A 288,358-nucleotide genomic window follows, 5' to 3' on the forward strand; every position below is an offset into this window, starting at 1 on the left:
CTTTTTATACTCCCATTTATAGAAATGTACCAGATTTCTTTAGTACTGATTATATTGCAAATATCTTTCTAACATGAAAAGAATTTGGTGGGGACCCATGAACTGATACTGTCTCAATATACAACTCAATGATTATTTCAGAAGCCGAGTTCAATTCAACCAGAATTGATGCTTAGCCCAACTTGGAATAATTTATGTTTTCATCCTTTAAAGCAATTTACTCAACACCGAGATCGATTAACCTCAAAAAAATAATAGTCCATGATAGCAATCAAGGCTAAATTACATTTCAAATAAGTTTAAGTTATGTGCCCTTTTCCTCACCTGTGAAGCATGTATTTTAGACAGTAACATTTACATATTTTGGCACTGAACTTTTGCTCATTTAATACACATAAACAAACCACTGTTTTGTTAGAAACAGGATACTCGGTTTTCTGCACACTTAGGAGGGGATCCTGCATTGCTTCATGACTGGGATAATGTTAGGGTTCAAAACACAGGTTTATAGCACTTGGATTGTTGTTGGAAATACTCACACAAATTATCTGGTCCATGCTATAATACATACCTGTGTGCCTGAAGTTGGTAGAGCAGTGACGAAATAGTGGTGGCAAGCGATGTGACGGCTAACTATACTCACGGCTCTTGATGTTGAATGCTCTTTATAATTTCTTCTTGGCGATGGATTTGTATCGCATTAGAGCCATTCCGCATTGCCAAGAGCACCATGAGATAGCCAAATCCACACCGGAGGCAAAATTCTATACAAAACACCTTCCAAATGCCTCCCTTGGCACCCTCGATGTATACTGTACAACGGCTAGCCACTGACTGCGTACCGTTCCCACCAAGGAGCCGCCCAGATCGACCGCCAAAACCACATTTTACCTCGCGCCAAGCCACTTCCGCTGCGGAGGGGCTTCCCTACAGCTTTTATATTTCACAATACAAGTTCCCTAAGCATGAACCAGCTTCCAATATACAAATTGTTCTTTATGAAGATACATATTTTATAAAATTTCATTATTTTAAATACCATCTATCTTTTTTCATACATACATTACAAACTTTAAATTTCTTGACACAAATCAATAACCTTAACTAACAAAGAGCAAACACTTCACAATCATAGACACACATTTACATAGTATAAACTTACTTCTAATCGATATTGGTGTTACAAGGTGCCTTAAAAAAGTATCACACGACTGATACGGGAATATGCTTCTCAATGCGGGACTCTTTTCAGGTAGAACTGATAGAGAAAACAGCGAAGATGCAAGGAAGAACAGCAAGTTTCATCACGGATTATCTCAGTAAGAGCGAAAACGCCATGGAAACGTTCGTCAACTGCAGTGGCAGACGCTACAACAGATGCGCTGTGCATCACGGTGTGGATTATCGTTGAAGTTCTGAGAGCATACGTTTCTAGAAGAATAGGCTGATATATTAATCCCTCCTAAATTGATCTCGCGAAAACGCCACGGATGTAAAATTAGTGAGATTCGAGCTCACATAGACACTTTCCAACAGTCACTACTCACTACTAGCTAGTAGAACAAGAAACTGGACAAGTGACAGAGGTATAGGAATCACCCTCCGCCACACACTGTAAGTTGCGTTTGGTTGTATAGACGAAACTGAACAATGAAGTTATAGAAGTCATGGGATACCTCCTAATTTGGTGTCTGCCATAGTGCAGTAAGTCGACGTGGCATGGACTCTACAGGTCGTTGGAAATCCCCTTCAGAAATATTGAGGCATGCTGCCTGTACAGCCCTCCACAATTGCGAAGGTGTTGCCTGTGCAGGATTTTGTGCACAAACTGATCTCTCGATTATCGATTATGTCCCATAAATGTTCGAAAGGATTCATGTCTGTGATCTAGGTGACCAAATGATTGGCTCGAATTTTCCAGAATGTTCTTCAAACCAGTCGCGAACATTTCTTGCGTGGTGACATGTCTCATACCCATCTGTACAAATTCCATAGTTTTTTTGGAACATAAAGTCCACGAATGCAAACGATCTTCATGTAGCCGAACATAACCATTTCCAGTCAATGATCGGTTCAGTTGGACCACAGGACGCAGTCCATTCATGTAAACATGCCCCCACCATCATGGAGCCTGCACAGTATCTTGTTGACAACTGGGGTGCATAGCTTCATGGGGTTTGCGCAAGACCCGAGCCCTACCATCACCCCTTATCAGTTGAAATCGGGACTCATCTGACCAGCCAACGGCATTCCAGTCGTTCACGGTCCAACCAATACTTTTAAGGGCCCAGTAGAGGCGCTGCAGGCGATATCGTGGTGCAAGCAAAGGACCTAGCGTCGATCGTTCAAAACGGTTCGAATAGCTCTAAGCACTATGGGACTTAACATCTCAGGTCATCAGCCCCTAGTTTTGAACTACCTGAACCTAACTAACCTAAGGACATCACACACATCCATGCTCGAGTCAGGGTTCGAACCTGCGACCGTAGCAGCAGCGCGGTTCCGGACTGAAGCGCCTAGAAGTGCTCGGCCACAGCGGCCGACGCATCGATCGTCTGCAACCGTAGTCAATTAACGCCAAATTTTGCATTTCGCTGCATTGTCTTAACGGATACGTTCATCGTACGTCGAACACTGATTCCTGCGGTTGAATCAGGCAGTGTTGTTTGTCTGGTAGCACTGACAACTTTACACAATTGCTGCTGCCTTCAGTTGTTAAGTGAAGGCCGTCGGCCACTGTGTTGTCCTTGGTGAGAGGTTATGCCTGAAATTTGGTATTCTCGGCACAGTCTTGACACTGTGTATCTCGGAATATTGAATTCCCTAACAATTTCCGAATCTGAATGTCCCATGCGTCTTTCTCCAACTACCATTCTGCGTTCAAAGTGTGTCAGTTCCAGTCGTACTGCTCTAATCACGTCGGAAACCTTTCATCATGAATCACCTGAGTATAAATGACAGCGCCGCCAGCTGACTGCCCTTTAGTACCTTGTGTAAAATATACTATTGCCATCTGTAGATCTGCATGTAGCTGTCCCATGACTGTTGTCACCTCAGTGCAGATAGGTCACAGCTGGGAAACTTCCATAGGACGGTGCTGCTTTCCTTGAGATTTGTATCCCTGCTCGTAATATCACTTGTGTACAAGCACCGAGGGTACTTCTGTTGGGTCTATACTAATAACGAAAAAGAGGAAAAACAAAGCTAAGCTAGGCCTTCGAGATACTGGTTCTTTAAGGTACTGCTTTCCACGACTCCCAGACTAAATATTTTTGGTGATTATTTGCAGAAAATAACCTGTCGCTGCTTACTTGTAATCTGATGGAAGGACAGAATTTGACTTGTAAATGGCTGCTCAGCTTAAATACGCGGCTTTCTTTGACTCTATTCATTTACGACGACCACCGCTGCACCTCATTTCCGTGGAACCACAATGTTTTAATGTTTTCTCCGCGGAATACGGCCGTATTTCAGGAGGGCAGTCAAAGTTGTTTAGTGCCGTCGCCATGCAATATGCATGTTAATAGCGCTTAATTGCCTGAGCTTTTAAGGTTGTCGCTGTGGGAGGTGTCTCGGTGCGATCGCGGACCACCGACAGGGCCTAACAAGCCGGCCACCGCGCCAGCTGGGAACGCAGCAGCCTCGGGTTCTGTCGACCGCCAGCCGGCGGAAAGGCTTCCCGTATCAAGGTTGAGGGGAGCCATAAAGCAGCCAGCGACGTCGCTTGCATGCGCGTCATACTGGCATTAAATATTACCTTAAGGCTTAGGAGGTCCCACTGCGTAGCAGCACAAAATTATGAGGGTGGATGAGGAATTAACTGCGAGTGCACTGCCAGTTTTCCACGTACATCGCTGAGCTCCCCACTAACTTCGTATCACTGTACAAAATAATTAAAGTACTTCTGCCGCAAGTGATAGGTCGCGTATAATAGTGAAGAGGTACGCCTCAGTGTCAATGTGGACACTAATTGCAAAGTCCTCTAAGTTATAGGCTTTGAATTGGCACAACCATTAATACACATATGTAAAGGCTCCACATGCAGTCACACAAGCGTGTCCTTTGTCCCCCTGTCCCCCTCACTATGTACAACACATAAACATGTACACACACACACACACACACACACACACACACATATATATATATATATATATATATATATATATATATATATATATAAGTCCGGAAACACCCTCATAAAATTCAAATGGAGTAGCAAACAAGGAAACAGAGTACCTACACAAGTGGAACGGGAAGGGGGAAACCTTATAGGCTATGCCACCCACTGCTGCCGCAAGTAATTGGCTATAGCCCGAGAATGAATAAAGTTATGTTTAAAATAACAACGGCATTGTTTTTCTGGTGAAATTCTCTATCTGTTTGATATGTCACATGACCACATTCCTACTTGAAATTTTGGAGTTGAATCCAAGATGGCGGCTTTCAAGATGGCCGTCATGTTGGTGGCATAGCCTATAAAGTTTCCCCCTTCCCGTTCCTCGTGTGTAGGGACTCTGTTTCCTTGTTTGCTACTCCATTTGAATTTTATGAGGGTGTTTCCGGACTTTTGGACCACCCTATATATATATATATATATATATATACGCGCGCACACGCACACACACACGAACCATATTTTCTCGTAGTGCTTACTCCAGAGAACACAAGAACAGTTAGAACACAAAATGAGTGAATACCAGGCAGGCTTTCATCCCGGTCGTTCATGCACAGAACAGTTCTAAAATACAAGGTTGTCAGGAGTACTCAGTCATTTACACTTTAACAGATTTCACGAAAGCATACGATTCTGTTGACAAATCATCCTTGTTCAACATCTTAAGAGAATTAGGACTGTACCCAAAACACTACGACAGACCGAACAGACACTGGGTGGCACAACATCGAAAGTTGAATTCATGGCTGTAATCTCTGACCCCTCAGTATGAAAACCGCAGTACGCCAAGGCGACGGATTATCCCCATTATTGTTCAACGTAGTCCTGGGCAAAATAATCAGCAAATTGAAAAAAGAACTGAAAATCTAAGGACAAGCGAAACCAACACAACTAGGACGATGCAGGGACAAGATACAAATCTCAAACCTAGCCTTCGCAGATGACATGGCAATAGTCTCGGATAACGAAGCAACAGGAACCAAACAAATAGAAACAATGAAAGAATGTGCAGAAAAATTTGACCTGCTAATCTCTTTCCAGAGTCTGAATTCTTCTACTCAAAATTAGACACAACGGAGTTACACATTTCAAATATGTTGGCGAAATCCTTGAAAAACTTACTATAAAACATAAGATTATATATATAATAACAATTGCGTTTTCGTTTAACAAAGATAAGACACAACAACACAGTAATCTAGCTTGAAGTACTGTATGAGATGCTAACACCGCACATAAAAAGCGACGTGGGAAGCATACTGCAGGAAGAACGCAAAATCACGAGAATAATTGGTTCAAATGGCTCTGTGCACTATGGGACTTAACATCTGAGGTCATCAGTCCCATAGAACTTAGAACTACTTAAACCTAACTAACCTAAGGACATCGCAAATATCCATGCCCGAGGCAGGTTTCGAAGCTGCGACCGTAGCGATCACGCACGACAATAATTCTCGGCCCTAAGCTGACAGACGAGGGATAAGATTACACTCTACGAAAGCCACAAAGAAGATGTCAAACATAGCGCCACCATCATAAAAAAGGTAAAATTTCTACGGGCACATCAGCAGGCTGCACCAACAGAATTCTGACACACATTCAAACGGTCAAGTCAATAATACCAAGGATACTCAAGACAGAATTGCTCCAGAAAGATCACAAATCAATCCAACAGAAATTGGACACAGAAACATATACAAAGACAACATACGCAGTTGGAATGCTAGGTCAGAGAAAGATATCCCAAAGAAACCTTAGAAAAACTGGACTGAGGATAGAGACTCCATGGAGAAAAAAATAAGAGAATCGTAGAACAACGGAAAAACTACCCAAATGAGGCAGAATGCTTTGGGTAATCCTACAGGGTCTCGACGCAGATTTCCGAACAGGCCTTGGAAGGCTTAACAGCACCGACCGGCCGCCGTGTCATCCTAAGTTGATAGGCGTCACCGGATGCGGAGCTGGAGGGGCATGTGGACAGCACACCGCTCTCCCGGCTCTCAACTGTAAAATGTCGGTGTTGGCGCGCCCAGGCGAGGCGTAAAGCATTGTACCGTGCTGTCATCAAGGCTACACGAGTGGGCTTACGGATCCGAAAGCCCATGTCGTTGATGTTTCGTTGACTGGTTCGCACGCTAAGACTTGTTGATGGCTGAGAATTGAAATCTGCAGCAATTTGCGGAAGGGCTATACTTCTGTTACGGCGAACGGCTCTCTGTATTTGTCGCTAGTCCCGTCCTTGCAGAATCTTTTTTCGGCCGCAGCGATGTCAGAGAACTGATGTTTTACCGCATTCCTGATATTCACGGTACACTCGTGAAATGGTCATACGGGAAAATCCCCACTTCATCGCTACCTCGGAGATGCTGTGTCCCATCGCTCGTGCACCGGCTAAAACACAACGTTCAAGCTCACTTAAATCTTGATAACCTGGCACTGTAGCAGCGGTAACCGATCTAACAACTGCGCCAGACACTTGTTGTCTTATATAGGTGTTGCTGAGAGCAGCAACGTCATCTTCCTGTTTACATATCCCTGTATTTGAATACACATGCCTATACCAGTTTCTTCAGCGCTTCCTATATATATATATATATATATATATACTCCTGGAAATTGAAATAAGAACACCGTGAATTCATTGTCCCAGGAAGGGGAAACTTTATTGACACATTCCTGGGGTCAGATTCATCACATGATCACACTGACAGAACCACAGGCACATAGACACAGGCAACAGAGCATGCACAATGTCGGCACTAGTACAGTGTATATCCACCTTTCGCAGCAATGCAGGCTGCTATTCTCCCATGGAGACGATCGTAGAGATGCTGGATGTAGTCCTGTGGAACGGCTTGTCATGCCATTTCCACCTGGCGCCTCAGTTGGACTAGCGTTCGTGCTGGACGTGCAGACCGCGTGAGACGACGCTTCATCCAGTCCCAAACATGCTCAATGGGGGACAGATCCGCAGATCTTGCTGGCCAGGGTAGTTGACTTACACCTTCTAGAGCACGTTGGGTGGCACGGGATACATGCGGACGTGCATTGTCCTGTTGGAACAGCAAGTTCCCTTTCCGGTCTAGGAATGGTAGAACGATGGGTTCGATGACGGTTTGGATGTACCGTGCACTATTCAGTGTCCCCGACGATCACCAGTGGTGTACGGCCAGTGTAGGAGATCGCTCCCCACACCATGATGCCGGGTGTTGGCCCTGTGTGCCTCGGTCGTATGCAGTCCTGATTGTGGCGCTCACCTGCACGGCGCCAAACACGCATACGACCATCATAGGCACCAAGGCAGAAGCGACTCTCATCGCTGAAGACGACACGTCTCCATTCGTCCCTCCATTCACGCCTGTCGCGACACCACTGGAGGCGGGCTGCACGATGTTGGGGCGTGAGCGGAAGACGGCCTAACGGTGTGCGGGACCGTAGCCCAGCTTCATGGAGACGGTTGCGAATGGTCCTCGCCGATACCCCAGGAGCAACAGTGTCCCTAATTTGCTGGGAAGTGGCGGTGCGGTCCCCTACGGCACTGCGTAGGATCCTACGGTCTTGGTGTGCATCCGTGCGTCGCTGCGGTCCGGTCCCAGGTCGACGGGCACGTGCACCTTCCGCCGACCACTGGCGACAACATCGATGTACTGTGGAGACCTCACGCCCCACGTGTTGAGCAATTCGGCGGTACGTCCACCCGGCCTCCCGCATGCCCACTATACGCCCTCGCTCAAAGTCCGTCAACTGCACATGCGGTTCACGTCCACGCTGTCGCGGCATGCTACCAGTGTTAAAGACTGCGATGGGGCTCCGTATGCCACGGCAAACTGGCTGACACTGGCGGCGGCGGTGCACAAATGCTGCGCAGCTAGCGCTATTCGACGGCCAACACCGCGGTTCCTGGTGTGTCCACTGTGCCGTGCGTGTGATCATTGCTTGTACAGCCCTCTCGCAGTGTCCGGAGCAAGTATGGTGGGTCTGACACACCGGTGTCAATGTGTTCTTTTTTCCATTTCCAGGAGTATATATATATATATATATATATATATATATATATATATATATATATATATATATATATGTGTGTGTGTGTGTGTGTGTGTGTGATGTAAATACGACATCATTAATGAATGGTAAAGAAAATGAAACATCCCTACCTACAGAGATGTATAGTATTTGATTTGACTCAACTCAAGGCTTTTTGCAAATGAACGTGCTATAGCCGGCCGTTGTGGCCGAGCAGCTCTAAGCGCTCCAGTTCGGAACCGCGCTGCTGCTAGGGTCATGGATGTGTGTGACGTCCTTAGGTTAGTTAGGTTTAAGTATTTCAAGTCTAGGGGACTGATGACCTCAGATGTTAAGTCCCATAGTGCTCAGAGCCATTTGAACCATTTGAGCGGACTATACTGGTTGATAAGGAAGATAATCTGAAGCTAGCTGTGTGGTCCTTACAGGCAATGGGTAAACAACTTAATGAGCCACATATATAAAGATAATTAAAGTCATTACCTTTTGTCAAAAAAAGAAACATTTTAGGGTTAAAATGAAAGTAATGTCCTGGAACAAGTCGTTAGGTGAACTACCTGACCTCTGACATTTCTCATTCACGTGATAATAATCCTGAGAAGAACCTACGAACTTACTTACACTTGCTAGATTTAAGTATTGTGTGACTAGGGCCTCCCGTCGGGTAGACCGTTCGCCGGGTGCAAATCTTTCGATGTGACACCACTTCGACGACTTGCGCGTCGATGGGGATGAAATAATGATGATGATATGGACACAACACCCAGTCCCTGAGAGAAGAAAATCTCCGGCCCAGCTAGGAATCTAACTCGGGCACTTATAATTGATATTCTGTCGCGCTGACCACTCATCTACCGGGGGCGGACACTTGCTAGCTAAGATTAAGAGAAGCCTTTTGAACAAAACAGGTTAGAAACAGAACTTCAATTCTGTAATACTATGACTGTACGTTTACTGATGTATGGATCCGAAGTAAGGACTCAAACAACGAAACAATTACAAAGAATTGAAGCAGTAGAAATGTGATTTCTAACACCTCTGGGGGTTGGGTTGGGTTGTTTGGGAAAGGAGACCAGACAGCGAGGTCATCGGTCTCGTCGGATACACCTCTGGCAGGAAACAAATTAGAAGACTATAGGAGGAACAGTAGGGTAAGAGAAGAGCTCCATGCCTTAGGAACAGTAGCAAGGATGTAACAGTATTGAAGGAAATTGCATGACATTTTGCTGAGTATGGATCAAAGCCGGATGCCACGGAAAACGTATAACTAAGGAGCCTATGGTAAAAGAGGTATAGTACTACAGCGAAGAATGTGAAGCTATCAGCATTACAGTTCTTGGCTTCGGAATGAGAAAAGACGTGTAACCTGAAAATATGTGACGATGATTATGTATGCAGCAAACAGAAGAGGTTTTCTGGAGCTCTTAAAAACGAATAATCTCACTTTGCTGCTTCTTCCACTGTGTTTAGTCCCATGCCTAGGATAGGTGTCACTGAGAGTAGGAAAAACAATGAAATCGTACAACTATAGGACTTCCTTCTAGGTGAGGAAAACCACAGGCTAGAGTTTTTTCACAAACATAGACAGACCCGTTACTAGCCAACAGCGAGGAATACACAGTTGTGTTGACTGTGATCAGATTTACATTGGTCTATAAGAAAGAAACGTAGCAACTATTTTGGCTGAGCATCAATGCAGCTGATTGTTGCAGGACTATGATTCCACAGTCCGCCTCGATAGCTGAGTGGAGCCGGCACGATACCTCAGCGTGTTCGGTCAGAGGGTTAGCTCCCTCTGAAATAATAATAAAAATAAAAAAAAAAAAAACGAAGAACTTAAACGGGTGTCACGAGACTTCCGTCCCGAACAAATACAACCAACAATGTAGAACAAAATGAGAAAAAAATGTGGTCAGCGCGACGTAAAGCCCTGATAAGGGGCCAAGGTTCAAGATTTTCTCCGCATGGGACTGGGTGTTGTTTTGTCTTCATCACCGTCATCTCATCCCCATTTTTTTATCCCGCCTGGAAGGCGGCGCCTGTGTCTGCTCCTGAGATCTGTAATATAGGCCGAATGAAGGAAGCGAGTAGGAGCAGGTGAGGTAAAGCTCTTCGGTACTGCAAGTAAAGTTAAAGCACCTTCACTGATGTATAAACATATACAAACACATTACTTAACTCTTGGTACAGATGAGCACGTAGGTGTGAAGCCGTTCGTGTATCAAAGCTAACAGTTACTAGAAGTTACAAAGGCAAAGTCTATAATGTCTAGCCCCCCTACAAGTAGAAGCTATGTTGCTATATCGTCTGCTCTTGATCAACTGGGCAGAACGCAGAGCGGCGCTCGTTGAGCTCCACAGCGTCGGCTGGAGGGCGCTGTGGTCGGCGTAGTTCGTCCGCTCTCGTAGTGCCAACCCAAGAGCGTGCACCTACGCTGTGTCATCGGAACTATCGATACCACACCCATCGACACGCAAGTGGCTGAAGTGGCGTCAACTAAAAAGAATTGCAGCAGGCAACTGGCCTAGCCGACGGGAGGCCCTAGCAACACGGCATTTATTATGACTCCACATTTCCTGAACATTTTACTAAGTGAGAACCACAGCTACTAGCCCCAGTCTCATGTTATCCAGTTAGCAAACAAAGGCCATAAACACAGCCTGTTGGCAGGAAGACATCACTGACTTTTATTTCTAGATATACACTGGCCCCCTCCGTCCCCGAATTCCACACCAGCAGCTTCAGTAAAAAACAAAGTGTTCTAGAGTTTTTTTCTTTGTCATCAGTCTACTGACTGGTGGTTTGATGCGGCCCGCCACAAATTCCTTTCCTGTGCTAACCTCTTCATCTCAGAGTAGCACTTGCAACCTACGTCCTCAATTATTTGCTTGACGTATTCCAATCTCTGTCTTCCTCTACAGTTTTTGCCCTCTACAGCTCCCTCTAGTACCATGGAAGTCATTCCCTCATGTCTGAGCAGATGTCTTATCATCCTGTCCCTTCTCCTTATCAGCGTTTTCCACATATTCCTTTCCTCTCCGATTCTGCGTAGAACCTCCTCATTCCTTACCTTATCAGCCCACCTAATTTTCAACATTCGTCTATTGCACCACATCTCAAATGCTTCGATTCTCTTCTGTTCCGGTTTTCCCACAGTCCATGTTTCACTACCATACAATGCTGTACTCCAGACGTACATCCTCAGAAATTTCTTCCTCAAATTAAGGCCGGTATTTGATATTAGTAGACTTCTCTTGGCCAGAAATGCCTTTTTTGCCATAGCGAGTCTGCTTTTGATGTCCTCCTTGCTCCGTCCGTCATTGGTTATTTTACTGCCTAGGTAGCAGAATTCCTTAACCTCATTGACTTCGTGACCATCAATCCTGATGTTAAGTTTCTCGCTGTTCTTATTTCTACTACTTCTCATTACCTTCGTCTTTCTCCGATTTACTCTCAAACCATACTGTGTACTCGTTAGACTGTTCATTCCGTTCAGCAGATCATTTAATTCTTCTTCACTTTCACTCAGGATAGCAATGTCATCAGCGAATCGTATCATTGATATCCTTTCACTTTGTATTTTAATTCCACGCCTGAACCTTTCTTTTATTTCCATCATTGCTTCCTCGATGTACAGATTGAAGAGTAGGGGCGAAAGGCTACAGCCTTGTCTTACACCCTTCTTAATACGAGCACTTCGTTCTTGATCGTCCACTCTTATTATTTCCTCTTGGTTGCAGTACATATTGTATATGACCCGTCTCTCCCTATAGCTTACCCCTACTTTTTTCAGAATCTCGAACAGCTTGCACCATTTTATATTGTCGAACGCTTTTTCCAGGTCGACAAATCCTATGAAAGTGTCTTGATTTTCCTTTAGCCTTGCTTCCCTTATTAGCCGTAACGTCAGAATTGCCTCTCTCGTCCCTTTACTTTTCCTAAAGCCAAACTGATCGTCACCTAGCTCATTCTCAATTTTCGTTTCCATTCTTCTGTATATTATTCTTGTAAGCAGCTTCGATGCATGAGCTGCTAAGCTGATTGTGCGATAATTCTCGCACTTGTCAGCTCTTGCCGTCTTCGGAATTGTGTGGATGATGCTTTTCCGAAAGTCAGATGGTATATAACACCAACGTGAATAGTCGTTTTGTTGCCATTTCCCCCAATGATTTTAGAAATTCTGATGGAATGTTATCTATCCCTTCTGCCTTATTAATCTAGTTTAAAACTGTTTATTTTTAAGTAACATTTCTCGATGTATGTATGACTGTACAAACGCTTGAAAATGAACAAAACATGTTCGAAACGCGTTGGATTATGCTAGATTAAGCATAAAATGAAAAGTGACTGGTAGCAGAAACTTGAAATAAATAAAGAATACATATGTTTTGGCTGAAGAAAATATCGCATGCATGTAGTTTTTGAAGTACGAAATGGTGAATAACCCTATCTTGTGGATGACAAATCCATCATGATTCATTGTATGCTAATTTCGAGATATTGCTGAACTGCCATCGGCGTACACAAAACCATCTAGTGAAAACGTCGTATTGCCGGCCGCGGTGGTCTCGCGGTTCTAGGCGCGCAGTCCGGAACCGCGCGACTGCTACGGTCGCAGGTTCGAATCCTGCCTCGGGCATGGATGTGTGTGATGTCCTTAGGTTAGTTAGGTTTAAGTAGTTCTAAGTTCTAGGGGACTGATGACCACCGCTGTTAAGTCCCATAGTGCTCAGAGCCATTTGAACCAAAACGTCGTATTAAAGTCTTTGTAACACATTAAAGTCGCTCATGACTTTCTACTATAGTTGTAGCATGTCCGGGAAAGCGAGTCACCATCTCATCTTTGTTATCTACCTGCATCTATATTCAACAAATTAATATATGCAATATGTGAGAAAAATGTACGCTGCATGCCCACTATAAGAAGATTTTCGACGAGGTGGCTGATGGCAACAGTTACGTAGATAAAAATGTAATAATATCGATCGATACTGACTGATTACTGGACGCTGCCGATATTAAGTGGCAAGTAACACAGCATTTAGTGCGACTATAAAATCAGAAGTGACAGGTTTTCGCTCGTCGGCTTGTTTTATGTAAGTAAGTTCAAGATTATCTAATTTATTGGGACGTTAAACCCATTAGGCAAAGTGTTGACGCCTAGCTAAAGTTGGCAACGACTGGGCAGGAGTGAATATCGATAAACGTCATTCACTTTCTATCGATTGGTCACTTCCATAAACCATCTCGTAGAGATAGTAAACAGTCTCTGAGCCGATTCCCTGTTAGTGGTAAGAGGGTTTGTTGTCACAAAATCCATCACGAGTGAGGAGTCGTAATATTTCGAGATATTGGATTCGGGAGGCGTGAGATTCAAATCACCATCTGACCATCAAGAGTTCGTTTTGCCATAGTTTCCCTGAATGTCTCTAATTCAACGTTGGGGCGGTTCTTGCAAAACAGCCACAGTCGGTCTTCTGCCCCATCGTTGTGCAATCTCAGCCATGTTGCTGCTTCACTAAGGACCTCGTCTTTCTTCCTTATCCTTACTACTTGTATTCGTTTTTTCCTTACTAATGTCGATTATTAAACTAAATTCAATGGTGGCTACCTCACTCATTTCCAGTTTCTTCAAAATGTTATTGAAACTTCCAAACTAATACTTGGTACCTTTCATGATTTGTTCCAATTTCTATTACTGCTCATTGTCATAGTTATTTCTTGACATAAAATGTATAATTGGCAGTGATGATTAAATACACAACCTTGTACCCTTCATTGTGAAGCATATATTTAGCATCAAAACTTTCTTGAAAATAACGACATTCCTTCCAATTTCCGCTTCCGTTACTACGAATATGTTTCGAATCGCACCTCATGCGGGCTTATTGTTTTTATATCTGGGCGCTATCTTTTGTTATTAGATTGTAAATCAATGCCACGATAGTGCAAGTACTGGAAAACGCATCATTAGAGATGAGACAGTCCTTCTAGCATGTAATCACAATTTTATTAAAGTAAGTGACGTTTAAAGATCACTACCGCACTCATTTGAATTTGGGTTAGCTAAATCTGGCAGGTAAGACATTCCAGCAATCTTCAGGCAAAACTAAATGTTTTTATGAACAAGACATTTTGAGACAACCTCTCGATTACTAAAGTTCTCTAACAGTTCCAAGTACTTTAGCTCTTTAAAAGATTTTCCCACACCTATGAAACCTCGTTTCTGATACAACTGGTTTGTCCTATACTGGATGTTAAACTAACAAGTTAAAAGCAATGCGGTTAACAGCAGCAAGCCCTCTGTGCAAAACTGAAAATTAACGCCGTATCACCAGTAATTACTCTGTACTCATGATTGAACAATTATTTGTCCACAAGTCTCAACTTTAACCGACATGACGGACATATTTGTTATGGATCTAGATTGAAACCTACCACCCACTGTAACTGAGCAAAGTTTACGTGCCTGTCAGGACCCTTATCTCCCTCTTAAGTAATCACGGAAAATGATTAATATAATTTCAAGCAACAAAGTTTGCACCTGTTTAAAGCAGGGGAATCGAACTCAACACGCAGTCAGATTAATAACGAAGCAAAATCAGACGTCTGATGTTGAATCTTTTCACCAGCAACGACATGTCTTAATCTGAAATGTGGATTCAGTTGTTGCCTGATCGGGAATCGAACCCGGTACCCACAGCAGCCGTTGTTTCTATCCAAGAATTAATTGCTCACCAGAGAGAGAAGTGTGCAAGTGTGATATATCGGCACCTATCGTTATTGTTGACAACACACGAACAGGCATTAAAAATGGAAATTTCTTGTGACTAGTAGTTAGGTGTGCATATGATAGGTCTCGAGCTGAAACCATAAATATTTGTGTGCTGGGCCACATACGTGCCTTCCGTGGAGACCTGGAAGAGCTTGCAATCTGAGAGAAAACAACGAAATTATCAAACAATATCGTTCCGTGTAGGCAAGAGCAGATCCGAATTGTTCCTGTTGGCAGCGAAGGGATACCATGTTTACAGTGCGCATCCAGAACTACAGTCGAACCTGACATTTCACACTTTGCATTACTAGTAGAGATTAGAAGAAGAACAGTTCGGCTTTGTTTAAAGTGCATGACGGAAGTGGGAATCGAACCCCTACCTCGCAGCTAATAAACTAAAATCAGTCCACGAGACCACTGAAACATTTCTTATATTCATGATTGTGTCATAACGTATGATGCCCTTAGGCTACAAATTAGACATGGTGAAAAAATTTAGTTATCTGGTAAGTGGTTAATTATTAGCAAGTTACTGACACGGAAATTATGCTAGGCTCACGTCAGCGGGATGTGAAGCGTAAGGAATTTGATAAAGGTTGCATTTTTGAGCTTTATGAAGATGGACACTGTATCGGCAACATTTCGCGTGCCCTAGGATACAGAAAATCTACGATACGGCCCTATGTGACGAGGATAGAGAAGGAAAATGACGTATACCGTCGTCGCCCTAGACATCCAAGGACTATCATCGGGTATCAATACAATAGTGTACTCCACTGCAGTGTGAAGACCCTTTCAAGACCAGCACAGAAAGTAGGACCATCCTTCACTTAAGCGTGAGGAGCTCGACGATTCATAGTGGTCTTAGCGAGAAAGTAAGGTATGGTCGAAAATCAGCAGTTAAAGAAATCTTGATGCAGCAACATTAGGCTACCAGATTATACTTCACATTAGCATACTGAAGGGAACCGTTTTCGTACCGGGAGCAAGTTGCATTTACGGCCGAGAAGGTGTTTTCTGCTGCACCAAATACTTCAGCTCATGTCTATCGACCAAGTGGAGCGTGATTCGACAGCAAATGTGTGCATCAATGGGAAAGGTGTGGCCGAACTGCAGTCACAGTCTGGGAATGGATATCAACAAATGGTTGCTGCGTTCTGTGACATGTGGACCGTCTGTTTTTTTAACTATTACTACTACGAAATACTGGAGAACGTAATGATTCCTTCGGTTCGTATAAGATTATCGGGAGGCAGAACAATCTCACCACATGAGCGTTCTCATGTCCACACAGTGAAGTGTGTGAAGCACTGGTTTCAAGTGAACGGGGACGTTGAGCTCTAGGACTGGCGTCCCGAAGGTGTTGAATGCAGTCCTATAGAAAACGTGTGGGCATATATGGAGAAAATTATGAGGTATAGAAGACCACCAACGACAACCAAGCCAGCGCTACCCGTGTCCCGAAGGTGTTGAATGCAGTCCTATAGAAAACGTGTGGGCATATATGGAGAAAATTATGAGGTATAGAAGACCACCAACGACAACCAAGCCAGCGCTACCCGTATCAATTCAGGACGCATGGGAAGAGTTGTCACAAAATAACAGATTCAGCCGGAAACTTGTTCAAAAACTGGTTGAAATAGCTCTGAGCACTATGGGACTCAACATCTGAGGTCATCGGTTTCCTAGACTAATTAAACCTAACTAACCGAAGGATACCACACACAACCATGCCCAAGGCTGGATTGGAACCTTCGACCGTAGCAGCAATGCCGTTCCGGACTGAAGCGCCTAGAACCGCTCGGCCACAAAGGCCGGCTGTTGCCGCTATTCCCCGGTGGATAAAAGAAGTTGTAGAGGAGGACGGAAACTGAACACGTTACTATATTATTGTGTTGTTAGGGATAAAATTTTGTTTATGGAAATGAACTTTCCTTTTTTTCTGTGAGAAAAGAGAAAAATTCGTTTGTCTTCTTCTATTTACCTTAAGAATTTTTCTCCAGTGCGACAGAAGAATAGCAAGTCAGAAAACCGAATAAGAAGCTAGTTAATTTAGGGACAAATTACGTTCGGTGTCAAATTTATGAGACAATCACGGTGGGTGTGCACAGTTTGGGCAGTTAATGGGCGTGGGAGACCGTAACACTTCTTTATCGCCTCGGTAACTGAGTGACACACCTCCCATAGAAGTTAAGTCGTTGGCAGAAAGATGCGACCATAGCGCAGTTTTTAGCTATTAACTGTCATATATTTGGACCTTGTTGTATTTAGGGTGAGGGGTTAGTGGTGCTGATGCTATTCGCCCACTGATGAGCAATTCTTTCAGACATAGAAATTAAGTTCAAATGGCTCTGAGCACTATGGGACTCAACTGCTGAGGTCATTAGTCCCCTAGAACTTAGAACTAGTTAAAACTAACTAACCTAAGGACATCACAAACATCCATGCCCGAGGCAGGATTCGAACCTGCGACCGTAGCGGTCTTGCGGTTCCAGACTGCAGCGCCTTTAACCGCACGGCCACTTCGGCCGGCTAGAAATTAAGTATGGCCTATCATCTTATGTAGAGCTAGCTTGACGTTATGATTCAGCAACATATGAATAGTCTACGCAAATTTCAGAATCGTCCGCCCATCTATGCCGCTCCAGTATGGCTCTAAGCACTATGGGTTCAAATGGCTCCGAGCACTATGGGTCATCAGTCCCCAAGAACTTAGAACTACTTAAACCTAACTAACCTAAGGACATCACACACTGTAAGTAGGCTGTTTAGGTTTTCTTACTGTATGAAAATCACTGGCTGTGCTGTGTGCAGTCTGTGGCTAGTTTGCATTGTTGTCTGCCATTGTAGTGTTGGGCAGCGGCAGCTGGATGTGAACAGCGCATAGCGTTGCGCAGTTGGAGGTGAGCCGCCAGCAGTGATGGATGTGGGGAGAGAGATGGCGGAGTTTTGAAATTTGTAAGACTGTCATGAACTGCTATATATAATATGACTATTAAGGTAAATACAGTGTTTGTTTTCTACTAAAATCTTTCATTTGCTAACTATGCCTATCAGTAGTCAGTGCCTTCCGTAATTTGAATCTTTTATTTAGCTGGCAGTAGTGGCGCTCGCTGTATTGCAGTAGTTCGAGTAATGAAGATTTTTGTGAGGTAAGTGATTTGTGAAAGGTATAGTTTAATGTTACTCAGGGCCATTCTCTTGCAGGGATCTTTGATAGTCAGATTGCGTTGCGCTAAAAATATTGTGTGTCAGGTTAAGCACAGTCCTTTACAATTGTTCAAAGGGGACGTTTCAACACATCCATGCCCGAGGCAGGATTCGAACCTGCGACAGTAGGAGCAGCGCGGTTCTGGACTGAAGCACCAGAACCGCTCTGCCACGGCGGCCGGTGCCGCTCCAATAGAACTCTGTAATTCTCATATGAAATTTGTGGTAGCCTAGAAGTGTCGTTAATATTAAAACGTTAGGAGCTAATTAATAACGCACTCTGCGCAAGGGATGCATAGAATCTCAGTACCACATTCAGCTTGGTGAATCTGTTGTTGTTTCGGGTCCTCTATGTCTTAAGCATACTGCACCGTCATAAGCTCTTCAACATATGCGCTTTTCGTTTTTACTGAGAAAGCATCGGCAACCGATACATTTTAATCATAAGGAGTATGTGACACGTATCTATCTTTCAGTAATTATGGACGGAATGACAGTTTCACTCAAGGATCACTTATTCTAGACATTACTTTCAACATTTATTGTTCCTTGTTCCACATTCTGATAAAAACTGCTTATCCTTGCGCGTTAGCAGGAGCTGGAATCGAAGTTGCTCTGTATATATTCGCTAATTTAATTTTCAACCGTATTTTGAGCCACCATTTTCTGTCGTAGCCTTTTTCCATTTTGAGCTTCATATTATTCGTGGATGACGTTGTCTCCCTGTGGAAGTTATGTTTTGCAATCGAAGCGTTGTTGTTGTCTCTTAATTTCTGTGCCTGTCTTTCATGGATAATGACATTGATATCAACCTCAAGAAAAATATATTCGAATCTATTATTATAAGAAAGATGTGTGACCTACTCATAAAGTTGACAGTATAACTACTAGAGATTTTCTAAAAATGTGGCGATGAGATTTTTAATTTCAATACGCTTAAGACAGAAAAATACAAATAATTTTGACAATTAATGGTTTGTGTTGTCTAGTTTGCAGTTAGCGTATCTGAGTATTATTTGTGACGACGCTTTAGTCCCTACACCCAGTAACAGAAATACGAATAAGACTCATTGACATATACTTTAGGCATTTCAGCGTCGGCTGCCCCTCTTTGAGACACGAACTGTAGTCACTTCCTAGACCAGTCAAAGCGGGTATAATTTCTGCTGTAAGTTTAACTGAATCTTGGCAACTGTGAAGGATATGTTTGGCAACACTGGTATAGACGAGTTACTTCCTGGATGACACAGATAAAGCCTACAAAATTCACTAGATACGTTCATATCATTTCAGTCAAATAATCTGAGTGACTTTCACATAAAGTGTGAAATACATATATCAGTTTATAGTTTTAAGTCCAGAAAAGATTGTCGACGTGGAAATTGGACTTAATTTCGTCTTTTACGTTGTGAGTTTGTCTGTTCTAGTCAGAACTGGAGCAATAAGGGACGTTTATTTATTTACTACAATTAGTCCACTATCTATATAACATTTTGCGGGCAAAAAGGCAGACGAGACAAAATACAAGATAAAACTAGACACTACATAACAAACCGAAAACAACTTCATATATGGCACAATGAGACATGGCAGGAGGAATGGGACCAGACAGACAACTTGTGACTTTTATTTCAGTGATTACGAAATAAAGTGAAACGAACAATGAAGTTGGCAGTACGAGAGCGCTGTTGGTGTCAGTATGACGTTGCAGTACGTAGGGCCTGAAATTATGCAGAGCCAGTTTAGGTCGGGTGTATACAGAATTGGAAGCCACGGCACTGTTAAATTCTGCAATTCGTATGTATTGCTTGGACAAGAAGTTACTGTTGCAGTATAGCTATGGAGCCCTATACGTCAACTGCGCATTTTATGGCGAGGAAGAGCAGTGATAAACAGTCTTCGGTACATCAGGTTACTGAAACTGGTGTTGCACAGAAACAGAATTTCTGGTTGGCGACTAAGTGGAAGCTCTCGGAGTTGGTCTTGCAACGTTGAAATATTTTGCTACAGTGTTGAAGTGGATACTACAGTTAGAGTAATTCCGCGAAAATGTGAATGTGGCCCACGTAAATTGGGTGTATTGCAATAGCAAGCAGTTGATCTGCAATATCTTATTCCTTCTATGAGGGTGAGTCAAATGGAAACCTTAAATTTGTAATAACAAATCGAATTTTCGCGCCGTTATCCTGTAAGTTGGTAAGTGTGCAGAATGGCCTGTAGATGGCAGCATAGTGCAGATGCACACATAACGTCGCAGTATCAGTAAAAAGATGGCCACTCCACTTGCGACCTGCACCAGGGAAGAACAGCGTTCTGTTATTCAATTGTTGTGTACTCAAGATGTGAAACCTATTGAAATTCATCGACGAATGAAGATTCAGTACGGTGATGCATGTTTGCCACAGCAGCAAGCCTATGAATGGAGTGGCTGGCTCTGAACACTATGAGACTTAACATCTGTGGTCATCAGTCCCCTAGAACTTAGAACTACTTAAACCTAACTAACCTAAGGACATCACACACATCCATGCCCGAGGCAGGATTCGAACCTGCGACCGTAGCAGTCCCGCGGTTCCGGACTGAGCGCCTAGAGCCGCGAGACCACCGCGGCCGGCTATGATTGGAGTAGGGGAAGTTCGCAAATGGTGTGACTTCAGTGGAAGATGCTCCTCGTCCAGGTCAGGCACAAAGAGTTGTGACTCTACAGAACATTGCAGCAGTTGAAGCCAAGGTGCAGGAAAACCGCCAAGTGACACTGAATGACATTGCAGCATGTTAACAGATTAGTCATGGGTCAGCACACCACGTTGTGCATGATGTGCTCCAGTTTCACAAAGTGTCTGCAAGATGGGTGCCACGGCAGCTGACCCATGAAATAAGAGAACGAGGTGTTGATGCTTGTGAAGAACTTCTTCGGCGCTTTGAACGAGAAGGTGATGGCTTCCTTGCAAGAATCGTTACTGGGGACGGAACCTGGGTTCCCTTTCACCAACCGGAAACGAAGAGAGTGAGCAAGCAATGGCGCCATTCCTCATCACCAAAATCAAAGAAGTTCCGAACAGAACCATCAGAAGGGAAGGTTATGATGACTCTCTTTTCGGACGAAAAAGGCGTCATTTTGGAGCATTACATGACTAGAGGGACCACTGTCACCGGAGAATCATACAAAAATCTCCTAAAAAATCATCTGCGGCCTGCAATCAAATCAAAGCTACGTGGATTGCTGTCAGCAGGTGTCCTTCTGCAACATGACAGTGCAAGGCCCCGCACTGCCCGTACAACAGTTGCAGCAACCACAGACCCGCATTTAAAGTATCCTCCTCATCCACCATACTCACCAGACCTTTCCCCATGTGTCCATATGTTTGGAGCACTCAAAGACGCAATGGGAGGAAAGAAGTTCCGTTCTCATGAAAAGGTACGCCACGCGGTGCGTGAGTGGTTGCGCGGACTACCAAAAGAATTTTTCTCTACGGGAATTTATGCACTTAGAAAGCGCTGGAAGACTTGCATTGAGCGTGGGGGAGATTATGTTGAAAAGTTATACACATTTGTACCACTTCTGCACAATAAATAATATTTAAAAAATATTTAAAGTTTTCATTTGTCTCACCCTCGTATTATTTGAAATGGGTGACATCGACCAAGTCATCTGGAGAGAATTGTCGTGACATTTAACAGAAGACATTAACATCCCATGGCTTTGAAAGTGTTGTTTACCGCCAGTTTTAGCGTTTTACAAGTGTTGTCGCTAAGCGTAAGTAAATGAACTGGTACAAAGCAATTTGTGTTATGAAGTAATGTTTTCATTAGTTAGTTTAGTTTTAATGTAATCTATGAATAACTAGAGACGTTCGATATTAAGTTGACAAGTATTCCCTCAATCTGGAAATAACTTGATAACTACCTCTTACAGTCCACTTGCCACAGAATGCCGCACCAATTTGCTGCAAACTGAATATTTACCTGCGTTTGGGCAACTGCTTGCAAAAATGTCTGAAAAGCATTAAATGCTTCCGTTCAAGCACGCGTGTAGCAGCAAGCAGAATGAAGAAGTCAATAGCGATAATTGCAGTAATAATCGAGGTACTTGGTAACTTCATACTCTGCAAAGGTATTTCTTATCTAAGAAAGGCTTTGAAATAGTGAAAATTTCGTAGTGGCTTCGAATCGATGGTATAATGGCTAAAAGCATCTTTGCATTCCGCTGACGTGAGACTAGCATAATTTCCGTGTCGGAAGACTGCTGATTATTAACCAGTCAATAGAGAACTGAGTGTTTTTTACAATGTCTAATTTGTACCATAAGCTCATTTTACGTTAAGACACAATCACGAATGTAAAAAATGTGGTGCCGTTATTTCTAGTCAAACATGCATCGTTGAACAAACAGTTCGTGGACGGTAAACAACGGCGGTAGGTGCCGTCTTTGACTGTGTAACAGAGAGATACTTTCTCGCTTATTATGTTACAGTATGGGGGTATGGATTAAAAACGTTGAGGATTATTTATAATCATTCTATTCTTATGCTGAATTGTATTATGTAGAGCACACCAACCAGTAAAAACATTTTCACAAAAGTGATGAACTTCAAAAGTATAAGAAGAAATGGCTTTCTTAAATAGTAAATATTTTTCCCTAATTCGCGTAATATTCTTCAAATCAATAAATATCTAGGACTACACACTTTGTAAAGTAACGTATGCTATTCAACAGCGCCGAAGTTATCGGAAAAAAAACAAGTTTCATCAAAATCCGATCAGCAGTTTAGCCGTGGAAAAGAGAACAGACACACACACATCCTATTTACAAAACCTTACATTACGATGTTTTTTCTCCATAATCTGAGCCGCACGGAATGGCCGCGCGGTTTAAGGCGTCATGTCACGGACTGTGCGGTCTCTACTGCCGGAGGTTCAAGTTCTTCGGGCCTGGGTGTGTGCTGTTCTTAGCATAGGTTATTTTAAGTTAGTTTAAGTAGTGTGTTAGTCTAGGGACCGATGACCTAAGCAGTATGGTCCCTTAGGAATTCACACACATTTGAACACCGTAATCTGAATTTCATGAAGAAAATCCTACATCTGGTCCCAAGCTACAATCACGTTACCTATGAGAATACCATGAAATTTGGTCTAGCTGATTTAAAGATTAGCGTGTTCAGCCGGGCAAATAAACAGACACACAGTCTAAAAAAAAAATCATGATATCTTTTTTTTCCGCGATGCAGTTACGGTGAAACAAAGCCTATACGTTGTCCCAAGCCACATTCAAGTTACCTATGAGAACCACTTAAAAATTCGTAAAGTTTGTTTATATATTAGCTTGTTGAAGCAGACAGAAACGAGAGTTTTACAGTTTTGTTGTTAGTGTAGAAGATGTAGATCATCGTCTCTCTTCAGTTTGTACAAATCTTTAGGCTCACAAAATTATTAAATATAACATCGTTCCTTTCAGTTTCCCCTTCAGCTGCTACAAACACACTTAAAATTATCTCTCAGGAGTTTTATTAGTTTTGAATGTTGGCCTTTCCTTTTATTATTAGATTTTGGGTACACAGTCATTTCGCCTCCCGAATTGTGTAATTCCTTCTTTGATGACGCAGCCATCGGAGGTATTTACCGTCATACGCTTCAACAGGGTGTTGCTGCTAGGAATCGTGCAGGGAATATAGAACACCGCGCAATAGAATTAAAGGATCACTTTTTCTAAGCCCCATAATTGTCTCTCATTGCGATCGTAAGTTTGAAATGTGCTCAAAAGGTGTCTACAACTTTCTTCTGTAATAATGCATCGTCATGAACTCTGCGTCCTGTAGGACGCTTCGAACAGCAAGGTGTAGACACATGAGACTAAATGGCCAGTTCTGAAAATTTCATGTGACGTGAAAAGTGGATTGCTCATGTTTCATTGGTACCAAAATCCACCAAAATTCTCCTCAATGCCTCCGTGGACGCGTCGCACGATGGAAACGTCACCACAGACCGTCTTACCCACATTTTATCCCTGCGACGGAGTGGCCGAAGAAAACATTTCATTCACACCGCCATTCACAGGCCTCAGGATAGCGGTTGTCAATGAAACATCCCCTTTCCTTGAGAACTTGATTCCGATACTTTTCACAGTCCAAAACGACCGATTACAGTGCGATGAGCAACAGGAAGACCTTCTTGACAGTCTTTGATAAAGCTGACATTCCTCTGACACTCGAACACTTGTCTAAAGACATTGTGAGCTAGCATCCCCACTGAAAGTAATTTCACGCCTTTGGAACCCCAATTTTTGCTTATGGTGGGACCAATAGCGACCTTTCAAAACCATTCGGTGAAATTAGAACTTGATCTGGAGCAACAAAGGGCTCCTATTATTTTTTCAGTGTCCCTGTTTCACGCACTACTGTGGTGTGATGACAGAGAGGTGCGACATTGACATATGCACGAATAAAACAGCAAAGGGTCCCTCCCTCTTAGAACGGCAATTTCGGCAATAGCCTCATTGGTACCCACCCCTTTTATTGGGAAATTTAAAAATGTGCCTTTACAGAGGAAAGACTCGAAGAAGTGCTATATGCCTGTAGGTAGGCAACCACGTGATACACCTCTGGTGCCAGTTGCTTTTTTTGCTGGCACCTAGTAATCCCCTGGTTTTCTCTGCAAAGGCACAGTTTTAGAAATCTGACTAAAAGTGTGTGGTGATGGTGGGTGTCAGTGAGATTATTGCCTAACTGGAGCTCATAGAGGAACCCATCGTCAAGCTTCCGTTCGGCTTCTGTTCTACCCTGGAGGACCATAGTCGGCGAGTATGCCACGCGGGGTAGCCGCGCAGTCTTAGGCGCAGCTCCTCCCGTCGGAGGTTCGAGTCCTCCCTCGGGCATGAGTGTGTGTGTTGCCCTTAGCGTAAGTTAGTTTAGGTTAGATTATGTAGCATCTAAGCGTAGGGACCGATGATCTCAGAAGTTTGGTCCAATAGGAACTTACCACATATTTCCAAAAAAAATTCGGCGAATATGGCGGCAACCCAGCGTTGTTACTCCTGGCGTAACGGTGTGGGAAGCCATTGGTAGAGTGCGAGGGAAATCTGACAGCACAACATTGTGTCACGGACTTCGTGCGTCATGATGTATCAGCCATCAGGTGGAGAATATCGTGGTCCATTATTTCGTCCACACATGGCACATGTCTCTATGAATTGTCTGTATGGTGTTCAGGTACTCCAGTTTCCAGCAAGATCCGAGATGTGTCCTCGATAGACAGGCTGTGGGAGCAGTTCGGAAATCACATTCGTCCCATTACTTGCAACGAGGATATTACCTGTAGGCCAACTTGCATTAGGAGAGGATACAATTGCTTTATGAATTAGTGCATGCATCTACGCCAGAGGGAGAGCCACGTAGAACTGGTAAGTGCGCCCATACTGCCAAATTCTTTTACATTTGACTCTGCTTTTTAATCACATCAACTCTGTGTTTCATTTCGTCTCCTTCTCTCCCTCTGGATGATTCGCTTTTTCTCAATCAGTGTAATTTAACATCCATGGGACCCTCTTTATAGCCTTGTTTAATGTACAGGGTGTTTCAAAAAGGACTTAAAAACTTTGAAAATTCATACAAATTAATTCATAGTGTCGACACAGTGCAAAGTAGTGTCAATTTGTAGAGAAATATATCAAGTTTTGTCTCGCATAGTTCGCTACTGCCGAATAGCACCGTAAGGAGAGATAGCGGCATTTGCGGTAAGAATGGCTGCCTTCACTGGACCGAGTGTGCTAGCTGTGTGTTATAGTTTGAAGAATCGAAGGCGGCGACAAAAGTTCAGCGTAATTTCCATACCAAGTACGCTAAAGATCCTCTTAGTAGGGCTACAGGGCATAAATGTTTTGTATAAAAAGGGTGCTCGGTAAGACACGGGAAATGATTTGCTCGTCCAAGCACATCTGACGACGTCGTTGAGCTAGTGAGACAACGTTTTGTCAACAGCCCTACGAAATCGACCTGGCTTGCACCTTGCGAACTGAAAATATCACATACGACTGTTTGGGGTGTGTTGAGAATTCATTTACATTTGAAACAGTACAGACTGACGATCGTACAAACAATAAAAGACACTGATAAAACTGCTCTCAAGAACTTCTGTGCGGATATGTTAAATCGATTACATGATTAGGAACATTTATTGGACAAAATCATCTTTTCTGACAAATCGACTTTCCATTTAAGTGACAAGGTTATCACCCGTTATTGTAGGAATTGGGGCAATTAAAATCACATCAAACATGGCAACATGTTCGTGATAGCCCTAAACTGAACGTTTTTTGTGGTTTGAGCAAGAATGAAGTGTACCACCCCTTTTCTTTTTCGTTGAGATAACCATCTACGGGGTAGTGTACGTGGATGTGTTACAACAAGATTTGGTACCACACATCGACATGATGACCAAGAACGAAATTTTTACTGCATGGAAGACGGTGCACCACCCCACTACCTGGCTGACATCCGGGATTTTTTCAGTGACTGCTTTCCAGGTCAATGGACTGGCCGTGATGCGGCAATTGCATGGCCCCCACGTTCGCCAGGCCTGACAAAAATGGCTCTGAGCACTATGGGACTTAACTTCTGAGGTCATCAGTCCCCTAGAACTTAGAACTACTTAAACCTAACCAACCAAAGGACATAACACACATCCATGCCCGAGGCAGGATTAGAACCTGCTACCGCAGGGGTCGCGCGGCTTCAGACTCTAGCACATAGAACCGCTCGGCCACCTCGGCCGGCGCCAAACCTGACACCACCCGATTTTTTTAATGGGGGTTCATCAAGGATATCGTGTTTGTACCTCGTGTGCCGGCTTCCCTACCTGGACTTAGAGCAAGAATTCACGGCGCCAATGAGCAAGTTGCACCTGCAAAGCTACATCGAGTTTGGGAAGAAATGGACTTACGATGGGATGTGTGCAGGATAACCAACGGAAGCCATATACACCTTTAGCTTAAGGTAAAAAACGTGATGTGTTTCCCTACAGAATAACACTAAACCCAACTCTATATCTTCTTTCAATAAAGTTATATGAGTTGTTAAATTTGTAAAGATCCTTTTTGAAACACCCTGTACTTACCTGCTTCATGGACTCTTCGATAAGTGTAAACGTTGGAAACATCGTATGGATGCGTATATGTGCGTGCACTCAGAAAGAGAAATCAACTGCTCTTGCTGCTTTGCATGTCTTCAAACAACGATTGCTCCGAACTGCATTGCATTTATGACTGCAGAGTAGTTATCAGACATAGGACAAATTTGCCGCCGAGGGGAAGCTCTAGCGTCTGTTCTTCGCAGGCAAGCACTAGCGACGTTTCTACAAGAAATACGAACAGGGGAGCGTTCTGCGACCGGAGCGCTGCTAAGTGAGCGGCCTTTGATCCGGCGGGAGACGCCGCCCCTGGCGACAGCTGTCAGCCGCAGGACGCGTAGGAAGAGACGGGAGCCCGCGCGGCGGCGGGCACCGTTTAGCATTCTTGACGACCATTACAGCGCGGCTAACGCGTTCGAATCGGCCGGCGTTCTGAGCGGCCGCCCGTTCCGCTTCTCATTGGGGAAAAAGGAGAAAAATGCGCCTTTGACGAGACTGATAGCAATTTCTGTAATAACGGCCCATTAGCAGGACGGCGCCAATGATGTCTGCCGCCGCGTGTGGTCGCCAGCACGAAACACACACACACACACACACACAGCGGCATCGGCGCACCGCGGCGTCTGACGGCGATTATCCGTAATTTATATTCTATTGCGGCCGCCCGCCGCGTCACGGGACGCCGAATGAAGAGGCGGAAGCCTGTGACGGACCCCTGACAAAGAGGACTTTGATGAAGAGTCACTTGCGGCAGCCACGCGGCCAGTCACGGTCCCGTACGGGATCAGCGCCTACGGGCTGCGGGCAGCGAACGAGCAGGTTGTGCGGGCGCAGCGAACCTTTCGGAGGCGAGCAAAGAGAAAAGCCGAGTCCACAGACGCAACGAAAGTGTCGCCACAAGTAGTGGCATACTGAAGTTAACAACGGGACATCCTCATCTAGCATTACTCCTCCTCAGCAGTAATTGCAGATACCAATATTATTTTTTAAATTTAGGATAGGTCAATATTATCTCAGTTGCTTTCCAGAAAACTTTGGCTCAAGTGGCTCTAGGCACTATGGGACTTAACATCTGAGGTCATCAGTTCAAAAATGGCTCTGAGCACTATGGGACTTAACTTCTGAGGTCATCAGTCCCCTAGAACTTACAACTACTTACACCTAACTAACCCAAGGCCATCACAGACATCCACGCCCGAGGCAGGACTCGAACCTGCGACCGTAGCAGCCGCGTGCGGCCACAGCGGCCGGCTCTGAAAACTTTCATGTGATCTTATGCACAGTTTGTTATATGTCAACCTAAATTTACAAAAAAATTACGTTATAAAATATTTTAGTTTCGATGCTATAATCGATAAGTGCTAGTTCTGAAAGTACCGCGCACGGGATTAGCCGAGCGGTCTCACGCGCTGCAGTCATGGACTGTGCGGCTGGTCCCGGCGGAGGTTGGAGTCCTCCCTCGGACATGGGTGTGTGTGTTTGTCCTTATTTTTAAGCTTAGGGACTGATGACCTTAGCAGTTAAGTCCCATAAGATTTCACACACATCATCATATGAGACTACAGTTTCAATTATTTTGTTAAGAAACACTTGAAATTACGAATTATTGGCACATTTAAAATTACTATTATTAAATACGCAACCCTGAACTGTTTACTACATTTTTTTCTGGATACATTTATGAAATAATAATCGAAATCAGTAATGAAACGGAAACTAGCAGAAATTCGTTTATTAAGAATGACTGGAATACTGATACGATGGCCGTCGTGGCCGAACGGTTCTAGGCGCTTCAGACTGGAACCGCGCGACCGCTACGTTAAAGCGCAGGTTCGAATCCTGCCTTGGGCATGGATGTGTGTGATGTCCTAAGGTTAGTTAGGTTTAAGTAGTTCTATGTTGTAGCGGACTGATGACCTCAGATATTATGTCCCATAGTGCTCAGAGCCATTTAAACCATGTGAATACCGATATTTCCGCAGAGTGTGGCAGTCGTAAGCTTGCCCCTGATGTGAAAATGCAATTTCGGCTTTGTTAACATGAAAAATCAAAATACTGCATGATATACTAAAATGTGAGGAAATATATTTACGTAGAAAAAGAAAAGTGCTGCTACAACAGTCTTCAGATTTATTTAGTTCAAAGCAACCGTGAGGATCCGATGTGAGATTTTCAGCTTCAAGAATCAGACTCCTAGACTAGAAGAACTGGAGCCATCTCACCATGACAAGTTAACTAAACTAGAAAGTTTACTGTAATCTTTGCTCCTTTCAAATTTTAATAAAAGACTTTGCTTATTAATTACTTGGACTGGACATTGTTTAAAGTGGACAGTAAATGGAAGCGGGAAGGAGGGAGGATATTACAAGTTGCACTGCATTTGCATGTGTGAACTCCCAGCTTTTAGTGGCGCAATTAAAGAGACGCAACACTTGTCATGCCACAAAAAAGTTCAACTCGGTTGTACTTTGTTACACCAGATTCCCTCCACCACCGCTACCTGGTGGCAGCATTTCGAAACACGAGTATTCTGTCGCAGTTATCGTGGAGTAATTGTTGCTGTTATCTACTAGATTTCATTTTGTTTTCGTTTCATTACTGAAAATAGTGAAAACATGGGTGGCAGATACGCTTCCTCAGCTTCTGCAACTACAACAAAGAGATACGTTTTCCTGCACCAGTGTGTGTGTGTATGTGTGTGTGTGTGTGTGTGTGTGTGTGTTTGTCTTGGTTGGAGGGGAGGGTAGGGCGGGCAACGTTGGCAAACCAGTGACTTACCCGACAATCTTTCAAGATTTTTGGGTGCGTGAATGAACGCGAATCATATGAACTTTGTGATTTGTAAAACCAATCATTGTATAAATTGTGGATTATATGCAGGAAATAGCTCCCAAGTGTGCTGTGGTAGCTGTTAAATCAAAAATTAGTTATTCGAAATGCCTATATCAACGAATATAATAATACTGTAATATCTTGGAAGAGCGGGGTGTCTGTGGATGATATTGACATGCCTGGCCTTTGTTACTCCCCCAGCAGACAGCGTTTTTGTCGCCGAGTGTTATTTATTTTATAAACGTGTTTGTGGCCTGTGATTTATCCCTGTACGAAATCAATTTTCAGAACCAACATATGTGTTTCGGCTTCCTTGTATTTAACTCTTGTTGCAGCTCTAATGCCGTTACCGACACTATACGACGTTCATATCCACCCATATGATTTTAAGTGACGCCGTATTGAAAGCTGTGCAGCTACGTAAAATTTGTGGCGTCCTTTGTGAACGGGAGCTTATGATGCCACTACAGAAACCCATGAAACGTGGCGCCACATTACCTGCGTGTGTGAAATGTTCAAATGTGTGTGAAATCTTATGGGACTTAACTGCTAAGGTCATCGGCCCCTAAGCTTACACACTAGTTAACCTAAATTATCCTAAAGACACACACCCGTGCCCGAGGGTCGACTCGAACCACCGCCGGGACCAGCCGCACAGTCCATGACTGCAGCGCCTAAGACCGCACGGCTAATCCCGCGCTGCGTGTGTGAACCCGGTTTTATTTTCCCGTTGAGGGCTGTATTGTTCTATATTGGGATTTGGCGAGTCCAACAGAAAAAGAATGGTCGTAAATAGCCGCTGCTAACACACAAGGCAACACATGGTGAGTACGTCTTGGCCCAGCCATAACGAAGAGGGTGTAACGAATATTTGCGTCGGTGGCAAAATGTAGTCTCACAGTAAACACGAATTTGGAGCCCATAAGCTACACTGTGGGTTTCGTAAATGAAACTTCACGCCTTCAAAATGTGTCGGGTTTAGCAAACACGGTAGACTCTAGCAAGAAATGTCTGCGATCACCTTCCCTAGCACAACTGGACGCAACTGGCTTACGTCACGCCTTCGAAAGCTGTCCCATAGCCGACGTCCCGCTCGGTTTCTTCTCCGTCGTTCGTGGGCTTTAACGCTTGTGTTATAAACAGTACATAATAATGTGACAAGTATATAAAAATGGTTCAAATGGCTCTGAGCACTATGGGACTCAACTGCTGAGGTCATTAGTCCCCTAGAACTTAGAACTAGTTAAACCTAACTAGCCGAAGGACATCACACACATCCATGCCCGAGGCAGGATTCGAACCTGCGACCGTAACGGTCTCGCGGTTCCAGACTGCAGCGCCAGAACCGTGCGGCCACTTCGGCCAGCTGACAAGTATATAAGTTTAAATACTAAGCAGAATAAGAATCGTAAAATACTAGGTTTTAAGTAATTTTATTTTATTCCATTAATCGCAAAATTAGTTGTATATTGACATTCCTGGTGTTGGTTATTTCCCATGCTTTTATAAAGCACTGACAGTAACTAACGTGTCTAATTATCATTTCATGATGACCTGAGTGGTACTGAAATTATTATAAGCATGTTCTCAGTGCAAGTAACGTCATCAGCACGGTTCGAGCTGTATATTAATGTTTAAAAAGTCAGTGTAAATGATATTATATTCCTTTCTCATCGCCCAGCATGGTAGGTGAATCCCCAGTGTCTCTCTGCTACAGTATGATACGGCTCTTGCTTGCCAGGTAGTTCTCACGCTTATGTGACCACGTGGTGCGTCGATCCGTGACTCTGGTGATCCTACTTACTTTCTAGACTACAGTAACAAAATCTTCCTATACTGTGCATTGAAAATAGGACCAAAACGTAATAAACGTGTGTGTGTGGCATAAACGCCACAAGAGACGTACAACACCGGTTTCTTCAGAACGAATATGGTGAAGTAAAGGAGATACTGGATCACGGAAGTCACACTGAATAAGGAAACAAAGTCTTGCGCTGATAAGGAATGGCAAGAAATATGGGACAGGGCTGAAACAGGGAGGAGAACTTATTAGCTCTCTCCTAACATTAAAAAAATTATCCATAATGCCATACATCATTCCGACCTGTCGTGGCACAGTTCATACCTCAGCCACTAACTGAAATTGCGACAACGTCCTATAGACACTGGCGAACGCGGAGCAATGGGCATCCCGGACCACATCGTCTGGCGGTGTGCCATTAGAGAGGATGTACAGACCAGAACAGGAGCATCTTTGGTTATACAACGGACTATAACATACAAAGAAATGAGGAGCTGTGACATAAGCCGAACTCGCTGACAGCTAAAATATCAGTCTATGAGTTACAAGCTCACATGCCTGAGAGACAGCCAAGAATAGACTATATATACATCATGTTAAGGAGACACGCCACTGCATAACATCCACCTTTAACAACCTTCCGGAAGCTGTGAGATGAGCCCGCATCTCGTCGTCGTGCGGTAGCGTTCTCGCTTCCCACGCCCGGGTTCCCGGGTTCGATTCCCGGCGGGGTCAGGGATTTTCTCTGCCTCGTGATGGCTGGGTGTTGTGTGTTGTCCTTACGTTAGTTAGGTTTAAGTAGTTCTAAGTTCTAGGGGACTGATGACCATAGATGTTAAGTCCCATAGTGCTCAGAGACATTTTGCTGTGAGGTGAAGTGCCTCGGGGAGGAGGAGGAAGGATTTCCTGAGACCCCGACAGCCGTTTCCCAATCTTTACATCTTGGGTGGCACAGCAGTGCAACTCCTGTGAATCTTGAGTTGTGCGTCAGTGCGCTGCAGGCTTCACATCTGGACAAATGTGAAATTAAGCCTGGTTCCGATGCCAAGTGCAGTTGTGTAGTGTGTCCCTTAAGGATTTCAGATGAACATATATCTGAGGGCCGTAAGGTGAACGGATAGTATGTAGAAATTTTTTCTTTTAAAAATTATTGTTTTCTATGTGGATTTTCTCCCTCAAACACCGTAACGCTTAGTTATACTAACACATTTGAAAATACGTTAAAATATTATGTGGTATGTTCACACCAGTTCATATGGAACATTTGGTCTGACCTGCATCAAGACAATAGAATAAAAGAAAATAGTAAAAAAATAAGTAAAGTAAACAGTGCAACGTTAAACATATTGCGAGAAATGGGAAGACTGAATAAATGTAATGCTGCTTATTAAAAGGATTAACTGTTAACTGCCTTCTTCTTCTTCCAGACACACAATATTTTTTTTTTAAATTAAGACCACGAGAAACCAGTACGACGAACTGCTGCCAGCTTCCTTGATCAAAGGGCCTGCAATTGAGTCCAGAGTACTTCTAATTTCAGTGTGTTTCTTTTCGCAATCTAATCATCATGTGGATTACTAACTTTGTTGTCTTTTAACGTCTGTTCCTGATACAGCTGAAAGTTGCAAGATTAGCACCTGTGGATACTTTTCGATACTTCAAATCATTTTATGTTGTCATTGATCACTCAAAATACACCTTATCTGATTGAAACCCCTATGTAATTCGTAATTGCCCTCTGGATATCACGACAAGAGCACCAACGGGTATAAAAGGAGTTGGGAAGTATTGTGTGATCAGGAGAGAAGCAGAAACAGCACAATGAGTCGGACAGCAGAATTCAGTGACTTCCACGATTCACTAGTTATTGGATGTCACTAAGAAACAAATCCTCGAGGAACATTTCAACCATTCTAAAGCTCTCCAAGTCGACTGTTTGCAACGTAAGTAACAATGGCGACTTGTGAGTATACGTTCTGGGTATTTACAAATTTTTAAATTTAAATAAATATGAGAGTGCAAAATTAACAGCATATGCCGTATAACAGTTTGCTATTGAACATGTTCATACAAATTCAGTCATTGTGTAAAATAATAATAATGATAATAATAATAACGGTGATAATAATAATAATAATAATAATAATAATAATATGCATAACTTGTCTGAAAAAAGGAAGACTTTTTTGTGGAATTTTGTTGTTTTGTACATAATTATGTACAGTTTGTGGTAAGAAAGAACTAATGTCCTAGCTTTCACAACTCTCCAGTTCGCATTTATTCTGTAAATGGGAGTTTTCATGCCTTTTTATTTTCTCGGACAAATGTACAATTTCCTAATACACGTATTAGTTAACGTTTTAACTTCCGGGCTGAAAATGTGGCATTCTGACGTTGCACCGACACAACTCATGCTTATTATACATTTCTTTGTTAAATGTTCGCTTGCAGCCACACGTATTTGATTTCGTCATTTTCTCAGATGACGGATCTTTTCTGGGAAGCCCTAGTTTCTTTTCCTGGTAATTTTCTTTTCCATTAACACTTAAAACAGATTTAACAGAGCTCATATTCACACTGCACAGTAAGCAACAACTCCGAACACTAATTGCCGTTTACGGAAATGACTGAATTCATGTAGTATCAAAAAAATGGTTCAAATAGCTCTGAGCACTATGGGACTTAACTTCTGAGGTCATCAGTCCCCTAGAACTTAGAACTACTTAAACCTAACTAACCTAAGGACATCACACACATCCATGGCCGAGGCAGGATTCGAACCTGTGACCGTAGCGGTCTCGCGGTTCCAGACTGTAGCGCCTAGAACCACTCGGCCACTCCGGCCGGCCTGTAGTACCATCTGTCAACAAAATCTCTTGACTAGAATACAAACGAGGTGCTGAGAACCATAAGGCCCAAAAGCACACTGTCTTTGATCCTACATTTAAGTGAGTATCAGAGAAACCAGTGAGACAGCTTCTCGTAACTGTTCATATATACATACGATGCGCGCCTACAGTACAGATAAACCTGACCCACCACAAGATCAACAGATGAGAGAAGCATAAATAAATGCTACATTTCACAGTCGACGATTATGTGCTTTATGGTTCTCAACGCCTAAAATGGATTACTGTATGATAAAATCCGAAACTTAATATACCATAACTCATTCAGAATCCCACAAAGTGGGTTTATCTTTAAGCATAACTGTATCGTACACTATGTAATCAAAAGTATCCGGAACCTGGCTGAAGATGACTTACAAGTTTGTGGCGACCTCCATCGGAAACACTGGAATTGAATATGAAGTTGGCCCACGCATAGACTTGATGACAGTTTCCACTCTCGCAGGCATACGTTCAATCAGGTGCTGGAATGTTTCTTGGGGAATGGCAACCTATTCTTCACGGAGTGCTGCACTGAGGAGATGTATCGACGTCGGTCGGTACGGCCTGGTACGGAGTCGCCGTTCCAAAACATCCCAAAGGTGTTCTATGAAATTCAGATCAGGACTCTGTGCAGGCCAGTCCATTACAGGAACGTTATTGTCGTGTAACCACTCCGCCACAGGCCGTGCATTATGAACAGGTGCCCGATCATGTTCAAAGATGCAATCGACATCCCCGAATTGTTGTTCACCTGACCACGTTCGAAGTCCGTGTATTCTGCGGGACGCCGCATTCTGCTCTCTCACGATATCACGGTATCACGGGGCCGCTGATGTGGAGTACCTGGCAGTAGGTGCACCACAATGAACCTTATTTGCAAACCGTATGTCCGGAAACTTTTAATCACATAGTGTATAGTGAAGTCCGAACTAATTTTACTGTACAGTGAGTGGATTAGCATATATGAGGAATGTGCTACAGTCTAGGGCATTTATGCCAAGCGAACAGGGATAAAAGTGCTACCACCTGCTGCTGTTGACGTAAAGTTGTTGTCGAATAGTAAGGGCTGGCTGTGCACGTCGTGAAACGTGCACATAGTTTATCAAATCGGTGTGTATTTTGCCCGTTAGTTAATTACGTCAAACCAGTTGTGCATGTGCAGAAGCTCCTTAATACGTGCACAACTGAAGGTGTGCTTACAATCCTGATGCAAAGTTTCACATAGCCTTAGAGGGGCAAGATAGTATAGCGCGGTAGGTTTAGTGCCATGGGCTTCAAGTTACTGCATACGTCTAACAGCATCCAGAGAAAAATAACCAATAAATCCGTAAGGTATTAAAAGTTAGGGTGTTCATGTGCTCGTGTGCTCGTACACAACAGCCGCCACCGAGTGTGAAGTGGAAACGTGAAGCAAGGCAGACCTCATGTAATGACGGGCAAGGACGGTCGAATGTTGCGGACGGTGATTGTAAAAAATCACACAAAAGCAATGGAAGGAATCAGTCCTGAATTCCAGAGTCTATCTTCGGCTCCCGCCAAAAGTGTGCGCCGAGCGAAGTTATTCGTGCTGACGACTTCAGTTTGATACCAGCAGTCGAGTCGGGTACGAGGTGATCTTAACGTCCTCGCGTTACAATCAGCTCGATTAAAATCAGAGTTGCGTACGGTATGAAATGATATACTATCACGAATACGAGTGCAAAGCAGGGACGATTAAATGTGTAACTTAGTACGTGAATATTATTTCAAATGGGTCAAATGGCTCTGAGCACTATGGGACTTAACTTCTAAGGTCATCTGTCCCCTAGAACTTAGAACTACTTAAACCTAACTAACCTAAGGACATCACACACATCCATGCCCGAGGCAGGATTCGAACCTCCGACCGTAGCGGTTTTATGGGCGAATCGGATGTGAATGAAATATTTGATATGTCGGTTCTCAAAGGAATTTTTCAAACTGTGTAAGATGTATTCATTGTAGTGAAGTTGGTCTGGAACTCTCCATAATAAAGCACGTAGGACTTGCTAGTGAAATACAACTGAATTGTGATAAGTGTTCACACATGACCACCTTTTGGAAGTGTTGCAGTAACTGCAACTGAAGAAAATGGTAGCAAAATCTACGAACACAACAACGAGCGATGTTTGCTTTAGACAAGGAACGCCTTCGGGCTGCAGACAGGGCTGTAAAGAGTCTAGAAATACAAGCAAGAGTAAACAGGAGGAGGAACAAGAGGAAGCTGGAGGAGGAGTTTGCAGAGGATGAAGATAATCCATCCTATGGACCTGGAATGCACTAAAAAGTTAATCCAATCTCTGTCGCTCGATTCCCAAAACTTTTATTTTCTCATACTAATTACATGTTTTCTAAGGATCTTCCAAACATATTTGTTTCAAACTTTCAGTAAATGTTACACAGTACCTTCTGCATAATTTAACACAGCCTTTATCTAAAAAACTGAATGTTTTTGAATATATAAATAAAAAATTGCAAAAAAATGTTGTGAATTGTCATTACAATTGAAAAAAAATCATCTTTAATAACTGAACTAAAATTTTGTAAAACACCTGTGATAAGTTGTAGTCCATAATCCAATAAATAATCTGTAAAAGGTTCAACTTCCTACCACAAATACTTTGTGAGGAAAGATGTAATTTATAAGCGTTATTTTAACATTGCAAGTGTAGGGCGTTCCGGAGCCCCTTAAGACGCAAGAGATACAAAACCTGACGTCGACATTTCAAATGATCCAACAGGAGACTTGAATAGGCTAAATCATAGCACTACATTATCTAACATTTTGCCATGTAAGGATAATGTGGTGTCACAGCCAGACACCATACTTGCTAGGTGGTAGCCTTTAAATCGGCCGCGGTCCGGTAGTATACGTCGGACCCGCGTGTCGCCACTATCAGTGATTGCAGACCGAGCGCCGCCACACGGCAGGTCTAGAGAGACTTCCTAGCACTCGCCCCAATTGTACAGCCCACTTTGCTAGCGATGGTTCACTAACAAATTACGCTCTCATTTGCCGAGACGATAGTTAGCATAGCCTTCAGCTACGTCTTTTGCTACGACCTAGCAAGGCGCCATTATCATTTGCTATTTGTCTTGTGATGCATGTACCGTCAGACCGATGTTCACCAATTATGGATTAAAGTTAACTATTTCAACAGATACGTACTATTTTTGCTAGTCTCATATCCCTGACCTGTTCCAGACCTCACGCCAGCTTGCGTGAGCTTAAACGCGTGCCTTTCGGCTTCACCTCCTAGTGGCTTGGCTGTCTTGCCAAGTCACAACAGATAATATGGAGAAACGTAACCAAACCTTATCACCAGAAGTGATTTCAATATTAACATCAATAATGGAATCATTTACAATATGAATTAAAAATAAATTAGAAGCAGCGCAAAATAAATTAGAAGGAAGGCAAAGTGAATTAGGAGGAGGACGAAAAGAAACTAACTATGAAATAAAAAAGGTTTATGCAAGGTAGAGTAAATTTAGCAGCAGCTTCAAGGCATAGGCATTAGATCAGAAAGTCACGAAACTAGAGGTTAACACTTACAAAATTATCAAAGAAAATCTTGCAGAAACTGAAGACTGGATCAAAAAGGTAAACGAGTGTTAGGATAAAACAGACAGAAAGTTGGACGAGGAAATTAAAGAAAATGTAATAAGCATCTTGATTCTCAGGACGTAAAGATCAATGTGATACACAGGACGATTAGCAAAATCGTGCACATATGAGCTGTGGTTGGTAGCACCTGTAATGGTAAGATACCAACAGCAGCAAGTCGAATTAGACGCTGTTATGAGTGATCAACGTAAACTTAGCAAAAACGTTAGAATATGAACTATAAATGTAGAGGGAAAACGAAGGTGATTCTGGTTAAGTCGAGATAAATCGAAAAAAAATGTAGAGAGGCGACGCGAAATGCAGCCTGTTACAAATCAAATCACTAAAATAGAAATAGAGATGAAACCTTGAGTAAACACGTGGTATGAACAGGGAAAGATGGAATGCTGTATTCGTGTAGGTCAGGCGTGGGCAACGTTAGGCGACCCACACCTCTGATTCACGTCGCCTTTTGAGACTACATTCATTTTATGTGCATCCCTCCTACAGATGTTTACGCATTGTAGCTCAAATTGTTCAAATGGCTCTGAGCACTGCGGGACTTAGCATCTGAGGTCATCAGTCCCTTAGACTTAGAACTACGTAAACCTAACTAACCTAAAGACGTCATACACATCCATGCCCGATGCAGGATTTGAACCTGCGACCGTAGTATCAGCGCGGTTCCGGACTGAAGCTCCTAGAACCGCTCGGCCACAGCGGTCAGCGTTTACACATTGTGACACAGTTTACGCTTTACAATAACTGTCTTAGAAACCTCCATTCCAAATTCTGGAACACCGTTAGTACAAAAAAATTTCAACAGTTGAAATGTTTTAACATGTATAAAATAGACAGGAATTATTTAATAATGACAATAGGAGAGACAAAAGGAAAACAAAATACTGCCATGAGATAAGCAGTCCCTGCCGACATGCAACTAGGAATAAATTTGTGATTTTTGTCCACAGGCAGGTCATAGAGAGTTTTAAATTTAGTGCCTTAATATCCACAAATACCAATTGCTAGCTTTTTTAACGATATTTGTTCAAGAATGCTTTTAATGACTGATCGCTTAGGCATGGGTTGTTTCTGTTACAATAAATAAATTAAACCATCATTTCTTTATTAGTTTTAAAAAGTGTAAAAGTTTAAATCAATTCACCTTATCATATTTAGACAGTATTATACAGAAGAGAAATTGAAAAGATGTGAACGACTGAACGTAAATATCCGAAAATGCGTCATAGGTAGAGTACAATGCGAGCGCCTCACTCTCCAACGAATTTCTTCAGCAGGCCACATTGACACCAATCGTGGGTTGGACCCAGCCCATGGGACATCGGTTGCCCATTTGTGATGTATGTGATTCAGCTGATTATCTTAGTGCATATAAACTCCTCCATTACTCAAGAAAGGGAGACTTCCACCTGTAGTATACATTCGACAGTTTGATAGTATTATTCCTGAACACTGGCCAGAACAACAACAAATTAATAGGGTTGTTAGTAGATTTGATCAGGGTTTTGACATGACAACCAGGGGTACTGAACACATGCACAGACAGCATACTGTGATATCACAAATCGATACCACCTCAACTGGCGTCCCACATTTGGCAACGGCAACGCATGTTTCTTGCACAATCCGACAGCGGTCATTCCGGGACCTGGCGGATCCAGTGATGCGTGCCTACTGAGCCATGCCTCCAGCGGCACTGACTGCGAGTGCCCTCTGCTGCCATGATAAAGGATGGCTGGCGGCAGCTACATCGCCCAATCTCAGTCGCAGTCTTCAACAGTCTTCTGTTTTACACAGCTTTCGTCAATTCGCTCATGCATTAGCAGCAATTAGTAGCAGGAACCTCCCACCCCACAATTCTCTTCAGTTCTTCTTCTAATACCTGGACTTTATTACTGTTTGTTCTTCTGTAACGTTCCTTCTCTACACTTGGGGAAAGCAACAAGTTAGGTAAAACTTTTGTTTACCATATTTGTGAGTTCGCTAATCCTTTCTCCTCCTTTCCACCTTCCTTACGAAGACACTTGCTGAATCACTTTGTAGCCCACTTCTCCGTACCACTATGTACGAAGCGGTATACTACACACACGATGAATTCGTGTGTGCATCTCTGAACCAATACTTATCTACCGGCACGCAGAACAGTATAGTAAGTGAAATATTTGAAGGCAGAAGCTTAACCAGTAACGGTTGTGGTGATTAAAAACATAAATTCTCCAATGCTACTGGAAAAAAAAATATGTTTTTTACTGACCTGTTGAAGGAATCTGGATTTATTGCTGTTATAATGCTTAAGTTTCCAGGGTCCGTTCAAGAAAACTTGCTAAAGTCAACAAAGATGACTTCAGTAACTTAATGCATGTGCATCAGCAGTTAGATTCGCTGTCTAGCAATAGACTAGGGCAGAAGAGTGGCGAAGAACCAGGTGGTGAAAGGACAGGTATAATGACACAAAGCAAAGAAGCAGAGGAAGTGGCGCAGACAGGCTTCCCGTGATAACCGTAAATCGCTTCCTGAAAATGCCGGGATGGTTTCTTTGAAAGGAGACGTTCGACTTCTTTCGCTAATCCGATGGGACCCATGACCTCGCTGTATTGTCCCCTCCCCCAAATCAACCAGCAAACGAGATATGTATGGGGCAGCAGGTAGAGCCGGCACAAAGAGCTGTGGTTGTGGAGATTACTTAAGGCGATGTGTAAGTCAGCCCATTATTTTATAGAGATGGAAATGTTAGGAGATTTAAGGTGATACAGGTTTCGCCAGTTATCAATGAAGTGTTTGCAAGCGGACATATACAGTTAGTAAGTATGAGATACAGCTTTAGCAATACGAAAGCTGCTAATGAGGCTGAAATAGTTCATAAAGGATATTGAGAGTAACGCGAGAATGTAACTGGCAAGCGGGAACGTCATGCTCTTAACAAAACTCATGTTAACTTTAAATCGAAGACGGACTGGATGACGGAAATTAATTATATGTAAATTGAAGGTGGAAGGGGGGAAGGGAAAGGAAAGGGAAGAGATCACTGCTGTCATCTCCATCGGGACATATGCAAAATGTGTAGTCTTAGATTTCCGCCGGAGGTCGTACGTACTTGTGCATCTGCACTGAAGAAGGCGGATCCATTGCCCATGTAGGCGAATCAATGATATGAATGCCTGGTGTTTGTTCTTTCAGATATGTTAGAAAGAACAGATACCACACGGTATCCGCAGTTGAGGTACATTATATGTAAATTGAAGGTGGAGGGGAAGAAAGGATAGGAATGGGAAGGAATTACTGATGTAAGCCGCATCGGGACACCACGTGGAATCATCGGCGATGAGTGATAGTGTGTACCGGACAGTGATTCGAACCCAGGATCTCCTGTGTACTAGACAGGTGCATAGACCACACTGCAACCCAGCACGCACCCGGTCGACTTACACCCTCACCTCCCACAACCTATCCGCAGTCCCTATTCGTGCACTCCATGCCCACTAATTTGAGATTCCCACTGGAGGTCGACGTAAATGTGCGTCCGCAATGAAGATTGTGCAGTCATTGCCCACTGGGGCGAGTCAATTGCATGAATGTATGGTGACTGTTCTTTCAAACATGTCCGACGAAACATATACCACGCTTTCATATAAAAGGTAGTCACTGTACTTTCATATATAAAATAACCGGAGCAGCTGAGTGGCACCGCGTACAGTAAAGCATCCATACAGCGGGAGACCGTCAAACGAATTTAAAGTACAGTCGATGTGGAGGGAGATCAGAAACCCAAGTGAGTCCTAAGAGGCATCACCCATTAGCGTCAGCTGTTCACATTCAGGTGAAGGGATGTGCTTGAAAGAGACGAGTAGAGCAACATATTTAGATACTATGATTTCGGGTTGTAAAGCTAAACTAAACACTGGAAGGACACAGTAAAGATTCGTATAAATTTTTTACACTTGTGGATATATTGACGGACAGTGACTTTTGACTACGTAAATTAAGTTACAAGTTGGTGATGTTGCTCGCGTATTGCACGTGAAAATGTACGTCCTGATTGTTGACTTTGGGGACGTGCTGGGGTAGTCAGAATTATAGCTCTGGCAGCAGGTAGGAAAACGGACGTCATGCCGCGGAAGAACATGCTAAAGATGGCGCAGTCTCGTGCAGATGTCGCTGTAGCTACCACATGTACGCCAGTCCCCAGCAGTTGTGTGTGTTACGCTAAACCATCTACAAGTTCATGAAAAGTGATCAAGTGTAAAGTTTTAACACATTTACTTCAAGGACACATGTCATTAAAGCTATTAGAGCGTAGTGTTTTGTAAAATAAATAATATCTAAAAGACGAAGTTATTTTGTGATAGTTTTAAAAGACGACACTGTGCCGACGATAAAGTTGTTGACAAGAAATACGAGATACGTTCTGTATAGAAATTTTACAGCTATGGCGGCTCTGGCGCCCCTCTCAGCATGGTGCTTACACCTGCGGCTTGTGTCAGTTGGGCGTAAAAAAGACACTACTCTACTGTGAAGCCAGGTGCAGTCGTTTACTTAACACGACATACAATGATCAGCCAGAACAGTGTGACCACCTAGCTACTACCGATATAAACCCGTCCAGGCGATAGTAGCGTCACCTGGCGAGGATTGACTGCTGGTCAGAGACACACACGGTGTTCGTACTGTCAGTGAGCCTGCCGTCCGTGTGTAGAATGGGGAAGGTACACCATCTATCTGAGTTTGGCCGAGGACAGATTGTGATGTCCCAGATGCTCGGGAGGAACATCGCCGGGTGTTCCGGAAGTGCTGTTATGAGGGTCTTCAACACGTGGCGAAACCAAAGTGAAGCACGTCCAGACGCCTTTAAGGTTAGGCAGCCACCCTTCGGTACGTATGTCTGGGCAGAGTGGTAAGAGATGACAGGCGGCGATATGTGGCGGAACTAACATCAGAGGTTAATGCTGGGCAGAGAACAACTGTGTCTGAACGCATACACTCCTAACGATGAGCGTCCTCAGCTGAGGACCCATGCCTGTACCAGTGTGAACACCACGACATCTGCAACTACGACTGAAATTGGCACGTGGCCATCGCCAATGGACGTTGGCACAATGGCAGAGTGTGGCGAGGTCTGACGGATGCCGATACCATCTTCGTCATGTCGATGAGAGGGCGCAAATCCATCGTCTTCCAACGGAACAGGTCCTTGGCATCCGTACCACGGGACGGAGACAAGGTGGCGGTGGCTCCATTGTGCTCTGGGAATGATTCAGATGGGCGTCTATGAGTCCAGTGACGCTTGTGAAAGGCTCCATGACGGCCTAGGAGTATCGTACGCTGGTTGCATATCACGTACACTGCGTTATCACTATCATGTTTCCTATCTACATCAACATGACTACTCTGTAATTCACATTTAAGTGCTTAGCAGAGGGTTCATCGAACCACAATCATACTATCTCTCTACCATTCCACTCCCGAACAGCGCGCAGGAGAAACGAACACCTAAACCTTTCTGTTCGAGCTCTGATTTCTCTTATTTTATTTTGATGATCATTCCTACCTACGTAGGTTGGGCTCAACAAAATATTTTCGCATTCGGAAGAGAAAGTTGGTGACTGAAATTTCGTAAATAGATCTCGCCGCGACGAAAAACGTCTTTGCTGTAGTGACTTCCATCCCAATTCGCGTATCATATCTGCCACACTATCTCCCCTACTACATGATAATACAAAACGAGCTGCCCTCTTTTGCACCCTTTCGATGTCCTCCGTCAATCCCACCTGGTAAGGATCCCACACCGCGCAGTAACATTCTAACAGAGGACGAACGACTGTAGTGTAAGCTGTCTCTTTAGTGGACTTGTTCCATCTTCTAAGTGTCCTGCCAATGAAACGCAACATTTGGCTCGCCTTCCCCACAATATTATTTATGTTGTCTTTCCAACTGAAGTTGTTCGTAATTTTAACACCCAGGTAGTTAGTTGAATTGACACCCTTGAAAATTGTACTATTTATCGAGTAATCGAATTCCAACGGATTTCTTTTGGAACTCATATGGATCACCTCACACTATTCGTTATTTAGCGTCAACTGCCACCTGCCACACCATACAGCAATCTTTTCTAAATCGCTTTGCAACTGATACTGGTCTTCGGATGACCTTACTAGACTGTAAATTACAGCATCATCTGAGAACAACCTAAGAGAACTGCTCAGATTGCCACCCAGGTCATTCATATACACTCCTGGAAATGGAAAAAAGAACACATTGACACCGGTGTGTCAGACCCACCATACTTGCTCCGGACACTGCGAGAGGGCTGTACAAGCAATGATCACACGCACGGCACAGCGGACACACCAGGAACCGCGGTGTTGGCCGTCGAATGGCGCTAGCTGCGCAGCATTTGTGCACCGCCGCCGTCAGTGTCAGCCAGTTTGCCGTGGCATACGGAGCTCCATCGCGGTCTTTAACACCGGTAGCATGCCGCGACAGCGTGGACGTGAACCGTATGTGCAGTTGACGGACTTTGAGCGAGGGCGTATAGTGGGCATGCGGGAGGCCGGGTGGACGTACCGCCGAATTGCTCAACACGTGGGGCGTGAGGTCTCCACAGTACATCGATGTTGTCGCCAGTGGTCGGCGGAAGGTGCACGTGCCCGTCGACCTGGGACCGGACCGCAGCGACGCACGGATGCACGCCAAGACCGTAGGATCCTACGCAGTGCCGTAGGGGACCGCACCGCCACTTCCCAGCAAATTAGGGACACTGTTGCTCCTGGGGTATCGGCGAGGACCATTCGCAACCGTCTCCATGAAGCTGGGCTACGGTCCCGCACACCGTTACGCCGTCTTCCGCTCACGCCCCAACATCGTGCAGCCCGCCTCCAGTGGTGTCGCGACAGGCGTGAATGGAGGGACGAATGGAGACGTGTCGTCTTCAGCGATGAGAGTCGCCTCTGCCTTGGTGCCAATGATGGTCGTATGCGTGTTTGGCGCCGTGCAGGTGAGCGCCACAATCAGGACTGCATACGACCGAGGCACACAGGGCCAACACCCGGCATCATGGTGTGGGGAGCGATCTCCTACACTGGCCGTACACCACTGGTGATCCTCGAGGGGACACTGAATAGTGCACGGTACATCCAAACCGTCATCGAACCCATCGTTCTACCATTCCTAGACCGGCAAGGGAACTTGCTGTTCCAACAGGACAATGCACGTCCGCATGTATCCCGTGCCATCCAACGTGCTCTAGAAGGTGTAAGTCAACTACCCTGGCCAGCAAGATCTCCGGATCTGTCCCCCATTGAGCATGTTTGGGACTGGATGAAGCGTCGTCTCACGCGGTCTGCGCGTCCAGCACGAACGCTGGTCCAACTGAGGCGCCAGGTCGAAATGGCATGGCAAGCCGTTCCACAGGACTACATCCAGCATCTCTACGATCGTCTCCATGGGAGAATAGCAGCCTGCATTGCTGCGAAAGGTGGATATACACTGTACTAGTGCCGACATTGTGCATGCTCTGTTGCCTGTGTCTATGTGCCTGTGGTTCTGTCAGTGTGATCATGTGATGTATCTGACCCCAGGAATGTGTCAATAAAGTTTCCCCTTCCTGGGACAATGAATTCATGGTGTTCTTATTTCAATTTCCAGGAGTGTAGATCAGGAACAGCAGAGGTCCCAGGACGCTTCCCTGGGGAACACCTGATATCACTTCAGTTTTACTCGATGATTTGCCGTCTATTACTACGAACTGCGAGCTTCCTGACAGGAAATCACGAATTCAGTCGTACAACTGAGACGATACCCCACAGGCCCGCAGCTTCATTAGAAGTCGCTTGTGAGAAACGGTGTCAAAAGCTTTCCGGAAATCTAGAAATACGGAATCACTTGAGATCCCCTGTCGATAGCGGCCATTACTTCGTGCGAATAAAGAGCTACAGTGGCAGTTACATTTTTTTGCAAGATAATGCGCCATGTCATACGGTCAGGAGTGTGATGCAGTGGTTCGAGGAACACAGTGGCGAGTTTCCATTGATGTGCTGTCTCCCCAGCTCAACAGATATGATCCTGATGGAACACATGTGGGATGTGATGGAACGTGGTGTCAGAGCTCAACATCCCCCTCCCTCCATCTCGCTTAAATTTACACGCATTAAGTGATTTGTGTGTACAGATGTAGTGTTATCTCCCTCCAAGGCCTCATTGCTTCCATGACACGACACGTTGTCGCTGTTCTCGGTGCCAAAGGTGGCCGTACCTGCCATTAGGTAGGTGATTACGGTGTTCTGGCTGATCAGTGTATCGTCAGCTTATTCTGCCATCATCTACAGATAATATGTATGGAACAGGTGTCCTTGCTACATCGCGCCCCATTTGTAATCTTACCGCTCCCCACCCTCTTACCTCATTTCCTGGCCGCTCGCCGTATCGAGTGCAGTCGCATGGCGATGCAATCACCGAATGCTGGACTCGTTACCGAGAGTGAAATTCCTGTCTACACTGATCACCCGTCAGCTATTTGTATTCGAAAAGCCCCCTTCTGAACACGGTCCCAAAATGCAAGGTCTGTCTCAGCATTTCCATTTGTTCATATTTCATTGAGTCCCCTGTAGCTACGTAAAGTTCAGCAAGAGCAGATTCTGTTCCTTGTAATGTGCGCTACTCCTGTGCTCCTGGAACCATTCTTCAAACGTCCGCGCAGTCTGCCCGATGAATGCCTCGCCGTATTTCCGTGGAATGCTGTAGACAAACAACAGCCCAAAGCCATGTTTCATTGCATTTACCAGCGCATGCGTTTTCGGATGTGGAATTTTCTTTGACAGTCGGCTGCCGTGTGGCAGATAAGCCATTGTCTAATTCTCGTCCTTGCTCTGTTTGCTGGGTTTGCACCTGCTGCCCAAAGTACATCGGATTTTTCTCCCGGCGTATCCTTTCTTCTTGAATACGTCCTTAGGGTGGTTGAACTCCTTTTCTACGCTTTCTTAGTTCGATATTGTACTGTCCCTGTGGATTAGTGTATGTAGTATAACCTGATGCTGTAAAGATCTACATCTACATCTACAACCATACTCCGCAAGCCACCTGACGGCGTGTGGCGGAGGGTACTTTGAGTACCTCTATCAGTTCTCCCTTCTATTCCAGTCTCGTATTGTTCGTGGGAAGAAAGATTGTCGGCGTGCCTTTGTGTGAGCTCTAATCTCTTTGATTTTATCCTCATGGTTTCTTCGCGAGATATACGTAGGAGAGAGCAATATACTGCTTGACTCCTCGGTGAAGGTATGTTCGAAAAACTTCAACAAAAGCCCGTGCCGAACTACTGAGCGTCTCTCCTGCAGAGTCTTCCACTGGAGTTCGTCTGTCATCTCCGTAATGCTTTCGCGGTTACTAAATGATCCTGTAACGAAGCGCGCTGCTCTCCGTTGGATCTTCTCTCTCTCTTCTATCAACGCTATCTGGTACGGATCCCACACCGGTGAGCAGTATTCAAGCAGTGGGCGAACAAGTGTACTGTAACCTACTTCCTTTGTTTTTGGACTGCATTTCCTTAGGATTCTTCCAATGAATCTCAGTCTGGCATCTGCTTTACCGACGATTAATTTTATATGGTCATTCCATTTTAAATCACTCCTAATGCCTACTCCCAGATAATTTATGGAATTAACTGCTTCCAGTTGCTGACGTGCTATATTGTAGCTAAATGATAAGGGATCTTTCTTTCTATGTATTCGCAGCACATTACACTTGTCTACATTGAGATTCAATTGCCATTCCCTGCACCATGCGTCAATTCGTTGTAGATCCTCCTGCATTTCAGTACAATTTTCCATTGTTACGACCGCTCGATAGACTACAGCATCATCCGCAAAAAGCCTCAGTGAACTTCCGATGTTATCCACAAGATCATTTATATATATTGTGAATAGCAACGGTCCTACGACTCTCTCCTGCGGCACACCTGAGATCATTCTTAGTTCGAAAGACTTCTCTCCATTGAGAATGACATGCTGCGTTCTGTTATCCAGGAACTCTTCACTCCAGTCACACAATTGGTCTGATAGTTCATATGCTCTTACTCTGATCACTAAACGACTGTCGGGAACTGTTCGAAACGACTTGCGGAAGTCAAGAAACACGACATCTACCTGGGAAAACGTGTCTATGGCCCTCTGAGTCTCGTGGACGAATAAAGGAGGTTGGGTTTCACACGATCGTCTTTTTAGAAACCCACACTGATTCCTACAGAGTAGATTTCTAGTCTCCAGAAAAATTATGTTCGAACGTAATACGTGTTCCAAAATTCTACAATTGATCGACGTTAGACATATTGGTCTATAGTTCTGCACATCTGTTCGACGTCCCTTCTTGAAAACGGAGATTACCCGTGCCCTTTTCCACTCCTTTGGAACGCTACGCTCTTCTAGAGACCTACGGTACATCGCTGCAAGAAGGGGTCAAGTGTCTTTGCGTACTCTGTGTTTGGGAGCTGCAGGTGAGGAGATGCAAATCAGAGGGGAAGGGTATTCTCTACACATTGTGTCCCGTAGTGTCGTCCGCTTTGGGCTTCACTAAGATGTCGAAAAAGGTATGGTATCGATATATACAATGCCACAACGTAGGTCCGCTCTGCTAGGTTAGCACTACAAGAGACACCAACGACAGCACCCTCTAGCCGGTGCTGTCGAGGCCTACGAGCTCCGCGACTGCTTCAGCCCTTTTTATCAGGTGCAGCCAGCGAGGACACTTCGCTTCAGCATCGCACCTACGTACAAAGCTACTTAATCGTTTATCACCGTGTTTTTGCACCAGGAGACCATTTTCTTGCAGTACCGACTTGTATTACCTTCTCCCGTTCTTACCCATGCGCCTCCTCCCAGGCGGGATACAAAAAAGGGGAGCTCGCTATTCTTTTCACACCCATGTAGTTAATTGAGTTTCACCCGATTTTGTCTTTTAGTTACTCACATCACGCAGACCTGATAATACTTACTACGCAGTTGGGTGAAACGTCCCATGATTTTCTTCTGTCCAGACGCATGCCTGCGGCGCCGTACAAATACGCGCTCTTACCAGCGACGAAGCGCGCGTCCTACGCTCGAATCACCGGAGCTTTTCGCCCTCGCCCGCTGATCTGCGCGGCTCAGCCCGTCGTGTTGCGACTGAGCGCTCGCCCACTCGGCCGGCCGGCCGTCGTGTGACGTAAACCGGAACAGCAACCGCCCATCGCGCGGCCCACGCCCGACAGCCAGGCGTCATCCTTTTGGGCGCTGGCCGCTGTCCGCTGCGGTCGGCTCTCGCACAGAACAATGACCGGTGAAAAGTGCGCCCCGCGGTGTCACCTGGACAAGGTGTAACATTAATTCTGGGACCCCTGTTTCCCCTCCTGAGATGAGGCGAAGTACCGTCGCTGACTCAGCCACGCGGGCTGAGCTGAACAACAGCAGAAAAGCCGCTTACGGTATTCACTGCATTTAGAGAGGCACCAAGTGCCGCCTACGCTAATCGTATCTTACAGATGGTAGTTATCAGACTTTTGTCCATTCATGTAAGATTACCTAACTGCATTACTCTGAGTTTTCTTTGTGTTGGAGCATCACATAGCCAAGTTACCCCTTTCAGTTAAAAATGGTTAAGACTAGAAAGACGATGGTCGATCGTTCCGTTCATGATGTAATTGCTGGAGACGGAGTAAAGGGTCATCTTGGAAAAGGATGGAAAAAGAAAAATGTGAAGTGGTACGCGGGTAGGCGCTGGCGCCAGTCGCCTTCTCCGTTCGATTCACCCGAATCGATTGTTTCCCTCTGGCGTTGCTTATCTTTGCCTCGTTGGCCGGTGGTGGTGCTGGTAGGCTGGCGGGCAGACCGGGTTTTGGCTTCGGAACGGCCGGTACGTGTCGCTGCTCAGAGAGTGAAACTTGTGTCTGCGTGGAGTTAGCTGGATTTGACCGGTGTATGTGGCTCGGAGTGCGGAAGCGGGTCTGTTACTGCAAGTTCTCGAGGCGTGACTGGGCCATGGTCTTCCACACAGGACGTTGAGCATTCTGTTATTCATTTTGGCTATTGGAGTGGAATTTTGTACCACGCAGCTGTCTATTGAAGAAGTAGACATTCAAGCTTTCCAGTTTTGCTCTCGGACCTACCCGTGTTATCACTAGGTTCTACCTTTTCTTATGAGTGTCAATATTGTACTGGAACTGCGACGTACTGGTGTAATAATATTATGCTTTGTCTTATCGTTGCCCTTTTAAAACTAGTCTGTTTGTACTGGGACAATTTTACATATTTCGAAATTTGAGGTCTACAGTTAATTCTTTTAACCATATTTGATTTGCCTTTGTCTTGGTGTGATCTATCTCTGCAGAATTTTATCTTACTATATTCTGGGGCTGTTAACGTTGTTTCTTTTGGCTGTGGCGGTGTGTTTGTGCTTTTCTGTTGCAGCACTGCAGCGAGCACCTAGTCCATGTCTAAATCGATGTCCGGAGTTCGACGCCTTGGCCGACCAGTACCAGAGGGAACGGGAGGTTCTTTTGGCCGGGGGGAAAATGGCAACCGATACGGCGGCCACTGAGTTCTTCGGGTTGCAGTGAGTGGGGATCTTGCATTAACTTAAAGTTTCCTCTGCAGTGGGACGTCAAGGCGTCTGTTCCGTTTGCTATACTGCTTATATATTTACCTTCAAAACCACAAAGGAAGAAGACTAGTGTTCTGAATTATACCTCACGTGCAGCAGGAGTTGAGCTTATGTACATGTCAAAGAGATATACTTGATGGGTATCGGAAATTGGAAATTATGTGAATTGTCCTATTTCGCCTGCCCAGGTGTCCTATTTAAAACAAGCTTATTTCACCTTTAGTATTCAAGTGCTCTTTGTTAAATGAAACTGATTTTACCTTTTATTATTGAAGTGATTACAATTAGTATAGAAATTATAAGAAGTTCTTGTTTGCACCTAATTCAATTACCAAGGTATTGTGTAATGTATTTTTCTGACTTGTGAATAAAAGACACTCTTAGAAAATTTTCGGTAAATACTGTGCCCTTTGGGATAAACTGTTGATTAGTAATAAATTAGTTGTATCTTGCAAGTCCTCTGTACTTGTTATTATTTCACTTGTCACCGGTTTCCACGCACACTCCACGTTGCATCAACCCCATTTCAACAGTATTTATCATAAGCGAGATAGCGAAACCAAAGGAACTCATGAATTTGAACCGACACTGTCTTAGTATCACGCCATTTCGCCCAATTTTTAGTTTAGACCTAGCCGCAGTTATCAGGTAATTCCATAACTGCGCTATCACTATCCACTGGTTCTTAACATTAACAATACGTTACTCCGGATCGGAGTCATTTAGTTCTGTGTCCTGTGCAACCGATGTTTACGGCGACTGCGAAAAATACTGATATTACGCGAGTAAGATGCTCTCATTTTTATTTGTGGCCATACTGCAACGTTTCAGTACCGTGACCGTGTGGAATAATTATTTATTCATCTGAAATGGTTCAAATGGCTCTGAGCACTGTGGGACTTAACTTCTGAGGTCATCAGTCCCCTAGAACTTAGAACTACTTAAACCTAACTAACCTAATGACATCACACACATGCCCGAGGCAGGATTCGAACCTGCGACCGTAGCGGTCGCGCGATTCCAGGCTGTAGTGCCTAGAACCGCTCGGCCACCCCGGCTGGCTATTCATCTGAAAATGCATCTTGTCGCCACTCATTACACGTCCAGTCGCAGTAGTGACTTATTCCCGCCTCCGTTGCCAACGAAAAGCAGCCAGCATGGGTGCATGAATGAGGCATCTGCAGCGGGGGCCCGTACGGAGTAACGGAGTAATGTTCGCTGAACGGTCGATGAGGAGACACTGTTGGTAGCCTCTTGGTTCATCTGGGCTGTCTGCTGTTCAACAGTTGCACTTCTATTGGCCCGTATACATCTCCGCTGCAGTCGTTCACCCCTGCCAGCCGTGGTCCGTGGTGCAACACAGTTCCTCGATGCCTGATTCGGATAGCGCCATTTTACCGTGCACAGTATACTTTAACCACAGAGGCAGGCTAACAGTTGACGGAATTAGCCTTTTCGGAAATACTTTCAGCCCTATCCCGAAAGCTAATACTCATGCTCTCTTGGACGCCAGATAAATCGCTCCGTTTCGCGCTTTCCTCCTACGTGTTTGGACAGGGTGGTCCATTGATAGTTACCAGGCCAAATATCTCACGAAATAAGCATCAAACGAAAAAACTACAAAGAACGAAACTCCTCTAGCTTGAAGGGGGAAACCAGATGGCGCTATGGTTGGCCCGCTAGATGGCCCTACCATAGGTCAAACTGATATCAACGGTGTTTTTTAAAATAGGAACCCCCATTTTTCATTACATATTCGTGTAGTACGTAAAGAAATGTGAACGTTTTTGTTGGACCACTTTTTTCGCTTTGTTATAGATGGCGCTGTAATAGTCACAAACGTATAAGTACGTGGCATCACGTAAAATTCCGCCACTGCGGACGGTATTTGCTTCGTGATGTATTACCCGTGTTAAAATGGACCGTTTACCAATTGCGGAAAAGGTCGATATCGTGTTGATATATGGCTATTGTGGTCAAAATGACAAACGGGCGTGTGCTATGTATGCTGCTCGCTATCCTGGACGACATTATCCAAGTGTCCGGACCGTTCGTCGGATAGTTTCGTTACTTGAGGAAACAGGAAGTGTCCAGCCACATGTGAAACGTCAACCACGACCTGCAACAAATGATGATGCCCAAGTAGATGCTGTCGCGGCTAATTTGCACATCAGTAGCAAACAAATTGGGCGAGAATCGGGAATCTCAAAAACGACGGTGTTGAGAATGCTACATCAACATCGATTGCACCCGTACCATTTTTCTATGCACCACGAATTGCATGGCGACGACTTTGAACGTCGTGTACACTTCTGCCACTGGGCACAGAAGAAAAATATCGGGACGATGACAGATTTTTTGCACGCGTTCTATTTAGCGACGAAGCGTCATTCACCAACACCGGTAACGTAAACCGGCATAATATGCACTATTGGGCAACGGAAAGTCCACGATGGCTGCGACAAGCGGGACATCAGCGACCTTCGCGGTTAATGTATGGTGCGGCATTATGGGAGGAATGATAATTGGCCCCCATTTTATCGATAGGATTCTAAATGGTGCAATGAATGCCGATTTCCTACGTAATGTTCTACCGATGTTACTACAATATGTTTCAGTGCACGACACAATGGCGATGTACTTCCAACATGAAGGATGTCCGTCACATAGCTCGCATGCGGTTGAAGTGGTATTGAATAGCATATTTCATGACAGGTGGATTGGTCGGCGAAGCACCATACCATGGCCCGCCCGTTCACCGGATCTGACGTCCACGGATTTCTTTTTGTGGGAAAAGTTAAAGGATATTTGCTATCGTGATCGACTTACAACGCCTGACAACATGCGTCAGCTCATTGTCAATGCATGTGCGTACACTACGGAAGGCGAACTACTCGCTGTTGAGAGGAATGTCGTTACACGTATTGCCAAATGCATTGAAGTTGACGTACATAATTTTGAGCATTTATTGGATTAATATGCTATTTACAGGTATCAGGCTGTAACAGAATGCGTTCTCAAAAATGATTAGTTCACAAAGGTACATGTATCACATTGGAACAACCCAAAATAATATGTTCAAAAGTACCTATGTTCGGTATTTTAAGTAACCTACCTGTTACCAACTGTTCGTCTAAAATTGCGCGGCTATGTGGTGTCACCGCCAGACACCGCACTTGATAGGTGGTAGCCTTTAAATCGGCCGCGGTCCGTTAGTATACGTCGGACCCGCGTGTCGCAACTTTCAGTGATCGCAGACCGAGCGCCGCCACACGGCAGGTCTAGAGAGACTTCCTAGCACTCGCCCCAATTGTACAGCCGACTTTGCTAGCGATGGTTCACTGACAAAATACGCTCTCATTTGCCGAGACGATAGTTAGCATAGCCTTCAGCTACGTCATTTGCTACGACCTAGCAAGGCGCCATTACCAGTTACTATCGATGCTGTAAAACATGTACCGTCAAGAGCGATGTTCACCAATTATGGATTAAAGTTAAGTATTCCAGCAGCTACGTACGTTTTTTGTTAGTCTCATTTCCTTGACCTGTTCCAGACCTCACGCCAGCCTGCGTGAGCTAAAACGCGTGCCTTTCGGCTTCCTCTCATAGTGGGTTGGCTTTCTTGCCAATCCACAACAAGCCATATGTTTGTGACTATTACAGCGCCGTCTATCACTAAGCGAAAAAAGTGGTCCAACTAAAACATTCATATTTCTTTACGTACTACACGAATATGTAATAAAAATGGGGGTTCCTATTTTAAAAAACGCATTTGATATCCGTTTGACCTATGGCAGCGCCTTCTAGCGGGCCAACCATAGCGCCATCTGCTTTCCCCCTTCAAGCTAGACAAGTTTCGTCCTTTGTAGTTTTTTTCGTTTGACGCTTGTTTCGTGAGATATTTAGCCCCGTCTCGATCAATGGACCACCATGTATAACCTCCATTGCTGCTAGTAACTTTTATTTGTTTTATATTTTATTTTACATAACGCAACGCATATAGAATATGTTCTGCCATCTTCAGGCGTTTGTACCCACGGGAAATAGTTACCAAGGAATAAACTGTTTTTAACTAAATTAAGATAGAAATTTTTGTTTCCTGTTATCTGACTGTTGGAGTATTTGGAGAGGGGAGGTTTTACCAGCGGTTGGCCAGAAATTTTCTGTATGTATAAATGCCGGAAGATGTGCAGAACACGCGCGAAACTCGTTGCGCTATGTTAAATTAAGAGTAAAACTAATAAATTTGACTGGTAGCAGAAAATACAAATAAATAATTAAAGCTCTAATTTACAGAAGCAACTGCTGCAGAAATTATGGCACTGGATTCGCTTTCGGCATTACGACAGTTCACTTTCACTCCGACCCTCAAAATATAGATCATTCCATGGCTTCCCTCCGTCACTTCGTTGTCTCGAGCGCAGATGGTTTCTTGAAAAAGTGCAAATTCTTTTTCCTTCCGCACCCTTACTAAATGAGAGCATATGCTCCCTCTGTCTCGTTATCCTTGACGGGACGTTGGACGTCAATTTTCCTCCCTTTTTCACGCGTAATTGCTTTTTTGGGCATCAGTGCTACCTGAAATTATTTCCTGCCACATCGATGTCATTGTTTTAACGGCACAACCCCAAAACTCTAGCGTATTAGAAATGATAAATTGTGACAGTCTTGTTTGAAATTCGGCGATCAGCGTGGCGATCAAACTCGTCGTACTCAACAGTACTACAGCTGAACTGTCTACAAATTCCGCTGCCGCACTCACTAATAAAGTGACGCAATGACGCCGATAAATTCTGATGTATATGGTACAAGTTCTATATGAGAATAAAGTCTTAGTACCACCGCTCCTACAGAAATCAACGGAGGCACGTCAGCACGCAGAATACCAAATTAGGTACCAGTGTGCTGGGCCAAGTCAGAATCCTTTCCGCTGAGTGGATGACGATATTTCCTCGGACGATGCTTTTAAGCGGTCTTAGTATGTACTTGTACCTTTCTTTCCTTTCAGTCCAGAATAGTGATACTACGCTGTCCTGCACACAGCAGACGTAGGGAAAGGACGGGCATAGCGGAATGCCAGAGGTTAGGCGATTTCCTTAACTAAATTTCACTCGATCTAGAAACTAGAGAATTAAATGGTGTACAGTTAGACTATCCTTCTATCTGTCTCTTTTTTTTGTATCCCTGTTAGACAAAAGGAAAGGTACTAATTAATAACAGATTCCGAAAAATACCAAATTGGCCATTGTGCCATATGTGGTAAAGCAAAATGCCACTTAGCTAAAATGGGCTAAAAAATCGAAAAGCCAGCTTAAGTTTAAGAAATGTGTGTTGAGAGAAAAAGGAAATTATTTATGGTAAAAATTACATGTAAAGTACGAACTTTATTACATAATATAATAGTCATTTTAAGGTGATTATTATTAATTTCAACGGTTGTGCCGGGGTTCATGCACCGGTTCCCGTCAGATAACCGAAGATAACCACCGTCGGTCATGGCCAGTACTTGGATGGGTCACGACCCGGGTGCGCCGCGGGTTGTTCACAAGTTTTTCTTTGCCTTTACAACAGGGAGCAAGGTGTGGTGACAATGTAAAGTTCCACATCACCAGTCTTTGTGCCATTGTCCCAGATTATAATCCAACCTCTCCACAGTGTCTCATGAAGCGAGAGCTTGTGACACCGTTGATGATGATTCGTTCGTCAGATAGGGGTGTCAAGGTCGCACACACACACGGACACACACACACACACACACACACACACACACACGCTCATTACAGCCACCTACACGTAACAGATACACTCACGCACACAGCTCTCATGCTTCACTAAAGAAAGGTTCCTCCAGCCAGCAAAGGATTGGGAAAACCTTTCCGACTACGCGGCTGAACCTGCCCTTCAGGGTCTCCCAGCCAATAATGCTATACGACTTCACTTTTTACCACTGGTAGCAAGAAAAAGTAAACTAAAGGAGTTCAAAATATTTTAGGCCCTGTTTTCGCACAGTCATTTCCCTCATTACCAATAGCCACACAACGTCGGTGCTTGCACATTACATGTCCTGAGCCCGCATCTCGTGGTCGTGCGGTAGCGTTCTCGCTTCCCACGCCCGGGTTCCCGGGTTCGATTCCCGGCGGGGTCAGGGATTTTCTCTGCCTCGTGATGGCTGGGTGTTGTGTGCTGTTCTTAGGTTAGTTAGGTTTAAGTAGTTCTAAGTTCTAGGGGACTGATGACCATAGATGTTAAGTCCCATAGTGCTCAGAGCCATATGAACCATTTTTTGAACATGTCCTGAGCGCTAGAACTCAGCCCCAATGTTACAAACCTTTCCCGGACACCAGCAAACTACCGCTTTCCAGCCATTCGAGTCGCCTTATTAAAATTATGGAGAATATAATACATCTAAGTCAGTTCAAGTGCTGCACATCGCAAATTCTTAACAGCCACGCCCAAAAATTTTGTCTCCAGTAGCAGCAGATGGTCGTAAATTTCCTTTTCTTGGCTTGAGCATGTAGACGCTTCTTCAAAACTATCCTGTTCAACATAATCCTTTCAACATGAAGAATGGTTGCAGCAATTTTGTAAGGCATGTCGTCCTCCATTGCCTACATTTCTCTGTCCATACCACTTGGATCCCAAACTTGACTGTTTCCTTTGCGATTGTTTACGTACACCACCGCCTACAGAAAAATAAATTACCTTCATTTCTTGATAACAATTAATACTTATTACGTATTATATGTTACTTGTTAGATTTCTTGATTATTTATATTATTATTACGTATAAGAGGCGATAAAAAGTTTCTGTTCGGAGATAGGATAGTCCAGAATTGGTATCCAAATCAGATAGATACCGCGTGACCACTAAAGCAATAATCTCGCCGACGCTCTGGATTGAAGATACCCATAGTATTCTTGCTGCCTGAAGAAGTTCGTACCTGTCCGAGCGGAATCCTCGACTCTCCAAGGCTATTTTTGAGGGACCAAAGCTGTGATAATCATCCCTCGTCGCAGCTTTCCCAGATGTTTCGCCTTAATTGCGCAATACACATCCTTGGAGATCTACCGGTGATCGGAAAAATCCCACCCTAGTTCCTTACCGTCCTACATGTGCTAGGTTGGGTTGCCAGCGGTACAATGTTCCGTTCTTTCGCCAAGCGAATTAAAAAAAAGAATAGAGTGAGAAACAAAATTTGGCGCCGTTGTCTTACATTAAATCAAGGACGGACAGCTAAAAAACGAAAATATATATTCCTTAAAAACATATCACAGAAAGGTGAAATTCATCTAATAAAACACTGAAGCACTGCTCTTTTATTTAAAATTTGAAGTACCTGCAATGGGTGAGAAGTATTGTTCAATAGGGTCCAGTTGTGTGGGCAGAGAGATAGGAGCGATTAGGTAGGGAAGCAGCGAAGATGATAGGTAGCAGGTGAGGCGAATAGTGGGACTGCATACAGTGGCAAGTAGTGTGGTATGTAGGGAATATAGTGGTATAAGAGGAAAGGGATAGGAATAGGCGGAGAGGGAAAATAAGAGAGGGGCCCTGATGTTGAGTAGGGTATATGACGAAGAGTTAAAGCTGGTAGGAGGGGTAAGTATTGGAGTGAATCTCATTGTCTGGGAGAGGGAGCTGGTTGAAGTTGCATTTAGATAGGATATGGTGCGTGCATAGGTGTAGGGATGGAGGGATGTGTCTGTGAACTCGTGGCAGCATACCAGGGTTGGTTACCAGAGGGGAGACCATAGCGTTACTGGAATCTGGTCTGCGGATAGTATACAAGAGGCAGAGGTGTTCGATATGGTTGGGAAGGCATGGGGATTTGACAAGGTGGTACATGATCCGTGTGGGGAAGGTAAACGGATGTGGTAAGCGAGACGGGTTGCATGGTGCTCGAGAATTTGCAGGGACTTGGATGGAGCGGACTTCTATACAACATTCACATAGTGAAGGACTGGTTGGATCAGGGTTTTTAGATGTGGACAATAGTGGAAGGCTGTAATCTCCAAGCTAGGCCTGTTAGTAGCTTCACTCTATTGTGGACTAGCTTTGGATAATTAGTAGTTGAGGTTTCCGCGTTAGCTGCCGGTCAAGTCCAAGATATTTTAATGTATTAGTTAACCGGGTAAGACCGTCGTAAAGTGTAAGGCAGAAGTCACGGAAGCGAAAGGTGCGAGTGGTTCGACGTATAATTACTGCCTCGCATTAGATGGGTTGATTTTGATTTTGGGTCCACCAGGAGATTAACTGAGCTGGATTTGGAGGGATCGTTGGGATCTAGAGTTATTGTAGAGGGCGGGGAAAACGGTGTCATCAGCATAATGAAGCAGGTGGACTGGTGGGGTTCATTTGGGCATATCAGCAATGTAGAGGAGATAAATGAGAGGAGAAACAAAGGAGTCTCGGGACACTACTGCAGTGAGATGGAAGGTTCAGGAACTGAATCTCTTGCCTATTTGTCATCACTGATAAAATCACATCGGAGTCACGCTACGTTGTAAACATGCTGCAGCAATGCATTTTAGCCGCTTTTTAAATTATAAACCCTTGTTCAATATTTGTTCACAAAAAATGAGCGTAAAAAAGGGAGGAATCAAATATCAGCTTAGGCCTGGTACGTGGGCCACAGCGGCGAAGATATTTGGCGACTGGGTGGGCTCTGTGCTGCCTAGACGTTATTTCATGAAAGCTGTTAGCTGGCGACGGCCTGCGACGACGCATTCGTCGAAATGGGAATTTGTCCCTAAGCAACCACACTTTCAATTCAGTTACGTTAAAACAACACCAATTTGCAACAATTACATGAAATGGGAACTTTCTTTAGACTAAAAGGATTGAAAATTACACAAAACGCGAATTAGAGACAATGCAGTATTCTGGTTCCTACGAAAGACTAGGCATAGCTGAAGGGGTTTCGTGTGACACCTTTATGCAGCTAATTTACGATCACAACACTCCAACAAATCAGATATTGGAATCACCGTTATTCCTGCATGGCCACTACACCTACCCTACCTTTATTCAAAAAATTACTGCCATGAAAGACAGGGAATTTTTATTGTAATTGGATTTTGTCCGTGCAGATATTAAGACAGTCTACCAAGTTTTATCGCTGTACTAATTTCAGTAGTCAGATACAGCAGAGGACAAAAATTGAGAACGCCGGCCGGAGTGGCCGTGCGGTTCTAGGCGGTACAGTCTGGAGCCGAGCGACCGCTACGGTCGCAGGTTCGAATCCTGCCTCGGGCATGGATGTGTGTGATGTCCTTAGGTTAGTTAGCTTTAATTAGTTCTAAGTTCTAGGCGACTGATGACCTCAGAAGTTAAGTCGCATAGTGCTCAGAGCCATTTGAACCAAAAACTGAGAACACCACAAACGCAAAATACTACCATGCCTAATACGGTGCAGGGAAACTGTTCGCATTCAAAACAGCTTCCAGTCGTCTCAGAATGGATAAATTATTACAATACCGAACAACTTAAATTGGAAGGAACACATAGAAAATGTTGTGGGGAAGACTAACCAAAGACTGCGTTTTATTGGCAGGACACTTAGAAAATGTAACAGACCTACTAAGGAGACTGCCTACACTACGCTTGTCCGTCGTCTTTTAGAATGCTGATGTGCGGTGTGGGATCCTTACCAGATAGGACTGACAGAGTACATCAAAAAAGTTCAAAGAAAGGCAGCACGTTTTGTATTATCGCGAAATATGAGAGAGCGTGTCACAGAAATGATACAGGATTTGGGCTGGACATCACTAAAAGAAGGGCGTTTTCCGTTGCGACGGAATCTTCTCACAAAATTCCAATCACCAACTTTCTCCTTCGAATGCGAAAATATTTTCTTGACACCGACCTACACAGGGAGGAACGATCACCAAAATAAAATAAGGGAAATCAGAGCTCGTACGGAAAGATACAGGTGTTCATTCTTTCCGCGCGCTATACGAAACTAGAATAATAGAGAATTGTGAAGTTGGTTCGATGAACCATCTGCCAGGCACTGAAATGTGATTTGCAGAGTATCCATGTAGATGTAGATGTAGATGTAGTATTCAGATCTAGTGACTGTGGTGGCCAAGAGAGATGCGAAAATTCCCCCTCTTGCTAACAAAACAAGCCGTGGATAGGGAGCCGAGTGAACAAGGGCTCTGTCGTCTTGGAGCATAGAATCACCACTGGCGAAACACACTGTACCGTGGGATGTACCTGACCAATCAAAATGGCCACATAATTCTTGGCAGCAAAGTGACCTCGCAGAATAACCGTGGGGCCCATGGCAATAGAATACCAATTCATGTTTGCCAAATAGTCACTCTTGGGACGATAACACGGCCAGAAGCTGGAAAAAGTGTGGAACAAGACTCATCCGACCCAGTGACATTCTTCCATTGCGCCACAGTCCAGGTTTTATAGATTTGGCACCATGTTTTCCTCACACTGGGATTTGTATCACTGTTGAGTGTTTCTGTAATTCCAGCTTGACCTGGAATTTCCTACCAATGGACCTCTCTTCTTGCTGAATAGATTTTGAAAGGGTTCACGACATTCAGTTCTGCAGTGACTTTTGGTACTGTCGTCCTCTTATCTTTAATCGGAATCCTCTTCGGTGAGCAAACGTCACTGTCAATCAACACACACTTTGATCCACGTTGTGACTTAGCGGATGATGTTTCCCTGATGTCCCTCTATGCGATGTAAATATTCGATATTGTGCCTCTTGAATCACCAGACTGGTTTGGTTAGAGTGGTTACGAAAGCACCCACCATACTAGTACCAAATCTGGCCTACGTTAGAATTCACTCAGCTCCGACGCAACACACTCACATATCACAGAACACTGCTCTGACCACAACTGATACATGCAACGTACTGATGACAATGCACAGGTGTCGTTCGTGGTCAGATACAACAGCGCAACGGGTATTCTTGACTGGCGTCTGCATTTATGATCAGGCATGTACTTCTCAACGTGATTCCATACTTTTGTCCAACCCCGATATAGTCACGTTGAAATACATATGTTTGCAGTTTGGGATTTCATATGGTGTTATTGTGGGTCTTTGTGTTATACTTCGTGAACTAGATATTAATCTGCCCTTTCTTTGTCTTAACCTACGTGGACGCGGTGGGGGCTGCATTATAATAAAACTATACATACAATGGATAGTTAGAGGTCAGTAGAAGCATACTAAGTGGTTGCAAAACGGACTGGGAAATAGTTTACATATTTATTATAGTAATTCCCAGCAAGATATGATAATGATATGGCCTCAACAAGAATTACAAAAGGTCAAGAGAAATGATGTGTAAAAAACGTCTGCCTCAGTGTGACAAAACACTCAAAGAGATATTAAAAATCTTACAAAAGTTAAGAGCTGACTTAAATTCAGCATTAAATTCCGGTGCCAAGGCCATTCGACTAGATGAAACCTCGAATGAGATACGATCGATTGGAAGCAACTCTATAAGCTGACCCACCGAACACTTGAAATTAATGCCACTACATTACACTCTCCCTTAGACAACTAACTGCCAAACATAACTTACTACATTATTTTCAGGGCCGATGTTTTACAGCTTCCAGAAATTTTAGGAAACTCATTATTTACCCACAGCTGTCTTCTCATTTTCGTAAACAACCAATTGCGATCAGAAACATATCATCCTCAGGTGTAATTTGCCATGCATACGCTTAATAGTGTCACATTATACATGAGAGTGATCTGTTACTGTTAGAAAGAGATATTTTAACCAAGTGACAATAAAACGGTGTAAGCTATTATTTTAAAAAAAAAAGAAACAAAAAAAAACGTTACTGTGTTGTCAATTTCTCTTCAATTCGTGCTTGATGGTAGGATATGGGAGGCCATAAAAGAAGAGAGACTGAAATAGATCCATTTTAATTTTTAGTGCTGCCTGAGTATGAACACAAAGGAACATTTAAAATCTAAAGGTTCACATACATTACAGGACGAAATTTGACCTCACAACCTTTCGTTAAAACGGTAGTGAGTTTGTGCAGTGAACACGGGCGTCAACGATGATGACTTTATCACAGTATTTTAGCATAGGCTACACACGTAAAATAACAAGGGGTGCATCTCATTGGAATTATTGAATGCGCAAGATCTTTCAGCATCCATGGCATTCATTGTTCCTGCTTCTCATCATATTCGAGTGTCCTGTAGCACTCTGAAATGTTACGGTATGAGGGAGGGCGAAGTCGTAGAGAGTATAAAACTTGATTCTAAGCCGGGAGCATCAAAATCAGTGGTCGTCAAACCGCGGCCCGCAGTTCTCAGCCCTATTTTACAATAATATGCATCTAATAGGTAAGAGCCGTGTCCAAAAAAGGCAACTAACGTTAAGAGCTGTGAAGAGTGCATTTTTCTTGCTCGGTAACTAAGAAAAATCCGGAGACGGCAACATTTTAAAATTGCAAGCTTTGTAATTTTCTACGTCTAGTAATCATTCTGTTGTTCAGTCTTGGCATAATGTACTATAAAACTGTTTGTGCAAATCTAGTAGGTATTCCATGATACTTCTGACGCCTCTTTTCTTCTCTCAAGACGTTCCTTTTGCGCCAGGACCTCAGTGGATGCGATAGTTTTCAACGATCTTCACTTCGCCACCGTTTTGTCACGACTTGTATCATTTCAAATCTCTCTATTCCAGTCAAATGTCAGTTTTCCTGAATTACAGCAAACATGTTGATTTTTACTCGTGAGGCAGAACCTTAGTAGTGTTAATGAACACGTCAGTTGTTTGCTAAAAGTTCATACAATAGATTCTGTTGTGGCGTAGCAAGACAGCCACGCCACGGAAGTAGCCGGAAGGCACGCGTTAACTCACGCAGGCTAGAGATAGGTCTGAAACAGGATACGTAATGAATGCTATAAAGAAAAGTACGTAGCTTCTGGAATACTTAACTTTAATCCATCATTGTGGTACATCGTTCTTGATGATATAAGTGAGACTCTGTAGATACATGCAATGTTACTAATGGCGCCTTGCTAGGTCGTAGCCATTGACTTAGCTGAAGGCTATTCTAACTATCTGCTCTGCAAATGAGCGAGGCTTCGTCAGAGTGCATCGCTAGCTACGTCGTCCGTACAACTGGGGCGAGTGCTAGTACGTCTCTCTAGATCTGCCGTGTGGTGGCGCTCGGTCTGCGATCACTCAAAGTGGCGACACGCGGGTCCGACATGTACTAATGGACCGCGGCCGATTTAAAACTACCACCTAGCAAGTGTGGTGTCTGGCGGTGACACCACAAATTCCTTTCATCCGAACGCTTTAATGGTTGTTTATTGCAAGCTATTGCTGTTTTTTTCATCACACCATTCACAAAAATTGCTTCCTTCCTTCCCTCTAGTCTCGAATAACTGTGAAGTCACGGTCACATGGTAAAAATCTGTGCCAAGAAATTAAGTATTGCGTTATGCACAATTACGTAGTGTTTTTGTTTTGGATGTTGGTAATACGCTATCTATTAGGTTATTTATCTATTGTCAGTCTTTATTTGTAGTTTACTACTGCTATTTGACTTTCTGTATTGCCATTTTGTCACTTGGAGGTAGTGAGTGCAGCTGTGGACGCTAGAAAATGGAGTGCCAAGTGACGAAATCGGAACGTTTGTTCAAATGTGCAAATGTGTGTGAAATCGTATGGGACTTAACTGCTAAGGTCATCAGTCCCTAAGCTTACACACTACTTAACCTAAATTATCCTAAGGACAAACACACACACCCATGCCCGAGGGAGGACTCGATCGAACCTCCGCCAGGATCAGCCGCACAGTCCAGTACCGCAGCGCCCCAGACCGCTCGGCTAATCCCGCGCAGCTCGGGGCATTTCCGACGTATTTTTTTTTTTTTCAGTTCAATAGAGAGGTGACAGTAGCGAGGGCAGCAAGAAACATTTACACCATGTCTGGCGATAAAATCACTGAGGGCGATCATTTTCACGTTATTCACTCCCCCCATTCAGAGGACCTTCGGGGTTTGATTAAAATCGTTTAAATGCATTAGTCCACAACGATTCATGTCAGTGTAATCCAGAACTGGTAGATGTGATGAACTATGATCGTTCCATCTCCGTGAGACATTTGTATGCAGGTTCATAAATCGGGTGTACGGGTGCTGAATGCTTTAAGCAATAATCGCAAATATCATCGGGTACCCATATGGCATCTCTGCTTGTTCATCATCAGCTGGGTCTTGAACAACACCAACCATTCCTATCCTCTAACTTTACTCGTGACGGTAAACTATGTATTTATGCTAACGTAGGGAAAAGAGAGGAATGACTGAGGCCAAAGGAAGCGCAACTCCCCGTACAGAAACCTGCGCGCATCCACAAAAGGTAATGGTGGAACAACGACGGTGTCGTGTACTACAAATTGCTTCCCCGAGGTGTAAAAACCACTGCTGACTTTTATTGTAAACAATTGAGACTCTTGCAGATGACTTCCAAAAACATCGACGGGAAGACTGCATGAAGTGATGCTACTCCACAATAACGCCCGCCCTCGTTTGGCTAGACTGACAAAAAACGCTATAGAGAAGTTGGTTGGGAAGTCATTCTTCGCCCATATTCTTCACCTGATGTTGCACTCTCAGATTTTCATCTCTTCCGCTCTCTATCGAACAACCTTCAAGTAACGTCCTTTCTGGACGCAAATGTGCTCCGAACATTGCTCGATTAGTTCTTCGCCTCAAAATCACGTGATTTCAACGGTGGTGGAATCGAGAAGCTTTCCCAGTGTTGGGTTGGGTTGGGTTGGGCTGTTTGGGGGAAGAGACCGAGGTCATCGGTCTCATCGGATTAGGAAAGGACGGGGAAGGAATTCGGCCGTGCCCTTTCAGAGGAACCATCCCGGCATTTACCTGGAGAGATTTAGGGAAATCACGGAAGAGCTAAATCACGATGGCCGGACGCGGGTTGAACCATCGTCCTCCCGAATGCGACTCCACTGTGCCACCTCGCTCGGTCCCAGCGTTGGAAGACTATTGTAAATAGTGAAGGAGAATATATTATTGCTGAAAGTTTCTCTAATGTGTACCTCTTGTAATTATTGAAGTTATAAATAACGCTACGAACTTATCGATCGACGTAATATTTGTGTTCTATTGACTTGTTGGCACCACGCCAATGATGGCAAGCAAGAGACAGGCTACGAAACGACAGAATGATGATGAAGGTACGGATTGGCGTGGGTGATAGGAGTACAGAAGATGGGAAAGACAGAAGGTGAGGAGGAGTGTGGTGTGTAGCTAGGGTAGTGGCAACAAGATTGGGTTGGGTTGTTTGGTGGAAGAGACCAAACGGCGTGGTCATCGGTCTCGTCGGATTAGGTAAGGATGGGGAAGGAAGTCGGCCGTGCCCTTTCGAAGGAACCATCCCGGATGCCTCGAGCGATTTAGATAAATCACGGAAAACCTAAATTGGGATGGCTCTACGCTGGACTGAACCGTCGTACTCCCGAACGCTAGTCCATTGTGCTAACCGCTGCGCCACCTCGCTCGGTAAACGGCAGGAGGATGAGAAAGTGTATGATCTCTATGTCCAATATAGCCAAATCGTATAACACGTTCTGCGCTTACTCCATTTAGCATAAACAAGTCAAGGGAGCTTCCTCGTACTCCATTGATTGGCCTTCTTAGCATCTATGTTTGCCATATTGTAGATAGCTCTTTTAGTATGTAAAAGCCCTGTTCGTTATCCACATAACGAAGCAGAAAATATAACGGATGAAAAACTGGTGCTTAGCCCCTTCACCATCATGACCGTTCGACTGACGTTGGGGGATTCCGCTGTGAGGTAAGTGAAGCTCGCCACCTACCCCAGGGGAAGAGAGGTAAACAGCGTGGCGACGCGTATCGATCAGCTGTTACGGTATAAATCTAGGCACGGAGGTAACCTGCGTTTGTGGATCCGTATTATAGACACGGGCATCATCAAATTCGGTACATATATGTAGCACGGAATATAAAATTAAATTAAGGCTGTAATAGAAGAGTTTCTTGCCGGGAATGGGGGGGGGGGGATATAATTGTTACATCCCACTTCTGACAACAAATGTAAAAGAGTACGTGGTTTTTTGATGGGGTGAGAAACTTCTGACACCAATGTTAATGTATAAAGTGGCAGGGGAGAGGGAAGAAGATTGTTAAATATGCCTTGTGGCGGCAGTGTGCGGGAGGTCGAGTGTCAGGATTTGATAGTGGGCATGCAGGTTTACCGTTGAATGACAAAACAGGGAATTAAATACAATAAAGAGGATGTATTTCGATGTACGGAGTACAAAAGGCGCACCTAGGGTCGGAAGTTAGCAGGTTTAGGCCAGTATAGAACGTCGAACAATTAAATGAAATGGGCAAGGGAAGGAAGCGGTTCATGTTGACTTACGCTGGTGGCCGGTCGCGAAGAGCAGAGCCAGAGGCTGTGCTTTCCAAAAAGACGTCTGTTCTGCTCGAGGTCTGGATTACAAGAGAGAGAGGCAACTGTGTTCCGCACAGACTCCAGCGTTCACACACGTGATCGGTATCCCGTGCACGCTATTGGCTAACACCAATGGCGTGAATTCACCAGCAGTTTCAGCAGAGGTCTCGGGACGTCTCCTGTCAGCAGCTTTAACAGGTCAGAACCGCCTCGGTTTTGAAAGGCAAGCGACTTGTGTCACGTAGACACGGCGTGAATTACTCTGGGAGAAAATCTGTAAAGATTGCACTGGACCTTTGAAGTAAATTTTTTAAACTAATTCCCTAAAATATTCCTTGACTGGCTGCCATCCTGTACATTGTTGTGATACAATATCATGAGTAGAAGAATAATGGCACTGAAAACAATTAATAAACATTTGGGATCGCGGCTCACAATGCATGGAAAAGTACTGAGGGGTGGACGGAAACGCGGAAGCACGAGAAGCACAACACATTACCATAGCTGATACGGTGTAGAAAAACCCGTTGCTGTTCGAAACAACTTCCAGTCGTCTCGGAATGGATAAATACGGCTCCTGCATTGTTTTCAAGTGAATCTTATGCCACTGTCCCAGCAAAATAGTGGCACGGTCAGATAACGAGGTGGATAGCGATCTCGCACCCTTCTGTCCAAAGCAGACCAAAAAGGCTCACAAGGGAACCTCCCCATCGCAACCCCCTCAGATTTAGTTATAAGTTCGCACAGTGGATAGGCCTTGAAAAACTGAACACAAATCAATCGAGAAAACAGGAAGAAGTTGTGTGGAACCGTGAAAAAAATTAGTAAAATATACAAACTGAGTAGTCCATGTGCAAGATAGGCAACATCAAGGAAGATGCGAGCTCAGCAACGCCGTGGTCCCGTGGTTAGCGTGAGTAACTGCAGAACGAGAGGTCCTTGGTTCAAGTCTTCCCTCGACTGAAAATTTTATTTTCTTTATTTTCGCAAAGTTATGATCTGTCCGTTCGTTCATTGACGTTTCTATTCACTGCAATAAGTTTAGTGTCTGCGTTTTGCGACCGCACCGCAAAACCGTGCGATTAGTAGACGAAAGGACGTGCCTCTCCAATGGGAACCGAAAACATTTGATCGCAAGGTCATAGGTCAACCGATTCCTCCACGGGAAAACACGTCTGATGTATTGTATACGACACTGGTGACGGCATGTGCGTCACATGACAGGAATATGTTGTCGACCCACCTAACTTGTACACTTAGCGAATGGGTAAAAACATTCTTCTACCTGGCCCGATTTAGGTTTTCTTGTAGATGTGATAATCACTCCCAAAATAGTGGTGAATACATAAGAGTTTGTCACATGAACTGAAAATAAAAATGTAAACTTTTCACTCGAAGGAAGATTTGAACCTATGACCTCTCGTTCCATAGCCGCTCTCGCTAACCACGGGACCACGCCGCACCTAGACCCCCAGTGTCCTTGATGTTGCCTATCTTCGCATGGACTACTCAGTTTGTATATTTTACTAATTTTTTTCATAGTTCCACACAACTTCTTCCTGTTTTCTCGATTGATCTGTGTTCAGTTTTTCAATGTCTATCCACTGTGCCAACTTATAACTAAATCTGAGGGGGCTGCGATGGGGAGGTTCACTTGTCAGTAACACTGAAATCTGCTGGCTGTGGTAGCTAGTGGAGATGCGGCAATTCATCCTTGTCCTCACAAAACCAGCATTGTAAACATGAGTCCTGTCATCTTGGAACACATTGACACCACTGGGGAACATACATAGCGCCAAGGGATGAAACTGATTACTCGAAATGACCACATTGTACTTGGCAGTAAGCGACGACAGACAATAACCATTGTCTTACGTAATACCACGATATGGCTTCCCAAATCATCATCGAGCAGCCAGCATGATTACGTTTGGGACGTAAACTCGAGCAGAAACTGGAAGCAGCGTGAAGCAAGACACATCCGACCAAATTACTTCCTCCAATGGCTCCATAGTGCAGGTTTTATGACTTCGGCAACATGTCTTGGGAAATTTGCATCAGTAATGAAGGGATCTGGAATTACAGTTCGGCCTGCAATTTCCTGTCTGTGGCGCTCTCTTTGTGTAGATTTGGTGCTGACACAGTTCACGAGTACGACATTCAGTTCTCCAGTGACTTTTCCAGCTGTTGTTTACCTATTTCTCGTAACAATCTTCCTCCACAGTGTATCACTATCACACGACACACACTATTGTCCGCGTTGTGGCGTAGCGGATCATGTTTTCCCGCTTCCCCTGAACGCGGTATAAATGTTCGATACCGTGCCTCTGGAAGCGCCAAACACTTCGGCTGCCTTGTTTACGGAGGCACTCATCATGCGAGTGCAAACAGTTTACCCACACTAATATTCACTAAGTCCGACATTGAGCACTCACGAACGCTGTTCTCATCACAAGTAACACTTTCAACAGGTGCCGTTCGTCGTCGAATAAAACAGCGCAACTCGCGTTCTTGGCTACCATCTGCATTTACGTTCAGTCACGCGTTTTTCGTACTGTTTCCATATTTTCGTCCAACCCCTGCAAGTAATATTATTATTATGAATCACACAGACAACGCACGAAAACTTCGTGAGGAAATTCAGTGTCACAACTTTGGTGTCGTTGAACGCGGCGGCATTCTGAGTTCAAATGTTCAAATGTGTGTGAAATCTTATGGGACTTAACTGCTAGGGTCATCAGTCCCTAGCCTTACACACTACTTAACCTAAATTATCCTAAGGACAAACAGACAAACACACGCCCGAGGGAGGACTCGAACCTCTGCCGGCACCAGAGCATTGTGAGAAAGAGAACGGTCGACACGAAGTGTTCTGTTCCGGATGGTGCCAACTTTTAATGGCCGGTTCTTGGTGGCCGGCAGCCAGCTTCTCACACCTTTACTATAGCTAATCAGATTAAGAGCAGCCGACCAGTTGCAAAGGATAAAGTAATCTTTACCTAGGTTTCAATAGATATAAATGTATCTTCTTCAGAAGACGGCCTTGGGACAATGAACATCGTAATATATATTAAGGTATGAAACATGAGACAAGAATAAAGTTTAACATATATTAGGAAAATATTGTATTACAAGATGTGAGAAGGATTTCTGGTACTTACAGTATTATAATAACATGAAGTGATATGTCCTTATCGTTTAGACAAACATCTGCACAGTTTCATTAGTCACATAAAATATAGCCCTGAGAACAGGGTTTGTCAGACAAATAAAATAGGTACATGGAAGTTGTTCTCAGGGCTATATTTTATGTGACTAATGAAACTGTGCAGATGTTTGTCTAAACGATAAGGACATGTCACTTCATGTTATTATAATACTGTAAGTACCAGGAATCCTACTCACATCTTGTAATACAATATTTTCCTAATATATGTTAAACTTTATTCTTGACTCATGTTTCATACCTTAATATATATTACGATGTTCATTGTCCCCAGGCCGTCTTCTGAAGAAGATTGATTTATATCTATTGAAACCTAGGTAAAGATTACTTTATCCTTTGCAACTGGTCGGCTGCTCTTAATCTGATTACGTGGAACCGTTGCTGTAGCGCAGCTATGTTTAAATTTACTATAGCTATTGTTGGGAGCTCATAACATGATAATTTATATGCCCTACCAATTAATAGTAAGATCGATATGTATGCAGCCCGAGGAGCCGCACCACAATAACGACAGTATTTGCCTTTGAGGAAAGTAGTTTGATGACCGCTGATCTAAACTGTGTTCAGCAACTTTCGAATCTCTTCCGTGAATCGTGTAAGCAGGCGATGCCTGTGAGGGCAGAGTTAAGTAGCTTAGCTCCGCCTCTGCCTAAGGCGGCGCCTGCCACCGCCAGCCGAGTTTGGCACAGAGACGCGCTACTGTGCTGCCTGCCTCTAGCGAAGGCGTCAGTCTTGGGTAGCGAATGACGTCATTGCGGAGGCGGGTGTGTGCTGGCCGCACCTACGAGATCTTTCGTGAATGGCGCCAGGGGTCACGGAGGCTGCATGAGACTCGCATGGAACACTGTCTGTGTCTGAACGGAAAGAGCCTGCAGTTGCTACAGGGTGTTTCAAAAATGACCGGTATATTTGAAACGGCAATAAAAACTAAACGAGGAGCGATAGAAATACACCGTTTGTGGCAATATGCTTGGGACAACAGTACATTTTCAGGCAGACAAACTTTCGAAATTACAGTAGTTACAATTTTCAACAACAGATGGCGCTGCGGTCTGGGAAACTCTATAGTACGATATTTTCCACATATCCACCATGCGTAGCAATAATATGGCGTAGTCTCTGAATGAAATTACCCGAAACCTTTGACAACGTGTCTGGCGGAATGGCTTCACATGCAGATGAGATGTACTGCTTCAGCTGTTCAATTGTTTCTGGATTATGGCGGTACACCTGGTCTTTCAAGTGTCCCCACAGAAAGAAGTCACAGGGGTTCATGTCTGGCGAATAGGGAGGCCAATCCACGCCGCCTCCTGTATGTTTCGGATAGCCCAAAGCAATCACACGATCATCGAAATATTCATTCAGGAAATTAAAGACGTCGGCCGTGCGATGTGGCCGGGCACCATCTTGCATAAACCACGAGGTGTTCGCAGTGTCGTCTAAGGCAGTTTGTACCGCCACAAATTCACGAAGAATGTCCAGATAGCGTGATGCAGTAATCGTTTCGGATCTGAAAAATGGGCCAATGATTCCTTTGGAAGAAATGGCGGCCCAGACCAGTACTTTTTGAGGATGCAGGGACGATGGGACTGCAACATGGGGCTTTTCGGTTCCCCATATGCGCCAGTTCTGTTTATTGACGAAGCCGTCCAGGTAAAAATAAGCTTCGTCAGTAAACCAAATGCTGCCAACATGCATATCGCCGTCATCAATCCTGTGCACTATATCGTTAGCGAATGTCTCTCGTGCAGCAATGGTAGCGGCGCTGAGGGGTTGCCGCGTTTGAATTTTGTATGGATAGAGGTGTAAACTCTGGCGCATGAGACGATACGTCGACGTTGGCGTCATTTGGACCGCAGCTGCATCACGGCGAACGGAAACCCGAGGCCGCTGTTGGATCACCTGCTGCACTAGCTGCGCATTGCCCTCTGTGGTTGCCGTACGTGGTCGCCCTACCTTTCCAGCATGTTCATCCGTCACGTTCCCAGTCCGTTGAAATTTTTCAAACAGATCCTTTATTGTATCGTTTTCGGTCCTTTGGTTACATGAAACCTCCGTTGAAAACTTCGTCTTGTTGCAACAACACTGTGTTCTAGGTGGTGGAATTCCAACACCAGAAAAATCCTCTGTTCTAAGGAATTAACAATGTTGTCTACAGCACACTTGCACGTTGTGAACAGCACACGCTTACAGCAGAAAGACGACGTACAGAATGGCGCACCCACAGACTGCGTTGTCTTCTATATCTTTCACATCACTTGCAGCGCCATCTGTTGTTGAAAATTGTAACTACTGTAATTTCTAAAGTTTGTCTGCCTGAAAATATACTGTTGTCCCAACCATACTGCAACAAACGGTGTATTTCTATCGCTGCTCGTTTAGTTTTTATTGCCGTTTCAAATATACCGGTCATTTTTGAAACACCCTGTATAAGCGAGAAGAGGAGTTGCGATGATTCTTAAGCAGCGTGAGAACGGTCTGCTGTGTCACTTAGAACAACCGTATATTCATACCCCTACGTCATCATCATCTTGGACAGTTTCCAGCCACTGGCTGGGTCTGTCGGGAACACAAGCCTCTCCACCGTGTTCTGTCTTTCCACCATTCCCCCTCTTCCACCTTCGTCCAGTTCTCTCTTCTTCTCACCACACATTCCTTCACTCCCTTCACCCATCTATCTCTTGGTCTTCCTCTGGGCCTCTTCCCCTCCAGTTGCAGATCAAACATCCTCTTTGGAATTCTTCCCTCATCCATTCTCTTCATGTGTCCATACCACTGCAGTCTTGATTTTTCTATCCTGTCCTGTACTGGTTCCTCCTTTAGTCTTTCCCTCACATACAAATTTCGCAATCTGTCTCGTCTTGTTACACCCAACCTGCTCCTCTGGAACTTCATTTCACTAGCCTGTATTCTACTTTTGTCGCTTTTGTGCATTACCCATGTCTCACTTCCGTATGTCAATATGGGGACAAAGTAGGTTCGGTATATAATTCCCTTGGATTTCTGTGGCACCTCCTTGCTCCAAATAAGCCCCCTAATGCATTTGTAGAACTGCCCTGCTTTTCTGCATCTTTCATTTATTTCCATTGTGTTTCCCCCCTTACTTTCAATCACGCTTCCCAGGTACTTGAAGTTCTCTACCACTTGTAGTTTTTCCCCTCCACAAGTTATATCCACATTTGGCCTATTCTTCTTCCTTGTTGTGACGATTATTTCACTTTTCTTTGCAGAGAAATGCATTCCATATTGTGCTGCCGTTGCCTCCCATGCATCTAACTGCTCTTGCACCTCCTTCACGCAATTTCCCCATAACATCAGGTCATCGGCAAAAAGCACTGCTTTCATTTTATGATCTCCAATTGCATCTGATACTTGCTGTAGGATTTCATCCATAACAATAATAAACAATAAAGGCGAAAGTGCACTTCCCTGTCGCAGCCCATTTTCCAGCTTGAACCATGCAGTACGTTCCCTCCCCACTTTCACACAACTCTCACTTCCCTCATACATTTTTCTGACTTTTCGTGTAATCTCTTCATCTATCCCTTTTGCGTTCAGCACATCCCAGAGCTTGTCCCTACAGATACTATCATACGCCTTCTCAATATCCAAAAAGGCCATGATTAAGTCCTTCCCGTACTCATAGTGCCTTTCCTGCAGTTGCCTTACCGCAAATATGAGGTCCGTTGTTGATCTTCCCGGTCTGAAACCGTACTGCTCCTCTTGCAGTCTACTTTCAATACTGCTTCTTATTCTCTTCTCCAGCATCTTTTCATAGATTTTTCCACAGTGGCATAGCAGGGTGATTCCTCTGTAGTTCTCACATCTCCTTTTATCCCCTTTCTTGAAGATCGGGACTATAATTCCTTTCTTCCAATCCTCAGGAATTCTGTTCTCCTTCCACACCACCCTCAGCACTCTGTATAGCCACTGGGTTCCTACTTCTCCTGCTGCTCGTATCATATCCACTGTTACTTCGTCCCAACCTGGTGCCTTGCCCCCTTTCATCCTCTTTATGGCTTCTTCCACTTCATTCCAAGTTAGATCATCAATTTCCCCACTATTATAATCGTCTGCTGCCTTAGGCTCTCCATCGCTGTTAGTTACCTGCTTGGCAGCATTCAACAGATCTTCAAAGTACTCCTTCCAAATCTTTTTGAGCTCATGCATTTCCTCCACAACTCTTCCATTATTATCCATGATCCTCAGGCACTCGCTTCTGTCATTCCTCTTATTTCTTACCATGGTGTAAAGTACTTTTTTGTTCCCTTCACTGTCCTCTTCTAACATTCTTGTCCATTTTTCCATCCACTTCTTCTTCTCCGCCCTTACTATGGTCTGTGCCGCTTTCTTGCTTTCCTTATATTTTACCCTAGCTTCCTCTGTTCGGGTCTGGAACCATTCTCTGAAGGCTTTGTTCTTTCGAAGTACTGCCTCTTTACATATGTTGTTCCACCATGGGGTTTCCCTACTTCTCCTCTTTGTGCTAGTTCTTCCGCACACAGTCTCAGCTGCCTCAACTAGAGCCCTCTTAAAATCGCCCCATTCTTCTTCCACTGTTCTCTGATCTTCCTTTGGCAGCTTCTTCCTGATCAGTGTCTGGTACTGGGTCCTCCGTTCATCCTCTTTCAGCATCCATGTCTTCAACCTTTTCTCCTGTATATCTGTTGCCCTCCTATCTTTTTTCTCTCTTAGGGTGGCTACCAACAGCCGATGGTCGCTGTCTAAGGCCTCAGATGGTATGACCTTAACATCTGTGAGGCTGCTCATCATCTGCCTATCCACTAGTACATAGTCTACTACTGAAGTTTGGGACCAGTCCCCACTGTACCAAGTTATTTTGTGACTACTCCTCTTCTTGTACCACGAATTTGCGATCGCCAGCCCATTCCTCTTGCAGAATTCCAGCAACAATTTTCCTTCTCTATTTCGGTTCCCCCGGCCCTCTGGTCCCATTATCTCCTCGAATCCTTTCCTGTCTGTGCCAACATGTGCATTGAGGTCCCCTATTATAATCTGATTTCCTCCATTTAGCTGCTTTTGCATGTCATCTTCAAATTCCTCCTTCTCCTTTTTTGTACACCGCACCTGTGGGGCATATGCTTGGATGATTTCAATGCTTTTTCCTTTCACTCGTACTCTGGCTTTTATCATTCGATCATTGATACCTTCCACCTCCTCCTGCAGACCCTCTCTGACCACTATTGCCACTCCATTTCTTCCCCTCTCATTCCCTATCCAGTACAGTTTACATCCTTTACTTAGTGGTTTTTCACCAACTCCTCTCCACCTAGTCTCAGCAAGTCCCAAGATGTCCAATTTCCTCCTTTCCATCATTTCTACAATTTCTTCTAACTTCCCAGTTAGAGTCCTTATGTTTAAGGTGCCCAGCCGTAAACCATCTCGTAATCCTTTTCCATTGCTTGGTCCGTTTCCTTTAAATCCGTTCCGTGATCCGAGGCATGTTCCCTTTTTGAAAGCAGTTGATTTATCCACTACTGGCTTGCTAGGCCTATCGCAGCTTCACCAGAGCCCCGTTAGCCGTCACGTTTCAGGGTTCCCATAGGGCCTTCTCAGCTACCCCTACGAATATAAATAAAACATATTAAATATTAACTGATTATATTCAAACTTAATATACTATTTTTTGTTACTCAGAAGATCTCCTCCAAATTTCAAAGCTGTACATAAGCTGTTTCGGAGATTCAGAAACTTACATAAAAAAACCCCAAACCGACACTCAGAGTGCAAAATTCAGTTCGGAACAACAACAGTTTGTCTTTTGTTATCATTTGAAATCATTAACAGAGTTCTGGAGGTATCCAATCAATTTATTTGGATTTTTATTTTCAAAACGTTAATTACTTTTCATTTCATAGATCAAAATTCAGGAAAAATTAATATCTGTTTATGATGCTGTTGTGTGAATATATGGGAATGAGTGAGAGTGTGTGTGTGGGACATATGTTAAAAAAAATCAATATTATGTTATGAACAACATTACATAACTGGAACGTGGGAAAGATGTGTTTTACCCACTTTGCTGATGACGTATGTTTAGGTGCGATTGCTTTCGTAAGAACGCAGCCAGAAAATGAATTTAAAGTGCAATCGTTTTAGAAATTGTTTTCAAGATTAATTTTATTTCCGTTTTGTTGTATTATACATTGTGTTAGTATTTGCATTTTGGAAGACTCATATGCGTTTCTGAATAGTGATTGGCTTAGGCGAGTTTTGCCGCGAGCATGATCTCGAAGGATCATTTTGGTCCGTCAGACTGATCAGCCAATCAGAACTATGTAGTTCCCGTGCACAACTGGTTGGATATGCTGTGTCGTGACAGCTGCTCGCCAGTTTTGGACGCGCAAACGTCATGTTAAATGTCTCTGTGTTCATTATGTGTAAGATAAAAATTATTGAATGCCGCACGTTTAAAACGAGTCGTACTGGAAGACGTTGCAGTTACGGACAGTTTGAAGAAATTTTGGAGTTTTTGGATTGTTGTGTTGGAAAGTTCCGAGCATGTGAACTTTTGGTCCTTTGTGAGCCTTCTGCGTGGTGTGTTCTGTAATCATTTATGGAGTATTTGGCGAGCAGCAGTTTCTTTTAAAGAAACCCACTGAAAAGGACCAAATGTGATACTCATTTATAGTAGCGGATCTGTGACATTGAGATCACGTCATCGATCGGGTCGGACTTGGGTAAAATTCTGGCTGCTTTGCTTGTGATGTTTATTGTTTGACTGAACATTAAGAACGACAGAACAGTTTTTCACTAAATGCGAACTTCGTAGCGCTTAAACTCTTGCTATTCAGCAATAAACTTTACTAGTCCAAACACTGTAGGACGTTCATTTCAGTTAAATGCATGATATTAGCGCACGAAGTCACTATAAATGAGAGATTGCAGGGCCTGAAATACTACTAGAGTTTACGCGGACTTTGCAGGATAGATATTAGGCGACGTCTTTCTTCAATGTTGCTTTTTCGTTATCTAGTGAGTATCTACGCTTGCAGAGAAAAGGGACAGCGAGCGGACGCCGTACTGAGATAGGCGGACATTCAATGTTGAGCACTGCGACGAACGAAAAATATCATAACCCACCCCACCGCAAATTGTATAAGAGTCCGAAAGTTGCCACTATCTTATAACGTATGTCTCTAATTTTAACGCCCTGAAAATATTCCGCTTTGTAAGAAATTTGACCCAATGAGTCAACAACAATGCGATCTGACAACTTTTAGTGAGATATGAGGTAATGAAATAACTTTCGTTGTTCAATGGAAATGGAAAACGGATTTAATCTTAAGGCAATATAAACTGAGCCAAAGATCGACTGTCCTTATACCACCCACCAATGCTAGAAGAAAGGTGCAGTGCAACTGCACAACTTCTGTTCTACACTGAGTCGACGAAGTCAGGGAATAGCGATATGCACATATGAAGGGCTTATTTCAATAGTGGTACAAGTCCATTACCTTCACTTCTGTCTATAATGCTTCTAAATTTAATGAGCCAAACGAACAGAAAGAAAGCCATATGCTTGAATATTTGTGGTATCTCAACTGCAGATTTTTCAGCGCCCATTTAACTTTAGGACCCTGTATCTCAATATGAACAAAAATGGACCTGTACCACTATTAAAATAAGCCCTTCATAGACAGATGACGGTACTATCGCGTACACAAGGTATAAAAGGGCGGTGAAGTAGCAGAGCTATCGTTTGTACTCAGGTGATTCACGTGAAAATGTTGTCCAGCTGTTGTGGCCGCACGATCCGAATTAACAGACTAGCCACATGGGGCATTTCGTTACGGAAACCGTAACGGAATTGAATATTCCGAGATCTACAGTGTCAAGCGTGTGCACAGAATTTCAAGTTTCAGGTATTATCTGTCAGCAGGGTTGAGCCGCGGTAAAAACTGCTGTTTTGAAGAGCGCGCCGCAGCGCGTAGTGTGAAGCAGTCGCCCTCCGTTTCTAGCGGTGGCGCCGCTGTGGCAATCGCAGCTTTGGTGTCTCTCTCTGGTGGGACAGGGGAAAGGTTGCCTGTTCACGTGCATGAGCTCGCCAGTCTTTCAGTCTGGGTCAGTCTTTCGTCCCCAGCTTGGTAGTCTGTGTCTCGTCCGCATTTGTGAGGCAGTTAATGTCTGTCTGTCGTCGGATCAACCTTTAAAGCCGGCAAAATAGTCTTTCCACTCCGCCAGTAAGAGAAAGCGAGTGGTCGCTCGGTCGGGGCTTAGTTCCTGCGTCTGAGTCTGCGCGTTAGGCCGCCAATCTGTTCGAGTTTGCTCAGGCAATGGTCGCGGTTGGATCGATCGCTTGGTCGGTCGCGCACTGAGACACAAGACGACTTGTCCGTCTTGAGCGTCGGCGCATGTGAGGTCGCCACGTGAGTCCAGTGGGCCGCGGCGTATAGCGAAGGGTAGTGACTTCGCGGTCGACACGAGAGCAAAAGGAGTCAACCCACGACATCAGTCTGGCCGGTGCGAGCTGCGACGCCGTGAGACGGAAGATCGGCGCGCCTTCCTGCGTCCGTTGAAGCGGCTGGCAGTGGACGGTTCGGGAGAGCGATTTGGGGGTGCTGCGCCAGGTCTTCCCGAGAAATTGCAGTGTATTAGAAGATAAGTGACTGGTGATATCTTGTTTGATTTACTCTTTCTTTATTTTTATTTTTAATCTTTATTCATCAAAACCAATATCATACAAAATAACCCACGACCTAAGACATTAGTGGGTCGAAGTAACATACAAAATTAGTAACTTTCAGCAGCGTTTACCAAGACTTTATCTACTTGTTGTTAGTATCAACTGCAGGATGGAAGGTTAGTTACTCTGTGGGTATTATTAGTAGTTGACCTACTGTTAACCTACCATGCTATCTCCTCTACCCTATTCTACTAAAAACTACATCCTGCAGCGTTACATGTGTGCCAGTAGAAATATGAACCTGTCTCTTGGCTGTGCCCACCAAGCTAATCCCAGTGGGCGTGCCCCTGGCACTGGGCTGGCCTTTAGAAAATCGCTGCAGGTCTTTTAAAATATCCTATTATCTATTTCCTACTAGTAATTTTATCTACTAAGTAATAATCGGTGTGCTTTGTCTATAGTCGGTAAGTTCGCACCCTCTCCCTAGTCCTGGACGCGACGGATCACGATCGTCACGGCGGTCGACCAGTACGCATCCTGGCGGAATGGGATGGTGCGTAATGTCACGTTTTGGCTCTGTCGTTACTCTATCTCCCTACGATATTCTCTCAGGACTTTGGCGGATACCTCGCTGGCTAATCTATCGATGATCGTGAAGGTAACTGGGTTCCTGATTAGATGGAAGTATCTGTATTTGGCAGTGAATTCCTTAACTCTGCAGCAACGTCATCGAAAATGGGACACTCGTAGACCACGTGGTCCGGTGTACCTATCCCAGCACCGCAGTCACACGAGGGTGTCGCTCTTTTCCCGAACCGGCAGGGATATTCTGGGTACGGGCCATGCCCCGTGAGGAAGCGCAGCAGTCCCTTACTAGGCTGAAAATGCTTCAGTCTTAATCGTTCTTGGATGTTTGGTAATAGCTGGTGTGTTCTTCTCCCTGTCTCATCCCCATCCCACATCTCTTGCCAAAGTTCCATCCCATTTCTTTTGATTGATTGTTTATCCCCCACTCGGGCCCCCATAATGTCCCTGGTTTTTTCAGTCTACCCCTTTTTTACTCGGTACCATGCGGCCTGATCCTTGATTTTTACATCTAGGGGGCACAATCAACAATGCTCCCCCAGGAGATGTACGGTAGGCCCCGACTGAGTGCAATAGCATGTTCTGCTGCACTCTCCTCACGGTCATAGAAGAAACGACCCTCTTGAGCCTGTGGGCCCAGACTCAAGAACTGTAGCCCACGATGGAGGCGAGGATTGTGTTGCACCAAAAAAAAAATGGTTCTGAGCACTATGGGACTTAACATCTGTGGTCATCAGTCCCCTAGAACTTAGAACTACTTAAACCTAACTAACCTAAGGACATCACACACATCCATGCCCGAGGCAGGATTCGAACCTGCGACCGTAGCTGTGTTGTACCACTTGATGAGGTTAGGTGGGAGGTGAAATCGCCTATGCCCTATCGTAGTGAGGTTATTTAGTACCTCTAGTGACCTATGTGTTGTGACTTCAATGTGCTGGGCGAAGCTACATTTCTCATCTAGTGCTACTCCTAAGTATCTTGCTCCCCGATGATGTATTACTGGTGTGCCATCTATCCTGACTGTAGGGTTTCTGCACAATTGGCCTTTTAAGAGTAAATAGGTGGATTTATTTGGTATGACTTTTTGTTTGGTTCTGTGGCACCACTGTGATAGTATTGTCATGGTTCTTTCTATTTTCAGTTCTAATTCCTCTCGGCTACGGCCGCCAACCAACAGGAGGTGGTCATCAGCGTAGGCTATCACCTCTAGCACATCTGCACTGTTCTCCAGGGTGTCAAGGAGAGGCTCCATATTGGCATTCCAAAAGAGTGTCCCAGGACAGAGCCCTGTGGACACCCCTTCGTTATCTTTTTGCCCACTCTCCCGCTAGGGGATGATAGCCAGACCTCCCTATCCATACAATAGCTCCTGAAACATCCACATAGCGGCCCTGGACACTCCTTCTCTCCCAAGTGGGAGAAGAGCGAAGGCCACCGCTGGTTGTCGAAGGCGCCGCTGATGTCTACCATGATGCCAACTATGTACTTATGTGTGGACGACCCGCAGACCTCGGCCGCAATGGCGACTGTATCATTTATAGTGTTAATTGAAACAATTAGAAATATCATTCGACCAGGTACACTAGCAGTACGACGTCAGACGCAGATCTCCCGGGCTGGAAGCTGAATTACCTGGTGCTCATCCCACAGAGTACCCGGTGTGCCATCAGCCTGTCAGCCAGCAACCTCTCCAGCAATTTTTCCAGCAGGTCCAACAGACATATAGGTCAGTACGACTTAACCTCTTCTGGATCTTTATCAACGCCTTTTTTTTAATGATTACTACATTAGCCTGTTTCCAGATGGTGGGAAACGTCCTGAGACTCAGGGCGTCGTTGTAGATTCTTGCTGGACGTGTTACTAGTTGAGGAGCGACATATTGCACCACCTCCACTATGATGCTGTCTGGTCCTGGGGCTTTACCCCTTTTAAGTGACTTGATGTGCATCGCCACCTCGATCTCCGAGAAAGGGTACACCACAGTATTATTTTAGTACTCTTCCTGCAGAGCCTGCCGAATTAGGCCTCGTTCTTCAGTACTCTCCTTTTCCTTGTCATCCGGAAGCAGGGACTGGAGATTGACCTCTGCAGTTTCCTGCCATGATCCTGTCATCTGATTCGCATCCCAGACAGTTGGCAGTACCATGGGCGACCTAATCTTTTCTCTTATACGGTATGCCCCAGGGATCTATAGCAAATTGCCTCTGAACATACTTTTCCCAGCTTTGGAGTCTAACCCTTTTGAGTTTCCTTTGGAACTCCTCCTCGGCATTCCTGTAAATTTGTAGCCATCTCTGATTCTCTTCCCAGACGACACTTCGCTGGTGGTACCTCCTCGCCCTCCTGACCGACTGACGCATCTGCCATAGTTCGGCTGACCATGGTGACGGGGAGGCGGCCACGACCCTCCTCCTGGTTGGTACTGCAGCCTTCACCGCTTTAGTGATGGCACTAACTGGGTCTTCAGCGTGCTTGTCGAAGTCTTCATCACCGTCTGGCCATGTCGGGGTGACAAACTCTCTTGCGAGGCGCTCCCAATCTGTTTTATTGTAATTGAGCTGAAATTCCCATCCTATGTCCCAGTGGCACTCTCTATCAGGGAGCTCGAAGGTGATTAGATTATGATAGCTTGTAGTGACTTGTTTTCTTACTGTCCAGTTTTGTAGGTGACGAGCAATATTTGGCGAGACTAGTGTTAAGTCAATATTTGTTCCTTCTCCTCCTCCGCACGTGTAGGTGGGTGGAGGGGGGATTCCCTGCTCTGTTGGCAACCAAGTACTGCAAGGACATTATTGTTTCCTCCATCTTCTCCCCTCTTCCATCCCGAGTGCCACTGTGCCACAGGGGGACTTCGCGTTGACATCTGCCACCTTCATTATTCTTCGACCTTTCATTAGTGCCGTGATTATCTGTACTACTTGGTCTAGGTACATTTCAATTTCATCACCGTATTGGAAGTACATATTTACTAGATGTACAACTCCAACAGGCGTTTGGAGTTCGACAACAATGCAGTGTTCGTCTGAGAGGTGCGCAAACACTGTGACTCATAGAGCTTTATTTATTATTTTTGATGGTGGCTTTAGGGTCATTTCCGAAGCATACTATTTGTCAGTTCACTGCAGCAAAAGCTATGTTTCCCGCAAGAGAGTATGGCTTCTGCAGACAGAGTACGTCAAGACTCATCTCCTCCACCGCCCTTCGGAGCTCCTGCATGACTAGTCTGCTCTTGGTTGCGTTGAGTTGTCCTGCTGTATCATGGTAGCCATGGAAAGTACGTGTGAACGTATGAGTCTGGAAAGGTCTTTCTCCAGTCATAAGCTATCCTACCGTTAGCTAAGACAGCCTGATTATAGACCTCATCGAGACCAAATTTCTCAATCATTCTTTAAAAAACCTTTTTAACAAGGTCACGCAGGGCGCCAAAGTCAGTGGGGAGATTCATGATCTTTAACTGTATTCTATCGAAAGCCTCCATGGCCGAGAAGGTGACCTTACGTCCATACTGATGCCCTACCCGCACTATGTGCTTTAATGCTGTGGTCAGGACAGCGGGCTCCTCTAGACGGGATACTTGCAGAGCATGTTCTAAGTTTGGATAGATCCTAACAGGATCTACCTCTAGGCGCTTGACCAGTGGTTGATCTGAGGTAGCTGTGGCATTCGTGCTGCTTACTGCATTTGCCTGCAGTGGTTCTTCAGATGTGGAGCTAGTATTTGCAGATGTTATTTGGCTCGTTATGGCAGGACACCTAGGTCTTAGTGCTTGATCTTCTGCCAATCTCAAGTTCCGGGGGGGAGGGGGAAGCGGCGGCCACCTGTTCACATGGATCCGTCTGGACACACACGTCCACCATTCCTTCTCTTCCTGTTTTACTTTCTGCAAAGAAGGTCAGGAATTGCTTAAATTTTACAGCCCTAGCCTCATCCCTGCGCCTCTTCCCTGGGGACATTCTTTTTGGCATCCCGCGCACTACTGTGGCTTCAGCCATAATCTGTTCTTGAAATCGGTCTCTGATCCAACATCCTATAGGTTGGGCAATTCCTTCCTGAGGCGTTACATGTCTTTTTCCGTCTCTTGACACACGGAGTACAAAATCCAGATCTTGTGCAGTTCTTTTTTATATGGCTTTCTGCACCACATCTGGAGCAAGCCGGCTTCCAGTCACAGTATTTGTGGATATGATCAAGGTCTCCACAATTGTGGCAGCGAGGTACCATCAAGTAGTCCCGCACGTTGATAGCATGGAATCCTACATACACTCCTGGAAATTGAAATAAGAACACCGTGAATTCATTGTCCCAGGAAGGGGAAACTTTATTGACACATTCCTGGGGTCAGATACATCACATGATCACACTGACAGAACCACAGCCACATAGACACAGGCAACAGAGCATGCACAATGTCGGCACTAGTACAGTGTATATCCACCTTTCGCAGCAATGCAGGCTGCTATTCTCCCATGGAGACGATCGTAGAGATGCTGGATGTAGTCCTGTGGAATGGCTTGCCATGCCATTTCCACCTGGCGCCTCAGTTGGACCAGCGTTCGTGCTGGACGTGCAGACCGCGTGAGACGACGCTTCATCCAGTCCCAAACATGCTCAATGGGGGACAGATCCGGAGATCTTGCTGGCCAGGGTAGTTGACTTACACCTTCTAGAGCACGTTGGGTGGCACGGCATACATGCGGACGTGCATTGTCCTGTTGGAACAGCAAGTTCCCTTGCCAGTCTAGGAATGGTAGAACGATGGGTTCGATGACGGTTTGGATGTACCGTGCACTATTCAGTGTCCCCTCAACGATCACCAGTGGTGTACGGCCAGTGTAGGAGATCGCTCCCCACACCATGATGCCGGGTGTTGGCCCTGTGTGCCTCGGTCGTATGCAGTCCTGATTGTGGAGCTCACCTGCACGGCGCCAAACACGCATACGACCATCATTGGCACCAAGGCAGAAGCGACTCTCATCGCTGAAAACGACACGTCTCCATTCGTCCCTCCATTCACGCCTGTCGCGACACCACTGGAGGCGGGCAGCACGATGTTGGGGCGTGAGCGGAAGACGGCCTAACGGTGTGCGGGACCGTAGCCCAGCTTCATGGAGACGGTTGCGAATGGTCCTCGCCGATACCCCTGGAGCAACAGTGTCCCTAATTTGCTGGGAAGTGGCGGTGCGGTCCCCTACGGCACTGCGTAGGATCCTACGGTCTTGGCGTGCATCCATGCGTCGCTGCGGTCCGATCCCAGGTCGACGGGCACGTGCACCTTCCGCCGACCACTGGCGACAACATCGATGTACTGTGGAGACCTCACGCCCCACGTGTTGAGCAATTCGGCGGTACGTCCACCCGGCCTCCCGCATGTCCACTGTACGCCCTCGCTCAAAGTCCGTCAACTGCACATACGGTTCACGTCCACGCTGTCGCGGCATGCTACCAGTGTTAAAGACTGCGGTGGAGCTCCGTATGCCACGGCAAACTGGCTGACACTGACGGCGGCGGTGCACAAATGCTGCGCAGCTAGCGCCATTCGACGGCCAACACCGCGGTTCCTGGTGTGTCCGCTGTGCCGTGCGTGTGATCATTGCTTGTACAGCCCTCTCGCAGTGTCCGGAGCAAGTATGGTGGGTCTGACACACCGGTGTCAATGTGTTCTTTTTTCCATTTCCAGGAGTGTATATCCTACCCATAGATGTAAGTTTCTTCTACGTGGATCCAGATACATCTGCTACGTGGTGTACTACGTTTATATCTCTTGGGCCTGTCCTGAATCTTAGTTTGAAATCGTTTTTGAGTTGTTAATCTGTCATGTCGTCGAAGTTTTGGTTCTTAATCGTTTCTCACAGTTCATTGTTGTCTATTGTAACCAGTACTTCGTACATGATTACAAGTGGGTTCTACTTTTTGGGAGGTTCGCATCTGACTTCCTTACACAGGTTTTGATTATTTACGATTTTATTTCTGTCCTCTTCAGTAGCTACATCTGCAATGACTACGTTTCTGGTTGCTTTTACCTTATTAACTTTTTTATTTTCTCCGTAATTGGGTTAACCATAGTGGTGAAGATTTCCTGCACTTTTTTGTGTCTTGGTCGGGCAGAGGTCTTAAAAAGACCGCCGTGTCCGGTTTCTGTGACACCTTCGCTATGGTTTCTTTTGTTGTTTGTGTCTTTGGGGCAGCCTGAGCTACTACACCTGCGCATGTCTTAGCTGGTTGTCTTCCCAGCTGGAAATTTTCTCGTTGTAATTCCACAACTCGCCCCTCAAGCCTCGTGTGAGCAATCGCCGAAGACGCGAGCTCATTTTTTAGAGCTAATATCGATGTCTGACTGATCTTCCCGTTTTTCTCATTGGACTCCGACAGTTGTGTAATTCTGTTGTGTCTCTCGCTTACGCTTTCATCGACCTCCTCCATGTCCCCCGATGTGTCGGGAGCAGAAAGCATTGAAGCTCTCGCGGACGCACACGAATCGCTTGTCTCTGGATCGGCCATAATTGACAGGCGATAAAGAAGACGGTTGGGAGCCCGTCTCTAACCCCGGACCGGCTCCTCTGGCATTGGGAGGGGGGGGGGGGAGGGGGAGGACTAAGATGCAGCTCGCCCACCAACCTTGTATCTAGGTCAAGAGCACCCCTGAGCCACCGGGTTCAGCACACCGTTGCCTGTGTACTGGTCCCCTTCAATGGCCTCGTCACCGACGATTTCTCCCAGTGTCCACCGGCAAGTGCACCCCGCACTCCGAAGAAGCGGATGCACTTCTCTTCCTTCGCCGCCTACTTGCCCGAGCTCCCACCTAAAGGCCTAGGACCCGCTCCTACTCAGGTGGCGGGCCGGTCACCCAGTCGTTCAACGGTCTGGACCCAACTAAACTGGCCCAGGCGATGTCACCACCCCCTGGGTTTGGCATAACACGACCCGGTTACCCATGGGCGTGGCGAAGCGCACTTGCCGACTCGCGCCGAGATCCCACGCCGACAAACGAGGTCGCCAGCATGCAGAGCGCCTGCTGGTCTGTGCCCTGCGAATTGAGGGAGGGACAGATGGCCAGTACCTCAGACACAGCTCGCTTTCGCCTTGGGTTGGGGGCGTTTAACGTCCTACCTTGACGGGAGTTTAACGTCCTTCCTTGACACACGACAACCCTCACCGTTCCACAGCCCGGAGATGTTACGGAAATTGTGATGATGTGATGATTATGATGTTATGACCCGGGTGTTATGTTGTGGAGTTTGACATCATCGAGACGGTGTGGCACTCAAACCCGAGTTACGTTCCCCAGAGGCCCTCCACGCGTACTGGGGGGTCATTGCCGACCACGTCTCACCCACTGCTTTCGGTAATTCACGGTGGGCCAGTGCGGTTCAGTGAGGATTGCAGCCAGTTAAGGGCTACCATTTTAACGTCATGCATGGATGGCCCTTCCCGTGTTAGCTTCACCCCATCTAAGGCGGTTACTGAGCTCTGGAGCCAACTCAAGGCCACAGGATAGGACATTACGGCCCCTGCCCCACTCAGGTTCCTCTGAGCCTCAGGGGCACTTCATAACAATCGAAGATTCCTGGCAATCAGAGGGTCTCCTGCCGCTTTTAGCCCAGTTAGGGAAGGCAACACAGCTCCCCGGGTGGCGCCACACAGAGAGCTTTCCCGTGCGCTGATTTACTCTTGTTAAATTGTACTTGTTTTCTTGGTGAGGTCGCCGGCTGTTTTGCTTTGGGGTCGTCCCTCCATTCTTCTCCGTTTGCCCATCCACGGAAAGGTGGTTGTTTACAAATTGGGTGATCCGTTTTTCCCTTGTGGAGTAGGGGCGGGTTAGAGCAACCTGTTGTTTAGGTTGTTCTGTAATCTCCCTATCAATCTACCATACGTTAGTAGCTGCCACTGTCATGTTCGTCGGATTTGGGGTGTTAACGAATACCTGAAATATGTTTTGATCTTTGGAAAATTTGCTATTATTGCCTATGATCTTGAGAGGCGGTATCTGTGTACTGTAGAGCATCTTATTGTTTGGCCAACCTTGAAGGATTTTATATAAGATTGCATTTCATGAACTTTTATTTAAATGATCATTTCCGTATATAAAGTTGCCACCCTTTGACCGTAAGACCTATTTTTTAGAAGTTAAAATCAAGTTGAACCTTCGGTGGCAAGGTTAATATTTTAATTGTTAGTGTTTTGTACCATTTCCACCCCTCCTACGGGGGTGCATAGTTTGTGTGCTTGTGTAAATTGTTAAAACTCTTAGTTTATCTGGTGTGTTGCAGATTTGCATCAGTGTAGTATTTCAGGGCCTGTTGTGAGCGGTCGTAACTACGGCCATGTCAAAAGGGAGCGGCACGGTTCTCTGCCCGAAAGCTCATACAGTCAAAACTTGTTTCTTTCTGCCTCTGAATAAATTGTAACTTTGATATTTAGAGGGTACTTTCTGATTATAATTTTAAATCTGTCTCTTTTTTTAAAAAAAAAAAACAGCTTTTAGGCACTATTAAAGTGAATAAAATTCCCATTTGTTAAAAGGAATTTGGTTATGGTTTCAACAGTTACTCCCTAGCAACTACTTCCATGCTTACATAGTGTGATTAATGTGTCAATGTTCTTGATGAATCACTAGCAAATAAAATAAATTCTTAAGAATAACGCCGACGGCCTTCACTTAATGACCGAGAGCAGTGGAGTTAGGGTAGAGTTGTCAGTGCTAAAAGATCCGCAGGAATTAATCTGCGGGGTACAACTAACGTATCCGTTAGAACAGTAAGACGAATTCAGGCGTAAATTGGCTATGGCAGCAGACGACCAACGCGAATCCTTTTGCTGACAGCACATCGCCTTCAGAGCCTCCCCTCAGCTCGCTGCCATATCAGCTGGAGCCTAGACGACTGGAAAACTGTGGCCTGGGCAAAAGAGTTCCGATTTCCGATTGCAGTTGCTTAGAGTTGATAGTAGGGTTCGAGTGTCGCACAAACCTACGAAGGCGCGGACCCAGGTTGTCAACAAAGTGCTGTGCCAGCTGATGATGGCTCCGTAAGGGTGTGGGCTGTGTTTACAAGGAATGGACTGGATTTTCAGGTCGAACTGCACCGATCACTGACTGTAAATGGCTGTGTTCGGTTACTTGGAGAACATTTGCAGCCATTCAACCATGAAATGTTTATGTATGACAATGCGCCATGTCACTGGCCGCAATTGTTCACGACTGGTTTGAGGAACATTCTGGACAGTTCGAGCGAATGATTTGGCCACACAGATTGCCTGATTTGAATCCCATCGGACATTAATCGAGAGGGTGGGCTTATTGGTAGCTTGGAGCTCCAATGTTAGGCTCGTAACGGGGCCCCTTAGGGATATGGCTGCCAAGGAGGGGAAGAAATCCATTGTGCACTCCGTGTGCATTCCGGGTGGAGTCATTCCTGATGTGGAAACGGTCCTTCCGGATGCCATGAACAGCACAGGGTGCAGCCAGCTGCAGGTGGTGCCACATGTCGGCACTAATGACGTGTGTCACTTTGGATCTGATGAAATTCTCTCTGGATTCCAGCAGCTATCTGATTTGGTGAAGGCTGCCGGTCTTGCTTACGAGATGAAGGCAGAGCTCACCATCTGCAGCATCGTTGACAGAACCGACTGCGAACCTTTGGTGCAGAGCCGGGTGGAGGGTCTGAATCAGATGCTCAGACGGTTTTGCGACCGTGTTGGCTGCAGATTCCTTAACTTGCGCCATAGGATGGTGGGGTTTCGGGTTCCGCTGAATAGGTCAGGAGTTCATTACACTCAGCTGGCGGCTACACGGGTAGCAGGGGTTGTGTGGCGTGGACTTGGCGGTTTTTTAGGTTAGATGGCATCGGGAAAGTACGGGGTGGACTGCAATCTCAAAGGGTGCATAGCAAATACAGGACGTGCTTGGATCAAGGAACAGTCGGAATTCTAGTTGTAAATTGTTGTAGTTGTGCTGGAAATGTCCCTGAGCTTCAAGCGCTAATAGAAAGCACAGAAGCTGAAATAGGTACAGAAAGCTGGCTAAAGTCTGAAATGAGTTCTGCAGAAATTTTTACGAAGTCTCAGACGGTGTTCAGGAAAGATAGATTAGGCAGAATTGGTGGTGGAGTGTTTGTGTCTGTCAGTAGTGGTTTATCTTGTAGTGAAGTCGAAGTAGATACTCCGTGCGAATTGGCATGGGTGGAGGTTATACTTAACAGCCGAACTAAGTTAATAATTGGCTCCTTCTACCGACCCCCAGACTCTGATGATATAGTTGCTGAACACTTCAGAGAAAATTTGAGTCTCGTAACAAATAAATACCCCACTCATACGGTTACAGTTGGTGGGGACTTCAACCTTCCCTCGATATGTTGGCAAAAATACTTGTTCAAAACCGGTGGTAGGCAGAAAACATCTTACGACATTGTCCTAAATGCTTTCTCCGAAAATTATTTCGAGCAGTTAGTCCACGAACCCACGCGAATTGTAAATGGTTGCGAAAACACACTTGACCTCTTAGCCACAAACAATCCAGAGCTAATAGAGAGCATCATGACTGATACAGGGATTAGTGATCACAAGGTCGTTGTAGCTAGGCTCAATACCGTTTGTTCCAAATCCACCAGAAACAAACGCAAAATAATTTTATTTAAAAAAGCGGATAAAGTGTCACTAGAAGCCTTCCTAAGATACAATATCCATTTCTTCCGAACTGACTATGCAAATGTAGACGAGATGTGGCTCAAATTCAAAGATACAGTAGCAACAGCAATTGAGAGATTCATACCTCATAAATTGGTAAGAGATGGAACTGATCCCCCATGGTGCACAAAACAGGTTCGAATGCTGTTGCAGAGGCAACGGAAAAAGCATGCGAAGTTCAGAAGAACGCTAAATCCCGAAGATTGGCTAAAATTTACAGACGCGCGAAATTTGGCACGGACTTCAATGCGAGATGCCTTTAACAGGTTCCACAACGAAACATTGTCTCGAAATATGGTAGAAAATCCGAAGAAATTCTGGTTTTATGTAAAGTACACAAGCGGCAAGACGCAGTCAATACCTTCGCTGCGCAGTGCCGATGGTACTGTTACCGACGACTGTGCCGCTAAAGCGGAGTTATTGAACGCAGTTCCTTCACCAGGGAAGAGGAATGGAATATTCCAGAATTTGAAACACGAACAGCTGCTAGCATGAGTTCCTTAGAAGTAGATACCTTAGGGGTTGCGAAGCAACTCAAATTGCTTGATATGGACAAGTCTTCAGGTCCAGGTTTTATACCGATTAGGTTCCTTTCAGATTACGCTGATACAATAGCTCCCAACTTAGCAATCATATACAACCGCCCGCTCACCGATAGATCTGTACCTACAGATTGGAAAATTGCGCAGGTCGCACCAGTGTTTAAGAAGGGTAGTAGGAGTAATCCATCGAACTGCAGACCCATATCATTGACGTCGGTTTGCAGTAGGGTTTTGGAGCATATACTGTATTCAAACATTATGAATCACCTCGAAGGGATCGATCTATTGATACGTAATCAGCATGGTTTCAGAAAACATCGTTCTTCATTCGCACGAAGTAATGGCCGCTATCGACAGGGGATCTCAAGTTGATTCCGTATTTCTAGATTTCCGGAAAGCTTTTGACACCGTTCCTCACAAGCGACTTCTAATCAAGCTGCGGGTCTATGGGGTATCGTCTCAGTTGTGCGACTGGATTCGTGATTTCCTGTCAGGAAGGTCGCAGTTCGTAGTAATAGGCGGCAAATCATCGAGTAAAACAGAAGTGGTATCAGGTGTTCCACAGGGATGAGTCCTGGGACCTCTGCTGTTCTTGATCTATATGAATGACCTGGGTGACAATCTGAGCAGTTCTCTTAGGTTGTTCGCAGATGATGCTGTAATTTACCGTCTAGTAAGGTCATCCGAAGACCAGTTGCAAAGCGATTTAGAAAAGATTGCTGTATGGTGTGGCAGGTGGCAGTTGACGCTAAATAACGAAAAGTGTGAGGTGATCCATATGAGTTCCAAAAGAAATCCGATGGAATTCGATTACTCCATAAATAGTACAATTCTCAAGGCTGTCAATTCAACTAACTACCTGGGTGTTAAAATTACGAACAACTTCTTGGAAAGACCACATAGATAATATTGCGGGGAAGGCGAGCCAAATGTTGCGTTTCTTTGGCAGGACACTTAGAAGATGCAACAAGTCCACTAAAGAGGCAGCTTACACTACAGTCGTTCTTCCTCTGTTAGAATTTCTGCACGGTGTGGGATCCTTACCAGGTGGGATTGACGGAGGACATCGAAAGGGTGCAAAATAAGGGCAGCTCGTTTCGTATTATCACGTAATAGGGTAGAGCGTGTGGCAGATATGATACGCGAGTTGGGGTGGAAGTCATTACAGCAAAGATGTTTTTCGTCGCGGCGGGATCTATTTACGAAATTTCAGTCACCTTCTTTCTCTTCCGAATGCGAAAATATTTTGTTGTGCCCAACCTACATAGGTAGGAATGATCATCAAAATAAAATAAGAGAAATCAGAGCTCAAACAGAAAGGTTTAGGTGTTCGTTTTTCCTGCGCGCTGTTCGGGAGTGGAATGGTAGAGAGATAGTATGATTGTGGTTCGATGAACCCTCTGCCAAGCACTTAAATGTGAATTGCAGAGTAGTCATGTAGATGTAGATGTAGATCAGTTCGAGGACAAAATCCTACAATTATGGACAGCTACAGAGGCAGAATGGCTGAATATTTCCGCAGAGAACTTCGAACGACTTGTTGAGCCCTTGACACGTCGAGATGCTGCACTACGCTGTATAAAAGGAGGTCCGACACGAAGTTAAGAGGTATCGTATGACGTTTGTCACCTCATGTCAATACCTAAACGAAGTATAACTTATCTTAAAGCAAACTCACGAAGTATTTTACAATGCAACATTGAAGATTACTGCTACTCCTACTTACCCTAGTTAATTGAAGATTGCATGGCAATCAGGAAATGATATGGCTCCTGAAGACATTTCTAGCAACGCTGTCTCTGCTGAGGGCAGATCAATGAAAATTTCAAATAGTTTGCAGGTGTACGTGTTGAAATCATTAACCAAGCTTAAATTAGCACATGCGAGAATTGAAATTAAAGTTCGGATTACTGAAAACTGATCGTACGAGCAAAATGATTCCTTAGAGATTTTTAAGAAAGTAGACACAGGAGTTTATGAACAACATGTACAAATGTTCGTATACAGACCATTTGGCTCTATAGAATCACACATTTACAAACTACAGAAAAGTAATCTCTTATTCACGATAATTCCAGTTACGTTATGTGCAAGGTGACCGATTTGCTCTGATGATGCAATGAAAATTTGATAGTGATCCTCTCGTATTCTAATACGGACGCGAATCCAGCGAAGAGCTATCAAAGCTCACGCTGATACACGATGACAAAGCATGTCGCGTAAATGAACATGAAAAATCGTGTAACGTAGAACTGTGGCACTACAGCACGAGCAAGGAACACCTAACAATCCTGTACGATATACCTTGTAAATTCTCATCTCAGTATCACAAGACGAATATCTGTACTTCCCAAGCTGGCGGCAGACAGAGCAATGTTCACAGCTTCACGCTGAAATTCAGAGTGCTTTGTCTGCACACCCGCATTGTACTACCGAACTTAAAGCTCGGTGCCAAGCAGTATAACTGGCTGGCTAGACTACACGTTGAAAATACATGCTGAAGACATGTCCTGCACTTTTCAAACAGTCTAGCATACGAAAGCGTAGATTATAGAGGCTTTGCAACTCACATGCTGAGAAATAACATGAAAATCTTGTTTTAATGGACGGCTTACGTGTCCAAAACAGGTGCTCCTAACAGTTATAAACCTGAAGAAAGGTGTCAAGTATTCACAAATGTCGTAGTTAATCGAGATCACGTGGTAGACGACAGGGAACACAAAACTAATTACCAGGATACAGGGGAGCTGCTTCCTCTGGGGGTCTGCACACATCTTAATCTACAGCCAGCTACTAACCTGGATCGAGCGTTATCCACACCCGGGATGAAGAACAGAAGCGACAAATATTCGAAATTCTCTCAATAGCTTTTCGTTCACAGCGATTCGTGTGTAAAATGTAAATACTCGTCACAGGAAATGTCACTTAAAGTACAGGGTGTATCAAAAAGAATCATCTGATATGGCACGTCTATATTTCTGAAACTAAGAAACATATACACACATCAAAAAGAGTTTTGCAACACCCCGGTTCCCAGAACACCTGAAGGTAGACGTTGACTGTGGATATTGTATTACAGACATAGTCCTTTTGACTGTTCAGAGATGTAAACAATCATGCATGAGAATGGGGTCCGACAGCCGATCTGTTCCAGGCATTTCACCAGGAAGGAGGTACACGGCTCGTGTTGTCTGCAGTTCAACCATGCCTAGACAGTTAATACCGCGGTTCGATCGCGTTTGTGTTGTTACTTTGAGCCAGGAAGGGCTCTCGACAAGGGAAGTGTCCAGGCGTCTCGGAGTGAACCAAAGCGATGTTGTTCTGACATGGAGGAGATACAGAGACACAGGAACTGTCGATGACATGGCTCGCTCAGGCCTCCCGAGGGCTACTACTGCAGTATGACCGCTACCTACGGATTATGGCTCGGAGGAACCCTCACAGCAGAGCCACCATGTTGAATAAAGCTTTTCGTGCACACACAGGACGTCGTGTTACGACTTAAACTGTGCGCAATATGCTGCATGATGCGCAACTTCACTCCCGACGTCCATGGTGAGGTCCATCTTTGCAACTACGACACCATGCAGAGAGTTCGGGTGGGCCCAACAACATCCCGAATTGACCGCTCAGGACTGGCATCACGTTCTCTTCACCGATGAGTGTCGCATATGCCTTCAATCAGACAAATGTCGGAAACTTGTTTTGAGGCAACCCGGTCAGGCTGAACGCCTTAGACACACTCTCCAGCGAGTGGTTCTGAGCACTATGGGACTTAACATCTGTGGTCATCAGTCCCCTAGAACTTAGAACTACTTAAACCTAACTAACCTAAGGACATCACACACATCGATCCCCGAGGCAGGATTCGAACCTGCGACCGTAGCGGCCGCGCGGTTCCAGACTGTAGCCCCTAGAACCGCTCGGCCACACCGGCCGGCCTCCAGCGAGTGAATCTAGGTGGAGGTTCCCTGATGTTTTGGGGTGGCATTATGTGGGGCTTACGTACGCCGTTGGTGGTCATGGAAGACACCCGAAACGGCTGTACGCTACGTAAACGCCATCCTGCGACTGATGGTGCAACCATATGGGCAGCATATTGGCGAGGCACTCGTCTTCATGGACGACAATTCGCGCCCCCATTGTGCACATCTTGTCAATGACATACTTCAGAATAACGACATCACTCGACTAGAGTGGCCAGCATGTTCTCTAGATATGAACCCTATAAAACATGCCTGGAATAGATTGAAAAGGGCTGTTTATGGACGACGTGCCCCACCAACCACTCTGAGGGATCTATGCCGAATTGCCGTTGAGGAGTGGGACAATCTGGACCAACAGTGCCTTGATAAACTTGTGAATAATATGCCACGACGATACAGGCATGCATCAATGCAAATGGACGTGCTACTGGGTATTAGACGTGCAGGTGTGTACAGCAATCTGGACCACTACCTCTGAATTTCTCGCAGCATGGTGGGGTAAATGTAATGTGTGTACAATGAATTTTGGTTTTTGATGGACAGGGAACTGAAAAGTTTTTTTTTATATCTTTTCATAGGTGTTCAACACGCTCCCTTTGAGATTCACGGCATACGTCGTTTTGGTATTTAAATTTTTCCCACACTGCAGCGGACATGCCTTGAGTTACAGCTTCCACAGCTGCTGCTATGCGATGTCTCAGTTTATTAATAATCTCTCACAAGAAATAATCACATACAGTCAGGTCCGGTGACGCTGGAGGCCAGTAATGTAAAGGTGAATCATATGGTCCAGTTCGACCGATCCAACGTTCAGTAATCCTTTGATTTAAAAATTCCCTGACTCTCAGAAGCCAGTGTGACTCTGCCCCAACCCCTGGTAAATGAAGTCAGTCGAATCAGTCTCCAACTGTGAGTAAAGAAAGGTATAAAGCATATCGATATATGTGCTTTCTGTAAGAGTGTTCTCGGCACAGAAAAATGGACCACACACCTTTTCCCACGAAACTGCAGAAAACAAATTAAATTTCGGAGAGACTCCTTCATGTTATAGAACTTCATAAAGTTGTTGCGTACCCCACATTCTCTCATTATGGCGGTTCAAATGGTTCTGAGCACTATGGGACTCAACTGCTGTGGTCATAAGTCCCCTAGAACTCAGAACTACTTTGACCTAACTAACCTAAGAACAGCACACAACACCCAGCCATCACGAGGCAGAGAAAATCCCTAACCCCGCCGGGAATCGAACCCGGGAACCCGGGCGTGGGAAGCGAGAACGCTACCGCACGACCACGAGATGCGGGCATGGCGGTTCACCTTTCCGTTTAAATGGAATGTTGCCTCGTCACTAAGCTTGTAAGAAAACTTTTATCTTCCATCTAGCCAAGAACGAAATTACAGAACTCCACCCGTTGTTGTTTGTCACCTTCACGAAGAGATGCAGTAGTTGAGTTTTGTATGGTTTAATGTGTAAATGTTGACGCAACACATATCACAGGGATGTCTGGAGCATGTTGAGCTGTCGTGCTGCACTGCGAACGGATTCCTGCGAACTCCTTGTGAAACTATGGTGGATATGTTCGGGGAAGGTTCGGCGATCTGCCTTTGCACAAACAACCTGTTTCTCGGAATTGTTCATGCCACCGTCTAAGACTCTGTGCTCCGGGAGAATCCCCAACGTAGCTAGTGCGAAAGTCGCCGTGAACAGTTGTTACTAATCTGCACTTCGAAAAACGTAGACACAAAGCGCTTTCTGTCGTCCCGACACAATTTTTACTAGAACTGAAGTGGGTCACCTACTGCTTCTACCTAGCGGAAACCATGCAAAACTCGAGAGTTTGCTCTTTTCAACAGTACGTTGCTGTCGCACATATCTCAAATAACATAATAGTTACAATTTTTTTTAAATCGGATGATTCTTTTTGATACACCCGGTATTTGAGGGTACTGGGCCTTTTTCTTATCAATTTCTTGGAGTACCCCTACATGTCGCGCCCATTTGCGGATAACATCCTCAGGCTAGACTGCAGCTCCCATGAAATTACAACCCTTTCTGATAATGGGGATAGAAAGTTTGTCCGAGAAATGTATTCGATTTCGAAACAATAGTGTAAAGTATTTTAATGAAGGTCGAACCAAAACGTTATAAGCTGCCACATAAAGCATTACACAGCATCGAAGAAATTATTTTATACCCCTTCCCACTAACAGAGGATGGTAGTGATAAAAAGCCTGTTTAACGTGAACGAAGGGGTCGAACGCAATCGAAATAACTGGCGTTTTGAAAACTTGAGACCTACATCCATCTCCGGTCGCCATGTCGCCGATTGCACTGCCTGTTTTGAGATAGCACGAGCCGCCAATGACAGCAGCTGTACAGAGTACAGAGCAGTGATATTTAGCAAGCAGACACGGAGTGACCGCGTTTCATGACGGAGAGAAAGGACTGCAGAGAGACAGCGCACTTCCGCTCCAGTCCCCATCGGGAAACGACACCACAATAAACAGCACTGGCCCCTCAGAAAGAACAACCTAGTTTCAAGACAGCCTTGTATACAGGCAGTTCCAACATTACTGTTCGTTTAACAAGTAACAAAATGTTCATTATACGTTATCTATCTATACTGCTGCTGAGTCATACCTCTCGTAAGTTTATTGTATCACAGTACTTTCAGGAGACACATTCAAGAGCTGGTCTTCAGATTCGCTTGTTTCTGCTGGCTGTAATTTTTAATTCATTGAGTACTCTTCAATTTTTTCATGAAAATAAAACGTATTTTCTAAGCGTACGATGTTTCATCACATAATAGCATCTGATAAATCTTTCACTCATCATTGAATGCTGCAAGACCAATAACCCTTGCCAGAGATGATTATCGTATCAGCATTACGTTTTTTTTTCAGTTAATCCTTTAGCAATAATAGTTGGAGTACATATCAAATATGAGAGAGATAGCGTCTATACTGTCTTATTGTGAGATGTTTATTTGGCGAAGGAACTAAAACTACGTTACACTTTTAATATTATCATAACATATTTCATGTATATTTTTGTAAACTCCAGGATCTGTGTGGAATGCGTATACTATAAATACGGAACACCACCTAATCATTGCAAACTACCAATTCCTGAAAATATTGTTACAATGTACTCCACCATTTATGAAATGTTACACGCCAAGTTATACTTGATGTCCTCAACATACATCATCACAGGTTGCTAGTATCGGAGTCGACGCCTCTGATTGGATTGTGAAAACTGTTTTAATATCTTGCACTCGATAAGATTGTTGTCAATACACACCTTGTGGTGTCACCGCCAGACACCACACTTGCTAGGTGGTAGCCTTTAAATCGGCCGCGGTCCGTTGGTATATGTCGGACCCGCGTGTCGCCACTGTCAGTGATTGCAGACCGAGCGCCGCCACACGGCAGGTCTAGAGAGACTTCCTAGCACTCGCCCCAGTTGTACAGCCGACTTTGCTAGCGATGGTTCACTGACAAATTACGCTCTCATTTGCCGAGACGATAGTTAGCATAGCCTTCAGCTACGTCATTTGCTACGACCTAGCAAGGCGCCATTATCATTTGCTCTTTATCTTGTGATGCATGTACGGTCCGACCGATGTTCACCAATTATGGATTAAAGTTAAGTATTCCAACAGCTACGTACTTTATTTGCTAGACTCAAATCCTTTAACTGTTCCAGACGTTAAGCCAGCCTGCGTGAGCTTAAACGCGTGCCTTTCAGCTATCTCCTAGTGTCTTGGCTGTCTTGCCAAGTCACAACACACCTCTAACCAGCACGCCGAGCTAATTCACAATGGTTTGCCACACTGGTAAGTTAGATGAAGTTTGTGGGCGGTATCCCATTCCATCATAATATAATTTCTTCTTAATATCCCATCTGAGCTTTAAACATAGAATACCTAAACATGTGCACATAGGTGTAGAAATAAAGAGCGTCTTCTACGGGATATCCTTCAGAAAATTCCCGCATTCTTCACTACGTAGGTAAAGATAATATTCGCATCACGAGGGAAATACTGTCACAGAAAGTAGTCAGCAAAGGAATGGAGAAATACGTGAAGCTAGTCATCGGTACTGAATATTGCGTCGTTTCTCTTCTACCTCTAAATTCTCTGATCTTGATTCATACTTTTTAATATCTATTTTAAGTCGGACCGAGACACAGAAAAACCCTCAGAACAACTCTCTCTCTCTCTCTCTCTCTCTCTCTCTCTCTCTCTCTCTCTCTCTCTTCGTGTGTCTCGTTTATAATAGCAAGCGCCCATGTGTGTGTGTGTGTGTGTGTGTGTGTGTGTGTGTTGTAGATACGAACATGACCACTGAGTTTTCAAGGTTATCGCAACTTTTTTACGCAAATTACATGATGGAGACTTGACCAATGCCACTGTTTAACCAGCTTCGGTAACACTTTGCCTTAAGTATACTTATTGTCGGCAGACCGTTGAAGTGCTACCTTCGTTTTTACATCATTTTATGAATTTTTTGCAGTTCAGCGTCTTGGATGTGCATATTTTGTTCAGTTCCTTTATACCTTTTCAAATTCGTCAAATGCGAAAATACAACCATAGTGGCCCTGAGCACTATGGGACTTAACATCTATGGTCATCAGTCCCCTAGAACTTAGAACTACTTAAACCTAACTAACCTAAGGACATCACACAACACCCAGTCATCACGAGGCAGAGAAAATCCCTGACCCCGTCGAGAATCGAACCCGGGAACCCGGGCGTGGGAAGCGAGAACGCTACCACACGACCACGAGCTGCGGACCAACCATAGTGCACGTCACATTCTCTTTCCTATCGTTATGTTTTCTACAATATAAGCTTCAGTAATTACTATTTTCCGTCGCTGGATGATATTCATGTCACCAACATCGGAAATTACACTACCAAGGCAGCTGAAAAGAAATATGCAGTCTGTTAACGAATCGTGTAACATTTATCGTGTATTTATTCGTACACAAACGATTTCTTTGCTACAGCCTGGATAGCCGTGCCTATTAAAGCAGCACTCCTGGGACGCGAAAATGCTTCGGCTCCAACACAAATCTTCCCTGCGGCTTAATGATGGTATTGTGCTAACCACCATAGCCTGTTCCTCAGACCCCACTTGGTGAATGACAGGCTGTTACCCATGTCCCTCTAAGGTACACGATTTGCTCTCACTCAGTCTCACGTGCACACTTGTTAAACCAGAACATTATGACCATCGACCTGTTATCGATATAAACCACTCCGGACGATAGCAGCGTCACCTGGCGAGGAATGACAGCTAGTGAGACACACGCACGATGCATGTAGTATCAGTGACCATGCTGCAAGCGTATAGAGTGGGGAAGGTGCGCGATCTATCTGAATTGGACCGAGGGCAGATTGCGATGGCCCGGAGTCTTGACAGGACCATTCTGGAAACAGCACGACTTGTCGGGCGTTCGAGGACTGCTGTGGTGAATGTCCTCAACACGTGGCGAAACCAAGGTGAAGCCACATTCACACGTCCTGGTATTGGGCGGCCGGCCCTCATTACAGATATCAGACGTCGTAGACTGGGTAGAACAGGACAGGTGGCGAACTGTGGTGGATCTAACATCAGACTTTAATGTCGGGTCGAGGAAATCAGTATTGAGTTACAGTTGATGTGCTGGCCTTCCTACTCGCGAGATGTGAACCCAGTCCAAGACCTCTGGGATGCGACTGAGCGTGGCGCCACTGCTCACTGCCCCCCTCCCCGGGAATCAGGTGACTCGTGCGTGCAGATGTGGTGCTAGTTCCCCCTAGCGACCTACGAAGGCCTCACTTCTTCCATTCCATGGCGCGTCGCAGCTGTTATCCGTGCCAAAGGTTGACATACATATGACGCAGGTAGGTTGAGCTATTAATGTAACCGGGAGTGAGAGCACGTCTGTCGGCTTATCCTTTTGACCCAAAGGACAGCATATGCACAAGTGTTCTGAAAACTTTCGTTTGTTTACTGTAGCGTCACTGTACGTTTCCCATAACGGCCACAGGAAGCCGAGTGCAATAATATCGTGGTCGAGTAGTACACGTATTCCGTCCCAGGGGTGGAGGGATGGCTACAGGGTGTGTGGTGTCACCGCCAGACACCACACTTGCTAGGTGGTAGCCTTTAAATCGGCCGCGGTCCGTTAGTATACGTCGGACCCGCGTGTCGCCACTATCAGTGATTGCAGACCGAGCGCCGCCACACGGCAGGTCTAGAGAGACTTCCTAGCACTCGCCCCAGTTGTACAGCCGACTTTGCTAGCGATGGTTCACTGACAAAATACGCTCTCATTTGCCGAGACGATAGTCAGCATAGCCTTCAGCTACGTCATTTGCTACGACCTAGCAAGGCGCCATTACCAGCTACTATCGATGCTGTAAAACATGTACCGTCAAGAGCGATGTTCACCATTTATGGATTAAAGTTAAATATTCCACAGCTACGTCCTTTTTTTGCTAGTCTCATTTCCTTGACCTGTTCCAGACCTCACGCCAGCCTGCGTGAGCTAAAACGCGTGCCTTTCGGCTTCCTCTTATAGTGGGTTGGCTGTCTTGCCAATCCACAACAGGGTGGACAACCGGTCAATTTTCAAATTAACCACGCCACGTCTGTTAATAACTATGTCGACACTGCGTTGATGAGGGACGGAGGCACAAGAAAATTTTGACGATTAACAGTTTGTTTTCGACGCTTATGAGTCGACGACGAGAAGACTGATCGACAGTTGCGCCGATGGCTGCGGTAAATGGCGCAGAAATAAAGATTCACATTGCCAGTGTACCGGATGCACGACTGTAAGTTCGGCAGGCAACCTACCCCTCCATGCATCAGCTCTATGAGCAAATCTTCAATAATATATGCTGTGAGCGTGTGGGTGCTATTCTGTCATTCTGCACAACGGATTAATGTCAGATGTACCTGTTACCCTGTGGCTCCTGCAAGATGCAATTTCCACCCCCACACTACTACAGAAGTCAGACAGACGCTCCAAACGTTCTAAAAAGTTATGCCTGAAAAGCTTTCAGCAATAAATATCTTTCGGAATCACCCGCTGTAAGGAAATGACACAAAATTCACAAAATTTCTCAGGTAACTAGTGGGATACTTGGGTACTGGAGTAGTGCTAGTTAGTGTAAGAAAAACATGAAATTAACGAAAATTATTATTTATTTTGCAAAAATTCTGAGAAGTCACAATGGCACTTTTAGTTATGAACTGAACAAGTTATTTCCGGGTTCTTTTCAGAATGTGAAGTTACCTCTTAACGATAGGATTCGCTAATGAAATTTCTATACAAAGTTTAAGATTGTTATGGACTTGGCAGAATGGCTGAGAGCTGCGCCTACTCAACTTGAATAATAATCCATTAGAATGTTGCTAGGTACGGTCGAGGCTGTCGCATGTGAAATGCAGTGAAGTGTACTGTTGTGGAGGAAAAATGGGGCTCACAAGAGCTGTAGTGCACAATACTGTAAGCTGTGATGAATGCTGTCTGCGCCGCTCGCTGCTGACAAATAAGATAACTCTCGTTCCATCTGGATTGACCTACGCCAATCAAACTCTCCCTATGCCTTGATGAAATAAAGGACTCCTATTCGTTCCTAGTCTAACTATTGGCGCGGTACACTAGTCAAATAACCAGTCCATCGTGATGCCACTCAAAAATTCGATCGCAGGCATTTAACTATAACTCTGTCCGTTCACACCGCACAATAAGTATGGTGGCCAACCCAATGAACAACGCTTAATCGCAAGGACTCAACATAGAGTCGCACTGCGCTTCGCTCTCGACATAGGTGCTCTCCCAGTGAAGTACTGAGGAAAGACTTGTTCCTCGCTCTTTGAGTACATGTATGAGCGCACATGCTCTCTTTATGTGTTCTCGCTCCAAGAGCGATAACGGAACAGCCCCTCTCCACGCCAGACGTGAAGGGGTATATCTTTCCGTCTCTTCCATTACTCCTTCAGCTCAAGGCATCAGGAATATCGTCTGCCAATCAGCATTGCTCTTCTAAAATGGGAGAATGATGTTTCGTTTAAGGCGAACAATCCGGAAATCCGTAGCATCGGCGTTTGGCGTTTGCTGTCTCCCTGTGAAAACCTCTGAAACTGCGTGCTATGTTCGTAAAAAATGCGTAGGCTGGGCGCTCCCACGCAATGTAGCGGTATTTGCTTTTAAGCCGAACACAGGGTCATTCTCCCCTTTCACTCAGACAAACGCTGTCTGCTCCACGGGTGGTCGCCGTTCGACGTAGATAGGCTGAATCGTCCTCTGAAGGGACTGGCCTCTCGGCGTGCGGTCCGCCTCTCCCAAACTAAAAGCTCTTGTGACTGTTGTGTCTTGAATGTGCGTGTGTACGCCAGCCTCGAGTATCGCAACCCCGGTGCACACTTGTTAATTACGTATCGTTTGCATGAATTCATACAACATTGACTTTATCTTATCGAGTTTGAGTTTGAATGAAGCGTCTTGATATGCGGAATATGATTGTGAGGGCAGAATATGTAACCAATGAAGGTCAGGTGACCACGACGTCTTACAAGGCTACTGGTTATTTCTTTAACTGATCTAGATCCTAAAGCATTCAACATCAAAGTAGACAAATACACCGATGTGGGTCGTAGGATTTATTCGCTAATAATATGTGAGAACGCTCCAAACGACATGACTGAAATATTGATTTGCAAGTTCTTTCTGCCTTCTAAATCGACGTTTAATTAAAAGCACTTAGTGACAGTTGTAGGAAAGGAAAGTATGGTGTCTACATGGGAGACTGAATTTCTGTAGCTATAGCTCAGGTTTGTTCCACAAGCTTAACAAAATTTCCGACAGTAGAGTATCTGACTGTTTCCTGTAAATTGCCTTAAATGATTAATTATGTCATTTTATGCTTCTAACATGCTTTTTTTCCTCTTCAATTTCAGTATTCTTCTGTAAAAACGAAAATGAAATTCAAATAATTTTAAAGCCTGCTTCATTCGAATCACATGACGCTTGTGACGTCACTGGCTAGCTCGCTGTTCCTACTGTCACAATGCTAATTCACAGTATTGTCTTGTTTTGGAATTTGTGTTACAAATGCTGTGTGGATACCATACTGTACAAATACATCTATAAAAACTCATGAAAATTTGCTTTTGAGTGTTCCAAAGAATGAGATGTGTAAAATGGGGTGGCACTTTACCGGCAAATTGCCACCACGTCGACTCTCAAGTTCACCAACTTAATTAAAATGTGTTGCACTGTGAAGTTAACATTAACTGACGTCCAAGACATGCTTTCCCACTGTTGCAACGGAAGACAGCGTCACAGAACAAAATTAAACCCCTATTGAAAATTGTCGTTTTACCCAACTACACGCGAATTATTGGGTAGCACAGTTGTTAGAGCGGTAGTCACGAACTTTATAAGATGACATACACACATCGCTAGTTCGAATCTAAACCGAAAGAACATTTTAACTTATTTTTAAAACGATTCGACAGTCCTCTCATATGAAAACCAAATCAAAATACAAATCTTCACCGCACCGATCACAAACAGAGTATTAATGTGTTTTCCTCGCTGTTTACATGCGCTTCCATTTGCAATTGTTGTTTTCACACGTCACGTTCAGAAAGATATATTCTAGTTTATGTACCCACATACTTTTTACTTTACTAGAAACAATGTTTTTATCTTCGTATTGCCAGCTTCCAGCTAGGATGCTCGTTATATAAACTTTTGCAGTTCCATAGTCTTACATAAAGACGAAGAAAGTCTCCTTCAGACGCTAACGTTAGTGTACACTTACAAACATCACAGCCCTTTTGTTTGTGTCACCTGCATGTTTTACACGTTTTATGTCTATCTGTATAATTTCATTGTCTTACATCTCGCTGTACTATGTGCGTATGGTGATATCTTCAGTACTATGAATGCTATCCAGATAAGTGAATTGTTTGTTCGCAGAGTACATGCATTTAATCTTTGTTGTTCATTTCTCAGACTAAGTCTAATGTGAAACTATATATAATACACTCCACAATAGAAAGAACTGTTGCAATCAGTTCTTGCTAACGCTATATTCGTATTTCGTGTAAAAAGTTTAACAATTTGTAGCTCTTTCAGCATTCGATTATGTGAGGTCGTCCTCTTCAGTCGGTTGCAGTGTCCGTTGCGCCACCGAACGCAAGCTGAATAAACTACTGCTGCTGAGTGTCTTCTGGAAAGGAAATCTGCTCTAAGTTTGCCCAAGAATGATTTTACTGTGTTTTTGGTCGCAGCTCATAACCAACAGACGACAACCTACTTATAACATAAGGACCCATTTGCAAAAAGTTCTACATAGTTTTGAGCGAGTTTAATGATGTTGCAGAGAGCAGGGACAATAATATCCGTCGTTGAACATATCGCTGCTCTAACTGGGCCGAACATAAACGCATCAACTTCCGCAAGGCTTCATATATCAGCGTTCACAAAATTCATATCTGTTGTTATTTAAAAGTCTTAATTGCTTTTCCCATCACTTGTTGTTGTTGTGGTCTTCAGTCCTGAGACTGGTTTGATGCAGCTCTCCATGCTACTCTATCCTGCGTAAGCTTCTTCATCTCCCAGCACCTACTGCAACCTCAATCCTTCTGAATCTGCTTGGTGTATTCATCTCTTGGTCTCCCTCTACGATTTTTACCCTCCACGCTGCCCTCCAATACTAAATTGGTGATCCCTTGATGCCTCAGAACATGTCCTACCAACCGATCACTTCTTCTACTCAAGTTGTGCCACAAACTTCTCCTCTCCCCAATCATATTCAACACCTCCTCATTAGTTATGTGATCTACCCATCTAATCTTCAGCATTCTTCTGTAGCACCACATTTCGATAGCCTATATTTTCTTCACGTCTAAACTATTTATCGTCCATGTTTCACTTCCATACATGGCTACACTCCATACAAATACTTTCAGAAACGACTTCCTGACACTTATATCTATACTCAATGTTAAAAAATTTCTCTTCTTCAGAAACGCTTTCCTTCCCATTGCCAGTCTACATTTTATATCCTCTCTACTTCGACCATCATCAGTTATTTTGCTCCCCAAATAGCAAAACTCCTTCACTATTTTAAGTGTCTCATTTCCTAATCTAATACCCTCAACATCACCCGACTTAATTTTGCTGATGTTCATCTTATATTCTCCTTTCAAGACACTGTCCATTCCGTTCAACTGCTCTTCCAAGTCCTTTGCTGTCTCTGACAGAATTACAATGTCATCTGCGAACCTCAAAGTTTTTATTTCTTCTCCATGGATTTTAATACCTACTCCGAATTTTTCTTTTGTTTCCGTCACTGCTTGCTCAATATACAGATTGAATAACATCGGGGAGGGGCTACAAACCTGTCTCACTCCCTTCCCAACCACTGCTTCCATTTCATGCCCCTCAACTCTTATAACTGCCATTTGCTTTCTATACAAACTGTAAATAGCCTTTCGCTCCCTGTAGTTTACCCTGCCACCTTCAGAATTTGAAAGAGAGTATTCCAGTCAACATTGTCAAAAGCTTTCTCTAAGTCTACAAATGCTAGAAACGTAGGTTTGCCTTTCCTTAATCTAGCTTCTGAGATAAGCCGTAGGGTCAATATTGCCTCACGTGTTCCAATATTTGTACGGAATCCAAACTGATCTTCCCCAAGGTCGGCTTCAACTAGTTTTTCCATTCGTCTGTAAAGGATTCCCGTTAGTATTTTGCAGCCGTGACTTACTGAACTGATAGTTGGGTAATTTTCACCTCTGTCAACACCTGCTTTCTTTGGGATTGGAATTATTATATTCTTTTTGAAGTCTGAGGGTATTTCGCCTGTCTCATACATCTTGCTCATCAGATGGTAGAGTTTTGTCAGAACTGGCTCTCCCAAGGCCGTCAGTAGTTCTAATGGAATGTTGTCTACTCCCAGGGCCTTGTTTCGACTCAGGTCTTTCAGTGCTCTGTCAAACTCCTCACGCAGTATCATATCTCCCATTTCATCTTCATCTACATCCGATTCCATTTCCATAATATTGTCCTCAAGTACATCGCCCTTGTATAGACCCTCTATATACTCCTTCCACCTTTCTGCTTTCCCTTCTTTGCTTAGAACTGGGTTGCCATCTGAGCTCTTGATATTCATACAAGTGGTTCTCTTTTCTCCAAAGGTCTCTTTAATTTTCCTGTAGGCAGTATCTATCTTACCCCTAGTGGGATAAGCCTCTACATCCTTACATTTGTCCTCTCGCCATCCCTGCTTAGCCATTTTGCACTTCCTGTCGATCTCATTTTTGAGACGTTTGTATTCCTTTTTGCCTGCTTCATTTACTGTATTTTTATATTTTCTCCTTTCATCAATTAAATTCAGTATTTCTTCTGTTACCCAAGGATTTCTACTAGCCCTCGTCTTTTTACCTACTTGATCCTCTGCTGCCTTCACTACTTCATCCCTCAAAGCTACTCATTCTTCTTGTACTGTATTTCTTTCCCCCATTCCTGACATTTGTTCCTTCACGCTCTCCCTGAAGCTCTGTACAACCTCTGATTTAGTCAGTTTATCCAGGTCCCATCTCCTTAAATTCTCACCTTTTTGCAGTTTCTTCATCACTAAACACCTAAAATGTTTCCAAATAAAGTGCGTAATAACCTCGTAACTTGGGCTAACACTCCTATAACGCAACTATCGTTTCGTCTTACGCCTATCCTGTGACGTCACCAGAGCATTAGCCAGTAACAAAGAGTTTTCGATCATGTTACCAGATCTTGATATTTAATGATTTTTAAGCTTTAATTATATACAAATAACAGATGTGTTGCGAGAATGTTGACCGTAAATGCTATTTAAATATTATAATGAATGAGAATAACGACAATCCAAACAATATTCTTAACATAGGAAAATATCTGATTTGCCGTACGCTAAACAGTCTATAAATATGTGTAGAATACGATCTCCATTACCTAGAAAATCACAAAGGTATTTACCACACTTGACGAGTACGTTAAGTGGCAGTTGCCTGACAACCTGCTTCGTCTGCAAATGTGCAGCGCAGCTAAATTAGGATAATTAAAGTTATGAACACTTAACAAATATTTCTTCCAAATACAGGAACTTAGTACCGGACTTAATGGACTTACCTTAAAGGGACATGATTTCAGCAACGGCTTACAAGCAGCCACCGACAAAAGCTCTCGTGTAAAGCAAGGGTGCAAATCAGCGCGTGGGCAACGCGTTAACAAATCGTGGGACTGCGAGGAGCAGTGTGTGGCTGTCTCCAGACACTAAAGGACACTGCAAGCAAGCTGCAACGTCAGTCATAAAATTCTCTGGGAGTAATTTCCTAGACAAAATTTTGTTAGAAGAGGGATTCACTATTGTAATTCCCTTTCCAATTCCTTGCTACGTAAAATGCAATTCCAGTATTTGGCCAACTAATAAAAATGGAAGATTTCTTGTGGTTGCTATTTTCTACTTCATAAAAATTTATTGTTATAGGATTATAGTATCTACATTACTAAACCGCTACCCCTCAGCCTGATACCATCAGCCTATGTAATAGCTTCCGCATACATCAAAAATTTGATTTACTGTACTTAGGAAATTATTGACCTAATGTGAAAATTTAAAATACTGTCACAATACCACTCATTAAGAGTTATAACCTTATTTTAAATGGTTAACACAATAAGACAATTATTGCCGTTAGAAACTGACGGTGTGCAAATGCCTGGATATTTTTCATCCAGCTAGAACATGAGAGCACTTAGTGACTTCCAGTAGACTTTACACGTAAATTCAGACCTTTAGCCACGCGGGTTTAGCCGAGCGGTCTAGGGCGCTGCAGTCATGGACTGTGCGGCTGATCCGGGCGAAGGTTCGAGCCTTCCGTCGGGCATGGGTGTGTGTGTTTGTCCTTAGGATGATTTAGGATAAGTAGTGTGTAAGCTTTGGGACTGATGACCTTAGCAGTTAAGTCCCATAAGATTTAACACACATTTTTGCAGACCTTTAAGAACCTTTTTCTCGCTGACACCCCTCAACCGCCCCCCCCCTCCCCCAAAAAAAGAATGAAAAAGAAAAATGATTTATCACTACTACTTTTTCACTGTCCATGCAGTCAAACTTTCGCATCAGCCATGAAATACTAGCTTCTTCCTTCTTTTCTACCGATTCTATTCGCAAATACTTCGTCAAAAATATCTATGTATATCACTGAATGTACCTGCAAACATATTTGATTTTATGACCCATGACTCAGGAGATATGTCGTCAAAAACATGAGATGCATGATAAACTAGCATCTGATTAAAATGGAGCGCAAATTCTGCTGACTATATTCACCCAGTGTTTCATAATAAGAGCACTTTGCGATGATAAATGCAACACACGGTGAGGAAATAACGAAGAGAGTGGAAACATCAAGAGTCTTAGGCGTCCGTATTGATAAGAATTTAAAATGGAAAAAGTACATTATGGAACTCCGAAAATAACTTAGTTCAGCCACATTTGCACTTCAAACACTGCAAACTACTGAAGAGACAAATCAGTAAGTTGCCGTATTTTCATATTATTATTCAGTAATGTCATACGGGCTAGCGTTCTGGCGTAACTCGTCTTTAAGAAAGAAAGAGTTCATTCTTAAAACGTGCTGTAAGAATACTGTGACTTTGTAGACATCTGTTTAAGGAGTTGACTATTCTAGCTGCTGCTTCACAGTATATTTACTCCCTCATGAAACTTGTTGTAAATAATTCATGACGGTTCCAGGGGAACAATGGTGTACAATACTTCAAGGAATAATGGCATTCTAACAAACTTACTCCACATTAAAATTGTTTTTAACATGAAAATGTGTGCACAATACTGCAACAAAGATTTTAGATCACTTACCCAGTGATATAAAATGTCACAGACAGCAAAATAAATTTCGAAAACAAACTGAAAAGTTTTCTACTTCACAATTCCTTGTACTGTTTCGGTGGCCTGTCTAGCTGCCTCGGCGTCTATGTGATATGGTGTTTGCATGGCGATAAAGCTACATAAGTGCACAGCAAACACTGATTCCACATGTCAGTGCATGGCTGGAGAATTTAAATCTACTTCCAGGTACAGAGAACGCGAAGAATGATTTCAAGACACAGTTACTTTAAAGTATGGAATTCTTTAATGCACTCTAACAAACAACTGTGATTCTATGGACAGAGAGAACGATATTTATGGTGGAGCAATTTCAGTCTGAAGCCTGAAAGTTCTAGTGAACTCTGGTTGCTGTGCTGCTTGCACGAGAGACTTTGTTTTTCAAGTGTCTGGTTAGTTTCAGTGTTCTTCGTTCCCCATCCCGTTGCTAACAATGGCAACTACACATTGGCCGTCCAATGCGGACTCCTGTCTTCCGTAGCGCCGGCCTTTCCCGAGAGCCTCGGGGCTGCCTGCTTTATGGCGAATTTCCTCTACATTCACGCTGTGAGCAGCGGACGCAGTTACTCCCGTGGCCATAGGGACAGTTTCTCGCATAATCTCTCTTTCGTGTGCCAGAACCTTTCTACTACTCTTCTACATTATCAGTCCTGTTTTATTACTTTACTCATTTCCTATTTTCCCTCATTCCTCTTTTGTTCTTTATTATTATTAATAATGTTACATCCCTTTGCAAATCTCCCTCCTCGCAGCCTACATGTTTTTCTATTTGTAACGTCTACTTTGTCACTTCAGTTTTGTGATTTGAATTTTTTGTTGTGAAATTACAATTTGTGTGCAGTTGTAAGGAGTAAATCTGTAACTGTCATTTTGATGCATACGCATTTCCTTAAGGGAAGGATTTGTTGAACTGGTAGTTCGCTGGCCACAGGAGACAACATCAAAAAATGTAACAAGTACTTCAGGAAAAAAACACGTAAATGGGAACCGTGTACATTTCTAAACAAATATTTTGCCAATTTTATGGTCCATACTGGAAATTTAATTGATGCATCATGTTTGAAGAAAACTAAAAAACGAAAACATCCTATTATACATGCGTTCAGAAACAGTCTGAAAAAGTTGTATATGTTTTGCAGGGTATGCTGTTCTGAGACATAATTGTTAAGAAAAAAAGAATCGATTCCTTGCTACGTTTCCGAGTTAGCAGTGAAGTTAAGCAATCACGCTATTGCACATGCAAACTCAAGTGAACCATAGGAGACAGTGTCGGCAAAATGTACTTCATTTGCTTTCCTAAGACCGAACAAGAGAGCGATACAAAAACTGTACATGAGACCGTAGTAAGGATCGGAACCGAGCCAAAGGCTGAGCAGTCTTGTGCGTTATCATCTACGCTGTGAGAATAACCGACACTAACAGTGTAATGACCACACGGAACTACATTCGTCCGGCCATGACTGGGTTCTTTAGTTGCTCTGGGAGAATACTCAGCAAACTTGAACACATGCAACGTTAGTTCGCTTTATAACATAAATGCATAAAAGATTTAATTAACATTGACACATTTATTTGCTACAGGAGTACTGGAAAATATCCACCTATCATTGCTCTGAAAGCATGACTTAAGGTGATATGTAACAAACCGTCCTCCAGAGTACAGTGTTCGACAGTACAAGCCAATCTGAAATTATAACAAATCGTTGGTCTTACACTATAATGTGGACTGCTGTAAATCATATCATGAACCGGGCAGAGCTCAAGCGTCCTCGACACTACACTGAGCGCAGTATGAGGTCACTGCTATACAGAGAGGGAGGGCGTGTCTTCTGAGTGCGCCCCCCCCCCCCCCCCTTGATCATTGCAGATCGCAGCGACCCCTCTCTACTGTCTGTGGTATCGACCTGCGTTGCGACTTTGGCGTATGATCTCGACCTCTGGACAATACTAAAAGCGGCACCTGGCGAGCCGCTTGAATTGGCGCGTGCAGCGGTGCGATTGGCTAACTTCAATATCAATTAACTCGAAAACAGCGCAACATGTCAAGCTTTTTCCTTAACAATTATTCCTCTAAGCAACCTAACCTGCAACACAGTTGCAAACTTTTCAGACTGTTTCTGACCACTCTGTAAAGACTTTTACAAAACTGAGTCCATGGCAACATTTTACTGAAAATTTTCTAATTTTATTTCCATGGCAAAAACCACCAAACGCATGGTATTGTCATTGTAACAGAACAAGCAGTATTTGGATTCGTGTCGGATAACTTAATTTCTATAATAATAGAGAACAGTAAAAAGCCGCAATGCACTGGGGGATTCTATAAATTATGCGGGAAAGGGGACCTCTACAAATTATGCAGGAAGTGATGAATATCAATACTTCGAAGAACCTACACCAGTACACACACCGCAGGCTACCATAAGGCACGATCCGTACCGCAAACTACTGGAACCACCCGTCAGACTATAAGAGTTCACAACCTTCATATGACAGAGTCGCGTAAGTTTCTCCGCAGTCTACGAGTTGATACAGATCGCCATGGACGTCCCAAGAGGGATCACTAATGTTATACAGGAGGAACTACTGGAGAATGTTAAACAATCCTAAATAGAAGCATCACATGACACAGAAGGATGCATGTATTTGAGACGATTGTGTGGGAGTGTGTCGTAGGAAACCAACGAGAACCTACCCGAACCTACAGGGTGTTACAAAAAGGTACGGCCAAACTTTCAGGAAACAATCCTCACACACAAAGAAAGAAAATATGTTATGTGGACATGTGTCCGAAAACGCTTACTTTCCATGTTAAACCTCATTTTATCATTTCTCTTCAAATCACATTAATCATGGAATGGAAACACACAGCAACAGAACGTACCAGCGTGACTTCAAACACTTTGTTACAGGAAATGTTCAAAATGTCCTCCGTTAGCGAGGATACATGCATCCCCCCTCCGTCGCATGGAATCCCTGACGAGCTGATGCAGCCCTGGAGAATGGCGTATTGTATCACAGCCGTCCACAATACGAGCACGAAGAGAGTCTACATTTGGTACCGGGGTTGCGTAGACAAGAGTTTTCAAATGCCCCCATAAATGAAAGTCAAGAGGGTTGAGGTCAGGAGAGCGAGGAGGCCACGGAATTGGTCCGCCTCTACCAATCCATCGGTCACTGAATCTGTTGTTGAGAAGTGTACGAACACTTCGACTGAAATGTGCAGGAGCTCCATCGTGCATGAACCACATGTTGTGTCGTACTTGTAAAGGCACATGTTCTAGCAGCACATGTAGAGTATCCCGTATGAAATCATGATAACGTGCTCCATTGAGCGTAGTTGGAAGAACATGGGGCCCAATCAAGACATCACCAAAATTGCCTGCCCAAACGTTCACAGAAAATCTGTGTTGATGACGTGATTCCACAATTGCGTGCGGATTCTCGTCATCCCACACATGTTGATTGTGAAAATTTACAATTTGATCATCAGAATCGAGCAAGTACCGTACATAATGACGAAACTAAAATGAGCTCTAACATGGAAATTAAGCGTTTCCAGACACATGTCTTTGGCCGTACCTTTTTGTAACACCCTGTATGTGTAAACAAACGTGGCGAAACCATATCCTGTTGTTTTCCCCTTTCGGGTACCGTGACTTCCTAAAGTGGCATTTACCATGGAGTAGGTTACGAATACGAATGATAATACGATGTATATGTTCCAATGTCACGATAGATGAATATTGTCGTGGCCTCTGAGTTAGTGAACTCTGTATTTTCTGCTTCGTCTCTAGGCAAAATGGCGCAACAAGTACGTGGGAGACCTAGTGTTCACGTTCATCGTCAGTCCGAACCCACCCACCATCCACCGGAATACCGTACCACTATCTTGCATTGAATGCCGCTGAGTTTACCCTGTACGTCCAACATTTATTATCCATAGCTCAGTTATTGTATCAATTGGTGGGTATCTACTAGCACGACGAAGCTGCCGGCAGTGCAAACGGTCAGGTCCACGAACCACAGTCCTCTAGTTCTGATACGACTACCACTTCATCTGAACTGTCGTAGCAGTTTGAGGCTAATGGATGAGACGTTTCTCTCGCGGCTCGTTACAGCTAACAGCAATTAGATCTTCAATTTGAGCCCTAAATAAAAAGCCAGTCACTGGAGCGTAGCCGTCCGCAGCCACCAAAAGGAACTAAAATTCAAGGCAAAACCATCTGCTAAGTCATGATGACAGTTTCTTTAGATAATGATGTTGTTACTCTCGTAGATGTGATCCAAAAAGAGACGACCATTAATTCAGTGGCACATGTGAAGGTTGAACAGACTCATATTTTCTGTCTACTAGAACCTAAAAGAATTCTTGCACCAATATGACAATGCACGCTCGCATACGTCTCACAGCCTAGGAAAGCATTGCCAAATTTAGTAGGATATCATTACCTCATCCACCCTTTACTCCAGACCTAGGGTCGTCGGACTTGGAATTGTTTGGGTCACTTATGAATGGCTAAGAGCAGAGGACAACAGCTTTTATCAACAAATAATACATTTTCTCACATTAAGCTGGCGTAAGGCCATATAATGCGATGGACACTATGTAGAAAAATACACTATCCAATCACATTAATGTGGCCACCACATATGTTCCACGTCACCGTGCAATAACCACTCACAAATGGCAGGTAGCAACACCAGCAGTGGAAGGTACAGTCGTGCTCAAAAGTATCCGAACGACCTGAATAGCATTTCTCCTGATTCGCATGCAACCGGCATAACGCAGCTGTCTAGCAGGTCCTCTAATCGCTCCTTGGTACAGTCGTTTGACTATTGAAAATGGTTCCAACAAGTCACCACTAGAAAACACTGCTCTGTATCGCAATAACTCAACATGTAAAGTAATACCACGATACTACAAATATAGGGGAACACCTTATCACAGATAAGACTGTCCTTAAGGCTTGTAAGCTCACATTTATTACAATAAATGACATACCTGAAACTTTCCCACTCTCATTATTACGTCAGATAGGTAATGCACGTAGTAAGTTCGTCGTAGTCATGATTTACTCTTGGAAGTAACATAACGTACTTATTATTTAACACAAAATGACATTAAAAATTTAAGTTATTCACGTGCAGCTGGCTGAGAATATGTATGAACTTCAAATGACGCGACGAACCGTCTCGTTCTGCATATGGATTCAAACCCAGGTCATGCAGACTAAGGAAAGATTTCGTGACTGACGGAAACTAACAGTCATTCCTGATTAGGCATACAGACAGTGATATACCTCGATTTTAGACAGTATCAGTTAACAAATATCAACTTTAAATTACACAACGCAGACATTTTTAACGGACGCGAATTCCTACCCAGCATCTACTGTCCCTGTTAAAGAACTACGAGAGATGTTAAATATTGCTTCTTCACAAGTAACTTACTTGAAATGCCGTGAGGTAAAGCTTTGTGTTGGACAGGGATTCGAACCCATAACCTAATCGGATTTTTATCGAAGAACAATCAACTGTGACATATCGGATTTTCTCGGCAGTAGCTAGATGATTTAACTGAAATGACGAGATGAAACATTAATTTTTTCCTTCCCAGGACTCCAACCCGGCACCTATCGCTGTAATATTCTAGAGAAAACGAACGTTAAATATGGGTTTGTTGTAACAGCAGCGACATGTGAGCATGTTTGAACTACAAATAACATGACGAAGAGTTCAGTGCTGACTGGGAAAAGAGGCCCACACATATCGTTGTTGACTGTACACAAAGAGAGGTCAGCTACCGAATTTTTCTCCACCAGCGGCTCGGATTATCATCTTGAACTTGCAGTGATCTCGCAAAAAGGTCTGTGTCTCACTGGGAGTCAAAAACGTCAAATATCGTTAGTGTTGACAACGAATGAAAATACAATAAACATCAAAATAATTATCCACCAGCAGATAGGTGTTCTCATGCTAGAGCTTGTTAATACATAATGAAATCTTTAATGCCGGACCAGGATTTGAACCCATTCAGGCGCAACATGTGGAGGTGTTGAGGAATCTGCAGTTTTTGGACAAACAACAAATTGCAGCCGAGCTGTATTGTCACGAAGGGATCAAATTCTGCGTTAAGGGCGATCTGAATTGCATTCCCAATTCAGAACCAATTTTATCGACATACACAAGCTCAAATAAAAGATGGAATAAGTGTCCTGCGACGCTACATGACGTTTGTTTCGTCACTAGATATAAATAACTAGTATAAGAAAGGTTACTTGTGATAGATTTTCTACATGTCGCCACTCCAGACTTTATTGTGGTTCAAACTAACGTCTACTTGGTAGAGAAGGAATGTCATTTTTAATGTGAATTTCAGACCACAGCGCCATTATATCTTCTTTGCTTGGTGTAGCCAGAAGAGAAAGGAATCTGTCTCTTCCTATATAAAATCATTGACAGGAGTTGGAAACGAACCCAGACCGTAGGTATGTGAACATATCATCAGTCCAACAGACCACCAAATCCCCTTCTCTGTGGCTCATTTTTCAATCGTAACGCCGTTGCGCCACACTGGATGAGAATTCTTACACACAGGCTCCCTGTAGTAATTTGCAGCATGTTCAATAAATTCATTTCCTTGGTTGACCGAATCACCTTAAACTAGCTGCCTCGGCTACCCAGTGCATACATTGGACTCTATTTTGTTATCACCGAAATAAAGTCACGTTACTGCCACCTTCACAGAACAGCCAACAGTGTAGGATGCAGAAATTTAAATAGAAGTGTTCCTTTCTACTTGAGCTACTGTATTGCGCTTTCTGTTTGTTGAAAACGTCGTGCAGTGCAAAAGAAAAGCTGTAACTCTTTGTCTCTCAGAAGTCTAGACCCGGCCATATGCATTATCTCACAGTGCAGTGGAATGCAGAAGTTCTGGAGGAATTGTTGAGTTCATGGTAAGTGTCGCGCACTGTAGATAAGATGTCGCGAGTTAGAGAACATTTATTTCTATGTCTTTTAAAACGCAGTTCAGCTGTCTGCTAAAGTTATCAATCTAATGGAACTTTGAACATAATTCCCTTGACTTCTCAACCCAAAATTGTCACATGTAAAAACAGAGCTAACTTCTGCGACATTTTGTTCTTTTCAGGTTTAATAGACAGCCAGGCAGCAGATGCATCTCGAAACTTTTGTATTATGTATGGGGAGAGTGCATCGTGCCAAAATACATCAGAAAAGCATTTTCTACATTAGCTGTGGTGTGGTGGTGACATTTTATTCTTCTTCAAACCTTGTTTGACAGGTTTATTTCAGAACAGGTTTTCTACTTGATGTAATCAATAAACTGTATGTGCATTGTCAGACTGTTATAGATAACATCAGAGAATTCGCATGTATTCTTGTTAATTAATATCTCTCTCATGTTTGCTATTGTTTTAACAGCACTAAAGGAAAACTTACGAAAATTGTGCACTGTGTTATAAGAAATGAAATAAAACTACCCACGATAACCTTATGACGAAAGTCTGTTTTAATAAAACTGTGTATCTGTACACAAGCGTGCCTCTATGGACACGAATTAGTAAAATACTACTCATTTAGATTGGGTCTGTGTTTAATTGGTATGCTGTGACATAGTCAAGGGGTATACAAATGTGGCATTTTATAGATAAAGTTACATATTCCTAGAACCCAAAATTTGCTTGCCAGCAGCGGAAAGAGGCGTTACCCGTTGTGAAGCATTCTAAGTTTTTCACCATTGCACTATTAGCCGAAAGTATTTTCTTGCGATTTCCTTATCGATGTTTGACCTGACTGCTTGAAGCTCTTCCACAGAAGGGATAAAACATTACAGTTAGTGAAACTGGAACTGCGAAACATAACGGACGCTTTTTTGCAGGTCAGCTCGTTACCAAAGAGCTGGCGAAGAGGTATGTGTTTTAGCTTCGTCTAATGAGGCCAATGGTTACTAGAACTCGTAAACCGCTACTTTGAAGGACGAGATTAGTTGCGATTTCCACGTGCAACGACTTTTCTGGGCTGAAAACCGTAAATTTTCAATCTTTTACTACACCTCAAGCGATAATAACTCAGATTATTCAATGGAAATGACAGGTAAAATCAAGTGAAGTTTGAGACTTATTTCCGTGCACACCAGGAAGTAAATCGTCGACTACAGCGTTGCCAAACATACCCTGCCTTGTTGCCAAATCTCAGTTACAGTACCAGCAGGAAGAAGACGAACCGATGTGATCCTACAGTGGGCTGGGAAGTGACCATAACTGGCTTCTCCAAGTCGTGGCTGCCACGGCCTGGAATACGTAATGCGTCTGATTCGCATTTCTGTAACTAGGTTTAGGGACTGGAGCGTAGTTACTAATAATACTCAGAACTGACTGCAAACTAAGCATCATAAATCAGTAACTCCCATAGTTGTTTTTATATTTCTTTCGTAAGTGTACTCTATACTAAGGACTCATTCACAGAAATTTTCGTGCCTCGCTGATAGTCGAGCACAACAAACAAATAAAAATTTAAAAAAAAATGTGTGTGTGTGTGTGTGTTTGTGTGTGTGTGTCTGACAGAGAGAGAGAGAGAGGGAGAGAGAGAGAGAAATCAAAACGAATAAGAGAGAGACAGAGAGAGAGAGAGAGAGAGTAAACAATTGTTGTAAAGAAATTAAATCATGGTATGTGAAGAACTCTTTCATTATAGTAACGCGTTCCACATCATTACGAAATGTATTCATGATCTATGGATCAAGAATTAGTCTAATGTAATCTAATGTAATCATATCATATTGAGAAATGCAGTGAAGAGTCATGAATTACCGAAACTTTTTCCAATTCCAGTAACCAAATCTATACTTGACAATAAAAGACGACAATTTTTGTAATAAACCGGGACTCCTATCAAGACCCTTCGTCCCTGTTAACTAACCGCGAAAGATGTCTGATATACCTCCATTCTGAAGTAACAAAGTGTGCATGCATTTAAAGATGAAGTGAATGATGTTGAGTTCTGTGACGGAGATACGAACCCAACATGTAATCGGATTGTTAACTAAGTAAAATCAAATGTTACGTATAGGTTTTTCTTACCAGCTGCTAGGTGTTTGAATTTAAAATAAGGATGCAGACTTTCGTGCCTAAGCGACAATCGAACTGCACACCTACCGTGCATCAACGAATATAGCTTAAGTCTCAGCTGCTTACTCAGCAACAGTAACATGTGTGCGTGTTTGTAAAGAAATTGCGATTGTTGGCAACACATAAACAGACATTCAAAATGCACGTTAATTTTCACTGGCAGGCCGGTAAGTACGTGATAGGGCTTGAAATGATATTATGAATATTTTTGTATTGGATCAGTATTGGGGCCCACATACTTACCTTTGGAGGAGACCTAGAGAAGATTGCGAAGGAATGCGATGTTTAATGCGGATTCTGGATTATAACGTCTTTCTCTTGAGGTTACCAGTGGTAAAGCAAATCGATTTGCGCCTCTTAAATGTAAATTCCTGAACCCATGCATTGCACCTGTGACAGTACGTCCCACAAGACCATTGTGGCCACATTTCCCAACCCCACGAGTGTGCTGTAACGGATAATGTGCTTAGCTTACAAAATTAGTCACGGTGGCAAAAATGCGATTCTATTCAATGGTTAAGTAGATGCAAGCTTCTGACGCGGAGATTATGCTATTTTTATGTCAGCAGGATGTAAAGACTCTTCTAGGCATCATAGGCTAGCCATTTTGAAATTTTCATAACTTCAGCATATTTCTTAGTTCGAGAAAATCCACTGTGAAGTGTGAAGTTACCGGATAATTCGATTATTACCGTCATTATTACTATCATTTTCTTCATACCGCTGCTGGAACACATGTGCTTGAAGATCATTTAATGGCTTTTGGTAATTATAGAAGTAGTTTCCCAAGAACAGGCACTTTCCCTGTCTGCGGAATCCTTTTCATGATAATATCAAACGTTAGCAATTACTCGAAGATTACATTAAAACTAAAGTTATTGATGAAGACGTTACTTGATAACAAAAACGCGCTCCCTTTCTTTATTTACTTGCGCCTAGAAATGGCTATCGAGTACTGCCAAACCAAAAGGCAAGACATCTTACTGCCTTCAGATATTCGTCGCTGTCGGTTCTTCCATATGTTTTGGTCGACGTGACCTGTTTCAAGTTGTGTATGACAGACAATGCTTTAGAAAATCAATTGTTTTCCTTTGCAATAAACAGAAATATTTTCATTCTAAGCTATCCAAGTACAAAATTTTGGCAATATTAGTTCACATTTAAAATTCGCTTCTATAATGTAGGAAAGTGTTTCACAGTTGCAAAACTCGCATCCAACTCATTGACCTTACACTTAGTCGCTGACCATGAATTATAGTTCAGAGTTACACCGGTTGAAGTAACCTTAATGTAGCGAAGACTGTTTGCTCTCTCTCACTGGAACATACGCAATTCACTCATTTGGCTAAATAAGTACACTGTAACAGTAATTTCCGTCTGTATGCAATTTTTACAGATTGTAGAATTTAGTGGTGCTCTCTCTTCCACTTCTGTATATAATATGCCTGACCTAAACGGGCGCTTTATCATTACAGGCCCTTGGCAGTGCAACATCATACAGACAACAGTAATGTGCTTATACGAACAACCTGACTGTTCGTTTTAACTGATTTTGTAAACATTTAAATAAAACAACATGACCTTCGAGTGGGAGTGACTTCGTCCCCCTTTTCCTTCTGTGAAATTTGTCAGTAAGCCTTTTGCCTTACAACCAGCGAAATGCGGCAGAGTACGGCCGGTAAACGATACACAAACCATGATTTAGTGCCGTTAAGACGATTTTGCTTAAACATTGTCGTAGCTGAAGGAATTTAGTTTCTTCTTGAATCGTCTTACGCAGCAACGTTCACAGATATCTCAAATAGGAAATGCTCTTTATCCAGGTACTGAGGTTGTAAAACAAACTTCCCACAGTTTGTGTCAGGTTGATGTTTTCGTCTGATAGCACTGCGTAAGTATTTTGTCTAAGAGCTATCACAAGTATGTGTTCCTGTAGCTGTGGGAATCATTGGTTTAATACGAGTTTAACACCAATGGGTACAGCACTGCTAAATATTCAAAATGATGATCGACTTAAGTCTGAGTTCATCCTCAAACTGAGGCGTATTTATAATATTGAAGCTAGACTGTGTATCCTTGTCTTCCTTGATTGGACATTGGAAGGCGTTTACACACACGTAAACAATAATTTGAATACTTCGAACGCCATAGTTAACGTTCCTCTCATAAACTACTTTTGTTTTTTTAATTCTTCTGGGTCTTCAACGTGCAATATGTGTTGCAGATACAGTCTTAGACCAAAAAATTGACCACCGAATCGTTCACGTGAGGTGGACAATACAGTCGTGCTTCCCTCAGAATCCTATGTCTGGCAATATGCTCGATCTGGCAACATTGTAGATTGCGGCACTTCCCAGAGGAAGTTTTGACTGCAGTCTTAGTACATTACTCTTGACTACGACTGTAGCCTTGAGGTGAAACGCGAGACTAGCTAATATGACGTCTGGCGACCGAAAGCACACGTCAACAAAATTTTTATCGCTCCTTTCCTCTCAGTACTGAAGCTATGAGTGTAATTCAAGCGAATCTACAATATATTTCGCTTTCTGACACATTGGTATTGACAGTTTGGTTCAACAATGTTTTAGCGAGAGAATTATTGGCCGATCATCTGCCTCTAAAAACTGCATGCATCTGAGTTCTCTGGGACCCGTTTACTGCCTACCGGCAGACGAAAAGACCAACCTGACACAAACTGTGGGAAGTTTGTTTTACAACCTTCGTACCTGGATAATGAGCTTTCCCCTATTTGAGATATCTGTGAACGTTGCTGCTTAAGACGATTTAAGAAGAAACTAAATTCCTTCAGCTACGACAATGTTAAGGAAATCGTCTTAACGGCACTAAATCGTGGTTTGTGAATCGTTTACACTTTTCACTGGTTGTAAAGCAAAAAGCTTACTGACAAATTTCGCAGAAGGAAAAGTGGGACGAAATGTCGCCCACTAGAAGGTCATGTTGTTTTATTTAAATGATTACAAAATCAGCTAAAACAAACTGTCAGGTTGTCAATATAAGCACATTATAATTGTCAGTATGATGCTGCACTGCCCTGGGCCTATAATGATAAAGGGCCCGTTTAGGTCAGGCATATTGTATATAGAAGTGGATGAGAGAGAACTACTAAATTCTACAACCTGTATGCATTGTATTAACACAGAAATTACTGTTGCAGTGTACTTATGGAGACAAATGAGTGAACTGCGTATTTTCCAGTGAGAGAGAGCACTGGAAAACAGGTTACTTAAACCGGTGTCACCCTGAGCTAGAATTTATTGTCAGCGACTAAGTGTAAGGTCAATGAGTTGGATGCAAGTTTTGCAACTGTGAAATACTTTCCTACATTATAGAAGCGAATATTAAATTTAATGTAATCTTCGAGTAATTGCTGATGTTTGATATTAACATGAAAAGGATTCCGCAGACAGGGAAGAACCTGTTCTTGGGAAACTACATCTATAATCACCAAAAGGTATTAAATAATCTTCAAGCATATGTGTTCCAGCAGCGGTATGAGGAAAATGATAGTAATAATGATGTTAATAATCGAATTATCCGGTAACTTCACCCTTCACAATGGATTTTCTCGAACTAAGAAATTTGCTGAATTTGTGAAAATTTCAAAATGGCTAGCCTATGATGCCTAGAAGAGTCTTTACATCCTGCTGACATGAGAATAGCATAATCTCCGCGTCAGAAGATTGCTTCTACTTAACCATTGAATAGAATTGCATTTTTTCCACCGTGACTAATTTCGTAAGCTAATCACATTATCCGTTACAGCACACTCCTGCGGCTGGGAAATGTGGCCACAATGGTCTTGTGGAACGGACTGTCACAGGTGCAATGCGTGGGTTCAGGCATTTACTTTTAAGAGGCGCAAATCGATTTGCTTTACCACTGGTAACCTCAGGAGAAAGACGTTATAATCCAGAATACGCATTAAACATCACATTCCTTCATTACCAACTGTGCAGAGCCGGTTTACGTTGGGAATTGACATAGCGGAAGGCATGGTAAACAGATATACAGTCGCCAGTAAGCCTACTTACATTAGAAAATTTAATTTTATTTGATGAACCGATAGCCATTTAAAGGAACAGGGCTCTTATTTTACTGATACTTGATTGAACTAGAGACGTTGAAAATTTGGTGCTGGACTGTGATTCGAATTCGTATCTCCTCTTTCAAGGATCTGAATCTCTCGGAACAGTATAGTTCAATCATTTCGTTCCTTCTGCAATCTTCTCTAGGTCTCCTCCAAAGGTAAGTATGTGGGTCCGAATACTGATCCAATACAAAAATATTCATAATATCATTGCAAGCCCTACCACGTGCTTACCGGCCTGCTAGTGAAAATTAACGTGCATTTTTAATGTCTGTATCTGTGTTGCCAACAATCGCATTAGGTGCCGTTATTTCTGGTCAAACACGCACATATCTTACTGTTGCTGAGTAAGCAGCTGAGACTTAAGCTATATTCGTTGATGCACGGTTGGTGTGCAGTTCGATTGTCGCTTAGGCACGAAAGTCTGTATCCTTATTTTAGATGCAAACACCTAGCAGCTGGTAAGAAAAACTTATACGTAACATTTGATTTTACTTAGTTAACAATCCGATTACATGTTGGGTTCGTATCTTCGTCACAGAACTCCACATCATGCACTTCATTTTTAAATGCATGCACACTTTGTTACTTCAGAATGGAGGTATATTAGAAATCTTTCGCGGTTAGTTAACAGGCACGAAGGGTCTTGATAGGAGTCCCGGTTTATTACAAAAATTTTCGTCTTTTATTGTCAAGTTTAGATTTGGTTACTGGAATTGGAAAAAGTTTCGGTAATTTATGACTCTTCATTGCCATTTCTCAATATGATATGATTAGATAAGATTACATTAGACTAATTCTTGTTACATAGATCATGAATACATTTCGTAATGATGTGGAACGTGTTACTTTAATGAAAGAGTTCTTTACATACCATGATTTAATTTCTTTACAACAATTTTTACTCTCTCTCTCTCTCTCTCTCTTATTCTTTTTTATTTCTCTCTCTCTCTCCCTCTCCCTCTCTGTTAGACACACACACACAAACACACACACACACACACACACACACACACACATTTTTTTAAAAAATTTTATTTGTTTGTTGTGCTCGACTATCAGCGAGGCACGAAAATTTCTGTGTATGAGTTCTTAGTTTTGAGTACACTTACGAAAGAAATATAAAAACAACTATGGGAGTTACTGATTTATGATGCTTAGTTTGCAGTCAGTTCTGAGTATTGTTAGTAACTACGCTCCAGTCCCTAAACCTCGGTACAGAAATGCGAATCAGACTCATTACGTATACCAGGCCGTAGCAGCCACGACTTGGAGACGCCAGCTATGGTCACTTCCCAGCCCGCTGTCTTCTTCCTGCTGGTACTGTAACTGAGATTTGGCAACAAGGCAGGGTATGTTTGGCAACTCTGTAATCGACGAGTTACTTCCTGGTGTGCACGGAAATAAGTCTCAAACTTCACTTGATTTTACCTGTCATTTCCATTGAATAATCTGAGTTATTATCGCTTGAGGTGTAATAAAAGATTGAAAATATACGGTTTTCCGCCCAGAAAAGTCGTTGCACGTGGAAATCGAAACTAATCTCGTCCTTTAAGTAGCGGATTTTACGAGTTCTAGTAACCATTGGCCTCATTAGACGAAGCTAAGACACATACCTCTGCGCCAGCTCTTTGGTAATGTGCTGACCTGTAAAAAAGCGTCCGTTATGGTTCGCAGTTTCAGTCTCACTAACTGTAATGTTTTATCCCTTCTGTGGAAGAGCTTCAAGCTGTGAGGTCAAACATCGATAAGGAAATCGCAAGAAAATACTTTCGGCTAATAGTGCAATGGTGAAAAACTTAGAATGCTTCACAACAGGTAACGCCTCTTTCCGCTGCTGGCAAGCAAATTTTGGGTTCTAGGAATATGTAACTTTATCTATGAAATGCCACATTTGTATACCCCTTGAGTATGTCACAGTATACCAATTAAACACAGACCCAATCTAAATGAGTAGTATTTTACTAATTCGTGTCCATAGAGGCACGCTTGTGTACAGATACTCAGTTTTATTAAAACAGACTTTCGTCGTAAGCTTATCGTGGGTAGTTTTATTTCATTTCTTATAACACAGTGCACAATTTTCGTAAGTTTTCCTTTAGTGTTGTTAAAACAATAGCAAACATGAGAGACATATTAATCATCAAGGATATCTGCGAATTCTCTGATGTTATCTATAACAGTCTGACAATGCACATACAGTTTATTGATTACATCATGTAGAAAACTTGTTCTGAGTTAAAGCTGTCAAACAAGGTTTGAAGAAGAATAAAATGTCACTACCACACCACTGCTAATGTAGAAAATGCTTTCCTGACGTATTTTGGCAAGATGCACTCTCCTCATACTTATTACAAAAGTTTCGAGATGCATCTGCTGCCTGGCTGTCTATTAAACCAGAAAAGAACAAAATGTCGCAGAAGTTAGCTCTGTTTTTACATGTGACAATTATGGGTTGAGAAGTCAAGAGAATTACGTTCAAAGTTCCATTAGATTGATAACTTTAGCAGACAGCTGAACTGCGATTTTAAAAGACGTAGAAGTGAATGTACTCGAACTCGCGACATCTTATCTGCAGTGCGCGACACTTACCATGAACTCAACAATTCCTCCAGAACTTCTGCATTCCACTGCACTGTGAGATAATGCATATGGCCGGGTCTAGACTTCTGAGAGACAAAGAGTTACAGCTTTTCTTTTGCACTGCACGACGTTTTCAACAAACAGAAAGCGCAATACAGTAGCTCAAGTAGAAAGGAACACTTCTATTTAAATTTCTGCATCCTACACTGTTGGCTGTTCTGTGAAGGTGGCAGTAACGTGACTTTATTTCGGTGATTACAAAATAGAGTCCAATGTATGCACTGGGTAGCCGAGGCAGCTAGTTTAAGGTGATTCGGTCAACCAAGGAAATGAATTTATTGAACATGCTGCAAATTACTACAGGGAGCCTGTGTGTAAGAATTCTCATCCAGTGTGGCGCAACGGCGTTACGATAGAAAAATGAGCGACAGGGAAGAGGATTTGGTGGTCTGTTGGACTGATGATAAGTTCGTATACCTACGGTCTGGGTTCAATTCCAACTCCTGTCAATGATTTTATATAGGAAGAGACAGATTCCTTTCTCTTCTGGCTACACCAAGCGAAGAAGATATAATGGCATTGTGGTCTGAAATTCACATTAAAAATGACATTCCTTCTCTACCAAGTAGACGTTAGTTTGAACCACAATAAAGTCTGGAGTGGCGACCTGTAGATAATCTATCACCAGCAACCTTTCTTATACTAGTTATTTATTTCAGTGACGAAACAAACGTCATGTAGCGTCGCAGGACACTTATTCCATCTTTTATTTGAGCTTGTGTATGTCGATAAAATTGGTTCTGAACTGGGAATGCAATTCAGACGGCCCTTAACGCGGAACTTGATCCCTTCGTGACAATACAGCTCGGCTGCAATTTGTTGTTTGTCCAAAACTGCAGATTCCTCAACATCTCCACATGTTGCGCCTGAATGGATTCAAATCCTGGTCCGGCATTAATGATTTCATTACGTATTAACAAGCTCTAGCATGAGAACACCTATCTGCTGGTGGATAATAATTTTGATGTTTAATGTATTTTCATTCGTTGTCAACACTAACGATATTTGACGTTTTTGACTCCCAGTGAGACACAGACCTTTTTGCGAGATCACTGTAAGTTCAAGGTGTTATTCCGAGCTGCTGGTGGAGAAAAATTCGGTAGCTAACGTCTCTTTGCGTGTAGTCAACAACGATATGTGTGGGTCTCTATTCCCAGTCAACACTGAACTCTTCGTCATATTATTTCTAGTTCAAACATGCTCACATGTCGCTGCTGTTACAACAAACCCATATTTAACGTTCGTTTTCTCTAGAGCATTACAGCGATAGGTGCCGGGTTGGAGTCCTAGGAAGGAAAAAATTAATGTTTCGTCTCGTCATTTCAGTTAATACATCTAGCTACTGCCGAGAAAATCCGATATGTCACAGTTGATTGTGCTTCGATGTCAGTCCGATTAGGATATGGGTTCGAATCCCTGTCCAACACAAAACTTTACCTCACGGCATTTCAAGTAAGTTACTTGTGAAGAAGCAATATTTAACATCTCTCGTAGTTCGTTAACAGGGACAGTAGATGCTGGGTAGGAATTCGCGTCCGTTAAAAATGTCTGCGTTGTGTAATTTAAAGTTGATATTTGTTAACTGATACTGTCTAAAATCGAGGTATATCACTGTCTGTATGCCTAATCAGGAATGACTGTTAGTTTCCGTCAGTCACGAAATCTTTTCTTAGTCTGCATGACCTGGGTTTGAATCCATATGCAGAACGAGACGGTTCGTCGCGTCATTTGAAGTTCATACATATTCTCAGGTAGCTGCACGTGAATAACTTAAATTTTTAATGTCATTTTGTGTTAAATAATAAGTACGGTATGTTACTTCCAAGAGTAAATCATGACTACGACGAACTTACTACGTGCATTACCTATCTGACGTAATAATGAGAGTGGGAAAGTTTCAGGTATGTCATTTATTGTAATAAATGTGAGCTTACAAGCCTTAAGGACAGTCTTATCTGTGATAAGGTGTTCCCTGGTATTTGTAGTATCGTGGTATTACTTTACATGTTGAGTTATTGCGATACAGAGCAGTGTTTTCTAGTGGTGACTTGTTGGAACCATTTTCGATAGTCAAACGACTGTACCAAGGAGCGATTAGAGGACCTGCTAGACAGCTGCGTTATGCCGGTTGCATGCGAATCAGGCGAAATGCAATTCAGGCCGTTCGGATGCTTTTGAGTACGACTGTACATAAGGCGTGTCGCAGGGGTGCGGTAAGACAGGGCAGTAGTTGTCCTAATGCGTTTCATGTGACGTCCAAAAAGTCTTGAATGTAGGCTTTTGTTACAGGAATGGAAGCATTTTCCAAATGGATATATTTTGTAAACTGTTCGCATTTTGCCACGTTTAAAGTATAACATGGATGGCAAAATGGAGCTTCCGAAACAGGCGCCGAGTCAATTGTGATGCACCACTTACTTCATTACTTTCGAATTCCTGAACATTAACCGTATTAAGTATAGATCTACTACCAAATAATGAGATACGAAAATTTGAGCCGGACTGGCACTCGAACAGGATTTTCCGCTTTTCGCGAGCGATCGCCTTAACCAGTTTGTATACCCATGCATGCTCCCGACACTGACCCAAACTTCCAGCTGTCACATTGTCTAAATCCTTTTAAGGTAGTCCACTAAATTTATCACCTAATGCTTGCAACATTACTTGGATTCCTAAAAGAGGAAGACTGAGACAACGAGAAATCGAGACCAGTTTTGTTATCGTCATGTGTTTCCTAGGCGCCGGCCGGAGTAGCCATGCGGTTCTAGGCGCTACAGTCTGGAACCGAACGACCGCTACGGTCGCAGGTTCGAATCCTGCCTCGGGCATGGATGTGTGTGATGTCCTTAGGTTAGTTAGGTTTAATTAGTTCTAAGTTCTAGGCGACTGATGGCCTCAGAAGTTAACTCGCATAGTGCTCAGAGCCATTTGTTTCCTAGGCTTGTACTACTTGTTCTCATGTCTGAAAGAGCAGACGCTGTTGAGAATAAACAACTGTACGAAGTATTTAGAAATAAATTTACTGCCTGAGAATACCTTGAAATCAGCTGTATTAGGTATAGATCTACTACCCAATAGTGCCATACGAAAATCTGTGGAACGCTGTAGAGGATGTCAAGGAATTCACGGGCCGCGAATTTATTTCGAAATATTTCGTATAGTTGCTGAACATTAACAGTTTCTCTTCTTTCAGACATGCGTGTAACTGTCCAATTTCTTTTGGTCATATTCAGTTCTATCCTTTGGATCCATTAAAGTCGCGGGCTTCCTCTGTTTATTATGTTTGTCAGCCCACATTCAAATATATTTTCGACATTTTTCCCATTCTCACTAAATGGCCACACCGAAAATGTTATTTACGTTCTTTTTCATGTATTATGCTACCTTTCATAAGTGTGTGTTCTTTCTCGTATATCCCCATTTCTTCTATGTGTGAAATGAGAGATTCTTGATGATTGTGTTAGAATGTTTGTTTCTACAGCCTCGATGTCGTTGCGTAATCGTGCTGCACTCCGAAGCGTACATGGTAAATCCAAGTCCTGCAGACCACAAACGGGGTCTCTATTTTGATAATTATCATCTGTCTGAGCTCAATCTGTTTCTGAAGTCTTCTTCACATGTACCGTCTTTATTAATTATATTGGATTCGTATTTATAGCGTTCATAGTATTGTCAGTGGTTGCATTGTCTGATATTTCAATACTTACCGACTGCATTCCCTTCGTTCCGTACTCTGTCTTCTATCTTCGGCCCCCATTTGCTGTATTCTTCTTCTAATTTTCTCATCATATGAGAGATATCTCTTTCAGTGGTCTCAACCACTACCTGGTCATTTGCGAATAAAAGATTATACTCATTGTAGTCTTCTAATTGAATTTCCTTCTTTTTTTTCCAGTTCCCCAAAGTAGCTAGTAGATATATTTTGAATAATGTTGGGAGATAATCAGCAGCGCTGTTTTAATTCTTTATTTATTATAAACGATTTACAGTTGATATATCCTATCCTTATTTTTCTGTACGTATCTTTGTACACGATCTAGTCACACTAATGAGAACACCGCCTATGTTAGACTTTATTACACACATACACGGCTGGTGGCAGCACAAGTAGTGGAGGATATAGGAAGCGTGATAGGGTGGGGTTGTAACAACAACAACGCTGTACTATTGTACATATAATAATATTTTCTTCTGATTTTCGATAAATTAGTGTAATCGATGTTCTGAATTCATTTCTTTTCTTTTCATGTCATTATGTTAAAGAAACTGTAAACAATTTTCGATGTAAATATTAATGTTTATGTCAAATTGCAAGCAATATTATAACAAAATTGAAATGTAAGAAATGTTGAAACTGTTGGAAGATGTTAAAGTTGTAATTGTGCGCCTGGTCCATACGTAGGCAATGTATTAGGATATGTAGAATGCAAAACCTCGGGTGAATACCCTATCTGTAGGGGAGCGGTAAAAGGTGGATGGTAGGCGAGCGCGGGAAAATGCACACGGGCACTGTACGGCATAACGGGCTCAGCAGTAGGAGTCGGAATTGGGCATCGGTCTGAGAAACACGTTCTGGATCGAGGAGGCTCTCCTGGAAAACGTGATTTCGTTAAGCCTCGGATGTGCCGTTTCCGACGCCTATACAGCATGGCAATATTCCATAGGCACTAAACGGAAAAGTATTGCGACGTTAAGAAGAAGCAAAGTGCCGATACATCAAGAGCCATGGCTGTGATTGTATGTGTGCTCTGAGCCTCGCCATCTCGCCGCCCGCCAACCGCCACATCGATACAAACAGGTTGAAACTTTTAGTACTGTATTCGTGTGGACCAGTGTTACTTTTGTTCCATTCTGTTCAATAACAACTTAAATTTTACCAGAACTGTCCTATCACTTAATTATCCTCACAACTAACCTAGACAGGGTCCTTTCCACATGTTGTGCAATCCGAGTGTCCCGAGATGAAGAATTAAAATTTATGTTAATAATAATTACCTGCAGGCCTAGCTATGTTAGAATGATGTTTAAAGAACTTCGTTGTTAATGAAATAATAGACAAATAATATAGGTCTGACAAAGTTGGAAGATAATGTTGAAATTGGTTTAGTAATGAAGTTTAATTAATTTGAGACAAAAATAATGGTAGTTAAATGAGCAGGAAATAGGATAAAAAGAGTAGTAATTCATATGTTGGAAATCTTGAGTGCTTAATGCTTTCAATAGTTAATAATTTCAATGCAGTGATCATAACAGTTTCAGGCCCCCCCCCCCTTTTTTTATTCATTTGAATTCTGAAGTGTTCTAAACTGATTAGAACAGTAAAGTTAAAGCCAATATAAAACCCAAAATTTATCAGTGTTTTACATTTATCAAAATTGACATTGTGTGTGTGTTTCGAAAGTGCTATTTCTAGGGTAACCTATGCCCGATTTTAATCAGATCAATGGACAGTACGAAGTTTTGTAGTAAACATTATAGCGTAATGTTATGTATTTATGGTTTATCCATATTGGTACTGAAAGTGAAATTATCAGTTCGGTAGATTTCCTGGTTCTAAAATTTGCCATAGCATGCAGTGTTGTTACGTGTTGTTTGGTATGAACGTACATCAACTTGTACTGGGAAGAAACTCAGTTAATGCCTAATTAGGCTGGCGACCGTATTATTAACAATTTGGTAGCATCTGCTGTGTTGTTTCATGTCCGTCCTAACGTGTAGTTGCACTTCAGACTTGCTTGACGTATCATTGTTGTTACTGAGAGGGTGAAAGTCTGACTTTGCCTCCATTCAGGCACACGCGGTCAACATCTATACCAAAATCCTTTCTTATACGGTGAAGCCCGTCAACTTACCATAGTACAGGCTTTAATAAGTATCGTGCGCCCGAGCGTAGTGTTACAGGGTGGGGGGGGGGGGGGGGGGGGGTGGCTAACAAGTGGAGTAGTTGCCATAGTGCGGAAAAAGAGCAGCTTATCTGATGCCTGTGCGATCGGGGATGGAAGCAATCGCGAAACAACTAAGACTGTGAAGTGTTCACCTGCTACCGTGGTTAAAATATAGCGTGCATGGCAAAATGGTGCCGTCCAAAACCAGTAAGGAGGAAACTGTGATGGATAGATGATAGGGGTGAAAGACGGCTATGGATATGTGTACAGGAGATTACACGTACAACTGTTGAGCAGCTGACCACCCAGGTGAACCAATCGGCTACTAACAGTGGCCCTTTAACGACCGTTGCTGCACATACATCTCCGCAGGAGGCTTCTGATTCGTGCACCCATCCTAAATGCTGTTCATTGGTGGCGACGCCAGTACCGTAAGTGGTCGTCCACTGAGTGGCGAAAGGTTGCCTTTTCAGATGAATCACGTTCTATGCTCCATCGGACACTTGGCCATTGGGTGGTCGGAAGGTTCCAGGTCAGAGGCGGGAGAGTTGTGGTTTCATGCCGTTCCCTGGATGACGTCGTCAATCTGATAGGCACAGTAGATCAGCACAAGTATGCATCTATCCTTGGGGACCATGTCGACACCTACAGGCAAGTTGTTCGTCCTCGGTGCGATGGCATCTACCAGCAGGATAATGTAGCGAATCATAGAGCTTGCAGTGTACGTACGTGGTTCGAAGAGCACCAGATGGGGTTTATCATAGTTCCCTGACCACCAAAATCACGTATTTAAACACAGTCGAGAATTCATGGGACCACCTGTCGTTCCCGAACAGAACCTCACTGCCTGTCTTCCTGTGTTGGACAGAGCCGGACAAAGTGTCCAGCTTAAGGTACTCCTTATTTTTAAGCAAATATCAGCGGTCAAAGTGGCGGTTTAATTTGAAAGTCAAACATAAAGGATAAAAACTGTTTTAAAAGACGAACTAAATATATTTTACTGCAAAATATGATTCGAATTGAATCAGTTACACTTCTCACAAACATAGTCAGTCTGTCTTCCTCAAATCCTGTACCAAGTTCGTGAACCCAATGTGAACTCAGTCGGCAATAAATCCACTGTTCTTCTGGCGTTGAATTGGAAAATATTTCTTCGCAATACAATGCGTCAAAAACAGATCTTCTACGATAGTTCCATGCACTCCCACTCTTCGCCGTTCGTCTTCTCTTCGACTGCGTTCCGTTTCTCGTTCTTTTTATTTCATTTTCTTCTCTTCCCTTTTTTGACGCTTCTAGGTCGCTCTTGTAAGGACTTCCTGTAACTAAATTTTATTCCTGCCCAATCGCTGCCTGACGGGCAAAATGGCAGGAAACCACAGCCGGCCGCGCGGGATTAGCCGAGCGGGATGAGGCGCTGCAATCATGGACTGAGCAGCTGGTCCCGGCGGAGGTTCGGGTCCTCCCTCGGGCATCGGTGTGTGTGTTTGTCCTTAGGATAATTAGGTTAAGTAGCGTGTAAGCTTAGGGATTGATGACCTTAGCAGTTAAGTCCCATAAGATTTCACACACATTTGAACATTTTGAAACCACAGCCGAGATGGACATTTTGACGCAATCGTACAACAGCTGTAATCCGCTAAAAGCATGACAGCGATTTCAATAATGAAAGTATAATTATGGTGTCAAGATATGAAACTTTCAACACTATTTCATTAAAAATACGCAATTCACATTACTCCTCCACAATAAGTACACAAACTTAACAATTACCTTAGATCAGGATAACTAAAATACAATAATTATTGTAACTCCAAAGAGCTGTGCAGCAAGCAGGTTAAACTTCTTGGGGTGAGTGGGCCCTCCACGTAGCATAAGTTAAAGAATTTCTCGCTACATGCCAGCACTTTATCGCCTCAGTAAACCACAATGGCCACTTTGCCCTCATTGGTCTCTTTTTCCTGGTTCTCCCCTATTTGACCTCTCCTGGTGTAGATGTTTCCTCTCTTTCACCATTTCCTCATATCCCATTGCTCACCATTACGGATTTATATTCTTAAAACTATCCTTTATTCCTAAGGTCTCTCTTACTGCGCAAAAATATACTCTTCATCTCTCTGTAAAATGATGCCGCCATGGATTCAATGATGTCCTTAATATTATTAAATTTGTAGGTCAATCTCCATTTGTATAGGAATTTTACAGAAATTGTCGTTAATTTTCAAAATTTTATCTCATAGCTTCAGCTGTTTTTATGTTCCCTTCTGCCAGCCCGTGTGGCCGAGCGGTTCTATGTGCTTCAGTCTGGAACCGCACGGCCGCTACGGTCGCAGGTTCGAATCCTGCCTCTGCATGGATGTGTGTGATGTCCTAATGTTAGTTAAGTTAAAGTAGTTTTGAATTCTAGGGGAATTACGACCTCAGGTGTTAAGTCCCATAGTGCTCAGACCCATTTGAACCATTTTTAACCATATGTTACCATTCTTACCGTGGGTGTTTTTTTTGTAGAGTACAGAGCCTTTGCGTTGAATATAAAATGGCTTTGGCTGTAAAATGCTATAAAATTCTGCACTCTAATATATTGCGTCTTAAATTCGGAATTTTTTGTTTGTTTCTTGTAGTCTGTTATGAACGTTAAATTTCTTCCAGCTTGCACTCAGGTATATTTATGTATTTCATTATTGGGTAAGTAGCCGTTCTGTGTTGTTAATGAGTGTGGTTCCACAAAAACCCACCCATCATTTGACACTTCCGTTCTCTGTTTGCTCACCACATCTTGCCAAGCTTCACTGTTTTTTGTCTTTCTGGCCCGGGAATTAAAGTCTCCCATAGGGTACATCTCTTTCTACAGATTAATGACATTTACAACGTTCGATAAATCTTTATAATAAACATCTATGATAACAACAACGGAGTCAAGAGATGGTGAAGACACACCAACTAATACTGTCTCGAGACCTTTTTTCAGTTCTAAGGACATAATTCTCTTGGGATCATAAACAATCAAACTCTGAAAATTTGCAAGAGCTGAATCATCAGAGAAGAATTGTATTTACTATAGAACGCCTTCTGTATACCTTCAGCAGTAGTACAAATGTGATTCTTCAGTTTAAAGCTCAAACAGTGCACAGATGTACTGCCGGTCCATAGTGTCCAACGGGCAACGGGCACAATATTTTGGCGATCAGAGATGTCGCCATCGTCAGTTGCGCTGACGAACTGAGCTCCTGAGGGTGGAGGGCCGTCTTAAATCCCCTTCCCCTGCGAGGCATTCTCTCCACAGTCCGCGCTCGTGGCCAAGCATCAGCGGTCGTTGATACGCTGGTGTCGGCGTCTGTGTTGGCGTCTTTGTAATTGCATCGTCCGTCCTAGTCACCCGTTCGTTTCCTTTGCTGAGCGTCTTTTTAATTACACTCAATGCTGGTTCCCATCACTTGTTGTGTTACCAGGGTGACCGCCGATTCTGCACATAAGATGGCCTCAGAACGTCAGATATCTAAATTCTCTAGTCTCTCTTACAAACCATTGCTGTAGGCCCCACACAAAATTGTCATCAATCTCACGGACTTTGAGTTGACTGGGGATGCAGTTTCTGTTCTGGAGAAGAGGCTTAATTTTGCTCTCACACCTAGGTTAATGCCGGTAGCGGATATTGTCAGTGCAGTTGAACAGGTGCCGTGCAACTATCACCTGAAGCAGCTGAAGAAGTGGGCCGAGTAACCTACCGTATTCTGACAAGGACTAAACCGATCAATTCGAATATTACCAGCAGGGAAAGGGCAGCCATTCGAGATCTGAGGCAGAGCCCTGAGATGATTGTATTGCCGGCTGACAAAGCCAATGCTATAGTTGTACTTTCCCATAAGGACTACGTTGAGAAGATGCAGTACCTGCCAAATGACGAATCTTACAGGAAGATCAACGCTGACCCCACAAACAAGGTGGAGTACAAGACTAGGGTTATTGTCAAGGACGCCGATTTACCAGAAGGTGTCGCCAAGAAATTGACACCCTGAAGGACCTGTACCGCCTAGACTTTATGGGCTCCCTAAAGTCCACAAAGAGGGCGTACCGTTAAGCCCAATTGTCAGCAACATTAGGGTACCTACATATTTGATGGCCAAATACCTGGCAGAATTACTACTCCCTTATGTGTGTAAATGCCCTCATTCTGCTCATAATTCTGTGGATTTCGTAAAACGTCTCGACAACTTCAAGCTGAAAGACTCAGATATCCTGGTGAGTTTTGACGTTGTTCCATTATTCACCATCGTGCCTCTCCGAGAGTCAGTTGAGCTTATTTCACAGAAATTTGACGATAAGGCGACCAGCCTTTTGAGCCACGTTCTGACCTCCACGTATTTTCTCTTTAATGTAGAATACTATGAAAAAACAGGAGTCGCAATGGGGAGCCCACTCTCACCTGTGATCGCGAATTTCTATATGGAGTACTTCGAAGAGGAAGCTTTGGCGTCATCCAAATGGAAACCGGTCTGCAATTCATGGTCTTGCGGTGGCATTCTCACTTCCCGCGCATGGAGTCCCAGGTTCGATTCTCGGCAGGGCCAGGGATTTTCTCTGCCTCCAGATGAATGGGTGTTGTTGTGTCGTCTTCATCATCATCTTTCATCCTCATTAAGGCCGGAGGAAGGGAATGGCAAACCACCTCCGCTAGGACCTTGCCTAGTACGGCGGTGAGGGTCTTCCACATTGTCCCCTACACTCCTCGGAGTATGGAACCTCATCATCATCCAAATGGAAACCTACTTTTTTTCTCCATTATGTGGAAGACACATTGGTGATCTGGCCCCATGGCAGAGACAAGCTCCTAGGCTTCGTTACACACCTGAACTCCATACATCCGAACATCAAATTCACTATGGAGACTGAAGTAGAAGGAAGATTACTATTCCTGGACGTTATGGTCAAAAGAAGAGCTGATGGTACCGTGGGCCATAGGGTATACAGGAAGAAAACGCACACCGACCTGTATTTGCATGCGAATAGCTGCCGCTACCCCTCGCAGAGGAATGGGGTGCTAAAAACACTGGTGCACAGGGCGCACACCATCTCTGACGCAGAGAGTCTGCCCCATGAGTTGGAAAACCTCAAAACTATATTCCGGAAAAACGGGTACTCGGAATGGCAGATCAGACGCGCTGTCCACCCCACCTCTACAGTACAGCATGTGGAGACGGAAGAAGTCACGGAGGAAGAAATAGTCACTGCCTATATACCGTATACTGGCGCACTGTCGGGGAAAATACGACGAATATTGAGGAAACACCGGGTAGGAACTGTCTTTTGCCCACCCAATAAAACACGTGCGTTATGGGGAAGTGTCAAAGACGATGTCGATTTGCGGAAGGCCGGAATATACCAGATTCTGTGTCAGTGTGGGAATACTTATATTGCCTAGAACATCAGAGTCACACTCGAGTTAGGTGCCCCAACAATTAGGCGGTCGCAGAGCACTATTTGTCCGAAAATCACGAAATGGACTACCAACTTAACAGGGTCTTGGCACAGACATCTAAATACTGGGACAGCGTCGTTAGAGAGGCTATCGAAATTCCTAGCAGGGTCGGACTTATCAACCGAGATTGCGGCTATAACCTCAGCAAGGCTTGGGAACTGGCACTGAGCCTAATTAAAAAGACGCTCAACAAAGAAAACGAACGGGCGACCAGGGCGGTCGAGGCAGCTACACCGACGCCACCACAGACGCCGACGCCAGCGTCTCAGCGACTGCCGACGCGTGGTCGCTGGCGCGGACCGCGGAGAGAACGCCTCACAGGGGGAGGGGACTTAAGATGGCAGCCCTCCCTCAGGAGCTCAGTTCGTTAGCGGACCTGACGATGGTGACATGTCTGATCAACGAAATACTGTGCCCGTTGGACACTATGTGACCGGCAGTACACCCGTGGACTCTTCGAGTAGTAGAAATGTTTTATTTACCAAGACCGGTTTTCGGGTTTATAGCCCTTCATTAATGGCATCTGATACAGAATAATAAACAACTCTATGTACATCGGTTTCTACAAAATGAGAACTGTTCATATAGTAGCAGTAATACAAGTTTACTTACATTACGTATTGCTATAGCAATGGTATGTATCTTTCAGCATTTGTCTTAAAATATTTCATCCTTTTTTTGACACAACTGAATTTTTAAATCTCCAGCAATTTAAAATCTCATAATGAAATATATCTGTCACACGTAGAGCATAAAAATAACAAATTTAAATAACAATTAAAATGGAGCTGAATATAAATGCATTAACCAACTAAGGAGGACAGACTTGAGGTCATCCTATGCATCACACAGCTTCCTGATTCCGTTCAGACTCTAAAACACCAAAAAAGATGTAAATTAAAATCATCCAAAAGATTGCAGATTGCATGTGAGTCTTTAACCTTTGGATAGTGGAACTAAAGCAAGCGAAACTCTGCCCGTTTAACAGAGGAGTAACAAGCGCTTTACTATTAACAGAGGCATAAATGTATTATGACAGTTTAAAGTAATGAATGTTCAGAACTATACAGAGGTTTACAATTTTACACGAATCAACATTTGTTCTCAAGCATACTACACCAAGTAATAATAGGACTTGAATTTGGCAAAATATACGCCTCTCGTCTTAAGAATTACTTGGGAATGTTCGGATTACTATGGATGCTGATCCACATTAAACATACAGGCTAGACAGTGCTATGCGCGAGAATCATTGGGTGTTTTCGCGAATTGCGTCCACCGCTTAATCACGCGCAATACATTATGCTCACCGTTAGTTTTTACGTTGGTCCATGGTGAAATAAGGAAAGCTAATCTATTAACATGCACCAACCAAGACAGTAGAAAGAGAATCACGCCGATGCGTAAGATGCAATCCAGGGACCACGAGGCAAAGGTAAGCAGTAATTCTTCAAATAGCATCGGTACACTCTTCACTGAAACGATCGCCAACCAAAACACTGAAACGATCGGCAACCAAAACATGCCGACCATACCTCAGTCCTAGCGGAGTATCCCCTGTTACCACCCGGAGTAGCCAGAAAGACAAGATTCCCCAGAGATCCACGCGTGTTATCATTCAGAGAGCCGCCTTGCTGCCCCTCGTGGAAGGGAAGCCGTCGCTAAGAAACGAAGACCTGAGAAGTTCAACAAGTGGCAGCAGTCAATCCGACAATAAGAGAGCACGCACTACTCACTCTCTTCTTTTAGGGTTAAGACCTTGTATATACCAAGATACAGAGTTAATTAACCTTTTCTTCTGACTATTTGGTTTATCCGTCCAGATTCAGAGGCTTAGAGGTGAGGTTTTTGGTAGGGATGCATTGTTTTGCAAGAGATTGGTTATTATCCCAACGCCTTGCACCCGAGCACGGAAGACCAAAATTTTCTCTTGGGTTGTAATGCGTCAGGAACTCATCTTTCAGTTTCTTCCATCTGCTACATAATGTACACCCATGTACGCCATGCAGCGCGCGGATTATACGATGAGAAGTCGTAAGTATGGGGCTGAGCTGATGTGTGCATTTTTGGAAAATTTAATCTTATGCAGATATCGGCAATCCAAAGATCCCCCAAGACCCCTTAGTAACCTTTATCCTCCAGAAAAACTGCACACGTAGAAAAAATGTTGACTGACATTCTCAGCTCTTAAGAATAAAAATGTACTGAGAAAAAGTTGTAGGGCATTATTTATTACAGACCCTGGTACCGAGTGCTTCGAAATAAATATACGGGGTTTAAGGCTTTGCAGCATTTATTACATTCAACTTACAATTATAAATAATACGTCAATTCAAAGAGGAGCTTAAACAGTTTGTTTGTATACCTGTGCGTGTTGAAAGAGAGAATCTTTCATGCGTAGTCCCAGTAAATCAGTTCAGAAACCTAGTCATCGATTAACAATTCCAATGACACCTCTTTGGACACTTCTAACGAGACGTTTGCAATTACTTCATTACCATTTGCAGTTTTTTCAAGCTCTATAGCCAAAAGCCATCTTTTCAAACGAAATGTTGCTGCATGAGATGAAGATTTTTTGGACCGTGTCGTCTTCAGACAGGAATCGACATTTTCCCTATGAGGAAATGTGAACACATATAATGTGTGCATGTGGGGAAGGAGGTGGTCAACAAATCCCCGAGAAGTGTGCAGCTGCAACGAGACTCCCACAAATTGAATGTTTTTATGCCATATTCCGGCGAAGGGCATGGACCTCTCTTTTTCGGCAAAACAACTGTAACTGATGTTTCTTATCTTCATGCAATATAAATATGACTCCTTCCTCAATTGGAAAAAATCGAACCACAGAACTGTATTTGGAAGTTAGATGGGGCGTCGCTTTATTGGCGTAACTCGCTATGCGATTGGTTAAACGACGTTGTATCCGACCGCTGGGTTGGCCGCTGATGGCTGGATGACAGAGTATGTTTCACATGAGCTCCACGTTCACACACGATTTGACGCCAAGCGATTTTTAACTTTGGTGGTTCATAAACGATCATGTGTAGGTGCCTCTGCTAACTGCTGATCTATCCGATTTTAGGAATAGGGTCATTGCAATCCACACGCACAGATCAAGATTCGGGAAGAACTAGCCTTTCCGCTCCATGTTTGACTACTGATACCCACATTGCGTACTTGTAAGAAAACTGTTTGACTGGCTCGTTTATGTAATCTACTATTTATAATTGTGCTACAAAGCCTTGAAACCCTTATATTCATTTTGAAACATGTTGTGTCCCTTGGGTAGAGAAATCCAGAAATCGTACATACCGTTCAGAAAAATTAACAAACAATATTTTTAAACGTATAAAAATGAACAAACACTGCTGTATGGATTTTTGTGTAATTATGTTAGATATTAATTATACGAAAGACAATCAAAGATACGTAGATGCAAGCAGATGTATAAGAATCGCTGCCATTTAAAAAGGTGCATAAATAGCAACTCAAAATTATACCCTCAATCTCTACTGATCTTTATCTTCCGTTTGGTTTTGCTCTTGTTGTTCATATGTCGTATCGAGATACTTTTGCTTCATTAGTTATAAGAGCGATTGTTCTTATCTGTACTTTGTTGTTGTTGTTGTTGTGGTCTTCAATTCAGAGACTGGTTTGATGCAGCTCTCCATGCTGCTCTATCCTGTGCAAGCTTCTTCATCCCCCAGTACCTACTGCAATCTACATTGTTCTGAATCTGTTTAGTGTACTCATCCCTTGGTCTCCCTCTAAGATTTTTACCCTACACGCTGCCCTCCAATACTAAATTGGTGAGCCCTTGATGGCTCAGAATATGCCCTACCAACCGATCCCTTCTTCTAGTCAAGTTGTACCACAAATTTCTCTTCTCTCCAATTCTATTCAGTACCTCCTCATTAGTTATGTGATCTACCCATATAATTTTCAGCATTCTTATGTAGCACCAGATTTCGAAAGCTTCTATTCTCTTCTTGTCTAAGCTATTTATCGTCCACGTTTCACTTCCGTACATGGCTACACTCCATACAAATACTTTCAGAAACGACTTCCTGACATTTAAATCTAAACTCAATGTTGACAAATTTCTCTTCTTCAGAAACGCTTTGCTTGCCATTGCCAGTCTACATTTTATATCCCCTCTACTTCGATCATCATCAGTTATTTTGCTCCCCAAATAGCAAAAGTCATCTACTACTTTAAGTGTCTCATCTCCTAATCTAATTCCGGCAGCATCACCCGATTTAATTTGACTACATTCCATTATCCTCGTTTTGCTTATATCATCCTTTCAAGACACTGTCCATTCCGTTCAACTTCTCTTCCAAGTCCTTTGCTGTCTCTGACAGAATTACGATGTCATCGGCGAACCTCAAAGTTTATATTTCTTCTCCATGGACTTTAATTCCTATTCCGTATTTTTCTTTTGTTTCCTTCACTGCTTGCTCAATACACAGATTGAATAACATCGGGGAGAGGCTACAACCTTGTCTCACTCCCTTCCCAACTACTGATTCCCTTTCATGCCCCCTCGACTCTTAAAACTGCGATCTGGTTTCTGTATAAATTGTAAATAGCCTTTCGCTCCCTGTATTTTACCCCTGCCACCTTGAGAATTTGAAAGAGAGTATTCCACTCAACATTGTAAAAAGCCTTCTCTAAGTCTACAAATGCTAGAAACCTAGATTGGCCTTTCCTTAATCTATTTTCTAAGATAAGTCGTAGGGTCAGTACTACCTCACGTGTTTCAGCATTTCCAGTTTTTCCATTCGTGTGTAAAGAATTCGTGTTAGTATTTTGTAGCCGTGGCTTATTAAACTGATAGTTCGGTAATTTTCACATCTATCAACCCCTGCTTTCTTTGGGATTGGAACTATTATATTCTTCTTGAAGTCTGAGAGTATTTCGCCTGTCTCATACATCTTGCTCACTAAATGGTAGAGTTTTGTTAGGCCTGGCTCTCCCAAGGCTGTCACTAGTTCTAATGGGATGTTGTCCACTCCCGGGGCCTTGTTTCGACATATAGGTCGATATTATGGTAAATGTATGATGGTTATGTTTGTTAATACATTGGAAAGCAACATTGTGCGTGCATGTATTCACTTTTTAGATAGTATTCGACTTTTTAGGTAGTAACCTCCATTTGCCATTTATTTAGCTTAGCTGCCACAGAGGCGAAAAGGATTATCGCTGGCCGTCATTTGATCCACCAATACACGGACTGTACAAATTTCAGTATATTTAAAACTAACGGCGCAGTCTAAGGCGCATCAAGTGATTGAAATTCGGAATAAATGATCCTGGCGAATGTTTACACACCAAAACTTTGATTTAAATGCAGAACTTGACGAAGGTGGAGAAGGTAAAAACGTACGATCCTGGCTTGATTGTATTCCTAGAAGAAAGAACACAACATGTCATTCTTAACGGTTCAAAATCTGCAGGTGTAGAGGTAATTTCGGGAGTACCGCAGGGAAGGGTGATAGGACCTTTATTGTTTACAATATACATAAATGACTTAGTTGACAACATCGGTAGCTCCGTGAGGCTATTTGCAGATGACACGGTTGTCTACAAGAAAGTAGCAACGTCAGAAGACTCGTACGTACTCCAGGAGGACCTGCAGAGGATTAATGCATGGTGCGACAGCTGGCAGCTTTCCCTAAACGTAGATAAATGTAATATAATGCGCATACATAGGGGCAGAAATCCATTCCAGTACGATTATGCCATAGGTGGTAAATCATTGGAAGCGGTAACGACCGTAAAATACTTAGGAGTTACTATCCGGAGCGATCTGAAGTGGAATGATCACATAAAACAAATAGTGGGAAAAGCAGGCGCCAGGTTGAGATTCATAGGAAGAATTCTAAGAAAATGTGACTCATCGACGAAAGAAGTAGCTTACAAAACGCTTGTTCGTCCGATTCTTGAGTATTGCTCATCAGTATGGGACCCTTACCAGGTTGGATTAATAGAAGAGATAGACATGATCCAGCGAAAAGCAGCGCGATTCGTCATGGGGACATTTAGTCAGCGCGAGAGCGTTACGGAGATGCTGAACAAGCTCCAGTGGCGGACACTTCAAGAAAGGCGTTACGCAATACGGAGAGGTTTATTATCGAAATTACCAGAGAGCACATTCCGGGAAGAGATGGGCAACATATTACTACCGCCCACATATATCTCGCGTAATGATCACAACGAAAAGATCCGAGAAATTAGAGCAAATACGGAGACTTACAAGCAGTCGTTCTTCCCACGCACAATTCGTGAATGGAACAGGGAAGGGGGGATCAGATAGTGGTACAATAAGTACCCTCCGCCACACACCGTAAGGTGGCTCGCGGAGTATAGATGTAGATGTAGATGTAGAAGTAGTTGGCATTTAATGTCCAAGTGTACTTATAGTGAAGAGTGACTCATTTCTTACAAACTATATTATTGCCTCATGAGTAGATGTGGAGGACATACACCCACGTAATAGTGCAGCAGTATAACGCACGCGACTGTTTGTTTCACTAGGTGCTAACAAACATTAATCATTTAGGCTTCAAAGGTGTTAACTTAACATTACTGTAAATTTTTACCACTTGCAAAAATTTTGAAAATTTGTAGTAATGAAATGAAATGATCTGTGGTGTCACCGCCAGACACCACACTTGCTAGGTGGTAGCCTTTAAATCGGCCGCGGTCCGCTAGTATACGTCGGACCCGCGTGTCGCCACTATCAGTGATTGCAGACCGAGCGCCGCCACACGGCAGGTCTAGAGAGACTTCCTAGCACTCGCCCCAGTTGTACAGCCGACATTGCTAGCGATTTTTCACTGACAAATTACGCTCTCATTTGCCGAGACGATAGTTAGCATAGCCTTCAGCTACGTCATTTGCTACGACCTAGCAAGGCGCCATTACCAATTACTATTGATGCTGTAAAGCATGTACCGTGAAGAGCGATGTTCACCAATTATGGATTAAAGTTAAGTATTCCAGAAGCTCCGTACTTTTTTTGCTAGACTCAATTCCTTCAACTGTTCCAGACCTCACGCCAGCCTGCGTGAACTTAAACGCGTGCCTTTCGGCTCCCTCCTAGTGGCTGGGCTGTCTTGCCAAGCCACAACATGATCGTACGTCATTTATTGGCCGGAATGTGCCCTTCGGAGTTCGGCCGCCGTATTACAAGTCAATTTAGTTGACGCCACTTCGGCGACTTGCGTGCCAATGATCATGAAATGATGAAGGACACACAACACCCAGTCCGCTGCCAGTAATCGAAGCCGGTCCCTGTTGCGTGCTAGGCGGTAAGGCTACCGCTGCGCTACGGAGGCGGACGAAATTTGTGGTAGGGCTTATGGGAAAAAACTGCTGAGGTCACCGGTCCCTAAGCCTACACACTACTTAATCTAACTTAAGCTAACGTACGCTAAGGACGACACACACGCGCATGCCCGAGGGAGGACTCGAACCTACGTCGGAAGGAGCCGTGCGGATCGTGACAAGACGCTTGAGACAGCGCGGCTACCCCGCGCGGCTCACCACTTGCAGGCGACATTAATACGAACCACGCATACAGCACCGAATCTGCATTTCTACCATCTCAAGCATCTTAACACACATCTTTAGAACTTATACATCACAAATACCTTCCATGATAACTCTTATTTATAACATACACTACTGGCCATTAAAATTGCTACACCACGAAGATGACGTGCTACAGACGCGAAATTTAACCGACAGGAAGAAGACGCTCTGATATGTAAATGATTAGCTTTTCAGAGCATTCACACAAGGTTGGCGCCGGTGGCGACACCTGAAACGTACTGACATGAGGAAAGTTTCCAATCGATTTATCATGCACAAACAGCAGCTGACCGGCGTTGCCTAGTGAAAAGTTGTTGCGATGCCTCGTTTAAGGAGGAGAAATGTGTACCATCACGTTTCCGACTTTGATAAAGGTCGGATTGTAGCCTATCGCGATTGAGGTTAATTGGTTCAAATGGCTCTGAGCACTATGGGACTTAACATCTGTGGTCATCAGTCCCCTAGAACTTAGAACTACTTAAACCTAACTAACGTAAGGACATCACACACATCCATGCACGAGGCAAGATTCGAACCTGCGACCGTAGCGCTCACGCCGTTCCAGACTGAAGCGCCTAGAACCGATTGCGGTTTATCGTACCGCGACAATGGTGCTCGCATTGTGCCAGATGCAATGACAGTTAGCAGAATATGGAATCAGTGGGTTCAGGAGGTGCTGTATCCCAACGGCCTCGTATCACTAACAGCCGTGATGACAGGCATCTTATCCGCATGGCTGTAACGGATCGTGCAGCCACGTCTCGATTCCTGAGTCATCAGATGGGGACGTTTGCAGGACAACAACAATCTGCACAAATAGTTCGACGACGTTTGCAGCAGCATGGACTAGCAGCTCGGGGACCATGGTTGCGGTTACCCCTGACGCTGTATCACAGCAGGAGCGCCTTCGATAGTGTACTCAGCGACGAACCTGGGTGCACGAATGGCAAAACGTCATTTTTTTTTTGATGAATACAGGTTTTGTTTACAGCATCATGATGGTCGCATCCGTGTTGGGCGACATCGCGGTGGACGCACATAGGAAGCGTGTATTCGTCATCACCGAACTGGCGTGTCACCCAGCTTGATGGTATGGTGTGCCATAGGTTACACGTCTCGGTCACCTCTTGTTCGCATTGACGGCACTTTGAACAAGGGCCGTTACATTTCAGATGTGCTACGACCGGTGGTTCTACATTCGATCCTGCGAAACCCCACATTTCAGCAGGATAATACACGACCGTATGTTGCAGGTCTTCTACGGGCCTTTATAGATACAGAAAATGTTCGATTGCTGCCCTGGCCAGCACATTCTCCAGATCTCTCACCAACTGAAAACGTCTTGTAAATGGTGACCGAGCAACTGGCTCGTCACAATACGTCAGTCACTACTCTTCATGAACTGTGGTATAGTGTTGAACCTGTGTTGGCAACTGTGCCTGTACGCGCCATCCAAGCTTTGTTTCCCTCAATACCCAGGCGTATCAAGGACGCTATTACGGCCAGAGGTGGTTGTTCTGGGTACTGATTTCTCAGTATATATGCACCCAAATTGCGTGAAAATGTAATCACGTGTCAGTTCTAGTATATTTGTCGAATGAATACCCGTTTATCATCTGCATTTCTTGTTGGTGTAGCAATTTTAATGGCCAGTAGTGTGTGTTTCTTTTTAAAGACACTATACAGGAGCACAACCTGGTGGTCAGGAACTGTACGTCAGCACATCAGCCCTCTGCTTGTCGCTCACCCCGAAGACGATTTGTTTTTACCATCACCTGCATTCGAACCGAATACTTCCTGGACGAGCACCACCACACTTAAGCGCTTAAACGTCTTGTGCTATGCAGGTGGGCACACTTTGCGGTGGCGTTACTGAGCTGTTGGCGGCCGAATGTCAGCTGCGGGAAAAACCACTGCGCCGCGCTTCCTTACGTCGGAGGCGGAGACAGCAGGTGTTTTGCGGGCAGAGGCTGCGCGCGGGCTCTCCCCCCGAGCAGCGGACGCAGCCAGCGGGCCCCAGGGGCGTGGCGGGCGCGGCCCGGCAGAGAGGGCTAGCGGCGGACACGCGCAGGAATGCGGCGAGCTCCGGCTGCGCCACACGTCGCAGATCGCATTTCCAGTCGTCACGCTTTATGTGCGCCGCTGCCGCCGAAGCCGCCTCCCACCGTCTGCCGCTCCAGTCGGCTCCACTGGCTGGAACTCACCGCAGCAGCTTGATCTTTGCCATTTCAGACAAATCCAAACCGTGTCGAGTCCCTGTTCCACTGACTTTTCATGTTTATGGCTGTGACAGCGGCACACAGACCACATGTTCATCTACGTGACTGACTACAGTTCGCATGTAAGTGTTTGGCAGAGGCGCATTTAACCCTCCCATTGCCACTAGGGTCAATATGATTCCAAAAGAACATTGGGCCGAGCGAGATGGCGCAATGGTTAGCACACTGGACTCGCATTATGAAGAACGACGGTTCAGACTTGCATCTGGCCATTCTGATTTGGGTTTTCCATGAATTCTCTAAATCGCTGCCGGCCGGTGCGGCCAAACGGTTCTAGGCGATTCAGTCTGGAATCGCGTGACCGCTACGGTCGCAGGTTCGAATCCTGCCTCGAGCATGGATGTGTGTGATGTCCTTACTTTAGTTAGGTTTAAGTAGTTCTACGTTCTAGGGGAAAGATGGTTCCTTCCCTAATCCGATGTGACCGATGACCTCACTGTTTGGCCCATCCCTGAAATAAACCAACCAACTAAGAACGCTGGAATTCTGCAGGGTGTCCCGCATAAAACCGGCGCCCCTCAGGCACCGGTTAATCATCTGTACTATAACTACTTGTCAAGTGGCAACACTGTCTCGAAAGTTGGCTACGCTGTATTTTATCATAAAATTGAGTACAGCTGTGTGTTCGTCAGTTGTTGTGAGTAGCTCGATTGTTTGCCTTAGAACAGCGAATTGATATTGTGGAGTGTTGTGTAAAGACAGGCTCCACCAAGGAATGTAAAGAAACGTTTCGAGCGAAGTATCTTTGTAGGAATCTCCGCACGACGATGACTACTCAAGAAATTATAAAATTATAGAGAATGTAGAAACCAGTCGCGGAAACATAATTTATACATCTCGTTGCAAATCGATTTCGACTGATATCAATCACCATCGCTGCATTTTTGTAACCGAGACATGCCATATATGGAAGTACTGCCATTGGCAGATTTCTATTATGGAATGCAGGGCTTTAGGATATGTTCAGTACATGTAGAGTAATAGGCGACCGATAGTGAGAACCCCTGGAACTATAGACAGAATTCGCTTTGTCATTACGAGAAGTTGCCTCAAGTCGGCAAGGAGGTTATCGAAGTTTGGTACTTCATACCATCGTGTAGCAAAAGATATAACATTAAAAAGCCTATCATGTTAGTGTGCTGCAACAGCTGAAATTTGAAAATCAGCATGAAAGACTTCATTGCTGTAAATGGATGCTAACATCAGTTGCTGTTAATTAGACTCCTTGCTTTTCCTCATATCAGATGAGGCCTGGTTTCATTTGTAAGGTTATGTAAACTCTTAGTATTGCAGGTGCTCGTCGCAGAGCAACCCACATACTCTGCATGAAGAACGTCTCCACTCAGAGAAGATAGGTGTTTGGTGTGCGTTGTCTGCCATGCGCATTATTTGACCAATATCTTTCAATTACAGCTTACACTGTCCCAGATATCTAGAGATCTTTAACTCTGTCTAGGCACAATTAACAGATGCACGGAAGCTGTATGCAGTATCACAATTAGATGGAGCAACCGCTCACAAATCCAACGTAAGTGTGGCGCACGTCACCAACGTATTCCTCTGGCTCCCAAGGTTCCCTGACTTAGCATCGAGTGTGTTCTGGCGTAACGACAAGCGCCTGCACGAAGATGAAGATCGCAAGAGCAGAGAAGGCTGTGAGACAATGTCACCCAATAGGAACGCACCACGACAGGAGCGGCCTCTAGCCAAAGAGAATATAAGCGCCGCTCCTGCCACCCTCGGCTGGACAGTAGAAGACGGACACTAGTAGACCCGCACTGAAAGAGAGCACTAGAAGAGCTGTTACTTTTGATCCATATCCATTACTTGCATGGACATTCTATACAGCGAAAAACATTGATTATATGCATGTCGCCAATAGCTTCAGACACGACATTGTAAAGAAAAGTTGAGCACTCTACGAGGAAGCAGCATCCTTTACACACCTTATAAGAGACGAATGGGCAGGATTCCACAGTGTGACTTTTAGTTGTGGAGCACACAAAAAAGCAATGAGTGAGCTGAAAATCCTCACACGATTGACAATCTTAAACGGAACATTACTAGAGAAATTAACATCATGCCAGCAAAATTGCGGTGTGTTGTTGGTAACGTCATCACACGAAATCAGCAATGCCTAGGTCAATTGCTTCCTAAAGGTATGCTGGTGACTTCGCACACACAGCACTGCATGAACGCCTTGATACCTGCAGCTGGTTGAGTGCTGCACTGGGAATCAGATACAGTAGCCAGCACCGTGTATGAACCGACGTGCTATTAATGGAACAATGTTTTGTTAGAGGGGAATAGTAAACTCCGCAGTCATTATGTAAGATTCATTTGCGTATTAACACTTAACAAAAACACCAAAAGATCTCTCCCTCTCTCGACTGAGTCACTAGTATTCTTAATGACAAGAAGACTGGCACGATGGCTCTAGTCTGACGCATTTCAACGTCTAATCCATAGCTGTTTAGTAGAACAGGCAAATTTTAACTTTTTGTGATTTATGGTGTAACTGAAACTAACTGAAGTTTTTCAGTAGTCGTATGGAGATACACTTGTTATTGTTTTTGGGCCAATTGCGATGAAGCCATCTGGCAATTCGATTTGCTCTTCTGATGATTTTCTGAATCGGTAAACTACAGCACCAACTGCAGACAATATATGAGTTTTCAGAATGAGATTTTCGCTTTGCAGTTGAGTGTGCGCTGATATGAAACTTCCCGGCAATGTAAAACAGAGAGCTTCTGTGAAGCTTGGAACGTAGGAGACGAGGTACTGGCAGAAGTACAGCTGTGAGGAGGGGGCGTGAGTCCTGCTTGGGTAGCTCAGAAGGTAGAGCACTTGCCCGCGAAAGACAGAGGTTACGAGTTCGAGTCTCGGTCCGGCACACAGTTTCAATCTGCCAGTAAGTTTCAATCTCTGAGTACTCTTCGGATTGTCTCCTAAATAGTTTATAAAAATGAAGAGCAGGAAAGGGCCTCTAAAGCTTTCTTGGCAGGCCTTGATATCAATTACGATTCACTAGACAAGTTCCCGTCAGCTACCTGACCTTCCTGATGGGAAATCATGAATCTGGTCACACAACTGAGACAATACTCTGTAGGGAGGCAATTTGAAAGTTGCTTGTGAGGAACAGTGTCAAAAGCCTTTTGGAAATCTACAAATATAGAGATCCCTTGTAGATAGCACTCATTACTGCATGTCATTTTAGAGTCAGTTACAAAGTTGTAGTTCATGAACTATATGAAATATAATCGTCAGTATTTCTGACTCAACAGCCAGGGTCAATACATCTAACATACAGGTATTGTTGTCAGGAGCATGGGCAAAAGATGAAAGGAAGGAAGCCACCTAACGAGAATCGCCTCCAGTTGCTTCAGCCCCATTGTTTCGCCACACAGGCGCCCGGGAGTCAACACTTAAGAATTCTTCCCATCAAGAAAGCATAGCACTTTCCCTACGCTGTTTCCAGGAGGCCTTGTAATTGGCATAGCCTTTTGGTCGGACGTTGTTTTCGATTGTTGAAGAAGCTTCTAGGACATTTTGTATGAACTGCTCAGTGTTGGCCAACTATAGAAAGAATGGAAGGAAATGAGGTTGTAACGATGCCTTCATTGGCTGAGAATTACTGTGCACACACTCACCAGCGGTGCATTCACGGTAGGCGCAATATGCGGTCGAACGGGGAACGGATACCTAACCGCATTAGAAAATAGACCTATCCGAGTCGAAGCCAAACGTTGACGGCTGAGAATAACAGAGTCCAAATCAGGAATCAGCTACGTATTGCAAGGTCGTCGTGAACAAGTAAACCGGAGAGTTTGTAGTACTCATCAGCGAGCTAAAACAGGGACGACCAGCTGGTCCGCGGCAGTCGTCACTTCTGCTGCTGTCGTGTGCCCAAGTGACCTGCAGCCAGCGGCTGTTATCACTGTGCGCTGCGCCCAGTGACCTCGCCAGACATATGTGTAACAAAGTCGATTGATCCATCGGTACAATGTGCAGCGATAGAAGACATGCATTTCTATTACCTTCTTTTAAATATTGCTTTCAGATAGCTCGAATGCACACATATGGTTTTGAAAGCAGTGTAAATACTGGAACAGACAGTCACAGTCTATATAAATAAAAATCAGTTGCTGCATGTATGAAAGATCATTACTTGAGGGGGCTCAACGCCGTTAACCGATTTTTTTGTTTGTTGCTTTAGTAATTGTCAGGACAAGGACCGTACGAAACGAATTTTCTGTAAAATCCACCGGAAAAGTCGGAAATTTGAATCATATTTTTGTATGAAAGTCTCAATGACAAGAATTTGAAGGTCGGTTTCTTATGACAAAAGAAACTGTCGTTCAGGTTGACAATTGTGTTTTCTTAACTACAACAAATTCCTCATTAAATATTGATTTTTGCGAAAAAGAATGCAATTGAAAGCGATATATCAGTGTGTTATCGGTTATGATCGTATCTCTGATGTGTTGCAAAGGTTGAATTAATGTCAGTTCGTGGTACTTTGGTGCGTTTCAAAACATTCAATTTATTTCAGTTTGTAGTTTATTTCTTTGCAAACAATGCCACCAGTGAGGCGTCGAAATATCAGTCGGCATACGCGTAACGCAATCCAACTACATGATTATAGAGTCAATGAGACTGACGAAAAGCGTAGAGAGTGTTTGGAGACGAATGTACGATATTTTTTTCCTTTTCACAGTCATTTTTAAGAGAAAACAGGAAAGTTGTGTTTGTGGTAACTTTATAATCCTGCCTGTTCGTAAATTAAAACCGTGCGAAATACTGTCATTAATGCTACTACCTTCATAGATACAGCAGGTGGAAAGATCTCTCTCATATCCCATGTACCACTGATTTACCCATTCATATTGACTTCCGCTAAAAATCAAGGTTCTGTTCGTTATAAAAATAAAAACAATAAAGAACATCAGAGAGGGGGGGAGGAGGAGATGGACAGATAAGGGGGAAGGAAAGGGATATAAAGAAAAGGAAGGAAGTTATGGACAGAGAGATGAGGGAGGGGAAGATGGATAGGGAATGTGCAGGATTAGAGATGTACAGGAAGAGAGGGGGGAAACTATGGGACGGGATAGCTATAGGAGGGAAGAAGGAGGAGGTGTACGAAAGGAGGGGGGGAGGGTTTGGAGGAGAGAAACAGAGAGAGGAGGGAGAAGGAGATTGAGACATATAGGCAATTTGGTCTCCTCTTTCAGCTTACTGTGCGTATGAACCAGAACTTTTATATTTACAACTGTGAGGAGCAAGTGTTGGCCTTCCTTTTACATTCTGATGAATATGCTGTGAACAGTCCCGTCATCTGAGTGACAACAGCTGTGATCGCAAGTGTGGCGGTACTGGGCAGGCACTGACAACAAACACCTTTCACTTGAACTCAGGCAAACAAAGATCAGCTGGATGATCAAGTGGAAACACAACCTCACAAAGCCTTGTCCGCCAGGATTCGATGCCGCGACATTCTGGTTCCCACGCACATTCTTTACCGCTATTTCCCATGCCCAACTGGCCCGCTGGGCACGTAGTAATTTCCCCCAAATGTTGCATCTGTAGATCGGTTATCTTTCTTGCCAGTGGAACTGCTACAACTACACAATCCACCTGATCGTAATAACATCCGCTGCACTGAAAGTAAGCCGTTGTCAGGTCGTGTGGGGAATGTCGCTTGAAATGTAGCCCCAGCAGTGACAGTGAATCTTCCAAAGTTACTCAGGTGCATTACGACGTTCCCGGCAAGACCTTCTGGTCGAGTATGATATCCTTCCGCAGTTTCAAGAAATGGTAAGAGTTTATCCCATGGTGGCTGTAGGGCTGAGCTGATGTGCTGCTGACGCCAATCTCCGTCGATTCTCGTCACGGTCGTCTGAGTAGATTTTCGATGCCTGCTTGGCTTCGTACCTTTGGCGGATGGTTATTTAACTACGGTTCAGCTGTGTCAGGGACAGTCACGTGTGGCGTGGTGCCCATATGCAGTGTGGAGAGTGGCCGAGTCTGTTCGACGATGGAGTGTGGGCCGCTGCTCCTGCGTGTTTAGTTACGTTGTGCAAGACGCGACAGTTGGCTGCGACTGCGACGCTGTCCCCTCCGCTTTTCCCACCCTGGCAGACGGCGACACGGGCCGCAACACGACAGGAGTCGTCGCTGTTTCCCAAGCTCCGGTCGGCGGCGGCGGATTCAAATATATAAGAAAAATAAGAATTCCGATTATCTTGCTGTAAAAAATACTGTATGTTAAGGGAACAAAGTTACATCGGCTCCCAGAGTTAGTTTTTCGATAGAGATTCTCCTTTTACTTTAAAAAATTGAAAAGTATCTCTTCCGGTTTTGCGTGTTCTTTTCGCTGTATATTACTTCTCTACCGATTGTGAGGAAAGTAAAAGGCACAAAAAATTGATGTTTGCGTATCTTACAGTTTCACATCACAGCTTGATAATGAGGTATCTATTTTTCCGATATTCGTCACAGTTATTCCGATACATAATTTACAAGTAACCTACTGCATAAAATTTGAATTGTGTACAGTGAAAAATGTGGTCGCTGGCTACTTTGCGTATGGTTCACGTTAGGTCATACATCGTTGTCGATGAAAAGAAGCTAACATATCGAAATTATTTTTAAAGGTGAGATCAGAATGATATCGATCTCCGTTTCCGAGATTTGGGGTCATATATCTCCGGGAGCGTCGCGACTAGCCGCCAGTTCTGTCGACGCGCAACGTGAATCATGTGGTCATCACACGATAGAGAATGCATTTGTTTTGTTTCGCTGACACATTTGGACCTAATGAAACCATTTTATGTCATATATTTCTCCGGTATGAGTTACTAATATTTCTCCATATGCTCTTGACAATTTCATTTAAAATGCCACGAAATGTAGGTTTCTTAAAAGTAAAGACATGCTGCCTTCAATATACATTCCTGGAAATGGAAAAAAGAACACATTGACACCGGTGTGTCAGACCCACCATACTTGCTCCGGACACTGCGAGAGGGCTGTACAAGCAATGATCACACGCACGGCACAGCGGACACACCAGGAACCGCGGTGTTGGCCGTCGAATGGCGCTAGCTGCGCAGCATTTGTGCACCGCCGCCGTCAGTGTCAGCCAGTTTGCCGTGGCATACGGAGCTCCATCGCAGTCTTTAACACTGGTAGCATGCCGCGACAGTGTGGACGTGAACCGTATGTGCAGTTGACGGACTTTGAGCGAGGGCGTATAGTGGGCATGCGGGAGGTCGGGTGGACTTACCGCCGAATTGCTCAACACGTGGGGCGTCAGGCCTCCACAGTACATCGATGTTGTCGCCAGTGGTCGGCGGAAGGTGCACGTGCCCGTCGACCTGGGACCGGACCGCAGCGACTCACGGATGCACGCCAAGACCGTAGGATCCTACACAGTGCCGTAGGGGACTGCACCGCCACTTCCCAGCAAATTAGGGACACTGTTGCTCCTGGGGTATCGGCGAGGACCATTCGCAACCGTCTCCATGAAGCTGGGCTACGGTCCCGCACACTGTTAGGCCGTCTTCCGCTCACGCCCCAACATCGTGCAGCCCGCCTCCAGTGGTGTCGCGACAGGCGTGAATGGAGGGACGAATGGAGACGTGTAGTCTTCAGCGATGAGAGTCACTTCTGCCTTGGTGCCAATGATGGTCGTATGCGTGTTTGGCGCCGTGCAGGTGAGCGCCACAATCAGGACTGCATACGACCGAGGCACACAGGGCCAACACCCGGCATCATGGTGTGGGGAGCGATCTCCTACACTGGCCGTACACCACTGGTGATCGTCGAGGGGACACTGAATAGTGCTCGGTACATCCAAACCGTCATCGAACCCATCGTTCTACCATTCCTAGACCGGCAAGGAAACTTGCTGTTCCAACAGGACAATGCACGTCCGCATGTATCCCGTGCCACCCAACGTGCTCTAGAAGGTGTAAGTCAACTACCCTGGCCAGTAAGATCTCCGGATCTGTCCCCCATTGAGCATGTTTGGGACTGGATGAAGCATCGTCTCACGCGGTCTGCACGTCCAGCACGAACGCTGGTCCAACTGAGGCGCCAGGTGGAAATGGCATGGCAAGCCGTTCCACAGGACTACATCCAGCATCTCTACGATCGTCTCCATGGGAGAATAGCAGCCTGCATTGCTGCGAAAGGTGGATATACACTGTACTAGTGCCGACATTGTGCATGCTCTGTTGCCTGTGTCTATGTGCCTGTGGTTCTGTCAGTGTGATCATGTGATGTATCTGACCCCAGGAATGTGTCAATAAAGTTTCCCCTTCCTGGGACAATGAATTCACGGTGTTCTTATTTCAATTTCCAGGAGTGTATATTGTGATCTGAGTCTATATCTGCTCCTGGGTACGCCTTACAATACAGTATCTGATTTCGGAATCTCTGTCTGACCATGATGTAATCTAATTGAAATCTTCCCGTATCTCCCGGCCTTTTCCAAGTATACCTCCTCCTCTTGTGATTCTTGAACAGGGTATTCGCTATTACTAGCTGAAACTTGTTACAGAACTCAATTAGTCTTTCTCCTCTTTCATTCCTAGTCCCAAGCCCATATTCTCCTGTAACCTTTTCTTCTACTCCTTCCCCTACAACTGCAGTCCAGTCGCCCATGACTATTAGATTTTCGTCCCCCTTTACATACTGCATTACCCTTCAATATCAGCAACTACAAAGTTCCAAAAGTTATTCAATGCATTTCACTGTGAACTCAACGAATCCCGCCTGCTGCATACCACAGCCTTCCACTATCGACTGTTAAAGATTTTATGACTCCACAGTGCTGGCATCAGGGACCACAGTTCTTCAAATATATTATTTTCCTTTACAAATATTAACATATCCAATGATGATGATGATGATGATGAAGTTCCATATTTCGAGGAGCGAAGACCCGCACCGCTGACTAGGCAAGGCTCTAGCGGAGGTGGTTTGCCATTGCCTTCCTCAGACCGTTATGGGGATGAATGATGATGATGAAGACGACACATCAACACCCAGTCATCTCAAGGCAGGGAAAATCCCCGGGACCCCGTGCGCGGGAAGCGAGAGCTACCGCAAGACCACGAGCTGCGGACAACATATCCAATAACATCATAAAAAAATAACCATCTTACACCGTTTCTACATTACGTTACCATCAAGGAAAAAAAAATCTGACCACGCTTTTATGTAACTTGTAGCTTTAGCACTATACATGCGCTCCCGAAACGTAGCAAATTCACAGGTATCTTCAAAATTCTGTTAGCAGCAGTTGAACAGAATGGATACTGTCTTAAAAAGAGGCTGTCAGATGAACATTAACAAAAGTAAAACAAGGGTAACAGAATGTAGTAGAATTAAATCAGAGGATGGTGAGGGGCTTAGCTTAGAAAATGAGACACTGAAACTAATAGATGAGTTTTGCTGCTTGGACAACAAAATAATTGATTATATCTGAATTACAGATGATACAAAATGGAGACAGTCAGCAGCAGTTATATCTGAAAAATAGCAATTTAATATCACGAAATAAATTTTAAATTATACAAACTCTTTTCAAAACGTATTTGTATGGTGTGTTACCTTGTATGGAAGTGAAACGTTAACGATAAACAGTTCAGATAAAGAAGCAACAGAAGTTTTCGAAGTGTGGTGCTGCACGATAATAGTGAAGATTCGATGAGTGACTCGAATAACTAATGACGGGATGGTGAATAGAACTGAGAGGAAAGGAAGTTTATGGCTCAACCTGACTAAAAGGAGGGATCGGAAGGTAGGACTCTTCCCGAAGCCTCAAGGAATCATCAATTTAGTAATGGAGGTAAGTGTTAGGCAGTAAAAACAGTACTAGACGAAGGCTCGAATACAGTAAGCGAGTTCAGACGTATGTAGGTAGCGGCATTCTGCAGAGATGAAGAGACTTGCACAGAATAGAGCAACGTGTACAGCTCCACCAGATCAGTCTTCGGACTGAAGACAACAGCAACATATAGTTTCGACACATGACTCTCAGAATAAATAATACACTATAAACGTATTGTATAACGCTACAGAATACGATGAAACTTCCCCTTTGAAGAATTATACAGGACTGTGCTTAAACTGACACACAATATTTTGTTAGCGCAACGCAATCTGACTTTCAAAATTCCCTACAAAAGATTGGCCCTGACTAACATTAAACTATACCTTTCACAAATCACTTACCTCACAAAAATCTTCGCTGCTCAAGCTACTGCAATACAGCGAGCGCCACTACTGCCAGCTAAATAAAAGATTCAAACTACTGAAGGCACTAACTACAGACGGGGATAGTTAGCAAATGAAAGATATTAATAGAAAACAAACAATGTATTTACCTTCATATCATCATATATACATATAGCAGTTCATGACAAATTTCAAAACTCCGCCATCTCTCTCCCCACATCCACCACTGCTGGCGGCTCACCTCCAACTGCGCAACGCTACGCGCTGTTCACAGCCAGCTGCCTAACACTACAATGGCGAGTATTACAACAATGCAGAGCAGCCACAGACTGCACACAGCACAGCCAGTGATTTTCATACAGAGGTGGCGTTACCAATAAAAAACCTAAACAGCCTACTTACATAGCCCCCATGCTCCCCACAAAAAATTTTACAAATTGGATTGGGCAGTGGCCAATACAGATTTGAAAAATTTTTTTCATAATTACAATAACAAAGAAATCAAATGCACACACTTATTGATACAATGTTGGTCAAAAGCTAAAATTGTCTCACAGTCCATAAAGACAGTCCTAATCGTACATAACAGGAGAATAGCAGTGTTTTTCTCAAAGTCTGAGCAGTAAAAGAAAATGCACACGGAAGTAGTGGATTTCCATGCAGTCTTGAAGAAGTAGTGTTGTCCTTCCAATGGAAAGACAGTGCTGACTCTCGACATGCAGACAGGTAATGGGCCACAACAGAGCAAACCCACAGCAGAGTCAGTCGAAATTTTGAAGAGTATTGGTAGGTAGGTCATCACAGAGCAGACCCACTGTAGTCCTGGTAGAGATTACGGTACTGGTGGGCCACCAGAGGTGTAGACCCACTGCAGTCCTTGTAGAAATAATGGCATGGTGGGTCATCATAGATGCAGACCCACTGTAGTCCTTGTAGAGATAATGGTACTGGTGGGTCATCAAAGGTGCAGACCCACTGTAGTCCTTGGAGAGATAGCCAGCAGCCATCTGTTGTGACTGTGCAGGTGCACAATCACCATTGAAGAGTCTTGCGGATAATATAGCAAGTCCATAAACCACCACTTGTGCACTCACAAAGTTTTTGAAATTGTCCTTAGAACCAGCAATGCTGTTATCCAATCCCTTGCTGAATCATTAACACACGTGCAAACACTATCAGTCCCTACTTCTCACATATTGTCCATATACTATGACCAACAGAAACGTGTGCAGTGAAATGTAACTAACAAGTTAATAATATCATGAACTGGTGACAATTACAATTTTATAACATAAGAATACAATAACAAAGGTACAAAACACATCATTAAAAACATAATAATACAGATAACGTTTGTAGTAATAGGGGCTTTACAAAAGAATAGAAATAAACATATACATCAGTGTTACAGGAATTATGACATAAGTAAATACATAAATGATCAGAATAACTTTTGAAACATCAACTTTACACATGAGCATTAAAACAAAACAGAATTAATAATGTCTAACATCTTTACAAAGTAAATAACATATTATTAATGCAAATTATATTTGAGGATAACAGTATTCCTCATCATAGTTCATGTAGCTGAGTATGAGAAAAATTCTACAACAAAAGTCTGATGAGGTAAACATATAAAGACAGGAAGAACATATATACACAAGGGTACCCAAACACATAGTGGGATAACACAAAAGGAAAGGACAGGGTTTGTTTCATTGCAGTATTTTGCAAACAAAACTTTCTTTGCTTCTTGGAGATCTCCCTTCATTCATCATTATTCCCAAAAGTCCTATCTAAGCCTGCCTTCTGTATTTCGTTCACATCCTCTGTCAAAAATAGTTTTTCTCTCTGCTTTCTGTATTCTGTTCACATCCTCTGTCAATAATAGTTTTTCTCCACTGTACAGTATCCTTTTTATTTTGCCAGACCATTTTCTGATAGCTTCTCAATGCATTTCTTATAAATTTATAATAGTTAGTTTCTTATATAGTCTCCTCTTAAGCTAACTTAAATCTACTGAGCTCAGATACTAAACTAAGGGACGAGGCAATGCAGCAGCACATAACAAATTAACACAAACATCAATGCAAAAAGAATGGAAAATTGCAAAGCAAGCTACAGTAAATATAAATTACCAAGCAATGCAACATTACAACTAACATGAGCCAATGTACAGTAGCAAGAAAAATAAGTCAGTAGTAAAATTAGCTTAACAGAGTAACACAATTTAAAATTCAGTAGCACTATGCCTGGCAAACAGCAGCAGCAAATATAAAAAATATAAAACTTATATCTATACATGACAAAGCTCAAGCAGAAAAAATATTACAGTAAAAACAACAATGCAGATAAGGGAAATGTTTATTCACATCTTAACATCTATGTAATTAAAGTGGTGCACCACAACAACTGATTGTAAAAAGAAATATTACCATGTACTTGAAAAGAAAATTATGTGTTACTGTTACTAGTTCCTTCTTATTGTTCTTTCCTTTCCAAGTGCTCCTTTTTTAAAGAATGTGGATCATAAAATAATTATTTAATAGATCTGTTGACAGAAAGCGTTCACATTAGCAAATGCATTTTATTTTATAAAAGCAATGCTGCAACACAGCTGGAAACCAGATATCAAGTGAAATAAGCAACTACGAAAAGCAAAGCATAAGAATATCATTCAATAGTCATGTGGCATTTCGTAAGTCAGTAGCTCTCAACTCTCACAGAAAGACACTTGTCATAATCAGGTGTGCAGATGTATGAATATTTCCCATCAATTCATAAGCATTGCAGTAATTAGCACAAAGTATGAGTAATCATATGTTTTCAGGTAATGAGCGTGTAATATTTGCGATGCTTTCTACAAAGGAATGTCAATAGCAAGGTTAATGGAAGTAATGAGGGTGTCGCATTTGCAATATTTTCTCTAAAGGAATGTCAATGGCGAGGATAAAGGCCTGCCTTTTTTCTTTTTTTTTCTACCTGTGCTTCCGGAAAGGCACACCCTAATGGCTTGTTCTCCAGGTGTTTGACACAGCTGCGTGCCCACGACACATTACGTGCAGGTGGTCACTTAACTTTCTTACGGAAATATTTACGACACCAGTTTCCGCTACAGTGACAGTCTCACATAAAAATATTTCACAGGTCAAGAATTAGCGTTGCAAATCTGTAGAAAGAAAATCCTATGAATATAACGTTGTCCAAAAAATTTTCGCCGGCATTGTGATACATTCACGCATTTACACACATTTCATAACTCTTAAAGTACGATTCTTGGTTTCCAACATCCTTTTTCACAATTCAAGAGTCCCTACCCACTATTCATTACTCCTTACCTTATTACACATATACGTATCCATCGACACTCGTCAATATTTCGTCATTATAAATATGAAGCATAATCAAATAACTCACATAGCCTCAGCCTATTAATCGTAAACATACCTCAGCAGCATAATACACATCGTCGTCGTAAAAATAACATCATAACACCTCAGTCAAATCTCAAAATCGTCGTAGCTTCCTCCAATAATTAAAAAAATTCTCTGCTCATGTCAAAAGTGTCATCTGCCTCAAACGTACATTAAAAATCATGAATCCATACCAAATACATCATTCAAAGCTCTCATAGCATCACAATGGTTCCGAAAAAAATATGAGCATTTCACAAAGTACAGACAAAATACAATTTCATAAGTGTGAAGTTATCCAACTGTGTAATTGCGTAAACATCTGTCACTGATGTAATAAAAAAAGTTTATCTCTCAGTTACATGATCAGATAGCTGTGTAATTTGTGTGTTAGAGAAATATGGTACCGATGTGTAAAGTTGTATAAGCAAATACCATATTAGCTAGGGTTCCTTGTGGTTGCCAAACACATGGTACACAAAGTAGGCGTATACCCCCCTGAGGATTAATGTAATTATACCCTCAGGTGTTACAGATTACAGCAATAGAATGAAATATATCACGGAAAACTTTCTTTGTAATTCAAAAATCTTGAAAAATAAATGGCTTAAGTACAAAATCTCTCAAATGCGTGTCCTGTAGCGCTAAATGTGCGTCTTGCTGTAAGATAATTCTGTGGAAGTGTCGTACTTATCGTCCTCCGAAAGCCGAGTTCTGCAGAAGTCAATGTACTTACCTCATGATAAACAAAAGTGAAATGCTTTATGTATAGATATCTTAGTTATTACGCTTATTGCCGTGATGAAGAAAGTACTGTGCTGTAACGTATTGTTGTGCTACGGAAAAGACAATCTCATTGTTGCTGTACCACAAAAGTTACTACTAAAACATGTTTTACTTTCCAGAAGAATTCAGAAAAACTGTGCAGATATAAAACAGAAACACTGCAAAAGCAACATTGTAAATTGTCACTCATTAGTAGTGTCGTGATAAAATCAAGTAGCTGTCACATAAACTAACCACTGTGCCATCTGGTATCTCACTGAAAGTACTTTAAATCCAGAATATATTTTCAAGTAAACCAAAATGTTGCATTAAAATCTCATTAGCAGTACTGGTAAATGTTCTAAGTATGTAAGCCTTATAGTCGTTCCATAATCGTGCAACTAACAAGCAAGAATGTACACACACAATAACACTGTGACGTCTGTTCACTATAACAATGCATTCGTCATTTCTGTTTAAGTAAGTTCTCTTGGTTCTTGATTGGATATTTAACTTCAAACATTGTTGTATGTTAACAGATTCTAAGTCTGACAAAGCATATTAGTAATGTGAAGCGAAAAATTTTATGGCAAAGACTAAGTTAAAAAACAGATTATCTTTCAATAAACGGTTTTATATGTGAAGTGTGGTGAAATCCTTTACTCTTCATAGTACTCAGAGTTTGAACTCGAATGCTATTGTCATGCGGTATACGTCGGTAAAGAATGCTAAAATTTTTCTCAAGGCTAGCGTCTTATGTTATTTTTCTCGGAGCCAGCGGGCGCACGCGGCTGCCTGCTGTGCGAGTCATTGTCTGTCTCTTTGTTGGCGAGCGCCGTTATTGGGATTTGGAGACCTAACTTCTACAAATTCGCCTTGCCGAGAGGGCCCAGCTCTGTTAGAGTCCCGCCAGTTCTGATGAAATTCACGTCTATCGTTATGATTATATCGTCTGTCGTCATGTCGGTAGTTCCTGTAGTTTCTTTCTTGTCGGTCATGTGGTGGAGAATTTCTCCCTGAATCGTAACTGCACGCTGGACCGTTGCGTCTGAAATTATTCTGTCTCCCTTGATAATAACAGTTCTGGTTACCATATTGTCTGTTTCTATGGTTATCTCTGTCATATTCATTTCTACGGAAATGCGATCTTTCTCTGTAACTATTATTCTGCCAGCGGTTGTCATAAGGGTGGTGTCTGTTTTGGTCACGATTTGTGTTGTGAGAATAGCCTTGTCGTGTCCAGTTATTACTTCTGTCGTCACGGAATTGAGACGGATGTGACCTGTAGTGATTGTTTTCCCGGTTTCGCGTTCCGCGATTGTCAGTGTCAATTTCTAATTCTTGTAAAAGTCCCTGAAATGCTTCAATGTCGTCTTTGCAACGTCCTGCCAAAATAATATGTCGTAAATGTTCAGGCAGTTTGATTAAGCAAATGCGGATGAGTTCTCAGGGGCTGTATGGGTTTGAAAGATAGTGATTCTTATGCAACATGTCTTCAAAATATTTGACAAGACTGGAAAATTCAGATTGTTCAAAGTGTTTCATCATCATGATGCTATGTTTTACTCGGTCTTGTGTGGCCTGAGACCAATATGCTGAGAGGAAGGCATGGTAAAACTCTCCTTCACTGTGGCAATCGTGAATGACCGACCGCATTCTTACAGCTGGTTCATTCTCTAAGTAGCCACACATAAATTCTAATCTGTGCTCTAATGACCAGTTGGGAGGAAAACAATGAGAGAATTGATGGAGCCATGCTTGTGGATGAATGTCGTTGCCAGAATTCTTAAATGTTTTGAATTTACGTGTAGTAATGAACAGCTTATAGTCAAAGTCATCTTGTCGGCGAGTCGCATATCGGTCATTGTTACGTCGTTTCGGGGGTTCCATTTCAAAATTCGGTGCACCTTGCCAATTTCTTTCATAACTTCCGAAGTGTCCTGTGTTATTATTTTGTGGTTTTTCCGTATTTCTAAGTCCCTCTTCCCGTATTGGAGCGCGAGTGGCCTCTGAAATACGTAATTCTTGTATTACCTGAGTCAGCTGATCTTGTACTTCCCGGATTTCTCTTTGGTGTTGCGTATTAATTTGATTCTGATTTTGTTTGAATTTCCTAATTTGTTCGCACTCTTCTGTGTCATTAAAGACTACCGGTTTTGTGTCGTTCAGATTATCATCTACCTTCGTAGATAAGTTAGTGAACTGATCCGAAAGTTCGGCTACTTTCTCCGATAGTGAACACATTTCCTCAATGTGTTTTTCTGAACCAAGTTTCAGAGTGTCCATTCGTGTTGAAATCGCATCTACTGTGTTCTTTAAGTTTTCCTGAGTTTTTGCAAGTTGCGTAACCGAATCGGTAGATGCAACTGAGTCAAATTTAGCTTGCAAGGTCTCATGATTTTCATGAACAATAATTTGCAGTTCTTTTATGGCTGCTTCGTGATTCTGTAATGCCTTTTCATGCCGCGAAAAAATAGGTTGAAAATGCTCACAAATTTGAGTTTTTACGTCATTACAGACTTTTTGACATTTCGATTCAATGTTATGTAACTCAGTAGTTAAATCTTCACGCGTTTGTTCAAGAGTTTGTTCCAATGAGTCTAACTTTTGAAGCTGTTGCTGTGTTTGTCTCTGATTTTGTTCCAGTGTGTCTAACTTTTTAAGATTTTGTTCCACTGTGTCTAACTTTTTGAGATTTTGTTCCACTGTGTCTAACTGTTGCTGTGTTTGTCTCTGGTGTTGTTCCATTGTGTCTAACTTTTCAAGCTTTTGTCCCATTTGTTGCATTAATTGTAATAACAATGCACTGGTGTCTGAAACATGTTCCTCAGTGCTTTTCGGCAGTGAAGTTGCACCGGCAACATTCACATTTTGACAAGCGGAAAATGTGTCTTGACTCATTTGAGAAAACGGTGAGAACCCAAAACCTGAGTCTGCAGTATTTGCAATATTGTGTTCTGTCATTCCCGATTCCTGAGGCGAGCTGTTGCCGACCAATCGATCGATAACGCTTCCCTGTTCACTACCTGTTTCACTTTCTACACCATTGTTTGCCGCCCGCTCCATTTCCCTATGCGCAATTACCAAATTACTTCTTTGAACATTAGTTAATTCATTACTCTGTGGCGCTAACACACTGCTTTCGTCTTCACTGTCATTTCTCAGTTTACTTTGGAGCCTAGTATTACGTTTTTCACACGCCATAATTGTCACAATAATTCACACGATAACACAGAAAAGCACAATTTGAAGAGCAAAATAAAATAACATAGCAATGGAAATAATGTCTACTTAATTGCCAGCGCAGCTGCGAAATACTTGGTGCAAATCTACATGCATGCCTCAACTGTTTTACTGTACAACAATGAAAAACTACAACTACAAAGGAAATTCTCTCTATGATTACGTGCTATCAATAAACAAAATCTACACTAATTACACAAACTACAAGAAAAAAAAATCGGAAGATTCCAGTGAGGTATCCTCGGCTAAGGGTCGACATATGAAACTTCCCCTTTGAAGAATTATACAGGACTGTGCTTAAACTGACACACAATATTTTGTTAGCGCAACGCAATCTGACTTTCAAAATTCCGTACAAAAGATTGGCCCTGACTAACATTAAACTATACCTTTCACAAATCACTTACCTCACAAAAATCTTCGCTGCTCAAGCTACTGCAATACAGCGAGCGCCACTACTGCCAGCTAAATAAAAGATTCAAACTACTGAAGGCACTAACTACTGACAGGGATAGTTAGCAAATGAAAGATATTAATAGAAAACAAACAATGTATTTACCTTCATATCATCATATATAAATATAGCAGTTCATGACAAATTTCAAAACTCCGCCATCTCTCTCCCCACATCCACCACTGCTGGCGGCTCACCTCCAACTGCGCAACGCTACGCGCTGTTCACAGCCAGCTGCCTAACACTACAATGGCGAGTATTACAACAATGCAAAGCAGCCACAGACTGCACACAGCACAGCCAGTGATTTTCATACAGAGGTGGCGTTATCAATAAAAAAACCTAAACAGCCTACTTACAACGAAAATAAGGAAGAGACAGAAAATACAGTACGTAGCATTGTACAAAGGCTGTTGAGATGCAGAATTGCGTAGTTCTGTATGTGCAGATAACTGGACAGGCTAGATGTATAAGCTTAAGGAGTGAAAAAAAATAATGGAAGATCTAGGAAGGAATACAGATAATATTATGAAAATGATAGCTACACGTCATATAATGGACATGTTGAGTCGCAGACAGGCACAACAAAAAGAATGGTAAATAAGTAAGCTTCAAATCAACAGGCCTTTTCTGAAATACACTCACACACACACATCACTGTCACTGAACGATGGGAAGAGACAGTGGTCATGTGTGTATCAGATGTGTTTGCGTGAATTTACGTGTGTGTTGGCTATTTCAAAACACGGCCGTTTGGCCGAAAGCTTACTTGCTTAGCAGTCTTTTTGTTGTGCCTCTCTGCGACTCAACATCTCCACCATATGGTGACTAGCAATCTATTCTTTTCGTAACTATCGAATGAAAACATTAGCATCCAAATGTTCACATAACCCTTCCTCAAAAAACCACTGGCGGAACTAAATGCCTTAACTCGCGGACAACAAAAAGGGCTCTCAGCACTATTGGACTTAACAGCTGAGGTTATCAGTCCCCTAGAACTTAGAACTACTTAAACCTACCTAACCTAAGGACATCACACACATCCATGCCCGAGGCAGTATTCGAACCTGCGACCGTAGCGGTCGCGGACGACAGAAACTATATGGGGATACAGATGCAGCTACCTTGCGATAATGTTCTGACAAGACGAACTTATTAATGCCCACTGGGACTGGTGTAAGGTGTTGTCATTTTATCAGAATTTTCTTGAGGCGTTCTTTAACATTGGCAACGTGTGTTTTAGTATTCTTTTGGTACAGAGTTCCTCTATGTAGCTTGGTTTAACACTCCTTTAGTCCTGGGTTTGACATATGAAAAGGCAGTTTTTTCTATACAAAGTAAAGAACAGATTTCTTATGCTCTCGATGCCGTTTGGCTTAACACTCTGTTAGTTGTGGGTTTGACACGTGAAGGCTTAACACTCTGTTAGTTGTGGGTTTGACACGTGAAAACGCAGTTTTTTTTTCTGTGGAAACTAAACAGCAAGACGAGTCTCACAAGCCCATTCTCGTCTATCTTCCTGTGTCGCACAGTACGTTTGTCAGCGTTAGTGTCACTGTTGTGAACACTACTGTTGCAGGCGTGGGAGCCACTTTGAATCTATGAGACAGCGAGGTCAGCCGTATAAGTTTTATTACTTCGAAGAACATAATTTTCTTTCAACTAGCCATTAACATTTCACTTCGTAAGTGTTTCAGCCTATCGCGTTACTTAAAAATGACCCAGTGCTCGCCAAATACGCGCGATTACATTTGTTACACGCCGTCTTTAGAAGTCCTCCCAATTCTGTTCCTTTGCGGTAATGTTACACATTCTTGGATTTTTGCAAAATATCGACAGATCTATATGTTTACAAATCTGAAAAAAATCAGAAAGAAAAATTTTATACAGTAATGAGGTGGGGAACCAGTAAAAATCATAAAAACCGTATGGAAAAATCGATCTGTATTTCACGAATATAAGAGCAAGGTCAGCCTGCTTACCTGGGTGGTGCCGTGCTCGCTTCCCATGCAAGTGGGCCCTGGTTCGACTCCTGACCTGGTTGGAGATTTTCTCCGCTCAGGGACTGGGTGTTCTATGGTCCTCATCATCATTTCGTCCTCATCACCGGCGCTCAAATGAAATGTGGCGTCGAACGAAATAAGACTTTCACTTGACAGCTGAACTTCCACGAATAGGAGCCTCCCGGCCAAGGATGCCATACGCTCATTACATTTCCATAAGAGCAAGACAAAAATATGCCTACAAAGTTCCCATATTTCGAGGGTACAGCGGAAATATGAAAAATAGATTCCAATATTCTCTGCTGCAGCGTAAAAATAAAAAGTTAATTCAAATATTTTGTGCCGCCTGCTAGAGTAAAAAAGTTTTAGAAATGATAATGTCTTACAAAATCACTGCACTGATGCAATAAAGACAAATTTCAGTCGGGCAAAGGATGCGAAGCCGACTGATTGCACTAAGATAATGGATTTCGTCTGGATCTTGCCTGCAATGTACCCCCATATGAGAAAAACCAATGGTAGCATTTTATTCAACACTGAATGTCGCCGGAACGAATATATCAGCTGTGTGCACTGCGTGTCAGTAAAAGTAAACCACCAAAAGACACGATTTGATGTCAGCGTAGCATTATAAGCGTACACACAGTCGGCGGGTACGTAAATCATTACAGGCGCAGCTCTCTTTCACGCATAGCGACGAACACAGGCTGCAATGGTGTTGTTTGTGTTTAGTGCTGTTGCCAGGCCTGGTAAGGTATACGGGATGTCGCGGAAGGTAAGGTCAGTAATTAGAGATATGGCAGGAATGATCATTTGAAGCAAAACGTTTCACATCGAATATGCCCTGGGGAAGGGGTTTCCGAGATAGAACACATTTAGTTTATATTCCTTTTTGGCTTTTGAGGCGCACATATGTGTCTGATCCATCTAACCTCTTTGTTAGACGTTTTATTCCAGCACAGCTTACCTCGGTTTATGGTGTCGTCTTCTGTGATAGTAATACTCCTGTTGTCGAAGAATAACGTCTCTTCCTCTCACGTCGAATTCCTGAGCGTTCCGTGGTTACCGAAGATTTCAGTATTTCTCCAGGTTCTCATTTTTCTTCTGGACGTGTATTACAACAGCTTTTGCAGGAGCAGCAACACATTGTGAAGTGTTCGACAGCTGTAATGTTACGTGTACAATAATGGTGCCTGTGTTAAAAATACGTATATTTCCAATATGCATGTAGTAATGTTTATTAACTATTGTACTGTTGTACTACTGGTGATGTACTGAATTATACATACCATAAATAACAATGGTCGTTAAACGTATCCTATCTCAGAAGCCATTCGGAAAACGGCGTGTGTCTACACAGAAGCTGATTGCTTCAACCGATCGTTCCTATCATATTCCTGAATACTGTCTGTTCCTCCTGGGTCATTCTGTAGAAGAGGAGTGAACAGCATCAGATCACTGTGAAGAACACGGAGACGCAGTTACAAGTGCGACACTGTTTCATTAGCACATGGGAGAGTTTGACCAGCTGGTCTAATTGTGCATTAACGAGATTTGTGGATAAGTGTTAAGAAAAACGACTGTTCACGTTTGTGTGTAGAGTGTATGAGTCTGACGACGTACCATCTGGCTTCACGAAAAATATCATCCATACATCTCCGAAGATTTCAAAAGCTGAGAAGTGCTGGAATTATCGCACAATTATTTTAATGACTCGTGCATCCAAGTTGATGAAGAGAATAATACACACAAGAATGGAAAAGAAAATTGACGATGTGCTCGATGACGATCATTTTAGCTCTATGGAGCGTAAAGGCATCAGAAATGCAATTCTGAGTTGCTGTTGATAATGGAAACAAGATTAAAGAAAAATCAAGACACGTTAATAGGATTTCTCGAGCTGGAGAATGCGTTCAGCAATATAAAATGGTGCAATATGTTCGAAATTCTGAGAAAAATATGGGTAAGTTGTAGGGAGAGACAGGTAATATACAATATGCACAAGAGCCAAGGGGGAATAATAAGAGTGGACGACCAACAAAGAGGTGCTCGGATTAGAAACGGTGTAAGAAACGGATGCAGTCTTTCGTCACTACTGTTCAGTCTGTACATCGAAGAAGCCATGATGAAAATAAAAGGTAGGTTCAGGAGTGAAATTAAAATCCAAGTTGAAAGGTTATCAACGGTAAGATTCGCTGATGACATTGCTACCCTGAGCGAAAGTGAAGAAGAATTACATGATCTGCTGAATGGAATGAATAGTCTAACGAGAACAGATTATGCAGTGAGAGTAAATTAAAGGAAGACGAAAGTAATGAGAAGTAGTAGAAATGAAACGTAACATCAGGATTGATAGTCACGAAGTAGTTGAAGGAATTCTACTACCTAAGCAGCAAAATAACCAATGACGGACGGAGCAAGTAGGACATCAAAAGCAGACTACCACAGGCAAAAAGGGCATTCCTGGCCAAGAGTACACAATAGGGCTTAATTTGAAGAAGAAATTTCTGAGAATGTACGTTTTGAGCATAGCAGTTTACAGTAATGAAACATGGTCCTTAGGAAAACCGGAAGGCAAGAGAATCGAAGCATTAAGATGTTGTGCAACAGATGAATGTTGAAAATTAGGTGAACTGGTAAGGTAAGGTTTGAGGAGGTTCTGTGTAGGATCGGAGAGGAAATGAATGTCTGGAAAACTCTGACAAGGAGAAGGGACATGGTGATAGGATATGTCATAAGACATTATAGATAACTTCCATCGTACCAGAGGGAGCTGTAGAAGGCAGAAACGTAGAGGAAGACAGAGATTGGAATACATCTACCTGAGCCGTGATGCCATTTAATTAGTAGACTGTTCCGTTTGGCGCCACTGGCTCAGGCGTAGTATCGACTGTCCCTCTTGCGGCCCTATTGCCTACATCTATGAGAAAGAGTTGGTATCTGTGGGTTGTGTCCTTAGAAGTTCTTTGCTTGCCGATATATATACAGGGTTCGGTGCCCGAGAAGGAGGCACGAAGTTTGGGGATTGGCGGCAGCAGTTGCGACAACGGGTGGTCACGAGGTCCGAGCAGCCGAAGCCACGAGCTACGCAAGAAAGCCCTGCGCAAAGCGAATATATCGGAGTACGTCACCAGGGTCACCGTCGGCCTGAGTGCCCTCTTCTAACTGGGTTTATCGGCACCAGTCAGTAACCGCCGCGACGCACCGTGGATCCATGGAGCTGCTTGCTGATAATGGGGAGTAGCATTCTGTAATCCTCGTGGTGATTTGTGTCATTGTCTACCTGCCCTCCTACATATTCTGTGGTAGTACCCGACCCTCAGAGTTACTCGGCCGGCCCTTTCGTCGTAAATATAGGCCATAGTAATGTACTAACAAGGGAACCTCCCCATCGCACCACCCTCAGATTTAGTTATAAGTTGCCACGGTGGATAGACCTTGAAAAACTGAACACAGATCAATCGAGAAAACAGGAAGAAGTTGTGTGGAACTATGAAAAAATAAGCAAAATATACAAACTGAGTAGTCCATGTGCAAGATAAGCAGTTTCAAGGACAGGCAGAACTCATAAGCGGCGTGGTCCCGTGGTTAGCGTGAACAGCTGCGGAACGAGAGGTTCTTGGTTCAAGTCTTCCTTCGAGCAAAAAGTTTAATTTTTTATTTTATGACAATTATCAAAGTTCAGACACTCACACATAATCAACTTCGCTCTCCAAAATTCCAGGACATGTTCAGATTTGCTTGGACATATGCAGGATTTGAAGGTCTACACACGGAAAAATTTGAAAACGTTAAAAACATATGTTTTGACAGAGCACAGGGAAAAGTGTGCGACTGTGAGACTTTTGGATCCATTTGTTGCAGGTTATGTGACAAACTCTTATGTTTTCATCACTTTTTTGGTAGTGATTATCACATCCACAAGAAAACCTAAATCGGGAAAGCTAGAAGATTCTTTTTACCCATTCGCCAAGTGTAGAAGGTAGGTGGGTCGACAACATATTCCTGTCATGTGACGCACATGCCGTCACCAGTGTCGTATAGAATATATCAGACGTGTTTTCCAGTGGAGGAATCGGTTGACCTATCACCTTGCGGTCAAATGTTTTCGGTTCCCATTGGAGAGGCACGTCCTTTCGTCTACTAATCGCACGGTTTTGCGGTGCGGTTGCAAAACACAGACACTAAACTTATTACAGTGAACAGAGACGTCAATGAACGAATGGACAGATCATAACTTTGCGAAAATAAAGAAAAATGTTTCGCTCGAGGGGAGACTTGAACCAAGGACCACTCGTTCCGTAGCTGCTCACGCTAACGACGGGACCACGGCGCTCCTGATTTCAGATTATCTTTGATGTTGTTTATGATCCCATGGGCTACTCAGTTTGTATATTTTGCTTATTTTTTTATAGTTCCACACAACTTCTTCCTGTTTTCTCGATTGATCTGTGTTCAGTTTTTCAAGGCGTATCCACTGTGCCAACTTATAACTAAATCTGAGGGGGGGTGCGATGGGGAGGTTCCCTTGTAAGACACTAGTTGTCGCTTGAAAATTTGTTCCGCTATAATATTGCCTTTCCTTTCTCGTTTACACCCGATCATTAATGTTCTAATGAATCAGCTCCTGGTCGTAAATACAGCAGGAACCATTGTACTAAGGCACAGGTTTCCGTGAAACAAAACGGATCTTGTCGTTAGATTTAGATGTTAACCGTTTCAGTTGTTTGATTGTAATTGCATTAATTATAATCCGAACAACCTGTTGTACTAAGCTGTGCGTTGTTGTCTTTGAAAGAACGGGTCATTATTGGCGTATTTTTAACTGGATCTTGTTGTTCCTCCGAGTGAGTGCTGCTGTAATACGTGTTCACAAGTACAGCCAAAATAAGATTGTCAAAAGAGACGGGTTGGGATCCAATCGCACCTTGGTTGCTGATTGAAACTAAGAGGTTCCTTGCCTTGAAGTACGCCTTATCGTTGTCATATTGTTTCATAATCTGTTTAACTTTTAAGCACAGATACGCATCTTAACCCCGAACCTCTCGACATACAGCTTTCAAATTAAAAGTTACGTCATCTGTTTTGAGTAAATGAATCACTCTTGTCATCAATGATGCTTACATAGTTTTCATGTGTTGCAGAAGGGCATTTAATAAGGTAGACTGTGCTCAGCGCGGTAGTAAACACCGCTGTTTCACCCGATAACGAGCGGGCTGCAGGTCCGATCGTCTTGTAATTGTTGTAATATTGTTTTCTGTTTCGATTTCTCTTGCAAAGGCTTATTCATGTTACAAATCTGTTCATTTTGTAAAAAACATTATGGTTATATATTGTTAAATAAAGAGGTTGTGTAAACACGAAGTCATATTGGTGGATCCTCCCTTCCACGTTTTCCCTAATTCCAGTCAGTACCCACGTCTCACGAACAAATAATTGAGGACTTAGGTTGCTAGTGCTACTAGCTGTACAAGATAGACAAAAACAAATTACACCACTAAATTCCGGAGCTCAAGCGAGTGTTATTTGATGTGTCATACAGCCCCCTTCCCATTAAAAAAAGAAAAAAAGACTTGAATCCAAAATGGTGGCATTTCAAGATGGCAGCCATGAGTAACATTGACTCCAAAAGTTGCGGCCCCACATCAAACCTACGTTCCCACCATCACATTTCAATTTTCCCTTTAATCTTGCAACTTATGAAGGTGTCCAAGGACTTTTGACTCGCCCTATATAGTCATTGTTTAGTTGACAATCATTTGAAAGCTAATAGCTTCCGTCCCGACTGGAACCCGTCGCTACTGTTGCAATACTGATTTCACTTACAGCCACTTTGAAAATTTCATCATGTAGATAGCTAAACTTCATACAGGTTCAAATGGCTCTGAGCACTATGGGACTCAACTGCTGAGGTCATTAGTCAAACTTCATACAGGAAAAATACTGTTTTGTATAATTCAAACGCATGTGTTAACTGCAACACCTGAGACACTTTAAACTTCAACGATATTCCTTTAGTAATACATTATTAATACCTTCTCCTCTGTATTATCAATTAATAATCCTCGACTCATATTTACGCTGTTTTATTCCTATTCATGTTCCTATTCCTAATTGCTTCTCAATATTCTGCGTGTCTCCACAAATTTGCGATGCTCACTCCGAGTACAGCCGCGACTGAATCAAAATATTTGCACTTTCAGCACCACAGTGCGATCAGTATCGTTCGGTAATAGGGATAAATGTCCACGCCGATAGCTGAGTGTTCAGCGTGACGGGTTGCCTTCCTACGTGCCCGGGTTCGATTCGCGGCTGGATCGGGGATTTTCTCCGCTCAGGAACTGGGTGTTATGCTATCTTCATTTCATCCCCAACCGGCGCCCAGGTCCAAAGTGGCGTCGAATGTAATAATACCTGCACCCAGGCGGCCGGACCTGCCCCGCAAGGGGCCTGCCAGCCAATGCAACCAAACGCTCATTTCCATAAGGATAAATGGTACTCACACAAGGGCCGACTTCCCAGCTTGTCATCGTCGGGATACGGCATCATTCTGATGAGGAATGAAAGCTGTGTGATTTACGTTACTCACTCCTGGCCGTTTTCAACTTCCTAGATCTTGGAGCCACTACTTCTCACACAAGCGGCTGGTCAGATGGCACCATGAACCAAAGTTGACACCGTTACAGTCCTCGCATCAACAAAAATTCCCTGACATTACCAGGAGTGGAGCCAGAGTATGTTCAGCAGAAATGATTAGCGTTTGAACAATGTTGGCCCCACCGGGATCAAAGTCAATATCAATATCGCGGCAACACCACATACCGGTAAATACGTCTACGGCTGTCGCTGTTGTTATAAAGCGAGGGTAATGGATCAGCGTGACTTGAACAGGTGTGCAGGATACCTCGCAGACGTAGGCGCGAATCGTACTGTCAAATCAGTGAGCTTCAAAGAGGGTGCATTATTGGCATGAGAGAATATGATGCATCCACGTGGAAAATTGGTGCTCGTGTTTCGGCAGTGCATCGGGTGTGTGCAGAATGCTTCACCGAAGGCCGTAGAACACGACCAGATGTCCCAGGTCGCATCAGGCAGACCACAGCCCGAGAAGATCGACACCTCATCCGAATGACATTGGAGGAGAGATTGGCGTCTTCCTCAGTGGAACAGTGGAGCACATCGTACACTATTAGAGATGACAGTTCGCTGCCGTTCATTGCGGCATGCGTTAGTGCGTGTCGTCCACTTCTCCGTCTGCCTTTGACAAATGTGCAATAACATGTAGACGGCAATGCTGTATGGAATGACGTCACAGGGAACAGGAATGTATCAGATAGAAACCAGATTCCATTTGTTTGAAAATGATGGCCGCAATTTGGTTCGCCGCAGACAGGGGTAGAGGCATCACAATGACTGCATTCCACGCCATCACGCAAGGAACAAGTTATCAAGGCCCATGACACACCCTGTGCCTACTAGACAACAGGATACACGCTGAACCGAGGTGACTGAAATGCTAATCATTTCTGCATAACACACTGATGTACATTTCCTGTGAATATGAACGTCTTATCTCCAGTAGTTCACGGTGTTCTGTTTCTTTTTTCTTTTTCTTTTTTTAACATGAGTATATTAGTTCTCATTATTAGGTAAATAAATGATAGATTTGCTTATCTTCTACTCAATTCGTTGCATCAGGAGTACTGGAAAATTTAATGCTGTCTCTGACTATGAAACCGTCACTTGATGCATTAAGTAACAAACTGTTCCCTTGAGGTATAATATGCAATATTTACGAAGGTAGTTTCTATCGGAAACATTAACTAAAGTGCGTGTCATTTATGACGGTGGCCGAGTTTAGGTTCGTTCTGCGCATCTGACGTCACAAAACACAGTCAGCCAATGAACAGAGAACGACGTTGCCAGAGCTCGACTGCAGTGCAGAGCACGGACGAGTGTCTTCAGTTTTAGAAACATTCAGTCATAAATAAAGTAATTAAACAAAAGCAATGTCTTGATAGCAGACTTTCTTTTATAGAAAGTTTGGAAAAAAATATTCTTCATACCAATTGCTTCATAGTCTATTAATTAATTAAACCAAACAAGCAATAAGCCTCCTAATTCAGGCGATAGCAAGGAAAGGTGTTTGTATCATTCTCACTAACTGCTTTTTCGCAATAAAGAACAGCGGTAATTGTTTATTTCGTATTGTACTTCGACGAAACGTAATTCAAAATCATACCAACAGTGTTTGTCGGTATTTTGCGTCAAATTTTAAAGTCCTCCGGGAAATACAATGAACGATAAGCTGCGTTAGCGTAATAGTTAAAGTGTGTGGCTGCTAAATGAAAGGTTCTGAGTTCTAACGTTAAAGTGTGTGGCTGCTAAATGGAAGGTTCTGAGTTCTAACCTTGATCGGTGCTTAACATTTTCTTTATTTAAAAACAATATCGAAGTGTCTTACTTCATGAATTTTATTCGTTTGAATGTAATTTTTTGAAATATCTAGTGGCAACTAAAATCGACCATACGGAAAGTACACGCTATGGACTTTTACCTCTGCAAACTTCAAAATTTCGTGCAATGGTTTACTACATCTAACGCTGCACAATAACTACGTTGAACATCGAAACAAAATTAAGTCATTTATGGGGGGAAGGTATCAGTCAAGAAGATGTGTAAAAATCAAATTTTTGGGCCAAATAGTTTTTGTGAAATCGAATGATAAAGTGTGTCAAAGCAGTCGAAACACCATGTGTCTGCACAGGCGAGCAGTGCAATGACGACAAAATCGCGCACATCGCGGAATGCGGGGAGCACGTCTCTGTAGCAGCGAAAGGGTTAATGCGGCGGTGGTGGCTTTACTTCATAAACTGCGCGCTACCCCCTAAACGTAAGTTTGTGAACTATACTATGGCGGTGCTTCTCTTGGCGCGTACAACTGGCAACGCAGCAATCTCCCGCTTAGATAAATGAATTGAACTATAGTACGATATTGCAGTGCCAGTGTTATCTGTATTATGATGCAATGTTCCTTCTGTGGTATCGATAGCTACGATGCCACGGCGTAAATACAAGTTCTAAAGTTGGCACTACGACAGACACCGACGACAGCGCACTCTAGCCGGAGCGATAGAGTTCTACGAGCTTCGCTCCAGATTCTACCCATTTCATCAAGATCAGACGGCCTGGAAACATCGCTTATACCTTAGCTTGCTATTGAGGCGATGTACTACTTATGACGGGAATATGGTTTCGCATCTACGGTCTCTTAGTGTAAAGTTACGTATCTCATTGACTAATAATTAAATGTACTTTCACGTAAAAAGCTGTACCGAGAATCTTACCTCACCTGCTCCAACTCGCTTCCTACATTCTGCCTATCCATTCAGTTTACAGGAGCAGACCCACGCGCCGCCTTCCAGGTGGGATACAAAACCTTCGACATGGAAGCGACTTCCAAGTAAAATACTTGAGCCGTGCGCGGCTCGTCTTCCTGCCGTTTATTACTTGTCAACTTGTCTTTACGGTACTGTCACCTCCTTATTCGATTTACTGGCGTCACTAAGTTTCTGGTTTGCTTGCCCCTGAGTGGCAGCAGCAGCACGTATCTATAAGTGCACTGTTGTACTATCTCTGGAGCGACCGCTAATATTACCGTGTCGTCGTCTGTCGGGACGCAGTAGCACTGAAGTTCAGTCTAGGACGGAGCGCCAGTGAGGCGCGGTCAGCCGGTACTTGCCGACCGCTGGCCACATACATGAACTGTCCGAAGGAAGGGGACTGGAGCAGGATCGACCTCTGGTTGCTTGGTCGTTCGGTTGGTCGTCTCATCGGGGGACGAGTATTTGGTCCTTTGGCCGTTTCTGGGATTCGTCAGTTGGTCATCTTGCCGGACGTGGGTCGGTTCCTTCCTTGTGCAGAGATGTCGAGGCCAATGGGCAAGAGTTAACCTGTGCATGGTTGGGTCCGAGCCAGTGTGCCCGGGTCACCGTGTCTCCGAATTCCGAACGGACATCGAGTCGGGTAGGAGATGCAGTCAGCTTCCGACAGCCAAGACGCGCCCGACCGTTGCCGACACACTTAACTTCACTGGGAACGACCTGTGCTGGTCGTTCGGTCGGTCGTCTCATCGGACGACATGTATTTGGTCGGCGACCGCTTGTGGAAACTCTGTGTGTGTCGAATTGGTTCGTTGTTCCTCAGTGTTTTCTTTTACGATTGTTCGAGTTCTTGTACAAGTGTGTTAACGTGGAACTGCGTGTAGTTTCTGTGATTTCCACTCAGCAGATGAATGCTGTCTGCGGACTGGAGTAGGCAGTTGGTCGGTTGCGACAGAGGGAGTTGTTTGTTGGTTCTTCAGCCGTCCCTAGATCGTGCTGCCACCCGATTATTTAGTGTTACGCTTGGCTGCGTGTCTCACCTAAACTCATGTTAGAGTTTCCTCCCCATGTCGACCCTTGGAACACTTCCGAGCATCACTGTTCTGTTGTTTGTGATTGTGATTTTCTCTTGGTTCAAATGGTTCAAATGGGTCTGCGCACTATGGGACTTAACGTCAGAGGCCGTCAGTCCCGTACAACTCTGAACTACTTAAACCTAACTAACCTAAGGGCGTCACAACCATCCATGCCAGAGGCAGGATTCGAACCTGCGACCGTAGCAGTCGCGCGGTTCCAGTCTGTAGCGTCTAGAACCTCTTGGCCACTCCGGCCAGCGATTTTCTCTTGTCACAAGAACCCGTGAATCATGGACCTTGCCGTTGGTGGGGAGACTTGCGTGCCTCAGCGATACAGATAGCCATACCGTAGGTGCAACCACAACGGAGGGGTATCTGTTGAGAGGCCAGACAAACGTGTGGTTCCTGAAGAGGGGCAGCAGCCTTTTCAGTAGTTGCAGGGGCAAGAGTCTGGATGATTGAGTGATCTGGCCTTGCAACACTAACCAAAACGGCCTTGCTGTGCTGATACTGCGATCGGCTGAAAGCAAGGGGAAAGTACAGCCGTAATTTTTCCCGAGGGCATGCAGCTTTACTGTATGGTTAAATGATGATGGCGTCCTCTTGGATAAAATATTCGGGAGGTAAAATTGTTCCCCATTCGGATCTCCGGGTGGGGACTACTCAAGAGGATGTCGTTATCAGTAGAAAGAAAACAGGCGTTCTACGGATCGGAGCGTGGAATATCATATCCCTCAATCGGGCAGGTAGGTTAGAAAATTTTAAAACGGAAATGGATAGGTTAAAGTTAGATATATCGGGAATTAGCGAAGTTCAGTGGCAGGAGGAACAAGACTTCTGGTCAGGTGACTACAGGGTTATAAACACAAAATCAAATAGGGGTAATGCAGGAGTAGGTTTAATAATGAATAGGAAAATAGGAATGCGGGTAAGCTACTACAAACAGCATAGTGAACGCATTATTGTGGCCAAGATAGATACGAAGCCCACGCCTACCACAGTAGTACAAGTTTATATGCCAACTAGCTCTGCAGATGACGAAGAGATTGAAGAAATGTATGATGAAATAAAAGAAATTATTCAGACAGTGAACGGAGACGAAAATTTAATAGTCATGGGTGACTGGAATTCGTCAGTAGGAAAAGGGAGAGAAGGGAACGTAGTAGGTGAATATGGATTGTAGCTAAGAAACGAACGAGGAAGCCGCCTGGTAGAATTTTGCGCAGAGCACAACTTAATCATAATTAACACTTGGTTAAAAAATCATAAAAGAAGGTTGTATACATGGAAGAATCCCGGAGATACTAAAAGGTATCAGATAGATTATATAATGGTAAGACAGAGATTTAGGAACCAGGTTTATATTGTAAGACATTTCCAGGGGCAGATGTGGATTCTGACCACAATCTATTGGTTATGAACTGTAGATTAAAACTGAAGAAACTGCAAAAAGGTGGGAATTTAAGGAGATGGAACCTGGATAAACTGATAGAACCAGAGGTTGTAGAGAGTTTCAGGGTGAGCACTAGGGAACGACTGACAAGAATGGGGTAAAGACATACAGTAGAAGAAGAATGGGTAGCTTTGAGAGATGAGGTAGTGAAGGCAGCAGAGGATCAAGTAGGAAAAAAGACGAGGGCTAATAGAAATCCTTGGGTAACAGAAGAAATATTGAATTTAATTCATGAAAGGGGAAAATATAAAAAAGCAGACAAAAAGGAATACAAACGTCTCAAAAATGAGATCGACAGAAAGTGTAAATTGGCTAAGCAGGGATGGCTAGAGGACAAATGTAAGGATGTAGAGGCTTATCTCACTAGGTGTCAGATAGATACTGCCTACAGGAAAATTAAAGAGACCTTTGGAGAAAAGAGAACCACTTGTATGAATATCAAGAGCTCTGATGGAAATCCAGTTCTAAGCAAAGAAGGGAAAGCAGAAAGGTGGAAGGAGTATATAGAGGGTCTATACAAGGGCGATGTACTTGAGGACAATATTTTGGAAATGGAGGAGGATGTAGATGAAGATGAAATGGGAGATATGATACTGCGTGAAGAGTTCGATAGAGCACTGAAAGACCTGAGTCGAAACAAAGCCCCGGGAGTAGACAACATTCCATTAGAACTACTGACAGCCTTGGGAGAACGAGTCCTGACAAAACTCTACCATCTGGTGAGCAAGATGTATGAGACAGGCGAAATACCCTCAGACTTCAAGAAGAATATAATAATTCCAATCCCAAAGAAAGCAGGTGTTGACAGATGTGAAAATTACCGAACTGTCAGTTTAATAATTCATGGCTGCAAAATACTAACGCGCATTCTTTACAGACGAATGGAAAAACTAGTAGATGCCGACCTCGGGGAAGATCAATTTGGATTCCGTACAAATATCGGAACACGTGAGGCAATACTGACTCTACGACTTATCTTAGAAGCTAGATTAAGGAAAGGCAAACCTACGTTTCTACCATTTGTAGACTTAGAGAAAGCTTTTGACAATGTTGACTGGAATACTCTCTTTCAAATTCTGAAGGTGGCAGGGGTAAAATACAGGGAGCGAAAAGCTATTTACAATTTGTACAGAAACCAGATTGCAGTTATAAGAGTCGAGGGACATGAAAGGGAAGCAGTGGTTTGGAAGGGAGTGAGGCAGAGTTGTAGCCTCTCCCCGATGTTGTTCAATCTGTATATTGAGCAAGCAGTGAAGGAAACAAAAGAAACATTCGGAGTAGGTATTGAAATCCATGGAGAAAAAATAAAATCTTTAAGGTTCGCCGATGACATTGTAATTCTCTCAGAGACAGCAACGGACTTGGAAGAGCAGTTGAACGGAATGGATAGTGTCTTGAATGGAGGATATAAGATGAACATCAACAAAAGCAAAACGAGGATAATGGAATGTAGACGAATTAAGTCGGGTGATGCTGAGGGAATTAGATTAGGAAATGAGTCACTTAAAGTAGTAAAGGAGTTTTGCTATTTGGGGAGCAAAATAACTGATGATGGTCGAAGTAGAGAGGATATAAAATGTAGGCTGGCAATGGCAAGGAAAGCATTTCTGAAGAAGAGAAATTTGTTAACATCGAGTATAGATTTAAATGTCAGGAAGTCGATTCTGAAAGTATTTGTATGGAGTGTAGCCATGTATGGAAGTGAAACATGGACAATAAGTATTTTGGACAAGAAGAGAATAGACTCTTTCGAAATGTGGTGCTACAGAAGAATGCTGAAGATTAAATGGGTAGATCACATAACTAATGAGGAAGTGTTGAATAGGATTGGGGAGAAGAGAAGTTTGTGGCACAGCTTGACTAGAAGAAGGGATCGGTTGGTAAGACATGTTCTGAGGCATCAAGGGATCACCGGTTTAGTATTGGAGGGCAGTGTGGAGGGTAAAAATCGTAGAGGGAGACCAAGAGACGAATACACTAAGCAGTTTCAGAAGGATGTAGGTTGCAGTAGATACTGGGAGATGAAGAGGCTTGCACAGGATAGTCTCAGGACTGAAGACCACAACAACAACAACACAAGTACTGTGCCAGGCCCTTAGCCGTGTATTAATTTTGTCTGTTGTATGTTCAAAATGCCCGTCAGCCGAACCTTATGTGAAATATTTTAAGATTACGCCTTCAGTTATGTTTCATTTAAAATTCTTGTTGCTCTGTATTTAGGCCTTCAGCCGTGTTTGTTTCAGAATCTGTGGCTTTAATATGTAAATCCTTGTCTGTGAGGTTTCACCATAATTATCTTGAATTCTTGAAACGGCCTTCAGCCGTGTTCTGTAAATGTTTATCTTAAGGTGGTCTTTAATTATCCTTGAGTAATTGTTTGGGCCTGTAGCCGACAAGATACTTCAAGTTGTCTTAAGATGTTTTTGTTGTACTGTTTAAGAGCTTATCTTTAAATCTTCTCTTTTATTGAATAAAAAAAATTTTATTGCGCTTTCAGCCGAAGAATTTATTTGAATTTCTTTAATATGGCCTTTAGCCGAAAATTGTAAATGCTTGGTTTCTGTAGAATTCCCTTCGCTGATCTGAAATATTATTTCGGCCTTTAGCCGAGAAGATATTACAATTTTACCTCAGTAAGGCCTTCAGCCGTTACTCCAAATCCTGGCGTTTTAAAATGAATCATTTAAACTTATCCTGGAGAAGTTACTTGGGCCCTCAGCCGTGAATTGATCTTTGTTGTTTTAAAGAGGAAACTGTGCATTGGTTCGAGCTCTAAAGTTGTGTGTTCTTGTATAATTAACAGTAATTGACCTTGGCCCCTTTCCGCAATCTGATCCTCTCTCTCCTGCGAAAGCAGATTTCAATACTCATCGCCGTCATTCCATTTTACAGCTGACGGTTGCCCATATTCGCAAATGTGAAAGGAACATTGTATCGAAATTCGGAATAAGACAGACACTGCAATATCTTATTTCTTCACCGACAACGGGCAAGCGACTTTCAAAAAAAATGTCTCTTCTGTACGGAAATATACATTATGGATATATGAGAACATTTGTAGACACGTGTTTGACGATATATGGAAGTTTGGGTCCGACCCTGAGTCGTGCTCGGGTAGCCAAATGGTAAGGCGACCACTCGCGTTCATCGGGAAATCTGTGTTCGAGCCCCAGTCTGGCAAAAATTTTCACTGTCGTAATTTGGTTATACACCTGATGGTTGTGTATATTCGCAACTTCGAATACATTTCGTGTACTTTAATTATTTATTGGTCCTACACTGTGATATTGACTGCTGTAGCTGAGATCAGGAACTGGGCTGAGCTATTGCAGGCTCCACACTTAACTGGCCACAGTGTGAGGGCAGTGCTGTGCTGAGATGTAGGTGTTTTTTCTGCAGGCCTCCAATTGTTTGCTGCCGATTAAAGAGACCCCTCTCTAATACCTGTGGTATCGATTCCCGTTGCGACTTTGGTGGTGGCACCGCGATCTTTGGACGATACCCCACTTTACATGGCAGTCAGACACGCTGACCGCTCTGCTACCTACGTGCATGTTCGGGGACAGGTAACGCTATATAGATACGTAATCGACTCATAGAACGGAATGGTTTAATTTACGACATCGTAATCGTCCCGGTAGCTCGGGTATTACCGGCAGTTTCTCAGACGTCCTTCATAGAGCAGGTGGACGGTCGTTTCATCATAATATGCTAACGCGATAGTCGTTACAGGCGTAGAGACTCACTCGTCGGCACTATACGGCGGCCGACCGCCCGGGGCGGTATTTAGCAAGTACGGCCTGGGACATTCAGCCAGTAGCCGCGAGTTCGCAGCCTTTCCCGACATCGATCAGTTTTCATTGTGCCGTTGTTTTTGACTCGCAACTGTGCAAATAAAATACGACCGCGGTGTCCCACTAAAGGTGACCGGCGCGAGATGCACGCCGGCGATACAGCGGGGCGGCGCGCCGCTATTTCGCAAATGGTGCCGCCAGGTGCTGCATATGTGAGAAGTGAAAGCGCCGCACACCGCGCGCGGGCCACTGCCCACATACGTTAGCCGTCCATCTGCACGCCCGACAATGGCGCCTCGGCTGCAGTCTCGGTACCTGCGGCGAGTGCTGCGTGAGACAAACACCTGCCAGCCTGCTGGAGACGTTTCGCCTACATCAACAGATATACCTGCACTCCATAACCTACCTCAAAGTGTGTGGCGGAGTGTATTTCGGGTATCATTGTCAATTCCTCTCTTCCTGTTGTATCTCCTGCTCGAGAATAACGACTCTTTTTTATGGAGCAATTGTTGTTGTTGTTGTGGTCTTCAGTCCTGAGACTGGTTTGATGCAGCTCTCCATGCTACTCTATCCTGTGCAAGCTTCTTCATCTCCCAGTGCCTACTGCAACCTACATCCTTCTGAATCTGCTTAGTGTATTCATCTCTTGGTCTCCCTCTATGATTTTTACCCTCCACGGTGCCCTCCAATGCTAAATTTGTGATCCCTCGATGCCTCAAAACATGTCCTACCAACCGATCCCTTCTTCTAGTCAAGTTATGCCACAAACTCCTCTTCTCCCCAATCCTACTCAATACCTCCTCATTAGTTACGTGATCTACCCACCTTATCTTCAGCATTCTTCTGTAGCACCACATTTCGAAAGCTTCTATTCTCTTCTTGTCCAAACTAGTTATCGTCCATGTTTCACTTCCATACATGGCTACACTCCATACAAATACTTTCAGAAACGACTTCCTGACACTTATATCTATACTTGATGTTAACAAGTTTCTCTTCTTGAGAAACGCTTTCCTTGCCATTGCCAGTCTACATTTTATATCCTCTCTGCTTCGACCATCATCGGTTATTTTACTCCCTAAATAGCAAAACTCCTTTACTACTTTAAGTGTCTCATTTCCTAATCTAATACCCTCAGCATCACCCGTCTTAATTTGACTACATTCCATTATCCTCGTTTTGCTTTTGTTGATGTTCATCTTATATCCTCCTTCCTCCTTTCAAGACACTGTCCATTCCGTTCAACTGCTCTTCCAAGTCCTTTGCTGTCTCTGACAGAATTACAATGTCATCGGCGAACCTCAAAGTTTTTACTTCTTCTCCATGAATTTTAATACCTACTCCGAATTTTTCTTTTGTTTCCTTTACTGCTTGCTCAATATACAGATTGAATAACATCGGGGAAAGGCTACAACCCTGTCTCACTCCTTTCCCAACCACTGCTTCCCTTTCATGCCCCTCGACTCTTATAACTGCCATCTGGTTTCTGTACAAATTGTAAATAGCCTTTCGCTCCCTGTATTTTACCCCTGCCACCTTGAGAATTTGAAAGAGAGTATTCCAGTTAACATTGTCAAAAGCTTTCTCTGAGTCTACAAATGCTAGAAACGTAGGTTTGCCTTTTCTTAATCTTTCTTCTAAGATAAGTCGTAAGGTCATGGAGCAATATGAACTCTAAACTCTGTGACTTTTTCAGCGTCATCATTTAGCGACGTGGGGGAAGTAAAAGTTCCATAGGCAGTTTTGGAACGTAAGCTCTCGGGACTTTAATCATAAACCTCTCAGCGATCCACGATGACGTTCTTATACACTGAAGAGCCAGAGAAAATAGTACACGTACCTAATATACTGTAGGGCCCCTGCGAGCTGCACAAGTGCCACAACACTGGAGGGAGTTGACACCATGGTTCCTGCAAGGCTGACCATAAATCCGTAAGATTACGAGGAGGTGGAGCACAACACTTGGCAACGCATCCAGATATACTCAATAATGTTCATGTCTGGGGAATTTGGTGACTAGAGGATGTGTTTAAGCTCATAAGAGCGTTCCTGGAGCCACTCTGTAGCAGTTCTGGATGTGTGGTGTGTCGCATTGCCCTGCTGGAATTACCCAAGTCCATAGGAATGCACATTGGACATGAATGGATAAGGGTGATCAGAGAGGATGCTTACGTACGTGTCACCTGTCAGAATCGTATCTAGACGTTATCAGGAGCCCTATATCACTCCAACTGCACACGTCCCATACCATCACAGCACCTCCACCAGCTTGAACAGTCCCCTGCTGACATACGGGTTCCATGGATTCATTAGGTTGTCACCTTACCCGCACAAGTCCATCCACTTGATACGATTTGAAACGAGACTCGTCCGACCAGGCAACATGTTTTCAGACATCAACAGTCCAATGTCGGTGTTGATGGGGCCAGGTGAGGCGTAAAGCTTTGTGTCGTGCAGCCAGCAACGGTACACGAGTTGAGCCTTGGACTCCGAAATCCCGTATCGATGACGTTTCGATGAATGGTTCAAAAAATGGTTCAAATGGCTCTGAGGACTATGGGACTTAACTGCTGTGGTCATCAGTCCCCTAGAACTTAGAACTACTTAAACCTAACTAACCTAAGGACATCACACACATCCATGCCCGAGGCAGGATTCGAACCTGCGACCGTAGCGGTCGCGTGGTTCCAGACTGTAGCGCCTAGAACCGCTCGGCCACTCTGGCCGGCCATGAATGGTTCACACACTGACACTTTTTGATGGTGCAGTATTGAAATATACGCAATTAGCGGAAAGGGTTGCACCTCTGTCACGTTGAACAATTCTATTTAGTCGTCGTTGGTCTCGTTATTACAGTCTCTTTCTCAACCCGGAGCGATGTCGTCGATTTGATGTTTTACCGGATTCCTGATATTCACGGTACACTCGGGAAATGGTCGTCTGGGAAAATCCCCACTTCGTCGCTAGCTAGGAGACGCTGTGTCCCATCGCTCGTGCGCTGACTATAATACCATGTTCAAACCCACTTAAATCTTGATAACCTACCATTGTACCAGCAGTAACCGATATAACAACTGCGCCAGACACTTGTCTTATATAGGCGTTGTCGACCGCAGCTCAGAATGTGCCTGTTTACATATCTCTGTATGTGAATACCCATGCCTATACCAGTTCCTTTGGCACTACAGTGTATACTCTGTAACCTACCTTAAGGTGTGTGGCTGAACGTATTTCGGGTATCACTGTCACTTCCCCTCTTCCTGTTGCATCAGCGCCGGCTGGTGTGGCCGTGTGGTTCTAGGCGCTTTAGTCTGGAACCGCGTGACCGCTACGGTCGCAGGTTCGAATCCTGCCTCGGGTATGGATGTGTGTGATGTCATTAGGTTAGTTAGGTTTAAGTAGTTCTAAGTTCTAGGGGACTGATGGCCACAGATGTTATATCCCATAGTGCTCAGAGCCATTTGAACCATTTTTGTTGCATCAGCAAATGTTGCACGAGAATAACGACTCGTTCTTATGGCGCCGTTTCAGCTCTAACATGTCTGACTTCCTCGGCGCGTTCATTTAGCGACGTGGGAGAAATAACAGTTCCATGGCCAACTTTAGAACGTATGCTCTCCGTATTTTAATAATAAACCTCTCTGCGATGCTCGATGACTTTCTTACATTGTCTGCTACTGCAGTTTGATGGTAATCTCCGTTACACTTTCGCACTTACTGAAACAACCGTGACGAAATGCAGCGCTCTTCTTGGGGTTTTATGTCTCTTGCATAGGATATCAGACGATGAGTAAGATTTAAGAGTAGGTCAAACGAGTATTTTGTAAGCTCCTTTCTTCGCGAGTCAGTTCTATTTCCCTGTGATACCTAGAATGAATCTAACATCTGGGTTCGCAGTAGTTGCTCCCGTGCCTACGACTACATAACCAGTCAGGAACAAAAATTTACGATTTGTGACAGAGTCACGAAAACTTTTTCTGCGATCCAGGAAAACATTTGGGTTATTATAATTCCCGTCTTGGATCACATTGTTTACTTGTAATCAGGTAACAAATTTCGGTCGGTAATGGCCATCTTCAGACCTAGAAAAATATAAACACATTGAGGTAGCCTACATTACAAACGGCATCCAGAAACACAGTAAAACAACTGTATTTAAGGAGTATCACTGATGTGTGCACACTGCATATCAAGAGAGACTCAGTTATAATGCCGTGTAGCGGCAACAAATGTGTTGCCATTACTTATTAGGTCAGGTCACCTTCATCTGTGTCCCCCCCCCCCCCCCCCTCCTCCGAGTCAAATAACAACATTGTGTCGATATGGATGTCGTGTTAGCAATTTGAGCCTCCTTGATCTTGTACTGTATTATTTCCCCCACACTACTCACATTGTGATGCATTCACTCTTAACTACACTACTAGCCATTAAAATTTCTACACCACGAGGACGACATGCTACAGACGCGAAATTTAACCGGCAGGAAGAAGATGCTGTGTTACGCAAATGATTAGCTTTTCAGAGCATTCACACAAGGTAGGCGCCGGTGGCGACACGTACAACGTGCTGACATTAGGAAAGTTTCCAACCGATTTCTCATACACAAACAGCAGTTGACCGGCGTTGCCTGGTGAAATGTTGTTGTGATGGCTCGTGTAAGGAGGAGAAATGCGTACCATCACGTTTCCGACTTTCATAAAGGTCGGATTGTAGCCTATCGCGATTGCGGTTAATCGTATCGCGACATTCCTGCTCGCGTTGGTCGAGATCCAATGACTGTTAGCAGAATATGGAATCAGTGGGTTCAGGAGGGTAATACGGAACGCCGTGCTGGATCCCAACGGCCTCGTATCACTAGTGGTCGAGATGACAGGCATCTTATCCGCATGGCTGTAACGGATCGTGCAGCCACGTCTCGATTCCTGAGTCTACAGATGGGGACGTTTGCAAGACAACAACCATCTCCACGAACAGTTCGACGACGTTTGCAGCTGCATGGACTATCAGCTCGGAGACCATGGCTGCGGTTATCTTTGACGCTGCATCACAGACAGGATCGCCTGCGATGGTGTTCTCAATGACGAACCTAGGTGCAAGAGTGGCAAAACGACATTTTTTTCGGATGAATCCAGGTTCTGTTTACATCATCATGATGATCGCATCCGTGTTTGGCGACATTTATCTGTTGACAATGTAACACGTATGTTTGTAGCCCACTCCTCCAACCTCTTCACTGTAAGTTGCAACTGACGATACGCTTCTGCAGTGTTGGAGGAGAATCAGAAAACTATAAGATCGTCCGCAGATGAGAAGCATTCTGCGGAACTCCTGACCGTAATGTGATGCTGTTGACGGCTATGACAATGAGGGTAACAAAACACTGCCCTGGGGGACAACGTTCTCGTGGTCAACTTGGTTGCTAAAAAGCGATTAGACAAGAAGGACCGAATGAAGATGGAGAGGTGGCCACAGAAGTCCCATTGGTGAAGCTGAGATAGAATACTGTTCCTTCGACTTGAAGCCTGCTATATAGCCGCCTCTAGCAGGGTCAAGTTGTCGACAACAGATAGACATTTCCTGGAACCACACTCAGAATGGCTAAGGAGCTGCATGGTCTCTATCATGAAGACCAGACGATGGTCAACAATTCGCCTCTAGTTATTCCCTACAGAGCTCTTTAAGCGATGCTCTAGTAAGCATTGGGACACGTTTAGTATCAAGATTGCCTTCCTTCATGTGTTGGGAATATCACATGCCTGCCATATCAAAGTAAAACATTGTAAAAAGACTTTCTTGGACGCTGTTTCCAAATTTCGCAGCATGTGGTATCGGATTTGGTCGTGACTGGGCTCAGTATCACGAAACTTAGGCGATGTCAAATCCCTCTCCCACATGGACAGTCGGCAGTTATAGGACTTCATATTGTTGGGCCTGAAGTCCAACTCATTCATCCTCATGGTGGCACGATAACAAAGAAAAACTGCATCTTGGGTAGCAGTGGCAGCAGTCATCACAAAATCCTCTGCCATAGTATGTCTCACAACGTCGCCAGGTGTTGTTTGAAGACTCCAATTTCAGCACTCCTGCTATAGGTAACACACTGCATTTACTGGAGATCCTCAGATTGCTTCCCACACTTTCGTATAATAAGTGGAGTTGCTTAGAGAGTTCAGGCCTCTTGCCGTAACATTTTCTTGTTTTCCTCTTTTGTGAATCGATTCTTGACTTCCGTTAATCGAAAAGCTGCAAGGTGTCCTGCCGTTGCGTGGCACTTACGCCATCGCGGTGCTACACACCTGACCCAGACCGGTGAGTGCCACTCATCGGTCCACCAAGGTACAGGTTGACTCCTAATATGACGTGAGGACTTCAGAATGGATACGTCAGTAGCGTGGTGCATCACTAGATACTGCCTTGGTGTTCAAGCATGGCTGAATAGCGTCCACTTAGCTGTGCTGAAAATCCATCTCGGCAGCGCCCTTTCAGGGAGTGCTCCATGTAGAAGGTAAATTAACCTGAGTGGGAAGAGGTCACTGGGATGCAGGTCATCAGCTACTCATGAGTCGAATCGGTGATGGCTGGACAGCAGAAAAGAGAGGTCGATGGCAGAGGATGACCCATTAGCAGTGTAGAAGCGAGTAGGATTGTGTATGCTTACGATGCATACCTCCAAAGATATCATGAGGTTCTCTAAAACTCGACTTCTGGGACAAGAAATGTGGGAACCCTATAATTCATTACGGGCATTGAATTCACCCAGTAGGAGAAGTGGGTAGGGGAGTTCCTGCAGAATCTATCGCACCCATTGGTGGCAAATAAAGAAAGCAGATGGTAATCCGTTGATCAACTGCTTGTGATCAGTAGGCAGGGTTGTATTTGAGGAGAGGTGTATGTTACTGACAAACACAGCATCCCCTCCCATGGCTCTCTCCCTGGAAGGTCACCTTTGAGACCTAGGGTAAGGCCTCAGAGCTCTGGGGTGCCAGTAGCTTTAAAATGTGTTTCTTATAAATATAAGCACACACCGCATTCCTATGCTATGCGTTCCACTGTAGTAGGGTATCCATTTATGTGGGAGGAGGCGGGTGAAAGCTCTCCCTGTCTCACAACTGAGGTGGAGCCTACAGATGGTGCAGACTCAGTCTTAGGAGAGTTGTTTAGGTCATGCTCACTTCATATTCCATCGGCTAAGAAGAGGGATCATGAACACCGTCAGATAAAATAATGGCTACATGTTCTAACAGTTTGAGACATGTCTTCTTCTGTGATTGACGCTTATCCTTTGCTTTCTTCGGCAACGTGGCTGTTGTAAGAACGACCGCAACTATGTTAGCGTCACTGCTCATCTGTTTACTGGAGCTTCCCATTTGAGTTGCGAGAAGCTACTCATTATCGGCAGTTGTGTCGTTTTCTGATGTATTTGGGGAGTGGAGGAGTTATGGGATCTGGAAGAACAGCACCTTGAGAAGTGCACTGACAAACCCATGTCATAGTGCTACCACTGCCAACCATGATTTGCACAGTGACATTAGCTACTGGAATAGGCTTAGTAAGGACTGTAGCGAAAGAAGTAGTGAACAGAGGAGATAGCACGGCTTTATAGATTTTATTGACCTTACCATATGGGATACACATCGTTTTCTCCAGTTCCTGTATCTTCCATTCTTAAAGGAAACCACAGCAGTCCATAGTTCAGACAGGTGACACCAGAACAAACCTTTGTGGGCGTTTTTACAACAATTGCCTCAGACGGCTTCCTAGTACATCCCCTTACATCCGAGAGCAGTGTGCCCAAGAGCTGGATTTGCAACAGCGCATTGTATTGGTCATAGAAGACTGCATGTTTAAGTAAATCAAAAGTCTTGACATTCTCTGAAAAGTTCGTGCTATTGAAAGTGATGATAAAGGAGTCGAATTTAACCAGATAGCCATCCGCCCGTTTCATTATATTTTGCAGGTCGATCATACCTTCTTGGGCCCACTCAGCTTTCAGTTCCTCTTTGGGAATATCGACTACATCTCTGCACAGTACAACCTTTGCTGTAGCTCAAGGTGCAATGTGTCACACTTTCGACTGCTTATTCGCCGAGGCATTTAGCTTTCTGGAAGTTCATTACGTGTTGGGAACAGGAAGTTTCGACCGACAGTGCTGCCCCATTATGCAATTGATTCACAGATGTTAATGTGGCAGCAAAGTCCTCTAAACCCTTTTGAATGTAGGAAAGTGAAACTTCCTCAAAGCTGCCCCCTTACCTATCAGCTATAAAAACACTTTCTGATCAGCAGCATGCATTCTGTTAAAATCAACTCATTATAATACACTACTGGCCTTTAAAATTGCTACACCACGAAGATGACGTGCTACAGACGAGAAATTTAACCGACAGCAAGAAGATACTGTGATATGCAAATAATTAGCTTTCAGAGCATTCACACAAGGTTGGCGCCGGTGATGACACCCACAACGTGCTGACACGAGGAAAGTTTCCAACCGATTTCTCATACACAAACAGCAGTTGACCGGCGTAGACTGGTGAAACGTTGTTGTGATGCCTCGTGTACGGAGGAGAAATGCGTACCATCACTTCTCCAACTTTCATAAAGGTCGAATTGTAGCATATCGCGACTGCGGTTTATCGTATCGTGACATTGCTGCTCGTGTTGGTTGAGATCAAATGACTGTTAGCAGAATAAGGAGTCGGTGAGTTCAGGAAGGTAATACGGAACGCCGTGCTGGATCCCAACGACCTCGTAGCACTAGCAGTCGAGATGACAGGCATCTTATCCGCATGGCTGTAACGGATCGTGCAGCCACATCTCGATCCCTGAGTCAACAGATTGGGACGTTACCAAGACAACAACCATCTGCACGAACAGTTCGACGACGTTTGCAGCTGCATGGACTATCAGCTCGGAGACCATGGCTGCGGTTACTCTTGACGCTGCATCACAGACAGGAGCGCCTGCGATGGTGTACTTAACGACGAACCTGGGTGCACGAATGGCAAAACGTCATTTTTTCGGATGAATACAGGTTCTGTTTACAGCATCATGATGGTCGCATCCGTGTTTGGCGACATCGCGGTGAACACACATTGGAAGTGTGTATTCGTCATCGCCACACTGGCGTATCACCCGGCGTCATGGTATGGGGTGCCATTGGTTACACGTCACGGTCACCTCTTGTTCCCATTGACGGCACTTTGAACAGTGGTCGTTACATTTCAGACGTGTTACGACCTGCGGTTCTACCCTTCATTCGATCCCTGCGAAAACGTACATTTCAGCAGAATAATGCACGACCGCATGTTGCAGGTCCTGTACGGGCCTTTATGGATAGAGAAAATGTTCGACTGCTTCCCTGGCCAGCACATTCTCCAGATCTCTCACTAATTAAAAACGTCTGGTCAATGGTGGCCGAGCAACTGACTCGTCACAATACGCCAGTCACTACTCTTGATGAACTGTGGTATCGTGTTGAAGCTGCATGGGCAGCTGTACCTGTACACGCCATCCAAACTCTGTCTGACTCAATGCCCAGGTGTATCAAGGACGTTATTACGGCCAGAGGTGGTTGTTCTGGGTGCTGATTTCTCTGGATCTATGCACCCAAATTGCGTAAAAATGTAATCACATGTCAGTTCTAGTATAATATATTTGTCTAATTAATACCCGTTTATCATCTGCATTTCTTCTTGGTGTAGCAGTTTTAATGGCCAGTAGTGTAACTGAGCCAGGAGAACTGACTGCACGCGCCCTCCTGCTATGTTAGGTATTGATACACACCAGCGGTACACCCATTCCGCTGAGGGTAAAGTTCGAAGATTCCATCTCAGTCACAGGTGCAGCTATGGAAATACGTGCCCACCCAGACTGGCTTGAGAGGCTGGCTTGCCTGGGTACGCCTTGTATAATTGAAGTACGGCGGTTTCCTCAGAGGTTGACCGCTGCAGGCCCGTCCAGACAGAACGCTACTGGGCGGTGAGACTTGGGACCTTGGGCCGAGGCGGACAGACCGCTACGTTGAAAAACGCTCGTTACTGCCACGTTGTCTGTCAGAGAGAGTGCGTCCATGATGCTGCGCCTTCAGCCTCCTGCAGGGAGTTGTCACCCAGAATACAGATTCGCCGGAGGCAGCAGCGGCTGGGAGCACCTGCTGGTGCATTTTACTGGTGTGTGGCGGCAGCGGCGGGAGGTAGCTCTTCAGCGCTACAAAACGTGAGCTTCTGATGAGTTTTCGGCCGGTTGTACTGTGTGACACATGACGCAGCAATACCAGCCGTTAAGGCCTGCCGCTCCTGCCTGTGTGGCGTCGTTTGCAGCTGCCGTGAGTGTCGCAGTGGCCTTCTGTCTGGCCAGCCCATAGTGACAGTTTCATTAAGAGATGGTGTTTATCACCGAAACAACAGGTTTTAGGTTACGTCGGTTATTTCCACGCCATTTTAACCAGACTACTAAAACTGCTCAATAGGTTTTTTCAGTTTTTATTCATATTGTTCCCGCTACTAAGCGTAGAACCATGGACCTTGCAGTTGGTGGGGAGCCTTTCGTGCCTCAGCGATACAGATGGCCGTACCGTAGGTGCAACCACAACGGAGGGGTATCTGTTGAGAGGCCAGACAAACGTGTGGTTCCTGAAGAGGGGCAGCAGTCTTTTCAGTAGTTGCAGGGTCAACGGTCTGGATGATTGACTGATCTGGCCTTGTAACACTAACCAAAACGGCCTTGCTGAGCTGGTACTACGAATGGCTTAAAGTAAGGGGAAACTACAGCCGTAATTTTTCCCAAGGGCATGCAGCTTTACTGTATGGTTACATGATGATGGCGTCCTCTTGGGTAAAATATTCGGGAGGTAAAATTGTCCCCCATTCGGATCTCCGGGCGGGGACTACTCAAGAGGTCGTCGTTATCAGGAGAAAGAAAACTGGCGTTCTACGGATCGGAGCGTGGAATGTCAGCTCCCTTAATCGGGCAGGTAGGTTAGAAAATTTAAAAAGGGAAATGGATAGGTTTAAGTTATATATAGTTGAAATTAGTGAAGTTCGGTGGCAGGAGGAACAAATGAAGATTACATGGGTAGATCACATAACTAATGATGAGGTATTGAACAGAATTGGGGAGAAGAGGAGTTTGTCACCGGTTCGTAGGACATGTTCTGAGGCATCAGGGGATCACAATTTAGCATTGGAGGGCAGTGTGGAGCGTAAAAATCGTAGAGGGAGACTAAGAGATGAATACACTAAGCAGATTCAGAAGGATGTAGGTTGCAGTAAGTACTGGGAGATGTAGAAGCTTGCACACCATAGAATAGCATGGAGAGCTGCATGAAACCAGTCTAAGGACTGAAGACCACAACAACAACAACAACAACAACAACATGTGTTGAAATCGAAAAAAGATTGTGGCATAGAATCAAAACATTAAATTAAATCGGCAGCTAAAACAAAACTTAATCCGTCCAATGTTATTTAATTTCCCTGAGAATGGGTAAGTGGTTGACTAACGCAAAAAAAAAAAAAAAAAAAAAAAAAAGAAAACCAGAATCACCAGTATTCTCCTACACATTCTATTTTTTCGTCATTCTGTTTAAAAATCATCATGTAATCGGAGACCATTCCACTATTTGGACATCAGGAATAGTCAGTACTGAAGAGTAATATCTGAAGCTGAATAACTGTATTTTTTGTGTAAATTCATCAGTTGTCAAAGGCTACAAGCACGTTACGTAGACACAAGCAGCAGATCAGCCGCTTTCTGTTTTTGTTGAAAACTATCAATGAAATATTAAGTTTTAAGATATTTCCTTACATTAGGCCACAAGTTTGTTGCGGCTGCTCCCACTTTTCATCTTTTAAAGAGAATAGAACATCGTACTTCATTGATACTGTACTTCGTGAAAACTTCCAGATTTTGGCATGGTCCGATTCTGTAACACACTGAAGCACCAAAGAAACTGGTGTAGGCATCCGTATTCAAATACACAGCTATGTAAACAGGCAGAATACAGCGTTGCGGTCAGCAACTCCTATATTAGGCAAGTGTCTGGCACAGTTGTTATATCGGTTAGTGCTGTTACAATGGCAGGTTATGAAGATTTAAGCGAGTTTGAACGTGATGTTACGGTCAGCGCACGAGCGATGGGACACAGCATCTCCGAGGTAGCGATGAAGTGCGGATTTTCCCGAACACCCATTTCCCGAGTATACCGTGAATATCAGGAATCCGGTAAAATATCAAATCTCCGACATCACTGCAGGCGGAAAAAGATCCTGCAAGAACGGGACCAACGACGACTGAAGAGAATCGTTCAGCAGGAGAGAAGTCCAACCCTTCCGCAAATTGCAGCAGATTTCAATTCTGGGCTATCAACAGTTGTCATCGTGCGAACCATTGAAAGGAACATCAACGATATAAGCTTTCGGAGCCAAAAGCCCACTCGTGTACCCTTGATGACTGCACGACACAAAGTTTTACGCCTCGTCTGGGCCCATCAGCACCGACATTCGACATTAGACTGTTGATGACTGCAAACATGTCGCATGATCGGAAGAGTCTCATTTCAAATTGTTTCGAGCGGATGGACGTGTACGGGTGTGTGGTAGAGGCTCTGTAGCGGTGAGGGGGGGGGGTGCAGTTGGAGTGAAGTGGGACCCCTGATGCGTCTAGATACGATTCTGACAAGTGATACATATGTAAGCATCCTGTCTGATCACCTGCATCCATTCGTGTCCATTGTGCATTCCGACGGACGTGGGCAATTCCAGTAGGACAATGTGACACCCACACGTCTATAATTGCCTCAGTTGCTTCAGTAACACTCTTCTGAGTTTAAACACTTCCGCTGGCCACCAAACTCCTCAGATATGACTGTTATTGAGGATATCTGGGATGGCTTGCAACGTGCCCCTCATACTCTTACGGATTTAAGGACAACCCTGAAGGATTCATAGTATCAGTTACCTCCCGCACTGGTTCAGAGATTAGTCGAGTCCATGCCATGTAGTGTTGCGGCATTTCTGGGTGCTCGAGCTGGCCCTACGCGATATTAGGTAGGTGTACCTGTTTCTTTGGCTCTTCAGAGTACAACTTATGTCCGACGGCGACAGTGAGAAACTTCCATACGGACAATGCGGGGCAAGTTATGTACATTTCATGTACATGAGTATTACTTAATAGGCCACACCACATGGTAATAGGTGTATCGTTTTCTTAGCAATGCTGTACCAACTCTTATACAATGTGTCTGTTGCTCGTTTCTGTCAGCATTGCTAATGAAACAGCACTGATCGCTTTTCCCATTTTCTATAACAATGCAATATTTCAAAGTAATGCAAAATTCTGAGTAAAAAGTACTCGTTTTTTTAAGAAGATTTATTTAGAGACGAAAAATTTTAGAACTGCTGATATGGTTAAATGATATTACGGTTTTTTACCTAGTTATTAGTAAAAATTAAAAGAACCTGTATAACCGAGAACAAACAAATACTGAAATATACCGGTTCTCAGAACTAAAATACGGGTAACGATTTTAAGGCTGGCTTTTCCCACCCCTACCTTCCTCCTCAAGAGCAACGCGTCTCATGGACACTCCTAGAGACAGGGGGTTTCGTCTTTTTAAGGTGGTTTTGACCATCCTTGCGATCCGGTCTACTAAGCCTAAATCCGCGGTTCCTGTGTCACCCGATGTTCCATCGCCACGCTGCATGGTGGTGGTCGCTGAGACAAGCCCAGAGTTTACGGTTGTAGAGGACTGGTGGTGCTTTTATCTGTCCCCAGCTCAGGAACCCAGAGCTCGCCAAGCCCGTATTCAGTAAACGAATGCTGATCTCCGTGAGGTGCTCGCCTCGTGCGGCTTATCGAAAGTCACGGTCGCAGCTAACAGTACAACCAGATTCTCGAGGAATCATCAAAAGGTAGCAGTAAATGTAGCTGTCGTGTTAAGAGAATTAACTGTGGCGTAGTAAGACCGATGTATATGTACTGAACTCAGGGAATATTTCTCTCACCTTGTACAGAGATACTTACACGTCATTCGACATCGAACCAGACACATAATTTGCTGCACCATCGATTGAGATGAATTTGTGTGTCACGAATGGATTCTCACATACAGTGAATGTTTGAGTAAACAGTCCGTCACCATGTTGGAACGGTGGGATGATGCACCGAGTACTGCAAAAAAACAGACTTACGACTTGTTCCAGCAAAAGAAGAAATGGATTTTTACCATCGTTCCCTAATGGCTCGGTCTGGTAGACCGCTAAGCGGATCCAGTTCGCCTGCCGTAAACATTCTCCACGTCCAGACTTCGGATCTGAACAGTACACTGCTACCTACACTGAAGAGCCAAGAAACTGGTACACCTGCCTGATAACGTGTAGGGCTCCCGCGAGCACGCATATGTGTTACAACACGACGGGGCATGGACTCGACTAATGTCTAAAGTAGTGCTGGAAGGAGGGAATTGACACCATGAATCCTGCAGGGCTGCCCATAAAACCTGAAGAGTACGAGGAGGTGGATATCTCTTCTGAACGAGATGTTGCGAGGCACCACAGACATCCTCAATAATATTCATGTCTAGGGAGTATGGTGGCCATCTGTAGTCTTTAAACTCCGAAGAGTGTTCCTGAAGCCACTCTGTAGCAATTCTGAACGTGTGGGGTGTCGTATTGTTCTGCTAGAATTACCCAAGTCCGTTGTAATACACAGTGGACAAGAATGGATGCATGGGATCAGTCAGGATACTTACGTACTTGTCTCCTGTCACATTCGTATCTAGACGTATCAGGGGTCCCATATCACCCCAACTGCACACGTCCCACACAATTACAGAGCCTCCACCAGCTATAACAGTATCCTGCTGACATACAAGGTCCATAGATTCGTCATATTGTCTCCATACCCGCACACGTCCATCCGCTCTATACAGTTTGAGTCACTCATCAACATGTTTGCAGTCATCAACATTCCAATGTCAGTGCTTACGGGCTCAGACGAGGTGTGAAGCTTTGTGTCATGTAGACATCAAGGGTACACGAGTGGGCCTTCGGATCCGAAAGCCCATATCGATGATGTTTCGTTGAATGGCTCGCACGCTGACACTTGTTGATGGCCCAGCGTTGAAATCTGCTGCAGTTTGTGGAAGGGCTGCACTTCTGTCACGATGAACGATTCTCTTCAGCCGTCGTTGGTTTTTTCAGGATCTTTTTCCAGCCCCAGCAATGCCGGAGATTTGCCGCTTTACTGGATCCTTGATACTCATGGTGCTCTTGTGATATGGTCGTACGGGAAAATCCCCACTTCATCGCTACCTCTGAGATATTGTGACCCATCGCTGGTGCGCCGACTAGAACACCATGTTCAAGGTCTCTTCAATCTTGATAACCTGGCATTGTAGCAGAAGTAACCGATCTAACAACTACGCCAGACCCTTATGTCTTATATAGGCGTTGCCAACCGCAGAGCCGTATTCTGCCTGTTTTCATATATCTGTATTTGAATACGCGAGCCTATACCAATTCCTTTGGCACTTCAGTGTAGAAGAATATGTTGCCATGTGTGATTTTCGAGTTACTTGTATCAAGCGACCGCCTTGCACAGGAAGTTCTCTGGTGTCCTATTGACGACGACCCTGAACTGCTTGATTCCCCCAAGAATTGTGATCTGACTTTGTTACCTATTGGCAACCCGTCAACATTTGTCTAGCACACCGACTTGCCTACCTGTGTAATGCGGTACAGTTTCATCATTGACCCGACAGTTGTGTTTTCGGTGAACGAACCGACGCGCATTCAGAGCGCGGTTCGTATTTGACTGATTCTCAATCAAATCTACGGACCATGCTCTCCTGCACTAACGTGAAAGTTCTTCAATAATCTTCTATATTTCTGCGCTGGCCAAGAAGTATCCACCTAAAGAATCTTTTCCTTTTGCGCTTTCCCAAAAGAACCAGGAGCTGTTACTTTCTGTAATTTATTAAACTGAAGGTGAATGGGGCTGAAGCAAAGGAAAAGGAAGTAACTCATGATGTCTGCTGCATAGGGACTTCGTACGGACTCAGCGGCGCCAAGTGAAAATGTATACCGTACCGGAATTCGAGCCTGGGATTTCTTGCTTATTGGAGGGTTGCGTTAACCACCGAAACACAATGTCCATAGCAGCTGTGCGGACTATGGCGGTACGCCCGTCAGCATGTCCACGTAGCGCCACCGATCCACAGTCCCGGTCCATGTCTTCCGTGATCGATACTTTGAGCTTCCTGCAGGAGATCCACCGTGATTGTGTATTCACGCTGAGGGCGATGGATGACTTTTTCTGCTTACCGAATTGCAGTTACTGCTGCAGAGTGTGAACATCGTAGATGGAGACCGCTGCCTCTGAATTCCAGGACTTCGAATTACTTCCGATGCCGAATGGTCTGATGACGGCGTCGCGTTGCACGCTTCTGACACCAGTTTCATAGGACTGAGCTAAGGAGTGAAGTCAGAATAGCTATTGGGATCCTGTAAAGTCTTAACGACGCTAGTAAGACATTAATAGCGTTCATTATTTTATACCCAATGTTTACAAGTAGTCGTTCTTCCGCACCAGCCTCGGCTGTTGCTAATTCAGCTGCGTGTTGCTTTCTTAACTGATGCACACCAAGTCAGCTCAGAATTTGCACGTTCAGGATAAAATGTGTGCGACCATGGAGCCGCGGCGGACTGCCGGCGAGCAGGTGCGACCGTTCATCAGCACGAAGTACTTCTGGCGCTGCCTGCTGGAGTGTACTCGACCCCACTCTCAATTCTATGTTGACCCTTGATAATCCGCCTACGATGTACCTGATGTCAGTACTTTTGTGTTTGGCGATCTCCTCCCAAGCCCTGGTAGGTGTCAGCTCTGACTGAGTGCTGAACAGGAACGTGGACCCCATGATATGCCCGCTAAACCCGCTGGGCAGAGCAGGCAATAGGATTGTGGAAAGGGCCAAAGGTTGAGGTCAGTTTCTCCTTCTAATTGTCATTTATTGTAATTTAAAAACTTTTACAACCAAAGCGGCACATAGCCGGACCTTTACCGAATGCAACTCTTTCACGGCTGAAGTCCTCCAAACAAGAAACCTTAACAAATCAACAAGATAAAAATCCAGTTAAGATAGCAATAAAATAATTAAAAAACAGCAAACATATGCAAAGTGCAATACAAATGGCTGAGGGACACAATTAAATTTCAAAATTTTAAAATATATTACCATAATCTTTTAAAGGCAGAACGCCGCAATGTTAAAGCTTGAAAGATAAATTAAAAATATAATTTTGTAAAATTTTTTTAAGATTAAAAATTACCATATGTCTTGAATTTAAAATAGCTGACAACAGATAATTACACACCCGTAGCACTCAGAAGCCTCCAGGGAGGTCGGTATGCCCTCGTTCACTAAGGCGAGACAGGTGGTGAGCCCAACTATACTTGATCCGTCGGAACCCAACCAGGGGACAGCCACGGACCGACCAACACAACGACTTGCTTCCCGTCAACCAGTACATGAGCTCTCAAACCGGAAAGGTTACAAACTTGATAATCCACAATCAGGTATGTATTAGCTGTCAAAATTACACACCATGTTGGAAAGCAACAACAGGTGAGGAAAGGACGCTGCCTGAAATTACGTTAGTGGCCAGGGCAGGTAACCGAAACACTAACGGCCACTAGACAGAAAATTCCGCTGGTACACTTGAATTTGAAACACAGTAATATAGTCAACTTCACTCAAAAGAACACTGCCTGAATTTACGCCAGTGCCCAGGGCAGGTAACCAGAACACTAACGGCCACAATACAGAAAATTCCACTGGTGCACTCAAACTGTAGTCGACCAAAATAGTTAGTAGCACCGCATGGCGGCTACATTTCAGCAGTAGAAACACTCGGTGTTGCTCACAGGAAAACCTCCCCAACAGCAAACCACTGAAACGAACCACGACAACATGAATGGACGTGGCTTGGGTGGTTGACGTCCTGGGTCGGTGAACCACGAATCTCGTAGCGATCGGAGAGCTCCACACACGCTCCGACACTGCGCAGGAGCTGCCAGCGGTCCCAGCCGACAGCACCGTGCGGAAATAACTTCCCTCGTCCGCAACAATCGACCTACTGCCTCCAGACCCCCTAGCCGGAAACTATATGCACCAAACCAAAGATGGTACACGGCGTAAATATCGATACACATCACTGCTGCCGCACGTAAAAGGAAGAAGAACCACGACGTAACCGCAACAAGGGCTGGAAACCAAACACAGATAGACAACGAAGTTCATGAAAACGCACAGTTGGAAGTGAGCACGGCTCAACCCAAGAAGCACTGTTGCTGGTTTCTTTGTTGAAGTCCGGCACTGGCAGCGCTCTGCGATGTGGTGTTCCCAGAAGACAGTCCGTTCCTCCATCAACAGACGGTAGTTGGATAGCAGCATGAATTCCATCAAGTGGAGGGGACCATCTTTGGCTAGTTCATAGACTGTGCTGGAGGACCTAGGACATAGATTCACTACAGTATCGTAATCATGGAATACAGTGCTATTACTGTGAATGTCATTGGCGCAAACGATCAACTCATGACGTGATCTGGAGTACTGGGATATTTAAAGGGGGCTATGATGCCAGGCTTTGTTCGTATTGACTGCAAGTGTCGACATTATTCTGCTGTATTCACTTAACAGGATGTTAACTTCTGTGTCAATTCTTCAATATGTACTCTTGTAGAGGGGATAGATTGGCTTGCAACATGTCTTACGAGCTAACGAATGTGCTCGTCACATTCCTTTGGTGTGCCACAGTCTCTGTTCTGCTGAATGTTTATTCTCACTGGCAGACAGAGTCATAATGTGTCGTCGATCTGACCTACTTGCGAAATACTGGCTCGCTTTCTGCTTCTGGTTCTGTCTCTGGCTTGACTTGTCTGGCAGTGGCAATGTGAACAAGTTTTACTAAAATTTCCTAATTTTTACCCCTTTACTATTCTGTGCCACAATAGATGTTTAAACTCTCGGTGACGGAGGAGAACACTGGAAATCTCAGTCGTGACTGGATGACCTGCAGAGGCTGTGGGAAACAGGGTGGGACAACAAGCAAATCTGGTCAATTGCTTTCATTGATCTCTCATTACTTGATGCACTTTGATGTGGTGCTCAGTGTGTGGACACGGTTACATCGATGCTCAGAGCAGTGTGATTTAGCTGACTTAACACCAATTCCATGCATCCCCATGGGCGACAGCCAAAAGGTGCAAGCCTGTAGGGAGTAACTACGTGTGATCCCTTTCGGAGGGCCAGATGAGCCAGTTTGATGCTGACTCGATCTTGAGTTCGATAACTCGAATAGGTTTTACATGTGCTACCATTCTCCTGCAGTTGGCAGCGGCAGCTCTGGTGGCGTCATCTTGGGTTTTGACAAGGCTTTTTCTAGCGAGGAGCGAGAGTAAGTCAGCCCGGGAAGCGAAACAGTGAAGTTCTGCCCCATGACTGTGACATATTGTCGACATTACTCAGTATATATCTGTGGTGTTGTGCTCAGAGTCCGTAACGAGTGGAGGCGCAGCCGTGGTAACGCTGATGTCTGAGTCTGCAAGGTGTAAGGGGCAAACCTCATTCTCCCTCAACTATTGACAGCCTGTGTATCCTCGTGCTCGGCATCACTAGTGAGTTATGGGACGCGATGGTGCCTTGGTAGAGATGAGTCATTCGTTCGACGTCGAACATATTTGGTTATTTTGGGCTAAAGTGCGATGTGATACACTTTGCAGTATGGTGGACGCAGATGAGAGGCTCGTTTCCAGCAACCTTCGACCCGAAGCGTTGGACCCATTGTTCGGAAGGTGCTGTTTGGAAAAGAAGACCATCGAGTGTTTTCGATGGGTGAGCTGTTTGCAATGCCACTTTATTCTCGTGTTATTGTCCTAACGATTCATATTGAACACCATTTACGCAGTTTACTGATTGTCATTTGCTCCCTGCTTAACTTCTAAGTTGAACACTAATCTCACCACCGACTGCAAGTTGTGAACTCAGATTTCTTTTTTCCTTCACTGTGAACTGTTGTGCACTATCACAAGCACGTAAGCTGTTTGCTTTAAATCGTTCGTCTAATTTAGTGCGGCAACAGAGTTATTGGGTTTGCTGTAAAGTTTACCTTAGTTAGAGTTATGACGTTTGCTAGTAGGTTAGTGATATTTAAATGTTATGAAAAGGTTTATTACCTGCAGTAGAGGCCACAAGTCTTGATTTTTACTTGTTGCTGAGCTTTTTTTAGGTTCCTTGTTTTAATGATTTTTTTCAGCTGTCGAAAGCTAAACTCAAAGAGTTTAGAACATAACTGTTGTTATGGAGGTCGTCAGTGCAGAGACTGGTTTGATGCAGCTCTCCATGCTACTCTATCCAGTGCAAGCTTCTTCATCTCTCAGTACCTACTGCAACCTACATCCTTCTGAATCTTCTTAGTGTATTCATCTCTTGGTCTCCCTCTACGATTTTTACCCTACACGCTGCCCTCCAATAGTAAATTGGTGATCCCTTGATGCCTCAGAACATGTCCTACCAACCGATCCCTTCTTCTAGTCAATTTGTGCCACAAATTTCTCCTCTCCCCAATTCTGTTCAATACCTCCTCATTAGTTATGTGGTCTACCCATCTAATCTTCAGGATTCATCTGTAACACCACATTTCGAAAGTTTCTATCGAAGAGAAGAGACCTTCACTATCCAATTTGGGGCCGATCGTGGCTGGCCTTAAGGTTTTACGTTTTGCATCTTTTACAGTGTACCTTCTCTCTCTTTTAGTTGTGCCTCAAATGTCCAAGGGGCCAATTAGAGAATCCGTTCCGTGAGGGTCGGAACTATATTATTGTAAAATTAAATTTGATGTGTTCTTTCTGCTGTGAAATGATAAATTTCGTAACGAGATGTTGCCTTCCTTGTTCATTGATTCACTTGTGCTGGGTGTGTCAAATATTCTCAGATATCAATAAAAACTCTCTTTGGTTTAGTAAATATGTTCGTGGCGTAGACGCTTACCGCTGAACCTAAATCCTCGCTGCGTATCAAACAGTTTCGCCTCATCCTTATCCTGTAGGCAATGGGTAATTCTTACCGACAACGGCTGATACGTATGGAAATGCACGATAAGTTCATCAAGACATCGGAGTCTGCAGGCCCCATATAATTAATTTTTTTTTACTTGAATCTTCAGGCTTTCTCAGCGAGTCTCTTCAGTATTTGCCGCTGGGGGTCTGCCTCTGTATTACGTGTAGTAAATTACACAGTATTTCTTCCAGTTAACTGCCCGGCATCATCAGGTGGTGGCTGATGGTTACTGATGGCAAGCATCATCTGCCAATATCGAGACGGTGGCGGCTTACTTATTAAGGACTAATTTGACGCAAGTTGCTTCTAAACAGATGACGGTGGCGTGTCCAAAGAGCCGTATTCCTGGAACAGAGCTGTTGCCTTCTTCGCATGGACGCAGCAACAAAGCTTCGCAGACCACTGCTAGCGCGTTCCTATCAAAATTGAATTCACTCCACTGTGGCATGAGAGAGAGAAAGGATATGTATGTGTGTGTGTGTGTGTGTGTGTGTGTGTGTGTGTGTGTGTGTATGTAGATGTGGGTGTGAATAAACTTCGAACAGCTTGGATGAACTTGCCGATGATGGCCAACGAAACAGCCGCTTGCGCGTATTACACAGCCGCGCAGATACCACGTGATGCACATTGGCCCCGAATTTGTTCTGTTCTCAGGCTCGACACTTTTCGTTAAACATCGTGCTGCATTGAGATGTTGCGTACATCTATGTTTCCTTAGCCGCTTGCAAGGTACCGTGGACTTGTTGCACTGAGACGTTGCTAACCGGTACATTTTCTTGGCCGCTTACAAGTTGCCACGGACTTTTTGCTTTGAGACGTCGCTAACTGCTAAGTTTCATCAAACGCTAAGGTGTCACGGACTTACTGCGCTGAGACGTTACTAACAGCTACGCGGCCGTGATGTAGGCTACTAGTAAAAATGCCCTCGGTATCAAGTTCGAACGGCCCCACTGCTTAATTTTTGAATAAAATATTCATCAGCAATGGCAGCCGAAGGAGTACACCATAAGAAATGCCCCTTATTCTTGCAACAGCCTTTTCAAAGAGGGCGGAAGCACGGACAGAGGTTTGGCGCACTCTCTTGCCCTTTAGGTGGGAAACTGCCCATAAAAGGCGGACGAATCAGCAATGATCAACTGCACGAGGATGCAGATGGCAGTGAAAACCACTATATTAAAGTCAGATAATGTGTTCCCACAGGACTTGTGGCCTATAACTGAAAAAGTGCCAGATGATCTCTCCATTGGAAAAAGATTCCGGACTTGCCACAGATTCGAATTTCCGAGAGATGACTGCCCAGGGGAAGGTTATTATTAGAAGAAGACTGAGTAGTCAGTTAATGGGCAGCGTTCTACGGGTCGGGGCGTGAGACGTCCGGGTTTGAACTTGGTAGGGAAGCTAGAAAATCTGGGCAGGAAAATGCTAAGACTCATTCTAGATATAGGGGGAGGCGGCGGGTGAGGGGAGTCGATGAAGTGAAATGGAAAGAAGGAATTCTCGCTAAACCAGTATAGGGTAATTGATATATAGCAGCAGAAAATCGTATAACAGGTGTAGGATTCGTTATGAATAGGAAGATAGGCAAGAGGATGAGTTGCTGTGAACAATTCAATGACAGTGTTGCTCTCATCGGAGTAGACAGCAAGCCAACACCGGCAACAATAGTTCAGATATAGATGTAGACGTCGCAGGCAGAAGATGATACGATAGTGAAGATCTTTGTGATACTGAAGGGATAATTCAGTACGTAAATGGAGATGAAAATCTATTAGTCTTGGAGGACTGGAATGAGGTTGTAAGGGAAGCAGTAGAAGAAAGCTGCTTGGTAGTAGAAATGAGAGAGGAGGAAGACTAATTGGATTCTGCAAATTGAAGTAGTAATTGCTAATACTCTGTTCAAGAATCAGAAGAGGAGGAGGTATACTTGAAAAAGGCAGGGAGATACGGGAAGGTTTCAGTTAGATCACAACATGGTAAGGCAGAGATTGCGAAATCAGATATTGGATTTTAAAGCGTACCAAGGAGCAGATATAGAGTCAGATCACAATTTATTACGTTAGTGCGTAAGTTCGTAGTGCTTTAATTTTGCGTTTTCGTATTCCGGTTTATATGAGTTTATTTAGCGATTGTCATTTTCTATTTGTAGTTCACTGTCGCTATTTCCATACTGTCATTTTTACATATGGAGATAGTGAATGGAGCTGTGGACACAAGGAAATGGAGAACTAATTCCAAGAATCGGAACGTTACCGACATATTCTTCTGTTTCAGTACAGTAGAGGTATCACAGCAGAGGAGGAAGTCAGGAACATCCACCGTGTATGGGGATAATGCCATTCGGATAGAGCACGGCATGAAAACAGATTTCTCGTTTCAAAGAGGGCCATTTTGCATTAGTGACTACACGATGACGAAGATCTTTGGGGTTTGATGCAGACGATTTAAAAGCATTAATTCACAATGGGACCGTGTAACTGTACTCATGAACTGCCAGATGTGATGAACTGTGATGATCCCACCATAGTGCGACATTTGCACGCAATGGGGAATGCTCAGAAATCGGCTGTATGTGTACCGGATGCTCTAGGCTACAATCACAACAATAAGCGGGTACCCATATGTGCAAGTCTGATTGCTCGTCATCAGTTGACTCGTGTACAACACCGACCATTCCTACCCTGTATTGTTACTGCCGATTACAAATGATGTCTTTATGGTAACATAAGGAAGACAAAGGAATGGATAAGACCAAACAAAGCAGCAACTCCCCGAGCAGAAACCTGACAAAGATAGCGACGGTGTGATATGGAACGAATTACTGCCCCGAGGTGTAGCCATCACTGCTGACATTCGTTGTCAACAACTGCGACGTTTTGCAGGCGCAGTCCAAGAACAAGGACCAGGAAGACCGCATGAACTGATACTACTCCATGATAACGCCAGCCTGCATAGTACTAGACGGAAAAACCGTACCAATCAGCTCCACTCATTGTGCATCCACCATATTCAGCTGATCTTATGCCCTCAGATATTCACCTTCTCCACACTCTATCGTACAGCCTCGTGCACCGAACATGGATCGACGTGTTATTCGCCTCAAAAATACGTGATTTCTATATTCGTCAAATCGAAAGTTACTCCAGCGTCGGGAGACAGTCTCCGTTAGGAGTATCTGTTGTGTTTATTAAACTTATGGAAGAATACTACTAACTTACGCACCAACCTAATAGTAATGGTGAAAAGTAGGGTGAAATTTAACAGACTAAGCATGAAGAATCAGGTGGGGTTGGGTTGCAGGTGGGGTTGGGTTGGGTTGTTTGGGGGAAGAGACCAAACAGCGAGGTCATCCGTCTCATAGGATTAGGGAAGGACGGGGAAGGAAGTCGGCCGTGCCCTTTCAGAGAAACCATCCCAGCATTTGCCTGGAGCGATTTAGGGAAATCACGGAAAACCTAAATCAGGATGGCCGGACGCGGGATTGAACCGTCGGCCTCCCGAATGCGAGTCCAGTATGCTAACCACTGTGCCACCTCGCTCGGTCAATGCGCAGGGAAGTGGGATACAGAAACACAAGGAAATTAAGAGTTACGCTTTCAGTTCTACTCTGAGGCTGTAGATATTGCGATAATGAGTAGCTTAATAGGCAGTACAATTGAAGAGGAATGGACGACTCTAAAAAGGACAATTACCGAAATAAGAAAAAAGGTACAAGGAAGGTAAGTGCGAAGAAACTGTGGTTAACTGAAGGAACATATCAGTTAATCGACAAAATAAGCACAAAAAAAGTATCAAGGAAATTCAGGAATATAGAAATACAAGTCACTTATCAATAGGAAGTGCATGGAATATAAGACGAAGCCGTTGTATGAAAAATGTGAACTAATTGAAGCAGAAATGATTGTTGGAAGGGCTGACGCAGCATATAGCAAAGTCAACAAAGCCTAGGTGAAATTAAAAGAAAGGCGGTAACATTAAGCGTCCATCTGGAATTTCACTTTTAAATGCAGAGGAGAGAACGGGTAGGAGGAATGAGTATGCTGAAGGCTGTATGAGGGGCGGGGGGGACTTGTCTATCGGTGTGATAGAGAAGGAAACAGGATTCTGTAGGAAGGAAATTGTGATGTCGTCAGTCATATGACCACACCGCCGCCTGAGAGATCGATCCGCCGGATGCGATTCTCTCGATAAATGAAGAACGGCTGTGCTAGCCAAAGAGTACACAGCCAGTCGCAGTACTTAGGCTCGCCGCGAGGCGCCGCTAGGCCACTTCATGTGTTGCAGGAGTGTAGTACAGTTGTGCCAGACTACAGTTAGTAGCCGCGCTCAGTGGTCAGCCAGCGCGGATGTCAGTCATCCTCTGCAGCTCAGTCATTGCTGCCATCAAGTCTTGGTAGCCCAGTGCCAAGTTAGTGTTCAAATCCAGCGGATTCGGCATTCAAGATTACGAGAGGTTAATTCGTCACTGCAAGATTTGTGACTTGAAAATTATGTCATTCTACAGACGCTTAGTCTAGTCGCGTCTTCTATAACTGTCAACCAACAGTTCGTGGACTACATCATCATCAACAGTGTTATGCCAAAAACGCAGGTTTTCAAATGGTAGTTCTCCAGGCTGTCCTGTCTTTTGCTATCCTCTTCAGGTGTGCATAATTTCCTCTTCCCTTTATGTCGTCTATCATCTTGTATCTCCTTCTTCCTCTCTGTCTTCTCCCACAAACCAATCCTTCCAAAGCATCTGCTAGCAAGCACTCCCTTTTCAATGAATGTCCCAAGCAGATCTTTCTGCTTTCCTTACAACCTTCAGCAGACATCTTCTCTCACCAACCCTTTCCAATACTCTTTCATGACTCATCCTTTCCATCCAACTTATTCTCTCCATTCTCCTCCACATCCACATCTCAAATGCTGCTAACCTTTTTTCATCCTCTCGTCTCAGCGTCCATGTTTCTGCCGCATATAGTGGCACACTCCAGACAAAACATTTTCCAAGTCTTTTCCTTAGACCTTTATCTAATTTGCCACATAAGAGTCTCCTCTTTCTGTTGAATGCCTCCTTCGCTATGGCAATTCGAGTTTTCACCGCCTGGTGACATTTGAAGTCTTCAGTTATTGTGCTTCCAAGATATATAAATGCACTTACTTGGCTAATGGTAGATTGTCCTATTTTAATATTGGACAGTCTGCGCCTTGTACTGGTGACCATACCCTTTGTTTTTGCTGTGTTTATTTGCATCCCATATTCCACACAAGCTTCATTCAGATCTTTCAGCATGTTATTCACTGTCCGCTCACTTACAGCCTCTAATACACAGTCATCAGCAAATCTTATACATTCTAATCTCTTTCCACCAATACATATTCCTCTTTTCCCATCTAAGCTCTTCGCAGCAAGGAAGCAGCAATGGACGAGGTGTTAGACAAGGTTGTTGCCTTTCCCCGCTGTTGTTTAACGTATACTTTGAAGAGATTATTGCAAAAAGCTTAGATGGACAACAACAAAGTTAAGTATTAAATACTTTCTTATTATTTACTCCTGCTAATTAATTGTGTTTTCCTGTTGTAGCTACCAAGTTGTCTTGACATTGTAGAACCCACGTTCCCACCTCCTTGGCTACCTCATATTTGCTACCGATTGTTGATGGACTCGGCTATTGTGGAAGATCGAGAGCCATCAGAAATACGGGATCCAGAGTTTTCAATGACTTAAAATCAAATAATGCAGAAGGAATGCATAACATTCCTACGGAATTTCTAAAATCATTGGGGGGGAGAGCAACAAAACGATTACTCACGTTGGTGTGTAGAACTTATGACACTAACGATATATCATCAGACTTTCGAAAAAACCTCATCCATGCAATTCCGAAGACTGCAAGCGCCAACAAATGAGAAAGTTACCGCACAATTAGCTTGAATGCTTGTGAATCGAAGTTACTGACTACTGGCAACAATAATATACAGACGAACTGAAGAGAAATTTAGGATCTGTTCGATGACTATCAGTTTGGCTTTAGAAAAAGTAAAGCCATCAGACAGGCAGCCGGACGTTGCGGTCGTTAATGGAAGGAGGAATGATGGAAAATCAAGACAAGTCCGTAGGCTTTGTCGAACTGGAAAAATCGTTCGACAATGTAAAGTAGTGCAATGAGATCGAAATTCTGAGAAAAACAAGGGTAAACTACAAGGTAAAGTCGGTAATGTACAATATTTAGAAGCATTAAGAGACAAGAATATGAGTGGAAAACGAAGTATTCCGATTTAAAAAAAGTGCAAGACAGAGATGTAGTCTTTCGCTCCTACAGTTCCATCTATATATCGAAGAAGCAGTGACGGAAATAAAAGAAAGTTTAAAAAGTTAGACTATAACTGAAGATGAAAGGATGTCAATGGTAAGATTCGTTGATGACAGGGCTATTCTCAGTTAAAGTAAAGAAGAATTTCAAGATCTGTTGAACGGAATGAACATTCTAATGAACACACAATATGGGTTTAGAGTATATCGAAAAAAGACAAAAGTAACGAGAAGTATCAGAGATAAGAACAGCAAGAAAGTTAAAATCAGTATTGGGGATCACCTTTCATGGATGAAGCAACGAGGACTACCACTGGGAGAAAGGACATTCCTGGCCAGAAGTCTACTTGTATCAAACATAGGCCTTAATTTGAGGAAGAAATTCCTGAGAATGTATGTTTGGAGCATAGAATTGTGGTGAAATATGGACTGTGGGAAAAATGGAAAAGAAGAGAATCATGCTGCTGCACAAGAGTGCTGAAAATTAGGTGGACTGATAAGGTAAGGAACAAGGAGGTTGTCTGCAGAATCAGTAAGGAAAGGTATACATGGAAAACACTGACGAGTAGAAGGGACAGGATGGTAGAACATCTGTTAAGACATCACGGAGTAACTTTCTTGAGACTAGAGGAAGCTGTTGAGGGTAAAAACTGTAGATGAAAACAGAGACTGGAATATATACGGCAAATAATTGATGCTGTAGGTTGCAAGTGCCACTCTGAGATGAAACATTTGGCACAGGACAGTCAGAATACTGACGACAAAAAAGGAGGGGGTGGGGTGGAAGCTCCACTTTTCTGAGGTGGTGCTCTCGCCGAAAATTCCTGTTTGGCAGTTTATTTAATAGGAGCTATCGCAATTGTCCTGGCTCCACTGACACCCCTTTTTATTAGATTATCACATGTGTGAATATACATTGTCTTCTCTATGGCGCACTCCCAGAGAATCCAAACAGCAATCTTTCTATTATTATACACCATGCATTGTCCTGAACTAAATGAACTTGTTATCACCACCTTACAAAATGTAATGGTGTACTGCGGACTCTGATTCATAGAGCAGTGTCATTCCTTAGCACGATAGATTTCCGAAAGGGCTTCAACAGCTTAGGACTGTTTTCCAAAAGAGTGTCTATTCAAAAAGACAAGTTTATCAGGCAAGTCAACAAAAATAAGCCCAGCTGAGGGGAAAAATGAGGGAAGGAAAATAACAACTGTGACAGCTTTCTTGCCAGACGTTGGAGGTATTTCTTCAAATAACAGAAGGCACAACATCAGATGTCGCACTCGTCCCCCAGCTAAACTGAGGTATTTTGTTGGACCCTGTCAATGTCGATCTCGGCCTCAGGAGATGAGGTGCGTAAGAAATTCCTCGTGGGTGGTGAGTGGCGTATGTTGTCAAAACATATCGTACAGCGCAAAACCGCTGTGATGAACTTGTCTGGCCCCGCAGTGTAACTATACAGAAGCAGAGCCATAGTCTTAGTACAGAATACCACATGACGTATGAAAACGGAAACCTTATATCCCGAGTGAAACATGGAAACAGTGTGACAATATGAACCATTATTATCTCAGGCATAATGTTTAGCTACTACGTATAGTGTTGTTCCGAATATCACCATAAACACTTTAACAGAGCTGGGTTAGGACATACATGTTTTGAAGTGACAGTTGAAGAATACTCCTGAATACTTGTTGGGGCACCTCGATAGCTTGATACAGACCTCCTCAAGTTGGAACATGGGCAATGCTGCTCCGTTCTCTTCAGTTCATATTTGTAACAGGAGACACTGCTAATAATATTAGACGTGGTGCACTTTCAACATACAGTGTGTCTCTTCTAAGATTCATCAGGCACATTTTCTCTGGTGTTTCGGCAGATATTTGGAATTTCGTTTTTGCAAATGTGCAGCTGTAGTCATCCCAAACAAATTCTACCAATCACGTCTTTCATACGACGCCCAGCGTCGACGGAAAGCGTCGGTTTCTTTCCCGTTATAAACAAACTTACTTTAAAAGTTGAATTTTACGCGCCCACTCGACATGATGGTCCAAAAGTAGTCTAGTGCGATATTCGTTTCACCGATATGTATTAACAGGAACAGTAAAACACGAGGAACAACAAGTACTCCAGGAACGACAGCACCGCCCTGGCTCACGCTCACTGCTACCGCCACACAGAAGCGCGCTGCTCAGTCGCTGCTGGCGTACCTGTTATTCTTAGTGTTTACTGTTCCTCTTAATATACACCGGTAAAAAATGGTTCAAATGGCTCTGAGCACTGTGGGACTCAACTGCTGAGGTCATTAGTCCCCTAGAACTTAGAACTAGTTAAACCTAACTAACCTAAGGACATCACAAACATCCATGCCCGAGGCAGGATTCGAACCTGCGACCGTAGCGGTCTTGCGGTTCCAGACTGCAGCGCCTTTAACCGCACGGCCACTTCGGCCGGCTATACACCGGTAAAACGAATATCGCACTAGACTAATCTGGTAGCACGCTATCGAACGGGCCCTTAAACTGCGGATTTAAAAACCATTTTGTTTGCATCTGGAAACAAACCGACGCTTTCCGTCGTAGCTGGACATCGTATGGCAGACGTGATGGGCTGGTTTTGTTTGTGATGACACCAGCTACTGGACACAAACACGAAATTGAAAATATCTGCCAAAGCACCAGAGAAAATGCGCCTGACGACGCTTAGAAGAGACACACTGTATGTTAAAAGTGCACCACGTCTCTTAAAGGAGACACCATGAATGTTCGTCAATGCCTGTTGAATGCAAGTTACGTAAAGTTTACTGAATTGTCTCAGAAAATAACGAAAACAAGAGCTGCTAGCAAAATATCTCTAATGGCCTTCAAAGTAATTACCATTGCCGCCCGGGGTGGCCGAGCGGTTCTAGACGCTACGGTCTGGAACCGCGCGACCGCTATGGTCGCAGGTTCGAATACTGCCTCGGGCATGGGTGTGTGTGATGTTTTTAGGTTAGTTAGGTTTAAGTAGTTCTAAGTTCTAGGGGACTGATGACCTCAGAAATTCCCATAGTGCTCAGAGCCATTTGAACTATTTAATCACCATTAGCTACAAAACACTTGTGACATTGGCTGCAAAGCTATCGGAAAGTGTCAACAAACGCTTCTTGTGAAATCTCCCGAGCCGGCCGCGGTGGCCGAGTGGTTCTAGGCGATTCAGTCCGGAACCAAGCGACTGCTACGGTCGCAGGTTCGAATCCTGCCTGGGGCATGGATGTTTTGATGTCCTCAGGTTAGTTAGGTTTAAGTAGTTCTAAGTTCTAGGGGGCTGATGACCTCAGATGTTACGTCTCATAGTGCTCAGAGCCATTTGAACCATTTGATCTGAAATCTCCCGAAAACCCTAGGCACCCACAACGTCGGCGAAGCGTAAGCTTTTCGTTGCTAGTTTATGGCAGGGAAACAGGAAGAACCCTGTCGGCGACGAATCTGGAGAATGAGAAGTTTATTGAAGAGCATTCGCCCAGGGTTCAACGAGAACGTTGAGCATGCGAACGGTTCTGGACAGCCAACAATGCTTGAACGCGTCGCTTCGAGCGATTTCACAAGAAGTTTTTGCTGGCAGTTTCCAACAACGTTACAACCAATGTCAGAAGCGTGTTGTAGCAAATGGTGGTTACTTGATAGTCCAGTAACGGTATTTTGCTTGTAACTCTTGTTTCAATCATTTTGTGAGACCGTTCACCAAACTTTCGAATCGCACTTTGTAGATCTAACTTCATCGACAGCGTTTGAACTGACACGCTCTCATTTAACTACACAGTTAGAGTACGAGCCGTCAGTAGTAATGTTAGTGCTAACTGCTTTAATTTGGCTAGTAGGCTGAATAGGCCCTAGATTGAAAGTTACGTAACGGAAACGTTAACTTCGCAAGTGGAGCGAACACCACGTTTAATTTCGAAAGGCGCTAATGTTCCGTCCCTTCCAAACATTTTCACTTGTGCTGCGTGTTGCGTAAGCGTTAACTCATTTAATTTTTAATTAATTTTCACGGTACGTTGTCGCGCGGATAACCTGTTCTGAATTTCTACCGCCTTGCTAGCGTCGTTCGTCTTAGATGTACAGCATTGGGCGTAGTTTTAGCTGCGTGAAAATCACTGGATACGTAAGCCCCTGTTCGTAATCAGATCGTGAATGAGCACTTTCCTTACTAGAGCTGTAATTTATTTCTTTAATCCGCACTGGGTATTGCACGGTAAATTGTTGGTGCTGGTCATTAATATTAAATTTTCGCAAATAAGAAGCAACATTGAATCCAAGAATACCCATACCCACTAAAAGAAATGAGAACACAATATTGAAATCAGTTGTTACATCGCCTTAATGTACAGGGTGGTCCATCTGAAGTTTCGGATAGGATTATCTCGAAAACTATACATCGAGCACAAGTAGTGGGTAAGACAAGTTCGTAAGCTCACAGAGGGTCATCAAATGATACTACACCTGACCTCCAGCCTCTGCCCCCCTTGGGTGGGGCTGGGGGTGCAACTTTTAAATCTTAAATGTAAAAACCCATTTTTATTTCAGATTCGGAGTCTCCATAAAAAAGTTATCAAGTTTTCTTTGAAAGATTTTTTCAAACCATTGACAGATGGCGCGGAAATCGAAAAAAGTAAAATTGGGGAAGAACCCCGATTTATTTAGAATTATCCGAAAAGACGCATCAAATCGATAAAAAATGTGCACCAATTCTTTCGTTACTGCAAATTAAGCTATTTTTGTACAAAATGCGCTGTATCCCACTTTTAGGCTAATCCAGGAACAACGACATGGACGTAGTAGAATGACGTTCCCATGGGGTGCTTCATTAGTGTGCCGGCCGGGGTGGCCGTGCGGTTCTAGGCGCTACAGTCTGGAATCGAGCGGCCGCTACGGTCGCAGGTCCGAAACCTGGCCTCGGGCATGGTTGTGTGTGATGTCCTTAGGTTATTTAGGTTTAATTAGTTCTAAGTTCTAGGCGACTGGTGACCTCAGACGTTAAGTCGCATCGTGCTCAGAGCCATTTGAACCATTTCATTAGTGTGAGTCCCCTTGCCTCTCACACGTTGGGGTGCTTCATTAGTGTGTCCCCCCTTGCCTCTCACACATTGGGGTGCTTAATTAGTGTGAGTCCCCTTGCCTCTCACATGCCAGGGTGCTTCATTAGTGTGAGTCCCCTTGCCTCTCACATGCCGGGGTGCTTCATTAGTGTGAATCCCCTTGCCTCTCACATGCCGGGGTGCTTCATTAGTGTGAGTCCCCTTGCCTCTCACATGCCGGGGTGCTTCATTAGTGTGAATCCCCTTGCCTCTCACATGCCGGGGTGCTTCATTAGTGTGAGTCCCCTTGCCTCTCACATGCCTGGGTTCTTCATTAGTGTGAATCCCCTTGCCTCTCACAATTTGCGGTGCTTAATTAATGAAATTAGCCACGAAGAAATTGTTCAAAATTATCCCCATTTGCTTCAATGCATAAAGACAATCGTCTGGGAAAGTTGTCCATAGTTTTGAGCAACACGACCCGTGGTATGGCTGCACGCGCTCTTTGAATGCGTTGCTCCATATCGTTTCTGGTTGTGGGCAGTCTTTCATAAACAATATTTTTTAAATAACCCCACAAGAAAAAGAAAACGATGTGTTAGGTGTGGTGAACGTGGAGACCACTGAATTGGTCCGTCCCGTCCTATTCACCGACGAGGGTACGGTAAATTTAAAACGTTCCGCACATTTTTAGCGTAATGGAGAGCTGCTCCGTCCTGTTGGAACCATATTTGTTGCTAGTTTCTAAATCAACATCTTCCATTAGCTCCAACAAATCATCGCGTAGAAGTTGTAAATAAGATTCCTCAGTAACATTTCGGTCAATAAAATACGGTCCTATCAAGTAACCGTTAAAAATTCCACACCAGACCATCAACGACCATTTGTGTTGATTGTAAACGGGTCTGTGGCAGTGTGGTTTGACAGGGTAACAATAATGACAATCATGACGATTTAATTCGCCATTGTTTTTGAATGTGGCTTCATTGGTGAACAAAACGTATGTAATAAAATCATTGTCACCTCTTTTCATTGCCAAGGCCCATTGGCAGAAGTGCACGCGTATTTGCATATATTTCAGCGTTAATGCCTGTGTCAGTGTGATATGATACACATGATAATTATGTGCCTTCAAAATCCTCGAAACAGTTGATTTCCGTATTCCAGTTTGTCTCTGAATCACACGACTACTAATTTCGGAATCCAGTTGAACACAGGCGACAAAGCTAAGGGTATAAGGGTCATTTTCATTGTATTCGCGATGGCGAGGTGGACGGTGCATTTATCCATTTCGAACTCGTTGAGTGCAATTTCATATAATGTTTTCACATGGATGTCGTCGGTTTGGGAAACGATCCGCATACAACTGCGCAGCTGCAGCGGAATTGTTATGGCATTCACCTAAAATTAACATCATATCAACAATGTCTGTAGTAGGATAGTGAGCCATGTTTCGCTAAAGAATAATTTACTTTCGCCAGTTGATGTTTACGGTTCACAATCTGAAAGTGAAGTGACATCTGATCGCACTGCACCGACCTTTATACTGCGCCGTAGTTCGCAGTTTGGCCACGGTAGCGCCACAGTCGGATGAGTAATGCAGTTGTGAAGAGTTTTAATACCACTCCGCCTCCCTCCATCAAAAACTGTGGCGGATAGGATACATTGTATAAAAAATAGCTTAATTTGGCGTAATGAAAGAGTTGGTGTACATTTTGCATCGATTTGATGTGTCCTTCTCGGATCATTCTAAATAAATCAGAGTTCTTCCCCAATTTTAATTTTTCTCGATTTCAAAGCCATGGTTTAAAACAATGTTTCAGACAAAACTTGATTACTTTTTTATCAAGAATCCTAATCTGCAATGAAAAATGGTGGTTTCTATTTAAGATTTAAAAGATGCTCCCCGCCCCACTCAAGGGGGCGGGTGCTGGGCGTCCGTGTAGTATCATTTGATGTCCCGCTTTGAGCTTACGAACTTGTCTTACCCACTATTTCTGACCGATGTATAGTTTTCGAGATAATTTCATCCGAAACTTCAGATGGATCACCCTGTATATTTCGTTATTTACTCCATGGAAGTGTGTCGGAATACTTACCGACAGCTTCGATGTGGAGCTGTTTTTTGTGCTATCAGTTCGAGTGTGCAAGACAATCATCATGCCACGAGTCAAACGCAAAAGTGTTCCGATTCCCATATGGTAAGGGATAATAGGGCCGAGGATTCCCAAACATAACAGCAGGATTTTGAAACAGTGCATTTTGCGTATCATTCTCGAGACTGCACGTTTGCGGGTCAGATCTAAACAAGGCAGCTTACATATTAAGTCACGAGAAATGTTTGTGGTTAGAGAAAATTTTAACGTTCTGTAATTATTCTGGACAATATACAGCAGAGTAAATGATTATAGATTACAGTGAACAGATAATAAATAAATGATCAGTGGTTGTAATAACCGCCAATAGTTGTTTACTTTGCCGTAGCTGTTTAAGCTTAATCATAGTAACTTACAGTCAGAGTTATGGCGTGCTGATAACTGTTTTAATACTAGTGGTGGAAAGAGTCTGTGGAACTAATGTGAGTGGGGGATGACGATAGTGAGACTGGGGAGCTTGATTTATTTGTATTTTCTTAATTTAAACGCAGAAATACAAGTTTTTTTTAATAGAAATCTAGCTACTTATGGGTAACAGTATAGCAAATTTTTGCATTTATAATGTTATGATCCAAGGAAAGTATCTAAAGTTGGTTGTGTTTTCTGTATGTACGGCAGTGAACATTCTTCACAATAACTTTCATCACGATTCTAGAGCATCGTCAGCTTACAGCTGATAAAACATTTGCTGAAGCAATGTCATGACGTCCATGTCGATAATACTGAGGCAGGTAACTCGTTATGTATAAGTTACGTTTGTGTTACTTTGTTTCACTAAGGTTGGTCAAGCAACGTGGCAAAATCTTCCAGTTACGCGGAAACTAAGTAAGGTTCGGCTCTTTGTGTGAGCCCACAGTTTCCTGATGACCGCGAAACGGAGACGAACTATTGCCGATGGACAACGCTGCACTCTGTGGACAGCAGAAACTCCATTACTCTTAAACATGTATGATGGAGCACCTTGGATCATTGTTATGATATGTGCTATCACTTAAAATTTCGATTGGTTGGTTTATGCGAATCTTAAAGGTGCATAACAACCGATTTGTAATTCGCCAGGTGTTTTGGTACACTTCGACGTTCCTGCTCCCCATATACATTCATTGCATTCACTTGTGCCCTTTGTCAATGTGTTTTTAGTGACTTGTTGTGCTTAATGTTATAGTTCACCTGGCTTATGGTCACGTATTGTGTGCCGTTAGTATCTGACCGTATCTACGCTTGCATTTGATTGGAATTTAAGATCTACTTACCGTTTGGCTTAACAGGCCTTAACTGGAGACCTCTCTAATAACGTAGACTCCCAAATCCACAACACCCGTGGATGTACTTGGCTAAGAGTCGTTTGCTGTCCAGAGCGCTGGTCCATGTCTTCATACGCATGTGTAAGGCGATCTTTAAACTCAATGAATAATAAACACATACTTTGCTTCTGTTTATGAATAATACGACATCGATGCACTGAACGACTTGTGAATTAGTGTTGTGGCCTTCATCTTGCAACATCACCCTTGAACATGCAACTAATACCGTAAGAAAGGATGTTCCAAAGCCGATTACATGAGACAGAAAATCCATACCTATCGGAAGAATATGCACATCATATATATATATATATATATATATATATATATACAGGGTGAGTCACCTAACGTTACCGCTGGATATATTTCGTAAACCACATCAAATACTGAATAATCGATTCCACAGACCGAACATGAGGAGAGGGGCTAGTGTAACTGTTTAATACAAACCATACAAAAATGCACGGAAGCATGTTTTTTAACACAAACCTACGTTTATTTAAACGGAACCACGTTAGTTTTGTTAGCACATCTGAAGATATGAACAAATACGTAATCAATACCGTTTGTTGCCTTGTAAAATGTTAATTACATCCGGAGACACTGTAACCTAAAGTTGACGCTTGAAACCTCCGACGTTCAGTTGCGTGTTGTAACAAACACGGGCCACCGTCGGTGAGCAGCATCTGCAGGGACATGTTTACGATGACGACCGTGTTTACGAGTGTGGCTGTAGTGCACTGTTGTGGTATGGTCTAGCTCTCGCAGTGTCCGCATGTAGCGCTTGCTGCTATTGTTATTCTGCATTCGTCTCCGCACGCAGACCAACTGTAGTACCCCGTGTTACCAGACGTCTGTGATAGTGTAGTATTGTACCAGCTGTGACTATGGTGTATTCGAACTCTGAAAAGACGGAGATGATACTCATCTATGGCGAGTGTCGACGAAATGCAGCTGAAGCCTGCAGGGTGTACGCAGAACGGTACCCGGACAGAGAGCATCCAACGTGCCGCACATTGCAAAACGTCTACCGCCAACTGTATGCAACAGGTATGGTCGTAGCACGCAAACGGGTCCGTAACAGGCCCGTCACAGGAGAAGCGGGTGCAGTTTGTGTGTTAGCTGCTGTTGCCATGAACCCACACGAGTACACGGGACATTGCGAGAGCCGGTGGACTGACTCAAAGTAGTGTCATGCGCATACTGCATCGTCACCGCTTTCACCCGTTTCATGTGTCGCTACATCAGCAATTACATGGCGATGACTTTAATCATCGAGTGCAATTCTGTCAATGGGCATTAACAGAGAATGCGTTGCAGTTCTACCTGTTTACCGATGAAGCGGGTTTCAAAAAATGGTTCAAATGGCTCTGAGCACTATGGGACTTAACATCTCTGGTCATCAGTCCCCTAGAACTTAGAACTACTTAAACCCAACTGACCTAAGGACATCACACACATCCATGCCCGAGGCTGGATTCGAACCTGCGACCGTAGCAGTCGCGCGGTTCCGGACTGAGCGCCTGAACCGCTAGACCACCGCGGCCGGCAAGCGTGTTTCACAAACCACGGGGCAGTGAATCTGCGGAACATGCATTACTGGTCCGTGGACAATCCTCGCTGGCTCAGACAGGTAGAGTGACAGCGACCGTGGACTGTAAATATATGGTGCGGAATCATTGGCAACCACCTCATTGGTCCTCACTTCATTGCAGGGGCCCAAAAAGCTGCAACATACATCGCGTTTCTACAGAATGATCTGCCAACGTTGCTCGAAAATGTCCCACTGGAAACGCGTCGACGTATGTGGTATCAGCATGATGGTGCACCTGCACATCCCGCAATTAACACTAGGCTGACCCTTGACAGGATGCTCGACGGGCGTTTCATAGGACGTGGAAGACGCTTAAATTGGCCAGCCCGTTCTCCTGATCCTACACGTCTGGACTTTTTTCTGTGGGGTACGTTAAAGGAGAATGTGTACCGTGATGGGCATACAACCCCAGAGGATATGAAACAACGTATTGTGGCAGCCTGCGGCGACATTACACCACCACTGCGGCGTGTACGACATTCATTACGCCAGAGATTGCAATTGTGTGCAGCAAATGATGGCCACCACATTGAACATCTATTGGCCTGACATGTCGGGACACACTCTATTCCACTCCGTAATTGAAAACGGAAACCACGTGTGTACGTGTACCTCACCCCTCATGGTAATGTCCATGTGCGTCAGTGAAAAAGACCAATAAAAAAGTGTTAGCATGTGGACGTAATGTGCTGTTCCAGTCTCTTCTGTACCTAAGGTCCATCACCGTTCCCTTTGGATCCCTACGTAATTCGGTGCTCTCCGATGCACACGATCGAACAGCGGAGGAGTGGTACTCAAGCGTCAACTTTAGGTTACAATATCTCCGGATGTAATTAACATTTTACAATGCAACAAACGGCACTGATTACGTATTTGTTCATATGTTCGGATGTGCTAACAAAACTAACGGGGTTCCATTTAAAAAAACGTAGGTTTGTGTTAAAAAACATACTTCCGTGCATTTTTTTATGGTTTGTATTAACCAGTTACACTAGCCCCTCTCCTCACGTTCGGTCTGTGGAATCGATTCGTCAGCATTTGATGTGGTTTACGAAATATATCCAGCGGTAATGTTAGGTGACTCACCCTATATATACACTCATGGAAATTGAAATAAGAACACCGTGAATTCATTGTCCCACGAAGGGGAAACTTTATTGACACATTCCTGGGGTCAGATACATCACATGATCACACTGACAGAACCACAGGCACATAGACACAGGCAACAGAGCATGCACAATGTCGCCACTAGTACAGTGTATATCCACCTTTCGCAGCAATGCAGGCTGCTATTCTCCCATGGAGACGATCGTAGAGATGCTGGATGTAGTCCTGTGGAACGGCTTGCCATGCCATTTCCACCTGGCGCCTCAGTTGGACCAGCGTTCGTGCTGGACGTGCAGACCGCGTGAGACGACGCTTCATCCAGTCCCAAACATGCTCAATGGGGGACAGATCCGGAGATCTTGCTGGCCAGGGTAGTTGACTTACACCTTATAGAGCACGTTGGGTGGCACTCCTGTTGGAACAGCAAGTTCCCTTGTCGGTCTAGGAATGGTAGAACGATGGGTTCGATGACGGTTTGGATGTACCGTGCACTATTCAGTGTCCCCTCGACGATCACCAGTGGTGTACGGCCAGTGTAGGAGATCGCTCCCCACACCATGATGCCGGGTGTTGGCCCTGTGTGCCTCGGTCGTATGCAGTCCTGATTGTGGCGCTCACCTGCACGGCGCCAAACACGCATACGACCATCATTGGCACCAAGGCAGAAGCGACTCTCATCGCTGAAGACGACACGTCTCCATTCGTCCCTCCATTCACGCCTGTCGCGACACCACTGGAGGCGGGCTGCACGATGTTGGGGCGTGAGCGGAAGACGGCCTAACGGTGTGCGGGACCGTAGCCCAGCTTCATGGAGACGGTTGCGAATGGTCCTCGCCGATACCCCAGGAGCAACAGTGTCCCTAATTTGCTGGGAAGTGGCGGTGCGGTCCCCTACGGCACTGCGTAGGATCCTACGGTCTTGGCATGCATCCGTGCATCGCTGCGGTCCGGTCCCAGGTCGACGGGCACGTGCACCTTCCGCTGACCACTGGCGACAACATCGATGTACTGTGGAGACCTCACGCCCCACGTGTTGAGCAATTCGGCGGTACGTCCACCCGGCCTCCCGCATGCCCACTATACGCCCTCGCTCAAAGTCCGTCAACTGCACATACGGTTCACGTCCACGCTGTCGCGGCATGCTACCAGTGTTAAAGACTGCGATGGAGCTCCGTATGCCACGGCAAACTGGCTGACACTGACGGCGGCGGTGCACAAATGCTGCGCAGCTAGCGCCATTCGACGGCCAACACCGCGGTTCCTGGTGTGTCCGCTGTGCCGTGCGTGTGATCATTGCTTGTACAGCCCTCTCGCAGTGTCCGGAGCAAGTATGGTGGGTCTGATACACCGGTGTCAATGTGTTCTTTTTTCCATTTCCAGGAGTGTATATATATATCGGAAGAATGGGCACATCGTACAGTGTGCTCTTTTTTCCTTTTTTTTTTCCTATCAGAGTCCTGTCTGGTTTGATGCGGCCCGCCATGAATTCCACTCCTATTTCAACCTCTTTTAAAATCAGAGGAGTACTTGCCAACTACGTCCTTAACTATTTGCTCGATCTGCTCCAACCTGTGTCGCCTTTTCTGCGAAAAACCTCTTCATTTCTTCCCTTTTCAGGATGTCTAATTTTCACCATTCTTGTGTAGCTGCACGTCTCAAATTCTCTTATGTTCTAGTTATCCCACAGTCCATGTTTCTTTACCACACAATGCTGACGTTAAAACGTACATTTTTGTTCTTTCTGAAACGAAGGCCTGTGTTAATACCCGTAGACTTCTCTTCCCGAGGAACGAACCTTTCGCCAGTCCTACTCTGTTTTTTATGTCCCTGCTCAGTCTGAGACGGGTTATTTTGCTGCCTAGGTAGTAGAATTCCTTAACTTGGAGATCCCCAATTCTAATGTTACGAGTCTAGCTGTTCTGATTTCTGTTACTTCTCATTACTTTCCTCTTTCTTCGACTTACTCTCAGTCCATATAGTGTATTGTTCATACCGTTCAACAGATATTGTAATTCTTCTTCACTTTCACTAAGGATAGCAATGGTATCAATGAATGTTATCATTGAGATATTTTCATTTTCAATTTTAATCCCACTCTTCAACCCTTCTTCGGTTTCCTTCATTGCGTCTATGATGTATAGATCGAACACTAGAGGCAAATGACTATATCCCTGCCCTACACAATTCTTAATCCGAGTACTTCGTTCTTGGTCTTCCAGTTTTATTGTTCCCATTTGTTTCTTGTACATATTATGTATTACCCATCATTCTCTACAGTTTAACCATATTTTTCTCAGAATTTCTATCATCTTGTTCCATTTTACATTGGCGAACGCGTTTCCCCAATCGACAAATGCTATGGATGTGTCTTGATTTTTCGGTAGTTTTGCTTCCATTACCAAGAGCAATGACAGGATTGCCCCTCTAGTACCTTGACCTTTCCTACAGCCAAACTGATCGTCATCTAACAGAACCTAAATTTAATTTTCTACTCTGTTCCGGTAGCGTCCAGCGCCGGTACACTAGAAACGTTAGAGCAGAGAGAGCTTTGAAGACGTCAGCCAATAGCACGCTGGCCAACCACTCTCTAGAACAACAACGCGTCGACAGCGCCCTCTACGGGAAGAAAACATAAGCGCAGCACTCGACTGGCCGCGGCCGAGTTCTGCCAGTTCTACAGAAGCATCAAGACCAGTGACCTGGGTAGAAGAATCCAGTGTATTACTTCACTTGTACTGGAATCGTTGTACTGAAGTACATTGATTACACTGCATGTCGCCCTTCGCTTGCGACACATCTATGTATTTCTCAAAATTTAAGTACCGTCTTTTATTTTCTGTAATATAATTCATTAATACGATTTGCTTGAATTGCTTCCTAGCGATTCAAGAAGCAAGTTTCCTGGACACCCTATTTTTGACAGCTAGGCAGTATAAACAAATTCTTTGTATATTATTTTTGTTAGCAACTTACATGCGTGAGCTGTTAAGCTGATTGTGGGATAGTTCTCGCACTTGTTGGCTCTTTCAATCTTCAGAATGGTGTTTTTTTCTAGAAATTCTGATAGTATACCACTAGTCTCCACACACAAACGTGAATATTGGTTTCGTTGGCACTTCACCTTCACCCAATGATTTCAGGAGTTCTGATGGAATGTTATCTATCCCTTCTGCCTTAATTGAACTTAAATCCTCCAAAGTTCCCTTAAATACTGGATCTATTACTTGATTCCCTATCTCTTCCCTGTAGCTCCTGTTTCTTCTTTTATTACATCAGTAGACAAGTCATCGCCCTCATCGAGGCGTTCAGTGTCTTCTTTCCACCTACCCGCCACGCAAGTACTAAGGAATGAAGACGTTCACTTGAAGTTCGCTGAGGCTACAGATACAGCAATAATGTGTAGCCCAGAAGACAATTCAGTTCAAGAAGAATGGACATCTCTAAAAAGGGCAGCCACAAAAGTTGGAATGAAAAACGTAGGTACAAAGAAGGAAACGGCAAGGAAACCATGGGTAACAGAAGAAGTACTTCAGCTTGTCGGCGAAAGAAGGAAACACAAAAATTTTAAGACAAACCCAGGAATACAGATATACAAGTCATTTAGGAGCGAAATAAATAGAAAGTGCATGAAAGCTAAGGCAAAATGGCTGCATGAAAAATGTAAAGACGTAGAAAAATTAATGATTATCGGAAGGACTGACTCAGCATATGGAGAAGTCAAAACAACGTTCCGTGAAATTAAAGGCAGGGGCTGAAACATTGAGAGTGCAATGAGAATTTCAGTGTTTCATCCTGCATTACAGGATAAAAATTTGGACATTTCAGACTTCCTTCAGCACAAACTAATTACGCAACTCGTTTGCTTCTTTTTCTTTAGGTGAGATCCAGTGTGGGCATTAGGCCGCTTATAAAAGCACACGCCTAGTTCCGTAGGACCAAATTCAGAAGCAAATCTCGAACGTCATGGAGCATGTCAGTACGTCAAATTACAACATAAAAGTAATAACAGATAAAAATAAAATCTGTATGAACAGAAAAAGTCAAGCCATAAGTTCAAGTAAACGCAATCAAAAATATAACAACGGAATCAGCTTCATTTGTCAAGGAAATACTCAACAGTGTAGAAGGAGTCACCCGTGAGGAAACTCTTCAGTTTCGATTTGAAAGTTTGTGGATTAATCCTAAGATTTTCGAATTCTTGCGGTAATTTATTGAAAATGGATGCAGCCGTATACTGCACATCTTTCTGCACAACTTAAGGAAGTGCGATCCAAATGCCGACTGGATTTCTGCCTAGTAATAACTGTGAGAAAGCTGCTAATTCTTGGGAATAATCTGGTATTGTTAACAAGAAACGACAGTAAAGTATATGTATATATATATATATATATATATATATATATATATATATATATATATATATAACGGGAAGAGTTACCCCAAAATATAATGCCATACGATACAAGCAAATGAAAGTAAGCGAAGTAGACTAATTTTCGTGGCGAACGATCACTTACTTCAGATACCGTTCGAATAGTAAAAGTGGCAACATTAAGAATCTGAACAAGATCCTGAACGTGGGCTTTCCATGACAACTTGCTATCTATCTGAACACCTAGAAATTTGAGTTTCAAAAATCATTTGCCCATTGTGAGAAATTAAAACGTCGGGTTTTGTAGAATTGTGTGTTAGAAACTGTAAAAACTGAGTCTTACAGTGATTTAGCGTTATTATATTTTCTACAAGTCATGAAATTATGTCATGAACTGCACTATTTGAAACAGAGCCAATGTTGTGTTCCTTTGCTACCAAGCTAGTGTCATCAGCAAACAGAAATATTTTAGAATTACCGGTAATACTAGAGGCCATATCATTTACATAAATAAGGAACGGGAATGTCTCCAACACTGATCCCTGGGCAACCCCCATTTGACGGTACCTCACTCAGACCCCATTCTCAACAATGTGAATGACAAGTATTTGCTGTCTGTCGTTAAAGTAAGAGGTGAACCAATTGTGAGCTACTCCCCGAATTCCATAACGGTCCGACTTCTGGAGCAATATCTTGTGATCAACACAGGCAAACGCCATTCTTAAATCACAAAATATGCCTAGCGTTCCAAAGGTTTTGTTTAATCCATCCATTACATCACAGAGAAAGGGGAATATAGTATTTTCGGTTGTTAAACGACTTCTATAGCCGAACTGTACATTTCATTGTAAATTATGTGTGTAAAATGATAAATTATCCTTACATACACAGCCTTGTCAATAAATTTAGCAAAAAATGATGGCATAAAAATAGCTCTAACATTATCTACATTATCCCTTTCTCCCTTTTTATAAAATGGCTTTAGTATCGAGTACCTTAATAGTTCAGGAAACTGGCCATTCTTAAAGGAAAAATTACAAATATGGCTAAGCACAGAGACAACATGATCAGCACAGTACTTCAGTGTTCTGTTAGGCACTCCATCACATCCGTGAGAGACCTTAGTCTTCAGTGATTTAACTATTCACTCAATATCCCTCTTGTCAGTATCACGGAGGAGTATTTGAGATATCAATCTCGTAAAGGCAATTTCCAAGAGAATTATATGAATCCCTGTAGAAACTAAGTTTTTGTTTAATTCACCCGCAATGCTTAGAAAATGTTTTTTAAATATTGTATGTATATTTACTTATCACTAACAGAAATATTTTTACTGTGAACTGACTTTATATCGTCGGCCTTATGCTGCTGAACAGACACTTCCTTCATAACTCACCATATGGTTTTAATTTTATCCTGTGAATTAGCTACTCTATGTACGTACCACATACTCTTTGCCTTCCTAATATCATTTCTAAGCACCTTAAAATACTGTTTGCAATGAGCTAATGTTGCTTGATTCGGACTACTTCTAACATTCTGACATAATTCCCACTTTATTCTGCATGATATCCTTATCCCACTAGTCAACCACCAAGGCTGCCTTTTACTGCTGGTACGCCATTTAGAACGTTGTAATGGAAAGCAACTCTCAAAGAGCATGAGAAATGTGTTAAGGAAAGCATGATATTTGTTATCTGTGTTATCGGCACTATAAACATCCTGGAACTCTTCTTCCTTAAAGAGGTTTAGAAAACTCTCTTTTGCCGCTGGATAAGCTTTGCTGCGTAGTTTGTAATTATATGTGACATTTGCTTGAGTACAAAAACCTTTTACTGTTAAAATTTGTGCATCATGGTCTGAAAGGCCAATGACCCTTTTACTAACAGAATGCCCATCTAGTAATGAAAAATAAATAAAAATATATTCTGTGGCTACGCTACTGTTCCCTTGCACCCTAGTTGGAAGAAACGCAGTCTGCATCAGATCATATGAGCTTAGGAGATCTACCACGATCTTTTTCCTTTCACAATCATATACAAAATTGACATTGAAGTCACGACGTATAACCAATTTTTGGTACTTCCTATAAAGTGAACCAAAAACTCTCTCTAGCTTGAGAGGAAATGATCTGAAGTCAGAGTTAGGGGACCTATAAACAACAACAATCAGAAGTTTTGCTTCACTAAATTCAACTGCCCATGCACAACACTCAAATATTTGTTGAGTGCAGAGACGTGGTACGCCTGAGGACTCAAATGGAATACTGTTTTTTATGTACATGCCACTCCCCCAATCCACGAGGAATTCCTTGAAAAACAGCCAGCTAATCTGTATCCTGGTAAAGGAATTCTCTGAATTGTTAAATTATTTAAGTGATGCTCCGATATACCAATAATGTCAGAGTCATCATCTATAATCAGTTCACTAACTTTTTGTCTAATACCTCTTATATTTCGATGAAATATGCTAATGTCTTCTCTACTTGGAGACATAAACTCAGCAGAAGATGAGTCCTTTGTTAGAGGGACTTCCTTTAAGCAGGGATACCAATCAGCTGACTTCAACCCAAAAATGTTGCAGTTCTAAAATCAACTACTACAGTAATTTTTCCATGCGCGATCCCACCACCACCCACTACACTGTCACCTATAAGCTTTGCCAGCCTTCCCTTCCCATACCTATTGACATGCAGGCCATGCCAAGTGAAAACCGATCGATTGATGGATATTGTTTGTGGGCTTTTTCTGAGATAACCCAGGAAAACTTTTTTTTTTTTGGGTACGAAAAGTAATAAGTGTCAGGATGACCTATAATTTCTTTTCGTATCAGATCGTCGATGTGTTTGTCATACACTCCTGGAAATGGAAAAAAGAACACATTGACACCGGTGTGTCAGACCCACCATACTTGCTCCGGACACTGCGAGAGGGCTGTACAAGCAATGATCACACGCACGGCACAGCGGACACACCAGGAACCGCGCTGTTGGCCGTCGAATGGCGCTAGCTGCGCAGCATTTGTGCACCGCCGCCGTCAGTGTCAGCCAGTTTGCAGTGGCATACGGAGCTCCATCGCAGTCTTTAACACTGGTAGCATGCCGCGACAGCGTGGACGTGAACCGTATGTGTAGTTGACGGCCTTTGAGCGAGGGCGTATAGTGGGCATGCGGGAGGCCGGGTGGACGTACCGCCGAATTGCTCAACACGTGGGGCGTGAGGTCTCCACAGTACATCGATGTTGTCGCCAGTGGTCGGCGGAAGGTGCACGTGCCCGTCGACCTGGGACCGGACCGCAGCGACGCACGGATGCACGCCAAGACCGTAGGATCCTATGCAGTGCCGTAGGGGACCGCACCGCCACTTCCCAGCAAATTAGGGACACTGTTGCTCCTGGGGTATCGGCGAGGACCATTCGCAACCGTCTCCATGAAGCTGGGCTACGGTCCCGCACACCGTTAGGCCGTCTTCCGCTCACGCCCCAACATCGTGCAGCCCGCCTCCAGTGGTGTCGCGACAGGCGTGATTGGAGGGACGAATGGAGACGTGACGTCTTCAGCGATGAGAGTCGCTTCTGCCTTGGTGCCAATGATGGTCGTATGCGTGTTTGGCGCCGTGCAGGTGAGCGCCACAATCAGGACTGCATACGACCGAGGCACACAGGGCCAACACCCGGCATCATGGTGTGGGGAGCGATCTCCTACACTGGCCGTACACCACTGGTGATCGTCGAGGGGACACTGAATAGTGCACGGTACATCCAAACCGTCATCGAACCCATCGTTCTACCATTCCTAGACCGGCAAGGGAACTTGCTGTTCCAACAGGACAATGCACGTCCGCATGTATCCCGTGCCACCCAACGTGCTCTAGAAGGTGTAAGTCAACTACCCTGGCCAGCAAGATCTCCGGATCTGTCCCCCATTGAGCATGTTTGGGACTGGATGAAGCGTCGTCTCACGCGGTCTGCACGTCCAGCACGAACGCTGGTCCAACTGAGGTGCCAGGTGGAAATGGCATGGCAAGCCGTTCCACAGGACTACATCCAGCATCTCTACGATCGTCTCCATGGGAGAATAGCAGCCTGCATTGCTGCGAAAGGTGGATATACACTGTACTAGTGCCGACATTGTGCATGCTCTGTTGCCTGTGTCTATGTGCCTGTGGTTCTGTCAGTGTGATCATGTGATGTATCTGACCCCAGGAATGTGTCAATAAAGTTTCCCCTTCCTGGGACAATGAATTCACGGTGTTCTTATTTCAATTTCCAGGAGTGTATATTCGTAAGATTATATTCTCGGGTAGTTGTGAATCTTTCTTCGGTATCATTATCCGTTACCCAGATAAAAAGGTACAAAGTTAACGTACTTGTGCATGTTAAATATCCTGTCTTAGGCGTAAATGTAGTTTTAACTAACGTAGTAAACACATGGCAAGCGTTCTAGGCGCATCGCCTGGGTATCAGCACCAAACTATGTTTTAAGCCAGTTTTTTTTCACCAAAAAAACTTCTGTTCATAATGGGCACGGCACGCTACGGCTATAAAAATGTGCTCGAAGTGGTACTGCAGTGATAAAAAAAGTGCTGAAAAGTATCTTAACATGCTTGGAATGAGCTTAAAATGAATCCCAAAAATTATATAAAACAGGGAAGACTGGATATTCAGTAAAATATTTCAAATACCATTTTTACTCTTTTAATGTAAAAATCGGTATGAGGTGCGATCGATGAGTATAATTCCAATAAAATATGTAAAGCAAACGGTTTTGTGCTAATCTTATATTATGTGCACTTCTCTGTTGTTTATATTTGTCGAAGCACATAAATAAACTGTCAAAAAATTACTGACTATATAAACACTACAGTTTGATATAGCAGGAAAAAGAGGGGAAGAAGCGAAAGAATGCTCTTACCGGGCCGCAGGAAGGGCTAATATGTCCCTCTTTAAAAAACTCTGCCATAAAATTGGGAAACCATTTGCCTCAATCCTCTCTGCTACCTCCTCACCAAAAATATTCGCATGCGAACATATTCGCTCTGTTTTGTGTTGAAAGAGAGTGGCAGAGAGATAATGACTGTGTAAGAGAGGAAACCATGCCAGTGGGACAGAAAGAGAGAGGAGAGAATGATGGTTGGAGAGAGATGTTGGCGGTGAAACAGAAAGAGAAATGGATGAAGGCTTTAACAGTGGGAGCCAAAGAGAGAGGAGATATTGACGGTCAGTGAGGGGTAATGGCAGTGAAAGAGAGATAATTGGAGGTAGAAACCTTGGAAATGCGAAATATAGACGAGTGAAAACCAAAACAGACTTGGGGTAGTGTACACACACAACACACACACATACGCACCCACCCATTTACTAATTTCGACGTGTGCTCTTTCGATGTATAAAAGTGATTCTTTATTAAGTGAGCAGTAAAGATTTATTTGACATTACGTAAATTAAATTTGGAAAATACTCATATAGAAGTGGCATTTATTATAGTTCATGTAAAGTAAATCCCAGCCCACCCGGTTAGCCGTGCGGTCTAACCCACTGCTTTCCAGGCAGGAAGGCGTGCCGGTCCCCGGCACGAATCCGCCCTGCGGATTAGTGTCGAGGTCCGGTGTGCCGGCCAGTGTCTGGATGGTTTTTAAGGCGATTTTCCATCTGCCTCGATGAATGCGGGCTGGTTCCCGTTATTCCGCCTCAGTTACACTATGTCGGCGATTGCTGCGCAAACACTGTCTCCACGTACGCGTACGGTACCACGCAAACATAGGGGTTACACTCGTCTGGTTTGAGACGTTCCCAGAGGTGTCCAATGGCGTCCGAACCGCACAGTGACCCCGGGTTCGGTGTGGGGCGGCGGTGGGGTGAGTGGACTGCTGTAGCCTGTGTTAGTAGGCTGTTTAGGTTTTCTTATTGGTAACGCCATTTAGCGCTCTGTATGAAAAATAACTGGCTGTGCTGTGTGCAGTCCGTGGCTAGTTTGCATTGTTCTCTGCCATTGTTGTGTTGGGCAGCTGGATGTTAATAGCGCGTAGCGTTGCGCAGTTGGAGGTGAGCCGCCAGTAGTCGTGGATGTGGGGAGAGAAATGGCGGAGTTTTGAAATTTGTAAGACTGGATGTCATGAACTGCTATATATATTATGACTTTTGATGAGTATTAAGGTAAATACATTGTTTGTTCTCTATTAAAATCTTTCATTTGCTAACTATGCCTATCAGTAGTTAGTGCCTTCCGTAGTTTGAATCTTTTATTTAGCTGGCAGTAGTGGCGCTCGCTGTATTGCAGTAATTCGAGTAACCAAGATTTTTGTGAGGTAAGTGATTTGTGAAAGGTATAGGTTAATGTTAGTCAGGGCCATTCTTCTGTAGGGATTTTTGAAAGTCAGATTGCGTTGCGCTAAAAATGTTGTGTGTCAGTCATGTACACTTTTTCTAAGGGGACGCTTCGCCTGTTGTGCGGTTGAGACCCACTGAGGACTGCGGCGGAGGCGAAGCGTCTCCGTTGTTTCTAGGTCCCCAGTCCCATACAATACAATACAAAGTGATGCCCACAGGAAAGTACTTCTTATGAGCAAAAACCTTTAGTGGAGAGGACATACACATATGTGTCGCATTAGTAGCAACATACGCACATATGTAGTCTGCTATAGCTCTGCTAAGACTCTTACCAAAACATCCGACTACTCACTTTCTGCCACCGAAAAGGAGCCCACTCAGGCGAGGCTGCTGGGTTTATACTAGGGCCTAGTGACGTCATTCCCATGGCGTCAAAAACCATACGTTATCATTACATGTGTAATTGTTCAAATTAAGTATTGTAGAAATTTAAGTTGTGTTAATGGCTAATAATACATACAAATACCGCTGGAGTCTCTCGCAAATTTCGAGTTATTGCAGCTTGAAAAAAGTGCTTACAACGTTTTTATTGAACCGCGCCTGAAGGAGTGGAAAGGACTGAAAACGTACAAAAACTATAACCCCGAGAAAACGCCATAATAAAAATCTAACAGTGCGTTATCATGATGTACTTCAAACGATTTCGCTTCACCCGAGGATTACAGAACTATAATTGAACATCGTTTAGGCAAAGTATTACAAATACTGGTGTTTCTTTATCGATGATTTAATTAATGAAAAGTAATTAAAACATGATATTTAAGTGAACAAGTTGTCAGAAGTCAGGTATTTCGACATTCTGATTCAACTCAAATAGATGATAAATAAAATATTTTGAAAACATTATCCGCGACCTTATATTAATATGATAATTAAAAAAGTCTTGATCCCAAATTTCTTTTAATCGGAGTGACCGGTTTCAATCCTTAAGGATCATCTTCAGACTCCAGAACGGCAGGTGGACTTCCATGGAGCAGTCAGTTCAGCGTCGTGGATCGGCGCAGCTTGTTCGTTGGAAGTCCACCTGCCGTTCTGGAGTCTGAAGATGATCCTTAAGGATTGAAACCGGTCACTCCGATTAAAAGAAATTAGCGATCAAGATTGTTTTTTAATTATCATATGAAATAGATGACTTGCTCCAAAAGATGTTTCTAAAAAGTGTCAAAATGGAGATGAGTAGTGTTCTCATATATGATGTAGTTGATGAAAGCGATCCCCCACAAACTCTATTTTAAGTCAATGCGAATAAAAAGTCTTGATTATAACACATGTCAGTAAAGCTGGGAATATTTTCCAAAAGGGAAACAACATACGAAAACTTTAACCACACTAAGAAATCTGATAAATTAAATGTAAGTAATGTAAAGTTACTTCGGACCAACTTTAATACCTACTAGTAGAGACGGTGTCAGTAAGGCGGATCGCTCATAATCATACAGATACTTGAAATCTGTCTATCCTTCTTGAACTAATATGCAGTGTTCATACAGATATGTGAAAACTCTTCGTTCCCTGATACATACCCCTAAACAGAAACTGTAAGGGGCAGATAAGGCGATCTGGCTTCCGGTTACAGTAAGGAGATCGTAAAACTCCTGCAGCGAAACATCGAATAGGTAATGGAAAGTAAAATCTCCGCTCTTCTGCACGAAATCAAAGCATGATAAATTGCAACTTGTAGTGTCGAATACATCTATTAACCCAAGCCTACCTTAGTATCAGTAACTTATCGCCACATAGTGAAATGGGAGACAATTATCGTTGATGAATGTTGTTAATTGAAAATTTGTCCTTTCCAGTGTTGATGATCTTGGAATGGTGCATCAGCATTGAACATATCTTGTTGTTGTTGTGGTCTTCAGTCCGAAGACTGGTTTGATACACCTCCTCAGGCTACTCTACCCTACGAAAGCCTCTTCATCTTCCAGTAATTGCTGCAGGCTACATCCTTCTGAGTCTGCTTACTGCGTTCATGTCTTGGTCTCCCTTACGATTTTGCTCCCCACGATTATCTCCAGTGGTAAACTGGTGCTCCCTTGATGCCTAAGAATGTGTCCTACCAACCGATCCCTTCTTCTAGTCAGGTGGGCCGCAAATTTCTTTTCTCCCCAATTCTACTTAGTACCTCCTCATTAGCTGCGTCATCTACCCATCTAATCTTCTGCAGCACCGCATTTCAAAAGCTTCTAAACTGTTTAACGCCTATGTTTCACTTCCACACAAGATACACTCCATACAAATGCTTTCCGAAGAGACTTCCTGACATTTAAATCTATTCTCGATGTTAACAAATTTCTCTTCTTCAGTAACGCTTTTCTCGCCATTGCCAGTCTACATTTCATGTCCTCTCTACATCGACCGTCATCAAATATTTTGCTGCCAAATAACAAAACTCATCTACTACGTTAAGTGTCTCGTTTCCTAGTCTAATTCTCTCAGCATTACCTGATTTAATTCGTCTCCATTCCATTATACTCGTTTTGCTTTGTTAATGTTCATTTTATATCCTCCGTTCATGACACTGTCTATTCCTTTCAACTGCTCTTCCAAGTCCTTTGCTGTATCTGACAGAATTACAGTGTCATTGGCAAACCAGAAAGTTTTTATTCCTTCTCCCTGGAATTCCTACTCACGTCTTTTTATTTTATTTATTGCTTGCTCAGTATACAAAATGAATAACATCGGAGATTGTCTATAGCCCTTACTCACTTCCTTTTCAGCCACTGCTTCCCTTTCAGGTCCCGTGACTCTTATAACTGGCATCTGGTTTCTGTACAAATTGTAAATAGCCTTTCGCTCCCTGTATTTTACAACTGCCATCTTCAGAATCTGAAAGAGAGTGTTCCAGCCAATATTGTCAAAAGCTTTCTCTAAATCTGCTGGTGCTATAAACGTAGGTTCGCCTTTCCTTAATCTACATTCTAAAATAAGTGATAGGGTCGGTATTGCGTCTCGTGTTTCTACACTTCCCCGGAATCCAAACTGATCTCTCCCGACATCGTCTCCTATCAGTTTTTCCGCTCTTTTGTAAAGAATTCATATTGGTATTTTGCAACACTGACATGTTAAGCTGATAGTTCGGTAATGTTCATACATGTCAGCACCAGCTTTCTACGGAATTCGAATTATTATTCTTGGATTCTGATGGTATTTCACCTGTCTCATACATCTTTCTCACCGGATGGAAGCATTTTGACATGACTAACTCTCCCAAGGCTATCAGCAGCTCTAACGGAATGTTGTCTACTGACGGGGCATTGTTTTGATTTTGGTCTTTCAGTGTTCTGTCAAATTCTTCACGCAGTATCATATCCCCCATCTCATCTTAATCTTCGTGCTCTTCCATTTCCTTAACGTTACCCTCAAACAAATCTCCCTTGTATACTTGTTCCACCTTTCTGCTTTCCCTCCTTCGCTTACGATTGGTTTTCCATCTGAGCTCTTGACATTCATGCAGGTGATTCTCTTTTCTCAAAAGGTCTCGTTACTCTTCCTGTAGGCAGCATCTGTATTTCCCCTCGTGATACATGCTTCTAATTCCTTACATTTGTCCTCTAGTCATTCCTGCTTAGCCGTTTTCCACTTCCCGTCAGTCTCATTTTTTAGACATTTCTAGTCCCTTTCGCTTGCTCATTTACTGCATTTTTATATTTTGTCCTTTCATCAATTGCATTCAATATCTCTTGTGCTACCCAAGGATTTCTCCCATCTCTCGTCTTTATACCTGCTTCATCTTCTGCTGCCTTTACTATTTCGTATCTCAAAGCTACCCATTCTTCTTCTACTGTTATTACGGCTGTAGTTCCACCTTGCTTTCACCATTCGGAGTACTAGCACAGCAAGACCGTTTTGGTAGATGTTATAAGGCCATATCAGTAAGTTATCCAGACTGTTGCCCCTGAAGCTATTAAAAAGGCTACTATGCATCTGCAGAAACCACACGTTCGTATGGCCTCGCAACAGGTACCACTCCGTTCTGGTTGCACCTACGGCTACCTGTATCACTGGCACCCAACCGTCCCTACCAACGGCAAGGTCAATGGTTCAGGGGGAAGAGGGTGGGGGGCGGAGGGAATTACCTACTGGTCAAAATCCGTTACCAAAAGTACACCTTAAAGGAACAAGAAAGAGATCCTTAAAGAAAGCATATATTCAGTAGCTACATTGTTTCATGGGACCAAGTTCTGAAACCCCACCATAGACGCGGTTACTCGTGGTAGAAACGGAAAACCGGGAAAAATGGTGTGGGACAAATTAGACTGAAAGTCCGCTATCTTAAGGTAGCCAAGTGTCTCGTTACCAGACAAAACTCATCACTGCAAATTGATAACGCAGTAAACTTCACAATTTAGCCCTAACAGCTGTGATACACATTCGAAGTGGTCCAAAACCTTTCAGTGCTGTACCTTTGCGCTATGCCACAAAATTAAGGAAAGACTTCATGGATATTATTTTCTTAATCGACAAAGTTTAATCCATGTCCTGTATGAATTTTATCTTCACAGCAGCGTTAGAAATACCTTAAAGTATTAAGCTACTTACTGCAGTAGCATATTAAACTGTTTAACTCTGCAGTACCAGCCGCTCCCTTCTACGCGGTATTTGGGAAACTGCTTGCTTCAGCTGAATTTTAGTGAGTGCACAGGCTATTTCCTTTCTATGTCTCTGGATGACACCTGTATCTTTGTCTGACATCTATATCTTTGGCTGACAAGTTTCATGCATGTGGTTTATTTACATATTGACGATACTAACACATATTAGTACGTAAAAGGTAGAATTAGCGAACTTGTACGTGGATGTTATTTTATGAGAGAGCTATCAAGAAAAACACAAACCATTTAAAGTCAATGAGTCGTGCTGGGTGGGCAATTTTATCCACAAACTGTTAGTGAACAAACACCAATGAATGATTATCTGTGAACGAAAGAAAATTGATGTAAGTACAACAGAAGAAATGAGACGAATTCACATAAACACTCATTACCCGAACCTCTTATGAATGCAATTAAGCCCACATACAGGTTTCTTGCAAAATCCTGATGTACTCATCAAGTGTCTTCATGGGAAGCCAAAGAACGCAAATGAAAGCCTCAACAGTTTAATTTGGATTAGATGCTTAGAAAAGACGTTCTGCGGACTTGAAATACTCAAAATAGGTCCTATGATGCAGTCTTACGTTTTAATGACAGGCGTAATGGCAGAATGGGAGTTGTGAAGAGATCTGGTACAGATCCAGGTGTGTTTAAAACAGAAGCGTTTTACACCACCGATGACAGCAAGGTCAAGATAGCTACCAGGTCACTATGTCACGTACAAAACTGGTCAAGCAGATTCCAAGGATAGAGAAGAGAAACATGGAGGACGAGGGGTATCAGTATGGAGGATTTTAAAATAGAGGGAAGCTAATTACATGTGAAAGTATGAGGAGAAAATATTAGAACATCATTTACTCGATTTTATATTTTTTCCATTATTTTCTCAAAAAGTATATGCGATAATGCTATGAAATTTTCAGGACTGTTCTGTCTCGTTAGAACTAAAAAATACGAGATCCTGCGATTACATTCAGATTTTTATGGGATTGTATGCAGAAAATAAATCTTAATTTTGGATGTGCAAAATTCAGAACTCTGTAAATATTACAGTTTGTGCGATAAATTACTGACTGTATTTCATTGGTTATATCCTTCTTAGGATACTGCAATAACATTTCCAATCTCATTACATGATTAGAATTTTAGTTATGGTCTTTTATAGAAAAGACAATAAAAATTAAAAATCCAAATTTCTGACAAAATATTAATCCTGCACTATTTATTATAGATTTCTGCTAAAATAGAGCCCTTTTTCTTTACATATGCGACATTTTAGATCTCTTCATTAATAAGTATAGCTGTAATGACTTTTGAAAATAAATGTTAACATTTTCGGTTTCATTCTCCATTAAAATTCCCCCGTACATAAAACATCATTTGTAATTGAAAGCAGTGCCTGTAACTCACTCGAAGCTATAGACGGTTATCAGAGTAACACTCTCTAATCATCAAGTGCTACAAGCAAATATGAGAGTGAACGAAGATCAACGTTTAGCACGCGAAATTGCCACAAGAACAGCGACCCGAAATAGTTACGACATTTTTAAAACCTTCTAATATTATGAAATTAATTCGGAAGAAAGCAACTGCAATGCGCGAGGCTGTATGAAACTAGCAATTTACATCGAAGTTGCTGCTCAAAAGCTTCCATATCGTAGGCAAGACAAATGTGTGTTAACAACGTGCTGCCAAGGTGGAAAATGAGTGTAGTGTTGAATGCATTGTGGTTCGTACATGGCGCGAGAACCAGACGAACTTTTAGCTCCTAACGCTCGCATTGGCTCACTCTAAAGTCTTAAGCGTCACGGTAAGACATCGCTACAATTCCAAATCTCACGAAGATGCAGCGCATCAGCGAACAAGTCGATGGGCGGAATGACTTCCTGCTACCAACAACTGACTGGCATCTTGGCGACCTATGATACACGAAAAGAAGTTCGCAATGCAGTGGTTCCCAACATTTCTTAGACCATTACTCATGAGTGTAATCAGACAATAGCTAATACCCCGGCCTCCTCACGAGCCGTCTTTTGTCCCCCCCCCCATTTCCCCCACGTTATCTCCAAGTTTAGCACCTAACTAAACTGTAGAATGAAAGAATTTTCTTGGAACACTTTCATTTTTAAAGTGATGAAAGATGTGAAAGATGAATAATATTCAGTGTATGTGAGTGTGTGTGTGTGTGTGTGTGTGTGTGTGTGTGTTACAATGAATGAATGAGGAAGGAATTCGTGGTACATCGCAAGTGCTACCCACAACACCTTCTTAGATAAGAAAGCTAACATTCCACAGTGAGGGTAGGCACTAGTTGCAGAACACACTCCCTCTGCATTACTTCTTTCCATTGCGGCACTTGCTTGACCTGCACGCTGCAATCCCATGCCGGGCGAGGTGGCCGAGTGGTTCTAGGCGCTACAGTTTGGAACCGCGCGACCGCTGTGGTCGCTCTTTTGAATCCTGCCTCGGGCATGGTTGTGTGTGATGTTCTTAGGTTAGTTAGGTTTAAGTAGTTCTAAGTTCTAGGGGACTGATGACCTTAGAAGTTACGTCCCATACTGCTCAGAGCCATTTATTCTACTTCATTTTATTTATTTATTTATTTATTTATTTTTTTTTTTTTTTTTTTTTTTTTTTTTTTTTTTTTTTTTTTTTTTTTTTTTTTTTTTTGCAGTCCCATTTAAAATCAACCAAGCTAAAGTGTGTTCACTACACTTACTGTTCGTAAATAACTTAATGGCTCAACTCCTCACTTCTGAACTGGTAGAAACTGGAAGAATTCAGGCTGTTAATGCTTTGTGTCTGACTACAGCCACTAAGACTAGTAGTAATACTAACAATACTCTGTACAGCAATATAGTTGCCCTTATGTAGTTACCGCTTTGTCATGCTGTCAATTAATTCATTTATGTGTTTCGAAGCGGGTAATGAAGTAATTTCTGAACTGCTGCAGGTACAATTTACACCTTGAAGAAGACATTTTCTTGAGATATTTAGCATTCTAACGTGTATATCTCACTTTTATCATTAGCAATGTACGAGACAAGGCACAACATATGTTTGTAGTGGGTTGACTATGTGAGGAACCTGTAACACCTGCGCCGCATTAATGCTACTAATTGAGAAAACCTAATTATTGGTAACTTACATAATCAGTATTAGAGTGTTATAACATTGTGACAATAGCAATGCTCTTTTGAAAATAATTTAGTTCCGAAACTGAAACAGAATCGAATCGTTCAGTTTTTACGCCCCAAAAAATTTCATTTTACCCTCAGGGGTTATTACACCCAGGTTGGGAATCACTTTCGTAATGAAACGGTCGGATTTCAAATTGAGCGTAAACATAAACCCACAAACCTTCAGCGTCCTTTGGTGAACCGAGTTCCTGATAACAAAACTGCACCACAGGAATGCCTTTTAAGCGACAGAAATGACTCGCGCCGTCGTATCAGCTGCAGCGGCTCCCCGTATGCATTCTCGTATTACGGCCCCTCGGCGGGAACGGCGCACACACACCCTGCGACGCTGAAATCTCGTCGCCGGCAGCACGACAGGGTCGCGCGGGGACAGGCAGATGCACGCTGCCGATACCGGAGCGGGGACCTTTGGCAAATGCCAGCGCCGCGTATGCTAAGCAGGCGCACGGGGCGGGGGAACGAAGCAGAGGGAAGGGAAGGGAAGGGAAGGGAAAGCAGTAGGTAATGTTAATTTATTGAACGCTTTCCCTCACTTTTATTGCAGTTCCGCACTGTTTCCTCTGCCGTTTACCTCGGGTTACTCGAAGCATGTCATGAACCTGATTCAACACAGATACACCGCCACTTTGCGGTCGTGTGTCATTTCGTACCGATACTGTCTGTGGAAGGTTTGCCGGTACCTGTCATAGAGGGAAATGTAGATGCCTCCATGAGATCAGCTCTTAACGAACCAGAGTATTAGATTTCAGTGAAGGATTGACTAAGGGAAGAGGTGCTAAAGGAACTGTAGTTGCTTCTACCTCAGACTGGATGGCATCTACCAACATATTTACTTGTTATTCTTCCGATATTGTGTTACCTCCTAGCCTTCACACAACATTTCTAGACCTGTCGAATATTGTCACGAAATCACGAACTCTGCTGGAAATAATACTAGGAAGGTAACTGCTGTTAAAGGAATTATCCAGCAATTCGCCGTAATCAATTCGAGTAGGACTCGAAAAAATTGTTCAAATGGCTCTGAGCACTATGGGAGCTAACAGCGGAGGTCATCAGTCCCCTAGAACTCACAACTACTTGAACCTAACCAAACTAAGGACATCACACACATCCATGCCCGTGGCAGGATTCGAACCTGCGACCGTAGCAGTCGCGCGGTTCCAGACTGTAGGGCCTAGAACCTCTCGGCCACACCGGCCGGAAAAGCTCGGTACTGTTTTTATGGTTACAATCAAGGCTGCGGGGGATGGTTAGTTTTGTGATAAGTCGAGCAAAAGATTACCCAAAGTCGCTCTAGTTTCCAGTGGTACTCGATAATGATTCTATCGAAATCGTTTTTATTACTCCTTCAGGTCAAACATTCGGAAAATCGTAAGTTAAGTTGATAAATGAACAACAAGGACAGCAGTAAACACCACTAATCCATACATCTAGTAGCCACACTTCAGACATCCGGTATTTGAGAATGAGAGCACTTACTGACTTGCAACAAATTTTACACATAATTTAAAACATTTACGCTTTTACTCGCTGACAACCACCACAAAATGATGATAGTGTGGTATGGTGCAGAGATCACGGTGTCACACCAAAGTCGGCAACGAGCATCGATAGCACAGATATTAGCAATAGCGAGTCAGAGAGGCTGAAGAAGGTACCCTTCACCTCAGCACAGCAACGCCCTCACGCGGAGGTCAATATAGAGCTGAATATGGAAGCGCTCCGTCTCAGTTCGTGACCTCACCAGAAGCGGTCAGTATCATCGAGCAGGACTAAAGAGTAGTTCACGTCTTAGGTGAAAATGTACTTTCGTAATTGTCGAACACTGCATTTCAAGAGAAGAGCTTGTGAATTAGTGCTTCAAGTGATGCTTTCACAGTCAAAAACAGTTGTAAACTGTCAAGCACCCCTATGACATTGTACATATCAAGTTAAATAAATCTTTTTATCATTCGTGTAATAAACTACACTAATATTTAGCGAGTTGTAGTTCTAATACGCTATTTCCCAGAGCAGACATACGACCCACAGTTACGGGTGGACGATTATAGCGTCATTTGTTCGTAACAGAAAGCATAAAACTTCATCGCTTACTACATTTTCGCTGCTTGTGCTGCTAAAATGCCGCATGAAGCGTGACGTTTTACTTTATTACTTCTTTACTACCAACAGTACGAGGTGAATTCAAGTTCTAAGGCCTCCAATTTTTTTTCTCCGGACTGGAAAGAGATAGAAACATGCTCATTGTTATAAAATGAGGCCGCATTCATTGTCAATACGTCCCAGAGATGGCAGCACCGTACGGCAGATGGAATTTTACCGCCAGCGGCGAGAATGAAAACTGTTTTAAATACTTAAAATGGCGACGTTTTCCTTACTTGAACAGCGTGCAATCATTCGTTTTCTGAATTTGCGTGGTGTGAAACCAATTGAAATTCATCGACAGTTGAAGGAGACATGTGGTGATGGAGTTATGGATGTGTCGAAAGTGCGTTCGTGGGTGTGACAGTTTAATGAAGGCAGAACATCGTGTGACAACAAACCGAAACAACCTCGGGCCCGCACAAGCCAGTCTGACGACATGATCGAGAAAGTGGAGAGAATTGTTTTGGGGGATCGCCGAATGACTGTTGAACAGATCGCCTCCAGAGTTGGCATTTCTGTTGGTTCTGTGCACACAATCCTGCACGACGACCTGAAAATGCGAAAAGTGTCATCCAGGTGGGTGCCACGAATGCTGACGGACGACCACATGGCTGCCCGTGTGGCATGTTGCCAAGCAATGTTGACGCGCAACGACAGCGCGAATGGGACTTTCTTTTCGTCGGTTGTGACAATGGATGAGACGTGGATGCCATCAGCTCAATGGTAGCACACAGATTCACCGCCACCAAAAAAATTTCGGGTAACCGCCAGTGCTGAAAAAATAATGGTGTCCATGTTCTGGGACAGCGAGGGCGTAATCCTTACCCATTGCGTTCCAAAGGGCACTACGGTAACAGGTGCATCCTATGAAAATGTTTTGAAGAACAGATTCCCTCCTGCACTGCAACAAAAACGTCCGGGAATGGCTGCGCGTGTGCTGTTTCACCAAGACAACGCACCCGCACATCGAGCTAACGTTACGCAACAGATTCTTCGTGATAACAACTTTGAAGTGATTCCTCATGCTCCCTACTCACCTGACCTGGCTCCTAGTGACTTTTGGCTTTTTCCAACAATGAAAGACACTCTCCGTGGCCGCACATTCACCAGCTGTGCTGCTATTGCCTCAGCGATTTTCCAGTGGTCAAAACAGACTCCTAAAGAAGCCTTCGCCGCTGCCATGGAATCATGGCGTCAGCGTTGTGAAAAACGTGTACGTCTGCAGGGCGATTACATCGAGAAGTAACAATAGTTTCATCGATTTCGGGTGAGTAGTTAATTAGAAAAAAAATCGGAGGCCTTAGAACTTGAATGCACCTCGTTTTAGCGACACATTTTGCACACACTATCCGAGCCGTGGCGGCTGGCGGTAGGATGTTCTACTTGCATCGCTGATATCGATATTCGGCTGTCTCGCTATCTTTGACTGCACCCCCCCCCCCCCCCCCCCCCCCCCCCGGCGGTTTTCCGGGTGAACGTGTGACGAGAGAGTCTCCGGCCGGCGTTCAACGAGCCAACTTGTGCTGAAAACAAGCCCGCGTCCCTAGCCGTGGTCCAGGGACCTCGCCGTGCTCGCCGCCCCTTGTCTTTTGGTGCGCACCGGATGTTCGGTGCCGATCACTGGGCGCCTTGAGTAGAAAATTGTGGTGGGTTCGTCGTCTCACGCTGAACAGCTTCCCAGCTCGTAAATTGCAAGCTCAAAGTTACGTATAACTTTTATTCTTTGTTTAACTAAGAAGATTGTTGAAACTTATTATGACATGGGTAGCTGCCGGAGATGATTCTGAACTTGGTTCCACAATGGCTATTTTAAAGAGGCTGATGTTCCTCATTCCATTTTTGATCATCCGTAGTGTGTGTGTTTAAGTGGTTTTCATGGAAATTTTAATTTGTTTTAGGACATATTATCCACGTTGGGACTGGTTGCGGTTGTGTACGTGCCCGGCATCCGTAGAGAATGGTTTAATCATTTGTCACGGCAGCATTTGCTATGTTTATTTGATGTTGAAAGTATCTTAAGGAAACTGAAAGTGATCTCTAAGTTTCCTGCTAATTTACTGGGAGACGGGTAATATTAGAATATTGCTCCTTAAGAATTTGGAGGCGTGCTTATTATATATTCCAGTGAGGCTGTGATTTGACCTTGTTTCCATTGCATTCTATTTGTGCTGCAGGCAATTTGTTAAGACTAATCGTTCCCTGGCGTCGGCGCGGATATGGATTCTTGTCAGGACCGCTCATTGTGGGGCTGGTCGGACTATATATAACTATATACCGCCTGCTATGTGAGCCTCTGCACAAGCCGTGGGGAGTGAACGCTTGTATTGCCTGCCGGCAGTAGCGTTATTGCTTCCAAATTCTGCTATGGGCCTTAACGATGTTGTCTAAAGTTAATTTGGGAATCATTCTGAGAAATTATGTCCGATAGTTAAGTGATGCCACCTTGTTAATATTGGCGTTTCTGTAAGTAATTTTATTGGTTGAGTTATTACTAGCCCTTCTTATTTAACACTTATATTAATCATTTGTGTATCTTTAATGAACCCGAAACTTGTTGTTATTCCTGTGTACAAATTGGTTGGCCCACTTTGTATTTGTAGTATAAGCATGTTCCACTGTGGGCCTTTATGTGGGCAGTTCAGTTTTATTAAGCTTTAAGATCTCTTTGTTCTTTATGAAGTTGTGGTATTATGTGGCTGTGTAACTTTGGTTGGAAGTGTATAGCGTTATTAGTCTCTTGAGATATGGTTAAACAAGAACGATTGTTTGTATTCATTATTCACCGTGCCTACTATCAATGATTTTGGTTGCGGACGCAAAATAATGATTGTTATTCGTGTTTATGTAATTCAATCAAAGTGAAGAGTTGTATATTGCATCAGTAAGAGGGAAAATGTCCGAATTGAAGTTTATAATAAAGTCTGTTTTGAGTTAAATTAAAATTATAAAACAATCACAAGCTTGTCCATCACCAGTGATCCCTGGCTTCCTACTTCCTTTAAATAACTGCGGTGAGCTTGTAATTTTGATTTTCTAAGGAATTGGGTAGTACCACGGTTCACTATCCACACATGTCGCTGAATGTACCTAGAAATATATATCACTGTACGGCAGATAATTCATGTAACTGAATGATATAAACATTAGGCTGCCTGAAAGTGAAACTGCAGGGCAAAATCAGCTAGAGGTACAGATGAAACTTATGTATAAATACCTGTGAAATATGTAAATATATGTCAAATATAAAATTCAGCAATTGGAGCGCAGCGATCGATATAAAATGTTGAAAATCCAATAACAGCAATTTCTATCACGTTTTCAGATTATTTATTTGTTAGCAACCGGTTTCGACCCTTTCCTCATACCATCTTCAGGCTTTTCCCTGCTATTATGGCTGCTGCTGGTGGCAAACGGAGCGAGATCCATCGAAGTAAGAAAATGCGATCGACACTGATTTTATTTGATTTTTAATATGTGGAATATGTTTGACATGTAGATTCGTGGGCAAAGCCACATGTATAAACTCATCCTAAACCCCTGGAACGATTTCAGCCAAATTTGGTACTTATAATAGTTATCTTCAGGAAAGAAATACTTTGGGAGTAAGCACTAATTTTGGGGTGAGCGTGATAATGTGGAGAGGTAAGGGTGGTGGAGGAGTGGATGGAAAACGAGGGGGGGGGGGGGGGTTGGGTTGTTTGGGGAAAGAGACCAAACAGCGAGGTCATCGGTCTCATCGGATTAGGGAAGGACGGGGAAGGAAGTCGGCCGTGCCCTTTGAAAGGAACCATCCCAGCATTTGCCTGGAGCTTTTTAGGGAAATCACGGAAAACCTGATTCCGGATGGCCGTCGTCCTCCCGAATGCGAGACAACGAGGGTAATGCGGACACAGATACGGGAGAGAATGAGATGGACACAGAAAGGTGGAAGTGGGAATGGACAGTGAGAGAGGGAAGGGGGGAAAGGGACAGAGAAAGGGAAGAAGATCGACAGAGAGAGGACAAAGGAGCAGATGGGCACAGAAAGGAAAGAGGAAAGATGAATAGGAAGAGCAGGAGGAGGAGATGGACACAGAGGTAATGAAAGATAAGCTGGTGAGAGAGAGGGGGAAGAAAGAGATGGAATGATATGAGACTGAAATAAATACATACCCAGGCAAGGCCAGGTCCTCAGACAGTATCCAATAAAGCAAGGCACGTAGTCAGAATTGGAGGAGTTTTGTATAGTTGTTCTATTCAAAGTACTAGCCATTGTGTGTATTTGTACTTTGTGGGTGATAATGACACGTGTATGTGCAAGGAGATGCTCTATTTGGGCGTAGTGGGTATATATGAATCGGAGGAAGGGAAAGAGTGAAATTCACTGGCAGTATGCAATCAACTTCCTTGGATTAAAATCAAGCCCTCGCATGGCCATCATCCTATAATATACATTCAAAACATCCCTCTCGTCCATACGTCGGAGCTTCTGAGGTGTCGCTGGAAATCACATTCGCGGCCGTGGCCAGAATCAACGCCTTCTCGGCCATTATAAATTACCCGACGAAGTGCTCCTTCGTTTTAATTGGAAACGTCTCTTGTCGGTCCCGGTTTAATACTCCGCTCTGCTACATTAACGAATCTCGTTTTGACCAATGAGACAGGGTTAAACTTTTCACTGTCCCAACCTCAATATTTATGGCCCTATAGGAATCCAAGTAAGTGTTATAGGCCCTCTCGTGTTCCTAATCTATATGAATGATTTAGGAGACAATCTGGGCAGCTATATTAGATTGTTTGCAGATGATGCTGTCATTTATCGTCTAGTAAAATCATCAGAAGCGCAAAAGCTATTGTTAAATGATTCACGCAAGATATCCGTATGGTGCGAAAAGTTGCAATTGACACTAAATAATTAAAAGTGCGAGGTCTCTCATATGAGTAATAAAATGAAGCCGTAAAAATTTCTGTTACACGATAAATGACACAAATCTAAAGGTTGCCTAAATACCTAGGTATAACAGATACGAACAACTTAAACTGGTATGGTCACGCTGATAACGTAAAGCGGAAGGCGATCAAAAGACTGCGTTTTATCGGCATAGCCGTTAGAAGATGCAACAATTCCAATATAGAGACTGCCTGCACTACGCTTTTAAGTCCTGTGCTTGAGTATTGCTGGCCCTTATCAGAAAGGGTTGATGGAGAACATCGAAGAGGTTGAATGAAGGGAAGCTCGATTTGTATTATCACGAAATAGGACAGAGAGTGCCAGAGATAAGATACGCGAGCTGGAATGCCAGTCAGTAAAACACAGGAGTTTTTACACGTTGCGATATATTTTCACGAAACTTCAGTCTCCAGCTTTCTCCTCCGAATGCGAAAACATTTAGTTGATTTCTAGCTACATAGAGAGAAGATCATCGTAATAAAACAATAGAAACAAGAGCTCACGTTGGAAGATTGAAGTTGTTTTCCCCAAGCACTGTTCGACAGTGGGTCAGTAAAGAAATAGTGTAAAAAAAGACAGATATAGGTCAGAGTGTATTCTTAAAGGAGAAGTTTCCTCAGAGAAAATATAGCCAAAAGTCCTGCACAGGATCATTCAGTAAGTAATTCTTAAGAACTATGTCAAATATCAGGCTGTTAGCTTTTGTAGTTCCTGAGAAAACGTACATAATAGCTCAGAAAAGTCAGTTTATGTCTATTGCTACGCCTCTAGTGACTCCTTATCCATAGTTTTTATTCTCTTCGTTGTCTTCCCGGAGTAATGTCTTCCCGTCCCTCCTTTGCCCAACCAACGTTTACATTTGTCCCTCTCCTTGCCTGAACTTTGTCCATTCGCGCTTTATCGATGCTTCTGAATATATTCAGTGTGAATGCAGCCGAATGGAAGCCTAGTCTCTGCTGGTACTTTAACCTACCTACATCTCCACAACTAAAAACTAGACGGACATCACATGCAGTTATCTTCAGAACAACTGACACAAATACTGTCACTATCATCATACAGTCTAAGGCCCTTTAACCCACAATTACCAAATGTACATGAAACATCTAAGATTTGAGCAAGTATTTCTGGGTATGTTAACGTAAATCCAAAGTCGTATTTGGCACTGTACACATCATCATTAATTCCTTCACGAATTTTCTTCTTCGATGAACTGAGTGATTTAGTCGAAAGCTATTCTTCGCACTTAGATGCAGCATCTGGAACACTGTTATTTATATTTCCTGAAATTTGACATTTCCTCTCCTTTTTGAATGTGCTTCCTCTGTTTCGACCCATTTAGAGCAAAACTGGTTGATATATGCAAAACTAAAAACTGAAATAAGTTTGTAGCGCGTTCTGTTCAACAAAACAATATTGTAAACCATGGAGGTAAGAATAGAGGGAGACGCCGTGACGTCACAGCTGTGAAGCTATGTGAAGCCGAGGGTAGCCATCTCAGTCAGACCAAAACATTGCTGCTGTAAGCTTGTGTGCATAGGCTTGTCGCTCGCTTTTGGAAGGATTTTGCGTTATTATGGTGACTTGTGTGGTGTTCGGATGTACGAATCGTTCTGATAGTGATTCGAAATCGAAGGGAATAACATTTCATGTGTAAGTTGTCTCGTTAAGTGTGATTTTACAACTTCATTGTGAATGAACGTGTGCTACATTGGTACTTGTACTACAGCGCGTTTTTCTCCTGTATGATTTTAATTTCCTAAAAATGAAAGTCGGAAAGCTTTGTGGGAGAATGCCGTGAGGAGGAAGAATTGGCGTGCGTCTAAATGGAGCACTATATGTTCTCAGCATTTCCGAGAAGAGGACATAGACCGAACTTCCCTTTCAACAGTAAGGCTCCGAGAAAATGCTGTACCATCAATTTTCCCTACACACCCAAAACATTTGCAAAAGGTATGTTAATTCAAAGAATTAAATTCTTAGTTTTCAAGTTCACGTTTCAGTATAATACGTACGTATCGTCGATAATCGAAGTGTTGAGTAACTCACTTTGTCTTCATCATGTACCAAGTTAAAAGCTAACACTACATTAACTGGCGTAAAGTACGGGCCTAAACAGGACACTGTGTAGATTTGCCACTCTATGTGTTGTGGCGTAACAAGACAGCTACGCCACACTGAAGTAGCTGAAAGGCACGCGTAATCTTAAGTAGGCTAGATAGAGGTCTGAAACAGGATACTTATTAATGTTATAAAGAAAAGTATGTAGCTACTAGAACACTTAACTTTTATATCTTCATTGGTTTACAACGTTCTTGGTGATACAAGTCAGACTCTATCTTGAGGTACATACAAAGTTACAAATGGCGCCTTGCTAGGTCGTAGCCATGGACTTAGCTGAAGGCTATTCTAACTGTCTGCTCGGCTAATGAGCAATGCATGCTAACTATCTGCTCGGCTAATGAGCGATGCTTCGTCCGTGTAGTCGCTAGCAATGTCGTCCGTACAACTGGGGCGAGTGCTCGTCCGTATCTCGAGACCTGCCTTGTGGTGGCGCTCGGTCTGCGATCACACAGTGGCGACACGCGGGTCCGACATGTACTAAATGGACCGCGGCCGATTTAAGCTACCACCTAGCAAGTGTGGTGTCTGTCGGTGACACCACACTATGTACCGTATTTCAGTAAATATTGGTGGTAATGAACAGTGTTTCCCATTAGTGTAACGTAACTGAAATGTCCCAGTATGTATTACAAACAAGATGTATTTATGGGGCTTTGGAGGGAGGGTATAGCTAATTAAGTTTTCAGTTTCTATTATTTAGTTTGTGATACACGTTTGTTACTGAATTAAGAAAATTGTATCGTTTACATTGAAGACTAGCTATTCGTAATATTACATTAAAAACTATTTTTAATCAGAAGAGACGCGGAATTTCGCCTTTACGAGATTTTATTTTAAACAAAAACTTTGAAACAACCAATCTGATGACGTTACATGCGTATATGGTGCAATTAGCGACTGTAATACACGCAACGCTATAGCACACTGGCAATGTTTTGGTCAGAGTGTCATGGCAGCGAGCCACGCCCCCATGGCTTCAAAACGTAGTACGGCTGGGATACGTAGCGCCACCTCCCCTTATTCTTACCTCCATGTTGTAAACAAAGGAACATGCAAAGATAATCTTTGTCACAGCCTTCTAGATTCATCTGCTGTTGTTTCGATTCTGTGAACGAAAAATTAACGCAAAAAAGATTTTTAGCGTAGAGAAGGTGTGCTTCACAGAATAGAAAGTTGGGCCATAGCAGGCGGAGATCCTCAAACAAACTTTTATAAAACATATTTTTAACCGTAATTATATTATGAAACTCTGAGATGTTATTCTTCAAGAATCAGTATAATAAATTAAGCAATAAAAAGAATCTAATTTTTTGCAATTGTGTCCTACACCTGTCTTAAAGTGTGAATTGCCGAGTAGTCATGTAAACATAGATGTAGACGACCTACTTTCAAAAAGTTTGAAATTAACTACAAAATAATCTGGATCAGAAAACGCACGTTTATTACAAGTGGACCAGTTTCGATCATCACAGGATAATCTTCAGATCTTCAGAACCACATTGTTGGACAATGGCCGTACACTGAGCAGGAACTGGCGAATGGTATCAGTTGACTGTCGTCATTCAGCAGCTCCTGCCCTGTGTACATCCTTCGACCATCAATTTGGTTTTGAACATCTGAAGAGAATCACGTGATGATCGAATCTAGTCACCTGGTGATAAACATACTTTGTGATCTAGACCGTTTTATAATTACTTTCTTCGGCAATGTTTTCAAAAATAATAACTTTGAGAAATTTTCTGAGGTCCGGCTCCAAGATTTGAATATATACACCTCAAACAGTTCATACACTCCCTCCATCTAGCCAGTAGCAACTCCCTCCGGTAACGACCGCAACAGCAAACAGGACCAGAGTTCAAAGTCGATAGGGAAGGAGTCGCACAAAACGCGTCGCTCTGAAAGTTACACGGAAACAAACGAAAATTGTTGGTTTGATTGAACACCAATCAAGTCTGTCGCTTTTATCCAATATCACATACAACAAGATAATGGTTCCACGCTCTGGCCTGAGGTCTCTCTTTTCACCGAACTAGTGCACTTTCAATAACTCGTAATAATTATCAAGAGAAACGGGCAAGTTCGTAAGCGGAATTCGAAGCCTGCTCACGGGAAAGCACTTTTTTCAAGACTTCTGTGGAGGAAAAGTAACCCCGTTTATCACCAACTACAACTAACTCCAGAATCATAAGCACTTTAAAACACAAACCTCACCTCAGGAGCTATCGGCTGACTCTTCGATTTCCGGAGCTGGGGGACGCATCACGAAATTGATATTCAGGCCTTTCAGCCAGTCACAATCAGGAGCCATTCCTGCTCCCACTGTTTCTGTAGTTTTTCTTATTGGCAGATCTTTATAACTCACTTTCAAGGAATGTTGGACACAGTAGCACTACTGGGGAAATACTCGCGCTTAAAAGCCGCCTAGGCTGTTCTCACCAACAACAATTTAGGAAGACAAGAGAAAGAAGGGCCCATCGCCTTCACGCCGATCAGAAACCTCTTTTCCATGTGAACAGCAACTGGCTGAGATGAGTGGAGTAGCTAACAGGGCTAGCACACACAGGCGGGCAGAGAATGGTATGTTACAGCTTCTGATACATTCGGAAATCGTACCTAGGACATGGACGTACAAAAACATGCAACTGTACGCAATGATCCTGCACTAGCCTGTCAAAGATGGAAGGAAGAGTAGGGCTGTAAGGTTTGTAGGCGCCACAACAGAGTTGATAATTAGTGCGACAAGCATTGTGGATGAGGTTGGCAGTGGTGCAAACAAGAAAATACCCCGATATTTATCTGAAGGAGATTGAGGAAACCACAGTCTGAATGACAATAAAGTGGATTTTATGCCCACTTCCACGCCAGACTTTAGTTTTGTTTATTCACCTTGACCATACTGCCTCTTTAGTGGTTTTTCTTATGCCCAATCCAAGCTTTGTCATAAATACCGATTTGCATTACAGTTTCAGTAACTTATACTGACGAAAAAGCCGGCCGCGGTGGTCTAGCGGTTCTAGGCGGTCAGTCCGGAACCGCGCGACTGCAACGGTCGCAGGTTCGAATCCTGCCTCGGGCATGGATGTGTGTGATGTCCTTAGGTTAGTTAGGTTTAAGTAGTTCTAAGTTATAGGAGACTGATGACCACAGCAGTTAAGTCCCATAGTGCTCAGAGCCGTTTGAACCATTTGAACTGACGAAAAAACAATAGCAGCACCAAGACGGAGTAATGCAACGTAAACAGAAGGGGTATTTTTACAGCTGAAATATGACGTCTATAAAAATTTCTCGCCAGTCGCGTAATAATCGCTGTAGTAACGTTACTATAAGGATTAAAATCAGGTTCGCTTCAAGTACACGCTGTAGCGATCGTGAGCGACAGTTACTTTTGAGATTCGAAGTGCTGAGTTGATGTTAGTCAAGTATACCTCTAAGGCGGCAAAGACGTTATTATCAACACCTCATTGTGTTTCAACAAGGTCATGTCTACGAGAATTGGATGTTCCTTTGGCGATATTGCAGAGAGACCTGCCAGGAATGTAGCCATTATACAGTACTGATGGCAGTATTAGTCACTAGAATGTACGGTCACAAGAAAACTGGGCTATGGACGGCCATGCGGCACTGCCTATAGAGAAGACCAGTGTGGCTCTGGCGTATCGTATTGCATCAGCAGCAGCAATCTGAACAGCAGTTTGCGGCACTGTGACACAAGGAACGGTTACAAATTGGTTACTTTAAGGACGATCCGAGCCAGACGCCTTGTAGCGTGCATCCCACTGACTCAAATCACAACCACTTGCGACGTTAGCGAGAGCTCATTTGCTCGTAAGATGGAGGTCTGTTGTGTATTCAGCAGAAAGCTGTTTTGCCTCGGTGTCTGTGACAGCGTTGTGTTGATTAGAAGTTAGTCAGTTGAGGGCCTGCAACCAACCTTTTTTCGTGCTGGACCTACTCGACCTACACCTGCAGTTATGGTTTCGGTTTCAGTTTCATATCACAGCAGGAGCACTCTTTTCGTTGTTCCACGCACCTTGACTCTATATGCCAGTCTGGCGATTCGACCTGTAGTGCTCTCACTCGTTAATAGCATACCAGCAGATGTTCTCCAACAGGTTGACGCTCACCCACACATCACTGTTGTAGCCCATCATGCATCAGAGAGTCATCCAGAGTCATCCACAACCAGGGAGTTTTTCTCCAGGCTCTTGAACATATTCTGCCCTGCATGACAGGCATGTTGTCTAGGACTTCTATTGGCCTGCCAAATGAACATGCTTTGAGGGCCACTCTACATATCACGGAGAAGAATTTGTTTAATTGGTCCCAACATGAAGGCTGCCCTGCATGATGTGCATGCTGTCTTGGAATAGTATTGACCTCCTTTGCATGGCACCGCCCTGTATTGACCGAGCAAGTACAAGAGGTATGGAACTCCATGCTACAAACCGATTTCTGGCACCTGTACAACTCAATGCATGCATGTTTGCATGCTTGCATTCGACATTCTGGCGATTACACTGGTTATTAATATACCAGAATTTCACATCTCCTATGCCTTAGCTCACTCTTACATGACCCTGTGGTCTTGTAATTTTAATGACTTACATGTGTTATCCAAACAAATTAATTACTGAAATTTCATTACTGCACACACAGACATACACACACACACACACACACACACACACACACATACATACATATATATATATATATATATATATATATATATATATATATATATATATTTGTTTAATTGGTCTCAACACGAAGGATGCCCTGCATGATGTGCATGCTATCTTGGAATATTACTGACTTACTTTGCATGGCACACTGTAAGTCATGGACAAATAAATGATTTTCTAGCCCCTGATGTGTAGCCAGCCCTTCGCAACAGGTGCATATATATATATATATATATGTGTGGGTGTGTGTGTGCGTGTGTGTGTGTGTGTGTGTGTGTGTGTGTGTGTATGTTATATGTAAAGCAGAGTGTATGTATTTACGCGTGCATGAGTGCATGTGTGTGTGTCTGGGATCTGCTTCCAAATCGCAGGATCAATTTCACTCTAATTTGGCACAGAAACAACATGGCTCATGAGTATCAGCTATGTAGGATTGATAACCTTGTAGCTTCAATAGGAGTGGAGATATGGGAGTTTATCTCCAGGCCCTTGAACATATTCTGCCCTGCATGACAGGCATATTGTCTAGGACTTCTATAGGCCTGCCAAATCAACATGCTTTGGGGGCCAGCCTACATATCAGGGAGAAGAATTTGTTTAATTGGTCTCAACATGAAGGATGCCCTGCATGATGTGCATGCTATTTTGGAATATTACTGACTTACTTTGCATGGCACACTGTAAGTCATGGACAAATAAATGATTTTCTAGCCCCTGATGTGTAGCTAGCCCTTCGCAACAGGTGCATTTGTGAGGGTAGTATCAGCCTGCTTTATTGAAATGGACTGCAGGAGTTACACAGGTCCGTGAGCATGACTGGGAACAGCTTGGAATAGCTGGAGGAGGTGATGGACAGGACATGGGGAGGTGGAATCAACAGAGAGAGGACATAAGGGGGATGTGCATGACACAGGTAGGAGGGTAGTCGGCAGGTGGGGAAGGACAAGGGGGAGGCAGAGATGCAAAGAGAGAGGAGGAGGAGAATATGGCTATAAGGAGGGGGATGAAGATTTGATCAGAGAAATAGGTTGGAGGAAATGGACAAAGGGAGGGGGGGGAAGAGATGAATAGACCCAGAGAGTGAGGAGTAGAGGATATCCATATAAATGTGGGTGGGTGTACAGACTGGTAGAGGAAGGAAGAGGTGGATGCAGAGGTTGGGGTAAGTGTGATCAATATATGTGTCGAACACATACGTGGGCAAGGCTTCAGTGAAAATTCTATTATAAGCTGAGTGTATGTGTGTATGTCCAAAATCTTCTTCTGAGCTCTTGAATCGATTTGGCACAGGAGGTTTGTAACCTCCTAGATCCAATACGAGTGGGGATACAGGCAAAAATGTGCTTTTAATGCCCCTACTGTCAAGGCTGCTCTGCATGACAGGCATGTTGTGTTGATACAGTATGGAGAGAGGAAGTGGTGCACAAATGGGAGGAGGGGTGACGCATGGCGCATGCGGCAGGTGTAGAACTGTAGCGTGTAGGTGTAATAGTATGAGGGGGGAGGGCAGAGATGGAAAGAGAGGAGAATATGTTAAAAAGGAGGGGGAGCAAAGATTTGGTCAGAGAGATAGGTTGGAGAAAATCGACAAAGTGAAGTCAAGGATGAGATGAAGGGAGAGATAGACTGTGTATTTGAAAGTAAATTAACTGTGGGACAGCTGCTTAATCCACATGTCCACAGTTTTTTATTGTGTACAAATAAGCAGCACCATCATCTGGTGTAAAGAATAAAATCACTTAATCAACTGAACTAATCTTCACCCCAATGTTGTCACCAAACCACAGGTTTCATGTCAAAAGAATAAAGATAAAAAAAATTCTATAACAGCCATTACCCCATCCTATGTGGCTGGGAACACAACAGAGATTGTGGAAGGGAAGTAGACAGACAGGAGGATAAGGTTGACAGACAGAGGTTGGAAGAGGTGGTCACAGAGAGGGGGAGGATTAGTTGCATTGGAGATGTGTCAAAAGCATACACAGGCAAAGATACAGGGAGAAGTTCAGGTACATATGTGTGTTATGTATGTCTGGGATCTTCTCCCAAACCGTTGGATCGATTTCTACCAAATTTTGCATGCAAACGAAATTTTGACAAGTAGCAGCATTGCGCAGTTTATAAAGTCCTAGCCCCAATTGGAGCAGATATATGGGCAAACATATATGTTTCAGTCCATGCACAACAAGTGTGTTTTGTGAAAATGGTTTCGGCTTGCCTAATCGACCTAGTCTGTAAGACATCCTACATATCAGGGACAAGAAACGGGCAGAGGGGTGGGGAGGAAGTCTTAGGCAGAGAGAGCTATGCAGGAGAATCCAGACGGGAGGAGAGGGTGTAAGAGGGAATGGACCAAAAGAGTGGCCAAGAGTGAATGGACAGAGACTGTAGGTGGTTGGGAGGGATAGAGAGAGGTTGCAGGAGGAGGAGGAGTTATGGAGAGGGAGAGGATGTTGTAAGTGGGGAGAGGTGGAAGAAGAACATTAATTTGTTGAGGTAGGGAGGAGAAGGTTTAGGAAGAGGGGACAGGAGAGATGGATAGGGAGAGGGGGTACAAGGAGATTGACATAGAGAAATGGTAGGAAGAGATAGACCTAGACAGAAGGGGGAGGAGGAGAAAGACAAGGAAATGGTGGAGGATAAGTTGGAGAGAGAAGGGCGAGGAGGAGATGGGTCAGAGATGGGTGTGAGGAGGACGTGGACAGAGGAAGAGAAGACTATTGCCAGAGAGATGGAAGAAGGGAAATAGATTGAGGGGGGGGGGGGGGGAGGAGGAGATGGGCAGGGTGGGTGAGAGGAAGAGATGGCCAAGTGCGGGGGATGTGGAGATGTGTGCCATACATGTAAATGAGCAATGACACAGGGAAAAGGTTAGTTATAATTATTATAGCACCTTACATGATAATAATAAGAATAATAATAGTAATAATAACAGCAAGGGGTTGTTTGATCTGAAGAACTAGGTTTACATATATCCGAAAAGGTTTAGATTAAAAATAATGTGTTCTTTAGTTTAGTCACCAATTTTGAGACGCAACTATCTACACAAGTGTCGCCCCTCACCCACCCCTAATACTTACCTCTGTTACTGAATTAATTATTTCCAATGTCAAGGATGTGTATCTTGCCTTTAACTCAAGATATGCTATTAAGCACTTTTATCCCCGATACCATTCTGAGCCTCTTCGTTAGTCAATCGATCTAACCATTTAATTCAATACCTCCTTATTATTTATTCACCTCACCAGTCTAACCTTCGGTCTTACTCTGTAACACAAGTTTTCAAAAGCTTCAATTCTTCCGTTTCCAGATCTGCTCATGACCAACATTTCGCTTACGCAGGAGGCTACCATCGATAAATGAATCGACGTAGGTGTGGTATTGGTAAGGCTCTAGACTCTCATCCAGGAGGATGATCTGTAACTTTCCTTTCTGACCATAGTGAATTAAGATTTGTGCAATTTACCTAAGTCGCTTAAACAGTAGATCAAGTTCTAGGATAGTTCTCTTGAAAGGAGACGGCCGATAATCTTTCCTGTCACTCCTGCTCTCTTGCTTCTGTTCAGTCTCCAATGACCTCAGCGTGTTTTATTATTTTTTTCCTCGGAAACGTACATTCAAAAAAGAATTTCTGAGTTTCAAATTATATTCGACACTTCTCTGTTTTATAAAAACTTCTCAATGTTGCTAGTCTGTATTTTACATATTCTTTTCTTCTGTGGTCATGTTATTTTGCTGCCCAATTAACAAACCTCGCCTATAACTTCGAGCATATTGCTTCGTAATTCAAACCTCTCATCATCAGCTCATTTCATTCGACTATAATAATATCTCTTTGTAAAAATGTATTAGGTCTGTTGTCCATTTCTCATAGAGATAACAATTTACAAAGAACTGTGTATATGATTAAAAGTCGTTTATGAGATTGCACGAAATATAGGAGTTAGCATGTTAAAAGCTGTTATTTCATTGTAAACGTAGCCGTAATTCTCAGGCAATGCATATGCAGCATTTTTTGTGTTTCAGAATACAGTTAACATTACCACCTAAAGATTACGAGCATGTGCTCTGTAAAGAGTCAACTGCAACGCTTCTTTTGTACATGTCTCGGAGCTCCTGTGCCATCACGCCAAGTCTCACCCTTGGTTGGTTTCGGTTGGGTTGATTTGGGGGGAAAGAGACCAAACAGCGAAGTCAACGGTCTCATCTGGTTAGGGAAGGAAATCGGCCGTGCCCTATTAAAGGAACCATCCCGGCATTTGCCTGAAAAGATTTAGGGAAATCATGGAAAACATAAATCATAATGGTCGGAAGCGGGATTGAACCGTCGTTCAAAAAATGGTTCAAATGGCTCTGAGCACTATGGGACTTAACAGCTGGGGTTATCAGTCCCCTAGAACTTAGAACTACTTAAACCTAACTAACCTAAGGACATCACACACATCCATGCCCGAGGCAGGATTCGAACCTGCGACTGTAGCGGTCGCGCGGTTCCAGACTGAAGCGTCTAGAACCGCTCGGCCACTCCGGCCGGCTCAACCGTCGTCCTACCGAATGCGAGTCCAGTGTGCTAACCACTGCGCCACCTCGCTCGGTTCACCCTTGGTCACGGCCAGGATTCGTGCACGCGTATCTCATCCTACGTGAGCAATCTGACGTGAATGGGGCGCGCCACGGGATAGCACCTTAATTCGAACTACCGAATGCGAAGCGGTGCGGTGCGGTTACCCTGTCCTACGTTGCCGGTCACCCAGTGGACGAAGTATTGTCGTTCGTTGTAGGCGCTCGTAACGGCCGCTACGAAATACGTATGATATGATCTTAGAAAAGCTGTATGGTGAGAAAATTAAATTAACCTCTTACAGCCTGATATTCTCGCTCGATAATGGAATCAATTTGTATCGTTCTTCATCTTAGTTACTGCCGGCCGCGGTGGCCGTGCGGTTCTGGCGCTGCAGTCCGGAACCGCGGGACTGCTACGACCGCAGGCTCGAATCCTGCCTCGGCCGTGGGTGTGTGTGATGGCCTTAGATTAGTTAGGTTTAAGTAGTTCTAAGTTCTACGGGACTTATGACCTAAGATGTTGAGTCCCATAGTGCTCAGAGCCATTTGAATCTTAGTTACTGCGTTGCATCAAATTCAGTAATACGGTGCACAAAATTTTAAGAGTTCATTGAGAGAAAAACACATTGTAGAGACTTTGCCTATGGTTAATTTTAGGTCATACAGTGCTACATGTGAAATGTAGCTAACATATCGAAATTGTATTGAAAGTTGAGGGCAGAACGTTATCTAATTCTGTTCTTGACAAATTGACTTGTATATATACGGCTGGGTCACGTTAGTTCTGTCTGTGCGCATTGTGATTCATGTTGTCATAGCATCCGGTTCCGTCTAAAGAACTAGTTTTTTTGTTCTTCGGGGCCTGCAGTGCAAAATAGGTCTTGTAATCACATGATTATTTACCAATAATAGCCAGCTACACTGCAATGTAAGTTTTTTATATTTTATCTCACTCACAATGAGCCCATTTCGGCAAATTGCCTTCGTCAGGTGCTGTGTAAATACATAGATCAGCAATGGCCTTAATATAATTATTTTGTAAGTATGATCTCAAAATTTATAATATATGATTGTTTTACCTTACACGTAACATCGTTGCTGTCATGTGCTGTCTGTTATGGAATTATTAGATTCTCCCACATGTACAGAGGAGATGTGTATCAGATGTTACTTGTTTTCCATACATGCTACTCTTCTGACAGCTTGGATGACAGTGGGTCAGCGATGTTACATGTTTAAATAGTTACCATTACAAATAAGTGATGTGTGAAATTCAGCTGTTTATTATTATTTCTTCATACAGGTTTGTTTCTCATTACGTTTTTGTCTAAAGTTAGTTTCAGTTTTATTTGACATCTTTATTTTATGTTATTTAATTTTTTCGTAATAAATGATGTTGTCTATGATTTATGTTAGTGTTTTGTCCTGTTTTATACCACTGATGTTGTTATCGCTGTTAATATGGATATGTGTTGTTTAGAATCTCTGATATTATTATTTTACCCGTTTCCCGATTTATATGGTTCAAATGGCTCTGAGCACTATGGGACTTAACAGCTATGGTCATCAGTCCCCTAGAACTTAGAACTACTTAAACCTAACTAACCTAAGGACAGCACACAACACCCAGCCATCACGAGGCAGAGAAAATCCCTGACCCCGCCGGGCCCGATTTATAATGTGAATAAAGTTTTCTATACACTTTTTGTGCTTTAGGTCGGTTTGTTCGTTCAGTAAATTTGTTGAGTTGCTGTATGCATGTGAATATATCTCTATTTCCTGAAGGATGTTCGTCAATGTTTCCTTTTGGGTAATGTGGAGGATTTCTAGTGCTTCTTTTACGGATTTGCGTAGTGTTTGTCTGCTTGTAAATGCTGAAAGAATGTCGATGGGTTGTTTTCACTTTCTCATTTTTGCTCTTTATATCTAATTTTGAAGTTTCTGCCAGTAACACCCTTACTCAAACATTGATATGTTAATAAGCCAAGGAACAATAACTACTCACATACATGAAAATCCGAACAACTGTGGAACTGCACGCTGTGGTAGACAGCATCAGCACGGAGAAAACACTCACTCGTTGGTCTGTCGCAACCGACAAACTGGCTACTGCAGTACGCAGACAGCATTACAGCATTTACAGCATGGCTCAGTCGAACTGACGCAGGGTACACAGTGTTGCACCAAACACTGCCACAAGAAACACGAACACTCGTAAAACTAATCACTGATGAACAACTAGAACAAATCAAAGGCGGACACACACAAAAACCCGAAGGACGGTCAGTGACGAAACACACGTCGTCTGACCAGACCACCTACCACCAACCAACCAAGGTCGTTGGCACTCAAACCATTTGTGTCCGCAACGGTCAGGTGAATCTTGCCTATCCGGAATTTACTGCAGCTCCAAACCGACTCAACCCGATGTACATCGGAAACAGGGAGACACCGCGATCCGGGCGCACTGGCTAGGGCCCAATCATGTAGAGGTAACTCTTGTCCATTTAAGGCCTGGCCAGACAGAATGCGGCCTGGCCGTCCGGCCTGTGGCCTTGAACCGCAGCCGGCAGGCCGCACTGTTGAATCGCTCGTTACTGTATGGCTGCAGTCACACTGAGTGCGGCTTTGACACACCGGCAGCCGGACTGCCGCACCGGCCGCCGCCGGGTTGTCACAGATTACAGATTCGCCGCAAGCCGAAGCAGCTGCTTGCCTCTGTTGGAGCATTCAACTGCTCTGCTGTCACACTAGAAGCAGCGGCTTGAGGCGGTTTTTGTCTTGCAGCTCGTAGTGCATGCACACAGAAAGACTTGTAGAGGAGGTGAGAGAATATAGCTTTTTGTATGATACACGCGATCCTGATTTGGAGGTAGAATACATTTGTCCTCAATATACTCTGATTAAAAGGTAAATAGTGTTGTCACTCTGACGTCCGCAACTTCCAATATCAACTACTGTAAAGTCGGTAGTATGGATCAACGATCGCCAGGACAACTAGCGAAAAGAACTGGGATCCACTATCCTTCGGGCATTTTAACCTGATAGCCTTTCCGTCTATGCTTCCAAGGCAGTTCGGAAACCCCCAGTTCTATAAATCCTTCTTCAGGTTTCTTCCACATCTCTGTTGTAGTAGTAAAATAGTTGGGCTGTAGAACAGTCCATATTGCCTGGCACACTTGATTCACAATATCTGAGACTATTGAACGTCCTAACCGAAAAGAAAAAGCTATACTGTCGCCTGTAGTCAAGTATCTGGAAAAGATTAAAATTAATTACATCGATAGAACGAATAGATAAGTTAACGACCAAAGATATGTTTGTTTAAATTCAATGACAATGTTATGAATACAATGAAACAAAACAATCTATTAAGTAGAAAGTTCTCTCTAGCGGGACATACGGAACTAGATGTTACTATCGTTTGCTCTATTCGTAAACACTGCAGATAAATTTATCACTCCACTCGTAACTACGTTGTGGGATAGCACTTTCTTCCGCCGAACCTTTCATATGATACAACAAAACTGAAATGGAATAATTTATATGACTTCTATTTCAAGCACAAAGAGGCCACAAACGGTAAAACTTACCTCAAACAAACGGCTTGCCTGTGCCTTGTATCAATTGGCTCTCTGCAGTTCGTTGTGCACTTCTCGGTGCTACCTTTTTACCAGGCGATGCATTTCCTCGAAACATTCTCGCGACATACGAAAATATTTGAAGAACCTATCTTCGTCAGACTCTAGATCAATACACAGACGATGGTATTCTCCTAAGCTTTCTCTCTTGCTACCAATGACGTGCACCCAACATCTACACAAAGATAACGTGTCCCGCGTGAAGATTCCAAATCGTCTAACGCAAGACAATCGCGCTACGCATGCAAGCTTAATAATGGCTTTCGGCCCCTTCCACACTGTTAACAGCTGACGCATCAAGAGTCGCTGCGGCCGGCCGTTGCCTGCGTGGCGTCCCTGGCCGCTGACGGGCCCGACCCACCGCTGCGCCGTCCGCCGCAGCGGAAGGCCGGATTCTGTTCAAATGGCTCTGACAAGGGAACCTCCCCATCGCACGCCCCTCAGATTTAGTTATAAGTTGGCACAGTGGATAGGCCTTGATAAACTGAACACAGATCAACTGAGAAAACAGGAAGAAGTTGTGTGGAACTGTGAAAAAATAAGCAAAATACACAAACTGAGTAGTCCATGGGCTATATAGGCAACATCATGGACAATCTGGGGTCAGGAGCACCGTGGTCCCGTGGTGGCGTGACTACCTGCAGAGTGTGAGGTCTTTGGTTCAAGTCTTTCCTGGAGCGAAAATTTTACTTTCTTTATTTTTGCGTAGTTATTATCTGTCCGTTCGTTCATTGACGTCTCTGTTCACTGTAATAAGTTTAGTGTCTGTGTTTTGCGACCGCATCGCAAAACCGTGCGATTAGTAGGCGAAAGGACGTGCCTCTCCAATGGGAACCGAAAACATTTTATCGCAAGGTCATAGGTCAACCGATTCCTCCACAGGAAAACACATCTGATAAATTCTATACGACACTGGTGACGGCATGTGCGTCACATAACAGGAATATGTTGTCGACCCACCTAATTGTGCACTTGGCGAATGGGTAAAAAGATTCTTCTACCTTGCCCGATTTAGGTTTTCTTGTGGATGTGATAATCACTCCCAAAAAAGTGATGAAAACATAAGAATTTGTCATATAAACTGAAAATAAGAAATTAAACTTTCAGCTCGATGGAAGATTTGAACCAAGGACCTTTCGCTTCGCAGCTGCTCACGTTACCACGAGACCACGGCGCGCCTGCGTTCCCATTGTCCTTGATGTTGCCTATCTTCCCATGAACTACTCAGTTTGTATATTTTGCTTATTTTTTTCACAGTTCCACACAATTTCTTCCTGTTTTCTCAATTGATCTGTGTTCAGTTTTTCAAGGCCTATCCACTGTGCCAACTTATAACTAAATCTGAGGGGGGTGCGATGGGGAGGTTCCCTCGTGAGCACTATGGGACTCAACTTCTGAGGTCATTAGTCCCCTAGAACTTAGAACTAGTTAGACCAGCTAACCTAAGGACAGCACACACATCCATGCCCGAGGCAGGATTCGAACCTCCGACCGTAGCGGTCTCACGGTTCCAGACTGCAGCGCTAGAACCGCACGGCCACTTCGGCCGGCGCCGGATTCTGTCTGGCCAGGCCTTTACTACGACGTCTCCGCACAAGAAGGATCCGAGCCACGTCCAGCAAGATGGCCCAGTGACGAGGCCCAGAAACGGTCAAAAGACCAAACACACATCGTCCAAAGAGGCGACTAACTGTACGACCGACCAACGGTCGATCCCGCTGCATCTCCGTCCGTCGGACAGTTCATCCTGTGTCGCGAGCGGTCGGCGAGTACTGGCTGTCCGCGCCTCCCTAGCATTGCGTCCCCGACAGCTGCTACGTCCCGACTGCACCTCTGCCGCGTTCCAACTCCAACCGCTCCAGAATTCCCACTGACTGCCAGACACACGACGACCTGGAAATACTATCGGTCGCTCCAGAGATGGTACGACAGTCGACTTATCGATACGGGCTGCTGCTGCCGCTCACGGGAACAAGGCAGGAAGTTAGTGACGCCAGTAAATGGAATAAGAAAACGAGGCGGCAGTACCGTAATAGAAGATGACAAACAACAAGTGACATGAACACGAGCCGTGCACGGCTCTGGTCTATTGATAGTTACCAGGCCAAATATCTCACGAAATAAGCATCGTCCACAGCTCGTGGCCGTGCGGTAGCGTTCTCGGGTTCCCGGGTTCGATTCCCGGCGGGGTCAGGAATGTGTGATGTCCTTAGGTTAGTTATGTGTAAGTAGTTCTAAGTTCTAGGGGACTGATGACCATAGATGTTAAGTCCCATAGCGCTCAGAGCCATTTGAACCATTTTTAAAGTAAGCATCAAACGAAAAAAACTACAAAGAACGAAACTCGTCTAGCTTGTAGGGGAAATCAGATGGCGCTATGGTTGGCCCGCTAGATGGCGCTGCAAGAGCTCAAACGGATAACAACTGCGTTTTTTTTAAATAGGAACCCCCATTTTTATTACATATTCGTGTAGTACGTAAAGAAATATGAATGTTTTAGTTGGACAACTTTTTTCGTTTGTGATGGATGGGGCTGTAATAGTCACACACGCATAACTACGTGGTATCACGTAACATACCGCCAGTGCGGACGGTATTTGCTTCGTGATACATTACCCGCGTTAAAATGGACCGTTTACCAATTGCGGAAAAGGTCGATATCGTGTTGATGTATGGCTATTGTGCTCAAAATGCTCAATGAGCTTGTGCTTTGTATGCTGCTCGGTATCCTGGACGACATCACCCAAGAGTCCGGACCGTTTGCCGGATGGTTACGTTATTTAAGGAAACAGGAAGGCCGGCCGGAGTGGCCGAGCGGTTAAAGGCGCTACAGTCTGGAACCGCACGACCGCTACGGTCGCAGGTTCGAATCCTGCCTCGGGCATGGATGTGTGTGATGTCCTTAGGTTAGTTAAGTTTAAGTAGTTCTAAGTTCTAGGGCACTTATGACCACAGCAGTTGAGTCCCATAGTGCTCAGAGCCATTTGATTTTTGAACCAGGAAGTGTTCAGCCACATGTGAAACGTCAACTACGACCTGCAACAAATGATGATGCCGATGTAGGTGTTTTAGCTGCTGTCGCGGCCAGTCTGCACATCAGTAGCAGACAAATTGCGCGAGAATCGGGAATCTCAAAAACGTCGGTCTTGAGAATGCTACATCAACATCGATTACACCCGTACCATATTTCTATGCACCAGGAATTGCATCGCAACGACTCTGAACGTCGTGTACAGTTCTGCCACTCGCCACAAGATAAATTACGGGACGATGACAGATTTTTTGCACGCGTTCTATTTAGCGACGAAGCGTCATTCACCAACAGCGGTAACGTAAACTAGCATAATATGCACTACTGGGCAACGGAAAATCCACGATAGCTGCGACAAGGGGAACATTAGCGAGCTTGGCAGGTTAATGTATGGTGCGGCATTATGGCAGGAAGTATAATTGGCCCCCATATTATCGATAGTAATCTAAACGGTGGAATGTGTGCTGATTTCCTGCGTAATGTTCTACCCATGTTACTACAAGATGTTTCACTGCATGACAGAATGGCGATGTACTTCCAACATGATGGGTGTCCGGCACATAGCTCGCGTGCGGTTGAAGCGGTATTGAATAGCATATTTCGTGATAGGTGGTCGGTGGTCGTCGAAGCACCACACCATGGCCCGCACGTTTACCGTTCTCCGGATCTGACGTCCCAGGATTCCTTCCTGTGGGGAAGTTGAAGGATATTTGCTATCGTGATCCACCGACAACGCCTGACAACATGCGTCAGCGCATTGTCAATGTATGTGCGAACATTACGGAAGGCGAACTACTCGCTGTTGAGAGGAATGTCGTTACACGTATTGCCAAATACATTGAGGCTGACGGACATCATTTTGAGCATTTATTGCATTAATGTGGTATTTACAGGTAATCACGCTGTAACAGCATGTGTTCTCAGAAATGATAAGTTCACAAAGGTACTTGTATCTCATTGGAACAACAGAAATAAAATGTTCAAACGTACCTACGTTTAAAAAACCTACCTGTTACCAACTGTTCGTATAAATTGTCAGCCATATGTTTGTGACTATTACAGTGCCAACTATTGCAAAGAGAAAAAAGTGGTCCAACTAAAACATTCATATTTCTTTACGTACTACACTAATATTTAGTAAAAATGGGTGTTCCTATTTTTAAAAAAACGCAGTTGATATCTGTTTGATTTATGGCAGCGCAATCTAGCAGGCCAACCATAGCACACCGTCAGGTTTCCCCCTTAAAGCTAGACAAGTTTCGTGCTTTGTAGTTTTTTCGTTTGACGCTTATTTCGTGAGTTATTTGGGCTATTCAAATTTCCTTTACTTGTTATTTCCCTAAATCATATAAGACGAATGCGGGAGTGGCTTTATTCAAATGGCAGGGCCGAGTTACTTTCATACCCCTCCTTGGTTCGAGATTGAGCTTTGTCTGTAACGACCTAGCTGTCGACGGGACGTGAAACTCTAGTCTTTCTTCCTTCCTCTTTGGATACCATAGTGTCGTCATGTTACGTGTCAATGTAACGAGGAGAAACGTAGACTTTTATCAACCTGCTCTCAAATTAAGGAAGTTAAACACCTTATAACTCCAACTCTACCCTAGAGAGCCCAAGACATCTACATGACCCTAAATCAGCTCCTCTATTTTGCGAGCTCCGAACTTTGCGAAAAAACTATTTATCATTTAGTACTTTCAGCCAGTCAGACTGATAAGTAGAAGATGTAGACATTTTCAGTGGACACTTCCTGGTCCTGCTAATAGCAGTTCTCTGTAAGGTGATGCTTCCTTTCAGATCTTTTAGAAGTACTCTGCAGTGGTTGTCGGAAAACACTAGCGATAGTGTGAAACCGCAAGCCCTTAAACCAGTCTCCTTTCCCTATGTAAGCCATAGATATTTTTCGGACAGAAACAGCATATGGTGAAGCCTCTTACACTGCCATTTCCAATACCAGGAAACAAAGGAAGAGACTGAAACAAAATTAAACCATAAAAAAAGTTACACATTCATAATGCTCACGAGATGACGGGTTTATTAGTACCAAGCAGAGATATTTTACCAGCTTAACTGGAAAGCTCACTAAATAAATCAGTCTGAGTGCCAAACCTAATATTCTCCAGCCAACATACACCACCGATGCCATGCGTTCATGGCGGATTATCTGCTGGACGGGGTTAAACGTTTTTTCTGATTCACCATTCAGTTAATAATGAAAACGCTCAAGATAGCTAGTTTTCTTAAGGTTGGAGTCATTACTTTTTAACCTGCCTCGAGGGCACGCTGATCCATGGGAACACCAACTTCGCGCACCTTCGAAGAACTCGCGCTAAAACAGTCCCGGAATCTGCCGAGCCCCTCCGCCGGTCGGGGGCCAGACCAACCATTAGCACCCCATCTCCAAGCTACGTTGGCATGGGGCACCTATCACCTTTTCACCGCCCACGGAAATGTACGGTGGAGTGGCGCCCTAGACAACAAAAGCACAGTGAACGGGTCTCCTGTTCTCAGAGGTATGCGGACACTTCAAGGCGAAGCACTTGTCTCTCTGTGAGTAGCCGCAACATGGACGTTACTACTATCTATGACCACGGCCTGCTCTACGTGACGGTGAGTGCCATCGAGCCGTCCACCCTGTTTCTGCTCGACTCTCGTGCCCTGAATTTCTCATTTTCCAGATTCAACTCTCGACATTACTTCTCGCTCTCTCTCTCTCTCTAGGTATTGTTTTATGATGTCATTGTTTTATAACTTTTGATGGGTTTCTCATATGAATCGATCATTGTAGAGATGTCGTGAGTCAAGTAGTTTACAAAAATGAGTTCAATATTGGAGCTAAGTGATGAAGGGTTGCCAGATTAATGTATGCAAAAGGGGTAGTGGTCAGCCATCAAATGCCGTCACAATCGGAGTCCGAAATCTTCACTCAGTATAGAAAGGCCGTGAGTCACAGATCCATGCCCTTGTAGCAATGACTATGTGGAAGTGTAGTTAACTGAAAACAAAGGACATTGGTACCTGTTATTGCATTCACATGCATTTATTCTTGTTAGGTTTGACAAACCGTAACGATTCAGTTAGTGGTTCAGAGTAAAAAGTTCAGAAACTATTACAGTACAATTAATTAAGTTTCTGAACTTAGTGAAAAGGAAACAGTATGCGGGCGAAGCCATGAAAGGAGTAAATGAAGTTTGCTCGTTTCTATAACATTATATCGAGAAACATATCCTGAGAGATGTGAACGAACTTCACCTGTTATCCAACAGGTGTGCCGGTCAGAATAAGAATAACACAGGGATTCACTTTTGCTTAACGCTTGTATCATGTGCGAGATTTGAGAAGATGAAACGTTACAGGGGCATAGTTTTTTCCCAAGTGATAGAGATGGGACTCTAAAGAAGTTGATGAGCCATCATGGTAATACATCTACATCTACATCTATATCCATACTCCGCAAGCCACCTGACGGTGTGTGGCGGAGGGTACCTTGAGTACCTCTATCGGTTCTCCCTTCTATTCCAGTCTCGTATTGTTCGTAGAAAGAAGGATTGTCGGTATGCTTCTGTGTGGGCTCTAATCTCTCTGATTTTATCCTCATGGTCTCTTCGCGAGATATACGTAGGAGGGAGCAATATACTGCTTGACTCTTCGGTGAAGGTATGTTCTCGAAACTTCAACAAAAGCCCGTACCGAGCTACTGAGCGTCTCTCCTGCAGAGTCTTCCACTGGAGTTTACCTATCATCTCCGGAACGCTTTCGCGATTACTAAATGATCCTGTAACGAAGCGCGCTGCTCTGCGTTGGACCTTCTCTATCTCTTCTATCAACCCTGTGTGGTACGGATCCCAAACTGCTGAGCAGCATTCGAGCAGTGGGCGAACAGGCGTACTGTAACCTACTTCCTTTGTTTTCGGATTGCATTTCCTTAGGATTCTTCCAATGAATCTCAGTCTGGCATCTGCTTTACCAACGATCAACTTTATATGATCATTCCATTTTAAATCACTCCTAATGCGTACTCCCAGATAATTTATGGAATTAACTGCTTCCTGTTGCTGACCTGCTATTTTGTAGCTAAATGATAAGGGATCTATCTTTCTATGTATTCGCAGCACATTACACTTGTCTACATTGAGATTCAATTGCCATTCACTGCACCATGCGTCAATTCGTTGCAGATCCTCCTGCATGTCAGTACAATTTTCCAATGTTACAACCTCTCGATATACCACAGCATCATCCGCAAAAAGCCTCAGTGAACCTCCGATGTCATCCACAAGGTCATTTATGTATATTGTGAATAGCAACGGTCCTACGACACTCCCCTGCGGCATACCTGAAATCACTCTTACTTCGGAAGACTTCTCTCCATTGAGAATGACATGCTGCGTTTTGTTATCTAGGAACTCTTCAATCCAACATACAATTGGTCTGATAGTCCATATGCTCCTACTCTGTTCATTAAACGACCATGGGGAACTGTATCGAACGTCTTGCGGAAGTCAAGAAACACGGCATCTACCTGTGAACCCGTGTCTATGGCCCTCTGAGTCTCGTGGACGAATAGCGCGAGCTAGGTTTCACACGACCGTCTTTTTCGAAACCCATGCTGATTCTTACAGAGTAGATTTCTAGTCTCCAGAAAAGTCATTATACTCGAACATAATACGTGTTGCAAAACCTGTATACCGGAAGAGCATACCACAATGATGGAAACGCCATCAAGTAAATTTTCAGTGAAAACTGTTGATGTTGTTTTGGCCTATTTTAAAGAGTCTTGTCATCTAAGCATGGGAAAATTTCCTAAGGAACATAAAATTTTATTTTCCCTCTTCTAAATGGATGAGTTTTGAGACTGATGGACATTATCCCGGCAAGTGAAAACAGAGCAGCTCATTGATGGTACTGTTAAAGACATCATATCTCAGTTCCTTTACTGCTTCACCAGTATAAAAAAATAGAAGGTATATTAAAAGTGAAAGGGTATATTTCACTCGAGTATATAGAGTTTCATGAGCAGTTGCAAGAATAGCTAATAACAGGGGAAACAAACAGTAACAGTGAACTTGTGCTATTGTATTTTGCCTCACCTTTGATATAGGAAGCTCAGCTACGGCTTAAAATGTGAATAAAATAGTAACAATCTCATCTGAGTTTGCTGTTCCCCTTATTCTCTGATTGTAATAAAGTTAACATGTTTCTCCAGGTATAGCTTTCATTTATTATAACTATATTATAACGTTTTATGACGTTCTTAGATAATACAAATCTCCTTCATCATAACCAACATGGATTCCGCAAACAGATGTCATGTGAAACTCAGCTCGCCCTATTTGCCCAAGAAATTCACAGTGCCGTAGACACTGGCGAGCAGATTGATGCCGTATTCCTGGACTTCAGGAAGGCATTTGATACGGTTCCGCACTTACGTTTAGTGAAAAAAATACGAGCTTACGGAATATCGGACCAGGTTTGTGATTGGATTCAGGATTTCCTAGAAGAAAGAACACAACATGTCATTCTTAACGGTTCAAAATCTGCAGATGTAGAGGTAATTTCGGGAGTACCGCAGGGAAGCGTGATAGGACCTTTATTGTTTACAATATACATAAATGACTTAGTTGACAACATCGGTAGCTCCGTGAGGCTATTTGCAGATGACACGGCTGTCTACAAGAAAGTAGCAACATCAGAAGACTCGTACGTACTCCAGGAGGACCTGCAGAGGATTAATGCATGGTGCGACAGCTGGCAGCTTTCCCTAAACGTAGATAAATGTAATATAATGCGCATACTTAGGGGCAGAAATCCATTCCAGTACGATTATGCCATAGGTGGTAAATCATTGGAAGCGGTAACGACCGTAAAATACTTAGGAGTTACTATCCGGAGCGATCTGAAGTGGAATGATCACATAAAACAAATAGTGGGAAAAGCAGGCGCCAGGTTGAGATTCATAGGAAGAATTCTAAGAAAATGTGACTCATCGACGAAAGAAGTAGCTTACAAAACGCTTGTTCGTCCGATTCTTGAGTATTGCTCATCAGTATGGGACCCTTACCAGGTTGGATTAATAGAAGAGATAGACATGATCCAGCGAAAAGCAGCGCGATTCGTCATGGGGACATTTAGTCAGCGCGAGAGCGTTACGGAGATGCTGAACAAGCTCCAGTGGCGGACACTTCAAGAAAGGCGTTACGCAATACGGAGAGGTTTATTATCGAAATTACGAGAGAGCACATTCTGGGAAGAGATGGGCAACATATTACTACCGCCCACATATATCTCGCGTAATGATCACAACGAAAAGATCCGAGAAATTAGAGCAAATACGGAGACTTACAAGCAGTCGTTCTTCCCACGCACAATTCGTGAATGGAACAGGGAAGGGGGGATCAGATAGTGGTACAATAAGTACCCTCCGCCACACACCGTAAGGTGGCTCGCGGAGTATAGATAAAAAATAAAAATAAAATAAAAAAATAACTGTTCGTTGCAAAAAGGCTATTAGTCAGCGATTTTCAAATTTACTTCTAAGTTAAACTATAAATTAAAAAATGAAATACTCAGTGCTACACAGTTCTTGAAGACTCAATAACCATTGACATCGAAATAAAAATTAATATACTTTTGATTTCTAAGACTTTCCCGGCGATTTGTAGTCATCTCGTAGAATCGGGTGTACTGCTTGCCGGTGGTCCACGTCCACGGACCACCGGCAGTACACTCGATTCTACGAGATGACAATATACATATAGTTTACACTGTAGGAAGTTTTTGCCTTCTGCTGTAAAATTTCGCTTTTGCGACTCATGACGTTTTTGAAACGACTGATTGATTTGTAATACCTGATCTACAGCAGAATGATCCCCGCCGGCCACTGTGGCCGAGAGGTTCTAGGCGCTTCAGACCGGCGCTGCGCGGCTGCTACGGTCGCAGGTTCGAATCCTGCCTCGGACATGGATGTGTGTAATGTCCTTGGGTTAGTTAGATTGAAGTAGTTCTAAGTCTACGGGACTGAAGATCTCAGATGTCAAGTCCCTTAGTGTTAGAGTCATTTGAACCATTTGAACAGATCCCCGAATCATTGATAAATAGTAGTAGACGAGTATTGTTATATGACATTGCTACGTCAATTTCTGTTTATTTTTGGTTTGTAATACACTTTTCCACCTCTGTGAAGGCTTTTCACTTAACTGTAGATTTCCCCTGTCCCTTGCTACTGAGTATGTCAACCACCAGACAACCAATTCCTTGAAGTAGATGAGGAAGACGGATGCCTATGCGGTCAAGGGACATAATATCTTCAGGCGAGTAACTTTCTAGCTGTCTAATGTGGAGAAAGTATTAGGCCATCATTCACGTCTTTCATCTCTGACGTCACAACAGCCACAATCACTGTAACACACCATTACGAACAAGTGACAAAAACTCCAGTCGCTACAGCTGGATACCGGAAACTACCTCTAGCGTAAGTAGTAGTTACTAGGCGAGCGCGCGGGTGCGGCAGGAAACGATTTGCTACATTGTGTCTGACCTAATCCCCGAGACGCTCACCAACTATTTCCATAAAACAGAACTATGTAGGATATCCAATGCTGCAGCTCTCTACCGCAAAGTGTGCTGCACGTGACCGTAATCCGACACGGAAGCTAGATGGCGATAGCACCACGAAAAATAAACTCCACAGAGCTGCAACTCCCCAGCGGGCGAACGTATAACAAGGCAGCGGCGTGTTGCGTGTTCGCTGACCACAAGCACAATCCCACTGCGGTGGCGCTACAGAATCCCCGGCGTGTTCCAATCCGACGAGGCGTCAGTTGATGGCCGCGGTGAGGCGGCACGTACCGTGTGTCCGGCCGCTCCTTTATTTTCGCCAGAAGCCGCACATAGCGGCGAAATCGGATTCCCCTCCCGGAACAAAACCTGCAGTGAAACGCGCCGCGCATGAATGAGCCGATTGCGGACGAAACCGAACCTGCGCGAACATTTACGACCGTTTACTGTTGGGAGCGGTGCGGCAAAGCAAATACGCTCAGACATGTTTCTGGATTCGTGCTTAACCGCCTTGCAGCAGCGCTTTCTGTACGCTGGCGGAAGTAATTTTGTTTTATGTAATTTCTTAGGACGAGTTCCTCGTGCGTTGCGCAGATGAGCAATCGCGAAGACGCAATTTGCTCTTTGGCGGCTCTCTGAACTCTGCGAAACGAAATTCGTTTGATTTTATGCCTTCGCTGGGAATACTGGCCGAGCGCAGCGTACGACCTCTGACCAGTCGTTCCCTAAAATCGTCTTCACGCTTGTTTTAAGCCTCGCCGCATCTTCCACAATAACCTCTCAGCTTCTTTCAGCAAATCTGGAGGTGACAATGAGAATAACCATGATTATTTATGTTCATTCTTCGTAGCGGTCGTCAAGTTGAGTTCGTGGCTTGAGAGAAGTACTGTTAAATGGTTGAAATAAGTTGTTAGCAAAAAAGAAATCACTGAATTTTTCCCCATCTCCTTCTGCATTTTAGCCGTGTACAAAGTAATTTGCAAGAGGTAGATACAAACAGATGCATGGTGTTTAAAAATAGAGTCTATTTTGCTACTGAAGGTGATAGAGGCCAAATTTTAAAGAAAATGACGCATCACGAAATTAATTTCTGTTGAGATATCGGTCGTTTTACTTTGACGCGTTGCATCCGGTGTGTAGGCAGGATTCAGAAAATATACAATAAAACAGTGGTTCAAATGGCTCTAAGCACTATGGGACTTAACATCTGAGGTCATCAGTCCCCTAGACTTAGAACTACGTAAACCTAACTAACCTACGGACAGCACACTCATCCATGCCCGAGGCAGGATTCAAACCTGCTAACGTAGCAGCCGCGTGCTTCCGGACTGAAGCGCCTAGAACCGCCCGGCCACAGCGGTGGGCTAAAGATACATTAAATTACCACAATTAGCACCTGCGTACAGATGCAAATCTTCGGAAAATCATGCAGGTGAGACATCAGGATCGCTTGAGTATTAACGTATTGTCAGGAATTGTCAGTGTCACTTTCAGAGGACCACACATGTTCCAAACAGATAAAGAGGAGTTGTGTAGCACCGATTTCAGCGCGATGAATTGCCAGCACAATTGGTGAACGTTAGCCTTGCAGACGAATGTGCTTTACGCACTACGAGCATTTTCAGTGGATTGTGTGTCAGTAACGTCCCCTAAGTGTTTCATGGTCCATAGATTTGTCGATGAATTGCGGTGGCATAGCTTTCTCTTTAACCGGACCTGAATCCACTACTGTGGGGGTATTCAATGGCACTGGTGTACGAAGAAGCCATCGGTACCGAGCATGCGTTACGGGAGCGTGTGGCCAACGCATTTCACGCAATCCGAATGGAGACTGTTAGATTTGAAAATGCTGCGTGATTCACTGCCGAGAAGGACTTAAGCATTTGTCAGGATGCAAGGTAATCTTATGCGGCATGACCGATAGAGTCTATGTACGTGACAGATAGGAATGAGAGGATAACTTGGCAAATATCTCAACAGGTATTGGTCTCCGGACATGTCATTACAGGAATTTTTCTTTTAATTTTGACCAGTACTATCTCCGGTAGAAATATGTGTCACTTTTTCAGAGACACTGAATGTGCTTGGATTAAAGACTTCGTAGTGAACGGAGCTTACATTGGGAACAATCATCAGTAGGAATCGTGCCGGTATCGTCCCAAGTACTTCTACGTAGGATGGATGTCTCCCTTCTGTTCAAGGTGTATATTTAGTGACTCACGTGAGAAGTAACGAACGGCGATTTTACTTCGTGAACGGCTGATGACTCAAGAACGAAGAATTCGACAAACGCTAGTACGCAGATACAGGCATTTAATTGTGGTGCGTAGTGCGAACTCTTACATCAACCGAGTTATTATAATGAATATGGATTTTCTTAAAGTGAAACTATATACTTCTTCAATGGTAGTCTAAAGCTCTTAGAGAGATGAGAAGAGTAAAGTAATGCTTGGTAATGTTGACGTTGTAGCTTAAGTAAACGGGAAAAGTACTGAACTATAGAGAAAGGTGACCTGAATCGGCTGTCGTGGTGCACACACTGCCACGTGCGCTTGTTCTCTTGCCAGACTCAGTCGTTATAAGGAATGGTGCAATAAAACAGGCATTCGCTGCTAAGACAAAACTTTATTTCCTCTTAGCTCTCTACTTTATACGACTTACATACAGATTTCGCTTTGATTGTTGTACATGTAATAGGACTAAACAACGGCTGCACCAAAGTATGCAGACAACGCGAGAAATACATCTTTGAACAGAAAAGCAGATGCTTCCACACCAAGCCTGTGCATTCGACCACAAAATGCGCCTGTCTTATCTTCTCAGTATGTGGCAAGTACCATTCGCGCTCAAACAAGCGTTCTGTGTAGTTGTCATGGCGTTATCTCGGAGCTAAGTGAATTCGAATGTGTACAAGTTGTTGGTGTTCCTATGGTGGGTTCCTCCGTAACCAATGGAGCCGAAATGTTTGGTGTGTTAGCAAGCGCCGTATCGAATACAGGGAAGGTGAAAAACATCATCCGCTAAGTCACAGCGTGGGGGAAAGTGTGTGTTGAGCGGTCGTGAAGGACGGTCATTGAAGAGGATTTTGACGAAGAATAGAGGATAACAGCTGCAAAAGTTGTAAATGGGCTGTTCAGGTATTTATGTTGGTAACGCCATATAGCGCTCTATATGAAAATCACTAGCTGTGCTGTGTGAAGTCTGTGGCTGGTTTGCATTGTTGGAATTTGCAATTGTAGTGTTGGGCAGTTGGCTGTTAACAGCGCGTAGCGTTGCGCAGTTGGAGGTGAGCCGCCAGCGGTGGTGGAAGTGGGAAGATAGATGGCGGAGTTTTGAAAGCGGATGATTTGGACTTGTGTCCATCAGAGACAGTAAATTTGTAAGACTGGATGCCATGAACTGATATATATATATATATATATATATATATATATATATATATATATATATATATATATATATATAAAAAATGACTTTTGAACACTACTAAGGTAAATAAAGTATTTGTTCTCTATCAAAATATTTCATTTGCTAACTATGCCTATCAGTAGTTTGAATCTTTTATTTAGCTGGCAGTATTGGCGCTCGCTGTATTGCAGTAGTTTGAGTAACGAAGATTTTTGTGAGGTAAGTGATTTATGAAAGGTATAGGTTATTGTTAGTCACGGCCATTCTTTTGTAAGGATTTTTGAAAGTCAGATTGCTTTGCGCTAAACATATTGTGTGTCAATTCAGTGATGATCAGAATAAGTAAAGTGAGAAATGTCTGAGTACGTTCAGTTCTGCTCAGCTGTTTGAAAATCAAATAAAGTAAGAGGTTTATCAGCACAGTCAGTCATAAATTTTTCTAACGGGACGTTTCAAAGTCACTGCGCTCGACAACCGTCCAGTCAGTACCAAAGCAGGAGCTACATAATCACCGAATTGCAGTGGGAGCTGAAATTCCAAAACCATACATTAGTCATGAAATTCCCGTAAAAGGAGTACTTTGTGCCGAATCTCTTGAACCTAGACTCTAGAGCAATAGAGGAAAGTCATTTAATTGGGTGAGTCTTGTTTCACCCTGTTTTCAACTTCCGGCCGAGTTTACGTCCCAAGAGTGAAACATGGCGGGGATTCGGGCGGTGATATAGTGGTAGTCCATCGTCCCACGGTTACTATACAAAGTCACAGTACTCCCTAGGATTAAGTGACCATTATTCCTGATCATGTACAGTACATCCCAGGATATAACGTTTGTTCCGCAACGGCGAATCCGTATTGCAAGATGACAGGCCCTAGTCAGACAGTTTACACCGTCCAACACTTGTTTTGTGAGCACGAGGATGAATTATCACATCTCGTTTGGCCACCAGAGTCGCGAGATCTTAGCATTATTGAGCGTCTGTAATCACCTTTAGAGAGAAGGATATTGATTGCTGTCCACTTCCGCACTGTTACCTGAACTTGCCACATTTTTGCAGGAATATTTGTATAAGATTCCATTGGAAACTATACGAGACCTGCATTTATTCATTCCGAGATGACTGGAAGCTGGTTTGAACGCCAATCATAAGGGATGTAGAAAAATTACTTTGTATGTGTAAAGGAAAAACCTACTATTATTTAACTGAACAACCTTTGTGCAAACAGGTGAACTGCAAAAACACAGAGACCCGTCATGTATAAATTCCCAGTAACGGTGTTTACACAGCAACAGAAGATATCTGCTGCGTTGTCTTTGAATTGTAGCATATTTCTCGGAAGCTCTTGCAAAGATTTTGAAAACCAACATTATAAAGCGTTGTACCACTGCTGTAAACTTTTCAACAGCTTTAGACAGTCTTTAAAAGGGTATATCATTCCATTGCCCAAAATACATACTTCTTCAGTATTTCAGTCGACACAAGATATATTATAAAGCGTTGTACCACTGCTGTACAATTTTCAACAGCTTTAGAGAGTCTTTAGAAGGCTATATTATTCCATTGCCTAAAATACATACTTCTTCAATATTTCAGTCGACACAAGGTAGGTAAGAGTATCAAACACACAGTAGAATTACGAGCCCCTCAGCGTACTATTACTTATCGAATTCCTTGTTTCGATATCTTGAACCGTTCATGAAGCAGAGGGTGTTACAGCTCACGTGACGTTCCGCATATAAAGGAATAGTCAATACAGTCTCCAGCTCTGTGAGACTGTTTGCAAACGACACAATTGTGTACAGGGAGGTAACATCGGTAGAAAAATCTTACAATAATTACGAAAATAGACTATTTCATGAACAGCACCTACTGAAGTTATTCACCGTTGTCTCCTCTGGACATAAATAAATGTGAGGTGATGCGCCTAAATGGCAGGAAAGTTCCAGTATCCCGATCAAATACCGCACATACAGCCTTGTAAATGTTCTCTCTTCCACGTTTCGGCCGTTTGTCTTCCATCCGTTCTTATAATGAGCCAAGTGACAGACATCACGGATCTTCTTTCTTATTTTATTTAATTCTGGTATCCAAGGAGTAGAGCAGGCTCCCAGTTCTGACATTCTCAAACGATCTAAAGTTGTTGCTCTATAATGTTACGCAGTATGCAGCAAACTTATATGAAACTATTTTTATACGCCAGCAGTTGTCACCACCCCTCCAAACTCCGTAATCTCCTTACACTTTTGGTACAAAGAACACCCAGTGTCTCTGACAAAAAAATGAAAGAAGATTGGGGTCGAAGTCCTGTCAACACAAAGATCATTAGTGACTAAACACAAGCTCGGATTGTGTCATCCCGGCATTTGCCTTGAGCGATTTAGGGGAATGACAGAATACCTAAATCTGAATGGCCGGACGCGGGTTTGAACCGTCGTCCTACTGAATGCGAGTCCAGTATGTCAACCACTGCGCCACCTCGCTCGCTCAGTGACTCAGACTAGGACTCCTCTGGGATGAACTTGCACACGTGAAGAGTAGCTTCGAAGCGAACTTATACTCCCAGCGACTCTTTCTCAAGCGTTGTACATGAAACGAAGCATGGAAGTACGTGACCAAGAAGACGACGTTGATTGAAGTCAGCTACGTTCGTGCCTGACGTAGGTGCTCTTTTCTGAGAGATAGTGCGGATCCTAGCTAAAATATCGTGTCAAGATAGTCTTCTGCCCTACTATGAAGACTGCTTCTTCCCGGAGGGTTTGTGAAGGATGTATAGAATCCGAATCTTGTGTTAGTAGTAGAGAATTCGCGAAGGTTTTCCCGCCATGTAACATATATATGAGTGCTTTCTCCACCCGCCACAGCGGGTACAAATACATAAGTGTACCCCTTTGCCTCTAGACAGCAAATATGGTGCCGGCCAACAGGCGCATTGGCTCCGTGGTGGAGCATACGAGGCCTCTTTTATCGCGACAAAAAATAAGTGGTTCAAATGGCTCTGAGCACTATGGGACTTAACATCTATGGTCATCAGTCCCCTAGAACTCAGAACTACTTAAACCTAACTAACCTAAGGACATCACACACATACATGCCCGAGGCAGGATTCGAACCTGCGATCGTAGCAGCCGCGCGGCTCCGGACTGAGCGCCTAGAACCGCTAGACCAAAAAATAAGTGGAAGAAATAGAATTCGTACGCCTGCATGCCAGTAATTTAATGGAAAATTCATTATGCCGCGAAATCTGAAGATGCACAGATCCAAGGTCGTTTGACTAAGCCAACAGCGGTAATGTTCAAGGATCAGCTGGTCTATGTCCGGAAAGATTTAAGGTGAAACTACCTCACAAATCTAAACGCACATTTATTGGGATGACCCTATGGATTTTTAATTCGCGTACGAAAGAGATGGACTAAAGGTCGTCAGTAGGCTACATTTTTATTCGGTAATAATTATTTACCGAGATTAATGCAAAAAAACCAGAAAACATGGAAACATAAATTTTCACAATTTATCGTAGGATTGTTTAATCAGCGTGCGAGTGCCACATAAATATTCAACTAACAGCACAGGTGACGTCACGAGAAAGACTTTGTGAAGTTTCGGAGATATTTACAAACTAAATTCCAAGAGATCGCGCTCCAGACAAGGTCAACGTACTATATACAAGGTGACTCCAAAAAGTAAGTTATACATTATTAACTTTATTGAATGTTACATTACAAATTGAGACAGATGCATGACATTATGCAATGATAACTCCTCCTAATTCCTCCAGACAACAGTCGGAACTTTTTGCTATTCGTTGAGTTCCTCGACGATAGAAATCTATCCTTTGCTCAGGGATATATTCGAGATACGCTGTGTAAACGCCCTCATCGTTGGAAAATCTCTTTCCTCCACATGTTATGATGAAAATATGGAAAACACGTGGTGCAAAACCTGTACTTCGACCAACATCCTTTACTCTTGCTAGCATTTCATTACGGCTGGACGAGACATTGCATTTGATACATATACCGCCAGAATTTGAATGTGAGACTGTGTGTACTTTGGACGCTTTTGCCACAAGAATTGTAATGTCCCGTGTACTTCACCTTTGGAATGTGTTACCAATTCTTGCGCAATTTCAGTCACATACCGTGGTGCATCTGTTGTCCTTTCCACAGCAGAAATGTGTCTGCGAAAAATGTTCAACATGTAATTGTCCTCATAATGTTCTAGTCTTGCTCCGCAATGCTTCTAACGCGGGACGCTATGTGACTTACTTTTCGAAGGCCCTATGCGTATCTCAAGTAAAGACCAAGAGGCGAAACTGAGGTAAATTCGAGCTCATATGGAGCGGTACCAACAGACGCACAGATGCTACAGGGAGGGAGGGGGGAGGGGATATCTACATCTACACTTAGCAAAACATGTTAGTGTGTCGGAGATGGTACTGGTACCACAATCATTACGCTCCTCCGATGTTTTCCGGCTCATCCTCGGTTGTAATCTCTCGGAATTTCAAAATCGAAGCTCTCCGTGATGCTTAATGACTCCCTAGTGGCGTCGGCCCGTTTTTATTCGTGACCAACTAACTGAGCTTATTCGGTAAGCGCATAGACTTTGTGGTGTCACAAAGCTTAGGCCTGTCCCACCCCTCATTAAATCGACCAAGACTTATACGAATAATTGTAAGGACAGTTATTATTATTATGTTCTTTAAGTTTGTTTTTGGGTTTTCAGAAATACTGTGGGAAGAAAGTTTATTTATGTTGCAGATAAGGTGGAGGACGTTGCCCAACGATCACCACGAAAGTTCGACGTAGCGGCAAGTGGGCAATATAAAACGAATGCTGCAAACTACCGCGAGCCATGGAAGAGCCTGGGCCGCGAAGGCGTCGAGCTTCCTAGGTCGTTGTTGGACAACGTCAAAGGAATATATATTCTGCTTTCTCTTTGTAAACAGATCGGTCGAGTCTTGAAAGGTTCATGTGAAACGTATAGGCGGGTGACACATTACGTGGGACCCGATGCCTGCAGTACTTCCACAGCTATTAAAAAGTTGTTAAACAGCAAAACCAATAGTTCATCATTTATATAGATAAAAAGTAGTAAAGGGATAGGAAAGGAAGAGTTGCGGCGTCAGAATGAAAAGTGATACATCGCTCAGCAGCGAAGAAGGAAGCAAACAGCCGGCGTTACGTGGTGAAAACAAATCAACTGCTAAAACAGTAAGTCTGTAATTAAGCATAAAGCCACGTAACACTGCAACTTGCTGCCTCGGTCTCGTTCCTTATGCGTGAGACAATTCAGGACGAAGTACGATACCACGCCTGTGATTAACCTCCACTGAGATAAACAGTTTTCACGTGACTTGCCACAGCGTAAGGACACAGTTCTTGATCGGAAAACAGCTGAGCACTAATAACCACGACAAACAGATCCTTATAATGCACAGTCTCGTTTCATTTGCACTAGTCCAGTACTGTGGCGATTCTTTTTTTTTTCCATGGGTATAACGTGGATCTGATGGTCGGGTTCGTATACTACCTGTACCAACTTCTTGTTCCAGAGGGGTTCACAGACAATTCTGGCTCGGGTAAAACGTCCATCAAACAGGGTCCTAACACGAAATATTCCCGATAACGCACAATTCATAATTGTTTTGAGCTGTTTTGTGGCCCTAATTGTTCATCTGACTGTCCTGACCCTTGTACTTACTACAATCGTAAGTGTTCAAACGTCAAAGAGTAAAAAGCGTTTTCAAGATTTAAATAATTGTCTCCAGCATGTAAGATTCTTTAATTGAATGAAGGTGCACTGCACTGTATATTAGTAATTTAATCATTACATTTCCACATTATTACTAAAATACCGTCATGGAACTAAAGTCACGTTGTGTAAGAAAAGTTGAAACATATATTCCCAAATTACAAACATAAATGCAATGCGCTTCGTACTCCCTGGCTACTTTTTGAGTAATTCGTTCAGAATTAATCATAAATTCCCTCAAAGACTCTTGACGGGTGCGAACAACAGCATTACGTTAGGCTCAACTGAATACAATGCAATGACTGACACATTAATTGTACAACAGGAAAACAAACCAGTAAATTTACAAGATATGTTTGCAGCTTTAATGACGAATATGAATCAGAATTTCACTGAGGTAAAACAAAATTTTGGGAAGTTAGATCAGAAAGTTGAACAACAGCCTGGTAGAATTATCAAGCTAGCTAATGATCTGAAACAGTTTAAGACTGAAATTAATGAGAAAATAGAACAACAGGCTTTTGAGCTTAAGAAGATGTGGAGGACGGATTTGCAGGTGTTTGATACTCATGTAAATAAGAGAAATTCTGATGCAGAAAGTACGTGTAAAGGGTCTTCAGAAAATGTAAAAAGTGAATTAACAGAGCTGGTTAGCAAGGTTGCTATTGGAAGCAAACAGAATATAGATCAGATAAGAAAAGAAGTAGGTCAAGTCAAGTCAAATCTGACAGCAGTAGAATCTATGTGTCAAACTGCACATGGAAATTTAAATAGAAAAATTGATTCCGTGAATGAAAATTGTTTGGACTGTGTTAAAGTTGTGTCTGAACGAGTGACTGCGGTTGTGAATGGTGTAGAACAAATTACTAACAAAACTGAACAAATAACCCTTAAATTAAATGAACATGACAGTAGACTAAACAAAGTGGATCGTAATATTAGGTTGGGTGCTAACGGTGTGAACTGTAGTATGGTGACGGAAACTGCTGAAGTGTCTTATATTACAAACAGACAGTTTCTTCGTTTTGATCCAGCTGGAAATATTCATCCGAAAGAGTTCTGGAACGATTTTGAAAATGTTTTGCCTAGTTTGTGGAGTGACCGACAGAAGATTGGTTTCGTAACATCTAAGCTTTGGGTGAGGCTAGGATATGGCGAACGACTGCAGCGGAACAATATGAGACGTTAGAGCAGTTTAAAGAAGCGTTTTTCAAAGAATATTGGGGCAAGCAAAAGCAAATAGAATTTCAAAACAGTTTCTGGGCTGGGGAAAAGTTCAATCCCCGGAAAGAGAATATAAAAAGATTTGCTTTAAGATGGGTGACTAATTTGTCATATTTGTCGAACAAATTAGAGCCTAAGCAAATAATTATACGTTTAGATGGAAAGTTACCTCTAAGTTGGAGAAATAAAATAGTTGCTGCTCCTAGGGACAATGTTGATAAGTTTATTAGCTATTTGGAAAGTGTGGAGAAGCTGATGCAGGAAGAGGAGCAGACAAATCGTAGTTTTAGGCCCCAGAATACAGTTGAGACAGGTCATAATGTTAATGTAAACAGAATGGGTGTGTCACACAATAGCCGAGGAAGGAGAGGAAGGGGTTGATGCTATGCTCCAGTTCCAAGGACAATTGATAATGATCAGGGGAATGCTTACAGATCGCGATCGCCAATTCATGATGACAATGATTTTCAGGATAGAGATCAGGTGGGGGTGCGAGGCAGAAATGAGGGCACGGGAAACTAGAAGGGGCTGGCATTTGCAGAACGGGTAGCAGTAATTTGAATCCGCTGGCCATACCTTTTGTATACAATAAGAATAAAGTAACTGAAGTCCAAATTATTGACAATAATGATACAATTGAAAGTAGTAAAGCGAAGGATGATAGAATAGGTATGCTACAAGGTGGTTACGTAGATGGGAGCAGGCAAAAGGAGCACTGTGCTGCAGGTTGTTTGGTGGGAAAAGATGTTGAAAGTGATGTAAAATAGAGTAGTGAGAGAGAACTGTACATTAGAGCGAATGAGGAATCTTGCCAGGGAGAAGGAGGAGATACGAATATACAGGGATTCCAGTAGCTAGATGAGAAGTGGGTAGAAGAATTAATGATGTCAGTAAATAGGGACTTAGAGGAAGCTATGGAAGCATTTCATGCCGGTGATGACCAGAAAGAGGGTAAGCCGAGTAAAAATAATGTAGAAGGAGAAGATGAGGAAGCAGAATTAGTGGAGAAACTAATTACTGTAGAAAAGGGAGCTGAAGATTTGCAGAAGTGTTTTAATCTATCCATAGTGGATAGGCTAAAGAATGTAGAAAGGGAGAGTAGTGACGCAATCCTGTAGATATTTGTATAATCTCTGGCAGCAAGGAAGGTTCGAAAGGTGTAAAATTGTACACGACTTGCTTGAGGAGGATGAAGTCACTGTTAAGGAAGAAAAGAAAGTTCGACAAGTAATCAATCTTTTAGTGCAAGGGGAAGAAGTACAGTGCCTAGCTGATAGTGGCAGTGATTTGTGTGCTGTTAGTCAGCAACTGTTAGATGCTTTGCGTAATAAAAGAGAGCTGGTAATTATGCCTGTCATGGGAATACAGATAATTGTATCCACAGGAAAAGTGAAGAAGCATGTAAAGTATGAAGTGATGTTGCCTATCAGTATAAATGGTGACCAGTTGTATCATAACTTTCTAGTTATTGAGGGCTTAAGTATAGATATGTTAGTGGGAATTGATTTCTTAATGAAGTACAAGGGGAGGCTGGACTTTGAAAATAACAGTATAAGCCTGAAAGTGAGTGGAAAAAACATTATAGTGCCTTTCTCTAAGAAAAGAAACCTTACAAAGAGGAAAGGTGAGCAGATTCCGATTAGATATTGTAGTAAGATAACAGATCTGGAAAGGTATAACGAATATGGGGAAGAAGTGGAGGTAGATCCTGATGAAATAGAGGGAAAAGTTAGAGATATTCTTCACTCTATTGGAAATGAGGAGTAGCAGGGGTTGTTGTTATGATGAATAGTGGTAACAGTGGGAGTCAAGTATGTGTGGAAAAAGGAGTTGATAAAGTTAGAGTAATGAGAAAGGCGGATATAATTTGAAAAATAAAATGATGCATTTTGGTGATTTTGCAGTAGTAAGGTGTACGTTTTGAAGTAGTAGCGAGAGAAGTAACAGAGATGAATAATTATAGAGTATAATAAAAGGGCTCAGAGTAATGAGGAGGAAGGGCATAACTGGTTTTATAAGGGAGTGTTATCCTGTTGGAAAATGGTAAAGGAATTGTGGAGTGTAGTTACAAAAGTTGATGCTTGAAAAAAAAAAAGGTGTTAGTTAGCATTTGATTACTAATGGATAGCGAGTAAGGTGATTTGCATGAAGATGCATGATCATAAAGGAAAATGAATCTATCCCAAAAATAACATGAAATTTACCAGAGGTGACTAATAAAATAAACCGATAGAGACGACAACCAAAATATTACTAATACTAATGCTACCAGGCGTGACAGGTAAGAGTGAATGGGCATATATAATAGATTTTGTAAATAATTATATGGATTCGAATTTTATATCTTTTGTGATTTTGAAGTCATGCTCAAGTTTTGAATTTTGTGTATTATTTGCTATTGTAAAAGATGTCTTAAAAATTTTTGAAGAAGAAATCATAAAGTTAACCATATTTATGGAACCTGGTAAAAGCTGTCATAAAGATTTTGCCGTAGTTGTCAATTTTTGAGAAAAGATTTAGTGGATAGGGAATAATCAGAATTTAACCTAATTAAGTGATTTCAGTGTATGCATTCAATAGCAACGCATAACTTTGCTGAAGTGCTTAAACACTTTAAAAGAAAATGCAAATTTTCTTGCAGTAAGAGTTAAATGTTCTGTTAATTCGCTTTGAATAGTTAAAATATAATTAGTTAAAGGGTATAGCATAGGGAGAACAATTTTATACTATGTGTTGAGACGGTTATGTATATTAGTAGTCTTAGACGAAACTATGTTTTGTAGGTAAAAACCATAGTACAATAAGGACTGGCCTGAGAGTAGACAAATGTGCAGTGTTATGGACGCCATCCAACAAAGGTGTTGTGACATGCTAAGAGAAAAATCGTGAGGTAAAGGACACTTATGCAGTGCAACGTGTAAGGTAGGAGTGATTTCAAAATTTCACCAGGACACCAATCAAAGCGCGGGTGGAGATTCAATGAGTTTATGTAAATAAGAGGAGGTAAAGGGGGAAAATTTAATTGTAATAGACAAGAATTATTTTATGTAAAGTCACAATTTGTGGAAAGTTTGGTTTTTAAGGAAAAAATTTATTAGTTCAGTTGTAAAGTTTTGTAAAAAAAATCAAAAAAATTTTGTAAAATATTAGACTTATTTAGGCTTGTATGCCAAGTCCGAATTAAGAATTCTGTAACTTAGATTAGTAATTATGAAATTTCACATTTGTTTTGAGAGTAAGGAGACAGTCGCGGCGTAGTAAAATTATAAAAAGTTGTATTCAACAATTTTAATAATTACAGGGGCTGTGAGGCGTAGCGCCTTCGCATCGCTCCTGTCACTTGTTAGGACGATATCGTTAGAGGCATGAGTCATCGACAGATGTCACCAGCTGACATGGACCTGAGTTACAGAGCTACACGTAGTTGTACTAGTAGGTGGCAGAGGTCAGCAGTTGACAGACAGTGCTAGCAATCGTAGTCAAAACAATGTTGTAAAGTTATGTTTGATTAATATTTAATGTATTTGCATAATTGTAATTGTTTTATATGTGTATTAATCTGCAGTGTGAGTGTTGTATGAGTGAAGAAGAACAGGAGTAAATGAAAATTGTTTTGTTTATTCACGAACTACCAGTTTAACTATACAGGGGATTTACTATAATTAAATGTTCAGTCAGTTTATGGTACTAATAAATCGTGAGTAGAACACAAATTAATCGGTAATTTCGGAAGCAGTAATTTTACATTTGATACTTTTCTAAATTTATTTATTTAGCCATTGCCATAGAAAGAAATGTCTTACTATGTTTGGTCATTGAAGAAAAGCGCGGTTTAGCGCGGGATAATACTGCAACCTGATGTGCTGTTTGTGATATCAGCCAATCAGAAAAATGCAAGCTCGTGCCAATCTATGCTGGCGTGTTGTGCGGTCTAAGACTGGAACAGGTAGCACGTGTAGAGCAGAGTGCACAACATCTGAACGAGCATTTTCATAACTAAACGATCTAGTGAACTCTATTAACCTTAGTAACGGGTGTAAATACCATAAACTGGCTACGTGGGTGATTCTGGTGTGCGTGGGAACTTTACATTGTGTAGACACTTAGTACGGACCTGGCAGTATTAACGGTGATATTTATCGTAAAAACACACCTGAAAATTTACATTGCCAAGTTAAAACTTTGATTTCATCCCGTTTACCGGACAATTCTATGTATGTTGCGACCTTAAGTAGACAGTAGTGGTCTAGTATTTTGTACTACAGCTTTTAGCTAGACAAATGAACATTGCTGAACACTGGCAGTGCGGTAAAAAAAGTAGCGTGCCGCGCCGCAGGTGCAGGCTCTGTAATGGTGTCGGGCGTCTGCAGTTGGAGTGATTTGGGACTCCTCGTACGTCTAGTTTCGGCTCTGACAAGTGACACGTATGTAAGCATCCTGTCTGATGACGTACATTGTACATTGCTAAGGACTTCGGCAAATCAAGCAGGACACTGCGACACCCTACATGTCCAGAATTTCTACAGAGTGGCTCGAGGAACACTCTTCTGAGTTTAAACACTTCCGCTAGCCACGAAACTCCCCAGACATGAACATTAATGAGCATATCTGGGATGGATTGCGATGTGCTGTTCAAAAGCGATCTCCACCCCCTCGTATTCTTACCGGTTAATGGACAGCCCTGCAGGATTCATGATGTCATTTCCCTATAACACTACTTCAGACATTAGTCGAGACCATGCCACGTAGTATTGCGGGTCGGGGTGCCCTACACGATATTAGGCAAGTATACCAGTTTCTTTGGCTATCCAGTGTATTTATGTATCTAATGCCGTACAATCTAAGTTTGATGGTTGAAGGTTGACACAGAACCCGTGAAAGGTGAGTAAACAGTATCACGTAATTATAGAAGCAGGTCCATAAGATTCATGAGAGACCTCAAAGGTGCAACTTCAAT

The sequence above is a fragment of the Schistocerca piceifrons genome, chromosome 1 (genome assembly GCF_021461385.2).
Source record: "Schistocerca piceifrons isolate TAMUIC-IGC-003096 chromosome 1, iqSchPice1.1, whole genome shotgun sequence".
NCBI classification, from domain to species: domain Eukaryota; kingdom Metazoa; phylum Arthropoda; class Insecta; order Orthoptera; family Acrididae; genus Schistocerca; species Schistocerca piceifrons.